Source organism: Prionailurus bengalensis, chromosome B2, assembly GCF_016509475.1.
Source record: "Prionailurus bengalensis isolate Pbe53 chromosome B2, Fcat_Pben_1.1_paternal_pri, whole genome shotgun sequence".
NCBI lineage: Eukaryota > Metazoa > Chordata > Mammalia > Carnivora > Felidae > Prionailurus > Prionailurus bengalensis.
The window spans coordinates 15,455,130-15,740,265 of NC_057349.1; the positions used below are offsets into that span (position 1 = coordinate 15,455,130).

The following is a 285,136-nucleotide window of genomic DNA, read 5'->3' on the forward strand; positions in this document are numbered from 1 at the left end:
CGGGCCCAAGAATCCGATTCCTGGGACAGAGGGACAGAGCCGAGCGCCTTCGAGGCCATAGCGAGGGCCTTAGGCTAGTATTGCGGGTGCCGGAGGAAAGCAGCAGAGGGTTTTAATCCAGATGGCCAGTGGTCTTATTTCTATTTATTTTTGTCTTGATATGTATTTAATTTTTTTTTAATATTGAGGTATATTTGACAATGTTTACGTTTAAAAAAATATGTTTTAATTATTGAAGTTTAATGGCTAATGCTTTTCAAAGCTCTGATTACTTACGGGTGGGAGGCAGCGACAGCGTGAGGGTTGGGCCTGTTAGGAGTCCAGGGGAGAGATGCTGGTGGGCAATCCTGTCCTATGCCCCTGTCCCCAGGAGCAACAGCACAGGCACCGCACTGATTTTTCTGTCCTGGACACAGCTTTAGGGAACCCCTCCTCAGGGAGCCTGTTGGCCTTTGCTAGGGGAAGGAGAGAAAGACATAGGGGAGAAATGTAAGTGTGTTTCTCTTTAGAGGGCCCGGTGCCCTGTTGTCAGGGGGGGAAACGGAGGCTGTGGTATCTAACACAAGTTCAAGGGCTCAGTGGTAATACACTGTGAGTTTGGAGTCTGGCGATTTCAGTCAAACCTTTATGCCTTTATGACCTACCTTAGGCAAGTTAACTTGTTTTAGGTAGCGGTTTCTTTATTTGTATAGTGGGGATAATGGTACTTACCAGCAAGAGCTGCAAGGAGTAAATACATGCCAAGGGCTTAGCCTAGTGGCTCATGTATGTCAAGCACTCAATAAACGGTAGTTATTTATTTTGAGAGAGAGCGCGGGCAGGGGAGGGGCGAAGAGAGGGAGAGGGAGAATGCCAAGCAGGCTCCGTGCTGTCAATGCAGAGCCGGACATGGGGCTCCACCCCAGCAACCCTGAGATCGTGACCTGAGCCCAGATCAAGAGTTGTACCCAATGTTGAATGGGTACTTTTAAAACTCTACTAATGACAAGTCCAGGAATAAGTTTCAGCACCTTCCATATTAGAAATGTTTAGTAGAATCCCAGGATCTCCAGCAAGGCATTTGGCAAAGCTAGGTTTCTACCAAGAGCAAAAGTATTTTGTTCTACAAATATTAAGATTTTTAAGGCTATTGGGCATTTATGGGTTCTCAGCTAAAAACGATCAAAACTTATTTTTTTTTTTTAATTTTTTTTTTCAACGTTTTTAATTTATTTTTGGGACAGAGAGAGACAGAGCATGAACGGGGGAGGGGCAGAGAGAGAGGGAGACACAGAATCGGAAACAGGCTCCAGGCTCCGAGGCATCAGCCCAGAAGCCGACGCGGGGCTCGAACTCACGGACAGGGAGATCGTGACCTGGCTGAAGTCAGACGCTTAACCGACTGCACCACCCAGGCGCCCCTCAAAACTTATTTCTACTTTGTATCAAAAAGAACAATAAACAAATCTAGCTAGATAACAAGACTTTCTCTTTTATTTTTCATTAAAACAATAAAATATTTCTCAAATTGCGGAAGCGAATAAACCAAATTATTTACAGTGGCTGTGTAAAGCTGGAGAGATTAAGGTAGAATTCCTTTTATTTCTGAAATTTCTGTAATCTGTGTCAGTGACTTGTACAATGAAAATATTTAAAATTATCATTAGACTAAATTAATATGAGAAGAAATTCCATTTTATCATCATCCTAGGGCTATGAATAAAAAAATGAATCCCCACTATTTTTATTTTTTCTTCTTATTTTGAGAGAAAGAGAGATAGCAGGGTAGAGGGGCAGAGGGAAAGAGAGATTTTTTAAAAAGTTTCCATGATCAGCATGGAACCTGATGCAGGGCTCAATCCCATGATCCTGGGCTCATGATGGGGGCCAAAATCAAGAATCAGATGCTTGACCAACTGAGCCACCCAGGTGCCCCACACACTATTTTTATTTTTTATTTCTTTTTTTTAAAAAACATTAAAAATGTTTACTTACTTTTGATAGAGAGAGAGAGAGCACAGGCGGGGAAGGGACACACAGAGAGAGGGAGACACAGAATCTAAGCAGGCTCCAGGCTCTGAACTGTCAGCACAGAGCCTGATGTGGGGCCCGAACTTACTAACTGTGGGATCATGCCCTGAGCCGAAGTTGGACATGTAACCGACTGAGTCCCCCAGACGCCCCCACACTATTTTTATTTCTAAAGAAAGGTTTAGAATGTTCTTTTTGGAGTCACATGACACTCATCTTAAATGACATGAAAATGGGCCTAAACTCTTTACCCAAATGCAAACAGTAGAGATTGGCAGATAAATCATGGAATGAGGGGAGAGAAAATTTAGGCTTATTTTCAGAACTGTTTAAAAGGTCAGAACGCCGGCTTGTGTTGGGATTCAGGATCCAGGTTTAAGAGGGTCTCGCACAAAGAACATGAAGAATAAACACCAGATGTTTGTGAGGGTATCATGTGCAAAAGCACTGGGGTTCAAAGGTCCATGTTATCAGAAGCTTGGGATCGATGTGTGCTGAGAGCAATCCTCCCCTGCCCGGTACCGTGAACCGGGTGAGACACAAATGGACACTCGGCTTCTCCACCTACTCCAACCTGGGAAGTCACCCCAACTCCTCCTCACCCCCCTCGCACGTCCAATTAGTTGCAAGGCCTGGGAGACTCCATCTTGTCATAGCAGAGTGCCCTGCTTTATCTCATGTACCTGTGTCTGCATTTTCATTCCCATGCATGAGTTTCCCTTCACACTCGGGGTATTGCGGTGGGCTCCTTGTGGGGCTGCGTGTGGTATGCCCTCTTGCAATTTGCCTCCATAACGGAGCCTGAGCAATGGTTGTAAAAGGCCAATGTGGGGCACCTGGCTGGCTCGGTTGGTAGAGCGTGTGACTCTTGATCTCAGGGTTATGAGTTCAAGTCCCACCTTGGGTGTAGCGATTACATTAAAAAAAATTTTTTTTTTTTAATCTTTAAAATTCCAATCTGATTGTTCACTGTCTGCTTTAGGTCTTTGGGCCACCGTCCCTCATGTCCTAGCCTCTTCCATGCAAACTCTTCCACCTTGAGTTAGCCTATTTTTAAAGTTTATTTTATTTTATTTTTTTAATGTTTTTATTTATTTTTATTTTTGAGACAGAGAGAGACAGAGTGCAAGCTGGGGAGGGGCAGAGATAGAGGGAGACACAGAATCTGAAGCAGGCTCCAGGCTCTGAGCTGTCAGCCCAGAGCCTGACGCGGGACTCGAACTCACGGACTGTGAGATCATGACCTGAGCTGAGGTCAGATGCTTAACTGACTGAGCCACCCAGTCGCCCCTGTTTATTTTATTTTTTAGAGGGAGAGAGAGAGAGAGAGAGGGAACACATGAGAGTTGGGAAGGGGGAAAGAGAGAGAATCCCAAGCAGGCTTTGTGCTGTCATTGCAGAGCCCGATGTGAGGCTTAAACTCATGAACCATGAGATAAGGAGTTGGACACTTAACCAATTGAGCCACCCAGGCAACCCTTGAGTTAGCCTATTTTTAGCCTCCCCCAGTCTAGAATATTCTCCCCTCTTTATTCCGGCTAACTCCAGCAAGTCCTTCAAAACCTGAGTCTAGTTGTCTCCTCTGGCTACAAGTCTTGGAAGGCTTCCTCCACTCCCAGATCATCCTCTGTAGGTTCCTACCATGGTGTGAGTCACGCTACCTTGCCATTGTCAATTCGTATCAACAGGCCACCAGGCATGAGTAACCTGAAGGCGGGGGCCCTGCCATACTCAGCCTCGCTCCTCCGGGGCCTAAATCGTTCTTGCACACGGCACTTGGCATAGCTCTAAGGAGTTTATAAACATTAACTCGTACAGAACTTCGTAATAAAACCTGGTGGGCAGAAGAACATCTAAGGATTTGTTCAACAAATGCATATTGAGCGTCTAGCAGGCGCCAGATACAATTTTGGGCGCTGGGCGTTCAGGGATGAGCAAGGCACACAAACTTCTGACCTCCACGAGTTTATAATCTGTTGAGGCAAAAGAATGATAAACAGGTATATTACATGTTGCAAGGCGGTGAGAGGAGCTATGAAGAAAAACGAAGCCAGACACGGGGAGGAAATGTGACAAAATGTCATTTTAGCCAGGATGGTGGGGCAAAGCCGTCTAAGGAAGTGATATCTGAGCAGAGACTGGAGTAGAGTGAGGAGAGTGAGCCAGGTGGATACATGGGGGTGGAAGGGGGGTGTGGAGGACACAGCAAGTGCAAGGGCCCGGAGTCAAGAAGGGGCTCTCTGGGTAGAGTGCACGGCGAGGAGGCCAGTGTGCTGGAGTACAGGCGGTGGGGTGGAGGGCTGGAGGCGGAGAGACGTGCGAGGCAGAAGGTTGGCTCAGGAGGAGCTTTTCAGGACATCCTGAGGAATTTGGGGTTTATTCACTGCTAGGTGTCAAGTCTAAGGGGACGTGACTGGACTTACCTTTTAAAGATTCACTCTGACTGCTGTGTGGAGAATACAGACTGTGGGGAAGCACAAAAGGTTCCAGGAGGTAGACCAGCGGGGAGGTGAATGTTCTGGTCCGGGCAGTGATGACGGGGACCCCAGGTCCCCACCCGGCAGAGAAGCTGTCAGACTCTGGATGCATTTTGAAAGCTGAGGACCTGGTGATGCTCAACTGTAGAGTGTACGAGAAAGGAGCCCTGGCCACCTCCAAGGATTTTGGCCAGCTGTGGGCTGGTGGTGGCACTTGTTAAGATGGGAATGATGGGGGGAGAAACAGTCTGCGGGGGGGGGGGGCGAGGTTGGAAGTGAAGCACTCAGTTTTAGATCCCTAAGTCTGAGATGCTGCCAGGATTCTGTTTTGTCTTCTATGAAATGGGGATGATGTCTGTTTTATACACTTGTGGTCATTTTCTTTTGATATTACACAGAAGTAAGGTGTATTTTTATTCACACTGCAGCTATGGGTACAGTCCCCTTTAAAAGAACACAAGCAGGGGCACCGGGTGTCTCATTTGATTAACCATCCAACTCTCGATTTCGGCTCAGGTCATGATCTCACGATTCGTGGGATCCCCTCCCCCCAGCGGGCTCTGTGCCGACAGCTCGGAGCCTGGAGCCTGCTTCGGATTCTGTGTCTCCCTCTCTCTCTCTCTGCCCCTCCCCGGCTCGCACTGTCTCTCAAAAACAAATAAAACATTAAAAAAATAAAGAAAAGAACACAAAGAGAATTCTCTCTTACTGGCTAGATACTGCTGCCCTTGGACAGCTGTCTCTCCTATCAAGCATGACGTTGGTAACAGACCCCTCTCCATGTTTATTTACCATATGTATTTAACGTTTATCTAGAGCTTACGATGTGCCAGGCACTATTCTAAGGATTTGATAATCCTCCAAAACTCTGTGTATATGCCATTGTTACCCCGATTTAACACAGGTAACGTAACCGTGGCACCAAAAGATAGAGTAATCCGCTTAAGGCCCCACGGCTGGTAAATGGCAGAACGAAGAGTCAACCCCAGGTGCGCTGTCTCTGCTTCCAACCCCCATGCCAAGCTCCACACCCCCTGCTCTCGATGAGCGGTTGCCATCCCTGACCTATGACCTGGCCTCTTGCGTGCCGAGATGGCGCCTCGTGTCTGACCCCATTGCCTGCGCCCCTTACCCTGGTAGGCGTTCCTGCCTTGGTTCTTACAAAACCTCTGCTCAAAAGCAGCCTGTCAGTACTGATGGCAATACTCCTTTTGTCTCAGACCTTCCCAGGCCGTTGGCAGCCACTCAGAGCACTCAGTGTCCTCTGTGCCTTTCTTCTAACGCCCTGAGGTCAGCCACCTCCCCCCCTCATTGCAACACACGAGCTTTTCTGGTATCCTGCTCTCTCCACGCGCCTGCCCGATTGCCACAAGTTGCCCGCCTGATTGTTACAAGTTGCTTCAAACGCTTGCAAGTATCACGTTTTCCGCTCCTGCGTTGAAGCAGACCGTGTGCCACATTGAGCTGAGTGCTGAAGACAAGAGAGGAACAGGACCCCTGACCTCTCAAGAGACTTGGAGCCAGAAGCCAGGCCCCTTTCAGCTTTGGGTCACGCATCCCAGCACCAAGTGGACACGCAGCGGACATTCGGTGAATATTCATTCATTTGTTTAGCAAATGTTTATTGAGTGCTTACTACACACATGCCAGTGTGATCCGTGCGGAGGATATGGGAAACCAGACAGGCGCAGGATTCCCTGGGCTCCAGGGACGCAGAGCCAACTTTAGCCGGCCCCCCTCCCCCTTCCTCCAAAGGAGCAGAGGGTGCGGGTGGGGGAGAGACCAGCGAGTGGAGGCCACGGGAAGCTGCCAAAGAAGCCAAAGCTCGAAGCCAAGCAACTGGCCTAGCTTCTGGCCAGGGCGTCCCCTTCTTCTCAGAACCCAGACGTGGACACACGTGCCGCAGCCACTCCGGGGACCCCTCACATAGCAGGGGCTGGCCTCGCGGGGGAAAGCAGAGCTTTCGTTAAGACGACTGGGAGGAGGAAGGCTACAGGACCTTGCGCGCGCGGCGGCAGGGGTGGCGCGCGGCTGGAGCGAGACCTCTTAGAAGGAGAGAGAACTCTCCAGCCCGCAGCCCAAACTCTGGAGCCTAGCCTGGATTCCAATCGCAGGCCCGCTGCTCACCTATTGTGTGACCTTGCGCGAGTCACTTACCCTTCCCAGGACTCAATTACATCACCAGTTAAGTGGGTTTCCAATAACCTTAAGGTTAGCGCGAGGATTCAGAGAGAATGCCTGGAAAGCTTCCCTAGTGTGTTCTGGGCATGTAGGCTTCGCTCCCGCTCCGTCGCTCACACCTCGCTGGGTCCCCCGCGCTCCCCCTCCCAGGGACGCACGCCTAGCCCATCAGGGCGCGCCCGCCCCGGTGGATTTATTGGCCCGCTTGGGGCGGGGTTTGGGAAGAGGCGAGGAGGGAGGGAGGAGGTGAGGGCGAAGAAAGGGAAGCGGCGGAGGGGCCGGAGGCGCGCGGGGCGGGGCGGGGCGGGGGAGGAGCCGGGCTGGGTTCCTGGGCCCCGCGCGGCGCGCTCCGGGAGCCCGGGGCGGCGGGGGCGGGGGCGGCGCGCGGCGGCCAATGGCGCGCGGCGCTGCGGCGGGGGCGGCGCGGCGACACCCGGCTGCTGACAGCCAAACTCCCCAACTCCGCCCTCGTCCCCGCGGGATCCCGGAGCCCGAGCCGGCCTGGGGCCGAGGCTGCCCGAGCCGCGCTGCGAGCGAACATGGCAGCAGAATGAGAAGGCTGGCGCCGGGTCGTGGCCGTCGGCGCCGCGCTGCAGCTCGAGATCCGCGTCCGGCGCCCTGCGAGCCGCGCGCTTAGCCGGCCTCCTGGTGGCCGCTGGATTATTTCATTCGGAGCCGAGGGCGGGGGAGAGAGGGGGACCCCGCAGCCGCGCCGGTCCGTGCTCGGGCAGGGTGTGCGACTCGCCGGCTGCGGAAAGCACGCGGGAGAGAGAGCGGGTCCCGGGCTGCGGCGGCGCGGGCGCGGGGATGAGCCGGCCATGGGGCGGCCTCGGCGGGGCTCGCGGAGCCGGCCGGCGCTGCGGCGGGGGCGCTGCCTGAGCCGGGGCTCCGCGGGGCTTCGGGGCCTCGGGCGCCCCGGGGGGGTCCCTGCCGCCGCCCCCGGGAGGGACGAGAGCCCCGCGTGGCGGACACTGCAGCAGACGCCGCACTGAGGCGCCCCGAGCCTGCTCCGCCTGCAGCTCGGTGCGCTCTCGGCACCCGGGCGCCTTGCCCGGTGCACGGGCTGCTGGCGCACCGCGGCGAGCCGGGCGCAGGACTGGCTACACGGGGGTGTGTGAGCCTGTGGGACCGGAGATCTGAGCTGAGGCAGAACCCGGCGGACCGGAGCAGCCATGCTTCCCGGGGTGGGCGTGTTCGGCACCAGCCTCACGGCCCGTGTCATCATCCCGCTGCTGAAAGACGAGGGCTTCGCGGTGAAGGCGCTGTGGGGCCGCACGCAGGAGGAAGCGGAGGAGCTGGCCAAGGAGATGAGCGTCCCCTTCTACACCAGCCGCATTGACGAGGTGCTGCTGCATCAGGACGTGGACTTGGTGTGCATCAACCTGCCGCCGCCCCTCACCAGGCAGATCGCTGTCAAAACCCTGGGTGAGCGACCCCCTCCCCCCTCCCCTGCAGCCTTCCTTCCTTCCCTGCTGCTCTTCTGCTCTCGCCCCCTCTTCATCCCCGAGGCTTACGAGGCATCTACGCCGGCCCGGGGACCTGAGATGCCACAGGCCACTCGGAGCTCCCTCCTTCCTCATCCCCGGCCTTCCCAGCCTCTGCGCTTCTCTCCTCCCTTCTGGCACCACCTGGACGCGCCTTCCCACGTGTGTGGCGCGGAGGCTGGAGGAGGCGTGTGTTCCCGGGATGTCGACCAGGCGGATCGGATGCCGAGGACTGGGCATGGGCTGCTCGGAGGGAGAGGAAACTCAGTCCCCAGCTGTGCCCGTAGTGCCCCGAGTGTGTGCGTGGGTGCGCGCCTGGGAGAGGCGAGTGCGCGCCCGGGAACACCCGAAACAAGGGCCCCACACGTGTGTCTGGTTTTCCTGAGGGCGGGAGACTACCTGATCCGGAGCAGCTGTGACGTCCTGCCCGGCCAGTTTGCTTCTTTCTGCTGTTAGTTTGGTGTGAGGTTAGAATTTGACGATCAGCTGGAATTACTAAGTCTTGGCTGTAAGCGAGGACGGCGGGAGTGGTTCGATGGGGCGGGGGGAGAGGGATTTATGGGGACGTCTTCCAGGAGGTCGTGGGTTAGTGACGACCGGTTTGATAAAACCAGGGGGATTTAACTGTCGAGCGTGGCAGCTCAGGAGCTGCCTTCTGCGTGGGTTTGGAATGATAGGTCTTGAATTTTTAGGGGACGAACGCAGCCGTTCCAGAGGCATGGGTGCTTTGTGTGGGAAAAGCCCCCGCGCAGCCCCTTTCACGTGGGAGCATGCACTAGTCCCTCCTTAATAACCGTGGGGAAAGTTCCCAGGTCTGACGTGGGCAGGGAGGCTGGGAACGGGCTCACCGCCCCTGGCCATCCGGTCCCCCCACCTATATAACCCAGGCAGTCTGAACAATCTCCGAGCACAGAGCAACCGCGGCTTTGCCGTGCCCAGGGGAAAAAGAAGCGTAATTTTGTCCATTGGCAGTCCTCACACATACCTAAGACGATCCCAGCAGTATCCCTGCCTCCGAACCCGCCCAGAAAGTGTACCGCCCGCCCTTGAAAGTTGGAATTTTTATTGATGAGGAAAGAGACCAAGCTTATGGCCCAGGACGCGACATTAAAGAAGTGTTTCAAGGGAAGGGCAGGGACAGTACCCAGAAGTCCATGGTAATTTATGTAATCTGGGAAGGCGTGTTTTATTTTTATGTTTTAATGGGCGCGGATTAAGGGTAGATGAAATGTACGTATATTTTAATTAACTGCAGAGACCTATGACCGGAAGGTAGAACTCTGTCTTCCTAGAAAACCATTTAAAAAAAAAAAAAATTAGGCCATTTTGCTCTGGACTCAGACGGGACATCTGATCCAATTCCTAAGGAGGCTGCCCAAGCCTGTCAGTTTTCATGTCAATTTGATTAAGTTTCTGACCTTTGTTTATTTTTCTTTGGCCTTGAATTGAATGTCCTTGGGTTCTGGGCTCTCTTTTCTGTTTGGTGTCATATATGTTGGATAGCTGACCTCTGTGCTTGCAGTGGGTCTGTGCGTTATCAAATAGGTCATACCCCTCCTGTGGCCTGAATCTATTAGGACAGTTGGTATCCACCAGGTTTCACCTGAAGAGCTTATGCCTGGTCATATCAGACAGACCTTGTAACATCGCTTCTCCCCACTATGGCAACGCAGCCCTGTCGGTCAGCACCCCTAAGGCGTATCACCAGGAGAGTGGCAATTTGGAGGACAAGGATGTCCCTGTTTCCTGACCAACTCTTGTACTTCAGCTCAAAGAGCATTTGGTTGGAGAGGAGGGGCACACATTATACGTTTCCGGATACTTCTGTTCTTATTTGCAATAATCCCCGTGACTTCTTTTTTTCCCTTGACAAGACTAACATGAGTTACCTCTTCAAAGCCAAGCCAAGAGGCTTCAGAAACAGACTTAGTTTAATAAGCGTGACTAAGGAATAGGGTTTTGCGTATATGTTTTGTAGGAAGTTTTGAGCTTTTTTTCTTTTTTTAACTCCTGATTTTGCAGGTAACTTGAGATAGGTTGTGATTATCGAAAATGAAGGGGGACATCGACTTTAGATGTGGCCGGATGTTGGTCTCATTCCCCACATCATCTCTCCTGGAAAATCCCCAGGCCACTCCCGTTGACGATGTACCTGCAAATATGCAGCCTGGTGGTCATCTTGGTATGCTTTGCTGTCATGGTTAGAGGTTCAGCACATACAACACAGGAAGTGAAACACCCCAGACAGTTACAGGCCTGGTTTGGCCGTTGGGGTTTATAGCTGCTAGAGTTTGCCCAGAATTGAAACAAGCCGGTCTTCACTGGTCCTGGTGAATTGGCCTTCTTTTGGCAAAGGCTAGGGCTTTGAGTTGCTGGCCCAGCAGTGGCCAGTGGTCTGTGGCCATCTATCCACACTCATAACTGGTCTCAGGCCTGTCAAGGTAAGGGGTTGGTCTGGGGACCATCGAGGAATGACACTTGGAATCAATAGAATCATAGGGGCACTTGGGTGGCTCAGTCGGTTAAGTGTCTGACTCTTGGTTTTGGCTCAGGTCGTGATCTCAGGGTTTGTGAGTTCGAGTTCTGCATCGGGCTCTGCACTGACAGTGTGAGCCTGCTTGGGATTCTCTCTCTCTCTCTCTCTCTCTCTCTCTCTCTCTCTTTCTCTTTCTCTTTCTCCCTCTCTCTCCCTCTCTCTCCCTCCCTCTCCCTCCCTCTCCCTCCCTCTCCCTCCCTCTCTCTCCCTCTCAAAATAAATAACCTTAAAAAAATAGAATCACATACATCCTCCTTTAATTTCTAAAAATTCCCTTGAAATCCCTACTTTGATGAACTAGGCATTTCTCTGTTGTAGAGACTTTCCTGCCATTCTTTTGTACAGTTTCTCCAGCGCCCAGGGCTGCCCCTTATTAAATACCTACCCTGTGCCGGGCAATATGGTAGGTGCAGTATGGAAAACGTTTCATTTCATGATGAGAATGGTCCTCTGAGATAGATGTGATGCCCATTTTGCAAATGAGGCAGCTAAAATCCAGAGACCCGAGTGGAATTGCTCAAGGGAATACTGCTGGGGATTTGAACACCGCCATTCTGCCTCCCTGGAGTCCTTTTTTCCCCCTTCCATCCCCTAACCTTGCTTCTTTGCCTCAGTTCCTTTTCTCAGATCGTAGTAGCTCGGGTGAGACTGTAGAATTATCCTTTATTCCTGTTTACCCCACCCGTGGAATTAGTTCTCTCTTATATCTGTTCCTTTTTCGCTATCACTGCTTCCTCCAGAGAAGGAACTGGCTCCGTACCTGGGCTTCTGAACTAGGTTCCAGCCTGCCCCTCCTCGCCACTGCCTCCATTGTCCACGCTGCTGCCAGAATTTCCTTGAAGATTTTACACTCGGTCATGTCACTGTGCCCCCCTTGCGTCACTTCTAGGAAGAGTCCCAAGTGCTTGGCATGTCGGGCAAGAGCTGGCCTCGGGTGAGCCTGCCCGGGCTCATATCCTGCTGGCTATTCTGGAACCCCATGAGCTTTAGCTAAACCCCAAACTACTAGTGTGCCCTTGAATGGTCCCCTGTTTGATTATATGTCCATGCCTTTGTCGGGAACACCTGCCTTGTGAGGGTTGCCTGTTCATTCTGGAAGAGTCTGCCCTTGTGTTACCTCCTCCCGGAAGCCTCCCCCTTTCCCCTTCTCACCCCTCATGTACCCTGCGGTGGTCTCAGCACCACATGCCCCCCATCTTTCCCCAAACTTATCGTAGTGCATCTCAGCAAACTGGAGGCAATCACTCTTACCAGTTTTGAAGATCTGGCTGGGTATGTAGTGGCAACCATGTGGGTGAAAAATTCTAAAACCTTTTTTACGTAGCTGGTAACATTCCATACCATACGTACTGTTAATATACTTTTGTCATGCAACAATGTTAATCTTGAAAAGATACACACACACACACACACACACACACACACACATTCATATATACGTATATAAAAACCAGCATCTGAAAGTATCCTTGTTCCTATTTTTGGCTGCATAGTATTTCATCATATGGATAAATCAACATTTATTTAACCAGTTCCCTATTACTGAGCATTCGGGTTATTCCCAATCTTTTGCTTATACAAACACGTAGTGAACAACCTAGAACCTGTGTCATTTTGCGCACACGAACGTGCTTGTAGGACAAATATGCCAGCGGCTGGTCAAAAAGTATGTGCTCATTTCCTTTGACAAAGATGTTACCAAATTAACCGGCGCCCAAAATGACACTGCTGTTTGTCAATTTCCTCGTGTGCCTCTCTCTCTGCAAGCTCCTTGCCTGCCAGGTGCCTGAAGGCTTCTGAACTAGGTTCCAGCCTGCCCTTCCTCGCCGGGATGGTCTCATTCACCTTTTGTATCCAGATCAGCACAAGCTCCCAGCCAGCCTTTGGGGTCAGTCAAAACCTGTCTCCAACTTGCCCTGCTGCACCTAGAGTATGCAATGAGCCACACGCTGGCTCCCTAGGTCCACTCTTTTTTTTTTTTTTTTTTTTAACATTTTTATTTATTTTTGAGACAGAGAGAGACAGAGCATGAATGGGGGAGGGGCAGAAAGAGAAGGAGACACAGAATCGGAAGCAGGCTCCAGGCTCTGAGCCATCAGCCCAGAGCCTGACGCGGGGCTCGAACTCACGGACCGCGAGATCGTGACCTGAGCTGAAGTCGGATGCTCAACCGACTGAGCCACCCAGGCGCCCCCCTAGGTCCACTCTTGTTCCTTATCCAGTCTAGTCTCTATACGATAGGCGAGTGCCATCTATCTGTCTATATATATAGATGGCACTGTGTCATTCCCTGCTCAGAATCTCTCAGTGCTATCTCCTATGGCACTTGGGGTATCATTCAGCTTTCTTGGCCTGAGTGGCCCTGCCTAGAATCCCTGTCACCTCCTTGGTGACTGTCCACTCTCCCCGGCTCACTACCCTCCAGCACCTTGGGCCTTTTTGCTCAAACACACCAGCCTCTTTCCTGACTCTGGGCCTTTGCAAACTGGCTTTTCCCTCTGCCTGGAAGGTTCTCCCTCACTCCTCTGAATGGCTAGCTCGTTCTGACTTCACATTTCAGCTCCGATGTTATGTCCAGAGAGAGGCCTTTCTGATCCTCCTCTTCCAACCCAAAGTCCTTTCCCCCACTTCTCAGTTCTCCCTCTGCACCCTCTTTATGTTCTTTGTAGCGCTGTTGCTGTTTGTATGACCTCTTTCCCTTGCTAGTTCTCTTATTTGGTATTTATCTCCCCATGTGGAAAGAAAGTTCTTTGAGGTAGAGCCTGCGACTGTTTTGCTCTCCGGGGTGGCCTTATCTCCCCTAGACAGTGCCAGGCGCTGAGTCACCTACTAGGCATCCTGTAAATATTTGCTAAATGACAAATGAATGCCTTTTTAATGAATGAATGGATGCTTGGGGAAGGCAAAAGGTTACAAAGAGGATGGGTCCATCAGTAAACCACACTTTGCCCTGCACGCAGTAGCCCACTGTCTCCCAGACACTCACACGTGGTCTGACCACCTGGAGCCCTTGTCAAAAGGCAGATTCCAGGGTGGGACCCAAGATTCAGCGTTTCTGTCCAGCCCCGCCTCCCTCCGCCAGGTGGTGTCGATGCTGGGACAGCCGGACACAGAGATGTGATGGCTCTGTGCCTCTGGGAAAACAAGACCAACCTCGCCGTGAATAATTAAACTGGCGAGGGGGTTGGGGGGGGGGGGAACGGTGTTAAAGTATCTGGTGCCTTTGTGTGTAACACGACGACCTCTGTTTTCCTGGTCCCTGCCCCAGTTTCTGGAGCTGGGGGAAGCCTCTCTGCGGGATGGGAGGCTCCTTTGGGATGGTGACGAAGGCTGCGGAGTTTCTCTGAGCTTTGATGGTGCTGCACGTGCATCTTTCCCGGACTTGTTTGGTGTCCTCAGCTCCGTGCCCTTTGCCACCCCTGCGTCATAGTGTCTGCAGTTGCCCAAGGCGGACAAGGGCTGCTGGGACAGAAAACGGGGATGGTCGTCATGGCCCCACGCGCGGAGCTACGGCTGTAGATAATCGGACATCATTTGTGCACTTGGCGGTCACCATTCTGAAATCCCAGCAAACCCCGCATTTCTGGCTCCCCCCTCGAAGTCGCTTTGGGATGTTTTCCTCTCCGAACACAGGGTGGAAAAGGCAATGTGCTCTTCTCTCTTGAGTTTCTGCCCGCTCAGCACTGAGTGCGGTGGTTTGGGTCTATGGGTTTGTTGTAGGGTCGAGGACGCCCTGGGGCGTTATGTCCATGGCAGAAATGACTCTGTACTGTTAGGAAAAGTCAAGGTTCACCAATCCCACTCCATCTAACTGAAATTAGGTGCAGTTGAGTGATTATTTTGCTGATGATATCTGGCTTTGAAAATGTACGATTCTGCAGAAGATTAAACGGAAATGAGAAAAAGCCAAAGGCAGAAACTGGACATTTTGATGCTGAAACTAGGGAGGAATAAAAAAAAATGGTGGAAGTAAATAGCTTGTTTTAAAGGTTTCACCAAGAAGGAAATACACAGGCAATTAGTTACATATTTTGATTGAGGGCCGTCATGGCCTCTCATTGTAGACAACATTGTGATTCGCAGAACTGCTGGTGATAGAGTAGGTTGGCAGGTCACAACTGTGTGTGTGACATCCTTGTCGAGCCTCAGGTTTCTGGCCAACAAGATGGATTTAAAGGTATTATCATAGGGGGCACCTGAGTGGCTCTGTGGGATAAGTGTCCAACCCTTGATTTCAGCTCAGGTCATGATCTCATGGTCATGAGATCGAGCCCCACGTCGGGTGTGGAGCCTGCTTAAGATTCTCTGTCTCCTTCTCCCTCTGCCCCTACCTAGCTTGCTCGCTCTCTCTCTCTCTCACTCTCTGTCTCTAAAATAAAAAAAAAAAAATCATACAAGGTTGGTGTGACAATTAAAGTGAGGGGGGGTGTGTAAAGAGCCCACGCCCCCCACCTGCTATCTGCCTAAACTCAATAAATGTTAGTCTATTTCTTCTTGATGTGATCAATTCTTCAACCTATTCCAAATGGTACTTAATTTTTTTGTTTTTTTTTGTTTGTTTGTTTTTTGTTTTTTTTTAAATTTTTTTTTTCAACGTTTATTTATTTTTGGGACAGAGAGAGACAGAGCATGAACGGGGGAGGGGCAGAGAGAGAGGGAGACACAGATTCGGAAACAGGCTCCAGGCTCTGAGCCATCAGCCCAGAGCCCGACGCGGGGCTTGAACTCACGGACCGCAAGATCGTGACCTGGCTGAAGTCGGACGCTTAACCGACTGTGCCACCCAGGCGCCCCTTTTTTGTTTGTTTTTAATATGAGAGAGCAGGAGCACAAACAGGGGAGAGGGGCAGAGGGAAAGCGAGAGAGAATCCCAGGCAGGCTTCACGCTCAGTACAGAGCCCGACGCGGAGCTTGAGCCCACGACCCTGGGATCACGACCTGAGCTGAAATCAGGAGTCGGACGCTCAACTGAGCCACCCAGGTGCCCCCGACCAGTGGTACTTTTGAAGATTTGCTTATCATATTTTTAAAAGAGGTGATTCCCTCCTGCTAGATTCGGAAAATACAGTTGAAAGTTATTATTATCCTCTTTTAGAGGAAATGGGCATAAGCCAAGCTTCACATGTGGGATTTGCTGAGAATACAGTACTTGCTTCACAGACGCATGATCTAGAAGGTGCTGATGGTGTTCCCAGGAACTCACCACACCTGTGGAGATTCATCATCCCCTGTGAGAAGGATGCTGGGTCCTCCACGGAACTCAGGGGCAGGGGCATAGCTCAGGTCTCAGGAGGCGCCTGGAAACTATGAACTCCTGGAATTTTATTGTTTTTGTGCTCTGCTTCTCTCCATGTGTTGGCCTCATCGCCTGTCCTGCTTTAAACCACCTTTCTCTGCTTCCTGCATCCATGTGGTGGACAGAACGCCAAATATGGTGGCCAGGACTCCCAAATGCAGTTATCACCGGTCCCCACTTCCCCTTGTCCCCGCTTGTGTCTAATGCTTTCCCCTGGCCCGGTCTTTTTGGAGGTTATCTTGTAACATGGGGGACCCATCACGAAATGCCGTGGGGGACCCTCTACTGCAGGGAAGTGGGGGTGGAGGGACGACAGGCGGGCGTCCCGAGCTGGGCCCCACTCCCTCAAGGTGCTCATTCTAAGAACACACGCTTGGGTGAAGGTTTTACAAACGTAGACGTTTCTGGATACTGTGGGTTCCTTAGCCATGTTGCTGAAACACACGCTCAGCACTTTGCCGCTTTTATAATAACCGCAGTAAAACAGTGGACAGAAGAAACACGTGTGTGACGACCCAATGCCAACCTTGTCGTCATTAGTATTAAGTTCAGGGAGTGTGTGTTTGTAAAATATGTGATGGGAGAATGGATAAACTTGACCGGCTCCATTGGGTTTGATGGCCGAGCACCTTCTGCTTGGCACGTGCCAGAGGCGGACTGTGGTGAGCGTAGGGCCTCCAAGGAGTCAGGAAAAGGATAGAGCTTCCTGGGGAAGAGGAATTTCTACCTTTGGACTGCCTTCACACTGGAAAACTCTTCCCTAGGCCTCCAGCCTGCTAGTCCGCCCTGCAAATTGGGGACCTGCCGGTCCCCATAATTGCATGAACCAGTTCCTTAAAAATAAGCCTGCCTTGCCCTCACTCCCCGACCCGTAGTCCCTCCCTCCTCTTCCATTCCCTCCCCCTCTCTCCCACTCTTTCCCCTCACTTTCCCCACATCCTTCCCCTCTTCCCTTCTCCCTTTCTCCACCCCCCCCCCCCCATCTACCCGCCCACCCCGTATTGGTTCTGTTTCTCTGGAGCCCTCTGATGAACACACATTTTGCCTGGATCCAGTCCACCTGGCCAGGTGAGCTGGGCGATGGCACCCAAGTGTGGGTCTGGCAAGACTCCTTGGTGCTGAAGCTGTTCCATTGAGTTCAGCTGGTGACTGCGGGCCCCAAGGAGAGCACTGTCTGAGCTTTGTCCTCTAGAACGGGAAGACTTTGAAGGCAAAAGATCTTTTTGGTTTAGACTCCAACAAGGCGGGGCGGGAAGGCTTTAGAACCCTCGCTGCTGAGAGCCGCAGGGACCCTGACCAGTTCTACCTCTGTCATCCAGGCTTTGGGGAAGCTGGCTTCTCAGGTTTAAGCAAGCTTAGGACGCCCTGGAGTTTAAACTTTCCCTGAGAATTGTTAATGCCCTGGGAGCATTAAAAAGTGCAGGAAAAAAAAAAAAAACAACTTTACAATGATAGGAATTGTTTTTAAAATTTCTGATTTCCAACTGCAATGGCTTTCATGGTACCGAGAGGCTCTTTCAATTAGCATGACGCCCGTAACTGAAACTATAGAGTGTTGAAGCCCCAGTGAAATGGGTATGTAGCTTTCACATTGCTTTTTTTATTTTTTTTCAACGTTTATTTATTTTTGGGACAGAGAGAGACAGAGCATGAACGGGGGAGGGGCAGAGAGAGAGGGAGACACAGAATCGGGAACAGGCTCCAGGCTCTGAGCCATCAGCCCAGAGCCCGACGCGGGGCTCGAACTCACGGACCGCGAGATCGTGACCTGGCTGAAGTCGGACGCTTAACCGACTGCGCCACCCAGGCGCCCCCACATTGCTTTTTAAAAATAGCTTTATTGAGATAAGCTTTATGTATCACAAGAGTTACCCATTGAGAGCCAATGATTTCTAGTAAGTGTATACCATTGTGCAAAAAATTTTAGAACGCTTCCAACATCCCCACACGTTTCCTCCTGCCTGTTTGCAGCTGGCCCCCATTCCCACCCCAACCCCCTGGCAACCCCGGATACGCTTTGTCTCTGTCATTTGGCTTCTTCTAGAAATTTCACATAAATGGAGTCCTGTAGTATGTAGTCTTTGGTATCTGACCTCTTTCCCGTAGCATTTTTTTTGATGTTCATCTGCGTCGTTGTGTCTATCAGACATTCATTCCTTTTTCTTATTGCTGAGTAATCTTTGAGTAAAATACCACATTTTATTCATCCATTCACCCTCTGATGGATGTTTGTACTGCTTCTGGTTTTTAGCTATTTTTTTTTTAAGTTTATTTATTGTGAGGGAGAGCACGTGAGCAAGAGCTGGGGAGGGGGAGAGAGAGGGGAGAGGGGGACAGAGAAGGGAGAGGGAGAGAGTCCCAAGCAGGTTCTGTACGGTCAGTGCAGAGCCCGATGCGGGGTTTGAACTCACCAACCTCGTGATCGTGACCTGATCTGAAAAGAAGAGTCAGACGCTTAACTGACTGAGCCCCCCAGGCGCCCCCAGTTTTTAGTGATTATCAATAATGCTGTTTTGAACATTTGCATGCAAGTCTTTTGTAGACCCAGGCTTTTTTCACTTCTTTTGGATAGATATCTAAGAGCGAAATTGCTGGGTTGTATGCTATGTATATATTTGCCTCGTATGTACTATTCTATATTCCCACCAGCTATGTAGGGATATTCTAATTCCTCTACACCAGCACCAACACTTGGTATTGGCAGCCTTTTTGAGGACAACCTTGATAGTGCATAGAGCTATCGCATTATGACTTTGATTTGCATTTCCCTAGTGACTATTGATGTTGAGCAACTTCTTGTGTGCTTATTAGCCACTCATGTATCTTCAGATTTCTTGAGCAGTTTTACATTGAATTTTCTTCTTACTGTTGAGTTGTAAGCATTGGTTTTGGGATCTTGTTGTGTTGTTCAGTTAGGGGTAGATTTTTTGGTTCTTGAATACTTTCCTTTCTTCTTGATTTTGGAACTAGATGCAGCTGAACTAATTCTCCAACCTAACTAAGATTAGCTTTGCCAGATATTCATGGAAATGGTTCATTATTTAGAAAAGCAAGACAGCCATGTGAGCGGATGCTGATGTCTGGGGCACCAGCATTGCCCCAGGCCCTGATAATGTGCTGAAAATCCTTTTTTTTTTAAATGTTTATTTTGAGGGGCACCCGGGTGGCTCAGTCAGTTAAGCGTCCGACTTGGGCTCGGGTCATGATCTCACAATTCATGGGTTCGAGCCCCGCGTCGGGCTCTGTGCTGATGGCTCGGAGCCTGGAGCCTGCTTCAGATTCTGTGTCTCCCTTTCTCTCTGCTCCTCCCCCGCTTGTGCTCTGTCTCTCTCCTTCAAAAATAAATTAAAAAAAAAAAAACCATTAAAAAAATTTTTTAAATGTTTATTTTGAGAGCGAGAGAGAGATCGTGCACTTATGCATACATGAATGGGGGAGGAGCAGAGAGAGAATCCCAAGCAGGCTCCACGCTGTCAGCAGAGCCCAACACGGGGCTGGATCCCACGAACCATGAGATCATGACCTGACTCGAAATCAAGAGTCGGATGCTTAACCTACTGAACCGCCCAGGCTCGCCTGCGCTGAACGTTCAGATTTCCAATTTGAAGGTGATCTGAGGGGGTCCAGGATCCTTTAGTCGCTTATTCTGCCCAGTGTCTGCAGAATGTTTCTCTTCTTCATTCATTTCTCTTTAATAAATGCCTTTGGATGCCTATAGCACTCTGTTAGCTGTCACCAGCCCACCAGCCGTGCCTCAGATGGTGAGATACGGTCTTTGTTCTTGACCGAAGAGAAGCATACGCAAACACGCAACAATGCAATAACATGTATCATGAAGTGGAGTGAATTGTGATACTGTGAGGCCGGGAAGTGTTTGCTTGAGGCAACTGAATAACCCCCCAAATGTCAGTGTTGGGTTAAGGGTCAGCCACCTGGGTAGCTCCCCAGTGCCAATCCGCAAAGGGTACTAACGCGAAGGAGAAAAAGCAGAGAAAAAACCCAGAGAATTCCCCCCACAAAAGGTGCTATGTGTGTGAATAAAAGACTTAGAGCAGAGAGAGATTGGAAGGAACGTCCTCTAACAGCTGCTGAATTACTGCTGTGCTGTCTTCTAGAAGGGCTGGATCTAGAGGCTGGATAATGTTCACTGCCGAGCTTTGGTTTTGCTGAGTGGGGAACTCGGGTTTGAGGCTAGAGAGGGAAATGAACAGGGCCCGTGACGAAAGGCCACGCTGGTCCCCAGGGCCCTTCTCCTCAGGCAGCCTGGGTCCCAAGGGAGGTGGCCCTGCCGATAATGGATGCTGCCTGAAAACTGAGGAAAGAGGAATTCTGAGAGCTGAGAGGGTCCAGGAAGACCTTCTGGAGGAGGTGGGGCTTCTATGGACCCAGAAGAGGGGGTAGGATTTAAATAATTGAAAAGGAAGATATAGAAGGTTTTATGAAGTAAAATCCTTTTCAAGGAACCATCTGGTTCTGGGACAACACTCTGAGGAAAATTGTGTTTCGTATGACTGACCACTTAGGACAAAGAGTAGTGTAAGTATGTCCAAAATTTACTGGCTCCTGGGTGGCTCAGTCCGTTAAGCATCCAACTTTGGCTCGGGTCATGATCTCATGGTTCTTGGGTTCGAGCCCGGTGTCGGGCTCTGTGCTGACAGCTCGGAGCCTGGAGCCTGCTTCGGATTCTGTGTCTCCCTCTCTCTCTGCCCCTCTCCCCCTTGTGCTCTCTCTGAAAGATAAATAAACATTAAAAAAATTAAATTAAAAAAATGTCCAAAATTAAAAAAAAATTTGTTCTCATCTAGAATTAAAAAAATTCTTCTTTGCCAGCAAATTGACTGCCCCCCCCCCCCCCCCCGCAGCCACATCAGCAGGAAGTTCCACTTATATCTTTCTCTCCCCTCAATTCCAAACGGTGACAGTCACAGATGACACAGCTCTGGGGTAGGCAAAGGAAACAGCTTGCAGGATCATTGGAAAGAACCCCCTGGAGAGGAACACAATGTCGGCCTCATGGGGTGTGAAAAGAGCTGTAAAAATCCATTTAGCGAGAGACCTTGTTAAAAAAATTTTTTTTAATGTTTATTTATTTATTTATAAAAAAAATTTTTTTTTTAACATTTATTATTTTTGAGACAGAGACAGAGCATGAACGGGGGAGGAGCAGAGAGAGAGGGAGACACAGAATCGGAAGCAGGCTCCAGGCTCTGAGCCATCAGCCCAGAACCCGACGCGGGGCTCGAACTCAGGGACCGCGAGATCGTGACCTGAGCTGAAGTCGGACGCTTAGCCGACTGAGCCACCCAGGCACCCCTAATGTTTATTTTTGAGATGGGGAGACAGCGCGCGAGTGGGGGAGGGGCAGAGAGAGAGGGAGACACAGAATCCGAAGCAGGCTCCGGGCTCTGAGCTGTCGGTACAGAGCCCGATGCGGGGCTTGAACCCATGAACCGTGAGATCATGACCTGAGCCGAAGTTGGATGCTTAACGGACTGAGCCACCCAGGCACCCCTCAGCAAGAGACCTTGTAAAGACAGAAGCTGCCTGTGTGATGGAGTTGGGGGCCATGCTCTGGTGGAGAGTGGGGTCCGGTGAGGAGAGGGGGAGCCTGCTCAGTTTCTGGGTCTGTGCGTGTCCCTGTGTGATACAGGGGAACCCCTTTTGGTACAGGGGTCAGTGCTGGGGTGGGGATGCAGGGGTGGGGCTGTGATGCACCACAAGAGAAAGGATGAAGGAATCTCCTTGGAGAAGAACACTCTGGGCATGATATGTGGACACACATGTCAACCTCAGGAAAATAATGTTTTTCTAGAGTTGTTCAGCTTTTGAGAGCAGAGTGTGAGCAGGGGAGGGGCAGAGAAGGAGGGAGACACAGAATCCGAAGCGGGCTCCAGCCTCCGAGCTGTCAGCACAGAGCCCGACGCGGGGCTCGAACTCACGAACCACGACATCATGACCTGAGCCGGAGTTGGATGCTTAACTGACTGAGCCACCCAGGCGCCCCTGTTGGGGGAGATGGTTTTAGGGAAAGGCCACAGTGGTGGGATGGGTAGTTAGTTCTTGACCATGGGTCCGGTAGTCAGTCAACAGAGCCTTGCTAGCTGAGTGCACTGGCTGGGCTTTTAAACCCCCCACCCCCCACTGTATGACACATTGTATCTCTGTTGCTTTATTTCAAAAGGAGGAGTTGCCTGTTGAATCTTCTGTTAACCTGTAGAAAGTAAAGTGAGGCACCGAATGCGTGTTCTATCACGGGTGAAGTTGACCAGTTTGAAGAGGCTGCCGGTCACTCTGCTTGGGCTTGAGTCCTGGTTTTGCCACGCTCTGAGTGGCCGCGGACCCTCTACTTAACTCTTCTGAGCCCCTGGTTCTTCATCTGTAAAACAGAGTTAATCAAAGTACCTAACTCTGAAGGTTGCTGACTTAATCAGGGATTTGTTTGTTGGTTGGTTTTTAAATATAATTTATTGTCACATTGGCTTGCCTACAACACCCAGTGCTCATCCCAGCAGGTGCCCTCCTCCATGCCCATCACCCACCCTCCCCTCCCTCCCACCCCCATCGACCCTCAGTTTATTCTCAGTTTTTAGGAGTCTCTTATGGTTTGGCTCCCTCTCTCTCTCTTTTTTTTTCCTTCCCCTCCCCCATGGTCTTCTGTTCAGTTTCTCAAGATCCACAGATGAGTGAAAACATATGATACCTGTCCTTCTCTGACTGACTTATTTCATTCAGCATACTACCTTCCAGTTCCATCCACATTGCTGCAAATGACAACATTTCATTCTTTCTCATTGCCAAGTAGTATTCCATTGTGTATATAACCCACCTCTTCTTTATCCATTCATCAGTCGGTGGTCATTTGGGCTCTTTCCATAACTTGGCTATTGTTGAACACACTGCTGTAAACATTGGGGTACATGTGCCCCTCTGCATCAGCACTCCCGCATCCCCTGGGTAAATTCCTAGCAGTGTAATTGCTGGGTCATAGGGTAGTTCTATTTTTAATTTTTTTGAGGAACTTCCACACTGTTTTCCAGAGCGGCTGCACCAGTTTGCATTCCCACCAACAGTGCAAGAGGATTCCCGTTTCTAATCAGGAATTTATTTAAAGTGAATACTCAATAAACATGAGAATCCTGCTTTATCAGGACTTACTACAGTGAGCTACTTACTATCTATTCACTCTTCCCTTGAGCAGATATTTATTGAGCACCAGCTATATGCCAGGCACTGTCTAGATCCGTGCTTTGAAATGTACTAGCCATTCGCTGTACCCTTGTATGTAGCTCTCTCTTTTTTTTAAGTGGCTCTTTATATGTACATAAATTGAAACTAAATCAAATAGGCAGCTCAGCTCCTCGGTTGCCTTAGCCACATTTCAAGTCCTTGAAGGCCCCACGTGGCTGGCTGATGGCTTCCATGTTGGGCAGTGCAGCATAGAACATTTCTATCATTGTAGAAAAAGTTCTGTGGGATGGCGCGAATGGAGGCTGGGGATTCAGGGGCAAACGTAGCACTCATTTACGCTTCATCTAGATGCGGATTCTTGAGAAATCCAAACTTTTGGGTGTGTTTCCTTTTCTCCCAGGAATAGGACGATAGTCTACACAGTGCATTTGGTCTCATGAGTAATTCGTAGAACTTTGAGGTGTGGGCATGACCTCCTCTATTAGTAAGGACTCTATTATTATTAAAAAAAAATTTTTTTTTTCAATGTTTATTTATTTTTGGGACAGAGAGAGACAGAGCATGAATGGGGGAGGGGCAGAGAGAGAGGGAGACACAGAATCGGGAACAGGTTCCAGGCTCAGCCCAGAGCCCGACACGGGGCTCGAACTCACGAACCGCGAGATCGTGACCTGGCTGAAGTCAGACGCTTAACCGACTGCGCCACCCAGGCGCCCCATCTATTATTATTTAAAAAAAAATTTTTTTAATGTCTATTTTTAAGACAGACAGAGCACGAGTCAGGGAGGGGCAGAGAGAGAGAGAGGGAGACACAGAATCCGAAGCAGGCTCCAGGCTCTGAGCTGTCAGCACAGAGCCTGGCCTAGGGCTCGAACTTAAACCGCGGGATCATGACCTGAACTGAAGTCGAACGCTTAACCAACTGAGCCTCCCAGGCGCCCCAGTAAGGACTCTATGATTAACAAGATGGAGATGTGCCGGCTGTGGAAAGTTTCCTAAACTCCCCATTAGATGTTGGGAGTGGGTAAGCAGGTGGATGACACCCCTCCTCACCGTGGGGTCGTCACAGGTACTCGAGGTCCCCCTCCTTTCAGCCAATCTGGAGCCCATAGGAGAGAAGCACAGTGGGCAGGGACTTGTCACACAGGTGCCTTGGTCCCACAAGAACCGAGAACACTCGCAGCCAGTTCCTGAGGGTGCGCTTTGGGGGAGAACCCCGACTTCACGGGAAGGTTGCTTCCTCTTCTCCCACCAACATAACAGGGGAGATGGGGGTTCTGCCCGCGTGCCTCCACTCTCTGCACCCCTGTCTGTCCCTGAAGCCGAGGGGAGAGGCTGAAGAAGTGCTAACACACAAAGCCTCATCGAATAGGTAATTCCTTTTTTCTAATTATAATTGGGATTTTCTCCCCCTCCCTCTGGGGGAAAGCAATACCCACTATTTAAAAATAATTTTTAAAAAAGTTTTATTTATTGATTTTTGAGAGAGACACAGAGAGAGAGTGAGCAGGGGAGGGGCAGACAGAGAGCGGGGGAGAGAGAGAGAGAGAGAGAGAGAGAGAGAGAGAGAGAGAGAGAGAGAGAGAGAATCCCAAGCAGGCTCTGCACTGTCAGCACAGAGCCCGATCGATGCGGGGCTCGAATTTCACACTGTGAAATCATGAGCTGAGCCGAAACTGAGAGCCGGACTCTTAACTGACTGAGCCACCCAGGCGCCCCCAGAGCAATACCCATTTGCCTGAGCGTTGCTTTGGGGCACCAGGACTCGAAGTTCCAGCTATTTGGAGCGTGGAGGGCGAGGTGAGTGTGCCTTGGTGGGGGGCGTGAGCACACGCGTGCCCCGTGCCCCCCACAGAATGTCGCTTGCCTGAGGTCAAGGGCAAAGCGGGGATTTGAGGTGACTTGTTACCGAAATGTGCCGTTCGCGGCCCCTCTCCTCGCCTGCCTGAATGTGAATAATCCAAAGTGGGCGGTGGAAAGTGCGATTTTTTTTCTCCCGCCCTGTCGCTTCTCCTTTTCCAGTAGTGCTGGGGCCCCCGAGGAGAGGAAAAAGCAGCAGGCAAACACACGGAGGGAAAAAAAAGAGTGCCGCATGGTTCTGTTTGTCTACACTTCTGCTCCCCCTAGCACCGCCCACGTGGGACATTTGTTTGCACCGAATGGCACTGTTCTCAGAGAGTCCTGGGGGACAGGTTTAGAGCCCCTGGGGACGCAGCCTGTCTGACTTCATGTGCACAGCCGTTCACATCTAGGACACACAGGCAGGCTGGCTCTCCCCGGGAGGCCCAGGGGTACCTCTGTGCTGTTTTGTCTGTGGAACTGAGACCCGGCTGCGCGCGCCTGCATGCGTGTGTGTGTGTGTGTGTGTGTGTGTGCGCGCGCGCGCGCGCGCGCGCGGATCCGACCCACTGGGCGCCACCCACAGGCTGCCTGCAGGGGTGATTCCGGCGGGGGTGGGGTGGGGGATGTGCACCGAGCGGCTGACACTCGCTCTTCTCCTTTCCAGCCCCCACAGCACCCCCATGGTGAAGACCATACTGGCAGCCATGCCTGTCACTTCCAGGTACTGGGCAAGCCAGGGGGATTGCGCCTGTCCCATCCTCTGCCAACAGTTCCCTGCTTGGGTATCAGTTTTCAAACCAGTTCAGCATCTGTATCCACCACCCACTTGTTGGGTGCCTACAAAGGGTGCGGCAGTATTCTGGACCATGAAGGGGTGAGGAGAGGTCAGAGATGTACAAGGCATGGTGTCTACTGTGAAAGAGCTTATATTCTTTTTTCTTTAAATTTTTTAATGTTTTATTTATTTTTGAGAGAGAGACAGACAGACAGACTATACGTGGGGGAGGGGCAGAGAGAGAGGGAGACATGGAATCCGAAGCAGGCTCCAGGCTCCGAGCCGTCAGCCCAGAGCCCGACGTGGGGCTCCAACACACACACCGCGAGATCATGACCTGAGCTGAAGTCGGATGCTTAACTGAGCCACCCAGGCTCCCCTCAAAGAGCTTATATTCTATCCAGAAACTACTCCTCACCTTTTTTTTCTTTTTTAAATTTATTTTTCTTTTTGTTTTTAAAAATTTATGTATCTTGGGAGAGGGAGAGAGTGCTTGTGTGAGCGGGGAAGGGGCAGAGAGAGAGGGAGGGAGAGAATCCCAAGCAGGCTCCACGGTGTTAGTGCACAGCCAACCTCGGGACATGAACCCACAACCCTCAGATCATGACCTGAGCCGAAAGTTGGACGCTTAACTGACTGAGCCACCTGGTGTATCTTTTCCTTCCTTCCTTCCTTCCTTCCTTCCTTCCTTCCTTCCTTCCTTCCTTCCTTCCTTCCTTTGTTTGTTTTCCTTTTAATTCCAGGATCGGTTCCTGTCACTTCGAATTGGGCAGAGGAACTGACATTTTATCGAGCCTCACTGCGTGCCCGAGTCAGGCGCAGTTCAGTGCCCTCTCATTCCCACCCCACAGCCAGCCTTCCAGGTGGACAGTTAGCGTCTCCAGCTTAGAAGCGAGAAGCTCAAGTGTAGAGGGGTTAAACATCACGTATCATTGATTCTAAGGCACATGTTTTCACACTTCAGCATCTGCAATACAGATCTGTCTTCCAGTCGATGGCCCGTCCTAGCTGAACTGGCAGAGGCTTGCTTTCTTGGTAGTGAGTAAAATCCTGGTTGCTCTGGGCCGAGGGCAGTGTTTTTGCCTGCAGACGTCCCCTAGGGATGTGACCCATAGTCGTGGGCACAGTAGCCTCCTTACCGTCCTGGAAAACAGGAGACACAAACTGACGCCCTCCCCCATATCCTGGCTTCTGGGAAGTCCCCAAGTTCCGGCCTGTGTGTGTTTATTATTGTCACAGTACCTTATGGTCACCACCCCCAGGTATGCAGCGAGGTCTGGACTATTCCATGGCTGACCTGGATTGAGAGAGCAGGGCCAAGGATGACAGGGGGAGGAACAGCCGATTCTGCTGCTCGCTTTGCACACCTTGGACCTGATCTGCACAGCCCCCACGTGCTGAAATAAATCAGGTCCCGTGGCGGGCTTTCAGTAAGTCATTTTCCAGAGCAGCTGATGTGCAAAGCAGAGAAATAGGAGGGAGACTGGCTGGGTGATTTGTGTCCTTGGTAGGCTGCGTGGAGTAGCAGAACGGGGGGCACTTCTGGCGGGCAGAGCGCCATGACAGGCCTTGCTGGGACCTATCTCCCGATGCCCCAGGGAAACCGAGTCTCAGAGGGGTGGAGTGGCTGGTCATTGTCCACACTGCTAATCCAACCGAGGTCTCCAGAGAATGTTCCTTTCAGCTTATCAGATATTTACTCACTGGGGGGGCTGAGTTTCTCCAACAAGGAGTCAAATGGGGAAGGTTGACTTCTGGGAAGCCGTCCTAAGGAAAGAACCTCAAATAACAACTATGAAGAGACCTGCATACACAATAGTGTTTAGCGAAGCCTGATTTATGTTATTGAAACACTGGAAACCAACACAGACGTTCCACAGCGGGGGAACAGTTAGGTAAAGATGGCAAATACAGCTGATTAAATACTTAATAGACATTGAAATTAGGTGTGGGAAGACTGCAGCCTTATGGGGGGTTTTTATGATATAATTGTGGGTAAAGACAAAAAGAAGCAGAAATGTTTCCATATCCTGATGCTGGCTTTTTGGAAGCACACACATGCACATACACACCCAGAAAATTAAAAGTCTGGCAGATAATAAGCCAAATTCCTAATGATGGTTATTATGGGGTTGTGGGATGATGGGTGGTTTTTCCTCTCCAAATTGTCAATTTAACAAATTTGATTTCAATGGAAAAAATAAATTTATTTTTCCAAAAAAAAAAAAAAAAAAAGAGAGAGAGAGACAATAGCATGGGGGAAAATTGTTTGGTTGGAGGTGAGTCTGATTCTTCTGTGATTTTTTTTTTTTTTTTTTTTTTTTATCTGGGACGGCTCTCCCCAGGCACATGCAGACATTTGTGGTGAAGCAAAACTTTGTCCAGCATTGGCCGAAGGGAAAATTAGCAATCTTGTAGGAAGTAGATACATAAAGGTCAAGGAGCTCTGCTGGTTTTCAGGGGGATAATTGGATGTGACTCTGAATCTGGGGAGAGCCGTAGCCTCTCTTGGTTATAGGGTAATTTATTTTGTAATTCTAACCGTGTACAGCCAAAACCCAAACACACCCCTGAAGAGAGCTGTGTGGTAGCATTGTTTCTCACTGCCTTCTGAATTTGGCCCAGAGTGGAGAGTGACGCTTTTGTTGGCTTCAGCCTTCCAAAGGAATATAGGAGTGATGTATTTGCTATGTTTACATTTCCCCATTTCTTTGCGGGAAGTTTTCTACTTAGCCAGACCTGCACTGGTATGCATGGGAAGCAGCTTCCAAAAATTCGTTACAGTCTGCTGGAGCTACCCTCTGGGCCGTGGGGATGGTGGTGTCTTGGCCTGGGATCCCGGACAGGTGGTTCTTGTCCCGATACCACAGCGAATTAGCTGTGTGACCTTGGGCAGGTGACCTCACCTGTTAGATCTTCGTTTCCTTAACTGTAAAATGCAGGTGCCACAGTCCACTTACGAGTCCCTGCCAGTTCCCACCTTGTCTGTCTACTCCAGTAAAACTTACTTAAAAACTTGGCACTTACTGGCCAGAATTATTTGGTTTGGTAAATGTTTTTAAGCACCGTGTTATTACTGTTGTTGCCAGATTGTTGTTTAGTTTGACTTTTTTTTTTTTAATCTATTTCACCAACACACATAGCTCTCCTTTATACCAGGAAGCAGTTTTACCCTATCTTGGGGGCAAAGTGGCATGATTGGTGTGGCTTAAGGGAAGGCTTTTTGCCAGCTGTGTGTGTGTGTGTGTGTGTGTGTGTGTGTGTGCCTGCTGATGTGCATTGCGCCCTTGATGGTATGGGTTTTTTTTCTTCTGTCTGTTAATGTCACTGCTGAGAACACATCTGTATGTGTAGTTGCTGCTACCAGCTGTCAAGCTGGTAATTCTGTGGAGTTCAGTATAATTTCTGGGCACAAATTTATCGGCACAGTGTGTGTTGGGGGTTAGCTTTTTCTGCCATGCCTCATTAGGCAGATTGTGCTCTGTTGCAATAAGGAAAGATGTAGTTTTGCCCAAAAAGAACTCTTGCACTGTCAGCAACAGTAGAGATATTCATGTCAGAGGAATGTTCATGTCAGTGTCAAAGGGATGTTCATCCCAACCAACTCCATGCCTGAAATTGTACTGGGGACGGTTTACAGGAGGCCAGAGGGAGGGGGACAAGAGAGAACGTCACTTTGTCATCCTTGAGTAACTGACGTCCACGCTGGTACCAAGATGGGCCCCTCTACACGTCATCACCCTTGCTAAAAGAGCACATGACGTGACTAAGCAGTGGAGGGAAGCCTGTTGTTACTGTTTGTGACCCCTGGCTGCAGGATGAGTGGACCTCACCAGGTCAGCATCAAGATAACACTCAGGCAGAGTCTTGAAGGCTAATAGCTATTTGCTTCCTAACTCAGATTAGGGAAGCCATGCCATATGGCAAAGACACTAAGAAGGCGTGGTAATAGATCATCTTGTACCTTTCACAGAAGTTATGTAAGCAGAGATCGGGGACCAGTACAAAAGGAAGAAGCCAGTGGGGGTGTTGTCTCTGTTGGCATGGGACGTTTTTGGGTCACCCTAGACCGGGCAGTGGGGATGGCTCCTGTCTTTCCCAGCACTGATTTTTACATTGGGCTTCAGTGCTTGACGGTCATTATAAATGGGAAGGGTTCCTGAGATCCAGCCTAAACTGAGTGGCTCTTTCAATCCCTAGAGAATCTTGTCAGTTCTTCTTTACAAAGGAGACAGTTGGTGTGACAACAATGTCCTTTGTCAGCTGGGTGTTGGATGACCCAGGTTTTGTTTTAAATTTGCTGATCATGCATATAGATCTTTTTTCTCTTTCATTAACATGTTCAGGGACACAGGAAACCTTGGTAGGGTCCTGTTCCTGATATTAACTCGCTCTGTGGCCTGACACAGTCCCTTGACTTTGCTCTCTCGATTCCTCTTATAACAATGAGGGGTTCATTTATGGAGGTTCTCCAATGTGGCTGCCCATCAGGAACCCCTGGGAAGGTTTTGAACATTCTGATGCCCAGGCTGCACCCCGGACCAATGACATCAGTCTCTGAGGGTGGTCACTGGGCTTTGGTATATTTTAGTGGTCCTCACAGTTAAGGAGCTTTGTTTAACACAGTGATTCTCAAACTTTATTAGAACAGAGGAAATTATTCTAACAGAGGAAATCAGGGGGTGTTTTATAGACGAGGTGGTATTTGAGAGAGCCTTGAACAATGAGGAGGCTTTTTTTGGACAGAATATGAGTGTGTGTTAGTCAGGGAAATGTCTGTTTTCCCAGAGAAACGGAACCAATGAGGGATGTGCGTGTATAAAAAGAGAGATTTATTTTAAGAAATTGTTTTGTGCCGTGGTAGATGCTGGATGCTGGCAAATCTGAAATCTGCAGGGCCAGACAGCAGGCTGCAGACCCTGGAAGAGTCAGTGTTGTAGTTCAAGTTCAAAGACCAGTCTGCTGGCCGAATTCCCTCTTCTTTAGAGCAGACCAGTCTTTGTCTGTTAAGACCTTTAACTGACTAGATGAGGCTCAGCCACATTATGGAGAATAATCTGTTTTGCTTAGAGTCTGCTGATTTCAAGGTTAGTCCCACCTAACAAATACTTTCACAGAAACATCTAGAATAATGTTTGACCAAATATTCTGGGTACCATGGCCTAGCCAAATTAACACATAAAATTAACCATCACAGGGAGGGGGTATTTCAGTTTTTTTGACCTCTGTGAATTATAGGACGATAGCTGGAAATAGAGGAGGTTGTGGTCCAGGGGAATAAGAATGATTTCTGGGCACTTCTTAATTTTTTTCTTTAATTTTTCTTTATTTTTGAGGGAGAGAGAGAGAGAGAGAGAGAGAGAGCGAGCGAGCGCACGAGCAGGGGAGGGGCATAAACAGAGGGGGACCCAGAATCCAAAGCAGGCTCCAGGCTCTGAGCTGTCAGCACAGAGCCCGATGCCGGGCTCGAACTCACGGACTGGGAGATCATGACCTGAGCCGAAGTTGGACGCTCAACAGACTGAGCCACCCAGGCATCTGGGCATTTCTTAATCTTTGCTGTTGATGTTCTGACAAGTCTTGGTTCTGCTATACATGTAGAAGAGCCAGACTTCACAAGCCACAGAATCTGTGTTTGCTCAGTGGGTCTGTCTGCCCACCCTCCCCTCTGCTGCTGCTCATGTGTGCGGGCACTGGAGCCTAGACAAGTGTCTGAGCCTTCCAGTTGCCTGGCTGGGAAACGGACACATAGGGAAGAACACACAAGGAAAGTCAGGTCTGGAGAAAAACCCGTGTGTGGTGCTATGGAGCAAGCATTCCGTCTCACTGTCTTGTGATTTGAATCATCTGGAAAAGGGGAAGAGGAATGGGGGCAAAAATACTTAAATATCTAGAGACAAGGATCCCACTATAATGAGAGGGCCTGACGTTCTCTGACTTTGACCCGCAGGAAGGAATACATTTACGCTGTGGCCGAGTGGATATACAACTATGAATACATAGATATAGATAATGTGTGTATGTGTATCAATAAAATTGCATACAACCGAATAATTACCTGGCATTACCCGTATTTCATTGGCAAATGATGCACTATGATATTTTCTATTCTCTTCTATTTCATTATGGATAAGGAAAGCTGACTCTGTCCCACTGAGCCGATTTCATGATGCTTCATGGGTGGAAACCTGCAGTAAAAATGAGACCCAGACCCTGGAGAAGTGAAAGAACTTAGAGAGTCTTGTGATTCTAAGTGGCTCTGTCCGCTAGAACTTTCTGTGATGATGGAAATGTTCTGTTCTGCCCTGTCCAACACAGGCCCCATGTGTCTGTTGAGCACATGAGCCATGGGCAGGCAAATGAGGAAGTGAATTTTATCTTTTATTCCATTTTATTTTTGTTTTTAATGTTCATTTATTTTTGAGAGAGAACGAGAGCGACCGAGCAGGAGGGGGAGGGGCAGAGAGAGAGGGAGACCCAGAATCTGAAGCAGGCTCCGGGCTCTGAGCCGTCAGCACGGAGCCCGACGCGGGGCTCGAACTCACGGACCACGAGATCGTGAGCTGAGCCGAAGTCGGACGCTTAACCGACTGAGCCACCCCGGGGCCCCTATTTTATTTCATTTTAATTGATTTAAGTGTGAGTAGCTGCGTCTGGCTAGTGGCTCCCGTGCTGGACAGCGCACACCTGGGATACCGCCTGCTTCTGCCTCTAACCAGCTGTAGGGCAGTGAGCCCCCTCCCTCGCCATACGCCCTGGTCCCACACCCCCAGGCCTTGGGTGCCGCATCTATAAACTGGGATGCTGGACTCCGTGATGGCCACCGTGCCTGCTAGCTCCAGCTTTCTGGATTCTGGTGGCCAGGAAAGCCAGGCTGGATGCTGACGTGGGGCCTACAAGTTAATTGAGCGCCCTGGGCGGTGTTACAGGTAACGCACTCTGCATTTTTAAATGCTCCTTAAGAAACCTTTCCCTTCTTCCCTTACAGTTGCTTAACCGCTCACCCGTGTGACGTGACAGTCTGAAAAGAGAGATGCTTTCTGCTTAATGAAATCTTAGCAGCTCATCCTCACAGACTTGCTGAGCTCCGCCGGTGGCATCTGTAACCCGAACACGAGGTGGTCCGCTCTCTCCTCTCTCCAGACCAGGTGTCTGGGCCCAGAGGAACACGGCAGTGGGAATTTGGGTGCGTCGGTTAACCGTCAGGGTGGGTGCGCGTTATTTTTGGGGCATGTGGTTTACACAGCTGGTGATTATGTTCGAGGAGGACAGAATTTGTTTAAATTCTAGCAGTTGGACTTTCAAAAGGCCCATTATTTCGCTGACCTCAAGGCCTGGCTGGGAAAATTAGGGGACCCAGGAAAGGACTGAAGAAGAGGTGATTTCTTCCTCTCTCTTTCTCCCCCCCCCCCCCCCAAAAAAAAAGCTCCGGTAATAATCAACCTTGACTCAGGATGGGTTTGGGGCAGGTAAGACCTCATCTTACTTTTCGGAAAGTGATTTCTTCTCCCAGGCCCTTGCTGTTGACCAGACTGGAGGTGAGCTCGGTGAGAAGCTCACAGCCCGGTGATTTGTGCTGAGCCCGGCGGCGATCGGAGAGGTTCTGCCAGTAGATTTTGGCTCTGATGGGAGGGGTTGAAAGAGAGGCCGAAATTCTAGGCAAGGCCCTAACTAACCAGCCCCCGGTTGGAATTAAATGGCCCCAGGCTGCTGGGAGCATTCATCTGGTTTCTTCCTTGCTTTCTCTGCATGTGCATAAGCCCACCAGGCTTGCTCCTGTCACAGCACTGAGCCAGAGCCGCTGGGGAAGGAGGGAGGGTGCCCCCCTCCCCCTACGTGAGAGGGATGGGCTCTGTCTGCCCCCCCCCCCCCCCCCACCAGGCCCGGCCGTGTGCAGACCTTGCCACAGTGCCATCCGAAGTGCCCTGGGTGTCCTGTGTCAGCCCTCGCAGCTGTGACTCCGTTGACTAATGAGCCAAAGCAGCGTTCCCCACCCCACCCCCACCCCCCGCCTTGTTTTTCCATCCACTGTCAGCTCACACCTTCCACCCTCCAGAGCAGGGCGGCACCACTCTGCCCCCACACGCCCGCACGCCCGCCCGGTTCTCCTCCAGCAACTGTTTCCTGTTGGCTGAATCTGTGAGCGGTGTGCTGAGGTCTTCCTCCTTCACCTGGTTCTCACGGGGCACACCCCTCTCCCCCACCGAGGATTCCCTCCCCCTGAGTCCAGAGAGCAAGAAGCCTCCTTCTCCATCCGTCCATCTCGCCCCACAGCCCCCCCATCTCCCCCAGAAAGCACAGAAGCCAGGCTCAGCCACCACCAAGAAAGCAGGCAAGGGGAGGACCGGCCTGCCCACCTCTCGGAAGGATGCCAGCGTGTGCCCCATGTACCGTCTGCGTGTACCAAGGAGGGTGTAGCGAGTCACCAGGACCCCGGGACACAGCAGGCCGCACTCAGCTTGTCAGGCCTGAAGTTGCCTGTGCAGCAATTAAAACAATTTTTTTTTTGAATCTGTATTTATTTTTGAGAGAGAGAGAGAGAGAGAGGGAGGGAGACACAGAATCCAAAGCAGGTTCCAGGCTCCGAGCTCTCAGCACAGACCCGCACGCAGGGCTTGAACTCACCAACCGAGAGGTCATGACCTGAGCCGAAGTTGGATGCTTCACCGAGGGAGCCACCCAGGCGCCCCGAGAGGCAGCGCAGCAATTTAATAGCCCAGACGGCTGGTTCGGGTTCTGACTCTGGCCGGTTCCCAGCTGTGTAACGTTGGGCAGGTTACTTAACCTCTCTGTTTTTCTAGCCGTGAATGAAGATAATTCACTTCCTCAGAGTGTGGTGGTGAGAATTAAGCGAGAGGCCCGCACGTGGCAGAAATTTGTTCTTGTGGCAAAACGGGTTGCATTTATGTGGGGGGATCTGACAAAGCCCATCTCCCATGCTATCACTGCACCATTTTGATGTTGGGAAATCAAAGATAGACGTTACACAAAAACAGAACAAAGCGGGGGCACCTGGCTGGCTCAGTCAGTGGGACTCTTGAGCTCGGGATTGTGAGTTTGAGCCCCACGTAGGGTGTAGAGATTACTTAAAAATAAAACCTTAGGGGCGCCTGGGTGGCGCAGTCGGTTAAGCGTCCGACTTCAGCCAGGTCACGATCTCGCGGTCCGTGAGTTCGAGCCCCGCGTCGGGCTCTGGGCTGATGGCTCAGAGCCTGGAGCCTGTTTCCGATTCTGTGTCTCCCTCTCTCTCTGCCCCTCCCCCGTTCATGCTCTGTCTCTCTGTGTCCCAAAAATAAATAAACGTTGAAAAAAAATTTTTTTTTAAATAAAATCTTAAAAAGAAAAAAAAAACAACAAAACAAAAACTGTCAGAGTCAACATTTAAACCTATGCAAGCTGCCTCTCCACTTCAAGGATGGCGAGCTCAAGGTGCCCCGGGGTACTTGTGACTCACTGTGTGCCACTGACGTCCTTGTCACCCACACACACACACACACACACACACACACGGGCGTCCTTGGTACCCATTACTCTCAGAGGTGAGAAACGAAACCTAAGGCAGATTCCGGGGCTGGCCAGGGGGGTGATCCGATTGCCTTCATCTCTCCTTGGAAACCTCTCCATCCAGCGCCAGGAGCCTGTAGCCTCTGGGGAGGCAGCCCGCGGGACTGACTAAAGTTGGCTTCAGCAACGATGCGGCAAGCACTTCGAGTCTGTTAGAGGCAGAACGAGTTGGGGTCCTGCCCTCGAAGAGCTCCTAGTCCCCTGGGGGACACGCTGTGGTACAGAGCGACAGGCTGTTGCGAGCCTGGGAAAGGAGGGGCCAGGGTGTCGGGGCCCGGAGGGGATCTTTATAGAAGTTCCATTAAACTGTCCACAGAAGTGACACTTGAATGGAGGCTGAGCCAGGACAGCTTTGCCGGCAAGGGAGGAGCGGGAGGTGATGGGCTTGGCGTGTTCAGGGAAGGGGCCTGGGGAGGACGTGAGTTCGGCTGGAGTGTGGGGTGACGGGCAGGCGGTGGAGCTGGAGGCCCCGAACAGCACTGACTGTTGTCAAAGCCAGCAGCCCAAGGAGCAGAGTGCCGTCCAGGCGGTGGGGAGGGTCACCACCAGCTCCGTGCTGGGAAGACCGGTCCCTCAGCGGCAGCGTGGGAGAGCCTGGAGGTGGCAGGCGACCAGAGGCAGGGAGGCCAGCCGAGGTGGTAGGACCCGCTGTGGCTGGTGGGCAGGACGTCACTGTAGTAAACACAGGCCGTGGACAAGTGGACCCACCGATGGCAGAAGTGGGAGGTGGAAGGGGAGGGGAGAGGAGAGGCTTCCTGAGGGATGAGCTTCCTTCCGGGGGGCGTGGGACCGCCGTGTGTGTCCCTGATGGACGAACACTCAACACAGAGTCGTGATGGTAAGTGAGAGCTGCTGACGTATCTCTCCAAAACAGTGGCTGAGTCCGTTAGCAGCAAAAAAAAAACGGTGATAATCATTTCTTTTTTTCTTTAAAATTTTTTTTAATGTTTATTTTTGAGAAAGAGAGCATGAGTGGGGGAGGGGCAGGGAGAGAGGGAGACACAGACTCGGAAGCCGGCTCCGGGCTATGGGCTCCGGGCTGTCAGCACAGATCCCCACACGGGGCTGGAACTCACGGACCGCGAGATCATGACCTGAGCCGAAGTCGGACGCTCAACCGACGGAGCCAACCAGGCGCCCCGATAATCATTTCTTTTGCTCACCAACTTTGAGGTGACTGGGCTCAGCTAGATTGTTCTCACTCAGGGTCTCTCTTCCTGGTGCTGCAGTCTGATAGCGGACGGGCCTGGGATCTTCTGGAAGATTCCTGCCCACACCTGGGCAGGGAAGAGGAGATCAACAGAGGGGCTGGAACGGGTGGGGCTCCTCAGCTCCCCACCACCTTCTCTCGCATCTCTCCCCACCAGATGTTGGGGGGTAGCTGGACTTTTTACAGAGTAGCTGGACGTTCCCAGAGCGAGCATCCCAGAACCCAGCAGATGCTACTGTGTGGCTTTTCAAACCCAGGCTTAGAAGTCATGCCATCGTCACCCTGCCTCATTCTATTCACTGCGGCTGTTACAGAGGCCCTGGGCTCAAGGTGAGGGGATATAGATCACCCCTCTTGATGGGAGGGACATTAAAGGAATTTGTGGAGGTGTTTCCAACCATCCTCCACGAGTCTATGATTAAATTTAACCACCGTGGTTTTTAGAGGGGATAAAGTAGTGTTAGAACCCTATTGGGAGCATCTATCACAGAAGAAAGTGGAGAGGGGACCTGTGAGTTGGGGATGTAGGGGACGCTTGGGTGGCTCAGTTCGTTGAGCCTCCAACTTTGGCTCAGGTCATGACCTCAGGGTTCGTGGGTCTGAGCCCTACATGGGGCTCACTGCTGTCAGCGTGGAGCCCTCTTTGGATCCTCTGTGCCCCTCTCTCTGTCCCCTGCTCATGCGCATGCTCTCTCTCTCAAAGATAAGTATTTTAAAAGAGAGAGCGCGAGAGAGATGTAGGCATATTCTTTAGAGATATGAGGCTCTCTGCCAGACTCAGCTATTGTCCTAACTTGATTCCCCCCCTTTAGGGAGCAAGTTGCTTGGATTCCACGCCTGAGTTCAGAGGGAACAGAATCTGGTGGGACCATTACTGACAAAGATGGCACCAGGGTGGGCTTGTCCTGGGGCCCTGGAGGAGGGAAGTGGGAACAGATAGACCAGTCAGTGCTTCAGAGTCGGCACAGGCTGGAGTGGAGGAGCGTTCCAGAACGGATTCTGTGAGTGGAGAGGACATGTTCAGGCCTGTTAACCTGGTACCAAGCGTGAGCCTCAGTGCCGGGGGAAGGGCCCCGAGGTATAGAAGAGAGCTGTAGAAGTCTAGACCGTAATCGGACGACACCATGAAGGCGTGAGCCACAGACATCGTTCCTCAGCATCGGTCTTGTGCCCAGCAGCGTTGAAGTACGATAGTTAATCATGACAGTAATAATAGCATCCAACGGCTGATTGGCGTATTAGTTTCTTGGAGCTGCTGTAACAAAACGGGAGGCTTCAATGACAGAAGTTTATTGTCTCTCGGTCCTGGAGGCTGCAAATCCCAGGGCAAGGCGTGAGCTGGGTTGCTTCCTTCCCAGCGCTGTGAGGGAGACTTTAGTCCATGCCTCTGACCTGCTTCTGGTAGTTCGCTGACTCTCTGGTCTTCTTTGGCTTGTGGATGCCATCATTCCCCACCTCTGTCTTCATTTCCCCATGACCTTCTCCCTGTACGTGTGCCTGTGTCCAACTGTCGCCATTTTAGAAGGGCACCAGTCACACTGTACTAGGGCCCACCCGGATGACCTCATCGTACCTTGATCATCTGCAAAGACCCTATTTTCAGGTTAACTCTGAAGTACTGGGGGATAGGATTCAACGTCTTTGAAGACTCATAATTCGACTCCTAACAGTTGGTAAAGACGGGACAGAATCTCTGGATCCTTCCCGCCTGCCCCTTTCTTCATTCGCCCATCTTGCTTTTGAGGAGACGCTGGTCTGATCTATTGGTTACCACCATGGCGGTCCTTTGGGCTTTTCTTCTCACCATCCCACGTCGCTTCTTAGAAGAAATCCCATCACAAATGCTCCCCCTCATCTTCCTCTAGATTCCCTTCTCTTGCCCGAGGAGTGATGGAGCCTTTTTCTGGCTGCCCTTGGTGATGATAATCAGGACCATACCACCCCCACAAAACAGGTTCACCTCGTTTTTATCATTGCAGTGACCCTATAATGCAGGCATTGGCCCCATTTTATAAAGGAGGAAGGTTGGGTCCAGAGAGTGTAGGTCACTTGCTGAAGGCCACGCAGCTCACAGGAGGGGCTGGGACTGTAGTCCAGATCAGCCTGACCTCTCCACCACACCACATCGCCTGATGAGTTCAGTGGGGGAGAGCATTATTGATTACATCTCTATTTCAAAGGAGTTTGGAAATGGTTTATTAGATGATAAATAATACAGAGGAGGTTTAAAAAACATGCAGGAGGAAAACGAGGCCAAGGGACTGGGAAGCAATCAATTAGACTTGTATCTTAATTGTCCTTTGTTCCCTTTGGGTGAGCCAAGGCCTCTAGGCTTGTGGGACGGGATAGGAGTGAAATCATCCTTTCGAAGCACTGATCCCAGTCTGAATTCCAGGAATTACACCTGGAACCTCTGCTGTTGCCTGGATAGAAAACACGTTTTGGCTTCGTCGGAAGGCTTGTCTCTGATGTAGCCCAAGCTAGTGACTTAAGGATGCTGAGAGCCAGGGAAATCTCCGTGTTTATTTTTCCTGCGAGATTAGGCTGGCAGCTACTTCCAAAGAATTTAAGTTATAAAGTCCAGTTCAAAAATATACTAAGGAGGGTGTGCGTGGGTGGCTCAGTTGGTTGAGCGTCCGACTCTTGATTTTGGCTCAGGTCGTGATCTCATAGTTTGTGAATTCAAGCCCCGCGTCAGGTTCTGTGCTGGCACCGCCAGAACCTGCTTGGGATTCTCTCACTCTCTCTCTCTCTCTCTCTCTCTCTCTCTCTCTTTCAAAATAAATAAATCATTTTTTAAAAAAAACCAACCCTATATACCAAGGATGGCTTGCTTACTCTCAATCCCATCCAGCCGCAGGAATGTGTTACAGATGGATGCTAACACTTAGCGGGAAATCTGTACTCTCCATCAATAATCAAGAGCCTGGCATAGAAGTAGCAAGTGTGGTGTCATCCAGACCCACAGCCCCAGTTCCATCATTCCCTGCGCATATGTCTTGTTCTCTGCACCAGTTTCTCAGTGTTTCTGAGGACCCTGAATTGGGACGGACAAGAAACTGGTTACAAACGGAGACTCTTGGGCCCTACCGTGTCATATCAGGTACCACCGGTGGCCGGGGGAGCCACATGCCCCGTTTGACTCTCTGCTGGTGACAGGCCTATTAATCATCACCCCCACACATTTCCTGAGCACCTGCTATCTGTAGGGTGTAGTTTTACGGGCCGTAGAACTTTCTAGAGACCATTCCTCCATTTTAGGCTCTGGAAAAATCACAGCAAATCCGGGTCACTTCTGAAATCCCTGGCAGGTGCCCGTTTGCTTCTGGCAAGTCTGCGCCAGGATCTACAGGCGGGAGCGTGTCTGGGCAGGTTGAGCTCCCCGTGCAGTCTTTCCCGCTTTCCTCGTCGGGCACGTGTGTCTCTGGTCTGCACAGCCTCGTGCCGTAGGCAGCGTTGCCTTTTTGGCTCAAATTTACGATAGAAAGCCCCGTCTTTGATTTTCCCATGTGGGCTGGCCCCTAAGTCACCTACTAGTCACGAGAGCAGAGAGGAGCGGGAACGTGTCCCTGCGTGGTGCTCCCCACACTCCTCTGCCCAGGTCCCCCGGAGCGGGGGAGGGGCACAGCTCAGCATGCCCAGCAGGGATGACGAGGTCTTAGTTCAAAAATTCACGTGAACTCTCCATTCTGCATGCCCACGTTCCTGTGACTGTATGATTAGATCAACTTTTATTCCCAGGAGGCTACCATATATATGCCTGGTGTGTTTGTCTGGGCGGGGGGTACAGGTGCCCTGGTCTGTGAAGCTCGAGGCTAACACTCTGTTAGCCTAACACTCTGTTCGGCATCGATCATCTGCAGTAAGAGAGCCATTGAGATCTGTATATTATTTAGATTCATGCTTTTTTTCTAGAAAGGATTAGAGGTGGCCGCTACGGGTAGCTTAAACATTAGCCTGTATTCAATGGCTCAAAGAAAGTGGAATAAACCTGATCTGTCACGACAGCATTCATTCATATTTTTAAAAAACGAAACCAATCTATAAGAAGAAGATTCCTCTCAACCCTCTGGAGCTTCCTGCGAGATAGGGCGGCCATGCTATGGGCCACCTTTGAGACTCACCTTCTCGGGATGAGGGCTTCCCGGGACCGAGCTGGGCTGAACCAGGAAAGCCCCGGCCTGTCAGCCCTGCTGTGCCAAAGTCATGGCCAGCAATAGGTTAAGAGTAAGCAGCAATCAAGCTGGAGGAATGGGTCCCTAAACTCTCATACTGTTTGAAAATGCTGTCCACAGAGTGCTGACCAGGCAGGTAGGTGTTCAACCACGACCACCTGGCCGGTCGGGTGAGATCTTCAGCTATTCGTTTTCCTCCCTTTTAGCAGATTCCCGAGGGTAGGTGTATGAACACAGCAGGGCAGGCAGGATGGGGACAGCTGGACCCTCTGTGCTCTTCCTGATGGAACGCTGCTGTTCGTGTAGGTGACTGTCCCGAATTCAGCAGACACACTTTTTTCCCTTCTGCCTGGGCTTCCTCTTTTCTGACAGAATGTCAGGTGGCCCGTGTGGGGCGCTGGTGACGGGGGGTAGCGGGATGTCTGGCTTGCTACCCATTTGGGCCTAATGATTCCATTTCTTTCTCAGTGTGTCAGCCTTTGGGGAGACACAGGATCTCCTCTTTAGAGTTAACACCTGTCCACCTCTTCGGCGTTTCTACAGCCAGATTCAGGCCAGAGACCAGGGGGCTTTCCCATTCATGGTAGGCTCCCTGCCCAGAAGCCTTCTCCAGGACTTCCGTGAGCCCCGGGGTTGGCTTTCCTCTCCGGAAACAAAACCCCTGATGGGCGTCTGGAATTACCAAGGTGATTGAGTGATAGGGACTTCTGAAAGAAGTAACCCTGAGTGTAAAACTCAGCCCAGATCGGGTCAGTAACCGGATCCACCATGCACCCCTCAAGGCGTAGTCACCTACTGCCAAGCTTTCAGAATCCGTCAGGAGGCACGGGTTTTCCGTTTAGGTGCTCGCAGGGACAGGAGCCTGGGGGTGGGGGAGGGGAGTATGCCCAGAGCCCCAGTGTGACAGGCACATGAGCAGAGAGATTTAGATCAGAAGGCCTCAGATGACTAAATCCTAAACTCTAGCGGGAACCACAGAATCAGATGATATACAGTCTCATCCCAATGTGTGTATCATCTCTTTGAGGTTTTTCATATTGGGGTAGCCATAGGTTTGCCGTGAGTGACAGCTGAAGGGTGAAGCCAAGGCCCTGGGGTCTGAAAGACCTGCTTCTCCGCAGCACCCCCCCCCCACCCCAATCCCTGACTCCTGCTCTGCTGTCCCACATGGGGCCACTTGTGTCTCCCGCTGGCAGCCACAGAAGGGCCAGGAGGCGCTGGCCGTGGTCCTTGGCTGTCAGCTCTCATCTCCGAATCATGGAAATGTGCCTTCTCTTCATTTCTTTTTTTGGTTGGCTTGGAAGAAGTAGTCACTCAAAGGCCAGAAAGGAGGATTTGGCGATGCGCCAGTGAGTGAGAAGCCTCTTGGAGTCCTGGGTCTCTTGCTGTCGTTGCAGGACTTTCAGGACACGTTGGCTTTGCTGGTTCCAGCAGATTTATCGGCTTAATGCACTCGTATTGGTTTCCTGGGCCCGGATGCTAACAAAGTACCTCCAACTGTGTGGCTTAAGAAACAGAAATGTCTCACAGTTCTAAAGCCCAGAAGGCTGAAACCCAGGTGTTGGGACAATCGGTTCCAGGACTCTCCCCGAGCTGCCGGGGGTTCACTGGCCATCTTTGCCATTCCTTGGCTGGTACAAGCCTCCCCGTCTCCAATTTCATGTTCAGTGGTGGCCTCCCTGTGTGTGTGTGTGTCCGTATGTCTGAATGTCTCCCTTCTATAAGGACGCCAGTCATATTGGGCAAGGACCCAACCACTCCCTCGTTTTAACTTGCTCATCTGCAAAGATCTCATTGCCAAATAAAGTCATATTCACAGATGCTGGGGGTCAGGACTTTATCTTTCACGGAGAGTTGGCCACGGAGGGGAGACACAACTCAACCCATAAGATTTGGCTAAAAGGGTTTCTGTGCTCACCTTCCATGGGAGGCCTTGGGAGCACAGGTTGTGGGGTCCGATGGCCTGGTCGAAAGCTGTCACTTACTGTCTGTGTATCTGTAGGCAAGGTGCCTGCCTTGCTCCCGTATCAGTAAAATGGGCAAATTAAACAAAACAAAACAAAACAAAACACAAATGAATAAAAAGGTTGACGGAGGCAAATAAGTTAATACGTATAAAGTTCTTTAGAAAGCAGTTGGCATGTTACCGTCCCCTCACTAAACGTAAGCTGCTATACTGTTATCGCTATCGTTTGACTTGTTTTTTAAAGTTCTGAGGACATCATCTCATAAAGGATGCTTTAAAAAGGTGAACTGAGGGGCGCCTGGATGGCTCAGTCGGTTGAGCATCTGACTTCGGCTCAGGTCAGGATCACGTGGGTCGTGGGTTCGAGCCCCACTTTGGGCTCTGTGCTGGCAGCTCAGAGCCTGGAGCCTGCTTTGGGTTTTGTGTCTCCCCCTCTCTCTGCAACCCACACGCCTCCAGCCCCTGCCGCTTGTACTCTTTCTCTCTCAAAAATAAATAAACATTAAAAAAAAAAAAAGATGCATTGAAAGGAATAAGGATGTTACCACCTGGATTCCTACATGTGTACATCTTCAAATGATCAAATAGTTGTCCCCTGCAGGGAATCTGCAAGGATCCATGGTGTTTTGAATGCAGAAAACAATTTACCTTTGAAACTGGATTTATCCATTTAAGAAACATTTATTCAAACCTTGCAGTGCGCAAAACACTTCATTGGGGTGTTCAGGTGAATTGAGAAACGACTAAGATAATATCTCTGGGTTTTAAGGAGCTCGCGGCCTAGTGAGAGACACAGGCATGCACTGATGTGATCGTAGGCGGTAACAGACCTTGTGCAAAGTGCTGTCCCTGGATTAACCTGTGTCTTCACACAATAATCCGGCAAGATAGATACAGGGCCACGGCCCCCAAGCCTCAATGCTGAATCTACAAATAACAACAACAACAGCAACAACAACAACAAAAATCTAAAACCAAAGCAAACAAACACTCCAAAGTCCGAAAACTGAATTTTTTCTTTGGTTTCGTGCAAACTCATTTGATCACAGAGCCGAAGCTGAACTGATGCGAGACAGTTTATTCTTTGATTTCTCTGGCCCGCAGCACGTGAGTGTTCATCCAACACATCTCTCTGTAGAAAAATGCTGGGGGTGATACGTAACATCTAGTAAATGCACCGTATTTTTCTAAGATCTGGGAGACCTAAATTGTATCTGGCTCCAGAGAGTTTGGAAAAAGGACGGTGAGCCTGTATAATTAAATATTTTACAGACAAGGAATACCGAGGTTCAGAGGAGTTAAGCTGTCTGCTCGGATCTCGAAGCTTCGAAGGGAGGAAACTGGCTTTCGGAGCCAGCCCTCTCTGTCCAGGGCTCCAAGCTTGGTCACTGTGTGATTCCCCAGCTGGGGAAGGCTGGGGGGCAGACTTCTTACCTGTCATCTTACTTGTTGGCCCCTGGCATCCCCAGCCTTCATTTCTTTAAACTCCTTTAATCTGGAACATTTCCACAGGCTTTCTTCGTCATAAGAACGAAGAGGCTAACTCTACAAGCTTGGGCCAGCCAGTCCTACTGGTATTTATTAAGTCTGTTTTGCTTGTAGGTCACAGAAACCAGCCCCAGGAGTAGACAGAAAGGGGTCGGCGGTGGGTGGGTGAGGTATGATTAGGGTACAGGTCCATGCCTCGGCCTCAGGAGGGATTAGGAGGAGGGGTACAGGGATCCTGAGCGAGTTCTCTCTTTGTCTTCTACCTGGGTTTCCCTGTGTGGCCACCGACTTTCTCTTTCCTAGTCCACACTTAGAAAACAGCTACTACCACCAAAATGCAGCCCTCTAACTCCTCAGAGACGAATCTAGAATCTCTGCAATCTAATCCAAATTCTGCGTCTGTTACCTTTCTGCATGTGAGAACGGAGAATGGGGGCGGGAATGGGGGTCTGGTTAAAGAAAACACAGCATGCAGGGGCCCTCCCTCCCGTGGTGGATTTGATCAGGATCACTAGTCTTTCTGACCTCAACCTAGCATTCGCTATGTCTTTGGAGTAAACATTCCCTTGACCTTAGCAAGCTGTTTGGCTTTTGGCTGCCCCTGCCCCCAAGCTACTGGCTTCATATTGGAGTCACGATACTGGGACCCGCTTAACACACTACTTGGAGGGCTTTACTGATGACGTCTCAAGCCGCCTACAGAGTGACCCAGTGTTTATCAAGATGCACTAGACTTGACCCTGCATACTCCACGACCTCTTCATGACTCAGCTACTGGTCATTCCTCCCTGATCTCCCCAGGTCCAGTCACAGGGCCAGGCTGCTCCCTAGGCTCAGGCCTCCACGTTGCTGGTCTGTTCCGTTCTCTCAGGTCTGGAGGTCATGGCTGAGGGCCATGGACCAGGGCCAGGTCAGTGTCAGGGGCCAGGAGAGTCTGGAAGAGGAAAAGGGGCCTTCAAATCCAGATTTATTCTGGGGCAATCACTGAACCTCCCTATGGGTCTCTTTCCTCATCCCGTATCCTGAAGGGAATGTACCAGATGTTCTTTCAGGGGTCTGTTGGTTCTGAGAAATTCTGTGATGTCCGTGAGGGACTCTGGCGGGAGTTGCCGAGCACGCACAAAGAATGAGCATCACAGATGATAAAAAGGATGTCATCCGTGTCAAACCGGGCGGTCCATAAGTGAGAGCCTCTCTAACATCAGGGTAGGTAACCTTACCGAGCACCCTCCCAGGGCAGCTGTGGTCTGGGATTCACATACCTCGGCCCGAGTCTCGGTTTACTTGTGACGCAGGCCCGAGACTGTCCGCCTGAGAAAGGCCTGCTTGCAAGGCTGACCTTTGGCTGTGGCGTCTGGGAGCTTGGCTGTAAATAGTTCCCTACACAGATATAAAACTTTCCCTAAGCGATAAGCACGGCTCACTGTGCCTAAACTGTTTGTGCAAAGCGTGTATGATTTATACCGAATGCTTTCCTCCTGGAAGTCCGGAATTTTGGTGTGTTCCGGGCAGGAAGTGCCGACGTGACCAGCCTCCAGTAAAAACCCTGGACACGGGGTCTCCCATGGGCTTCCCTGACAGACAGCAGTTCACGCCTATGGTCACTGGCAGCCGCTGGAGGGATTAAGCATGTCCTGCGTCACTCCCACCCGGGAAGGTAGTCTTGGTGACTTGTGCCCGGTTCCCCCAGACTTTGCCCTGTGAGCCTTTTCCCTTTTTGCTGTTCTCGCTTCCTGTTCTTTCACTGTGAGCAGTCATAGCCTTGGGTATAACTATATGCCGAGTCCTGTTAATCCTCCTCCCAAGCCTGGGCGGGTCTTGGGGACTCTGGGTACTCACGGACTTTGGAGTGTCCCATAAGTAAAGATCAACCCCACACCCCTGTGCCGTTCCCCAGTGCTAATTCATGGCACAGAGTTTACTTAGGGTTTTGTTTTGTTTTGTTTTTGCCTGTTCCAAGAGGAGCGGCAGTTTAGTTAAAATTGTGTCCTGCGTCCTAACGTCCCCACTAGCCCCACATAGAATCCAGTGAGAGGCCAGAGCATTCGTAGTCCCCATGTAAAAACTCAGCAAGGAACTCTCCTCGGTTCGGCTTGACATTCCATAATATGGCGTGAATTTTCTGAAACAGTTTGGCTGGCATTCCTTCTCATCAGGGCAACTCTGGCGGCATGCTTCAGGATTCTTGATCAAATGAGGCTACGCATTCTCCAGAGCCAAGTAGCAAAGCCAATGGGTCTTGTGTAAGTTGGAGAAAAAAAAAAATGACTGATGGAGGAAGATCATTTGGGAAGAAACACAAGCAAGGGAAGAAATATAGCAAGAATTCTTTGGGGAAGTGTTCTGTTCCGAAAAAAGTCCTGCCCTGGGGAGGTATGGTCTTCCCCCTTAGTGGCAAGACCTGGGAGTCTATAAGTAAGTCGTGGAGAACACGACCTGTGTGTCTGGCCGTCAGATCTTTTATGGCCCATGAGGACTCTAATCCCAGTATTCGAGTCTCTACGAAGCTGTCTTCTCTGCTGCCAGTTGGGCTGGGTTGCCTGGGTGGTTGAGTACTTGCTCTCCAAGGCCAGAAGATCACTGCTCGTACTCCAGCATTTAAAATTAGCCCCTGCTAATGGCTTTGGCTCTCTCTCTGGAGCCAGAGCTGGAGGTCGGCAGCTCCAGAACATCTTCAGGAGGTGGTGCCAGGACCCCGCCCACCGGGGTGCTAGAAGCATGACCCCCAGAGGCCCGTTCTGAGAGTCTGTAGATTCTGTGGCAGTTTAGTGGCATGAGACGCTGACTTTACCTGGATGCGGCTTAAGGGCGTTTTTCTTCATCCCGGGGAGAGTGGAGGCAAGCCATCGAGTCGCACACGGAGCCTCTGCAGATGACGTAGATATTCTGCCCTTCTTGGCATGTGGGAGGAAGTCTGAGTGTTGCTATGGCATTTGGAAGCTTTCACTTTCTTTTCCAAGTTGTTCAGAGATCCACGTTTGGTGGGCGATGACCCTTTCTGGGGGCCCCTGGGTGGCTAGTTGGTTAAGCGTCCGGCTTTGGCTCGGGTCACGATCTCACGGTTCGTGAGTTCAAGCCCCACGTCGGGCTCTGTGCTGACAACCCAGAGCCTGGAACCTGCTTCAGACTCTGTGTCTCCCTCTTTCTCTGCCCCTCCCTTGCTCACACTGTCTCTCTCTGTCTCTCAAAAGTAAAGAAATGTTAAAAAATGTAAGAATACCCTTTTTGGGGGGCGGCTAAAATGACGACATGACACAAAAGGGAACTGTGGGCCAGCCCCTATTGCAGAGCGCGTCCTTGGTGCAGATTACTCGGTGTGCGAAGTGCCTTATGGGGGTGGAGGAGACACTTGGGAGAAGAGGCTTCTCCTCTCCCTTCTGGAACTTTCCTTTGGACAGGACAAGGTGGCAACGCCACAGTGCCACCATCACCGGGGAAAAAATGGCGGATGGGTGCTTGCAAAGCAGAAAGGGAAATTAACGGAAAATAGCTGCCTGAGGTGAGCATTCCCCTGTCTACGTTTAGGATGGATCGTAGCCAGAGTCAGATGTGGCTAACTACACCGACATTATTAAGGAAGAGGTTTTTGAAGGAGCCATTCAAGCGGACACTTAATCCAGAATCTGCTCCTTTTCCTGCCAGATCGGCTCCCCTTCTCTCTTCCCTGCCTGTGTTCAGGGCGCACACACCAGAGACTTGGAACCATTCTGTGCGTCCCCCTGAATCCTACCAACCACTGCAGATTTGACCTCCTCCCTTCCTCACTGCTGCCAACGCCTCCCCAGTTCAGGCCCTCAGCATTATCTCTGAGGAAATAATTTCTAGAATAAAAGAACACACATCTGCCATTTATCCAGGTCCCCCTGCTGCTAACATCTCATCCCTGTTGTATATGGACTCTTATTTTCTCTCTCCCACGTGCACATGTATGCACACGCACGCGCGCACACACACACACACACACACACACACACCCGTCTAATCTTTTCCTAACCGTTAGAGGGTGATTTGCATACATCATGGCCTCTAACGCCTATATACTTCCGTGTGTATTTCCTAAGAACGGGACGTTCTGTTACAAGACCACGATGCAGTTATCTCAACTTCCGTGAATTAACCATCCACACGCTGTCTCCCTCCCATCTCCATAGCCCAGCTTTGCCACTTGACCCAATAGTGTCTTCGGTAGCCCTTTATCCTCGCCACGGGCACCATGCGGGTCAGACATTGTGTTTACCTGTCGTGTCTCATTAGCATTTTCAAGTTTTTCTCTCTCTCTTATGACATTCACATTTTGGAAGAATACAGTTCCTTTTTTTTTTTTTTTTTTTTTTTTTAATAGTATGTCGCTCAGCTTGGGTTCGTCTGAGTTTCTTCATGGTCAAATTCAGGTTCTCCTGTTCTCAGGATCCCATGTGGAGATGCACAATGTCCCTGCCCGGCATTGGTGGTGGTAATTTTCATCACCCAGTTCAAGGCATACCTGGTTGCTCCTGTGTCTGTTACTATCTGTTTGGTTGCAATTAACAAGCAGTCTGTGGGGAGACTCTTTGAGACTATTTCTGGCTCACCTCACAACTGCTCCCTGGGTTTAACCTCCATCGATGGCATTGTACCTCAGCCGGTCTCTGTTAGGATGGCTGCGAAATGATGCTTTGCCAACACCAGCCTCCCCGCCTCTATTCTTTCTTATCTACCCCGCGTCTATTCAGAACTGGTTCTCGTTCTGTCATCCCCCACGCATCAGGGCTTCCCCTGGCTCTTCTCACTCTTGGGATAAACTTCAAGCCCTCATTGGCTCTGTACGTCTTCATCTTTTACCTCCACCCCCCTCTCTCCCTGTCATTTGCCCTTGTCCTCTCTTTTCTAGGAGCACCTCAAATACACACTGCAGTATACCTCAGTTCCCTTTACTTTCCTGACCGGAATGCCTCCTTCCTGATGACTTTGCCTGGCAAACTCCTTTGCATTAAGTTTTTTTTTTTTTTTTTATTGGTTTTGAGAGAGATGGAAAGCATATGAGTGGGGAAGGGGCAGAGAGAGAGGGGGATAGAGGGTCTGAAGTGGGTTCCGTGCTGACAGCAGAGAGCCCGATGCAGGGTTCAAACTCACGGTCTATGAAATCATGACCTGGACCAAAGTGGGATGCTTAATTGACTAGCCACCCACGTGCCCCACCTTTGCATTTAAAAAAACCCAGGTAGGTTCCCCCAAATCCCTCAAGGGAAGCCTTCTCTTATGCCTTAGGCTAAGGTAAGTTTCTCTCCTCTGGGCTCCCAAGTGACTTGCACGTGCCTCTGTCATAGCACTTACCACAGTACAGTGACATTTACCTCTCTGTGCACCCCCACCGTCATCCCCCCTCAAAAAACCCCTAGTTCCTTGGAGGCAACCAGGTCTTACTGAATTCTGGAGTTCCAGCAAGCTCAGTGCCTGACGTGGAGGAGTGGTGTTTCGTAAGTTTGTGTCATAGTAATGAATTTCTAGGATATGGTCGTGGCAGTTCTCAAACATAGTGGACCAGAGGATTCTGTCTGTGTCTCTCTTTTTCTAATTTATTAATTTTAAAAAGGCCTTAATTTATTTTTTAAAAACACTCTATTGATGTAGGATTGACACATAAAAAGCTATACATATTTAATGTAGGCAACTCAGTGAATTTGGGGGTACGTATACACCTGTGGAGAGATTCTTTTTACGGAGCATTTTTAAAAGCTGGTGTTTCATAAAATATAGCTTGAAAATCCCTGGATCTTTAAGATTCCTTCCCATTATGGGTTGAATTGTGCCCCTTCCCCACCCACCCCCGCCCCCCCCAAAATTTCTGTTGGAGTCCTAACCCTGAATACCTCAGAACGTGACCTTATTTGGAAATAGGGCCTTCAGCTTAAAATGTGGTCGTTGGGTGTGCCTTAATCCAGTATGACTGGTGTCCTTATGAAAAGGGAAAACTCGGGGCCACCTGAGTGGCTCAGTCGGTTTCAGTATCTGAGTCTGCTTGGGATTCTCTCTCTCCTTCTCTCTCTGTTGCTCCCCTACTTGTTCTCTCTCTCCCTCTCTCTCTCTCTCTCTCTCTCTCACTCTCTCTCTCTCTCAAATACACTTTAAAAAATAAAATAAGAAGGAAAAATTTGGAGACAGACACTTGCCCAAGGAGAGCTCCATGTGAAGACAAAGGCAGAGACTGGAGCGATCCGGAACCAGCCAAGGGTTGCCTGTAAATGGCCAGAAGCAGGAGAGGGGTGTGGAATGGGTTGTCCCTCACGCCCTCAGAGGGAAGCAACCCTGTTGATACCTTGATCTTCAGCTCCCGGCACTGTGAGACCACACATTTCTGCTGCTTGAGTCACCTCATCTGGGGTGCTTTGTTATGCAGCCCTAGCAGACTGATACACCTTCCAACTGAAATCTTTGCTCTTCGATGATGATGGTAACATAGGGATCTGCTTAACATCTAGGAGGGCATACAGGTTCCAAAAAGGGTTCTTAAACATTCCCTTCCAGATTGGGAAATTTTTGCCAAAAAACGTTGACACCTAGAGCGGACGGGCCTAGAATTCAGGAAGCCACTTCAGCTGTAGGCCCTACGAGGTGGGCAGGAAGGGTCTGGTGGGGGTAAGGGACACATTACTACAGGCTGGTAGAAGGGGGGGAGACTCAAATACATGCTTCCAGCGTCTAAAAGCTCTCTTTGCTGTCAGCAGGACAGATTGGTGGGATCATGGTGGCCTGCACGTTCTCTCTCAGAATGGCCACGTCCTTGCAAGCCCTCCCTTGCCGTAACTGGCTGCCACCTGCATAGATGTGTCTGAGGGAGTAGACGCAGCCTGCACATGGGATTCACCACCAATCTTGGGGGCGTGTCTGCTGACACTGCTTGAGAATGTCACTCTGGGATTAGCAGGTGGCTGCAGCAGGCCTGTTTGGACCTGGCAGATATCCAGCTCCTCCCGGCTTAGCCTTCCTCTCCTGGGGCTGCACGCCCAGGCTTCTCCTGGGCTGACTGTCTTCCAGAAGGATGGTCCTCCCTTTTGACGGTAGCCTCGGGTTTAGAGATCGGGGCCGTGCGTTGTTATAGCTGATCACCCCACCGGTGGCCCCTACCGTGCTAACAAATACAGATCTCTGTTTCCAAGCTTTGCCCTTGTTCTCTTAGGGCAGCGCAGGAGTGCTGGTTCCTAGGGTTTGATTTCGAAGTGTCAGGTGAAGAGGTCCATGGGGGGTTTCAAAGTGATTTGAGGGCACCTGGGTGGCTCAGTCTGTGAAGCGTCTGACTTCAGCTCAGGTCATGATCTTGCAGTTCATGGGTTCGAGCCCCGTGTCAGGCTCTGTGCTGACAGCTCAGAGCCTGGAACCTGCTTCAGATTCTGGGTCTCCCTCTCTCTAGACTGCCCCTCCCCCCGCTCATGTTTTCTCTCTCTCTCTCTCTCTCTCTCTCTCTCTCTCTCTTCACCTGCCCCACCCCACCATCTCTCAAAAATGAATAAACGTTAAAAAAATGTTTTTAAAAAGTGATTTCAGGGGCACCTGGGTGGCTCAGTCGGTTAAGCATCCGACTCTTGCTTTCGGCTCAAGTCTTGATCTCACGGTTTTGTGAGTTCGAGCCCCGCATCTGGCTCTGTGCTCACAGTGCAGAGCCTGCTGGGGGTTCTCTCTCTCCCTCTCTCTCTGCCCCTCCCCCTCTCGTGCTGTCTCGCTCTCAAAATAAACAAATAAACTTAAAGAAGCCCTTCCATTTAAAAACAAAAACAAAGAGGGGCGCCTGGGTGGCGCAGTCGGTAAAGCGTCCGACTTCAGCCAGGTCACGATCTCGCGGTCCGTGAGTTCGAGCCCCGCGTCAGGCTCTGGGCTGATGGCTCGGAGCCTGGAGCCTGTTTCCGATTCTGTGTCTCCCTCTTTCTCTCTGCCCCTCCCCCGTTCATGCTCTGTCTCTCTCTGTCCCAAAAATAAATAAAAAACATTGAAAAAAAAATTAAAAAATAAATAAATAAAAATAAAAACAAAGAAAAGTGATTTGAAATAAATGCCACTGACCCGGGCGGCTGTTTAAAAACCCACGCCCTGTTGGCGTGTTACAGACCCCGGAGCGGCGGCTTTGTTGAACTTGAGTTTCCGGCCTCAGTTAGGATGCCGGCAGTGGGGCTGTGTGTGTTAGGCACGTGGACAAGGTGGCTGGTCCAGACCCCAGCCCGTGGCTCTGTGCTCGCCTCTCGCCCTGCGAGTCCTGGTTAGTCCCTGCCAGCACTGCTCTCCTCCTTTCGAGGCGGAGCAGGCAGAAGCTCTCGCACCTTCCCTCTGCTACCGTGTGTACGTCTCTTCTAATCAAGCCTTCCGCACCTGGCTGCTTCCTTGACGTGATGCCCTATGAAGAGATCAGACCCGCACAGCGGTGTCGAGCCCCAGAGGCTTCGGACGGCGAAGGGTGGGACGTGTGGACTGTGCGACCCAGCGGGACAAGCTCCTGGCTTCTTAAAGGTCAGACCTGTGTTTTCTTTTAAATTTTTTTTTTTCAACGTTTATTTATTTTTGGGACAGAGAGAGAGACAGAGCATGTACGGGGGAGGGGCAGAGAGAGAGGGAGACACAGAATCAGAAACAGGCTCCAGGCTCTGAGCCATCAGCCCAGAGCCCGACGCGGGGCTCGAACTCACGGACCGTGAGATCGTGACCTGGCTGAAGTCGGACGCCTAACCAACTGCGCCACCCAGGCGCCCCTGACCTGTGTTTTCTTATGTGTGTGCCTGCTCTAAGCTGCAGCAGTAACATGTCTTCTTACAGAGCACGTTTCTTGGTTCTTTGGAAAGCGAAGCGAGCTTGTTAGCAGGAACGGTGAGGTCAGACCCAGCTGTCCCTCCCTCTGGCTGGTGGCAGGCAACTTCTCTCCACGTCAGAACGGTGGCTTTGCGAGGGAAGAAGCCAGGCATTGCCAAAGGGCAAAATCCGTTTGCCTTTGGCCCTGGAAAATGTTAGACAAGAGCTTATTCTCCTGAATTGTTTGAATACTATGGCTAGGCTGCTAGGGGAAAGGTAGGGTTGGATCTTGGTCTCCTTTGAGTAAGGGCTCAGTAGGGGCACCTGGGGGGCTCAGTGGTTAGGCATCCGACTCTTTTTCTTTTTTTTTTTCAGATTCATTAATTTATTTATTTATTTATTTTTTTTTTCAACGTTTTTTATTTATTTTTGGGACAGAGAGAGACAGAGCATGAACGGGGGAGGGGCAGAGAGAGAGAGGGAGACACAGAATCGGAAACAGGCTCCAGGCTCCGAGCCATCAGCCCAGAGCCTGACGCGGGGCTCGAACTCACGGACCGCGAGATCGTGACCTGGCTGAAGTCGGACGCCCAACCGACTGCGCCACCCAGGCGCCCCCATTAATTTATTTTTTAATTTACATCCCAGTTAGTTAGCATGTAGCGCAGCAATGATTTCAGGAGTACATTCCTTAATGCCCCTTACCCGTTTAGCCCATCCCCCCTCCCAAGGCATCTGACTCTTGATCTCGGCTCAGGTCACCCTCTCACGGTTCCCGAGTTCAAGCCCCACAGCGGGCCCTGAGCTGATGGCGCAGAGCCCGCTTGGGATTCTGTCTCTCCTTCTCTCTGCCCCTCCCCAACTTGCGTGTGTGTGCTCTCTCTCTCTCTCTCTCAAAATAAATAATAGACTTAAAAAAAAAAAAGATTAAGGGCTCAGTACAAGTGCAAACATTATTACAGTCATCAAATAGATTATGGCCATGGCAGTGTCTAGATCTTGTTGATATGCATATTAGTTCCTGAATATTCTCATATTAGTATAAGTGAAAAGTGGTGCTCGTGGAGCATCAGGAAATCTGGTCCTTTATGGAGACAGGAGTGCGGGCTTGGAATGCTGCCAGACTTCTCCTTTACCAGAATGCTAAAGACCTCCCTCCTCCCTCTTCCTCCACTTTGCCTTTTGCCAGAGGCTGAGCTCTGTTTCTTTGCCCGTGTTTAATCCCCTCTACCGTGCACGTAAGCTGGTCTGTTACTGCATTACTGACAATAAATGTGCTGTTGTAGGAAGGCTGGTATTTGTATTATTTATCAAGTTAGGTTTAGGGGATTCACTTGATAATTAGAGGAGGTTGATTTTTCTAGTGGAGCTGAGACGAGCAAAATTCTTTTGCACGGACTATGAAACTGAAGACGAGTCTAAATTCAAATATCTTCTCCTTTCCTCTTGGCAGGTGTCTCTCTCTGTGGGACCTGTCAGTTCCGTGTGCCGCGTTTCGTTAAAAAAAAAATGTTTTTTAACGTTTATTTATTATTGAGTGACAGAGGGAGACAGAGCGTGAGCAGGGGAGGGGCAGAGAAAGAGGGAGACACAGAATCTGAAACCGGCTCCAGGCTCTGAGCTGTCAGCACAGAGCCCCACACAGGGCTCAAACTCACAAACTGTGAGCTCATGACCCGAGCCGAAGTCTGATGCTTAACCGACTGAGCCACCCAGGCGCCCCTGCCGCATTTCATTTTGAAGAGATCGTGTCATTTGCAGTGATCTCAGATTTGCTGTTTCCCCCACAGCTTTTCACCGAAACCCTCACCAGCTCAGAAATCGGGGCAAAGCCCCCGTGTGTGCTGTGGCAACAGGAGTGTGTGAGGACACAGGGAGAGCAAATTTCTGTGTTGGTGCTCACGGACCTGCGGGGCTGGAGACTGCCTCAGAATACGGAAAGAAACTTGGGCCCCGAGTGGTTTTAGGGTGCTTGCCTGAGGTCACAGCTGGTTTGGAACAGAAATGGTCAGTAAGATAAGTCTGGTAATTTCCATGACACCATGGCCTTAGTCACTTTTCCATGAACAAGAGCAAACCATTTGAACCCAGGGATGGACAGTGCGGGCACTGGGGTGCATGCAGATTCTTACTTACCCTTTCACCTCCCTGCCCGATGAGCTCATATCAAACATGTTTGTACCCCATTTGGCTCCTCATTCTTTAAAAAAAATTTAAAAAAAAATTTTTTTTAACGTTTATTTATTTTTGAGACAGAGGGAGACAGAGCATGCACTGGGGAGGGGCAGAGAGAGAGGGAGACACAGAAGGTGAAACAGGCTCCAGGCTCTGAGCAGTCAGCCCAGAGCCCGACGCGGGGCTCGAACTCACGGACCGCGAGATCATGACCTGAGCCGAAGTCGGATGCTTAACCGACTGAGCACAGCACTACCTACCCCTAGCTGGTAGGGAGGGCTGGGGGAGGCGAACTTAATGTTAAATGCTCAGGATATCGTGAAATTATATCAGCCCGGGCAGATGTGAATCGTGGAATGGGTTCTCTGCCGCGGTCTGATTACTTGTAGATTAGCAGATGAGATAATCAGTGTGTCTGGATACCCAGGTAATTGCTGTGGTTCCTGCCTGTCCAGTGGGGAGGAACACTAGGGAAGCGAAGTGAGTGGAGGATGTACGGAGGGCGGGACAGACACACACGGGACGGACACACACCGGGCCAAGCTGAAGCACTGAAAGATAACAACATAAGCACTTCTTTTAAAGTATTAGGGGGCTCTGCGTTTCTCAAAACGGGCCACGGATGTTTGGATCATAACCCGAGTACTGTTTACATTGAAAGCTGTTCTCTGATTTAACAGGAAACAGATCTGGTTTTGATTTCTGCAAACATTTGTTGGCAAAATGGCTGCCAGGAGACCCAGCCAGCCCTGGAAGGGGAGAGCGTCTGAGCTCTTGCTTTTCTAGAAGGGAGAGGTGCTGTCCAGGGGCAGGGCTCGGAGCCCGGTCGTCTGCAGATTGATGGATTACAGTCCAGGTGGGCACGGTTCACAAAGAGCTCACGTTAACCCTTAAGTTGGCTGCAGGGAGACCTGGGCAGCCTGCGATGGCAGAACTAGTCTCGCTTGGCGTTCCTGTAACAATTATTATCGACTGGCGGGGCCTAATGTTAATTGCAGCAGGGAGGGCTGCAGAGATCAGCAGTTGCCATCCCAGGCTCTGGAATTAGAGAGACCTGGGTCCAGATCCTCCCTCCTCCACGTACTTGCCTTAGGGCAGGGCTTTTCGATCTTGACTGCACCCTAGAGTCACCCAGGTTGATTTTAAAACTCTGGGTGCCCAGGCTACACCCTAGAGCAAGCCTATAAGAATCTCTGGGGGTGGAACACAGGCACGGGTATTTTTTTTTTTAAAGAATTCGTCTTCTCCCTTCACAGTGGATAACCACGCTGAGAACGACTGTTGATGGAAGACCGTGGAGTTTAGGAGTTCGGTAGCTGTGTTCCCTCATCTGTCAAATGGGGATAATATTTTCTAACATAGATGGTCCCTGTGAAGGTAGAAGGAGGTAATACGTGCCACGTGCTTAGTGCAGGGCCCAGCACATAGTAAGTGCTCAATAAACCACACCCAACTTTACAAGCTCAGCTTCTTTACGTGCAAAAGAAGCAAACTAACAAAACCCTCCTGAAATGCAGAACTGGTGTTATTTCTCGGGTCCAAGGCTCCGGATAAGAGTTGGTGCATTGGAGACAGACAGACTGACAGCCTCCGAGCCTGCAGCTGTGCTGTAGAGGAGAGCTGGGCATCAGAGCCCCCTCTGGGTCGGGCCCGCACGGGGCAGTGGTGCTGACGTTGTCTGACTTTCTCAGACTTGTCGGCGCGCCCAAATCCATTTGAAATCTCAGGGATTCGTCATCACCATTTTTTTTTTTTAATTTTCAATTGTTTATTCTTTGACCCTCCCTCTCATTTGCCTCGGCATTACAATAGCTGCTTAAAACTCGAGCCTGTTGCAGTGTTTGACAAGGGGGCAGTCTCCAGAGAATCAAATGTGAGTGAAGGTTGAATAGTATGTCTCTACCCTCCTACCCAGCACATCTGGAACAGTTAAGTCCCGAGGGCTGTGACTTCAGTCCCGAGGATGTCTCCAGAAGTCAAGAATGCAAATGGGCCCCTGTTTCTGTGATCTTACTCTCACTCCCTGATATAAAATCATGTCCACCTCTGGAATATTAGTAGGTGTCTGTATCGCCCTCTTAAAACATCAATTAGGAAAAAATTCACGCATCATGTCTGGGTTAACAATTCTCTGGGAACATTATCAGCTAGTACCCTCACCAGAGTACCGGCTGTGACACAGGTTCGCTGGTTCGGGGGGGTTTTACTGACACCTGCTTGGGGCCAGATGTTCACCCCTGTGCCGGGCCGCGTTTGGGACAGTGCAATGCCGAGGGCTCGCTTCTGGAGGGAGACAGAGAGTCGATAGCACTGCCCTGAGGTCCTGAGAGCATGCGGCGTGGATGAAGTCCCGACCTCAGGAGGTCTGGGTTAGGGTCCTAGGTCGGGACTTGGCCACCGAACCTCAGTTTTTCTTCATTTATAAAATGGGGACAGTGGTGCCTATGTTGCAGGGTGGTCGGCGGTAAAGCTTAGAAATAATACAAGTCATGCGCATGTCGAGTCCATAAATGCTCAGCGACATAGATTAATATATGAATGTTATATGTAATATGTGCAAAATATGTCACGTATAATGTTATGTAATTAACATTAATGTCTCCTCCGGGGAGGGACGGATCATCGTGTCTTAAAATGAAAACTTGTCTCTGTTCGTGTTTGGGAAGGCAAAATTTTATGCTCGTAGACGGCACCGTATTTTCTCAGGCTCGGGAACCGGTCATGGCCCACAAGATCTGTTAAGAGTCTGTATGATTATAAGTGATTTTCTTTGTAAAGAAGATAATTTGCATCCTCGCTTCCTCAACGTTTTCATTGCTCTTGCCTTCCCCGTCGAAATAACTGTCTCTTCTGCTCCTTCTTACATAAACGCGCCGTGCCCAGCTTCTTTGTTCTAGGTTTCACTAGGATGGGTGCGTCGGTGGATGGAGGTGGGGGTGAGGGGGGGCATCCAGGTGGGGGTGAGGGGGGCATCCTGACTAGGTCTACAGAATCGCGCGTTGGAGTAGAGGTGAAGGCTTATTGACTCACCACATGCCCTTTGAGGCTTTCAGAGTTCTCTGTAGATAGGATGACTCACCCCTTTGATCACGTCACCTTGTCACTCGGCATTTAAGGATCTTCTCTATTAAGCTAAACCGATGAGATGACGCACGGAACAGCATCCACAGAAGGCTCAGCACGTGGTTTGCGTGGCTTGGGGGTCTCTCTGTCTCCACATGTATGTGTTTTCTTCCTCCTCTTCCTCTCATGCATCTTAAACATCCATAACCCTGGAGCCCAGCCCAGCACAGACCTAATGGATTTTTGTTGAATGAAGGGGACGGGGAGTGTCTTTTCTTCCCCAGATTCAAGTGCACCAGCAATTGATCCTGTCCAGGGGGCAGCGGCTTGTCACCAGACGCAAGCAGGGACTGCCAAAGGTCGTGATCAGTATTTTAGCCTGTGGGGTATTCCCCGCTGTACATCCACCTGTTATGTGATAGCTGGGGAGTCTGTTGTGTTCAGCGAGCCGACTGAGAGAGATCAGGACTAAAAGGGCATCTGTACTTGTAACGTTTATTTGTTTTCGAGAGAGAGAGAGACAGAGTGTGAACAGAGGAGGGGCAGAGAGAGAGAGAGAAAGGGACACGCAGAATCCGAAGCAGGCTCCAGGCTCCGAGCTGTCAGCACAGAGCCCGACGCGGGGCTCGAATTCTTGAACTGCGAGATCATGACCTGAGCTGAAGTCGGACGTTTAACCGAGCCATCCAGGCACCCCTAGGAAGGACGTTTTCAAAGCTAAACCTTCAGTGGGGCTTGGTGTCTCATTGTGGGAACTCAAAAGTGGGTTAAGGTCAAGGGAGAAGTAGCAGAAATCCAACTTTCTTGCATTTTCTTGGGTTTTTTTTTTCCTAGACCCCTGGCTCTGAGGCCGGAACTCTTTAACGCTGCCTTCACTGAGACCCATTGCCTTTGGGTCGGGCTCCCCCTTTCTCTCATACCTTACTCATGAGAGCACCTTTTTGGCTTTGAAAGTGATTTTAGGAGGAAAGCAAAAAGCCCTCCTGGCAAGGCAGACCTGTTACTTGGCCACAAGACATCCAGGGCCACTGAGGCTCGTGCTGTTGGACCTCCAGCCAAGCCCAGTGTCTGGCCCCAGATACAGTTCTGTGTTGAGCTTTTGCATGAACACAGTGCCTTTGAGTGAATGTCACCTTAAATGACCCTGCTTTGTATTTCTCAGGCTAGCCAAGCCTTTTATGGGAGAAACCTGATAGCCCGTCAATATTTTCCTGATTTATAGATGGAGAAAATAAAGCCGTGCAGTGACTGAGTACATGTCCAACAATGCGGCAATAGCAACGTTCAAGTCACACCTACCCTTCACCCCTGCAATTCCCTTCACGTCTGGGGATTCATTTACCTATTTTGGCACAACTGTTTATTACAGCCTGGGTTATAATGTTGAATAACTGGAAACATCCTAAGTGTATATGCGTAGGGGAATGGGTTGTGTGAATCGTGCTATATTAATACGATATAATATGCATCAAGTAGAACCAGAATTCAGATACATATCCACGGATATGGAAAGATCTCCCAAGATTTTAGGTGGAAAGTGAAGGTGTGGAATAGCATGTATAGCATGCTCCCATTTAGGTTAATTATTTTAAAAAGATAAATATTCTAGGAGGCTACACAAGCAACTGTTCATAATCGTTTGGGGGAGAGACAGGGTTTGGTGAGGGAAAACTTATTTTCATTTTATATCCTGTAGTGTCAGATTTGTTTTATTTTTTTTTTTAACGTCCCTATTTTGTTTTCATTTTAAAATTAAATTTTGTTTGGGGCGCCTGCGTGGCTCAGTCGGTTAAGCGTCCCACTTCGGCTCAGGTCACGATCTCACGTTCCGTGAGTTCGAGCCCCGCGTCGGGCTCTGTGCTGACAGCTCGGAGCCTGGAGCCTGCTTCGGATTCTGTCTCCTTCTCTCTCTGCCCCTTCCCCACTCACACTCTGTCTGTCTCTCTCTCTCTCTCTCTCTCTCTCAAAAATAAATAAACATTAAAAATAATTTTTGTTTACTTCCAAAATTTAATTTTTCAACACTTGTTTCATTTGTGTGTGTGTGTGTGTATTTTTTTTTTTTGTACAGGAAGTACATGCGTGTGATTCAAATTTCAAACGTTCCAAAGAATAAACCACAAACTGTTAAACTCCCTCTCTCTCCACCCCATGGAGCGGCCTTAATGATCAGGCAAGGGAGGGGCAGAGAGAGGGGGAGAAAATCACCAGCAGACTCCATGCTCAGCCTGGAGCCCCACGTGGGGCTCGATCTCACGAACCGTGAGATCATGGCCTGAGCCGAAATCAAGAGTTGGACACTTAACCGACCGAGCCACCCAGGCGCCCCTGATATTAGCATTCTAATCACACAGGGAAACATGAACACAAGCTGACATCCTCTCTGTCATACTCTGCACTGCCCAACTACTATATTTATAATACTGGGTTTTTAGAAGAAAACTAGTTGGGGAAGACACTAAATTTTTCTCAGCCTGTTAGCCATGGATAAAAGGCAAGAGTTGAGAATCCCAGGCTAGCCCATTTCTGAGGGCCTGCCCTTTGTCCACAGGAAGGACAATGAACCCCTGTTGTGAACACCCGTTGTTGAGTTTGGACCGAGTCTGAGTCCTAGGCAAGGCATGTGGCGGGTACCAGCCAGTACAGAGAGAGCTCAGCAGTCTAACAACTGCTTGGTGTGCTGGAGGCACCTGGGCAGACCCATCCGGAGATGTGGTACCCAAGACAGTCGCAGGCTTTGCTCTCTTGGAGATTATTGGTCTAGTGGAGGAAAGCACACAGTTGGTTATTTAATTAGTTATAGTATGAGACGTGACAAGAAACAAGAGCACATACTAGGGGTCTGGGGAAGGCCATTAGCAAAGCAAGTCTTGTTGGCAAGGAGAGGATGGGTAGGAGGGTGGAGAAGGGGGAGCAAGCAGCATTCCAGGTGGAGGGAACAGCAGGTGCCAAGGCTTCATGCGATAACTTTCTCACGATATGCAAGCAAAGGATGTAGAGAACCACAGCCATCATTTTTTTTTTTAATGTTTATTCCTTTTTGAGAGAGAGTGTGTGGGCAGGGGAGGGGCAGAGAGAGAGAGAGAGAGAGAGAGAGAGAGAGAGAGAGAGAGAGAGAAAGAATATCCCAAGCAGGCTCTGTGCTGTCAGCACAGAGCCCAACGCGGGGCTCGAACTCACGAACCGTGAGATCATGGCCTGAGCTGAAATCAAGAGTCGGATACTCAACCAACTGAGTTGACAGGTGCCCCGACAACCATCATTTCTTACAAATCAAAGATACTTTCCTCTAGAGTTCTCTGTTCCTCTGTGCTTGAGTTTAGTTGCTTGATTTTTTTTTTTATTGGCACCCCCTTCCCAGGTGGGTAGCTAGAGGTTGACAGACTCCCAGCTTCTTACAAGAAGGGTCTGGTAAGAGAGGGTAACAGGTACAGCACACAGCCTGTGCCCGAAGATACCCACGAGAGACAATTCTAGAAAGGAGCAGCTCTGAGATTGCCCTGGCGGTGTTGGGTTGGGGAACCCATGCCTCTCAGGACTGTGTGAGTTTGTGGAGTGACCTTTGCTGCCACAGGTAGCCTGTCAGTTGAAGTACCTCAGACATTGGCTGAGCGTGTGGCAAATTCTCTAGGCCTCTGGCTTTCCAGCCACATTTTGTCTTGCTGTTTGGTTTTTTTTCCCCCCTTGGTGTTTCTGCAGCACAGTGGCCCCCATCCCGTTCTCCCAAGAACCCACTGTGCCTCCTCCGACCCCCTGTTCAAGGAAGGCCTTCCCTGCTCCACCTGCTTGGCTGCTTCTTACTGGACTTTGGAGCTGTGGCCCTGACATGGCTTCTTGGGGGACGTCGACTCCTTCCTCGTGTCCTTCAAGCCTGAGCCCCCAGTCGGGCGCTGGACTCCTGGGTTTGCCATGCTGTGAAGCCGTCTGTCTGTGACTTTGAGGCTCTCCCAGGACAGGGCGCTTCGCAGGTCTCTGCTTACTTTCTCTTGGTATTTAAGGACTTGGCGAGGCCGTTCAAGGAGGCTCTGCAAATGTTTCTTTTCTTTTTTTTTCAATATATTTTTTTATTATTATTATTTTTTATTTTTGAGAAAGAGAGAGACAGAGCGTGAGCAGGGGAGGGGCGGAGAGAGACGGAAACACAGAATCCGAAGCAGGCTCCAGGCTCTGAGCTGTCAGCGCGGAGCCTGACGTGGGGCTCAAACTCTCGAACCGCAAGATCATGACCTGAGCCGAAGGCGGCCGCCTAACCGGCCGAGCCACCCGGGCGCCCCGCTGAAAATGTTTTTTGAACAAATGGTCTGCAGACAACACCTTTAGGAACTGGATCAGGGTGATGCTGTATGGACTGAGCCTCCCATCAAGCTTGAAAGGAGGGATCTGTTCTCTGCTGATCCTCGTGGCAGAGTGGGAGGAAGCCACAGGCAGCTGGGTGAAGGCAGGGGAAACTCACCGAGGAGACAGAATGTGATGCGAGGTGGGTGGAGGGGGAGAGAAAGAGTGGACACCATCTGGAGGACCCCTGTGGCCTTCTCCCCACCACTGGACTCCCTCCTGCAGGTCAACCCGGTTCCCAGGGGGGAGACTTTGCCCCCCAGGGAACATCTGGCCATGTCTGCAGGTAAATTTGGTTGTCTCAGCTAAGGAGGTTCTATCAGCATCTAGTGAGTAGAAACCAGGGATGCCGCTGTGAATATCCCACAGGGCGGGGCAGTCACCCCCCCACCCCCAACAAAGAATGAGCCCGTGCAAAATGTCCCTCGTGCTGCTGTTGAGAAACCCTGTTGTAAGCAGACCATGGCCTAGTCACATGCTGATGAACAGACCAGGGCTAGGTGAGTAAATGGTCATATTTCTAATTAACTTGCACACATGACCGGTGACCGTTGACAGGAAGTGTTTTATGACCAGGGCTCCTCAGAGGAAGTGGGTCGGGGGCTCTCTGCTGCTTTGTTCATTGACGTCTTCTGCCTTCTCTCAGGACCCAGCTTCAGTGGGCTCCTCTGTCAGGGCTTGAGACGGGAAGATAGGCAGGAGATAGAGGCTGCACAATCCTCTGTGCTGCCCGCTCCCAGAACAGTCCCAGCGGCTGGCTGTGATCGTGCACAGGCCGTTGGCAGGTGTGGAGCTGCAAGAGGAACCATGTGTCCCGAGGAGAGGAAGGTGCCGTGGACTGAGTGTTGTATCCCCCCCACTCCCAGATTCTTACCTGGAAGCCCTAACCCCCATTGTGATGGTCTTTGGAGGCGAGGCCTCGGGGAAATAAATAGGTTTCAATGAGGTCATGAGGCTGGTGGGGCCGCCATGATGGGATTAGTGCCCTTCTAAGAAGAGTCACCAGAGGGATGATCTCTCTCCCCCATTTGAGGGTATAGGAGAAGGTGGCCGTCTCCACACCAGGAAGAGGCTCCCGCCGGGAACCGATCATGCTGACCTCAGACTCCCAGCCTCCGGAACTGTGAGCAGAAATGTCTGCTGTTGAAGCCCCACAGCCTGAAGCCCTACGGCAGCCTGAGCGGGCCGAGACAGAGGTGAAGGGACCAGATGGGGAAACTTCCCTCAAGTTTCACTTTGAAAGAAGTATCAGAGTAGACGTAGAAATAGGAGCTCCCCCTTCTCGTGGCTTCCTAAGAGTCTTATCACTCTGGAAAGTCATCTGGCCAAGACGAAATCTGGTTGCCGGTTGGGGCCGTGGCTGTCTTTTGTTCCTTGACTGATCTGTACCTTCGCACCTGTAGCTTCTTGCGTTGACATCGGGCTGCTCAGGGTGGGTTCTGAAGCTACCTGGTGTGCAGAGGGACAGGCTGGGGCTGAGTCAGTGATGAGGGAGAAGGCCCCCAACAGAGGAGAGCGAGGATGTCAGCGGGGAGACATGACCTTCGTATCGATGTTTGTGAATGTCGAGAGTGGAGACGGTGGCTTTTTCTGTGAAATGTGCCATTGGGAGCACAGGCTGCAAACATCAATGGTTTCTGCCACGCTTTGGGTTTTGAGGTTGGCTCCTTCAGGGATGCTGGGAAAATGGGATAAATAGTATATTAATATGCCCAGCATAGTACTAGGCGCACTAAATGTGTATAGAGTAAATAAGTGAATAAATGAATAGAAAAATGTGTGAATACATGTAAGTTTCCCTTGTACCGATGGTCTAGTTCAATGTTTCCCAAACTTTTTAAAAAAATCTTTTCCCGTTTTTATTTTTTTTAATTATTTTTTTAATATGAAATTTATGGTCAAATTGGTTTCTATACAACACCCAGTTCTCATCCCAACAGGTGCCCTCCTCAATGCCCATCACCCACTTCCCCCTCCTAATTTTTTAATGTTTATTTATTTTTGAGAGAGAGCGCAGAGAGAGAGGGAGACACAGAATCTGAAGCAAGCTCCAGGCTCTGAGCTGTCAGTACAGAACCCGATGTGGGGCTCGAACTCATGAACCGCAAGATCATGACCTGAGCTGAAGTCGGACACTTAACTGACTGAGCCACCCAGGCGCCCCTAATGTTTCCCAAACTTTTTTAACATGATCCATAGTGAGAGATAACGTATGTTTTATATTGCAACCCACTGACTGATTCTGCTTCTCTGTTGCTGCGTAATGAGCTATCCCAAATCTTAGTGGCTTGGAACAATACCAGCCATATATTTAGGTCTTAGGTCTGTAATTTGGGCAGGGTTGGTAGGGACAGCTCCTCTCTGCTCCACGCTCCATCGTCTGGGTAGCTCTAAAGAGGAGGGCAAGAGGCTAGAATCACTCGAAGGCTCACTCACTCATTTGTCTGGTTGTTGACACTGGCTCTTCTCTGGGACCTCAGCCTGGACGGTTGGCAGAAACTACCTGCGTGGGGCTTGGCCTTCCTCGTAGCATGGTGGCTGGATTCTGTAAGAGCATCCTGAGAGAAAGCGGGAGTCTTCTGGAAGCTGCATCACCTTTTATTATTACTGACCCTTCAAAGTCACATTGTGTCACTTCTGCTTTTTTTTTTTTTTTCTTTCTTCCCATTGTGCCAGTTACAAAGACCCACCTAAATTCAAGAGGAGAGCCATAGATTCTAATTCTTCATCCGGAAGCGGCAAGGTTCTAGAATATGTGAGACTAGAAGTAACGTGATCACATTCGAAAAATACAGTTTGCCAAACCAATATTTCCATACCAGAATATTTGTACAATAACATATGTTACATATGTATAAATAACACATAATATATACGATATTCGTATTACATATGTTATAAAATATATAAATATACAAACATATAAAACAAGTTTTGCAGGGTAATACTTCCTTTATTCCATGCATTACACTCTATTTTCTGTTCTGTTCTTTTTTTTTTTTTTTAACGTTTATTTATTTTTGAAGGAGAGAGAGACAGAGCATGGGCGGAACAGAGAGGAACAGAGAGAGAGGGAGACACAGAATCCAAAGCAGGCTCCAGGCTCTGAGCTGTCAGCACAGAACCTGACACGGGGCTCGAACTCACGAACCGTGTGATCATGACCTGAGCCAAAGTCAGACTCACTGAGCCACGCAGGCTCCCCAACATGGTACTTTTTAAGCAGACCAGAAGGCAAGGCAGGAAGTTGATCAGAGCGGCTGAATGGTCAGAAAGTTCTCTGCCCCTGACGGAAGGTCACAGGCGGGAAGCATGGAAGGGCGGTGCGGGGGCGTAGGTGATCCCTTCCCCCGCCCCAGCGGGGCACGGGCTGGCAGACTCCCTCAGAGAAAGTTCCCTGTGCTTCCGTTGGAGACATTGCTGAGACACCTCAGCCTCACGATGTGAACGCTTGAACCCTTGAACCTTTTTTCTTCTTAAACTTGAGGCCGTCTTTCACATGCTGGGTGTCCAGGGCGGTGGAAACGAGCAGCCGACGCAGTCACCCTGGGTGCCCGAGCTGAGAAGGGGACCGGAAAATGGAAACCTGCCGCGGGGCTTTGGGTGGCACTTCCCCCAGCCTCCACGCGCACGCCTCCTCACTTCCTCTCCAGCGCCCCGTTTTCATGGGGCTCAGCGACTGGTGGCACCCTGGACCCAGCCAGGCTCACGTTTAGTCAGAAGAGGCACTGGGACCAGTGCAAGGGAAGTTCATGTGGTTGGGACCCAGCCTTCTCCACACACTGCACGTGGGCTGGTTTTCCTTTTGTTTTCTTCATTTTAAGTTTATTTATTTTGAGAGAGAGAGAGAGAGAGAGAGAGAGAGAGAGAGAGCGCCCATGCGAGCAGGGGAGGGGCAGAGAGAGAGAGAGAGTCCCAGGCAGGCTCCACACATCAGCGCAGAGCCCCACACGGAGCTCGAACTCACGAACCGTGAGATCATGGCCTGAGCCTAAATCACGAGTCGCAGGCTCAACTGACTGAGCCTCCCCGGCGTCCTCCCCAACCCCCTTTTATTTTCTAATGCCACGAAGGAAAGGGAATGTGGAATTCAGAGATGTTTGGGAGGAAAAAGTCACTGGTTCCCACCTGGACTTTCCCAGCCCCGAGATGCTCGGACACCCCAGGCCTGCGTGTCTTTGAATGTTGACTGTGTTGCTGTCGCTGGGCGTGCCGTCAGGACTCTGTGCTCTGCCGGGCTCCGAGCTGCTTGAAAAGGGAGCAGTCAGCAGCCTGCCATCAGGGACTGGTCGGTTTTCTCTCTTGGCAAGATTGGCCTCAAAGTTTGGTAGTCCCATCCCGTGCTTGGTGGCCTCAGGGTCAGGAGGCTCAGTCTGGTGTCCTGGGGCACGCTAACGATGGAGAGGTGCCCAGCAGGCCCCCCCGCCCCCCTCTCCGGGCCTCTCAGATGTGCACAGACCGAGGGAGCTCCCAGCATAGCAGATGCTGGCACAGACTTTCCTTCCTTACCAACTGCAGTCGGGCATTTGTGAAACGTGGGTGCGTCAGACTTCAGTGAACCGAGTGTCCCAAAAGCATCAGGGAAGTTTTCTGTAAGCGGTCCTTGCAAAAAAAAAAAAAAAAAATCGTGTTTTGAACTCTTCACAGTTTGCTCGCCTCTGCTACCTCCCTCGAGTCTCTCCTTTTGTCCATTTGGATTCTTGCACAGTTTCTGGATTTTTCCGAAAGGCCAGCCGTCCTGCACACACATTCTCGCTTGCAGGGGCTTGATTTGTGTGCGAAGACACGTGGCCCTGGGTTCTGGGCAGACTCTGCATGACCTTGAGAATGTAATTTCCAGACGACTGAGTCAGACTGGAAAGACTCAGCATGCTGGGGGCCTCTCCTACCTCTGGTTCATTCTGCGGGTTCCCACAGAACCACACCGGGGCCGTTTCCAGCTTCCTGTGTTTTCTGAAAATGCTTTTTCGTAGTCTTGCTCATCACAACAACCACAGAAGAAATGCTGTCCTATTCCTGCTTCATGGAGGAGAAAACTGAGGCCCAGAGACGTTAAATAACCTGCCCCAAGACACAGGAAGTGAGAGGAGCCGAGACTCGAACCCCAGGCTTCCGGCACCAGGGCTGTGTTCTCTCCCCAATGGACTCTCCCAGCCATTCATTCCCAAAGCAGCAGAGCCCTGCAAAGAGCCTGTGTCATTTGGCAACGGGCTCTCTGTCCTCTGCTGCTTGGCTCCCAGTCCCATCCTGCTTGCAGGGTACCGGGTCGTCCCTTGCTGGAGGGAGTCCCTGCCTCACCCATCCACCCTGACCTGTGCTTCTCGGTCCCCAGGCGTGTCGTTCCCTCTGCTTGCCCCCGGGCCCTTGCGGCTGCCCGCTCCCTGGTGCCTGCAAAATGAGAGCAGCGTATTCAGTCGGCATCCCAGGGAACAGAAGTATCACATCTGCAGGTCAGGAGTTTTCTTTGCACGTAAAGAAGCTGAGCTAGGGAGGTAGGGTGTCGTGTCCTGAGCTACTTATGGAATGACCTTGGCCTCGTAGCCTGAGCGCCCTCAGCATCCTCCCCTGTATGGGAGAGTGGGCTTAGCTGTACTCTCAGGGCGACACGTGACCCTTCTGGAGGGCAGCTAGCCCAGTGCTTTGCACACAGCAGGTGCTCAATAAGTGGACCGGTCCTGTTTTCTCAGGAGTGTCCTTGTCAGCATTACTGCGTATGAATTTCAGCTGTCATTAGGAGTCTGTCTCACTCGAATGCTGGAGCGAGGGGGTCTGGTGCTTATGTTGCTTTTTGCCTGCCAGGCATTTCGCTGGGCACTTTGGATGTGTCCTCAGACGTAATGCTGTCTGGGGTTTCTGCCCGTTGTTTTCTTTTGGAAGTGAAGCAGACTGTCACCTACTTGGGTGGCAAGAAAGTTTTGAGTAAACCAGCTGTAAGGGGTGCAGCACTTTGTGGGTGCCACGTTCATTCCCACACATGCTTTCCCTCCTGGAAGAATCCGCATTTCAAGCAGCATCGGATGTTGAAGAAACCACCAATTAAGGCAAGGTGGGGGGGGGGGGGCGGGGTAGGAGTGCGCCTGGCCGGCTCAGTCAGGGCACGTGATGCTTGATCTCAGGGTTGTGCGTTCGAGCCCCATGTGGGGTACAGAGGTTACTTAAATAAATACAACTTAGAAAAGTAAAGAAACGAAAAGCAAGGTGGACTTAAAATACTTCCTGGGGTGAAATCGCTAGTCATTCGCATTCACAGTCTACTCTGCTAGCTGGCTTTCTAAAATAGAAGTCATCTCAATCGAAAGGAACGTGGGTTTCCCTTTTCTTTCTCTCTTCTTCTCATCTGCCTGAAACAGTGACTCACTTGCCAAGGGTCCAAGTGTGGACATGCGCTAAGCATCTCCGCTCTGCTCTTTGGGAGCGTCTGCACCTGTCCTGGGGAGGTATTAGTGAGACTAACTCGTGGTTAGTGGGGGGGTGGGGTAGAGGGAGGGATTTACTGGGGAGGGAATAGAGAGTCTGTGCTGTAGCATCTTGGGGACACCCAGCATCCCTTGAGGAACCCCAGTGCCCTTCTCTGCAGGGGGGCCTGTCTCTCCAGTCCCTTCCGGCCGTACCGGAATACCACAGCTATGGTAGCACTTGGGGTTTTCACGGCGTCATACACCCTGAATCTTCTGGCTCTTTTTGTTGTCACTAGAACGCAAGGGTTGGATTGCAGCGTTCCCGGGAGAAGGGCATCATTTGCGGAAAAGGGAGGGCGATCCTGTGTATTGTGTATTTGCGTGTGCATGCGTTATTTGTGCATCGTGTCTTCACGTGTGTGTCTGTGTGAGTAGGTCTGCGTGTGCAAATGTGTTTGCACCTGGATGTACGTACAGAAGTGAAAAAGGGGAGGGGCCCCAACCGTTCCCTGGGATCCCTTGGATGCGTTTCTCCTCAAAGGAGCTGCAGCTAGTAAGTTCGGATTTCGCCCCTGGCTGCTTCCCAGTTGCTGGGTCTGTTTGATTGACAGCCCTAGAGGGAGGCTCGGCTTGCCCAGCAAACCCTTCTGCACTCTTCCAGGGACCCGCCTTAGACAGGAGGGGCGTCCAGCCCCCGTGACGTTCATCCTAGCCAAGTCCCAAAAAGTGAGAGACGCTAAAGATGCTGACTGAATTACAGAATGAGGTTTTTCTCCGCTGCCTCTCAGAGGAAAGGCTAGTAAAGGTGAATAAAGCCGCAGTCAGGGGAGAGAAAACAGGTGTTGGGGGCGGCATGTGCCTTTTGTGCACTGGTCAAATACAGGGGGCTCGGGCTGGTGGAAAAAGATTTGATGGGGCTTTTTCTGACAATACCGGCAGATATCCAGTCTCCCACTGCAAGGTAATTCTTCAAGTATTTCTTTCGCTCAGATTTTGATATGCATGTGGCCACACCAATGGAGGGGGGGAGGGGAAGCTTAAGAAATTATTCATCTAGTATACCACATTTTCTGTAATTATTCACAATACAGGTTTTATGTCTACCCCTTATTGAATACTCACTGTGTCCCAGGCACTGGGCTAAGAATTTTACACGCAAGGGGCGCCCAGGTGGCTCAGTCGGTTGAGCATCTGAGCCGACTTCGGCTCAGGTCACGATCTCACGGTTTGTGAGTTCGAGCCCTGCGTGGGGCTCTGTGCTGACAGCTCAGGGCCTGGAGCCTGCTTCGGATTCTGTGTCTCCCTCTCTCTGCCCCTCCCCCCACACACGTTCTCTGTCTCTGTCTCCCAAAAATAAATAAATGTTCAAAAAAAAATTTTTTTTTAAAGAATTTTACACACAAAGTAATTCTTATGTTCAGACGTTTAGGTTGTTGCCAGCTCTTTTTTCTAGTATAAATGTGCTCAGGTGACTATCTTAGCATATAACTTTTTGCCTGATTTATGACATCCCCACAGTTACTGGGCATGGAATTTTAAAAAAACACGCTAGGAACATGCTTCGTGCAGGTTTGCTTTGGAGCCAGCTTCTACTCCCACACAAAGGAGGAACGTGCCTGTGCCTACTTCTTCCTAAAGACTCTGGAAAATCAGTCCTTTGTCAAAGTAGAGGCATCAGCCAGCTGCCTAACCAGAAGCGCAGAGAGCTAAAAGGACTATCTAGTTTACTCTAGAGACTTAGAAGAAAGGACGTCGGGTCTTCTCCTGGGTGTCCATCCGATGCGAAGTTGGAAAGGAAAAACTCTGCCTTTATTCCCACGGAGTCGGGACGTTTTCAGGAGGGTTCTGGAGGCCATCCTGGTGTATGACAGCTTTTATCTTTGCTCCTGCTTCTCTTCCACTGTTAACCTCCTTAGCATTCCACTCTCGAGTTTAGCTGTCTCTTGGAAGGAGATGGGAGGGGGTCTTCTCCTGAGGGTCAGGGCCACGCGTGGGCTCTGAGCGGGAGGAGAGCCGCTCCCTGGGGATTCCACTGCTGAGCCCTCCCCACCGGGTCTCTCTGCCTGGCTCCGTGTGGCATGTCCGAAGGCTTGGGTGGGGTATCGCCTTTTAAAAACGGCGCCGATGCGGACAAATGGGAGAATATATATTTGGAAACAAGCCTGTGTATACAGAGAAGTCAGGGGGGCCCGCCGGCCTTGGGTTTTCCCGTGAAAATCAAGTTTTCTTCCTCCAGACCAGGTTGAAAGGCATGGGCTCGGTTCCGCGCAAGCCAGCAGGTAGGTTTTGGATGCCTTCTGTGTCCCAGCCATTGTCACTGGGGACAGGGTAGCAAGCAGACCAAGCGCTGCCCGCACGGAGGTCACACACCTTCCCGTGGGGGATGGTGTCCCCTAAGGGGATGATGGTGGCCCTGAAGAAAGCAGAGCAGGGGGAGGGCCAAGAGTGATGGGGGCGGGGGGGATGCTGGCCTCCTGGGGTCACGAGAGAAGGGCTCTCTGAAGATGTGCCAGCTGAGCAGAGAATGGAAGGAAGCGAGGGAGCGAGATGTGTGAATGTCTGGGGACATTCCCAGGGTGCACGTTGGAGGTGGAAACCACAGCAAGCACAAAACGGGAATGTGTTGGCGTGTTCCCGACAAAGAGGAGGCCGGTGGGCTGGGAGGGAACGAGTGACGGGGAGAGGGCCGAGGGGCCGAGGGGCCGTGGTGTGGGGTTGTGTGGGAGGAGGGGCAGATCAAGGACTGCTCAGTAAGCCATGGTAAGGATTCGGGGCTTCTCTGTTCAGGGTGCCACCAAGCCATCGGAGGGTGGCTGGCAGGAGGGCAGTGTGATCTGATGTCTCACTTTTGTTTTTTCTTTTATGTTTGTTTATTAATTTTGAGAGAGAGAGAGAGAGAGAGAGAACTGGGGGAGGGACAGAGAGAGAGGGAGAGGGAGAATCCCAAGCAGGCTCTGCACTGACAACGCGGAGCCCCAAACGGTTCAGTCTCATGAACCGTGAGAGCATGACCCAAACCAAAATCAACAGTCAGACGCTCAACCGACTGAGCCACCCAGGCGCCCCTGAGGTCCCGTTTTAAAACGTGGACATCCAGGAGTGGCCCATTTGCTATCCTACGCTGTAGGGAGGCCAGGTGTCGTTTGCCATCACTCTGTCCCTTGGGAGTAGAGCTCTGGCCAGTAGAGTCTCGGGCAGCTCTCTGGCATCCTTCCCTCCCACAGGGCAAAGTAAGAGCTTTTAAAATAGCCTGTTTCCTTTTTTGGAATCTTGATCTCCAGGTTCCAATGACAGCCATCTCCTTTGGAAAGACACTCACCCCTTCAACTGGCACGAGTCTTCCTTTCTGCATTCTTTCTTCAACAGGAAATGCAGGAGAGGTCCAACATGGCAGCCTGGCCTCGAGCAAAAGCCATCTGCTCCCTTTCCCCCCCATGCCAAGCCTTCTGCTGGATGGGAAATTAAGGGGAAAAAAACAAAATCAGGAACCACCTGCGGCAGCTCCCCAACGACACGGGCTGACCAGGAAACAGGGAACAGACACTTCGTCAGGAGGCATTTTGTTTTTGTTTTGTGTTTTGTTTTGTTTCGACTCTTGAAAATGTAAATCCAAGGGGCGCCTGGGTGGCGCAGTCGGTTAAGCGTCCGACTTCAGCCAGGTCACGATCTCGCGGTCCGGGAGTTCGAGCCCCGCATCAGGCTCTGGGCTGATGGCTCAGAGCCTGGAGCCTGTTTCCGATTCTGTGTCTCCCTCTCTCTCTGCCCCTCCCCCGTTCATGCTCTGTCTCTCTCTGTCCCAAAAATAAATAAACGTTGAAAAAAAAAATTAAAAAAAAAAAAAAGAAAATGTAAATCCAAGTTACTTAACATACAGTGTGATGATTTCAGGAGTAGAACTCAGTGATTCATCACTTCCATATGATAGCCAGTGCTCATCCCAACAAGTGCCCTCCTTAGTGCCCATCACCCATTCAGCCCACCCCCCCACCAACACCCCGCCAGCAACCCTCAGTTTGTTCTCTGTATTTAACAGTCTCTTAGGGTTTGACTCCCTCTGTTTTTATCTTATTTTTGCTCCCCTTCCCTGATGTTCCTCTGTTGTGTTTCTTAAATTCCACATATGAGTGAAATCATACGGTATTTCTCTTTCTCTGACTGCCTTCTTTGGCTTAGCATAATACCCTCTAGTTCCATCCACGTTGTTGCAAATGGCAAGATTTCATTCTTTTTCATCGCCGAGTAATATTCCACATCTTCTTTGTCCATTCGTCAGTCGATGGACGTTTGGGCTTTTTCCATAATTTGACTGCTGTTGCTAAGGATGCACTTTAAACATCTGTTGGCTTCTCTGCCTTTTTGACTTCCTTCTGGGGCTTTGTATTATCGATGATACCAGCAAAAGGGACTGAGAAACATTTTCCAGGATAACAGGAAGACCCTTGCTTGACCAGTGCTCAGAAGAACTTGGTTTTCATTCAACCGGTGTCAGATGGTGGGACTGCTTCTTAAGCTTTAACTGGAGTCTGAGCTTGACTTCCAAGATGCCTTTCTGCTTTAACTTCTTACACCTCTAACTAAGAATATAAGAAGAAATACAGCAGAGGTGACCGATCAAGCCACTCTTCTGGGCTTCCAGGAGAGAGATTCCTACAAGTGGTGGCCCAGGTCTGAATTCAGGGCAGGCTTCTCTGTGCCCCCCTTTAGGACATCCATATTCATTATTTTCAAGATATCAGAAGCTTCATGGCTTGAAGGGTGGGATAAGAAAATAAAACTTCTTCCATGCCGGGAGAATCATCCCCAACAGCTTCGTATGTAGCAAAAGGACCTTGTCTCATCAGCCACGCGTCACCCAGGCTGTGTGTCTTGCTTGGATTTTTGCGTGGCTGGCTTCCAAAAACGACAGGCCTAAGCCAGGTCTGGGGCTGAATACCTTTCTTCTTGCCTACGAGCTACCCACGTTCTTCCAGGCAGAAGAGGATGGGAGCCCCAAGGCCTTCACCTTTAGAAAGCCCCTTTTCCCTCTTACCTTGTTTCCATCTTCTCAATGTGCCTGACACCTGCCGTGTAGTCAATTCATCCTTACATTGATGAAAGCGGCCCATGTTTTCTGGAATGTTCTTACTGACATGTTCTGGAATGTACTGACATGTTTCTGGAATGTTCTTACTGACACGAGAGTGTGCTCTACACGGAGGGGTGGATTCAGCTCTTTCGACTTACTGGTTTCCCAGCAGGTCCCAGTGCCGGCCTGCGTTATTGTTTCAGTGATGATGTGGCAAGTGATGGCGAAACTCATGCTGTGGCTGAAAGAACCCATATTCTAGCAACGCTTTCCCTGCCGTGTTTACGAGACGCTGTCCCGAGGCTCAGGGCTCGGTTGCTGCTTTGAGCCTGACATTGTTGTGGGTCTTTGTGCGTGACAGGCTGCATGATCCAATAAAAAGCCCTCCGTGCTAGGTGATGCCCGTCTCTCGTAGCAGCACTGCTGGGTCAGTAAACAGTACTGGTACTTAGTAGTCTGTGGTCTAATTCTCCGCTTTTGCTCTAGGAGCTGACTTAAATCAGTGGGACTGTTCGGCAGTTGTCGGGTTCTTTTGGAACCCATTTCTAACTCAGCTTTTGAAAGTAGGTAAAGGCGGAGCACCCAAGCACGGATTACTGGAATACTCTAGGGCACGGAGAAACCTAGCACGGGCTTGTTAGGGAACTTGTTGTCTTTCAAAGCACAGTGTGCATGGTAGGTGCTTTATAAGGACGTTGACAAGTTGATTTACTCTGGTTCCTGGCGTGGATGACAATCGTGACCTGGGATGATGACGAGGGTAATGGGGAGGTTTGAGAAGCCAGGGGCGGGGTCTGTGCTGGTTTCTTCCCTGGGCCCCCTTCATTCTACCAGCATGTCCTTCTTGAATCTGACCACTTGTCTTTGTCCCCACCGCCGTCAGCCCAGCTCCCATTGCGGGTAGCCATGGCTGGATAACGCAGGTAGAATTCTTAGTGCAGAGCCCGCCATATGGTGAGTGCTCAATAGAGGATAGGTATAAAATGTTGATTGTGGATAATCCGAGAAGCGTGATGCATCTATACGAACTACCGTTTCCTGATTAAAACTGTTCTGAGACTCCCCTTCGGATAAAAATCAAGGGCCTACCAGGGCCAACAGCCCCAGCCCCTGCCTGTAGACCCTAAATTCCATGAGGGCTGAGGACCACGTCTGTCTTTTACGAGTGCCTGGCGCGTGGTTGGTGCTAGAGAAACACAGTCCGTGTCTGTTGAATGAATGAATAGACACCTGGATGCTGGTCATGATAACCACACAGATTATGATGCTAACGATCAGGTAGGCGAATGGCCAGCATGTGCCGAGCCCTCAACTGCGTGCTTTGTGTTGTTCGTGTCAAGTAGCCACTTCCACAGCTCGGAGCAGATATTCGTGTGATGAGAAAGTGAGCCATCCAGTGGGTCAGCTTGTCTGGCTATTGAATCCAGAACCACAGAGGCTCTGGGCTGTTACTTGATGCTGTGTGGAGGTTAGGCCAAGCCCCCATCAGATCCAGGACGCGGACAGGTGCCTCGCCCTAAGGAAAGATGAGGGGTGGGAAGGCATCGAGGTTGGCAGCTGCCTGCCCAGTGGCATCCACCTCCTGAGAACTAGGTTTTGTGCTCGGAGCTTGAGTGGCCAAGGCTAGGTGGATGGAAGAGGTGGGGTGACTCAGAGATTCCGCTTCTGTTTCCGTTAGGACAACTCCCCCCTCTCGGAGGGAATGTCAGTGTTGAAGGGGTCGATGGGTTGGAAGGGCAGGGCAAACTGGCTGGCCATGTGTTTCGTAGTCCAGCGTGTTCTAGAACTGTCCCATGAGGAGACCCGTCTGTTCAAGAGGGGAGGGGACCAACTTTAACCAGGACATGAGAAGAGCTGGTCGTTCGGGTCTAGCTGCTGACGCATGTTTTAAGCGTGCTCACCAAAGAGGCCAACAGTGCTGGGGAGGGATCTGAAGGTAGGCAGTGCAGGGGGAAGAGGGAGTCCTTCCAGCAGAGAGCCTCCTCCTTCCCTGCTGCTGGGTGTTGTGGGGACATCATCCCTGACACGCTTTCTCTTCAGCGCAGACCTCTCCTCCCTGCTTGGGCGCTGTGGCCGCTGATCACCAGCAGCAGGAACAGCGGGCCGGTTCTGTTTCTGGCCGCTGCATCAGCTGGGGTTACGACAGCCTTTACTTTGAGTACCAGCCTCTTCTGACTGACGCCATATTTGACTGACGCCATATTCCTGGGAATCTAGGGCCTCCCCGACCCCCACCCAAGAAAACCTTGTTTAAAATTATGTTCTACTTACGTGATGTGTCTTTTGACTTCGACTGACTATCCTGATGCCTGCTGTTAACCCCTTTAGACGTTCAGGCCCACGATAATAACAGCTAACATTTATGAAGCGTATTACTATGCACTGTGCTGAAACGTTTCCACGGCAGCCCAATGATGTCAGCACTCTTTGTTGGTCTCCATTTTACAGATGGAGCCGTGGAGGCACCCAGAGGTCATGTGAGGGACCCAGGGCTACACATCCAGCGAGTGGGGGGCGGGGGCCAGGAACTGAACCCACACAGAGCGACTCTCAGACCTGCTTGCTTCAGCCCCAAGCTAGGCAGCGTGCCCCGCCCGAGTGAGCCGTGATCACCGTGAGCTTTCTATTTAAGGCAAACAGCTCAGCTCTTGGCCTCTTGAGTCAGTCTTGTTCCATCGATTGGGTTTGCCGTGGGGCTGGCTGACTCTGGCCCTCTCCGGATTCTTCTAGCACTCACAGATCTGCGTCACACAATCTGGCACTCCATCCAGCGGGACCGTACTGCCATCTCGAGTCATTTCCAAATATGCACATCTTTTCTTCCCTCCAGATTGCAAGATGCTAAGGAAAAGGGCCCATGGTTGGTTTTTCTCCAGTTTCCCCACAGCACTTGGCATGTTATTGGGCACTTGGAAGTGGTTTAATGCCCTTTAGCCTGACTAGGGGACAGAGTAGCCTGCCTGGTACGTAGCAGACTTCTGGAGATGGAGGAAGCTTTCATTGGGCTGTTATTAAAGCCTTTATCTGTAAAGCAGAGGAGAACATCATCTATAGACTCTTAGAACCGGACTTTTGGGAGAGTTGTCAGGGACATGGCGTTCTTATGCATTTTATATTGGCCTCTTTATATTGAGTGGTTTATTTTGTTATTTTTTTTAATGTTTATTTACTTTTTGAGAGAGAGAGAGAACGTGAGCGGGGAGGGGCACAGAGATACGGGGACAGAAGATCCAAAGCAGGCTCTGTGCTGAGAGCAGAGAGCCTGATGCGGGGCCCAAACTCACGGACCTTGAGATCGTGACCTGGGCCGAAGTCGGACGCTTAACCGACTGAGCCCCCCAGGCACCCCTACATTGGGTGTTTTGTGCTGTGTAATTCCTGAGATGACTGCTGTTCTCAGGAATCTGTTCAAAAGACAGAACCAAATGAGCTCTGACGTTGAACCTGGTTTGCTTGGCAGGGCTGTGGGGTCTGATCTGCCGGGTTGTTTCTGCTTTGCTGCTGTTGGTCGATTAGCCCACATGCTTGTTTGAGAAGGAGCGCGGGCTGCCCGACGAGCCGGGGAGAGGTCGCTGGTGCAGCCGTGGAGGGAAGGGACAGTACGTGCTTCAGTTTGTCTTGGTTTTTTTTTTCCCCCCTCCTATTTTGGTCAAAGAATGCTCAGGCATTCTTTTCAGCTTGCCTCACCCTTGGCTCACCTTAGATGAGGAGAGGAAGGGAGCTAAATTATAGCCATCTGGGAGTACCCTGCCCTTCCGGAGGGATGCCACGGCGGTTACCTTCCATTAGGAAGGGTTTTATTGGTTATTCTTGGATCCGATCTCTGTTGTGGATTATCTTTGGATGAGGAATGCATACTTACTGCCTGTCACGTATACCTCGGTGGCAGGGGCAAAAATGGAGGCCAGTGCCAGGCTGAACAGCCCGTGGTGAGTGGGTGACCTAACCCTCTGGCGGCTGTCCCCGGGCACATTTTTAAGACTGATAGGTCCCTTGCATTCCTTCCTCCTGCTACCCAAGAGGGCATGAAGGGGGCCAGGGCACCATGGGCAAATATATTCCACCGAGCTGTGCAGCCAGCAACCTTACAAAAAAGAGAACGTCACGGGGCGCCTGGGTGGCTCCGTCGGTTGAGCGTCCGACTTCGGCTCAGGTCACGATCTCGCGGTCCGTGGGTTCGAGCCCCGCGTCGGGCTCTGTGCTGACGGCTCGGAGCCTGGAGCCCGCCTCGGATTCTGGGTCGCCCTCGCTCTCTGCCCCTCCCCCACTCGTCTCTCTCTCTCTCTCTCTCAAAAATAAACGTTAAAAAAATTCTAAATAAAAAAAAAGAGAATGTCACGTCAAAGTGTCACTTAGTGTTGGGTGCAGACATTCCAGGGGAACATGTCGGGAAAGGCTACCTCCATGACAGAGCCAAGGGCGTAGGTCCACCTGGTGCTCTGACACAACTTCTTTCACAGGTGACATCTCTCTGGGCTTCTTGTGCGCACACTGGATGCCGCTGCCACCGCTGGAAAGACCGAAGGGGGGGCCCAGCAAAGAGCGAGCCGTGCTTGTTGTCGTGGCAACCCTGGCCTAGTCCTCAGACAGCGTCCCCGTGGGGCTTCTCAGGTGAGGGCCTAGCAACGGCTCTGCTCAGAGGAGCCCCCCTGCAGAAGAGCACGTTGTCACCAGGCACATGCCTCAGAGGAAGGAGGGGGCTGGTGGCACCGAGCTGTGTGAGCCCAGGAGGGAAGGCAAGAGGAAAGGGGGGGGGGGGGGGGGGGGGGGGGGGGCGGGGGGAGGCGGGCAGGAAGCAGACACGTTCTTGCTGATTTCTGCCGCCCAGGCTGATTCTCTCACCGTCCAAGACCAACGAGTGTGTGGAGGGGCGGATGCCGAAAGCACTTGAAATATTCTAGAGGCGATATCCCCGCTCGGATGTGACGCTGGCCCCGCTTTGACACTGGTGCATGCTGGGCGGGCATCAGCTCTGCTGAGAATAACGGACAACCTTGGCGTGTATCTGTGTGGGCGGCCGTCACGAGAGACCGCAGACCGGGGGTGGTGCTTAAACAGCAGAGTTCGTGCGCTCACGGCTCTGGAGGCTGGAAGTCCAAGGTCAGGGTGTCGGCAGGGCTGGTTTCTCCTGAGGCTTCTCCCTTGTTGGCTTGTAAACGGCCAGGTTCTCCCTGTGCCCTCCCGGGGTCTTCCCTCCCTGTGTGTCTGTGTCCTAATCTCTTTCTCTTACAAGGACACCAGTCATAGTGGGTTAGGGCCCCAATGACTTCCTTTACCTTCATTACCTCTTCACAAGAGCCTTCTCGGGGCGCCTGGGTGGCTCAGTCGGTTGAGCGTCCGACTTCAGCTCGGGTCACAATCTCGCGGTCCGTGGGTTCGAGCCCCACGTCGGGCTCTGGGCTGACGGCTCAGAGCCTGCTTTGGATTCTCTGTCTCCCTCTCTCTCTCTGCCCCTCCCCCGCTCATGCTCTCTCAAAAATAATAAACATAAAAAATATATATATATAAAGACCTTATCTCCAAATATGGTCACATTCTGAGGTCCTGGGCTTAGCAACACAAAACATGAATTTTGGGGGATATGATTTAGCCCATAACACTTGGGCACTGATGGTAATGGTCAGGGTGGCCTTACTCTCTATTGGAATGGCTTTTGACACTTTGTGAGCACCATGTCCTCTGCAGTAGCTCTAAGGTGGCGATTGGTATTTCCCTCATCTCACGGACAAGGAAACGGAGGCACAGGGAACGGAAAGACTTTGACTCCAACAGCTAGAACACTGAGACTGCTCAGCCTGACTCCGAAGCCGTGTTCAGAGTCCACGCAGAGGCAAAGGCCTCCCCCACTTTTCTCATTGGAAGTGATGTCACCGGATAGGTTGGGGAAAGGCCTAGTCCCAGCTCATCAAAGAGAAGGAGATACCGGGGTACTCTTTTATGCTCACGCCTAGTGCCCCTCACAGTCTGCGACAACAGGCCTTCCCCTGTGGGAAGGGGATCGTCCAGGCGACACTCTATCATTGCGTGTGAGCAGGCCGCAAGTCACGACCGCATGCGGACGGCCAGCTGACGTCTGTGTGGGTCCTCGCTGGGTAATAGAGGAGGCAGGCTCCACAGCCCTGGGTTTGATCCGGTCAGGGCTGGAGCCTGCTGTTTTCACAGCTGTTTTCTCCGATCCAAGGTCTTACTTTGCCTGGAACCTTCCTTCTGCTGGCCCCTTCGTTCCTTCCCTTCTTCCCTCCCTCCCTCCCTCCCTCCCTCCCTCCCTCCCTTCCTTCCTTCCTTCCTTCCTTTCTCCCCTCCCCTTCCCTCCCCTTCCCTCCCCTTCCCTCCCTCCCTCCCTCCTTCCTTCCTTCCTTCCTTCCTTCCTTCCTTCCTTCCCTCCCTCCCTCCCTCCCTCCCTCCCTCTCTCCTTTCCTTCCTTCCTTCCTTCCTTCCTTCCTTCCTTCCTTCCTTCCTTCCCTCCCTCCCTCCCTCCCTCCCTCCCTCTCTCCTTTCCTTCCTTCCTTCCTTCCTTCCTTCCTTCCTTCCTTCCTTCCTTCCTTCCTTCCTTCCTTCTGCCAGTGCTGTGAGACAGTGACAGCAAGCTTACAGGACTGCAGACACACTCAGCGGTTTGTAGGGCCCTGGGCTCTTCTTGCGGGAGAGCTCAAGGCCTCCCCAGGCGGTGATGTAGGAGGTCCCGGTCACTTTGAAAGCATTGCCCACTGTCTCCTGGCAGTTAAACTGCTCTGCTGTGTGAATAATTACTTGGCCTTAGTTCCCTGAGGCAGAGGGTGGGAGTGGCGTTTGGGGTAGGTAAGGCTTTGGTTCTTTCTCCTATGCTCTCCTTCGTCCTTCTTTCTCTTCTTTGATCCCAAGTGCCCAGACCTCCATTGGCCTGTCCAGGGAGTCCCCTGACACTAATTCTGAGCTTCCCAATTGGTTCCCACTTTTCTCCCGCCGGCATGTTAGGTGAGTCCCATCCTTCTTCCCACACTTCGTTGTTGCCTTCTGGATTCACCGGGTGCTAGGTAGACGTTCCCTTCTTTTTTTTTTTTTAAACTTTTTTTAATGTTTATTTATTTTTGAGAGAGACAGAGACAGAATGTGAGTGGGTTCGGGGCAGAGAGAGAGGGAGACACAGAAGCAGAAGCAGGCTCCGGGCTCTGAGCTGTCAGCACAGAGCCTGACGTGGGGCTCGAACTCACGAGCTGTGAGATCATGACCTGAGGCAAAGTCGGAGGCTCAACCGACTGAGCCACTCAGGTGCCCCGGTGTTCCCTTCTTCAGAGGTCAGAAAATCTATCCGGACCCGGGGTGAGCCAGCCGCACTGTGAGAGCCCGGGCCCTGGGCTCCCAGAGCAGAGTTCTCTTATCTCAGCTGAAGGCATCTCTCCAGAGTGCCAAGGAAAACACCATCAAATCACTTAGGGTTTGGGGCTTTATACCCCTGTGTTATCTGCCTTTCTGATATCCCTTACCTCAGTTGGCCTTGGACGTTCGCCCCGCCTTCAGAATCCTGCCAGGCTGGAAATCTGTATTATCTCGGAAAGTCAGCAGATGCTGCTTCATTCTGCTTCTTTTCTGTCTGTTGACTTTTAAATGATGAAATCCTCCTTATTAAAGATAGTGCGGGCTGTGCTCCCGTCTTCCTCCCCGTGTGTGTGTGTGTGTCAAGAGATGACTGGGGTACAGTCACCTAACTTCCTGATCGATTCTTGACAGGTGGTGGGATTTCAAGTTTCATTTCCCTTTTCAGATTTTTCTGCATTTCTTAATTAAAAAAAAAAAAAAAAGAAAAGAAAGGAACATGGATCCTTTCTTCCAAGAGCCATAAAGTCATTCCAAAATAAATGAGTGTGTAAGGGAGCAAATGTATCAGCCCCTGTGTTCCCTTTCCAGAACTGTCTTAGCCAGGTGAGTGTGGGGTACCGCTGGCCAGGAAAGCGTTGAGGGGCAGAGGGCCCGGGGACTGTGCTGACAGCAGATTGTCTCCTGTTTATTAAACCTCTTGTTTGCTCGTGGCTGGATTTTATTTCAACCCACTGGCCTACTTTCTTTCGGGTCCTAAGTCGTTCACCTGAGCTCCCTTACACGGCTGCTTTATCTTTCCTCCCTGCGAGGTCACGTGGCGGGGGGGGGGGGCGGTCTTCATAGGCGAGTATAAATTTTTACCAGAATAACAGCCACCAGTAGAAAAAGCACTTTCTCCTCACCATTAATGCTGCTTTGTGTTTGTTTTTTTAAGGCAAAATGTGCCCTTTATCAAACTTCCACTTTAAACCGCAGGGAGGAACGAGGGGGGAGCTTTTGCCTCACTGTCCAAGATAAGGTACTTGCTACATTGTGCAGAAAATTTAATTAGGCAAAGCGAGACAATTGGAACTGGGTCCTGCCCTGAGCGGGAAAGGAAATTAACCTCTGCCTACCACAGCTGGGCCCAAGGTCGCGTTCAATTGTGTTCTGATCAGGCGGCTATTTCCGGAGCTAGAGAGAGAATGTGTCGGTTCATAAACACTCTCCACATGGGGGACAAACGCCACTTTGAAGGGCTCTTGGCCACTCTCTTCTGCAGTGGTCGGTAGGGAAGGGCGCATTTCTCACATACCTTTGCCAGATGGCGGTTTTCCTGGGAGCAAAGCCAAGCGTTCCCATCCTTTGGGAGGTGACCCAGGAAGAGATACTCTGCAAACTGTCCAACTGTCGCTCTTTGGTTGGGCAATCTTGGCGAGTCCGTTGGGCGCATGTGAGGAGGGAGGCGGTTGGGGCTGGAGTCGCCCTATTTATTTCCTCACTGTCGACGTTAGACAGAGGGTTTGTGTTTGCACTTCTCTCCTGATGAAATGGAGTGACTCAGGAAAAACCATCTGACTAAATAAACCCTGTTGTAATAGCTGCTCCCCCGAGCCCCATCTCATCTTAATTTCCCCTAAAGTTTGCTACATAGAACTTCATAGCTTCGCAGAAGGTGTTTATACAAAACCCAGTCTCTGCGTCGAAGAAGGTTTTGATTCCAAGATAAGCCCTTTGGACTTGGCCGTCTCGGACCATTTTTTTCAGCCGTCGTAACCGAATGGTTCAAAGGCATTCCCAAGGGACATGACAGAGGGCTTTGTTTTTCATGTGATCTTTATCCCAAGTGTCTAAGTTGATCTGGTCAAGAGGTCCTGCTCTGTATCCAGCCATGGAGGAGGAGACAGCGTATAGCAAAAGGAGGTGATGAGGAAGACGGCATTTTGCAGCCCAGGGGCACATAGAGCGGTTGGGGATGTGAGGTTGTTCATCAGCCGGATGCTGGCTCTCCACAATGAAAGCCAAATCGTAGGTGTATTAGTCAAGGTTCTCTAGAGAAACAGAGCCAGAGCCAATAGGAGAGATAGAGATAGAGAGGGGGCAGAGAAAGAGAGAGAGAGAAAGAGTGGGAGATGTCACAGATGGTGTAATTACACAATCCCTTGTCTCTCTCCCACTGGCCGTGGGCAAGCCTGCATCTTATTACACATCACCGTCTCTAGCACTAGCACGGGTCCTGGTGAATTACAGGTATAGCACAGACCCCTGGCTATCCCTCCCCTCCCCCTAATCAGTTCTTGTCTTCCGCTCTAGGAGCAGAACCATTAGCTTTTAGCCGGACCCCTGGTTGCCAGGAAGAAAAGAATTGGGTCACATGGTTATGGAGGCTGAGAAGTTCCAAGATCTGCCGTCAGCAGGGTAGAAACCCAGTAGAGCGAATGGCATAGTTCCAGTCCAAGTGGGAAAGCCTGGGGACCAGGAGAGCCAGTGGTGTGAGTTCTAGTCCAAAGCTGGCATGTTTGAGATCCAAAAAAGAGCCAATATTTCAGTCAAAGTCCAAAGGCGGGGAAAGACTTAGTCCTTTGGTTTTTAATTCAGGTCTTCAACTGATTATATGAGGCCCACCCTCACCAGGGAGCACTATCTGCTTTACTCAGTCTACCAATTCAGATGTTGATCTCATCCAGAAGCACTCTCCCAGATCCACCCAGAGTAATGTTTGAGTAGATGTCTGGGTACTCTGTGGTACATTCAGGTTGACCTACAAAATAACCATCACAGTGGAATTATTATTTCTCGTATGGGTGTTCTCCTTTCTCCTCTTCAACAAATAAGTCCTCAGCATACAATTTCAGCTACTGTAACCCGATCCAAAATAATTATTTCTGCCCCACATGACAGTCCCTGTGAAAGCCATCTGGCAGCTCCATGTTATCTAGGATGCAGGGGTCTCTGTCTTGTTGCTCTACTATCCCTAGGGTGTTGTCCTCCCCAACGTGGCCTACTATCCCTAGGGTGTTGTCCTCGCCAACGTGGCCTAACGCGGGATCCACACAGCAAGATGGGAAATGTTGAATGGCACCATGGGAAATCTACACATCACACTTCTACTCATACCCTATTGGCTGGAACCTAGTCATATGGCTACACTTAACAGCAAAGGATACTGGGAAATGTAGTTTTATTCTTACCTACCGCGTGCAGAGCTAACAACAAATGGTTCTGTTACTGCAATCCTTGGGGGTGGGGAGGGACAGCTCAGGGCCTCCACTACTCTTATGATTTGCCACTAGGCACTGGAAATAAAGTGATGCTTAAGATGCAGTCCTGCCAGTGGTCAGTGGGAGATAAAGTACTCATTACCACGTTATGTAATTAATGGGTAAACACAGTCAACCAAGCTGGAACAGGACTGTCAAAGAAGGCTGTCCAGTGACTTACAACAGCAAATCATTTTAAAGGACAGCTGTATTAGACCCAGTGGGTGGAGAGCCATTTCCCTAAATCCCAGTTTCAGCTGGACCTATATTTTCTTTTCTTTGGCAGTCAAACTGAATTCAGAAATTGAGGTTCAGATCTTTGTATTTAGGTCAAGTAAGGAGACCCAAAATATTCATGGAAGCATGAATTAAAAACAAGTAGGATTGGGGCATCTGGGTGGCTCAGTTGGTTAAGTGTCTGACTTCGGCTCAGGTCATGATCCCACGGTTCCTGGGTTCAAGCTCCACATCGGGCTCTGGGCTGACAGCTCAGAGCCCGGTGCCTGCTTCGGATTCTGTGTCTCCCTCTCTCTCTGCCCCTTCCCCACTCATGCTCTGTCTCTTTCTCTCTCTCTCTCTCAAAAATAAAATAAAAACATAAAAAAAAAATAATAATCAATTAAAAAACATTAAAAAACAACAATAAAAACTAAATAAATACGCATTGGGAAAAAAAGTAGCATTCCTTCCCTTTTCTGTCTCTCTTCTTTCTTCCTTCCCCTCTCATCCATTTAGTCTAGGATTAAGGGGTTCTAGGGCCCTAGCAGGAATGCAGGTATCCTTTCTGAGCCTTGTTCCCCTTTATGTGTGGAGCCCTTATGGTCTTGGACAAGAGATCCTTCAGAGGGTTTCAGGATGAGGGCTGGGGGCAGGACTGGAGGTACAGGGAGCTGTTATGTAACATGGTAAACAAACAGCCATTGGGTGTTTCATTTTCCATTAGCCAGAGAGGCATTTTATTTCCACTAGAAATGGGAGCAGACGTGAAAGCAATTAGTGTTAGTGGGTTTACGGTGACATCCCTGGAGCCAGCAAAATCCTGGAGCCAGATGTCTGTGCTTTACTGGTTCCTTGTTCAGAGAACATTCGTGAGTTTTTTTTCCACCCCTGCCCATCCCACCTCCTGCCAAAAAGGCCCAAAATATCACAGTTGGGAGAACATAATATTCCTTGAATAGCAGGAGCAGAAGGCCTGTTCTTGGGAGCTCGAGAAGGCTGCCTCAGAAGCTGGAGAGGCGAAGTCAGGAAGGGCAGGAAAAATCCCCGCACTGGCAACTCCCTGGCCTGGGGTCCTTGAGAACCATTGATGAGTTGGGGCCAGGACTTGAGGCAGCGATAACTATTAGGGACGGTGGTCTACCAACCCCACCTTCTATTCCGTTTTGTTTACTTCTTTTTCAACCTGCCCTACCTCACCCCCAGCACGCATGGAATACAAAGGATAGAAGTGGAAACAACAGCAGAGATAGAAGCCCTGGATATCCTCCCCTCCCCCTCTGCCCTGGAGTAACGTGGTCTCAGTTTCACTCGTCGTAAGCGTCGTCGACGTGACCGTGGCCGCCACCAGGACCACCAAAGCCCCAGAATCTGCCACTTCGGTGCTTTCCAACGTAGATATTCTCTTCCTGCAGAAGACCCTCCTCCCCTTAAGGTCTTATACTGCATGATTTATTGTTGGTTGTATCTCTCTCTGCCCAGTTCAGGAGCCCAGGGGCTACATGGAGCTATTGAGCCCTTGAAATGTAGCCATTCCAAGCTGAGATGTAAGTAAGTATAAAACACACGCCAGATTTCAAAGACGTAGGTGGGAAGACGGTAAAGCATCTCAAACTTTTATACTGATTACATGCTGATAATATGCTGGATGCAGCAGACTACAAAAGGTGTTATCAAAATCCCGTTTCTTTTTACGTTTTTCATGTGGCTGCTAGAAAATCACACATGTGGCTCGCATTTCTTGTCACATTTCTACTGGGGCAGCGCTGGTCTATGTTATCCCTTCAACTAGTTTAGAACTTCATATTTTACATTAGTAAAGATATCTAAACACATATGCAGGGGCACCTGGGCGACTCAGTCTGTTGAACGTCCGACTCTTGATTTCGGCTCAAGTCAAGATCTCAGGGTCTTGGGATCAAGCCCTCTGTTGGGCTCTGTGTTGGGTGTGGATCCTGCTTGATATTCTCTCTCTCCCTTTCCCTCTGCCCCTCCCCTGTGTGCACACGCTCTCATGCGCTCTCTCTCTTAAAAAAAATTTTTTTAATAAAAAAAAAAAACTTTAAAAATAAATAAATTAAATAAAAATAAAAAGACTTTTAAAAGAAGAGAGGCTCTTCACACTTTGTAGGAAGAAGGTTGGTTAACTAGCAGAGATGTGCTAGCGTTTGACAGAGTTGAGAAACGTAATCCCCTTCAGGAACCAGGTAATGATACAAATAAGTGGGGTGGGCTCGAGATTAGATGATAGGGAATCGTGGAGCGTGTGGTTCACTGAGGTGAAGTAACCCATGTACAAGCATCTACATTTAAAAATTTTTAAAACATCGGGTGCTCCACAAGCAACGTCTTCAGGTGGAATTCAACCCAGAGGATTCCTGCGTGCCACTCTTGGGACCTTTAAAATTTTTTTTCTTAAATGTTAACTTATTTTTGAGAGAGAGAGAGAGACAGTGTGTGAGCGGGGCAGGAGCAGAGAGAGGGAGGGAGACCCAGAATCCGAAGCAGGCTCCAGGCTCTGAGCTGTCAGCACAGAGCCCGACGCGGGGCTCGAACTCACGAAACCGTGAGATCAGGACCTGAGCCGAAGTCAGACGCTTAACCAACTGAGCCACCCCAGTGTCCCTTGGGGCCTTTAAAACTTGAAAGCTGCTCTGTGCTACAGATCTCCTGAAAACGACCTCTTGCAGACAATTCAAACCGAGCTTTGTAAATTGGAAGTTCTTTTTTTAAATCTTGAAATGACATGATTTTAACCCTGGCACCCAAGTCCACTTATAGCCTCACTCTGTAGCTTACATGTTCTTGTACTGAGAACGTGCCCAACAGTTAGCTGGCGTTGAGTTCATATTCTGGGAACTGTCAGGAGAGCGGTGCCTGGTATAGTTCTTCTAACAGCACCGTGATGATGATCGTATCTTTGTTCCCTTTGAGGCTCAGGGAAATCAGGCCACCCACTTGGCCACAGCAAGAAAATGGCAGAAATGAGGTTCAAGCCCACATATTTCAGATGCTACTGTCAAAATCTGCTATTACAAGGTCTCAAGGTTTGACTCCTGTGTTTCCTTCCGGAAGTTTTATATTTTTAGCTCCTACGTTTAGGTCTTTGATCCATTTCGAGTTAATTTGTGCATAGGGTACAAGCTAAACACCCAGCTTCTTTGCATGTGGATATATGGTGGTCTCAGGATTACTTGAAAAAACGATTCTTTCCCCATTGAATGGCCTTAAGCACCCCTGTGGAGAATCAATTAACCATCCATGTGCAGGTTTATTTCTGAATTCCCAGTTCTGTGCCGTTGATCGATTTGCCCATGGTTATGCCATTACCACAGCATCTTGATTACTAAAGCCTTGTAGTAAGTTTGAAATCGTGAATTACAAGTCTTCCAGCTTTGTTCTTGTTGAAGAATGTTTCTACTGTTCGGGGAGCCTGGGTGGCTCAGTCAGTTGAGCGTCTGACTCTTCATTTCGGCTCAGGTCATGATCCTAGGGTTGTGGGATAGAGCCCATGTCGGGCTCCACACATGGCATGGAGATTCTCTCTCTGTCTTCCTCTACCCCTCCTCTGCTCACACACACACACTCTCTCTCTCTCTAAGATAAAAAAATAAATTATTAAGATTGTTTTGACTGTTCCGGGTGCCTTACCATATGAATTTTAGGATCAGCTGGCCAATCTCTACAAAACAGGTAGCTGGGATTTCGGTCAGAATTACATTGAATCCGTAGGTCAATTTGGACAGCGTCCCATCTTAACAATATGAATGAAGCCTTCTGCCGCAAGGACCCAGGAAGTCCTTCCATTGCTTGTATCTTTGCTAGTTTCTTTCAACAGTGTTGCTTAGTTTTCAGAGTGCAAGTTTTGCACTTCTTAAGTTTATTTCGAAGCACTTCATCCTTCTCGGCCTTGTTCTAAATGAACTGTTTTCCTACTTCTGTTTTCAGATTGTTAATGTTTCTGCGAAATTTCCAACAGTGTCAGACCATCCAGAGTACTGGCATGCCACCTGTAAACACCTAACGTAGCATCTGTTGATTTCTTTCTTTCCTTTTTTCTTTCTTTCCTTCTTCCTTTCTCTTTCCTTCCCTCCTCCCTTTGCTTTCTTTCTTGCCTTTCTAAATAGCCACCAAGTCACCCTGGGACCCATAACCATTAACAAAATTCCCTGCTTTTACCTACCACACAGTTCACATTCAGGTTCCTTTGATTGTAGAATGTCATCTCACGGTTAGCTTTCTCAAATCAGGGTCCAAACAAGTCTTCCCCTTGTACCTGAAGTCATATCGGCCAACTCTCCTTTATTTTCTAACAGCCTTCTTTTCCCTTTTTTTTTTTTTATGCCCTGAAGATTCAAATTTATATTATTAAGGCACAGTGAGTCTCTAACCTCATTCGAGGCTAACCTCTGTAGGCAGACAATCCTCATTAAACGGTTCCCTCTTTCACATAAAGAAATTTGAAACCTGAAATTATTTTCTTCAGCAGCACGACCGCTGGTCTGCACAAGTGCACGATGCTGGGGTTGGCTCTCCAGACACCTGTTAAGGAGAATTAATCCTTGCTGAAGATATTGGACAGAACACCATTGTTGTCTGTCCGCGTCCCCAATACTTGAGCATCAATGACTAATTGTTATAAGGACTGACAAACAGGGCTCTCTCTCATCTCACTTTATTTAATAGGGTGGAGAGCTGGATTCCCTTGGCCCCGCAGAAGAGGGGGGCTCTGTTTCTCTCTGAGGGCCTCTCATGCTCCCATATCTCATCCTTGGCCTCCAGTCCCCAGACGTGGTTTTCTTTCTCTTCTTCCGAGATCCTTCCCCTTCCCTTCATTTAAAATGTTGGTCTGGAAGCAAGATACAAGTCTGCAATTCGGGTCAAAGTGCTTCCAAGTGGAAAAATCCCTGAAGTGTGTTACATGGCATATGACTAAAAACATCCCACTTCTGTGGGGTTTTTCCACTGACACGACTCCTTTCTGACAAAATGCATGTTCTTTTGATCACCATATGCTTGCCGATTATTCGTAATTTATATTGTTCAGGCGGAGGAGGGCTTTCGAAATATTTCCCCATCCAGTATGGCCGGGCACCCACCTACCATACAAAAGCCACCGTGGAGCTAAGAGTAGGGTCTTGGTCTGGTAGCTGCCAAGCCACCAAACTGCTGGACCATGAGGAGGCGGGGAGGGGTCCTGGGTGATGAGGAGATACTTGGGAATCTCAGGCCAACAACCACTTGCCGACTGATAAATCCGTGTTTAATTTTTTTTTTTTCCCTACCTCCTCTGTGAGTGTTGTGTGCTGGTCGAATGTCGGCCCAGGCATTGTGTCTGTTTCAGTGTCATAGTTTGTACGGTGTCCTCTCTGGGGCGTCGCCTTCCATGAAGTCTTTGCTCTCTTTAATGTGTCCGAAGGCTGGAGGTCTTCTACCGTCTTTTAAAAAACAAAGAAATCAGTGTTGCCACGGTTTCCTTTGGGATGAAAGTCTGTTTCTTAGCGAGCGTTGGAACAACTGTGGGAAGCATTTTAGGAGAAGGGAAAATGATGTGTTGGCCTTCCCCAAATGGAACGTGCCATCGAAGACATCAGACACCTCTCCGTCTCCCCGTTTCCCTCCCACCCGCCCTCCTCCCTCTCCCCTCCCTTTCCCCTCCCTTTTCCCCCTCCCTCTCTCCCTCCATCTCTTCTCTCCACCACCCTACTCCCCCTTCTGTCTCTCAATTTTTTCTATTTGTTGAGGTGTCGTTTACATGTAACAAAATACACTCGTTTTCATTGTATAGTGGATGAGCTTTAATAAATATATCTATCTACTTACCACCACCCCAGTCTGAAAATATGAAACATTCCCACGATTCCAAAAGGTTTCCCGTGTGACCTTGTGGTCCCTACTCCACCCTCCCAGCCCAGGCACCTGCCGATGTGCTTTCTGTCACGATAGCTTGCTTTCGTCTGTTTTACGGTTGCCTATAACTAGAATCACATAGGATGTACCCCTTTGCATACGGCTTCTTTCACTCAGGGTAATATTTTTTGAGATCTCTCCACATTGTTGCATGTCTGATTGGTTTGTTTCTTTTTATTGTCGAATAGCCTATTTTGGGGGTGTAGCGTAATTTGTTTATCCACTCAGTTGCTCAGGGACATTGCGTTGTCTCCAGTTTGGAGCTAACTGTATATTAAAAAAAAAAAAAAAGTCGCTGTGAACATTCGCATTCAGGTCTTCTGTGTAGACATAGGTTTTCATTTCCCTTCAGTTACGTTTCTAGGAGTGGAATTTCTGGGCTCTAGGGTAGATACGTGTTTCACGTTATTAAAAATAATGCCCGTTGCCCAAAGCGTTGGTCCAGCTGTCTGTTTTGAGCGCCCAGCATTACCGTTAAGTAGCTCACGCTTTCCGCTGGGAGAACCAGGAGAGAACGAGCAGAGCTGACTGGTGTCTGTGGCATCTTCGTCAACAGAGAGGCTTCCCAAAACGACCCTGAGCCCCAGAATGCCCCTCTCTGGTTCCCGTTCTGGGGCACTGTGCTTGATGACGGCCACCGGCTGGCCTGAGCCCTGACTGGTGGGGTAGACAAGTTGCCATTGAAGAGCCGGCATCCTGAGCGGGCGGTTCATTGCCCAGTAGGGCCGTGTTCTGCCTCCAGGCTTTGGGATCCTGAATTACTTCCTTTCTGAGCGCAGGGAAGCCCGTTAGTCAAAACTAGTATGAGTTCTTATTTCTGTTGTACAGATGAGGAAACAGGCCTAGAGACATGACTGACCTAACATGTATACGTGTAAAATACATGTATGTGTATAGGTATTGTTATATAACATTATATAACATAATGCTATATAACATATAGTATATGTATTACATATTACATGTTATATATTACACATGTTATATAGTATATATTATGTAACTATATGTGAACATATATATTAACAATATATAACATATATTCTGTAACTAACATGATACAGCTAACTGCTGGCCACCCCAGGAGTCAGACACAGCTGGGAAGGATCCAGTGTTTGGCACTTTTCCTAAACCAGGCTTCTCGGACTTTCTTCTGACACGTTTGTTAAGGACAACGAAAAGGGAATGCATACTTTGGGAGACAGAGGGAGTATCTAGGGACATGGTCTGTAGTAGGAAATCTCTTCTTTTAAAAGTTCATGCAGACTTTGTATTCAGTTCCAGATATGTCTGTGTTCATGTTTTTTAATGTTTTTTTAATGTTTATTTATTTTTTAGACAGAGAGAGACAGAGCATGAATGGGGGAGGGGCAGAGAGAGAGGGAGACACAGAATCCGAAGCAGGCTTCAGGCTCTGAGCCATCAGTACAGAGCCCGACGCGGGGGTCGAACCCACGAACTGTGAGATCGTGACCTGAGCCAAAGTCAGACGCTTAACCGACAGAGCCACCCAGGTGCCCCATGTCTGTGTTCATTTTAATGTAAAATATGATTAATATGAAAATGTTTGTCCCCCCCCCATAATCAAGTCAAAGGACACTTCAGGGAGATGCCATACGGGCCAGGAGACAACACCACTGTCTTTTCCTAACTCCTATGACTGAGTTGGTATTTGGCCATGTATATTCCCTGTTCCCCACAGCTCTTCTGTTTTGTGTTGGCTGCTGCTGCTTCTTTTTTCTTTTTTACTGTTTATTTATTTTTGAGAGAGAGCGTGAGCAGGGCAGGGGCAGAGAGAGACAGAGACAGAGGATCTGACCTGAAGCAGGCTCTGTGCTGATGGCAGGTAGCCTGAGGTGGGGCTTGAACTCATGCAGGGCTCGAACTCCTAAACCATGAGATCGTGAGATCACGACCTGAGCTGAAGTCAGATACTTAACTGACCGAGCCACCCAGGTGGCCCTTGTGCTGGCTTCTACCATGGAAGTAGCTGCAGGCGAATGTTTGCCCTGCCAGCTGGTCACAGGGTCCCCAGGTCTCCCCCGTGGTCCACCTCTGGGTCTCATGATATAGCGCTGGCTCCCACCCTTTTGGGATATGTCAGCACCTGCCCCTGAGATGATACAGGGTCTGGGAGTGACAGCAGAAGTGAGAAGCTATGCAGTGAAGGTGCGGATAAATTCTCACAGCAGGTGGCTGTCCTCAGGTGGAGAGGGAGGGGCCTGAAGGCTGACATCCCTTTCCCTTCGTAGTCTGGCCTCTGTGGGGCCCAAGGTCCCCAGTCACTGCCGTGGGCTCCGGAAGTGACAATCACGAGTGCCTTGGTCCTTCCATGAACACCTGTTTCCAGCTGAGCCTCTCCGTGGCTCATAAGGCATGGGTCCTCCGTGAGTCACTGCATACTGTGGTCACTGCCACCCAAGAGCCTGTGCATCTCCCTGGCTGTAAATATAAGCATTTTCTGCATTGTGAGTTTCTTATGGCTGCTGAAACAAATTATCAAAGACTTGGTGGCTTAAAGCAACACAGATTTACTCTCTGAACAGTTCTGGAGGTGAGAAGTCTGAATTCAAGGTGCTGACAGGCCTGTGTTCCTTCTGGAAGCTTCAGGGGAGAATCCACTTACCTTTCCAGCTTCTAGAAGCTGCCTTGCTTGTATTCCCTGGTGACTGCTTTCTCACATCACTCCAACCTCTCTTGCTCCCATGACACATCCCCTCCCACTCATTCGAATCTCCTGCCTCCTTCTTATGAGGACCCTGTGATGACATCAGACTGGCCTGGATAATCCAGGATAATCTCCCCATTTCAAGATCCTTAACTCAATCACATCTGCAAAGTCCCTCTTGCCATCGTATGAGGGAACATTCACGGATTCTGGGGATTAGGATGTTGACATTCAGCCTCCCGCACCAGGGGACCCGGAATCTTCGGCACGAGCTCCTGGGAAAGGCCGCCTGTCCTGTGGGTGACTGCTGCTGGTCCAGCTCTCAGACCCTCAGTGTGGCACTCCCTTTGAGAGGTGCCTTTGAAAGCCGGTGGGCGCTCAGACCTGAGTTCAAATCCTCACCCGGTGGTTGGCGCTATGACCTCTCGCAGGTTGAATATACTAGCCTTGTTTTCCTCATCTGTAAAAAGGACACAGTAATCTAACTTTGCAGGGAAAATGAAGATAAAGCGTCTAGCACCATGCCTGGCAAACAGTAGGTGCTCAATAAATCATGCCTATGATCCCTTGGAGAATTTCTGGTGAGCTCCGTGGAAGTGGGCCTGACTCTGTTCCTCAGCTTAGTTTTCATGTTGTGTAGCCTCCCGGATACCTGTATGTACTATGTGTGTATATGTACTAACTGCACATCTAAATGCTGCTCCCCGGGCTCCCAAATTCTAGAGCCTTCTTCTGCAAGTTTAGAAAAGGCAGTAGGTAGGGAAATACTAGGATTACATTCTTGCACTCCTTTCTGTCTGCCCCTACTCACCCCAGGCTCGGTGGCTGCCATGTTTCCTCCCAAGATCAGATCTCCCCAGAATGAATGAACCCCAGGCTGGACCTGGAATTGCCCTGGGCCCCCTGGAGCCAGGATGACGCAAGCCTCAGTGGGACCTCCCCAGGGAAGGTCCCCAGATTTCCTTGTTCTTGGCCAGGAACTGACTCGAGTGGGGTTGGGGGTAGCGGTATTTATGCCAGGGAGGTTTCTTTGGGGGAAGGGCAAAGAGCGGGGAACTCATCAAGCCTCCCCCTGTGGTGGTTTCTGGGCTCCTGATCTCCCATTTGTAAGTGAGTGCTGGCAGCTGGTCACTTTACGTAAGTTATCTTTAGTTGCTCCTCGGGATATCGCTGTCCACATTGGCCTGGTGAGGAAGCTCCAGCCCTGAGCGGTTAACTCTTATCTGGGTTTGCACAGTCACCAAGGGATGGGTCTGGCATCTGTCCAGCTCCGAAGCCAGCCAGCCTGCAACACTGCAATTTCTGGATAGTTCATGAATCTATTGTATTATAAGAAAGGAAAAACAAGATTCCTCTATCAGAGGCAAGGCCACTGATAGGCGTTTTATCGGGTGATTTATAGGCTCATTATCGTGTAACCAGTGCCTTTTGGCAGAATGCCGTGCCAAAGGCCGGGGGTGTGGTGCTGCAGGAGATGCCCCTGCCTTGTTTCATCTGTCCTGACCCTCCCGCCTGACACTCAGGCCCCCCACGTCCATGTGAAGGACGTCGTAAGGGTTATTTTTCGCTTTTTGAATAAGCATTGTAATTTTGTCTGTTTATTTTTGAATTAGGAATGTGGTCATCTGGTTTAAAATTCAGAGTACAAAGGCAGATGCACTGAAAAGCCCCCCTGCCTCCCTTGTCCCCAACCACCCATTTCCTGTGCAGGGGGAGCCAATGTCACTGGTTATCAGTGTTTTATTTCGCAGGTGCTTGACGTAAATACAAGCAAATGTACTTTGGTTCCTGCTCTACATAGTCTCCTTTCTAACTTCTATATCTTGTAGGCAGAGCTTTCTTGTTTTTTTATTTTATTAAAAAAATGTTTAATGTTTATTTTTGAGAGAGAGAGAGAGTGTGAGCCAGCATGAGCAGGGGAGAGGCAGAAAGAGAGGGAGACACAGAATCCAAAGCAGACTCCAGGCTCTGAGCTGTCAGCACAGAGCCCCACGTGGGGCTCAAACTCACGGACCGCGAGATCATGACCTGAACTGAAGCCAGATGCTTAACCGACTGAGCCATTCAGGCGCCCCAAAAGTATATTCCTTTATTTATTTATTAAAAAAATTTTTTAAATGTTTATTTTCGAGAGAGACAGAGACAGAGCATGAGTGGGGGAGGGGCAGAGAGAGAGGGAGACCCAGAATCCGAAGCAGGCTCCAGGCTCTGAGCTGTCAGCACAGATCCCGACGCGGGGCTCTAACTCACGGACCGTGAGATCGTGACCTGAGCTGAAGTCCGACGCTTAACTGACTGAGCCACCCAGGCACCCCTCTCGTTTTTTAAAAAAATGTTTTTTTAAAGTTTTATTTATTTTGAGATAGAGAGAGAGGATCCCAAGCAGGCTCTGCGTTGCCAGCATGGAGCCCGACGCGGGGCTCTGACTCATGAACCGTGAAATCGTGACTTGAGCCAAAGTTGGACGCTTAACGACTTCAGCCAGGTCATGATCTCGCGGTCCGGGAGTTCGAGCCCCGCGTCAGGCTCTGGGCTGATGGCTCAGAGCCTGGAGCCTGTTTCCGATTCTGTGTCTCCCTCTCTCTCTGCCCCTCCCCCGTTCATGCTCTGTCTCTCTCTGTCCCAAAATAAATAAACGTTGAAAAAAAAAATTTAACAAAGTTGGACGCTTAACCAACTGAACCACCCAGGCGCCCCTATCTTTCTCATTTTCTGTGTGAAATACAAAATTTAAAGTCACGAGAGAGGTAGCATTGAATGACAGATCTTCTAAAAACAGGCTACGTGTTTTTTTTTATTAGCTAGTTAGCTAGCAACCTGTAGGTTATTTCTTTAAGAAATTGGGGAAAGAAAATAATGTGCTGTTTGTAGAGTCCAAATTTATTGAGTAAGTAATGACCCCCCCCCCCACCAAAAACAAAGTTGTTTTGAGCAACTTCTAAAAGAATTTTTGGAGGGGCGCCTGGATGGCTCAGTCAGTTGTGTCCTACTCTTGGTTTCAGCTCAGGTCATGATCTCCTGGTTTGTGAGATCGAGCCCTGTGTTGCTCTCTTAGCTGACAGCATGGAGCCTGCTTGCGATTCTCTCCTTCTCTCTCCGCCTCCCCTCCCTGCTCATGCTCTCTCTTTCTCGCAAAATAAATAAATAAGCTTTAAAAAAAAAGGTTTTTTGAAACTCAAACATTGCTTGGCATTTTTAAAAAGGAATACTTGGGCGATGCCTGGGTGACTCAGTCAATTAAGCGTCCAACTCTTAATATTGGCTCAGATCACGATTTCATGGTTCGTGGGTTCAAACCCTGCATGGAAATGAGCCTTCAGGTGGAGCATGGATGGGGGTTGCCAGACCAGAGGTTGCAGAGGAAGGAGAAAAGGTTTGAGGGAGGAAAGTGCATGGTGAGAGGCTGAACCTGCTTGAACTTGAGGACTTAGCAGCAGGAATGTTGAGAAACTGGAGAGACACGGCATGGCCGAGGCAGGGAAAGTCTCAAATGCCATACGATGGGCAGTGATAGATTACCTTTCTAAACAGGAAGGTGTGTATGTATCTGTGTGTGTGCACACGCATATACACACACACACACACACACACACACACACACACACACTCTGTATCAACATTTGGAAAAGATTTTAGTAGTAAGATGGATTGGAAAGGGGTGTTAGATATTTTTAAAGACACGCACTGATTGTGGACCTTTAGAAAGTTGATTGCATATCAGCATTTGGCCAAAGCACCTCTACGTGAATTTTGCAGTGAGCTGTTTACATGTCTAATTGCTCGGATTTTGTTCTGAGCAGTTTTCCACACATGCACTTCCCTCTTTTCTACTCATTCAACCCCAAAGTGTGTGTATGCGAGAGAGGGTGGGTGGCATTTGCTTCCCAACGTGTTTTTTTATGCTTTCACCTCCCCACACTTCCATGAATTGTACCTACGAGAACAGCTACAAGCACTATCCTCTCTTGAGGCTACGGGAGGGCCAGCTGGTGGGACCATAGTTAGCTCTGATTTAGCTCCAGTCTGTCATCTCCTCTCTGCTCCCACACCCCCAAATAAATACAGATTGGCTGTTTAGCGAGCAGGGCAGTATACGGAGAATATACGTCATGGGACAAGTATGCTTGGAGGGACCCTATAGAACATCTAGTCCAAACACAGGCTGTCCCTCTTCTCCCCAACATGCTTTGTTATAAAAGGGAATGGTCAGATAGTTTGGGGGTCGTTCCACACCGTTGGTTCCTTGGAGATTCGTGTAAATGTTAATAGTGCAAAAAAAGTGCCATATTAGAGAAGCTTTTTTTTTTTTGTAATGGGGAGGGTGCTCGCAGCTTCAGTTTATTGTGTGCCTTTGGGACAGGGTGCTTAAAATTGCTTAAAAAGAAAAACAAACAAAACATCAAGAGGCACCAGGGTGCCTCAGTCGGTTGAGCATCTGACTCTTGGCTTCGACTCTTGGTTCATGGGATCAAGCCCCACGTTGGGCACTGCAGCTGGCAGCACAGAGCCTGCTTGGGATTCTCTGTCTCTCGCTCCCTCTCCGTCCTTCCCTCACTCACACCGTCTCTGAATCGCCCAAAATAAATAAACTTAAAAAAACCCAAAAAACATTGAAGCTAACACACACCAGCATATGAGGCTAAGCGGTCATTGGCTCCTTAGTGGGTGGGTCTGATGTTTCCTAGCCCTGTGAGGAATAGGATGGAGGCTGGGAATGAGGGGGGCACACAGAATTGAAACATTTTAACATTTTTATTTTTTATTAAAAATTTTTTTTTTAACGTTTATTTATTTTTGAGACAGAGGAGACAGAGCATGAATGGGGGAGGGTCAGAGAGAGGGAAACACAGAATCTGAAACAGGCTCCAGGCTCTGAGCGGTCAGCACAGGGGCCCGATGCGGGGCTCGAACTCATGGACCGCGAGATCGTGACCTGAGCTAAAGTCAGCGCTCAACCGACTGAGCCACCCAGGCCGCCCCCATTTTAACATTTTTAACAAGCACTTCCCAAACTTCCCGGTCTTGGAGTCCTCTTCTGGTGTATGGCCCGGCAACAAACAGCCAGGAGCACCGGTGTTCCTTAGAAGCACTTTGGGGGACGCCTGGGTGGCGCAGTTAAGCGTCTGACTCTTGATTCGGCGCAGGTCGTGATTTCGTGGTTCGTGAGTTCGAGTCCCGTGTCGTTGGGCTCCTTGATGATAACTCAGAGCCCGTTTGAGATTCTCTCTCTCCTTGGCTCTCTGCCCCTCCCCCACTCATGCACGCACACATGCGCACGCTCTCTCTCTCTCTCTCAAAATAAATAAATAAACACGAAAAGAATCCGAAGCCCTTTGAGAGATCTGCTTTGGCTCAGCCTCCTCCTTTTGCAGATGAGAAAATGGATGGCGGCAGAGTTGGGCCACGGGAACAGAGGTCCACGTAAAGGCTCAACCCCTGCCGCCCAGCGCATGCCCGTATATACTGACAGCAGAGGTGTGTGTAGAGGGGAATGCTGCCTCTTGGAACCCGCCAGGGAGAGCAGCAGAACGAGGGGCGTTGGGGGAGTAGAGCTCACGGCAGGCAAGCGGATTGCCGAGAGCGGGTTCTGCTTGGCGAACGACGCTTCTGCTGACTCTGGCTGGTGGGGGACGGGGCCAAAGACAGTTCCGTGAACGTCACAGTTTGCAGTCGCGCTTTTAGGTTGCTGATATCATCTGCTGTTTTTTAGGACCAGAGCCCTGTGGGAGCAGGTGCCTGGGGGGTTGGTTCCCCCCCCCTCCGCCTGCCCTATCTCGAGATACCCACACAGAAGACTGGCACATGCCAGAGATTAGAATGTCAGCCACACACTGGACACCCAACTCCTCTGCTCTGGCAGCGGGATGTGGCTGTTGCTAAGCAACCAGTTTATCTCCTGGTCAGCAGATAGAGAAGCAGGGAAGCAACTCCCTGTTCTGGAGAGTTCCAGCCATGAGAAACCAGGTTGGGAGCGGGTGGGGGGGGCGGTATATGAAAGACAGGTGGGGGGCTGGACTCGAACTTTGCTGCTGCCTGCCAGCTCCAAGCCTCCCTTGTATGCCGAGGGCCCCTTCTTCCTGGAGGTGTGGGTCTGCCTTTTGAGACGGGAGGGAATGATGTAGCTCAATGCCACAATGGCAGATTCCGCTTAAATAAAACAGAATCCCAACCTATGGGAAGAGAAGTCTCCTTTTCAGAGGAGTTTCATGTGGTTAATACCTAAATGCTGTATCTTTATTTGAATTCAAAACCCGTAAGAGGCAGTTAGATTATTTTACTTTGCATCAGAGAGCTCAGAAAATTGTATTTATTCTGTAGGGCCCAGCAGGTGCCTTATGTGTCCCTGACCCCCAGCTAGTGGGACCTGTTAGCTGAAGTGTAATCACCCCATAATCACTCATACCTGGCTGGACGTCTGTGGATCATTAATGGCCTCTCATAGCTTAGTTCAGTCTTTTGTTGTCAACTGTGAACAGGTGCTAAAAAAAAAAAAAATACACCAAGCCAGGTACTTTGCTGAGGGGAAATCAAAGTCTTGACCAGTACAGGTGGTTCCTGCCTTTAAAGAACTTATAACTATAGGTGAGAGGAGGGCGTTCACAGAATGTTCTAGAACAGAAGTTCCCAAACATTCTCCATTCAGCATTCTCCATTCAACATTTGTAGTGTCTCAGTACTTTTTCATGGTGCTCCTAAGGACCAAAGAAATACCTAGAAATTTCATTTAGTAAGTCAAAATAATAAGTATTTGTGTTCTAACATGCAGGAGACTTGGAAAAAAATGACACCTACATTGAAAGAATAATTATTTCATTCTTTTCAAAAAAATTTTTGTAACATTTTTTCCTTTTTGAGAGACAGTGTGAGCTGGGGAGGGGCAGAGAGAGGGAGATACAGAATCGGAAGCAGGCTCCAGGCTCCAAGCCGTCAGCCCAGAGCCGGACGCGGGGCTCGAACTCACGAACCGCGAGATCGTGACCTGAGCCGAAATTGGACACTTAACCCAGTGAGCCACCCAGGCACCCCTGTAATTGTTTCATTCTTAAATAATCAGAATGTATGTAAGGGTGTATGTGCACCCAGTATGTTGGGCACTGTGCAATTTCTCAAACCCTGGAATCAGAACACAACCGCTCTGATTTTCTATCCTGCCTGAATTTTTGCCTGGTATTTTGTTTTGTTTTCATCACAGCAACTGCCAAAAACCAAGTTTTACAGGTAGTGGGTATCATTGAAAGGAATGTCATACGTAGGATCCAGTATCAAAACTAAATTTCCTTGAGCTAATAGATGATTTCCTTGAGCTTGTGATAATAGAGCATCTATTAGGACTACGTGGTCCTCAAACATTGAAAATACACCGCGGTGCCCCTGTGACTTCCCTGTGGGACCTCTGGGACGCCTTGGGTGCCGAGGCATTCAGGCTGGGAACCATGGTTGTAAAGCACAGGAACTCGCGGTGGAAGATTCTAGATCAGGTAGAGGCCAGGGCACCCTCTCCCATTTCTTCCCCGGGAGGCCTTCCATTAGGGTTTGCAACGGAACAAAAGGTGAAAATCCGCGATTACACCTCGGTTCTTGTGGTCATGTTTTAGTGCCTGGCAGGTTGCATTTAGAATTGCAACGTAGTATTCAAGGTGAGACACAGATACACAGAGCCAGAATGTGTGGATTCGAATCCCAGCTCTGTCTGTTACTAGCGTCTGAATTTGGTTGGGTTATTGGCCCTTCGTGGTGGTTTGTGACCTGGGAAGGGCAGTGACCTCCCAGAGTATTGGGAGGAGTATAAGTGCACTTTGCCAGGAGTTTGGTACATGGTAATGCTTCAGTGAATCGGTGTTCGTTCTATTCGTCTTCTAACTGGGGTGCATTGAGACTTCAGAGTGATGATGACAAGCTTTTCTCTGGATGCAACATTAGTACTAGGAGCATGGGTAAGGGCAGAGGTGGAGGACAGCCCCCTCCCAGAGGGAAGGGGACAAGCCACGTGAGGCCCCTTGGCAGAGGCTGGCTCTCTGCCCTCAGAGGGCCCGAAAGGGGTTGAAGAACTCCCTAGGCGTGGACATCAGTCCTACAACACCCCTCCCACACCAAGCGTGGTTTCTGTCCTTGTTCTCTGTCTCTGGCCCGCCATTAGGGCATCCGCTGTGTCTAAGACATCTGGACATCTCCCCACATACCCGACCCGAGTCCTGGGCAAGTCTGATGAGTTCAGGAGCCCCAGGCCAGCACTGTGCCCACGCGGACCCCTCTCCTGGGAGTCCGGGAGAGTCCTTCATGCAGGAGCTTCTGCAGGATGTATCTGGAGCCATTACAGCCTTGCTGGGACTCTTTCCCCTGAGACGGAGCCTTAAGAGCCGTTACCGTCTGTATGTCTGCATCCCAGCCTCCTCCAGGGCCCCACAGTATTACGGAGAAGAGAAAGCATTAAGACTTGGCCCATTTCCTCATCTGTAAAATGGGGCGACGGCCACCTGACCTCACCAAGCAAGCCAAGGGCTTGCCAGTTTCCCAAGCTTTCAACTGGTATTACTGGGGCAAGCACAGACGCAGGTATGCCCAGTTTCCTGGGAGTCTGCCAACTAGGATTCTTTCTTTTTAAGAAGAGTCTGCATTGTTTGCAGATTGTTGCCAAAAAAAAAAAAAAAAAAAAAAAAAAAAAAACTCCAGACTCACCACAGCCAGCACCTGGGGCAATGCGACGGGGCAATGCAACGGGACAATGCGACTGGGCAGTGGGACTGGTCTCTGCTCCTCCCAGGGAGCAATTTTCCAGCTTTTAGCCTCGGCTGGAAGGGGCTGGCTGAAACTGTCATCAGCTATGCCCAGAGGGCTGTCATCTGGTTCCGGGATGAAAAACTGAGCACAGTCCCTTTAAGAGAGCAGGCCCGGGGAGGGAAGAAGTTGCTGGCTTCTGGGCTGCTCAGGGAAGCCTGGATCTCCGCGTTCTGCGAGGTGCTTTGTAAAACTGCCCCCCGCCGCACCCCCAGCCTCCTCCCTCAGTCTTGCCCATTCCCGAGGTTCTGAGCTCTGTAGACAGGACCCTCCTCCTGGCCATGATGTTAGCACAGATCTGTCAAGATATCAGAGGCAACCAAGGGTGAGGTTTGGTTCTCAGGAAGAAAGGGTTCTACCCTTCCATCACCAGCTGAGCTTTAGTTAGTTGCCAGGAGCCGGTAATAAGGTGCACGGCTTAATGTCTCGGGCGCTGCCTTTGCTTCGACGCCCTGTTGCCACGCCTCCCAGCCACCAGGGCCGACAGAAGTCCCTGCCCGGGGTTATGGAGCAAGTCAGCACCCCAGCCAGTGCCTGTAGCTTCTGCATTTTGTGTGCATTCGTTACCGCAGCTAGCATCCAGCCCAGCGATTCCAGACAGAGAGCAGTGCCGTAGGCTTGGTTTTTTAGGCTTTCTGGTTTGCTACCGTATCTCAGCTGTAACTTTGTTCGTGTAATAGGCTATTCCTTCCGGCAGACTGCCCTACGTACCACTTGTTTCGTGCTGTCAGCGGTCCTAGAAAGCTGCCAGGGCCACGGGGTGCCTGGGTGGCTCAGTCGGTTAAGCATCCAACTTCGGCTCAGGTCATGATCTCACGGTCCGTGAGTTCGAGCCCCGCGTCGGGCTCTGTGCTGACAGCTCGGAGCCTGGAGCCTGCTTCGGATTCTGTGTCTTCCTCTCTCTCTCTCTCTCTGCCCCTCCCCTGCTCACCCTCTGTCTCTGTCAAAAATAAAATAAAACATCAAAATAAATTTTTTTTTTTAAAGAAAGCTGCCAGGGCCTGATACCAGCCCTGTTTCAAAGATGGTTTTTGCACATTGAATTGGTGCCAGAGCCAGAGGTAGAACCCATTTTGATTTCAAGTCTTGGTAGCTACCCACCCCCCTGCTGTCCAACTTGTTTTGATTTCTTTCTTTCTTTCTTTCTTCTTTCTTTCTTTCTTTCTTTCTTTCTTTGTTCTTTCGTTCTTTTCCTTCCTTCCTTCCTTCCTTCTTCTTTCTTTTCTCTTCTCTTCTTTTCTTTTTTTTGAGAGAGAGAGGGCGCAAGTGAGCGAGGGGCAGAGAGAGAGAGAGAGAGAGAGAGGGAGAGAAGTGGGGTTCCCCTGAAGCGGGGCTCATGTTCACCACCTGATGCACAGTTCATGCTCCCCCCATTGGGGCTCGAGCTCACCCGATATGGGGCTTGAACTCATGAACCGTGAGCTCATGACCTGAGCCGAAGTCAGATGCTTAACCAACTGAGCCACCCAGGCGCCCCTATTTTGAATTCTTGTAGCTCTAGGAACTAACAGAAGCAGTGTAGATTTAGATCCATTGTTGACTTCTAGTAGACATTCAGGAGCACTTGTGATGTGTCGGGACAGTTGCCGATACATCATTTCATCCTCGGCATAGCCCTGGGAAGGCGTCGTTATTCCAATTTTATAGATAAGGGAACGGAGTTCCCTCGGTGTCACACAGTCCCAAATGCTGGAATTGGAACTTTTCTAAAATTTTTTTTTTCAATGTTTATTTATTTTTGGGACAGAGAGAGACAGAGCATGAACGGGGGAGGGGCAGAGAGAGAGGGAGACACAGAATCGGAAACAGGCTCCAGGCTCTGAGCCATCAGCCCAGAGCCCGACGCGGGGCTCGAACTCACGGACCGCGAGATCGTGACCTGGCTGAAGTCAGACGCTTAACTGACTGCGCCACCCAGGCGCCCCTGGAATTGGAACTTTAATGAGGTCACCTGACCCTCATTCTACTTCACTTTCCAACAAAGCACGCTGGATCTTAGGCTCCCTCTGTTAACAGGCTCTCCGTGGTTCCTCTGGGCTCAAATCGACCTTTTCCGAAAGGGATCCAGAAAGCTTGTAGACCTGTTGTGCTGGAGAAGCATTTCAACGGCCAACATCAGAAACTACCTGACTGATATTAGCGGAAGAGAATTTCCAGAAAGGAGATTAGTTCATCGCAGAAACTTAGGTTGGGGAAGCAGGCTTGGAAAACAAGAGGAACAAAGAAAGGGTGGGCAGCTGGAATGCGTCACGCCAGAGGACCCAGTCAACGTGGATGGCCCCTGTTGCTTTGGATGGTGTCGGCACTGGATTATAGGCGTCCTCACTGCAGTCATTGCCACGGCAACCCTTGGAAACCAGAGATTGCCCACTTCCCACTGCCAGCGCGGATTCTCCATACTGGTCCTTTTTTCTGAACCAGACCCAGGCGGGGTCCCTGGTTGGCCAAACCCAGGTGTGTGCCCATGACTTTTCCCACAAAGACTGATGGGAAAGCATGCCCCTGGCTTGGCTTCCATAGTGGGGAGAAGTTCTACCTCCCACTGAGACTCACACGGTGAGGAATTTCCCAGAGAGAACAGGGGGATTCAGATGTTAGGCGGTCCCTGAAAACTATGAATCTCTACTACCCCCTCCTCCCCCAAACACACTCACCGAATCATAGGTTGCCTGTTTCTTTCTTTCTTTTTTTAAATATTTATTTATTTTTCACACACACACACACACACACACACACACACACACACACACACACAGTGTGAGTGGGGGGAGGGACGGAGAGAGGGAGACACAGAATCCAAAGCAGGCTCCGGGCTCTGAGCTGTCAGCACAGAGCCCGATGCGGGGCTCGAACCCACGAGACGTGAGATCATGACCTGAGTCGAAGTCGGACGCTTAACCCAATGAGCCACCCGGGCGCCCCGGTTACCTCTCTGTTTCTAACCGCCACTGCCTTCCCACACCCCCTACATGCAGACTCGGTCCAACATGCAGAGATGATGTAGGTGAAAGTGCTTGGGGGAAGTGGTTTGTTAATGCTTATCCTGACCTCTCATCCAGGAGCCCCCGATCTGGGTTTATTGCTGTTGTCCAGCCCCGTCGACAGGAGCGCAGAGTTAGAACTGAAGACCGTCTCCCAGCTTGTGGGGCCCCCCGCCCCCCCGCCCTGGCTGAGGGATGAGATCCATTGTTCCCTCGTGCCCTGGTCTGCTTTCCTCTCCTGGGCGCCCCACGGAGGTGTTTGTTTCCCTGCAAGGATCTGCACCCGAGGGCCCCACGGGGTGGTGACCGCATGGCCCTGTCTGCTTCTTAGAAGTGAAGTGTGTGGCAGGCACATTGCCTCCCGGTTCCTTAGGCCGGGTCGGCGGGGCCCCGCGTGCACAGGGCTGTGGCTCTTGCAGGGTTTCCTTGATTCGGCCGCGGGGACCCTGTGTCCACCGTGACCTGTTTGCCCAGCCGCTCCCCTTCCTTCCTCGCAGGCTTCTTTCGGTTGCCCGCTCACCGCCACAGAAATGGGGGCCGGGCACCTGCCTTGCAGAGACAGCAGGTGCCCCCGTTCTGCCCTGAGCCTCCAGCCCCCTTGCTCTCCAGCTCTTCCCCCTTCGAGCCCTGGTTTTGCCCCCCGCGCCACCTCCGCTGCCTTCCCAAGTCACTTCTGGTCTCAGTGCCGGGGTCCGGCGGGGGCACCCGTGGGGTTTGGCGCTTTTTTATCAACCCATCTGGGAGCGCCCAGGCCCGGGCATTTTATCCTGCTTCTTCCCTTCCCCTTGCAGTGGTTCCGTACGCGGAAAGTGGAAAACCTCGGGCTTTGGGATCACAGAACCGAGTTGGCAGCGGGGGCCTGTCACACAGCTGTGATCCCGGGCAATCCTAATCTCCCTGAGCCTCGATTACCTATTCCGGACGAACGGGGATAAGGATGCCCGAGTGACGCTTAACTGAGCCAACGGGCAGCCGGGCGCCTAGCGGATCCTTGCATGACAGTTCCCTTCCTCGTGCTCATTCTGGCCCCCAGAGACCCAGACTGCCACCCGGCCCAGCACTGTCCCTATTACGGCTGTCTACAGGGAGCCCTGAATTGGGGACACGATCTCCGTGGTAACAAGGAGACTAATAATAGGTTTTTAAAGCCTAGAGCACCTCTCGGAGGCTCTCTTTTTGATGGAGTAAAAACTACTGAAAGAACACAGAAACAAAGGATGATTCGAAAGGAGTGTCCGTCTACACGTGTCTGAGGTGAATCACTCGAGAATCTTCCTCCTGGCAGGACTTTTTCTCTAGAGCTTCACCAGCCAACTGGCGGAAGGTGCTGGTGGAATTTAAGGTGACCTTTGCTCCCTGGTGTCTCTCCTGCGATTAGTTCTATGGCCAAAGGGGAATGATCCGGGGTGGGCCTGATGTGATAACAGGACCCCTTTGAAGACAAGAGGAAGTCCGAGATATTCCAGCGGGAGAAGGACTCACTTCGAGGAACTATTATGGGCCTGGGTATGGCACAGCACATGAAGAATGCAGGCCCCTCTAGAAGCTGGGCAGCCAGCGAGGAAACCTGCAGAGAAGCTGGGCCCAGAGCTCCAAAGCAACGCATTCAGCCAACAGCCTTGTGAAGTTGGAAACGCATTCTTCCCCAGAGGCCTAAGCAGAGACCGCGCTGAGCCTGCCCGACTTCTGATCCAGAGCTCTGAAAGATAATAAATGGGGGTTGGGCTAAGCTATGTGTGTGTGTTAACGGTGGCAATAGAAAACTAATACAGCCATTAATAGGGGCAGGCGGGGGCTGTGGTCTATGGGTTAGGGTTAGGGTTGGGGGTTAGGGGTTAGGGTTGGGAGTGGTTGACCCACCTGTGGAAGCCGCTGTACCACTCCAACTGATTGTTGTCATGGGGAAGAAACCCAATGTTTCTGGATCTCTCCATTGTTTCGGAACGGCCAAAAACTTAGGCAGCATGAAATACAGTATCCTGATTTAAAAAAAAATAAAATAAAACACATCGCTGGGTAAGTGTGGCTGCGATTCCTTCGCTCGAGAGTTTGTCTTGAATGGAGAGTTTCCTACTTTTTGTTTGAGGAGTTGCCTGAAGTCTCTTGTCTTGCGTACTATGTGCACAGTGAGTGAGGATAGGGTTTCTCTGGAAAGCCTTGGCTCAGAAATCGGCAGTTCAGTACTGAGGTTTTGGAGAGGACAACGGAGGGGCTTTGGGAGATGATGTGGGGCTCCCACCCTTTTGGATGTGTGATGGAAACTCACACCATACTTCTATACCATTTCAGGGCCCCGTCCTGCTAGACGGGTGGGTAGGGAATGGAATTATAGTGCAATCCAATAAACTCACCCAACCCAATCATTTACATTTTGAGTAGCTGTCTCTTTTAGATGACCCTGGTGGCCCAGTTATTCGGCATTCTGCCCTTTGCCCTCCCCCACAGCAGAAGGCGGCTGCTCCTATGGGGAAAGTGTGGCTTACATGCACCACCTTCATACAGGTGGTGTCCTCTGAATTCTGGCCTGGCAGGGTGTGGAATAGTGGTGCAGGCTCGAGGGGCAGCTGGTCCAGGCCACTCCACAGAATAATGACCACCGAGATGCAGTGGGTGTTATTTGGCTATTTGGGACTAGCATAGCGGGACTCCACTGGTGAGCCCACAGTCCTGGCCGTTTTCCTCTGTCCCCAAGTCCCTGACCACTGCAGCCACTATCCAACCCCAGGCCTCTCTGTTCTCCCATGGGCCCTCTCGGTGCCTCCTGCCCCTCACACTGGGGTCTCTGTGTGTCACCTGTAGGTGGCAGGCCTACCTACCTTCTGGAAGGCTTGCCACTGGCCTGGAAGGTCTCTGGTTCCCACACACCTTACCTGCGCTGTCTCAGCCTCTACCCTGGGTCTCCCCTGGGCTGGATAGAAGTGGCAAGCTTTGCTTTTCTCTCCTGGGGAATGCCCAGGCTGGAAGGGGCTGGCTAGTGACTTCCTACTCTGCACGTGTAGGCCACAGTGATGCAGGTGTGTGGGATTTACAGATAAGGAAACCGAAAGTGGAAAGTGCTTCAGGAGTGCTGTCCCTGCTGTCATGGGCTCAGCGGTTAGATGACAGAATGCCCCTGAAACCATCTGAGAAAATCTGACTATTGGTAGGGATTCCTCGGCAACAGGCAATTTCAGACAACAAGCCTAAGTAGTGGGAGGAAGTCCGTACAAAGGGCTGGTTGCTGCGGGGGTTGGGGGGCGCCCGGGTGGCTCAGTCGGTGAAGCATCCGACTTTTGGCTCAGGTTGTGATCTTGCGGTGGTGAGTTGGAGCCCTGCATCAGGCTCTGTGCTGACAGCTCGGGGCCTGCAGCCTGCTTCGGGTTCTGTGTCTCCCTCTGTCTCTGCCCCTCCCCCGCTCACACTCTGTCTGTCTCCGAAAAATGAATAAACCTTTAAAAACTTTAAAAAAAAAAAAAAAGCATTTGAGGGGCGCCTGGGTGGCTAAGCGTACAGTTTCAGCTCAGGTCGTGATCTCACGGTCCGTGGGTTCGTGCCCTGCATCAGGCTCTCTGCGGGCAGCTTGGGGCCTGCTTGGGATTCTCTCTCCCCCTCTCTCTCTGCACCTCCCCCACTTACGTGCCGCATGCTCGCGCTCTCACTCTCAAAAATACACATTCAACAAAGCACTTCAACATTGAATTCAGTTCAATATCAAGTCCCATCAGTATCAGCTGTGCTGATTTCCTTTCCGTGGCTGTTCCCCCCTTTCAGAGCCCACTGGCGGCGTCAGGGGCCTTGACAAAAGGAACGGAATGTGGGTCACCATGACCCATTTCCATCTCAAGTTTGAAATTAATCGTGGTGCTCTGGGGACTTTGGGCTGTCATCCAGCTGAACAGCAGGCACCCCCACTCCCAGCGCCCTGGTTTTTGATGCTCACCAAGGTCAGTTACGCAGTCCCCCTTGGAGCCCCCCCCCCCCCCCGCCGAAGCACTGGCATTGCACACAAGTGCACAGGCACACATCAGGGAGGCGGATGTCATCTCTGGGTGTCATATACAATTTAGATATGAGAGGAACTGAGCCAGCCGTAAGCCGGCGGGGCTAAGGCAGTTGGAGTAAGAAAGCTAAGACCAGGTTTGCTCGAAGGCTGGCAATCTGGGCTCAGAGCCCAACTCTACTGCTCACCGAACTGTGGAGGGCAGGCTAGTGGTTACCTTCTCAGAGGCTGTTTCCACATGTGTGAGACGGGGGCTGTCTGAGTACCTGCTTCATGGAGTTGTGTACAATAAAAAATGCAAGTGTGTGTAAAATGCTCAGCCTCTTCTGGCACAAGCGCTTGGGAGATGGTTGTTGCTATTTTAAATTATGTCATTACTATTGTGAAGAGGTCAGATTAGTGGTTTGAGTTGGGACGTTGTTCAGGGAATTGAAGAGGAGGGATTTCTCCAAAGGGGCCGTCCTCCCAATTTATATGGAAGAAGGGCCAGAGGGCACAGAGTGGGGTTTGGACAAGTCCTTTCTGCTAGTGCTGAAAGAAACATTGTGAGTGTGTGTGTGTGTGTGTGTGTGCGCGCGCGCGTGCGCGCGCGTGCGTGTGTCGGGGAGGGGGGTGGAGAGGCAGAAGATACCAAGCCCAGGGGAATAAAGGAAGGGAGGGACAGAGCTGGGACAGAGCTGGTCTAAATGCAATGGTGCAGGGAGGGGCGCCTGGGGGGCTCAGTCGGTTGAGCATCTGACTTCTGCTCAGGTCATGATCTCGTGGTCTGTGAGTTCGAGCCCCCCCATCAGGCCCTGTGCTGACAGCTCAGAGCCTGGAGCCTGTTTTGAAAGATTCTGTGTCTCCCTCTCTCTCTGCCCTTCCCCCACTCATGCTCTGTCTGTCTGTCTCTCCCTCTGCAAAAATAAATAAACTTAAAAAAAAGAGCAAAAATTTAAAATAAATAAATAAATGCAGTGTTGCAGGGAGTGAAACTGACCAGGAGCAGGGAAGGAATGGGTACAAAGTAGCCCGCTGTGTTCAGATACCTCATTCTGTGAAACCCAGAGATTTGTCTTTGCCCTGTCTTTGTTTTTTCTTTCAGCAGGCACTCCAGTTCTGCTTGATCTCCTTTGAATCATAAACTCTTTTACCACACTAAAGAACCTCTCCCTCAGAAAATGAAACATCAAGATATATGCATAGACACAACTTCCAATTTTAGCGGTTTCTCGGGTCCTAGGTTAAACGCTCTTATTTTCAACTATTTTCTAAATGGGGCCCACAGCTTCTGAATATTCATTCAGGTAAACTCTTACACATACTTCAGAACCCTGCTCAAATGTCCCCTCTTAAACAGAGCTTTCTACCATGCCCAGATCAGTTGGGCAGCCCTTCTTCGCACTCTCCTTGTTTATCCCTATATTAGATCCCATAATCTATAAAATACTGTAATTACTCATTTCTGGTTGGTCTTCTCTACTAGACTGGGAGCTCGTATTTAGCTATCTTACTCAGGTTTTTTTTTTTATCCCTTTTTAAAATTTTTATTTAGAGAGAGGGAGAGAAAAAACGAGTGGGGAGGGGCAGAGAGAGGGAGAAAGAATCCCAAGCAGGCTCTGCACGGCAGGCGCAGAGCCCGACGCAGGGCTCGATCTCGCGAACCATGAGATCTTGGTAGAAACCAAGAGTCAGACACCCCACCGACTGAGCCGCCCAGGCGCCCCATAGCCTACTCATTTTTCAGTCCCAGTGCCTAGCACAGAAATGGTGACAGAATGGAGTACGAATGAAGATCATGAGTTCCGGCTTGACTTGCAGAGAAATCTTCTCTACCTTCTGTGAATGGGAGAAAAGAATGGGAAGCTGTATGTGGTGGAATTTCTTGTGGGAGTTCTGCCAGTCTGCCAGGACAGCTGTGCGCCAGCCTGCAGACCCAACAGCCACTTTGGCTCTCAGAAGATAAGGAATTGTCAACACGAGTGGAGTAATTGGGAAGATCTGGTGGGAAAGTCGCCTTGGCCTCGTAGATTTCCCCCATCGATTAGATAAGGGAGTGTGTAATTGGCAGGGTGCTGGCAGGGAAGCATGCTTTGAAGTTTCAGGGTGATTCTGCTCCGGAATGGCTCTGGTCCCTGGGTGGCCGGGTGACAGCGATACTCCAGGTACCCAGGGATAACCTACCTGATCAAGGGCAGGAGAGGATAGCTGCTCTTCGGACGGCAGACGGCCCCTGTCTTTTTCCCTAGAGGTGGCAGGGGGAGGTCCCTTGCCCCTGCTCCTTTCTGGGGCCCATCTGGATGGAGTGTCAGCCCCCACAAAAGCTCTGGTCTCTGGCAAGAGATATGGCTTGGAGACTTCGAGCTTGGAGGGCAGGGGCCCAGCTGCCGGAAGGCACCTTGGGGTCTACTGGTTGGAAACTCCTTCTCTACGGCACTAACCCTTGGTGAGGGCCGTGGATACTGTGCTGTGGCTCATTTACCGAGAACACACTCAGCGGGCTTGGGAGGGGGCCGATCTCCCGTTTCCCCATGAGAGATCTCAGGAGGGCAGTAAAGCTCCTTCTGAAATGATTTCGTTTAAAAGCTTCTGACAAAGAGCCAGCACACTGCCTTCCACATTGCGCCTTCACCCTCCAGAATTCTCCCGCTGATCTCCTTTCTTCCCCTACCTCAGCCCCGCGACAGAGGTGGGAAGGTATTAGTTCAACCATTTTATGGATGGGGAGATCTCGCTTTATTTGCTGATGCGGGGGTGGGGTGGGGTGGGGTGGGGGAAGGGGTTGTTTGAAAAGTGGAGTTTGTTCCGGCCCCAAGGCTCTCAACTGCAGGGGCAGACAACATTCCCCATCTTCCCCAAACTTCTAAAGTTTTTCGGCTGGCTAAATAATTAGGTTGACATAAGACAGATTAAGAGGAGAAAAACAAGCTTCTTATGGATGAGAGCCCCATAAAAATAGGGGACTCCCTGGCAAGCAGGTAGTCGAGGCTGAGAGATCATAACCAAGCTAAGGAGAAGAGGGGAGAGGTGTGGGGCTTGGGAGGAGAGGAGGAAGACATTTCACAGGAAGATGAGAAGGACAAATACTTGGTAAATATTCTCCAGGCCATGCAGATAAGTCTTTCCGATATAAAAAGCTATCTTTGGTAACAGCTCTCTTCCTGGTACAGCCACCCCCGCCCCCATCTAAATTCTTTCAGGTAGTTAAGGGGAAGGTACAAAGCTCTTCTTGAGTCGGCTGAGCCCTGATTGTCTTTAATCTCGAAATAACGCACATGCCCGAGCGGCCCATTCTAGGGTGACGTATTCTGCTCCCGTCAATCCCCGAAAGACCCAACTTAGGCTCTTTGTGTCCACACGAGAGGATAAATGGTCTCCGTGGAGGCAGGCTATGAAGACTTCCCCAGAATGCCAGGGCAGTCCTGATGTGCTGTCTGCCACCCGCCCTGAGTCATACTTCACCGCCTTGACAAAGGTGGTAAGATTTCCAGACATCCATTTCTGGGTGCAGGGGCAGATCCCTCGGTGGAGAGAGCTGAGCCTGCGGTGGTGGTGTAATGGCTCATGTCACGTCCCCAGGGGAGTTAGCAGCGGGGTGACCACATCCACCGTAGTCCCCAGATGCCCAGAAAGGTCCTGTTGTTCCTCTGTGGGCATAACTGAAGCTCTCCAACTGCTTGGGAAATGCTTGGGGCTTGGCGAAGCACAACGCACTTTCTTCCTCACGGAGTACTTTTTCCTGCTCTCCACGTTGCACGGCCTGTTTATTTGGAGCGAAACTGAATCCATCTGTTTGGGGGCCTGGATTGTCTTGATCCTCTGCGGCGCGGTTTCCTTGAAGATTGTTCGGGGCCCCGGGGGACGCCTGGGTGTCTCAGGTGGTTAAGTGTCGGACTTTGGCTCAGGTCGTGATCTCGAAGTTCGTGAGTTCGAGCCCCGCATGGAGGTCTCTGCTGTCAGCGGTGAGCCTGCTTCAGATCCTTTGTCTCCCTCTCTCTCTGCCCCTCCCTGCTCGCTCACACACTCTCTCTCTTTCCCTCTCACTCAAAAATAGACATTGAAAAAAAGATTGTTTGGGGTCCCCAAGTTTTGGATCTTTTGCCTTGGAAGGAGGATACCACATCTTGCCGCAAGATAGTATAAACTCCTAAGGGACTGTGTTTCCATGGCTCCAGGAAGGATGTGTGGATACAGGTGGGAGAGATGGCCTTCCCGTCCTTTAGGTAAAGCTGTCTTCCCAGGAGTGAGAAAACACACACTATCCTCTGAGGGTCTGCAAAGCAGAGATGAGGGTTATATTCTTCCCCTCGTGGTTCCCCATTAGGAATCAGCCGTGGCTCTTTGGGGGGGCCAGCATATGGAGGGGCTTCCGGTCTCTCCCCGAGCTCCTTCCCTTGAGAAACGGACTCTCTCAACCCCTGTTGGCCTGGTGTTGTCTCTGTACCTTCATATCAAAGGAATGTCAGAGTCCCGTGCTCAGGGAGGCGTACAGATTTGGCCCCAACCTTGTTGTTTCCTTTTCAGCACAAAACAGAGAAGGGCTTTTCTCCAAAGAGCCTATTCTAGCACTTTCTCGGGGGTGGCAGGAAAGGCATTGTGCTAAGACACCTGAAAATCACAAAGACACTGAAGACCTGTGGTATTTTCTGGAGAGCCAGACCAAAGGCCAGGCTGACAGGCGACTTGGAAGGTAGGCATTTATCTGCTCTCCTTGGAAGAAATCCCAGCATATATTCGGTGGCATCTGATGCAGCCAGGATTGTGAGGTGTGTTAATTCTACGCCCCGGCAGTATACGTGTCCTTTATGCTGCATGTGATTTTGGGGGTGAGGGGATTCTCTGTGCCACACTGATATACTTACACACACACACACACACACACACACACACACACACACACAGTGTCTGATGACTGGAAGTCTCCAGTTAGAATCATATTTCTTTAAGTACAAACTTTCAGCTATACAATGAATAAGGTCTGAGGATCTTTTTTTTCCTTTCTAATGTTTGTTTATTTTTGAGAGAGAGAGTATGAGTTGGGGAGGGGCAGAGAGAGGGAGACACAGAATCTGAAGCAGGCTCCAGGCCCTGAGCTGAAGCACAGAGCCCGACGCGGGGCTCGAACTCAAGAACTACGAGATCGTGACCTGAGTTGAAGTCGGACGCTTATCTGACTGAGCCACCCAGGTGCCCCTTTAATTAAAAAAAAAAAATTTTAATGTTTTTATTCATTTTTGAGACATAGAACATGAACAGGGGAGGGGCAGAGAGAGAGGGAGACACAATCTGAAGCAGGCTCCAGGCTCTGAGTTGTCAGCACAGAGCCCGACATGGGGCCCAGACCCAAGAACCTCAAGATTATGACCTGAGCCAAAGTCCAACTTTGCTTAACCAACTGAGCCATCCAGGCACCCCTGAGGATCTTAGGTAAACATGATTATATCTGATAGCATTGTATTGTATAATTGAAATTTGCCAAGAGGGTAGAACCTACGTGTTCTCTCGCACACGAGAGAAACACGAGGTTCATTAAACCGATGGTAGAAATACTTTCACAATGCACACATACATCAAATAACCATGATGTCTCCTTTAAATATCTTACAATTTCAGGGGCTCCTGGGTGGCGCAGTCGGTTAAGCGTCCGACTTCAGCCAGGTCACGATCTCGCGGTCCGTGAGTTTGAGCCCCTCGTCGGGCTCTGGGCTGATGGCTCGGAGCCTGGAGCCTGTTTCCGATTCTGTGTCTCCCTCTCTCTCTGCCCCTCCCCCGTTCAAGCTCTGTCTCTCTCTGTCCCAAAAATAAATAAATGTTGAAAAAAAATTTTTTTTAATATCTTACAATTTTATATGTCAGTTGTACCTCAAGTAAGCTGAAATAAAGCAAAAATTAGAAAAATCAGATAAGCAAACAACAAAGAATAGACTTGTATTTCTTTAGCTTAAGCCCCCTGTTCTTGTTAAACTGTCAAGAACATTGGAGCTTCAGGTTCTGGGCATTTTGGTGGGGAGACTCTGGGAAAGACAACCGGAGGAGTTGGGGGGTCCAGAGTGTGCTTTGCAGAAGCCCCACCAAGAGGTAGAGTTGAGGGAAGAGTGTCCAGGATAGAGAGAAAACAAACTTCACAAATCAGTAAGGGGTCTGCTTGCTCTGCATTTTGGGTTTCTTTTCTTTTTTCTTTTTCTTTTCCTTTTCTTCTTCTTCTTCTTCTTTTTCTTCTCCTCCACCTCCTCCTCCTCCTCCTCCTCCTCCTCCTCCTCCTTCTCCTTCCTCTCTTTCTTCTTCTCCTTCTCCTTTTTTTCTTGAGAGAGAGAGAGAGAAAAGAAGAATCCTAAGCAGGCTCCACACTCAGCGTGGAGCCCGATGTGGGACTCCATCCCACAACCCCTGGGATCATGACCTGAGCCAAAATCAAGACTTGGTTGCTCAAACAGCTGAGCCACCCTGGCGCCCCTTGGGTTTCTTTTAAAACTGGAGGCATTATCTTGTTTGTAAACAATATGTCCTAATGCCTTTAAGAAGTTATCGTACAAGGGCACCCAGCTCACATGGGCTCTTGATCTCGGGGTTGTGAGTTCGATCCCCACGTTGGGTGTAGAGCCTACTAAAAAAAATTTAAAGACATACATAACATTTATTCATACGTAAATACTTTAAAAATAGGAAGTGATTGTACAGTTTATGATGGAGATGCCTGCTCTGGGAACCCGAGAAGACTGTGCACGGGCTCACCGTGTGGGTGCGGTTTGAACTGCATCTTCTGGAGAGAGTCCATAGCTTCCGTGAGAATCAGAGAGTTCTGAGGAGGCGGAGCCAGGAGACCTGGCCTGAGTCTCTGAAGCATTCACAGTTCAGGGTCAGTGGCGCCTTTACCCCCGCCCCCCCCCCCCCACCCCCAGGGCCCAGGCACTGAGACAGACCGGCCTGCTCTAGGACTCGGCTGCCCATCCCAGGCTTTGAAAGGCCCTTCTGCCATCATGTGAGCCCCATCCTTCAAAAGGCTTTGTGCCTCCTTTGGGCTTAGGAAAGAAAAGCTAACAGTTGTTCTGGCCATCAAAGTAGACCCTTAGAAAAATACAGAGAAATGTAGCGAAGGAAATAAAAATCAGTCATAATCCTGCTAACGAATTTTGAGGTGTTCCCTTCCAGGTTTTCTCCTTTCCTTTTGTGCCCTTTTTTTAATGTTTATTTATTTATTTGGGGAGAGAGAGAGAGTGGGGAGGGGGCAGAGAGAGAGAGAGAATCCCAAGCAGGCTCTGTGCTGCCAGACCCCGACGCGGGGCTTGAACCCACAAACCATGAGATCATGACCTGAGCCGAAGTCGGACCCTTAACCGACTGAGCCACCCAGACGCCCCTCTTGTGTAGTTTTTAAGAGAGAGTTGAGATCACAGCGTGTCTATGAATAGAGCCCTTTTCACTTAACATTACATCATAATCCTCTTGCTTGCCATTAAAAAGCCTTCATTAGCATCGCGTTCAGCGGCTTAACGACGTTCTGTTGTACGTCCATGCTAGAACTAACACCCCCATTCTTCTCGCGTTGGGCATTTGCATCGTTCCTAGCTTTTTGCTCTAATAAATAATTCAGTGAGAAGCCTCTTTGGGCAAGAGGCCGTGCTCACGTTTGAGATCATTTCTCTATGATAGATTTCTAGAAGTCTCTTGTGCGTCGCGAGGATACCGGGAGGTAAGAGGTTGCTGAGACCCGCCCGCGAAGCGTGGACGTTGCTGACGACCACGGGCGGTGAGGCCGGGCCAGGCCGCAAGTTTGCCGGGCTCCTGCCCGGAGCTCGACGCACCTCTGGGTGCCGTGGGTGGAGTGGAGACTTAGGAAGTCAGAACCAGTCTTTATCTCTGAGATTGTGGCTGTGTGGTGTGGACTCACAGCGCACAGAAATAGCCTCAAGGAAGAGGTCCCGTGTCTCAGATCCTTGGGGCAGCCAGGCACGAGTTTCAGACCCCGATAGGGGCTTTTGGTGTGTGTTCACCCGGCATTTTCTGGAAAAGGAGCTTTCATCACCTCAGGATCTTCCATCTGTAGAGCTGCGAAGCCTCACCCACTTAGTGACGGTTTGGGGTGTGTGGATGGGAAGTAAAATGAATTTTCTCCATTTATTTTTTCTTTTACTGTTTCATTCTATGGGGTTTTTTTAATAATAGAAAAAATACGATAAACTTCTCATGTGCCATTAAGATGACCGTCTGGGGGGGGGGGCGCCTGGGTGACTCAGTTGGTTAAGTTGGTCCGACTCTTGGTTTCGGCTCAGGTCATGATCTTGCGGTTTGTGGGTCCGAGCCCGGCATCGGGCTCTGTGCTGACAGCTTCGGGTTCTGTGTCTCCCTCTCTCTCTGCCCTTCCCCCCACTTGCACTCTCTCTCTCTCTCTCTCTCTCAAAAATAAATAAGTATTAAAAAAAAAAAGACAGGGTCCTGGCTAGGGCGACCTTGAGGTTAGGGGGCAGGAGAGGCCATCGCCCACACCCAGCAGGCGCCAGGCAGATATTGGCAGCATGAGTCACCTGTCCGTGCAGCGACCTACCAATCCGTTCGCATATAAATCTGCTCCTGCCAGCACAAGCCACTGTTACGTGAGCCTGCTGCCTACAGGATCGTGTTATCAGAACATGACGTGTTGTAAGCGTGTGGCATTTTTGGTAATACCCACCAGTGTTTTCTTATCCCTGTGCCAAAGCCTCAGCCCTCAACTGGTTGCTAAGAGTTAAAGGCGCTTCTTACTGGTCATTCCTGGTCATCCGAAGAGCCAGCCAGCTCTGCCAACATGGAAAAGTCAAGGAGACTTTTCCAACATGGAAAAGTCAAGTGGTCACTGCGTGGCTTCTGGCCCTTTCCCTGCGGGGCCAGAATGAAACGTGCATGTGGCAATGGACAGCCATCACGCATATTTATTTTCTACAACCTGGTCTGACCACGTCTGTCGTTTGGCCATGAGAGCCACGTTCTAGGGTGCGGGCTTGTCCGGGCATCTCCGCTGGACAGACGCCTACACTAGCAGGACTTCCACAGAACCCGATCTCAGTTCAGCTTGTCGTTAGAGTTCATGGATTCTGTCAGGTTGAGGGCCAACAGCCAGCACAGCTGTGTCTCATTGCTCCGTTTCCCTTGTGGATGTCCCCTGTCTGTGGAATCTCCCCTGTCTGGAGAGTACAGGTCTCTACTGGAAGGGTCTATGTGCAGAGTATCTAACACTTGACTGCTTCTATAGGTTTAGCTGACTCATTTTTCTTCCCTTGACTCTTGGCTTCTACAGAATAAATCCCTTTCCCACTGATTGCCACTCTCCTTCCCTTTGATCTTTTGTCTTCTCCAGACCCAGAATCACTGAGTCTCCCGAAGGGCTTGAATCCACCTGTAATTTTTGCACCCATTACAGTCATCATATCAAGCCTCATTGTTATTTGGCCCCAGGTGCATTGGCCAAAAGCACGGAACCCCACCATGAGACAGATGACAGGCACCGGCCACTGCACACCCCTCAGATCCAGGGACTACCCACTCTCCCCACCCACCCCCCCCCCCGCCCCGGTAAAGAGCAGAAACACCTCAACAAACGTATGTCTGACCACTGCCAGCCCTAATCCATAATACAAAAGAAACAAGCAGGTAACTTTCAAAATGTAATCCTTTGTTGGTGGTTGTAGGAGAGAGAGCTAAGTGTTTAGACCTTCAGAGGATATCATTAAGAAATTCTTCCTCATATTTAATCAGACTTGCCTTGGCTATGACTTAAGCTTACATATTCCGGTTCTGTCCAGACAGAGACACTCTTCTCTTCCCTACGTATGATATTTCTAATAATACATTTTTTAAAGTTTTCATTTATTTATTTTTGAAAGAGAAAGCATGAATGGGAGAGGGACAGAGAGAGAGGGAGAGAGAGAGAGAATCCCAAGCAGGCTCCACACTGTCGGCACAGAGACCAATGCGGGGCTCAAACCCACAAACCACGAGATCATGACCTGAGCCGAACTTGGGGACATTTATGCGACTAAGCCTCCCAGGCGCCCCTCCAGTGATACATTTTTAATAAATTATATTTTATAAACTAAAGCTATAAAACAGTTCATAGGTAGATATTTTTAATAAAACATGTAAGATGATCTTGTATACTTCAATAGGACTTATATTTTATATTTAAATATTTTATTTAAAAAAATTTTAATGTGTATTTATTTTTGAGAGAGAGAGAAAGAGACAGGGTGTGAATGGGGTGGGGGAAGAGGGAGAGGGAGACACAGAATCTTAAGCAGACTCCAGACTCTGAGCTGTCAGCACAGAGCCCCACAAACTGTGAGATCGTGACCTGGGCTGAAGTCACTTAACCCACTGAGCCACCCAGGTGCCCCTATTTAAATAGTTTAGATTTATCAATATTTGACAAGGAGCATATGTTTGTATATAAAATGTCCTAGACTTCTAGACACAAAGCATGAAATGAGGTGTTTTATATTCTATATTGATGTATATTGAAAAATCTCTCCGGGGCGCCTGGGTGGCTCAGGGGGTTAAGCCTCCGACCTCTGCTCAGATCACGATCACCCGGTTTGGGGGCCCAAGCCCTATGTCGGGCTCTGTGCTGACAGCTCAGAGCCTGGAGCCTGCTCCCCATTGTGTGTCTCCCTCCCTCTCTCTCTCTCTCTCTCTGCCCCTCCCCGACTCACACTCTGTCTCTCTCTCCCAAAATAAATAAACATTAAAAAAAAAAATCTCCAAAATAGAGCCTATTTAACTATATTAAAATAAGCCAATATTTAGTTGATTTAATTTGGCTTCATACTGAAGGAATTCGACTCAAATATTTAATTATACCGTAGAGTAGATCTTAAACATACCTTAGGTTCTGTTACTTTTGCCTAAATAACTGGCGCTACGGGCTCTTTTCAGACTGGAAAGCGGGGATCAGGTCAGGTCTGGCGCGCTCGCTGCAAGGTTAGCATCCGGGGGCCACAGCGCCCCCTACCGCCGCGCACGCCCGCGCCCTCACGGCTGTGTTTGCTCCCGCCCCGCAGGCATCGGCAAGAACGTCATCTGCGACCGCACGGCCACGCCGCTGGACGCCTTCCGCATGATGTCGGCCGCCCACTACTACCCCAAGCTCATGAGCATCATGGGCAACGTGCTGCGCTTCCTGCCGGCCTTCGTGCGCATGAAGCAGCTCATCGAGGAGGGCTACGTGGGCGAGCTGCTGGTGTGCGAGGTGCAGGTGCACGGCGGCAGCCTGCTGGGCAAGAAGTACAACTGGAGCTGTGACGACCTGATGGGCGGCGGCGGCCTGCACTCGGTGGGCACCTACATCATCGACCTGCTCACCTTCCTGACCGGCCAGAAGGCCGTCAAGGTCCACGGGCTGCTCAAGACCTTCGTCAAGCAGACGGACCACATCAAGGGCATCCGCCAGATCACCAGCGACGACTTCTGCACCTTCCAGATGGTGCTGGAGGGCGGCGTGTGCTGCACCGTCACCCTCAACTTCAACGTGCCGGGCGAGTTCAAGCAGGACGTGACCGTGGTGGGCTCGGCCGGGCGCCTCCTGGCGGTGGGCACGGACCTGTACGGGCAGCGCAACAGCGCCCCCGAGCAGGAGCTGCTGCTGCAGGACGCCACGCCCGTCAGCAACTCCCTGCTGCCCGAGAAGGCCTTCAGCGACATCCCCGCGCCCTACCTGCGCGGCACCATCAAGATGATGCAGGCCGTGCGCCAGGCCTTCCAGGACCAGGACGACCGGCGCACGTGGGACGGGCGGCCGCTCACCATGGCCGCCACCTTCGACGACTGCCTGTACGCCCTGTGCGTGGTGGACACCATCAAGAGGTCCAGCCAGACGGGCGAGTGGCAGAACATTGCCATCATGACGGAGGAGCCCGAGCTGAGCCCCGCCTACCTGATCAGCGAGGCCATGCGCCGGAGCAGGATGTCCCTGTACTGTTAGCACGGACTGGGGGACCCAGGGGGACTCAGGTCTTCAGCGTGGAGCCCGGAGAGGGGGAGGGCGTGCTGGGGCAGAGGTGGCCGCGAGGAGTGCGGGGGCGGGAAGGTGGAGGGGCAGGGTGAGTTAAGCGGCGCCTGGGAAGGTGAACCCCCAGCCTGGGTGAGGGGCACCTAATAAGACTGTCGGCTGGCCGAGCCAACAGCCCGGGAGTGTTCAGGGGGCCTGTTCTTCCCGAGATCACCCCTGCGGGGCGTTTGCATGAGGAGGAGGTGGCTTAGCCTCTGTGGCCCCCTTACCATGAGAAGCAAAGAGGGGGTGCTTTCCTCCTCCCTCAGCCCTCCCCTACCCATCGGCCTCCTTGGCAAGCCAAATGCTCCCGCGACCCAGTGGCCAGCTCAGTGGGTGCCGGCTTCCCGGCCACCTGCCTCTGGCGGGAGAAGGCAAATCCTCACCCGTCCGCAGAAGCCTGTTAGTCTGGGGGGAGGCGAGGGTGCAGTGGGCTAATGAGAAAGCTCAAATTCCGGAAGGCCACTTAAAATATCTGGAGGAAAAACTACTTGGTAGCAGAGTGAACAGTGTGCTTGATTGATTGGTTGTCCTCATAGGAAGCGGGAGGGTGTGTCTTCCTAATTGGTACCTTGCCCTGCGCCCCGCCCCCAGATGGGATAAGGGCGAGCCGGGAATAGCAAGTAAGCCCAGAGGAGAGCACCAGAACGCAGGCTGCGTGGAAGCAGAGTAGGCCGAGAATAAACAATAGCCCTTTGGGTTTGGCATCAATTACAAAGCGGCGGGGAGCTGCCTTTAATCCTGTTTCCGGTGGGGTAGAACTAAGTGTAAAGGGATGTGGTGCTCAAGTGTCCTCTCCGGTGGCTCTCCAGTCAAGGGCACAGCCTGAATGGGTCAGACCACAAGCTCCCCAGCCACCCTCGCATGCTGCGGGCCCCATTTGTTGCAGTGGGGTTGTCCCAGCAGATGGGAAAGGGAGCCAGCCCTTGGCGGGCTTTGGCCTCCAACACCCGTGTCTCCTACCAAGCCGGCAAAGGACTTTTAGGAGATTCACCCGGCTTTGTGAATTTAAAAGGGAAGCCTTCGGTTCCACGCAGATATAATCGTCTTCCCTTAAAAAAAAAGAAAAAAGAAAATGTCAAGGGTGTTTCCTTAGCTTTGACCTTTGCTTTCAGGATTCTGACACCTGCAAGTTTTTGAATGGGTATTAAAACAGAAGGACAATTAAGGGACATCACTTTCAGTGTTTCTAATATGGGGTGTTAGAGCCACGGAGGGGTATCTTCACGTAGGGTTGAGAAGGGTCACGTTGGGGGGAAAAACGTATTTTTCCCCTCCTTGGTCTCTTGTCTCCCTTGTCACACCCTGATTACAGAGAGCTATTACTGGAGATGACAGACGGCTGCAGGCTTGGAGTGGGGTGGTTGCAAAGGGGAACTGTTAGAGATGCACATGCGCGCGCGCGCACACACACACACACACACACACACACACACACAAGGGTTTGTCAGTCCTCACCACCACCAAATGTCGCTGAAATAGCTCTTAAAAATTCAGACCTCTCTTGAAAGAAACACCAAGTCAAACATTTTGAAACTGGGAAATTATCCTTAATCCTTCACCCCCCCCTCCCCCATTAGACACTTGTCAGGGTTGACTGGGGAAGACGAGAACTTCTGAATCTCCATAGCTTTTGTTCACAGGTCACGGAAACCCAACGGTTGTCTTTGGCACACACCTGAGGTTTAGACGTCTTTTCAGATGAAAAGGTAGGGGTAGAAGGGAATTTAAGGGGCCGAGAGCCCCCCCCCCCCCCCCCCCCGCCCCAGGCTCTGAGGAGGCAGAATCTGGAAATGAACAGTATATATAGTCCATTGTATTCTCCATTCTCCTCCCAGGGTCAATACACTGTGATGCCCAGGCTGCCCGGGGGGTGCTTGGCGGGCATGTCCAAACACCGCAGGAACGTTGGGTCATTTTCCAGCCCAGTGAGGAAGGATTGCCTTCCCCAGAAGAGTCACCCCACTGCTGCCACACGGCTAGGCGAGCCAGCCGGAACTCTCCAGGGTATGTTATGGTCCCTGACATCATTACTTCGTGGTGAGCATGCTGGCTGTCGTAGCTACCAACTCAAAACCAGAGATTTGGTAGCATGGATGTGCCCCAGTAATAGTGGGAGCAGACAGCCGTGCCGTGGACTCTGTTGGTTCAGGTTCTCCTAAATTGCCTTCTGGAGAAATAACTTTTGTAGGAACTGAGTGGAAAGAATTTTTTTTTTTTTCTATCTAGCCTGAAAGGCTGTGATTAAAGATGAAGGGAAAGAAAACTTAGATTAAACTCTATGGGTCTCATTTTTCTAAGTCGTTTATAATCTAAGTAGGGATATTCCACGGGGTTTAATTTTATGTTTCTGTACTTAACCCAAAGACTTGGGAAGTTGTTTTTATTTTCTTCCAGAGGCCTCTGAGTCCTGTGATAAATAGTGTCTAAAACACAGATTCTCGTGTGAGGCTAGGGGATATAGAAAGAATATATATTCTTTAACAGAAGCATGAAAAATATTTTAGTGAGTGTTCTCAAATCCTACCTACTGAAATGCATGTAGCAGGTAGACACAGGAACGAGAGGAAGAAAAGACCTAGGTAGTTCCTTTTTTAAATACAAAAATTCCCGGAGATGAGTTTAAGGTATTTCTTTCGTGCTCTTTTTACCCCCGAACTACCACTTGGCAAACCTCGATTGCGAGCCGCAGCGGGCAGCTGAGATCTCAAGCTCCCCACGGGGCTCGCTGGGGCCAAGCCCCAACGCCGACTCGTGCGCTCTGGGGTCTGGGTTCCGTCAGCACCACTTTGACCCAGGATGAAGCCCCGAGCAGCCATCCAGCCCTTGTCTGCTTTGGTTACTGTGTTTCAAAGATCCGGTGTCCCAGAGGCACCGCCCTTAGGGTCTCACATTTAGTCCCTGCGGCTTGATTTGTTCCCGTTTTTCTGGGGACGCACGCCTCTGGTCCTGGAAATGTTGGCTCGTGCCACTGATTGGGGGGGGGGGCACCACGGGTTCTCACCTGGCATTCACAAGGGCTGGGGACGCTCTGGGCTTATTTGAAAAGTTTGGATTCTCTTGAGTGCTCTTCTGGAGAGCAAGTCTATGACCACCGTCAGCTTTTCTCTGACGCCCCCTCTTGGGGGGAGAGACGTCGCAGGGTACCACACACACTCCTGATCTACTAGGCGGGAAATATCTGTGTGTCACATGTACGTGGACCCTGCGGTGGCAGCCGTGGCTGACTCCGCTTTAAGCTGAGCTTCTCCCGGCTCCCTTCTCCCGTCTGCAGAGAGCCATCCAAGCATCCTCTGTGCACCAACATTTCTTGATCATCCACCGTGCGCAGGGTATTTTAGGTGAATGATCTCGCTTAATGCGCTCAGCAACCCCGAGGCATTGGCTCTCGTTCTTCCCATTACACACGTGAGAAAATCGAGGCTCTGAAAGGAAGAGTGACTTGCGCACAGTCACCCGGGTCCAAAGCTTGTCTTCTCCAAACCACGCTGCCTCCCACGGAGAGAGGTGCGTCCCCCCGAAGTTGTCGCCAGGCAGGAAAGCACTCCTGGCTGAACACTGAGGGGGCTGTCCTCACGCCCTGTGGCGCATCCGGGACTCATGCCGGGTGTGACTTGTGTGGGGCTCTACACCACTGCGGTCCGTACCCTCCCGCTGAGCAGAATGCCACATTTGATGTTCTGCCAGCAGGTTCCTGACAGGGCTGCGAATAGAAGTAGTCGGTGTTTCTGCCCCTTCCAAAATGGAAAGAGCACTCAGCTTCCTTCCTTGAAAATCGACTTGCTGAGTCGATTTCCATCGTCGGTGATGCAGCAAACCGAGGAGCTGGGGATTTTCAAGACGTCATTGGCCGACCGTCATAGGTGGCCTTGGATCTTGCCCTTGGTGGTCTAACAGCGGCACGTGTTCTTCTCAGGGGGTGGGGCTTTTCCAGTTCATTTGCTTGTGACTCCGATTTTACCTGTGCGTTTTGCCTTCACACCTGCGCACTCTGTCAACTCTCTTCATCTTGGCTCAGAGCCGCAGCTGTTGAATTTGACCTGGGTCGGAAATTAGGTCTCCGGGAGGATCGCCTTTTATTGTGGCAGGGTTGGGGGGGAAATGGCAGCACGCCGGGGAGACATCCCGGGGAGGAAGGAGCTCTGTTTGTCTCTGAAGGGATGTCAGAGCCCCAGGTACTCACATCCTGTTGTCACAGCCCCAAGAGGTTCGGTGACAGCAGAGGTCACCCCCGCTTCTTCGGACCTGCATTCTAAGTCCCTTGCGGCTGCACATAGCACCGTCAGGGCTCTCAGATGGGGACAGGGAGGCAGAGAGGTGAAATGACTCGTCTGAGGTCCCCCGGCTAGTGGGTGAACGAGCGACAATTACAATTCAGACCTGTGACGACCGTATTCACCCAGCTGCTGTGGTTGCATCCATTTCTTAGCAACTCCATTAGGTCTTGAATGTCCTCAGAAACTGGCTGCTCTGCGTTTCCATCGTGATCGTGGTGCGAACAGTTATCCGTAGTCGGTGTTCTACGTGGCAAGGATGGGGGACGCAACACCACCTTTGGGGTTTCCCGGGGCCCGCTCTGCTTCTGTGGCCCTCCGCTCCCCTCCTAGGTGCAGAGTCAGGCCTCCTGCTTCACCTGTTGCCTCCTATTTGTTGGCCATCAGAGCCCTGAAGTTTTACAGGGCGGAAGCCATGACCTTGGAGAGCTCGTTGAAAACAAACTCTCAGAGCCCGTGCGCTCCAGTCCTTTTTGGGACAGGGAGGAGGGGAGGGGGGCCATGAAAGGAAAGCCGTGTGCGTCTGCAGTGCGGCTTCAGTCTTAAGCAGCAGCTGGCATGTTCTACCTGGCCTGTCCGCACCCCCCACCCCCACCCCTGCCGCTGCCCCCCCCGCCCCCCCCCCCCAGGCAGGGAAGCCGGCCAATGGCAGTGCTGAGTCTCCAGGGACGACCCTGACTGAGTCGGGCTCCCAGGACCTCCCGCAAGAGGAGCGAAGTCCTCCCGCGCTGCCGTCAGGGGTGATGAGCTCGGTGGTCTGAGCCTGGAGGTGAGGCCAGCACCGTAGCCAAGTGACCACAGCCGTTAGCAGCGGAAGGCGGTGGCCTCCTGAGCCTTCTCTTCCCCAGGTCAGTCCCTATTTCCTGGAGCGAGGGCCCCCGAAGCCCCTGGCTCTTGGCCAGGCTACTAAAGTGTTGCACTGCTGAACCATCTTGAATCTGTTGTGCCCTCTTTTTGCTGAAACCAGCAGCAAGTAGAGTAATCCCAAGACGCGTCGCATGCAGTAGTAGCTCTCCGCTTAGTGAAGCGTCAAAAGCTGGCCTGGGCCAGTGTGGGCAGGGCCTACCGCGTAGCCGTAGGGTCGTGCTGTTTCTGTCACTCCCCGTCCTGATCTCTGCTGTCCTCTGCAGCCGTCACAAGGGCTAAGCCGTCACAAGGGCTAAGCCGTTGGATGAGCCCCCATGGTTTCTCCTTATAAACGCAATGACCTACCTGTGACTCTGGTCTAACCCCAGGTTGAGAAACAAAACAAAAGCAAGTGACCCCACCAGCTACTTTGTGCCCCTCCTTCTCCTTCAGGCATCCGAACATATTTAAATATATTTAGTATTCTGCCCTGTGCCTTGCCCAGGGGAGGGAGAAGTTTCTAGCAATTATGGCTTTCTGTTTGCTGCCTGGTGCTTTTACTACTTCTTTTTCTTCTTTTTCTTTTTTTTTTTTTTTTAACCCAAATTACATTTGTTTGGTTGGTATTGTCAAGTATGTATTTATTGTGTTTTACAAACATGAGTATATATATATATGTATGTATATGTATAAAACCAAACTTATATATAAAAAGTCAAGGCATGTATACTAGATATTTTAAAGAGTTATTTATCAAGGGGAAAAGATGTGTGTTATACAGTAAACAGAGTCTATATTTTATATATAATGTAGATAGCAAAAAATAGCTTATAAATTATAGAAGGTTTTGGTTTTCTTTTTTTATTATTAAAGGCAAAAAGAAAAAGGAAAAAAAAAAGGACAATGAATGCAACTGTTTGTAGTGTTTTTAAGGCCAAACTTACTGTGGGAGGAGATGGTCCCTGCGGTGGAGCGGTGGGGGGGGCGGTCCTTGGGCCATGCAGTCTGAGCTCCAGACCCAGGAGCTGATAGATGCCCACTGTTGCTGCTGCAAGACTCAGGGGACCGTGGTTAGCATCGCTCAGCCAGCTGGCATGTGCCACCTTACACATGGCCTTTTGCTGCCCTCCCCGACCTGCATTGGTGGGATAAGGAAATGAAGTAGCCAATAAAGATGGAAGAGAAGCTACAATTCCTTCTGTTTTCCTGTTCTTAGACCCGGGTGCTCTGGCTCATGACTTAGGTACCTGGCCAGTCTGTGGGCTCTGAGGCAAGAACATGGGTGGGAAGGAATGATGGTGGTACCTCTCGTGTGTGTGTGTGTGTGTGTGTGTGTGTGTGGTGTGGGGGATGCTGTTCATGTGTCAGCATCCGTGAAACTGACCGTGGGAATCAACTGTCCTAAAGATTCACTGAATGTTAGAACTGGAGGTGCTTTAGAGCAGTCTGGTACAAAACATCATTTTGGAAATGTGGAGGTGGAGGGGAGATAATCTACCTGAGGCCACCTGGCTGGGGGAGGGGGGGTGCTGAGGATGCCTGGAGGGCTGTGTGTGTGTGTGTGTGTGTGTGTGTATGTGAAAGCTTAGTCCGGACAACAAGATGACAATGTAGACTTTACAATGGGGGAGCGGGTTTTAGAATTCTATTATTTTAATACCTTAACCTAATATCTCACACCAAGCTCGGAAAGATACTCTAATGGGCCCAACAAGAGCATCCTTACAAGAGCATCTTTGCTTAATTCGTTGTCAGCAGCATGTAAGAGCAACCATCTTGGATGGAGCTCAGCCTAATGAGATTCCCCATGGATGGGCTGGCTTTTCCTTTCCACCTCCTGCTGTCTTTCCACTTCTCTGCACATAGATAGATCTTACGGTCCATGCTTTCCCATCACTTAAGAACAGTTAGGAGGGGCGCCTGGGCGGCTCAGTCGGTTAAGTGCCAGCTCTCAATTTCGGCCCAGCCATGATCTCACGGTTTGTGGGATCGAGCCCCGCGTCGGAGTCTGCACTGATAAGCGCAGAGCCTGCCCGGGATTCTCTGCCTCTCTCACTGCCCCTTCCCCACTCATTCTCTCTCTAGAAATAAATAAACGTAAAAAAAAATAGGAATTAGACATAATTTCACAAAGCCGCAATCTCGTCATTCACTCCTTCACGAGCAGGCCCTGATGTTAATGAATTCAGATCGCAATCCGTCCATTAAGACCGTTGGACAGCCTGCCTCTCCATGGATTATTACAGTGCACGTGTAACACGCACATCTTACGGCACTGCGGTAAATCAAGGACCTGTTCTGAAGGTTCTGAAGAAGGCAGTAAGGATAAGTGCTTTGCCAAAGCTAAAGGTGCCATCTGCCCGAGTATAAGGGATGGTGGTGATGGGGTCTAGTCGTCCGGGCACCAGAGTGGCCTGACACCCGGCCCTGATGGGAGACTGCACTCACCTTAGCATTTATGCACCTTTGCAATCCAGGAGCCATTTGTGCCTCTACACATTTGGAATCTCCTAGTGATGTTGGTTTCTTTCCATTCAAGCCCATTTCCTGTTTTGTAAACCAGGGATTCTACTGCCTCGTATGACATCACAGGACCCGACAAGCGTTGCTTTCACAGTCCTTCGGTCGTTGCTTAAAAAGAACGGATGCAATTGTGTTGCAAGGCATTCGAATCGTTTACAAGGGTAAAGGAAGAGAAACCTGCGTGTCCACCTATGCCCACCCACCTCTCGGCGCTGCCCTCCGCCCGCTGCTGCACACGCGCACACAGAACCATTTTCCCATTTCTCTTCTCACCTGCTTTTTTATCTGGTGCATTCTTAGCACCTGTTGGGACAAGTCTGGCTGGTTCAGTCTGAACATCAAAATCACTGCACCAATTATTATGAGAATCACACCTATACAAAGTATGCAGGATTCTGTACAGAAACGAGAAAGATAATTTCACCTCGGTCTAGAGAGCAGGCTCCCATGTTACGAACCCACGGGCCACGTTACTCTTGCCTAAGCAGAAAAGATCCCTCCGCCTAGATATCCCTGGGCGGGTACACTCTGCAGTCACAGTGCCCCCTGCTGGAAGGCTGTCCGAGACAAGGACGAAAAAGACGCCCCCGCAGAAGAGTTTGGGCCAATTCACAACCAGATAGACAGTTTTACAGCCTACTTAAGCCAAAACCTCTGCAAAAAAGCTGGTACAGAATATTTAAAATCCTTTGCCTTGTGCATTCAAGTTCAGACTTCTTCTGCACCTACATCTGCCGGCTAAATTCCCAAGACTTGAGCTGTAACAGCCTGAGAGCACAGCTGGGGGCCAACCACGGCTCTACAAGACGTGCTCCCCACATCTCAACCCGTCGTTGGATTTCCTCTAAAGCGTCATCCTAATTCTGGTTAACACCTTGCTCTCCTGCTTTTACACAGGTTCTGGTCGCCTTGTATCATTTGGAACCCTCTCTCTTTAGGAATGCGTGAAAATGAAGGACTCAATAATTTTTTAGGACCCCTTCTTGGGCAGTTCTAGATTAATTCATTTCTTGGTCAATGACTGGCACACTGACGGGTGTCAATCCCAGAATCGCAGTCTGGATCGTATACGTATGTGCATCCCATTGTCTCTGGCTCATTCATCATTGGCCATCAGGAAGGAGGGGACCCCTAAGAGCGTCTTGTGTGGCTGCAGATACGGACAGCATGTCCACAGCCCCCAAGGCTCTAAGCAGTCCTCAGTCTGGAACTCCCCCGAGGCACTAACACCCTTTTTAGAGAGCACCAAGGGGTCTAAATCAGAAGTCAGAAGTCAGACAAGGGCTGTGGGCTGTTTGAGGCTGCCTTTGGAAGGAGGAATCACTCCAGACTACTCAAAATCCAGGCCCAGGAAGCCATGACAGCCAGTGAGATAACAAGGGTCAGGAGTGGGGTGGGGAGCAAGACCAGAGCCCCCCACTGTCCCTCTAAGCCTTCAGAGGCTGCTTGTCCGGGATGTGGGAGCTAACAGGGGAGCCCGGAGAAGTCAGTCAGTCACTCCTCAACATGCCAGGCTGAGTCTGCACTTGACATTCAGGTTCCTGCCATGAAACGGTGGAGAAGAGCTGGCCTGGAAAGAACAGCCGTGTATCAATCTGGCTGTGACGGACTAACACTCTACGGATCACTGATGAAGCGCGTGGGAGGCAAGGGAGGGGGAGGGGAAAGAGAAGGGGGAGCTGGCAGTCATGGGGGGCAGCGAGGGGAAGGGAGGGCGGCGGCTGGGCAGGGGGAAGGGAGTGGGAGTTCGTGCCCAGGGTAAAAGCAGATGATGGGGAAAACAGATGAAAGGCCAGAGTTATGCACGTAAGATAGGGAAGGTTCTAGAGGTAAGTAACTGTTACATGAGGTATCTGAAATATGGTTCCTCTGTGACTGGCAGGCCTCATCTGTGCTCTGAGAACAGCTTGGGTGAGGGCGAGGAGAGCAGACAAAAAGGAATGAAGGAGGAAGTCTTACGGGAACCTTAAAAAGGCTGGCTGACTCGCCTCTAGAGCGGCTCAGAGCAAGCTGTTGGCATTCGCTGGACAATTTCCAGGGCCAGCCTCTGTGTTAAATGGGCACCAGACGCCAAGTGTATCTTGGATGCCACCCTCCTTTCTTGGTGCTTTTCCCGTTTGCCACTCTCCCAAACCCGAAGTCTTCAAGGATTCATCATCTGCCGTCTCCCCCCTGCTGTCTCCCTCCTGGGCCCCGGGGACACACCCTCCACTGAAGAATCGGTTATTCAGCACCACCCCCCCTTTTTTTGTGCACACACAGGGTCTTTCGCCCCTCCTCAGCTTCCAAAGACCTTGGCCACCAGGACGCCACTCCCATCTGCCTCCGCCTCTGGTACCAGAGCGTTCTTGAAGGAAGTCCCCGGATGGAGTGGACCCAGCCCAGCAGGCCCGGCTGTTCATCGGCTACATCTAGTCCTGGCCTCTGCCATCTTGGACCCTTGGCTCGGTCCTCAGCTCTGACCTGGCTCCTCTCTCTCATCAGGTTGCCTGTGACATCCAGGTTTCTCCCTTCCCTGTTTATAATCACATGTTGCTTTCATTCATCCAAACCGAGGCTGCGTGATGAGAATCTACCTACCTGTTTTCCTGGTGACTTAGTATATATTGTTTCTTGGGGCGCCTGGGTGGCTCAGTCGGTTCAGCGTCTGACTTCAGCTCAGGTCATGATCTCGCGGTTCTCGGGTTCGAGCCCCGCGTCGGGCTCTGTGCTGACAGCTCGGAGCCTGGAGCCTGCTTCAGATTCTGTGTCTCCCTCTCTCTGCCCCTCTCCAGCTTGCACTCTGTCTCTCTCTCTCTTTCTCTCTCAAAAGATAAACATTAAAAAAAAAAAGACACTTTTTTAAAAGCCTACCCTGTGAAAGAGGTATACAATGAAAGTTAAAATCCCTTCCATCCCAGACCCACATTTCCACTTTCTAGAGGTAACCCCCACCAAGAATCTGTATCCTCTCCCTGAAGTTATCTGAGCACTCACACAAATGTTCTCTATGCTGTGCACACTGCTCTGTGTCTGGCTCTTTCTCTTAATAATGTATTTTTAACATCCTTCCGCATCAGCATATAAGATCGACCTCCTCCTTTTTATTTTTTTATTGTTAAAAAAAATTTTTTTTTATATTTTTATTTAGTCTTGAGAGACAGAGAGAGGCAGAGTATGAGCGGGGGAAGGGCAGAGAGAGAGGGAGACACAGAATCGGAAGCAGGCTCCAGGCTCTGAGCCGTCAGCACAGAGCCCGACGTGGGGCTCGAACTCACGGACCGTGAGATCATGACCTGAGACCAAGTCGGACGCTTAACCGACTGAGCCACCCGGACACCCCGGCCTCACTCTTTTTAATGGCTTTCTAAAAAGAAATCTACATTAAAATTCTCATTAAAAGATTTTATTTTTTTTTAATTTTTTTTTCAACGTTTATTTATTTTTTGGGACAGAGAGAGACAGAGCATGAATGGGCGAGGGGCAGAGAGAGAGGGAGACACAGAATCGGAAACAGGCTCCAGGCTCTGAGCCATCAGCCCAGAGCCTGACGCGGGGCTCGAACTCACGGACCGCGAGATCGTGACCTGGCTGAAGTCGGACGCTTAACCGACTGCGCCACCCAGGCGCCCCTCATTAAAAGATTTTAAAACTGGAGAGAGAGGGTGCTGATGGTTGTACAATCATGTGAACGTGCCAAGGGCCACTGACCGCTACCCTTAAAGATGGTTACGTTGGTCCATTTTATGTTTTGTGTACTTTACCAAAACTTAAAACAAAAAAAAATTTTTTTAAGCTTTCCAGGTGACGGAGCCTCCTCCTCTGTATCTCTTTCCCTGATCAGGTCAGGGGACGCCTACTCTCATAAGCCTCTTTGCCGCCACCCAGAGCCCTGTCGCGCTGGAGAACCTGCAAGCCAAGGATGATGTGTATTTCTTTACGGAAAAAGATGATCTCGTTTCTAGGGCGCGGCTGTTACCATGAGTGTTAGCCAGTATGAAAGGGTCCTCTCCGAAGCCTGTCAGAAGTCAGCAGAGAGCTGGTAGGCCCAGCACTTCTGAGGACAGAATCCTTTTCAGCTCTGGAATGCCTTTCATCCTCAGCGTTGAAAGCTTTGCAGAAATTAGGCCAGGGCTTGTGAAACAATTCAAGCCCGGGTCACAAACAACCCCCAAAGTTTGTGCTTAAAGCCTCCTTGTACTTTCTGTAACCGGCCTTTTGGCGTCCTTGACCCCGGCTAAAGGTATTAGAAAGAGCCTTTTCACAAGTGATATGTTCAGATAAGTTAAATCCCCTGAAATTCAACACCACGTGGTGTGTCTGTAGGGTGGAAACTACTTCCATCGATCCATACCCTGGGGCAGTTCAGATTTTAGGGAAAAAAAGCGGGTCCGGAGTACGGCACCGTGAAACCTACAACCCCAGCCGGATAGATTCCCCCAGAGCCTCAGTCCTTCTGTGTCACTCAGAGAAATCAACGAACAGCACGGCTTTGGCCGCAGACTGACGCAGGGCGCCAACTCAGACACTGGCCAAAGGGGCCGTAGTGACCTGGCAAAGTTACCGGGGGTCCCTAAATTCTTGTCTCTCCCTGTTAAGGAATCACTTAAAATCTCAAGTCTCAAAGTCTCAAGGCCTCCCACATTCGAGCAGCTTGGTTCTGTGGGTTTGCCCCAATCCCACCAGTAGGGTCGGACGGGGCGGGGGGGAGGTTATTCGGTTGGGGATTAGAATTCCCCCAAGCTTTGTGTTTTGTCACTCTCTAGAGCGTGACATTATGCTGTGCCACTGCGCACATCAACATCTCAGCGTTTTGTGGAAGGGATCTTGGGTTGGGTGAGGCACGGCTCTGGGTTTACAAGTGCATCGGAGATTAATAGCCGCCTCTCGAGAATGGCTCATCATGTAACACTCTCCCCCTGGGTCACCAACACCGTCAGCGCCTCTGTGACTTCTATTCCACTGCCCCCTCTGTCGGATTTTTACCAACTCACGCACGATTCCTTCCATTGTGGACTTGCCCGGCTCAGGCATGGTTCAGCGCGGAGACTCGGGATCCAGGGAGCAGCAGAGACTGCTGGTTAAATTCAGAGAACCAGGAGGCTGCCGCGCCCATTGTGTTTTTGTTTCACTGCTGCCTTTCCTCTGAGAGCAGATTGTTCTCAGACCTCATTCTGTGACCGAAGTCCTGGCAATTACCCTATAAGGTGCAGTAGAGGAGTCCAGACAAGCCCCACGGGGGAAAGACAGGCCCCGGATCTCCCTGTATCCTGCTTTTCTTGCTCTGGGTTACTGGCTTGCCACAACGCCTGATAATAGACCATTTATAGCCTTTTTAGAGCTGTTTGCGAGGATTAACTAGTTCTAGCATGAGTTTCAAGAGACTTTACTTGAAGCTAAGAAAAGCAATATGATCGGGGCGCCTGGGTGTCTCCGGAGGTTAACGTCTGACCCTTGGTTTTGGCTCAGGTCACAGTCTCAAGGTTCGTGAGTTTGCGCCCCGCAATGAGCTCTGTGCTGGCAGTACGGAGCCTCCTTGGATTCTCTCTCTCTCTCTCTCTCTCTCTCAAAATAAATAAACATAAAATAAGATCAACCTTTCAATTCTGACCTTTATATTCTGGATTGCTAGTTGGCAACTTTTTCGTGCTCCAGGACACCTGAGAAATAGTACATAGGATAATGGGAGTTATGTGCTCTGTGATCATTTTTTACTGGGATTCCTAATCAGAACCACCCTCTTGCCCAACTGTGCACCCCGAGTCCTCTCTAAGGGGGCACAACAGACTCTTAGGCTCAGGACGAACAATCGTAGTTTGAAGAGTTGCCTCTGGGTCAGAGTTTGTCCAAACGGTGTCCTGATGAGTTCATGGCATCGGCCTCAGCGGGGGAGCTTGTTAGACATACAAATGGCCAGTCCCACCCCAGACCTGCCAAATCAGAAATCACAAAGGGGAGGGGGGAGGGGGCTCAATCACAGGCCTTCTGATGGTTCTAATGGACAGCCAGGGTTCCAGAAACACTCCTGTTACTCCCTTTGCAGATTTCAGCAGCCTTGTGAGTAACCACCTGTTGGCTCCCCACTGCCTCTTCCCAGCATGGAAGGGATTGATTCCTTGGAACGCATCGTGATTTCACTCATCAGCCAGAGAGACAACAGGACGTAAGACAGGACTTTGCCAAAGGGGGTGGCTTCGATTCTAACTCCCCACCCCTTACTGGCTGCAGGACTTTGGGAAAATTAATTCCTCTCTTCTACGGTTCAGCTGCCTTACTCCAAAACAGAAATTGCATTAATAATGCCTTCCTTGGGGCGCCTGGGTGGCTCAGTTGGTTAAGCATCCGACTTCGGCTCAGGTCACGATCTCACCGTTCGTGGGTTCGAGCGCCGCGTGGGGCCCTGTGCTGACAGCTCGGAGCCTGGAGCCTGCTTCGGATTCTGGGTCTCCCTCTCTCTCTGCCCCTCCCTCACAGTTCTCTGTCTCTCAAAAATAAATGTAAAAAAAAATTTTTTTTTAAATACTTCTTTCCTTTCTTCAAGTCACAGAGCCAGCTGATAGTCTCCTAAAGTCTTTTCTAGCAGAAAAATAAATCTCAGATTCTAAGAGCTTTCAACAGGTCAGAACTGGTCTTCGGCTTAGAATTGCTAATATTGATTTAACTCTCTCTAGGATGGGCAAGAATATTGTGAGCCTGTCAACCTTGTGTTTTTCCAGTATGGACAAATATGGGTCGAGCCTAAAAGAAGTTGATGCTCAGGCGAACAGATGCCAAAAAAGGAAGCTGCTAGAGTGCTTTGTATTCTTACTCTGCCCTAAGTAGTTCCGCTGGGTATTCAGCAGTCTATCTGGAGAGCAGACGGCTTTCACGTTCAACCAGCTTCCCCCATATTCACGGGCATCTGAGTCCTTTTGCTTCTAGCCAGCTACCAGCTACCTGCCTTTCTTCCTAACTCCTCCTTTTTACTTTTCTTTCTTTCTTTTTTTTTTCTGGCTCTGCAAAAAGTATACTCATCAGCTGTGATTAATCTTCATGGAGCTTGTCTGCGTGAAAAACAAGTAGAATGGGTCCGGGTAGAGAAAGGGAACATGTTGGTCAGGTGTTTCCTTAGCCAGGTGCCTAATATATACACACCTATATATTTTGGGGGATGGTCACGTTGGTCTTCCCAGAAAACCAAATGGCTTGATATTCCACCCTCCCCATACTCTGCCTCCTAACACTTAAGTCATAAGCTGAGAAGGCAGGGGGAAGATGGGAAATTATTTCAAGGTGATAGTGTATCAACCATACTATGTCAATAGTCAAGCCAACCCGTAATGTCTAGGAATTCCTTCAGAAAGAAAAAGAGGGGTGCCTGGGTGGCTCCGTCGGTTAAGCATCCGACTTCAGCTCAGGTCATGATCTCACAGTCCGTGAGTTCGAGCCCCGCGTCGGGCTCTGTGCTGACAGCTCGGAGCCTGGAGCCTGCTTCTGATTCTGGGTCTCCCTCTCTCTCTGCCCTTCCCCTGCTCATGCTCTCTCTCCGTCTCAAAGATAAATAAAAACATTAAAAAAATTTTTTTGGAAGGAAAAAAACTAAAAATGGAAGGACCCTAGGAACTTCCCAGCTGTGGCCCCGGTCACCATGGGGACAGCAGAGATCTGGATGTCATGTTGCACGCACCGGTGTCCCACCTTCAACGCAGATGCCCCCCTGCCCACCCCATTTCTGTCGTAGAGAACGTGCCTTTCCCAGAGGAGAGGTAGAGGCAAAAGGCCTTCCACAGCCAGTGAGCTACCCCACAGGCCTTCCTTTGTCAGCTTGAATTCGGGAGACTCAAGTGCAGCTGGCTACAAATGAGGGCCATGCTTTTCGTTTGGTGTTCTGATCTGGACAGGTGCCTTCAATTCTCTTTCCCGTATTCTCCCCTTGCTGTTGGCTGAGGTTAGTATTCTGGGCGTCAGGTCTTCAGTTTCATCATGGCGCCTAGAAGTTCTCAGGGACACAGGTAAGCGTTCAAGATGTGCGGATTCCACACATTCTTGCACTCCCTCCTGCCTTTATGACTAATGGGGTTTTTGTGTGCTGTTCAGTTTTTTGCTTGGGTCTGTGATTCATTTTTTTTGTATTTGTGGGGATGTTTTAACTTCTTTTTTTAAAAATATAATTTATTGTCAACTTGGCCTACATACAACACCCAGTGCTCATCCCAACAAGTGCCCTCCTCCCTGCCCATCACCCACTTTCCCCCATCAACCCTCAGTTTGTTGTATTTAAGGGTCTCTTATGGTTTGCCTCCCTCCCTCTCTGTTTATAGCTATTTTTTCCCCTTCCCTTCCCCCATGGCCTTCTGTCAAGTTTCTCGGGATCCGCATATGAGTGAAAACACATGATACCCATCTTTCTCTAACTTATTTCACTCAGCATGATACCTTCCAGTTCCATCCGCGTTGCTGCAGATGGCAGGATTTCATTCTTTCTCATTGCCAAGTAGTATCCCATTGTATATATAAGCCACATCTTCTTTTTTATTTTTGAAAAAAATTTTTTAATGTTTATTTATTTTTGACAGAGACAGAGACAGAGCATGAGTGGGGGAGGGGAAGAGAGAGACAGGGAGACACAGAATCCGAAACAGGCTCCAGGCTCTGAGCTGTCAGCAGCCCCGATGCGGGGCTCAAACTCACGGACCGTGAGATCATGACCTGAGCTGAAATTGGACGCCCAACCGAGTCACCCAAGTGCCCCAAGCCACATCTTCTTTATCCATTCATCCCTCGATGGACATTTAGGCTCTTTCCATAATGTGGCTATGGTTGAAAGCGCTGCTATAAACATTGGGGTACAAGTGCCCCTCTGCATCAGCACTCCTGTATCCCTGGGGTAAATTCCTAGCAGTGCTATTGCTGGGTCATAGGGTAGATCTATTTGTAATTTTTTGAGGAACCTCCACACGGTTTTCCAGAGCGACCGCACCAGTTTGCATTCCCACCAACAGCGCAAGAGGGTTCCCGTTTCTCCGCATCCTCGCCAGCACCTATAGCCTCCTGATTTGTTCGCTTTAGCCACTCCGACCGGCATGAGGTGGTATCTCAGTGTGCTTTTGATTTGTATTTCTCTGACGAGGAGTGACGAGCATCTTTTCGTGTGCCTGTTGGCCATCTGGATGTCTTCTTTGGAGAAGTGTCTATTCATGTCTTCTGCCCGTTTCTTCACTGGATTATTTGTTTTTCGGGTGTGGAGTTTGATAAGTTCGTTACAGATTTTGGTTCTTGTTCTTTTTTTTTTTTTTTTAAAGTAGGCATCACACTCAGCGGGGAGCTTAACATGGGGCTTGAACTCCCCATGCTGAGATCAAGGCCTGAACTGAGATCAAGATTGGGATGCTTAACGGATTGAGCCACCCAGGTGCCCCAGTTGTAACTTCTATTGTTAAATCCTGATTAGACAGAGTGGCCTCCAAGGCAGCTTCTCCAACCTTTTGGTTTTATAATATGTGCATCCTAAGACATCTTTTCAAGGCCACCTAGGCAACAAGCTCCTTGTACAATCCTCCGATGAGTAGAACCTGCCTTGCGGTGAAATAAACTGGCCCAGCTAGTCCGATTTGAGGGTCTGGAACGGCTGGACTCCCGCAATTCTCTCTTCCCGTCCCACTGTTTATAGCTGAAACTTCGTCCTACCGGCTAGAGGTTTACCCGCACTAAAGTACAAATAGTCCCGATGAAAGCTGCTTGTTGATTTTGCCCGAAAGATACTTGACTGGTCAGATCGTTTTTCAGTATGGCACCCACTTGAAAAGGAGCGGGTTTGGGGAAGGCAGAGAGGTGGGCCAAGTCTCTCTGTCTCCCCCACCTTTTTCACAAGGTTCTAGGGACGCCTTACCTTGCCCTGATTGGCCTACGTGGGGTTGATGGAAGACAGACAATCTGCACAGATAAGGGCTAGTGGGCCTTGGCGTCTGCTGATTGGTGGATGAGGGACCCCAAGACAGGGGCCAAAGTAAGAGTGAGTGGGTGGTGTGGCACTCAGGACTGCCCAGGGGGAGCAGGACTTTATAGAGAAGTGGGTTCCATGGCCAGTGGTGCAGAGAGGGGGTGTGGCTCCGGCTGTGCATAGGCGGGGCCGGTAGCTCTATAGTGATTCGCCAGAAAAGACGAATATACAAGGGAGCGGAGGTAGGAGGGCAAGAACTTTGTCCACAGACAGTTGGCAGGAGCTGGAACCTTCTTCAGCCACGGAAGTGTGCCAAGGGTGACGGTGCCTTCCTTTAATCCTACAACCACCCTCACTGTGGGTTACCCTCTTCCACATCCAGCGCTCAGACAGGCTGAGCAACTTGCCACGGGTGACACAGATACCAAATGACAGATGTCATAGCCTAACCAACATCTGTACGGAGAGCAGATTACGTTGCGAACGGCCAGCGATGTCTGACCACTGCTACCTTTACCCCGGCACTTCCCGCCTCTGATAGTGCTAACAATCTCCCACTGATCAGGCGCTAAGGAGAAGGGCCAGGCCAAGAGCGCCAGGCGGCATCTGAGAGACCACTTCCAAGGAGAAAGTGTTCCTGGTGATCCAAAGCAAAGAGGACTCTTTACAATCCACAGTTTGCAAACTGCAGCTCTGTGTTGATAGAAATATTCAGACCCCTTTGACTTCCCATTGGACTTGCTTCATAAACCAGGAGGACACTCATTTTTTTTATTCAAAAAATTTTAAGTTATTTTGAGAGAGAGAGAGAGAGAGAAGGAGGGAGGGGCAGAGAGAGGATCCCAAGCAGGCTCTGTGCCGTTAGCACAGAGCCCGATGCGGGGCTTGAACTCAAGAACGGGGAGATCATGACCTGAGCCGAAGTCAGACACTCAACTGACTGAGCCACCCGGGCGCCCCCCAATAGAATATTAATTTGAGCTGAGGTCTGCAGTGCAATTTATTTTATAAAATAAATAAATGTTAAGGTGTACTAGCATGTTGATTTCTGGAAATGTCCTAAAATTCTAAGTTGGCTTTCTTTTAGGACTACCTATCACCCACCTGTTTAAAGTTAGACTGTCAGCGGCCCCTGGGTGAAGCGTCCGACTTCAGCTCAGGTCATGATCTCACGGTCCGTGAGTTTGAGCCCCATGTCGGGCTCTGTGCTGGCAGCTCAGAGCCTGGAGCCTGCTTCGGATTCTCTGTCTCCTCTCTCTGCCCCTCCCCCGTTTGCACTCTGTCTGTCTGTCTCTCTCTCTCTCAAAAATAAATAAACATTAAACAAATTTAAAGGGGTGCCTGGGTGGCTCAGTCGGTTAAGCATCTGACTTCAGCTCAGGTCATGATCTCACAGTTCATGAGTTTGAGCCCTGCATCGGGCTCTGTGCCGATGGCTCAGAGCCTGGAGCCTGCTTCGGATTCTGTGTCTCCCCCTCTCTCTGACCCTCCCCTGCTCACACTCTGTCTCTCGGTGTCTCAAAAATAAATAAACATTTAAACATTTTTTTTTAATTTTAAAATGAGACTTTCATTCTTTACATTGTGTTGAAATTCTGCTCCGACCCCATGCAGAAAAGTTCTCACATACTCCCTTCCCCGTACCTGCATCACACATACATACGGCCTTAAATCCTACAGACAGAAGTGAGTCACCGAACACCTGTGTCACACGATGCCTGGACTTCGCACGTGTGTCGCCCGGGGCCAGTGGTCCAGGCTGGTGCCCAGTATGATCCCTGGCCAAGAATAAGGGCTTAATACACGTTTGTGGGAAGAGGGAGAAAGGGTGAACTTACACTGGGTAAGCCACCTCTGGGCTCAGCAAATGGTCTCAGGGTCCTCTTGGGAACCACACATCAGGAGAATCCAACCTGAGGACGTGTGAGGCCATAGGGGAGGAGTGCTAAGAGAGTCCTTTGGGAGACTGGAATTGAGTCGCCTCTGATTTGAAATTTAGGATAATCGGGTCAGGCGTAAGAGAGATTAGCTTTCGTTTCAGGCATTTTGGAGGAGGAGTGATGGCAAAATGACTTGGATAAGGGTGGAAAATGAAGAGAGTAAAGGCTTCACAGGGATGGAAAGAGGACTAGGTTCAGAATAACTTAACAGCAGTCCAAGGCTAAAAGCGCTCAGAATGGGGGTAGGAGTGATCTTGCCGAGACTTCTTCTTAGCCCACAAAGAGCTCTCTCATCTCCTCTCTGTCGCTGACCTTCTTCCAGATGTGAAGTTGGCACCTTTGTGTTCACATCTCTGTTCGAATTGGTTTTATGGCCTTCAAAGCAGTGGTCTTGGGGGGATATTTGTCTGGAAGTCTGTGTTCATTGGAATATAAGCTTGGCTGCATAAAACAGAGTCTAAAACAGCAGAGGCTTAAGCAAGATAAGGATATTTTTCTCTCTCATAACAGCTGAAGCAGGAGTAGTGGGTGGTCTCGGCTAAGGTGTCATGCACCTGGCTTCTTGGTCTGGTTGCTCTGTCTTTCCTTTCCAAAGGAAGTTGACTTTGTCTGGGTGGTTCTAGATGGCTCGCCCCTGTCTTTGCATTCCAGGCGGCAGGAAAAAGGAAATGGGAGAACGTGTCCCTTCTCTTTGAGGGTATGACCCCAAATTTTGCACATACCGGCCCTGTCGCATCCTTTGGTCCAGGACTTAAGTCTCATGGCCACACCTGCCTGCAAGGCTGAGAAATTCGGTCTTGTTTCTGACGGCCCTGTGACACCCCGACAGGAAGTTCCCCCACTCTGACCCACCAAGAGCTAGCTTCCAAATTCTCAGCAGTGGCCACACCTGACTTGACTTTTGATTTAGGTCACTCCTCAAAGACCCGACTTCAGCTGTCTAAGTAGGCTCCATGTTCAGCACGGATCCCAGTGTGGGGCTTGATCCCATGACCCTGAGATCACGATTCGAGCCAAAATGAAGAGTTGGATGCTCAACCAACTGAGCTACCCAGGCGCCCCCTGGATTGTTGTTGTTGTTTTGTTTTCTTCTTTAGTAAAATATGAGTCCGATCATGTCACCCCTCTGCAGAAGGCTCCCCTCTTCATTCAGAGAAAAGGCCCAAGGTCTCACAGTCACCAGTAGGCTCCAACCACCTCCCCATTAAGCTTTCTGGCTACGGCTGGCACAGCCCCGCCCTCTGCCCCAGGCTGCATGCATTCTCCTCTGACCCCTCTACATCACCTTGTATATGCGTGAAAGCATCCAATATCTGCGTGATTTTTCTGGATTCATTTGTATCTCCTTCAGTAGACGGTCAATTCCTTGGGGGCGGGGACGTGCGTTCCCGGTGCTTGGCACACAGCGGTGACTCGGAGTGTTTGCTCAATGGGAATGAACACCTGAAGCACTGCCAGGCCCCTCGAGCCCTTCTTTCCCATCCCGCTCTCTGGGTCGGTCTGATAAACTTGTCCACACCAGGATACAAGCGATCAGTTTGGTTGCATGTACTGGTCCTTCCAGGGCTCCTTGCTTTCTGATAGTGGGCAGAATCGTAAGTCGAAGAAGGGCATTTATAATTTTTTCTTAACGTTTATTTATTTTTGAGAGAAAGAGACAGAGCGTGAGGGGGAGAGGGGCAGAGGGAGAGGGAGACACAGAATAGGAAGCAGGCTCCAGGCCCTGAGCTGTCAGCACAGAGCCCCATGCGGGGCTCGAACTCGTGAACCATGAGATCATGGCCTGAGCTGAAGTCGGACCCGCTCCTCCGACTGAGCCACCCAGGCACCCCCAAAGAAGGGCATTTAAATGCAGAGCAGGAGCAGGGGAGGCATGCTGGGGGGGGGGGGCGGGAATTGGGAAACACATCCTGGCAAATCATATTACATGGATGGATATCTACTCCGTGTTGGTGCACTCTGAAGTGGGTTCTCCTGAATCAAGACAACTAAGCATTTTCCCCTTTATTTCCTCAGAGGAGGAAAACACTTGCCAGTGAGCCACGAACGGTTCACTTTTTTTCTCCTTTACCCTAACAAACTCCACCCCCATTTTAATTTTTTTTTTAATGTTTATTTACTTTTGAGAGAGAGTGAATGGGGAGGGGCAGAGAGAGAGGGAGACAGAGGATCTGAAGCGGGCTGGGTGCTGACAGCAGAGAGCCTGATGTGGGGCTCGAACTCCTGAACCTCGAGATCATGACCTGAGCTGAAGGCCAGCACTTAACCGACTGAGCCACCCAGGCGCCCCACTGCCCCCATTTTAAAATTTTACTTATGCCTTGACAAGTTGTTTTTTGTTTGATTTTTGTTGTTCCCTGAGAAATGCCACTTCTTTTAGAAAAATTTCCCCCCTACATTCCTAAATAGTAACTTTTTGATGCCAAAGCTGGATGGAGGAGACCAAGGGCTCACCTTTCAACTGAAAATCAGGTATTTTCTAAGGTAAGTGATTAGGAATAGATCAAGACGAAAGCCTCTTTTATTACATGGACCTCAGAATCCTTTGCTGTGTCAAATGTCTGCACTTCAGCAATACCTGAGAACAGGGTTTTAAAAAGTTATTCCATACTCCATCTGTCTTTTCATAATTTTTTAGCACCTCTATGTTGTAATAACCGTGTTAGCTGCTCATTTCCGCATAAAAGGAACCTGTCCCAAGCCCTACAGACCGTTATGTCTGTGTTATGAACTCTACTGCAGTGATTTCAAGCAATCTTGCGGCGAAGAACCAGCTTTTTAAAAATAAAAAAGTCCAATCTGTTGTGGATTTCACTTTTCTCAAATATAATAAGTATACACTACTAGGGGAATAAAATAAAGATACAAAATACAAGCCCTCAATTTTCATTATTAGATTCAACAGGCCTAAAATTGCTGTCGAATTGCTACAAGAGGGCCTAAATGCTTACTCTGAATTTCTGTACCTCCTTGTTGCAGACCCATGATGGTTCAGGGACCAGCACTAGTCACGAGAGCACGCTTCGAGTGGCTCTGCTCTCGCAAACCAAAGTAACTTGTTTCTTGCGGTGTCTTAGTTTAAAAGAAAAGATAAAAATATCTACAAGTTATTCATCTTACCCGAAATGTAAACAAACTAACAAAAACTCTCTCGGCACCAAAATGCAAACACACACACGCGCACACACACACACACACACACACACACACACACTCCAATAACAATACCGCTTCCTGGAGACGGAATACAATGTAATGTTGAAGTATGTGGACTCTGGAACCAGATATCAACCATTTATTTACAAGTTGTGTCCACTTGAACTCATTTCCTACAAAATGTGGATGGTAATAACAATAGCAATTTCTTCAGGTTGTGAAGATAATTAAGTGGCTTAATATACACATAGCTCTTGAAATTTAGCTATTCTGCTTTTTCCTTGAGGGAATAAAGAGGTCCCTGATGTCTTGCTCAGCGTTTCCCTCCGCAAGATGGATGTGTGGTTTTCCTGGCAAGCCCGGGCCAGCCTTCTCTTCCGCAGCATCTGGAAATACCTGGAGGCAGAACTCCAAGTCCCTCGGGTGCCTCAGGAGGAATCTCCCAACCACCTGCTGTTGCTACCCTCTGCTGCTGCTGTTGAGAATTGTACCAGGCAGTTTCTACTGCTGGAAACCGGGGGGAAATCTAACCCCACGTGGAGGGGATTCTCGATAGGCACTTTGTTCAGGATTTGATGGAATGCCCAAGAATTCATTTTAAAATGCATGTAACATCCTAGCTTTGCGGTTCCCCCCCGCCCCCCCCCCCGCCCCAACCATGGGTGTACCATCTACGGCTGCATCTGGACATTGTCATCAAATGCTGACCTTTGTCACATCTCAGGCTTAGCTAGTTTGGGATTGAACCCGGCCAGTTCTCAAACCTGCTCCTTGCTGACTTCCTCATGTTGGCTTTTTTGTGCCACTGTCTCCCAGATGTCCCAGATTTGAGTCCCCGGTTGGCTGCGACCTCTCATATTCTCTCAGCTGTTGGAGCCCATCCTGCCCTCCCTCTGCAATGGTTTTTAGCACCTCCAGCAAGGCCCTCTTCCCTCCAGGTCTCTCCCCTTTATAGGTCTTTGAGATTTGTTCTAAGGTTTCCCTCGGATCTGAGTCACCTCTTCCCCTGACCGTTCTTGGTCCAAGTTCCTTCGGCCTTCTATGTCCGACCTTCCTTCTCTCAAGCCTTATCTGTCATGACACCCACACAGCCTCCACAGGCTGACTCCATTCTCCAAATACACATCGTCAACCTTTGCGGTGCGGTGGGTGCCATACCTCTTGCCAAAAATACCCCTTCTTTTCTTTTTATTAATTTTTTTGTTTTTAACAATTTTTTAATTTATTTTAAAATTTACACCCAAGTTAGTTAGCATATAGTGTCACAATGATTTCAGGAGTAGATAAAAATATCCCCTTTTCTACAAATGCTGTTCCCTCTACAGCATCTTCTCTTCCCATTCTTGGAAACACGGCTTAAACTTCTGTGCCTTTCTTTTTTTTTTTTTTTTTTTTAAGTTTATTTATTTATTTTGAGACAGAGACTGTGTGAATGGAGGAGGGGCGTGGGGGGAGGAGAGAGGGAGAGGGAGAGAGGGACAGAGGGAGTGGGGGAGAGAAGTAGGGTGGGGAGAGAGAGAATCTCAAGCAGGCTCCGTGCTGCCAATGCAGAGCCCAATGCAGGACTCGAACCCACAAACCATGAGATCATGACTTGAGATGAAGTCAAGAGCTGGATGCTGAACCCACAGAGCCACCCAGGCACCCCTCTATGGCATTTCTTACGTACTACTCAGGTTTCCAGTATCAAATGTGTTGTTACTTGGGTAAATTTCTTCTTAACATTTTTTTCCCCTGACAAAATGTTTTGTTGACATGTTTGGAACTAATAAAGAAAAGGATAAAAATTAAAAATAATTATTGGTCCTCTGCTTTTAACCAAGATGTAGCCTAACAAGGACAGATGTGTCTCTCACCTGAATCAACCACCCGAAAAACCTGGATAAAATAAACAAAACAGTTGCTTTCAAGACCTTGGCTATCAGGCAACAAATGAAGTATGACCCATGATATTAACCCCAGCTTACTGCCTTGAGAGAGTTTCTAATCCATGGTGCAGTCAGGGGAGACCACTCAGGGCCTGGTGGACCCCTTGGTTTGAGGATTCAGAGCTAAGAGACCAGGGAAAGCAAAGTGACTAGAGTTCACAGGGCGGACTATTGGAGAGGAAGGAACCACAGACAGCAAACTCCAGAGATCTACAGAGGGTCCCCTTCAAGCTCCCGGTAGTGTGCTGATCTTTGCATATGTGAAAAGGGACAACCTTCGGAGGAAGAATCATCCGACAGGATTAGAGAGAACTGTATCCACTGGACTGGGGAGAATTAGTGCCTTTTCCCACCATCCAGACTGGGAAGCCACACAATTCATGGAGCATCAGGTAGAGCACTCAGAAGTGGGAAATAATTAGCCCTGGGATAAACGCGTCTCTGGGTCCACCTAGCAAATCCTAAAAGCGAGACCCAAAAGCATCAAACTGTTTCCAAGTAACTGAATTGCATGCTAGAACAAAGCTCAAGAATATTTACAGGGACACAATTATATTCAGCACCCAAAAAGGTGAAAGTCTGGCATCCAATAAAAAGTTACCAAGCATGAAAAGAGAGAAGAAAATATCACTCATAATGGGAGGAAAAATCAAGCAACTGAAACTGACTCCGAACTCACAGATTCTCTCTCCTGCTTGAGCCCTGCTTATTCTCCACTGCTTTTGGAAGTTTCTTCACTTCTTTTATATATTTTTTTTCTAGTTTCACTGAAAATGGAGTTTTCCCTTTTACTTTGCTGATCTTACATGCCATCTTGACACTAAAAGGGCCAAAGATTTATGCAAACTATCAGACAGGGCCAAGGCCAAATAATTTTTAGTGGCTAATGGATTCGTTATTTGTTAAATCACTCCTTACGCGCTAGGCAGCCTATGGGACTAACCATAGGGACAGTACTGAAGTCTGTAATCATATCTACATAACACACATGGTAGCACTTTTGACGGGTCAACGGAAGTCTCCTACACAGGACACTCCTTGTATTGTCATGCATCATGGAAAAGGGTCATGGAAACACCTGCAGGGTCAAATGCTGCAGGTATAAAATAGGTTTATTTTATAAGTCAATAAACCTATGCAGGTTTATTAGAGAAAAACCTTCTCGTAGAAAGTAGTCAACTGCATGCAATCCCTCAAATCTAATTCTCCCAGAGCTTAGGCCAGTCATAGAGGGTCCAACATTCCAATCAAGAGGGCCCCTCTGCCCTTAATTTTTTACATATGCATTACAGGGGTGGATCAGAGTGGGGTAGAGAACTTCTATGACCGGTCAGAATAGGGGAACATCCAGAGTCTCACAGCTGCTATCTGCCTATTTGATTGAGCCAACTCAGGCCCGCTGAGCCACTTCTTGGTCAAATGACCAGGAAAATGAGCCTCCACGAACATCCGAGATTTGTCTTTCTTCCGATGTTTTGGAGATGCGATTTAATACATCAGGTACCTGAATTTATATATCCACCAGTCATGTAATGATGTAATGGATTGTCATTACACTAATGATGTAATGATTACACCAATGATGTAATGGATTGTCATTAGATCAATTTTAATTGCTGCTCAAAATGAAGACAGTTGCCTTAGAGCTATAACCTCACTGGGTCTCCATTTCTTTATCACTTGAAAAAAACATCAGGGGTTGAGGTAGATGATATTTGGTAAATACTAGCTTGCTGAAAGTGAACTCAAAACTGGAAAGCTATGATGCCATTCCTGAACATATTCTGCTGTTTTCATACCCTGAAGTCTAGGTGTCTGCACATTTAATGGGACTGGCTGACTCTGAATCCCTTCCAACCAGATTTGATGGACTGACTAGCGATACAATTATTCCCGGGATTTAGTGAGGACAGTTAACCACCAGGGGGCAGTCAGGTTACAAGGCAGTGAGAAGTGACGCCACAACCGGGCAGCAAGGTATACGGTCAGAATGAAGCGCACCTGTGACTGAAAAATTCACATTTCAATTAAATTTCGTGAAAATTGCATTGCCCGCTAAGATTGTGTCATCCAATTCTGGTGTGTGTGTGTGTGTGCGAGTGTGCGGAGGGAATGGTTTCCCCACACCACCACGCAACTCTGGGACACTAATTGGGTATTCTACATTTTGACTCAATTCTGACACTATCTACCCAGAGATAGCATCAGACTCCACAGATTAAGGGCTCCGTCCTACAAATGGGTGTCCTGCCACCCTTATTTCAGATTCCAGTTGAAAATCCAGGCTGTCTCCTGGGCTTCTGACTGACGAGCTGTAGACTGGAAGTTCCCACCACCTCCTCCTTGGGTTTGATTAATCTGCTAGAGTGGCTCACGCAACTAAGAGAAACACTTCACTTACTAGATTGCTAGTTTATCATAAAAGGATATAACTCAAGAAGAGCCCGATGGAAGACCTGCTTAGGGCAAGGTGTGGGGGAAGGGGCACGGGCTTCCATGCGCTCCCTGCGTGCACCACTATCCCCAAATCTGCAAGCATTCACCAACCGGGAAGTTCTCCAAAGCCCCTCCTCTTGGGGGTTTTGATGGAGGCTTCATTATACAGGCATGGGTGATTAAATCATTGGCCATTGAGGACTGAGTCAGCCTCCAGCCTCTCTCCCCTTCCTGGAGGTCATGGGGGCAGGACTGAAAGTCCTGACCCTTTAATCACCTGGTTGGTTTTCTAGGCAACCGGCCCCCATCCTCAGGTGTGGTTCCCAAGTCACCTCATTAACATGACGCAAGGCGTCTTTATCACTTTCTACACTTAGGACATTCCAAGGGTTTTAGGAGCTCTGAGCGTACAACATTAAAGGACAGAATGGCTGCCCACTCACAGTGCGGGATCTCTTTTCATTGGAGTCTCAGTCGAGCACTTACTACGTGCCAAGCCCCGTCCCACAAACTGGGAATGCATCAGTTAACAAAGCAAAGGTTCCTCACCTTGTGAAACTGGCATTCTGGTGAGAGACTCAATAACAACTAAAATGAGTATGCGGATTACGTTGTGTGTGAGGTGGTAAGTGATGCGGAAGAAAGGAAAAGAGGGGTGTGGGAGGAAACTGGGATTTGGGCGATGAGTTTGCCATTTTGGGTAGGGTGGTTACAACGGGCCTTTCGGAGGAAGCATTTGACCAAAATTGAGGTCAGGGAACAGGCTATGTGGCTGTGTGGGAAAAGAGCATTTCGGGAAGGGAGAACAAACGTGAGAAAGTCCTAAGGCAAGAGGGACCCTGATAGATGAGGTTGAGGTAAAGAGGCACAGAGGATTTTAAGCAGAGAAAGGCCATTAAAAAAAAATGTTTATTTATTTATTTTGAGAGAGAGGGGGAGAGGAGCTCATGTGCCGACAGGGAAAGGGGAGAGAGGGCAAGAGAGGATCCCAAGCAGACTCAGAGCTGGAACCCACGAACTGCGAGATCATGACTTGAATACAAATCAAGAGGTGGACGCTTAACCGACTGAGCCACCCAGGTGCCCTGAGAAAGGACATTTTTAACGGGTCACTCTGGGGCACCTGGGTGGCTCAGCTGAGCATCTGACTCTGGATTTTGGCTCAGGTCATGATCCCAGGGTTGTGGGATCAAGCCCTGTGTTGGGCTCCATGCTGAGTGTGGAGCCTGTTTAAGATTCTCTCTCTCTCACTCTCTTGCTCGCTTGCTCTCCCTTTGCTCCTCTCCCCTGCTCACGCTTTCTCCAAAATAAAAAAAGAAAAAGAAAAAAAGGTCACTCTGGCTGCAAAGTTAATAACAGTCTCTAAGAGACTTATTTCCTATAGAAGCTTCCAAACATTCTGTTTATCAGCTCATCAAAAAGCACAGTGAATGGCAGTTAAAGACAACCATATTGTCACCCTTTAGCTATTGGCAGCTGATGTGCATATACCCTCACTGTGCCAAGTGCCAGGCACTGAGCCAAGCACTTTCTCATTTAATCCTTCCAATACCTCTATGATATTGTCACCATGACTAGCTCTATTTTAAAATTTTTTTTAAAAAGTGGGGGTCGCCTGGGTGGCTCAGTCGGTTAAGCGTCTGACTTCGGCTCAGGTCATGGTCTCGCGGTTCGTGAGTTCGAGCCCCGTGTCCGGCTCTGTGCTGACAGCTCAGAGCCTGGAGCCTGCTTCGGATTCTGTGTGTCTCCCTCGCTCTCTCTGCCCTTCCCTGCTCGCACTCTGTCACTCTCTCTCTTTCTCTCAAATATAAATAAATGACATTAAAAAAATTAAAATAAAAAAAAAGGAAATTGTAAAATTAGTGACTGGTCCCAGTTTCAGATGAAGTAAATAAAGTGGAATTCTTGAAAGCTGTAACTTAAAGAATTCCTCCCAATTTGAAGAAACACTGCCCAAGCAAGGCTTAGTACCCCAATACTCAGGAACCAAAGACAGTGATGGTAGGGGGGTTGGGAGGACCATAAGGGCTTAGTTCCACCACCACATGCTTCTTTTAAAAGTTCTATTTTGCCACAAACTTACAGACACCGTAACTGGACTGACTTCCAGACCACTGATTCCGAAGTTTCCCTGTAGAGCTTGGCCTCCGTGGGGTTTGTTCTGTACAGATTTGGGCTTTTAAGGGGGCAGCACCCCCCTTAAAATGGACTTTTCTCTAAGGGGTACCTCTCAAGCTGTGGGGATTCAAAAACCCACCCAGGCAGTGTGCTCAGAGGGATGTCCCCAGGACCAGTGCTGGTGTGTGACAAGGTACGGAGGGAAACTGAAAATGTTTATAAACTTCAGGAGCCATCTTACAGAGTAGTTTTATGTCTGCTGAATCTAATAAATGGGCGCTTGTATTTAGTATACCTTGGTTTTAAACCTCACTTTCCATAGAACTTCATTTTCTAGTGTTTAACGTGAGAGCCTGAATAGACACATATAAAAATAGGGCTCTGACCCACAACTTGCAGCAGCCTAGCTAGAAAACCAACCCCTTATCTGTAGTCATCTGCCTAGCCAGCCTGCCTGCTAGAAGTCAGACTTGCAGGAAGCCGGGCTGCTGGCTTCAATAACCACCCAGGAAGGTAAACAATAAAGACTGTAACAATTGCTCCCAAATGGCCAGGACGTGATTAACAACTCACAGCTTCCCTAATTTTTCTCCCGACCTGGGTCCAACGAAAGCCATACATGGCTAACTGGCGATGGCCAGGGATCACACAGCACGTCCCACTTCTAACTAGTCTCCCTACCGCTTCCCCTGCAGCCTCCAACGAGGGTACGCCTGACGCATTCATTCCCTTTTTTCCTCCACCAACCGTTCCCACTCCTCTGCCTGCCTTTGATTTTCTGCCAAAACTCAAGTGATGGTGGCTCTCTTGCATAGCAAGCTCTGAATAAATTGCCTTTGCGTTTCTCGTGTGGTTGGTCTTTACTTGTTTCCACATAGTGGACGGAGAAAAAGGAAATAAAGAAACAAAGCAGGAGTCTTCCACCGCAGACGGGGCCGAGGAGCATCTTCCCAGGCTCCGAGGAGCTTTCCCCGCCCTCCCATGCAGGCGGGGACCTTAAGGACCGGAGAGGAGAGAGCATCCCAAACACTAGCCAGGACGGAAGGAATAAGGTGGTTGCCAGAGTCTTCGGACCAGGAGTGGAGAATTAGAGAACCGCTACCACTGGCAGGCGCCGCGGAGAAGAGTCTAAGCCCACAACGCCAGATGCTTTCTGTTCTCCAAAGCGTCCGGGTCTCAGGGAGCGAGTGGAACTTCTGCGCATGCTCCACACGCACGCGCACTCTCGGCACCGCCCCTCCGACCGGGTGCTGACGTCACGTCCGGCGACGGCGGGGGCGACCGGGCGCTGGCTAACAGGGCGCAGGTGGCCCGTAGCCTCCCTCCGCCCCGGGGGCCGCCCTCGGGCGCGCCAGTCCCCGCGGCGGCCTTCACGTCGCCTCCCCTGCCCGCCGGCCGGTCAGCGCGCTGGGCCTGGTTTCCGCCGCCTCCCCCCGGACCACTTAGTCTCAACCCGGGTGTGGTTTCCACTGCTAGAGGTGAAGCATAACAGGGAGAGTGGGACCTGGGGTCGTGGAGCAGGGTGTGTTGACTTTTCCTCAGGTGGACGCTCAGGGGCCGGCGTGTAAATTACAGGATTTTCCTCCGGGAGGACCTGTAGCCATCGTAGTGCAATCTGAGAATCGTGTGTGTAGGTAACGGGCACCGCACCGCCCTGCAGCTGTTTGCTGCTTTTAAAGAAATCCCCGAACTCATTTGGCGTTTCAGTGCTTTGGAATTTTTTATTTTAATTTTTTTAATGCTTATTTATTTTTGAGAGAGAGAGCGAGCGAGCATGAACACGGGAGGAGCAGAGAGATAGGAAGGCACAGAATCAGAAGCAGGCTTCAGGCTCAGAGCTGTCAGCGCAGAGCCCAACGAGGGGCTCGAACTCACAAACCGCGAGATCACGACCTGAGCCAAAGTCTGATGCTCACCCGCTGAGCCACCCTGGAATTTTTGTTTTTTGTTTCGTTTTTGTTTTTGTTTAAAACGTGTGGTCCCCAAAGCTCAGAACCCTTTAGAATTTCTCCTTTTTAACGAATCTTTACCTTTCCTGAGACCGAAGGGGTGCAGAGTTTTCGATAAGGAAGACCTTGGCTTGTCTGGAACTCAACCCTCCCTTCCTCGCTGGGGACTTGTCAGGATTTCTAAAACCTGAGGATTAGACTCCTTTTTGCACTGACATTTTAAGTATTTGATTTCAGGCAGTGCAATACTTTCTGAAAAAATGCCTTACATCCATTTTATTCTTAAAATGCCAACCTGATCTCACCTTTCCCCCGATGTCTTGCAGTCAGTCCTATGAACGTTATTGTGAAAGAACCTGACACCGCTGAACTTTTTGAGTCCCAATGCCAGATTTTAAGTCGTTATTCTGTCTTCAGTTCTGTGGCATCGTTTATTAATAGGCTTCACTCCTGCCCCCCTTCTGGCTTACAGTTCAGTGCTGTTCGTCTCCTGTGGGCTCTGATTTCGATAACTGCATTTGGTAGGATTGTGTTTAAAGGAAAACTAAGTGAGAAGCTTGTTTTGTTGTTGTTGTTGTTGTTTTTACTTTCTTTATAGTTTAATTTTTTTATTTCACAGAATGCCCATTTGAAAATATGGCTAAGCAAAAGAAAGAAAATCACCCGGAATCCTACCTAAAGACACATTGCCAGCATTTTAGAATACAGTTTCATTTTTTTAATGCAGAATATTTGTAAAAACAAAAACAATTCCTAGTGGAGACTGTTTGGTAACCCCTTTCGTATGACGTCTTGTCCTCGTATTTCACTAGTGTGTTTTTTTTTTTTCCTTCTTTTCTTTGAACGTGTATAATGGCCAGGAACTCCCATAAGTAAAGTAGGAGCCTTAGTGCATGCACCTTGTGAAATCTATTTTAGCAGCTCAGAGGACTTCAGTTTTATGTCCTGGTTTTTGGCCAAGGAACATAGGTGAGGTGGTGTTAGTTGTTTAAAATGAGACATTTAGGGGCGCCTGGGTGGCTCAGTATTTAAGTGACTCTTGATTTCAGATCAGGTCATGATCTCACGGTTTGTGAGATCCAGCCCTGTTCATCTCTGTGCTGACAGCGTGGAGCCTGCTTGGGATTCTCTCTCTCTCTCTCTCTCTCTCTCTCTCTCTCTCTCTCTCTCTCTGCCCCTCCTTTTCTCTCTCTCTCAAAATAAGTGAATAAACATTAAAAAAAATAGATAATGTTGAGTCCTATGCAAAGGCAGCCAGTTTATTTTAGTATATTGAATTCGTGGGGAATTTTGAGAAAATCATTGGAAAAGTTCCCAAATTGTCCAGTCTCTGTTTTTAAGCTCACTCTTTCCCTCTCCCTACTCTTTCTCTCTCCAAGAATGAAACATGACTGAGGACTCTCAGAGAAACTTCCGTTCAGTGTATTATGAGAAAGTGGGGTTTCGTGGAGTTGAAGAAAAGAAATCATTGGAGATTCTCCTAAAAGATGACCGGCTCGGTGAGTTTTACAAGTTAGGTTGAGGTTATTGGGTTTTAGTCGTCCCAGCTGTCCTGAAAGAAGTGGTATCTTGAAAGACATTCAGAAGTATTTGTTACCTGCTGTATCTTTTACTGATAGGATGACAGGTAAATGGTGTCTTTTGGGAGAGGTTATGGATTTTTCAAGCTTCTATTTGCTGAGGCTGAGTCGGATGTCTTTGAAAGGACTGTTAAGAAGGCGGTGGTATTTTTTCTCATATTAGACCCATATATTTCCTCTGTTTTCAGAGCTGTTATCATAGCTTCTGGGTAAATTCATAGCTCTCCAGACGATTTTTCTCCGATGCAAATACCGTGAGACTACATTATGTATTGACATCTTAGTTGCTTTGTAGTAATAATAAGGTCTGTTCTGCTGACTAAAATAAACTGAACCATAGGTAAAAATAGTACTGTATATGCATAGAATGCTTCTAAAATTTCGAAACCATTTCCCTCCTGATCTTTGTGTTTTAAGCATGGCTGGAATTTGACGAGCACAGGGAATTGAGGTTCAGGACAGTTGAGTGTGGTTTATTGGAGAATGTGGGGATCTAAGGGCTGACCATGCCACTCACTAGCTCTGCTAACTAAAGTCACTTACCTGCTTGGGGCTTCAGTTTCTGCAGCTTTAAAACAATAACTACCCAACAAGCTTGCAGTGTGGATTAAATGAAATTCTGTAAATAGTAACTACTGCTAATGTGACACAGGGAATGTAGTAATGTATGCAACATGCATCTCCTAGGCTGTGAAGCACTGATTGTTTTCAAGTAGCCAGTTGGTGAAACACCCGGGCTAGAAATCAGACCAGTGTTGCCTTTTCTAGATTTACTGACTGTAGTGGACATCCTCTGGAGAAATGTCTTACTGTACTTGAATTAAACGAACAAACAAAAAAACCGAAATGCACTTTCGTGTCGTCAGCATAAAAAGTTTCTAACCAATTGTTCTTTGTTTCTTCCTCTAGATATCGAGAAACTTTGTACTTTTAGTCAGAGATTCCCTCTCCCGTCCATGTACCGTGCGTTGGTATGGAAGGTGCTTCTAGGTATGAGACTCAAGAGTTGGAAGATTTATCTTCAAAAATGTTGAGTGATGGGATATTTGTCATTCTTATCCGTCAGGAAAGAGAGGATTCTTCTAGGCCCTTTGCTGCATATTGGGCCTAATGTCAGGAGACTGAATTATTGCTCACTGTGAAAGCCTTTAAGAAGGTGATTTCAGTAGCAGTACGTTAAATATTACTCTACGGGCGCCAGTAATAATAGAAGAGGAAGTAAGGTGTGTTCCTGAAACAAGGTGCGGGGAGAGCATCCAACGGGAGAAAGAGCTGGCCTGGGCTTCACTGTCAACTGGGTAAACCTGAGGAAGACCCCGGCGAGGCCTCAGCTCTTGCACCTGTAAAATGAGGTTACTGAGCTAAATTAAATTAACTCCTCGGTTGTGGCTCTCAATTTGTTATTTCTGTGATTCCCAGCTCTAGGGGGGTCTAACTTCCCGATGAGTGCTAGCAGAGTCAGAAAGAAATGGAGGAGTTTTTACTTCCTAGAAGCATAAATGGATACATTCCAGTGACGAGTGGCTGAAGGAGAAGGAGAAACGCGCCTGCTCAGTTTCTGTGGGAGAACAAGTGTATCAGGGGCCACAGGTGACTGGCCTTTTGAGCCAAGCGTTTCTTCCTCGATTTCTGCCGGGCCTGCTGATGCTTATAATACCTGTCCGTTGCCATCCTCCTTTTCTTTCTTCCTTAAACAAACAAACAATTCGAGTAATCGCCAAATTCTCCTGTGAGGTAGGTATTAATATCCCAGTTTTGCAGATGGGGAAAAAAAAGACTGCAAGGCTAAATCCCTTGCCTGGGGCCTTCTAGTCTGTAAGTGGCAGAGCCAGGATTCGAACTTAGGTTGGTGGAGCCCGTTTGAAGGTAAGATAGACCGTCGGCCTCGTTCTCTTTCCAAAACGTACTGTATTTGCAGGACTTGAGACATCTGCTGTCCTAAGTCTGATCATGTAATGTGGAGGCAGCGAGCAAGCACAGTCCATTCTAGAAAGTGGAATGCCTTGCTTTGTTGTGCATCCCGACAGTCTTTGAGCACTCGTATGTCTGGTGGGTAACAGTGCCGTTACTGCCCAGAGAGCAGGTATCAACTATTTTAGTTTTTCTTACATCTTGAGCCTTTGTTCTTAAATCTTGGTGTTTCCAGTGGCCATCAACATAAATGCCTTCCAGGGATGCTGACACTCTTTCTGCTGGGAAATACTATGTGTCTTATTAGTTACTAACACCAGTGGATTGGGTGGGAGACGTACAGTTGTGCTTTGTGACACCTCGAGAGTGTCCAGGCTTGTTCGTCACCCCTGTTTTCCCCACTTGTCTTTACCAGGTAAGTCTTTGTTGTTATTTTTGTGGTAAAGACACTGGAGATTTGGAGCCGCCATGCCGTGTAAGGAGACGGGCTGACTTTTCCTAGAACAGGGGTTGATTACTCAGGGACCTTGTCAGGCCTGCTGATACCATTTCAGGTAACTATCAGAACTTTAGAACTAGCTCTTTGAGGTTGAACATGGGAGGCACTGTGCTGCCTCAAGTAGTATGAGGAGGGTGTAATTACAGCTGTTTAATCTTTATTAGCCCAGATTTGGAGGACATGTTAGTGTATTCCCTTGGCTTTTGCGGAAGCCTGGTACGGAACTCCAAAGCTAAGGTAGGTGAAGCTTTCTGTCAGGACAAAGAACATTTAAGCGAGTTAGGTTCTGATGTTAACATTGCGTCATGTTAGCTAAAGTCTCTTGCGCTCACCCACCTTTTGTTTTCCAGACTGTTCTTTAGCATACTGTATCTGTGGTGTTTTCTACTAAAAGAGTGATCCTTATCAGATGTACGCTAACACTTAACGCTAGTTCAGTATGTGTTGTGTACTTTCGAAGCACTTTATATAACTTTTTATTCATTACAGCAACTGTATGACACATATTATTAGTCTCATTTTTCAGATGGAGAAGCTCAGCCTTCTCTAAGGGGAGATTGAGTAAGTGGCCGACAGCTGTCCAGCCACTTAATTGTAGAGTTAGAGTTCAAACCCAGGAACTTGGACTCCAGAGTCCATGTTCCTGTACAGTCTTGTTACATTTAATGAGGCCGGAATAAATACGTTTTTTTTTTATAGCAGAATTTAGAGCCTTGAAAATTCATTGTCAGCGTTTTACAAACCTGTTTGACCCCGGCATCCTTCTTTTCATGCGGGCTTTTAGGGCTCGTGTTGTGCAGAAGATGCTCGTGAGATGCTTACCCATCCCATTTCCCACCTCTGACAGCTGAGGAAACAAGTTCCCAGAGAGACACTTTGAGAGTCCTGGTGTTCTCACACGTGGGACTAGAAACTATGTTTGCTAAAAGCCTGTCCGGTGCTCCTCCCACTATGCTTTTCCCATGCCATTTGTTTGTAAAAAAGATGGTTTTTGCCCCCAAACCTCATAGGTAGGCATGTTTAAATGAGTCAGTGAGCATAAAATGGCATCAGAATATGATGTAAGGTGGTCTCATCAGTGAAAATCAGAGATTTTTGTGGTCCCGAAGCTAGGCTACTTTGTGAGCAAGTTTTGATCATCGGGGAAGAGAAGGATTTGATAAGTTGGTGCTGGTCCTGAGATGAGGGGCCTGTATGGTTGGCTAGGGCAGCCATAACTAAATACCACAGACCGGGCTGCTTAAACAACAGTTTATGTTCTCTCAGTTCTGGAGACTGAGAAATCCAAGATCAAGGTGCTGGCTGGTTTGGTTCTTGGTGAGGCCTCACTTGGCTTGTAGATGGCCACCATCCCAATCTGTCCCCACATGGCAGAGAGAGAGAGAGACAGCAAATGTATCTCTTCCTTCTCTTGTAAGGGCCGGAGCTCTGTTGGATTGCAGTCCACCCTTACAGCCTCATTTAACCTTAATCTCCTTCTAGGCGCTGTCTCCACATTTAGCCACACTGGGGTGGAGCTTTAACATCTGCATTTTGGGGGAAGCATTTCAGTGCATAGCAGGAGCAACATGCAAAAACTGGAGACCAGTCTGTAGGAGCCGAGGGTGGCCCCGGGCTGACAACCATACATTTAATTAAATCATCTTGATGATTGATGTGGTTATCTTAAGTTTAAGTGGCACACTTATTCAAGGGCTTTATGATGCCATTTCATTTCTCTTAAATATCAATGGTGCAGGTACCATTGAAATAATGATAGTATTTAAATTTAAGATTGTTTTATATAGAGAGAATTTCTAAAACAGAATCTGTATGGTAACTAAATATCTGTGTGATTCTAGTCTGATTGTAATGGGCAGCTTCTCACTTGATTCTCTCCAACAAAGGGGGGATTTGGATTTGCATCTCAGTGTTTTTGCCCTTTCTTTCCCCCCCTCCGTCTCCATATAGGGATCCTGCCTCCACACCATGAGTCCCATGCCCAGGTGATGTTGTACCGCAAGGAGCAGTACTGTGACGTCCTTCACGCCCTGAAAGTCGTTCGCTGTGTCACTGAGGCCACGCCTCAGGTGGAAGTCTATCTCCGCATGTACCAGCTGGAGTCTGGAAAGTTGCCTCGAAGTCCTTCCTTTCCACTGGTTAGTGGTACTTTTGTTGAACACTTAGTTCAAGTCTAGACTGTCCCATCCTGCTAGCATTTGACTACATCATATTTTACCTTAGAAACTCTCAGTGGCTCTCCTCTCTCTGGGCAAGAAAAGCAATACATCTTTCCCTGGCGTTCGTGGCCCTGCACATTCCTACTCAATCTAATTTTTTAAAATACATTTTATTTTGAAATAATTGCAAACTTGCAAGAATACTACTAAGAAATCCTATATACTCCTTACCCAAGTTTCTCCATCATTAATATCTTACCATGTGTGCTTTGTTGTTTTCTCTGTGTTATGTATACATATTTTCTTCTAAACCATATGAAAATAAGATGCAGACATGATATTCCATTACTTGAAATTCCTTCAGTATATACTTCCTAAAGAAAATAACACTCCCCTAGGTCACCACAGTATAGAATAACCATAGTATAATCATTGAAAACAAGAAGTTTACAGTGATACAGTATTAAGATCTGATCTTCAGACTCCATTCACATTTGACTAGTTGTCCCAATAATGCCCTGTATCACCGACCAACAAAAAGTTTTGTTCAGAACTTATCAGACTTTCTTACCAAACTTTCACCCACTAGTTTTAACCTTTGTTCATGATTTAAAAAATATTTTAAGTGTTTTAACTCTTCATTTAAAAACCATTTTAGAAATAGAAAAACTGGCAAAAATAGTATAGTGTTCCCATGTACTTTTACCTAGTGTCACCAAATGTTTCATCTTACATAATTATCAAACCCATAAAATTATCATTGATAAAATACCATGAATCTGTAGACCTTACTGAATGTCCTGCTGCTTTCCTTTTCTGGGTCTAGAATCCAGTGTGGGCTCACAGGTGGCATTTATTGCCACATCTTCATCTCCTTTCATCTGGAAAAAGTTCCTTGGTCTGTCTGTGATGACCTTGACACATTTGAAGAGTACTGGGCAGTAGAGGGTGTCTTAGTTTGGGTTCATTTGTTGCTTCCTCATGATTAAAATTCGATTATGAATTTTTGGCAGGAATACTACAGAAGAATGATACTTAATTACTGTTGCCGCTAACTTTGACCAGTTGGTTAAAGTGGTGTCGGCCCTTTTTCTTCAAAGTAAGATTATTATTTTTCCTTTTGTAACTAAGAAGTCATTTGTGAGGAGATGCTTTGAGACCAAGTCAATGTCCATCCACTAATGATTCCTGCCTGAGGTAACTTTTACTGTGCTGGTTGCCAGATGGTGATTTTCTAACTGCTTTTTTCTTCTGCATTTATTAGTTGGCATTCTTTTATAAGGAAGGGTTTTCCTTTCTCCCTCATTTATTTATTTATGCCAGAGTGAATTTATGGTTTCCTCTTTTATTCAATGGCCTGTAATCCATTACTCCTATTATTTACTTGATGTTCAGCTTGTCTCAGATTAGGCCAGTGGGAGCCCCTTCAGATCGACTCCTCTCTCTTTATGATAAGTTCCCATCGTTTTGAGCATTTCTCTACTTTCCGACACAAAAAGTATTCCCAACCCATCTTGTATTTTCTCTACCCAAGCCCCAAATCAGCTGTTTCCGTGTTGAATCAAGTGTGGTTTTACAGGGCAGCGGATGTTCTCGTGTTGTGGCTGGTGTGTGGGGCTTCTAGGTCCTGTCCGTAGACAGAGCTGGGACTCATGTGCACCTTCACTATATAGAATCACCCACACCCATTCACACACACCTAGGTGTGTTTGTGTGTCTGGCTCTGGGTGTTGGATGCCCCCTGTTCACACTGATCCCTCTGGTTCCAGTCCAGTACCACGAGTGCCTCTAGCCTTCACCCTCCTGTGTGTGTGAGTTCCTTGTCTGAGAGTTGCGAATATGAAATGCTCCAGTCCCCCTTGGTACACTTACTGATCTGCTTGTTCGTCTCGGAACCAGCACTGCCAGCTACCTCTTGGCCCTCGCCTGGAGGCCCCAACCTGCTTTTTAAACTTCCGTCTTCGACAAACCTTTACTCCAGTTACTTGGACTGCTTGCTGTTTGTAAAGGGAAAAGAAACGGAAGAGGAGAAGTTCAGGCAAAGGAATGATGATAACTCTTGGGCTTTGGCTATTTTAATGCAGTTCGAAATTCATTTTCGGCGTTTTAACTTTTTGTGTATGTGGCTAAAACACTGCTCACAATCGGGATTTGCCTGCAAGCTGTGCTCTTCAATAAAACATTTTTTTAAGTTTATTTATTTTTGAGAGGAAAGGGTGCATGCCTACGCGTGTGCACACGTAGGGGAGGCACAGAGTGAGAGACTCCCGAGCAGGCTCACACCATCAGTGCAAGCCCGATGAGGGGCTTGAACTCATGAACCATGAGATCATGACCAGAGCCAAAATCCAGAGTCAGATGTTCAACTGACTTAAGCCACCCAGGTGCCCCAAAGCTTATTATTTTTTTTAATTATTTTTTTTAATGTTTATTCTTCAGGGGGAGAGAGAGAGAGAGAGAGGGATGGAGGGAGAGAGAGAGAGCGCACGAGCACAGGAGGAGCAGAGAGAGGGAGACACAGAATCTGAAGCAGGCTCCAGGCTCTGATCTGCCAGCACAGAGCCCGACACGGGGCTCCAACCTACGAACCGTGAGATCATGACCTGAGCTGAAGTCAGACACTCAACTGACTGAGCCACCCAGGCGCCCCCCAAAGCTTATTTTTTTCATTGCAGTTTACAGCCTACCAGTCAGTATAGCACTTTGAGAGTTTTGACTTATTCGTTCTTTTTGAAGTTAATGATGTGATTCCCACGGATAGAGCTTAGGTTGTTGTCCACTTTTGTTAAGTTTATCAAGAGAGAACTGAAAATAATTGGAACTCTTAACAAACGTCTTTAAACTTTGCTTACCTCTGACAAAGCGAAGTGGATAGTTCTCTGCAAGTTCTTAAATTATATATTAAATGAGGCTAGACTATCTATTAGTTCAAGAAACCTAAGTGATGGGTCTCATCCCTACTCAGCTGGTCCGTGCTCCAAGCCGACACTTCTACTGCGGCCTGTGGCAAGTGTGACCTCAAAGTGTTGGTGTTGGCTCTGCCCCCACATCTCCCCAGTCATTGAGCCCCACGCAGCCTCTTTAGTATTCCTATATAGCAGAGTGCGTGACAGTGCTCGACACAGGCCTGGGAACACGGTCGAGGACATTGGTCCTCCTCCCTGGCCTCTCAGACCGTCCTGGAGCCAGTGAGCTGCCACATTCGGGAGCCCCCGGCAGTGTCCAGTATTGGGTGGGAGTCTGGGAAGGGAGTCTCCCTTCTTCTTTCTCTTCCTCTGACATTAAATGTTAAGAAAATGTTATTTTCTGTGATTCTCTTACTCTTGACATTTTCTAGAATATTAAGGAGTTGAAAGGAGACCTAAAATGAAATGCTTTTATTAAAATAGGAATTTTGGCCATGAATAGCCAAAGCAATCTTGAAAAAGAAAACCAAAGCAGGAGGCATCACAATCCCAGACTTCAAGCTATACTACAAAGCTGTAATCATCAAGACAGTATGGTACTGGCACAAGAACAATCAATGGAACAGATCAATGGAACAGAATAGAGAACACAGAAATGGGCCCACAAACGTATGGCCAACTAATCTTTGACAAAGCAGGAAAGAATATCCAATGGAATAAAGACAGTCTCTTCAGCAAGTGGTGCTGGGAAAACTGGACAGAGACATGCAGAAGAATGAACCTGGACCACTTTCTTACATCATACACAAAAATAAACTCAAAATGGGTGAAAGACCTCACTCAACATAAGACAGGAAGCCATCAAAATCCTCGAGGAGAAACCAGGCAAAAACCTCTTGATCTTGGCCGCAGCAACTTCTTACTCAACACGTCTCCGGAGGCAAGGGAAACAAAAGCAAAAATGAACTACTGGGACCTCATCAAATTAAAAGCTTCTGCACTGTAAAGGAAACAATCAGCAAAACTAAAAGGCAACTGACAGAATGGGAGAAGATATTTGCAAACAACATATCAGATAAAGGGTTAGTATCCAAAATCTATACAGAACTTATGAAACTCAACACCCAAAAAAACACATAATCCAGTGAAGAAATGAGCAGAAGACATGAATAGACACTTCTCCAAAGAAGACATCCAGATGGTCAACCGACACATGAAAAAATGTTCCACATCACTCATCATCGGGGAAATACAAATCAAAACCACAATGAGATACCACCTTACACCTGTCAGAATGGCTAACATTAACAACTCAAACAACAACAGATGTTGGCGAGGGTTCAGAGAAAGAGGATCTCTTTTGCATTGTTGGTGGCAATGCAAGCTGGTGCAGCCACTCTGGAAAACAATATGGAGGTTCCTCAAAAAACTAAAAATAGAACTACCCTACAACCCAGCAATTGCACTACTAGGCATTTATCCAAGGGATACAGGTGTGCTGTTTCGAAGGGACACATGCACCCCTATGTTTATAGCAGCACTATCCACAATAGCCAAAGTATGGAAAGAGCCCAAATGTCCATCGATGGATGAATGGATAAAGAAGATGTGGCATACATACACGATGGAGTATTACTTGGAGAGCAAAAAGAATGAAATCTTGCCTTTTGCAACTACATGGATGGAACTGGAGGGTATTATGCTAAGCGAAATTAGAGAAAGACAAATATATGACTTCACTCATGTGAGGACTTTAAGACACAGAACAGATGAATACAAGGGAAGGGAAGCAAAAATAATATAAAAACAGGGAGGGGGACAAAACTCGTAAATGTGGAGAACAAACAGAGGGTTGCTGGAGGGGTTGTGGGGGGGGATGGGCTAAATGGGTAAGGGGCATTGAGGAATCTACTCCTGAAATCATTGTTGCACTAGATGCTAATTTGGATGCAAATAAAAAAAAAATCCTGGAATGGAAAAAAGGATATTGGTGGTGGTGGGGTGGGGGGGGGGTGGGGGGGACTAATAAAATCCAAATAAAGCATAGAGCTTAGTTCATAAAAAAAACAAAATGGGAATTTTGATTTAACTTGGAGCTTTTAAGAGGAATAGAAAGATGCTTTTTAGTTTGTTTTTAACACTAAAATCCTTTGGCTGTTAAATCCTAGATGAAAACATAATTTTGTGTACGATATGTTTGAAAACAAAATAGGTTTTAGTAGATTGTAGTTTTTATAAGATTACCTTGTTTAAATTTACTTGAAGGTTTATGTTCATATTTTGAGTATTGACACAATGTTTGAGAAATGCCATTTTTCTCATTCCTAAAATTCTGATTCTAGGGACATTTTAACTTATTAGTTGCTTAAAGACAGAACAAAATTCTAAAGGTATGTATGAATGCTTTCCAATAAAGAAAATGCTTTATTAGTCTTCTTGGAGTCATCTGATTTTTACAAATTACTGTATTAACAGATGTCTCCGGTTACTGTTTATGATATTTATCACATCCTTTTGGAAGAAATTCTTTTCTAGCCCTGAGAATATTTTTGGGTGGAGAGAGCCAGCACTTTGCTTATGATTTATGTTTTCTTTGATGATCTTAAATGTTAGAAAGTGGAAGATCTCTGAGTGCTTAATCTGAAACTTGGGCAGTCATGAGCACCACTGATCCAAATAAATTTCTCTGGTTACCCAATCTTATCTCCGCCTTAGTCTTCTGTTTAGTCATGGACCATGTGCTTTTCAGTTCCACTTTGATTTATTAATGCAGCCTCTTCAAAAGTTAGGGGGTAAGGTTTCATTTTCATCAAAGAAATATGTATTCCTCTCTTCTGCTGGCTTCCGCCCTTTAACCCGAGATTTATTACTAATCTTTCAGGAGCCAGAAGATGAAGTATTTCTTGCCATTGCCAAAGCCGTGGAAGAGATGGTAGAGGACAGTGTCGACTGTTACTGGATCATCCGATGCTTTGTGAACCAATTAAATAACAAGTACCGGGAGTCTTTACCCCAGCTGGTGAGGGATGCTTTTCTTTCTCTTGAGGGTAGCGGTGGACAGTGGTACTAGGGACATAGCCTTACTTCCTGGTGCTGCTGCAATTATGAGCGGACTCTCTACAAACTGTTTTCCGTAAAAGGTCAAACAGTAACTATTTCCAGATGGTCTCTGTGTCTCTGTTGCAAACACTCAGCTCTGCTGTTGTTGCACAGAAGCAGCCATTGACAATGCATGAAAGAATGGTCGGGTGCATCTGGCCTGCTGCAGGCCATAGTTTGCAACCTCTGCTCTTTTGTATTCCTTATCCCGGTCTAGAATATGCTGGATTTATCTAAGCTTGCCTCTCTGTTACTTAAGGTTTACGTTTGGCTGCATATAACGGATAGCCTAAATAATAGAAGCTTTATCTTTTTCTCTGCTGTAACCAGGAGTCTAGAGGGAAGGCAGTCCAGAGCGGGTGCCATAGTGCCATGATATCTGCGGGGACCCAGGCTCCTGTCCTTTTGGTCTGGCATTCTTAGGTGTGACCCTTCTTCCTCCTCTGTTCACAGATGGATGCTAGAGTGACAGCCATGACATCTATGATCTAAGATGGTAGAAAGGGAAGGGCAAAGACCAAAGGGAAGGAGTGGAAGGGACAGCCAGTCAAGTCTGTCTTCCTTGGACAGACTTTCCTTCCGCACCTCTGTTAGTGGCAGGACCATGGCACCCGGCCACCTCTGTCTGCAGCAGAGGCTGGGATCACATTGTGATCTCCTGTGAAAACAGGATTCTGTTGCTGAAGAAGGAAAGGTGACTGGATGTGACAGAGGCAGCCTGCTGGCAGCTGTGCTCTGACCCGCAAGGGCAGAGAACTACGGCCACTTGCTCCGTCAGCATAAGCCAGTGGCTCTTTGCCATTCTCTTTTTCTAGTTTTTTCCTTTATTTCTCTCATTTATAAAAATGAGTGTCTTTTTCTTTCCTTTTCTTTTTTTAAATATAATTTGTCAAATTGGTTTCCATATTGAGAACAAACTGAGGGTTGATGGCGAGTGGGGGAGGGGAAAGTGGGTGATGGCTGTTGAAGAGGGCACTTGTTGGGATGAGCACTGGGTGTTGTATGAATGTCTTTTTCTTAGATCAGTGATTTGTTCCGTTAGAAAATTCTTTTGAAATCAGTGACCGTGATAGTGGCTGCAGGGCCAGATGAGGGGGCGCTGACAGAGGCCGACTGAGCCCCGAGGATAACTGTGCTAACTACAATAGTTACCGGGGCAGTTGGCAAGACCCTTCAGCTTTGTAGAGCACTGTTACAAGAGTATTTTCTAGATTTCAGTTAAGTAAAATTTGATTTTCAGAATTTTAAAATTTAATTGACAGTTGATTTCAATAAAAATAATTCAAACATGGTGAGGGAAGCATAATGTTGGCTGCCCAATTAAATCAAAAGATCCAGATTATACCATGATTTCATTAGCTTTTCTTATTTCGTATTGGAGCAAATTCAGTAGCATTTTGCTAGTTTATTTTTAAAAAACTCTTTATTTTTTTTAACGTGTACTTATTTTAGAGAGAGAGAGCGCGCGTGCAAGTGGGGGAGGGATAGAGAGAGAGGGAGACAGAATCTGAAGCAGGCTCCAGGCTCCAAGATGTCAGCAGAGAGCCGGACGCGAGGCTTGAACTCACGAGCCATGAGATCATGACCTAACCCAAAGTCGAATGCTTAACTGACTGAGCCACCCAAGCGCCCCCCAGAATTCTTTATTTTTGATAACACAAGTAATAAGTACATTCTTGAAGTATTAAACAATCTGGATAAATCCAGTGTTCCCAAAGATCTGTACCAATACCTCCTTATCCCCTACTTTCTAAGAAGTAAATATTGTCATTAGCTCAGTGTATATATCCTATACTATCTTATGCACATTAGGATGGATGGAATGCATCCATGCACACACATATGTACACAAATATATACACATATGCCCACGTAATGATTCATGTATTTATTACATGTATAACTTTAAAAAATACATAAATATTATAACATTGTTCATATGGTGCAACAATTTTTTTTTTTTTTTGACAATGTTTTGGAATACTTCTCCACGTCAGTGCAGATCGGTAGTGTTCAGCCTTGACTTCCTATTAGCGCCACCTGGGAGCTTTTAAAAACTTACCAGTGCCTTTCCTCCACCCAAACCAATTAAGTCCGAATCTCTGGGGGTGGGTGGGGCTCAGAATTCTATGTTTTAAAAAGCAGCAGGTGATTCTCGAGTATGGCTAGGGTTGAGAGCCACTCATCCAGAACCACCTTTTTTTTTCCCTCTTAAAAATGTGATATTATTGCCTGTTATGAATTTGCCATATTTTAATATAACAGATCTGTGTTGACCGTCAGCATGCCCTTGTATATGATCCTTTAAACATACATGTTTTTGTAGGTCAGGCACCTATAAAGGGATTACTCGGTTGAAAGATGTATTTAAATTTTTTAATTGCCAGGTTGCTCACCCAGAAGGCATATCAATTTTGCTTCCCACAACAGATTAGAAGATTTTCTGTTTTCCACTCCATTGCCAATACTTGATGGTATCAGTTTCTCAAATTTTTGTTAATCTGATAGTGAACATGGTCTCCCATTTTAATTTACATATCCTCATTTTCTAGTGAGGCTGGGCAGCCTTGCATATGCTTAATGGCCACTTGTATTTGTCCACCTTTCTATTTTTTTTGCATCTTTCTTTTTAATTTGTAAGAGTTATTGATATGCTCTGCATATTTACCCCTTGTTACATATGTTGACAATACTTTCTCTCTGTCATACAGAGATTTTTCAGTGTTGATACAGTTGGATCTGTCGATATTTTTCTTTTGCTTTTTCTTATTTAGGAAGCCCTTTCTAATTCCAAGATTAAAACACAGGTTTTATTTTGAAATTTTTATTTATTTTTTTAGAGAGAGAGGGAGAAAGCATGCTTTGTTTAGAGAGAGAGAGAGAGGGTATGTGCCAGTGGGAGAGAGGGGCAGAGGGAGAGAGAGGATCTGAAGGAGATTCCATGCCCAGCATGAAGCCTGATGCAGGGCTCGATCCCATGACCCTGGGATCATGACCTGAGCCAAAATCAGGAGTTGGATGCCACCCAGGCACTCCTAAAAAACAGATTTTTAAAAAACTTTGCTCTAACTTTTAAAAATATTTATTTATTTATTTAAATTTATGTATTTATTTTGAGAGAGAGCATGAGCAGGGGAGGGGCAGAGAGAGAGGGAGAGAGAATCCCAAGCAAGTTCCCCACTGTTAGCACCGAGCTGGATGCGGGGCTCGATCCCATGAATCAGGAGATCACCTGAGCCGAAATCAAGAATCAGATGCTTAACCAGATGCCTAACCGACTGAGTCACCCAGACGCCCCTAAAAATATTTATTTATTTATTTATTTATTTATTTATTTATTTATTTATTTATATTTTATTTATATTTTATTTTATTTTATTTTTTAAATATAGTTCATTGTCAAGTTGGCTAACATACAGTGTATACAGTGTGCTCTTGGTTTTGGGGGTAGATTCCCATGGTTCATTGCTTACATACAACACCCAGTGGTGATTCCAACAAGTGCCCTCCTCAGTGCCCATCACCCATTTTCCCCTCTCCCCCACCCCATCCTCAGTTTTTTCTCTGTATTTAAGAGTCTCCTGTGGTTTCTCTCCCTCCCTCTCTGTTTGTAACTATTTTTTTTTTTTACCCCTTCCCCCATGGTCTTCTGTTTCTCAGGACCACATATGAGTGAGAACATACCGTATCTGTCCTTCTCTGCCTGACTTATTTCACTCAGCATAATACCCTCCAGTTCCATCCACCTTGTTGCAAATGGCAGGATTTCATTCTTTCTCATTGCCAAGTAGTATTCCATTGTGTATATAAACCACATCTTCTTTATCCATTCATCAGTTGATGGTCATTTAGGCTCTTTCCATAGTTTGGCTATTGTTGAAAGTGTTGCTATAAACATTGGGGTACAAATGCCCTTGTGCATCAGCACTCCTGTATCCTTTGGGTAAATTCCTAGTAGTGATATTACTGGGTCATAGGGGCAGATCTATTTTTAATTTTTTGAGGAACCTCCACACTGTTTTCCAGAGTGACTGCACCAGTTTGCATTCCCACCAGCAGTGCAAAAGGGTTCCTCTTTCTTCACATCCTCGCCACACTGTTGTTGCCTGAGTTGTTAATGTTAGCCATTCTGACTGGTGTGAGGTGGTATCTCATTGTGGTTTTGATTTGTATTTCCCTGATGATGAGTGATGAGCATCTTTTCATGTGTCTGTTGGGCATCTGGATGTCTTCTTTGGAGAAGTGTCTGTTCATGTCTTCTGCCCATTTCTTCACTGGATTATTTGTTTTTTGGGTGTGGAGTTTGATAAGTTCCGTATAGATTTTGGATACTAACCCTTTATCTGAGATGTTGTTTGCAAATATCTTCTCCCATTCTGTCAGTTGCCTTTTAGTTTTGTTGTTTCCTTTGCTGTGCAGAAGCTTTTTATCTTGATAAGGTCCCAATAGTTCATTTTTGCTTTTAATTCCCTTGTCTTTGGAGATGTGTCAAGTAAGAAATTGCTGTGGCCAAGGTCAAAGAGGTTGTTGCCTGTTTTCTTCTCTAGGGTTTTGATGGTTTCCTGTCTCACATTCGGGTCTTTAATCCATTTTGAGTTTATTTTTGTGTATGGTGTAAGAAAGTGGTTCAATTTCATTCTTCTGCATGTTGGTATCCAGTTCCCCCAGCACCATTTGCTAAAGAGACTGTCTTTTTTTCCATTGGATACTCTTTCCTGCTTTGTCAAAGATTAGTTGGCCATACATTTGTGGGTCCAATTCTGGGTTCTCTATTCTACTCCTTTGGTCTATGTGTGTGTTAAACCTTTTAGAATTTAGTCCGTTAATTTGTGAAAGGATTTATCTTTGTGCCTGACATCAGACTCAGATTTGACTTTGTTTGTTGGTTGTTAACTGCAGTAAACCTTTTTCCACTTCCTCTTTCTGTTTGACAGTTATTAAGAACGTGCTTCATGCCAGGAAGTTTGCTTTATTAATGAAAACTTAATTTTAACGCACATCTTTGTTTTTATGGGTGAGGAAACTGAAGCACAGAGCAGTTAAGTACCTTGTCCAAAGTTAAACAATTAGGAAACAGAACTGCCTACCATTTACAGTGTCGGTTCATTCTTACTTTTCACAGATCTGAAATGCCACCTTTATTATATACTGGATTTTCATATATACTTATATCTCTTTCTAGACTTTTTTTTCCCCCCTCAGTCTATTCCTGGGCCCACACCATATGAGTCATTTAATATAGCTTCCTAGTATGTTTTGGTACCTGGCAGGGTAAACTCCCTCATATTGTTGTTCTGTTTCAAAAGTGCTCTGGCTATGCTTGAACTCTTTTTGCTTTTTAGAAATGAATTTTAAATCAGCAAGATACTTAATGCCTCCTAAGTTGATTTCTTCATTTTCAAAAGAGAGGTTTATTTTAATATGTATGTTTATAGTACCCAGCACATAGTTTTAAATTGTTATGAAGCTTTTTTTTAAAGTTCTTCAGAATGTGTAAGAAAAGTTAAATTTCCTTTGCGTTGCTGTTTGATTTACTCATTTACTTGAACTTTTCTCTTTATTTAAACTGTGTTTGGTCTACCTTAAAATTTGCATTACTGTGGTTAGGTCGACCTCTTCTTCCTGGATTTTGTTAAAGGAGAGTTTTTATAATCTTTCCTATCATCATCAGGTTTTTGTTATCAACTAAAGTGGTTATCACAAAGCACAGCTTGGTTTGTAATCCTAGCGAAATGCATATGCAATGGGCAGTGATGGGTTTTTGGCATCAGAAGACAAGACTCGATCTGGTGATGACACATTGATCATGTTGCGGTATTCTGATTCATAGGCTTACATCACAGCCACTCCTCTCTCTACAAGCTTTAGGAATTTCTGCTCTTTGACAAGGTCTCTCCAGCAGGGAGAAGAGAAACCATCCTGTGATGTGGATGGCCTCCCTCGTTAATCTCTTTTCAGAGCAGACTGTCTGTAAGCCATCTCAGACTTAATTGTGTGTAGTCATTAAAGTAAGTGAGTTTCCTTTCATTGCCATTGCTGTGCTTGTTAAGCCAGAGAGTGTGCAGGTGCGTGTGCGCACAAGCTGGGAGGGACAGGAAAACAGTCGGATGCTATACGGTCTGTACATTATCAGTAGTGAGTATAAGTGATCTTTATATCCTTCATTATTCTTTACCGTATTTTCGAGATTTCTTATAATGAACATATTATAAATCGAGAAAAAATGTTTACAAAAACTTAATAAGACTGGCAAAAAGATGTACATTGAGTGATTATCAACATGTTGACAGGGACGCCTGAGTGGCTCAGTGGGTTAAGTGTCCGGCTTTGGCTCAGGTCATGATCTTGTGGTTCATGGGTTCGAGCCCCGCATCGGGCTCTGTGCTGACAGCTCAGAGCCTGGAATCTGCTTTGGATTCTGTGTCTCCCTCTCTCTCTGCCCCTCCCCATTCATTCATTCATATTCTCTCTCTCTCAAAAAAAGATGTTGATTAATGTATTTCAGCATTTCATTTAATTCATGATATTCATTTACTCACAATTCTGTGTTGAGTGCTTACAATGCTGAGTAATGTTCTAGGTACCAGAAAACTAGCAGTGAACAAAATAGATACACAGTCTCTGCCCTTAGTGAGCTGACACTGTGGTGAGGGAAAAAGGTAATGGTTTAAAATTTTCACTCCTCCCTATTATTTGTACTGACTTTTAGATGAGAGTTTGTTTGCTATGGGACGTAACATATAAATGCTTGATATATGTGTTTTCATCCATGTTTGTGAAAAAACATTCCATTGGCAGAACCAACGAAAATTCTAGAATAGGATTTTAGAGGTGAAAGGCGAGGACAAGAGTCCTTTGACTTGTACTTTGGAGAAAAGCTTCCGGTTTTCGGGGAGTTGTGTGTAGTGTTCTTGAGAAGCTCTAGGAATTACTAGGTCGTGTAGGAAAGTTGGTTAAACAGAAAAAATTCAAGATCCCCTGAGAGAGGAGAAAACTGGGCCCCATATTAATATGTGGGCCTCTCTTTGCCTGGTTCGCTCCTGTCATTCTTTATAAGCCAACTCACATGTCACCTTTCTGGGAGACTGTTGATGGCTTCTAAAAGCTGGGTTAGGATTCCCACCTCGACGTGTCCAGCATCCTGTGCTTTCCCCATGATAGCTTTATTACATGTTTGTCTCAAGCAGACTGCAAGCTCCTTGGAGGCAGGGGCTTCATATTTTCTTTCACTCTGTTCCCTGTATGTAGCATAGTGTTTGCTGTAGTGAACATGGTAAGGGATATGAATTACTTCTTTGGCTGAGATGCAGATATTTAGGAAAATAAACATTTGTATTTGCTTAGGTGATATGGGATGTGGTTTTTTTTTTGTTTTTGTTTTTGTTTTGGATAGGGAATATAGACTTCAGAGTTTGCAGAGTTTGACCCCCAGGCTCCATTCTTGGCCAGCGGACTCTCAATGCAGCGGCTTGTGCAAGGTGGATTTGGCTGGTCTGGGAGCCAGCTTTGTTAGCTCTCCCAGCTCCTAGAATTGGCTGCTGCTTAACCTTCTGTGGGAGAGGCTACCAGATGGAATCCAGGCTCTTCGTTCCCTTCCCGTTATTTCTCTGCCTCCTGAGAGTTCTCCTGCACGTGGGGTTCAGAGTTCCTCCTGTGGATGTCTCTTGTAGGAGTGTCTTTGGCATGGTGCACAGCAGTGCTCAGCATGGGTCGGGATCAGTGTGGCCAGGGACGGGTGGGCCCGTTTCACGTCCAGCTCTTTTGGTCTAGTTTTTCTGAACCCCGTCTCCCCGCTTTGGTCCCACTCTGTTTCTCTGATCTTACCCTTTCCCCTTCCCCCTTTTTCCTGAGTATATCATCTACTCTAGAGCAACCAGGAGTGTCATGGGCCATTCTTAGTTCCCCAGAACAATTGAATTTTGCTTTGGACTTTGACCTTCAGTTGAACCTTATTAGTGCCGTTAGCATTAGGGTAACAACCCGGAAAACCCTGAGCCCCAGATTGTTGATTGCTCTGATGGTGCTGACCTGGGAAACCTGCGTCACTAATGACTTGGATGAGTCTGAAATTTTGTTTTCTAGCACTTACTTGCAGTCAGCATGTACATTTTATTCACCACAGGCTGTTAAGATTGGGTAATGTTATGTCACAGGAAACGAGTAATCTCTCTTCCTCTTTAATCACTAGCCAAAGGCTTTTGAACAATACTTGAATCTGGAAGATAGCCGACTGCTGAGTCATCTGAAGACGTGTTCTGCGCTGTCCAAACTTCCTTATGATCTCTGGTTCAAGAGGTGCTTCGCAGGGTGCTTGCCCGAATCCAGTTTACAGAGGCAAGTATTTCATGGATGTTCTGAAGGCCTGGAGTCAGAGACGGGTCCTGGTTTTTCACATGATCAGCCTTCAAAGTATGAATTTGCTTTAGAACAATACCATAGTTTGAAGCGAACTTCTCTGGCAGACAACAGAGCAACACTTGATTCTACTTATTATTTATACAGTTAGAAATACTACGGGGCGCCTGGGTGGCGCAGTCGGTTTAGCGTCTGACTTCAGCCAGGTCATGATCTCGCGGTCCGTGAGTTCGAGCCCCGCGTCGGGCTCTGGGCTGATGGCTCAGAGCCTGGAGCCTGTTTCCGATTCTGTGTCTCCCTCTCTCTCTGCCCCTCCCCCGTTCATGCTCTGTCTCTCTCTGTCCCAAAAATAAATAAACGTTGAAAAAAAAAATTAAAAAAAAAAGAACTACTAGATCGTTAGTAATATTAATCTAATATGAATACAAATTGATGTTAATGCTGGAAATATTAGAATGTAACATTAGAAGACTTGAAGGCCCTCAATATGCTAGATGCTGTAGGTTATTCACATCTGAAACCGTCTCTAGGAGTATATGTGGATATAGGCTTTCCTTTGCCAGAAATGTGGGAGATCCTAATCCCAAGCAAACCTTCCTATTTCTTAGTTCCATCATGGCATCTTTAAAGTAGGCGAAGGCAGGCAGAGAGCTAAGACTCAAACTCCGTTCTCATTCAGGTCAGATATGTGCTGCCAGTAGTTCAGAGCCCCGGGCCTTGCCGCTCAAAGACCGTGTGAGGTGGTTGGGAGGGGAGGTGACATACAGAGGACATCACAAGACAGTACGTGACTAAGCACAAAGAGTGTAACACCAGCTTGAAGAATTACCAGAATAATTGTGTTTAGAGTGGTTGAGATCAATAACTAGCTCCTTAAGCTCTTAGAGAAGTTTTAGGAATTTGAACCACTGGAACCATTGCACCAATCTTATTTCAAATGATGCTTTTGTTTTCCTTAGTATTTAATGATTATATTAGCATTACACAATATTAGTGAAATCCAAACTTTGGTTTAAGACTTTCCTTCCCTAGGGGCACCCGGGCGGTTCAGTCGGTTAAGTGTCCGACTTCGGGTCAGGTCATGATCTCACGGTTCATGAGTTTGAGTCCCATGTCGGGCTCTGTGCTGACAGCTCAGAGCCTGGAACCTGCTTTGGATTCTGTCTCCTCCTCTCTCTGCCCCACCCCAGCTCACACTCTGTCTCTGTCTCTCTCTCAAAAAATTAAATAATAAACATTAAAAAAAAAAGACTTCCTTTCCCTAAAATGTCAGTTTTAAAACATTAGGGAATGGGTGTTTCGTAGATCCCTTGCAGAGCAAGTACCTTTTAGTGATTATTCCTTCTTCCCTTCCAGTGCTGATTGTGTCTGAAATAAGTTTCCAATGGCTGATTTATTTTGTTGTTTTTTTGATGATTATTTCATTATAGCTTTTCTCTGAAGTTTATACTTAAAAGAAGTAATTTGGTTTAATATTGTAATTTGAGATGTTTAGCTAAACATAAATTTCACACTCAAATGATTTTATTGTATCTTTTTGTTTTTATAGGGTTTGGGATAAAGTTGTAAGTGGATCCTGTAAGATCTTAGTTTTTGTAGCTGTGGAAATTTTATTAACCTTTAAAATAAAAGTAATGGCTCTGAACAGTGCAGAGAAGATAACAAAGTTTCTGGAAAATGTAAGTATGCTTTTTTCAAATTTGATTTTGAATCTAGAAAGGAAGTCGTTTGGGAAGCCAGATTTTTTTATTGCATCACATTCTTTCTCTGATATTTTTACATTATAAGAAATACTTTTTCCCCTTGGAAAAGTTTAGCTTAAAGTTGGTCTGTGGATTACAGTTTGCATTCTCTCTTTGGGGGATGATGGTCTGAGCAGTGAGACCGTTGTTGTGTGCACTGAAGACTAGAGTCTCCTCCCCTGATGTGACTCTCAGAAGGCTTGTTGAGAAAAGGAAGAGGTGAGGTCTGTCATGTGAGGCTGAATAATCCTTTTTAATGGAGAGGAAGCTTGCTGGTTTTTGGGCGGGGCTGGGGGGGGGGGCTTGTAAGCCTTTTCATTACTGTTACTGTCTCTGGTTGAATCCCAGCTGGGTTTGTTAATGTGCTTAAGTATATACTTAGTGCATGTTGGAAAAGGTCTAAATGAATCTCTGTGTATCTTAGAATAAATAAACTTAACTAGGCGAGAGGTAGAAGAGATTCATGGATGAATGAATCTGGATGAATTTCACTGGACCCCAGGTCTATTCTTTTTTTTTAAATTGGTCACTATTGACATTTGAATAGTGGCCTAGTAAATAGTAAGTACTAAGTGAATGTGTGATGAGTAAATGAATCATCAGCATTGTATTGGTGGCTAACAGTGCCAGGGCCCATACTAAGTATTTCTCATGGATTCTCCCATGTAATCCTAAACAGCCCTAGGAAGTGAGGCTGTCGTTTGCCCCATTGTGGAGATGGGATGTGAACTCGGGCAGCTTCGGTAACCTGCCCAGGGGCACACGGTGGGCAAGGCAGGTTTTAAACCCAGGCGGTCTGTCTAGAGCTCCTTAGTGTGTCCTCAGGTGGCCCGTGAAACAAAGATCCTGGCAGCAGCCTTTTATACGATACTCTCTGGCAAGTAGTGGAAACTCCGGTGGGAATTAAGTGCTCTGCCATAGTGAATAAGGGACATGATGAAGTTATAAACCCTGAAATTTCACAGAGACTGGTTTGCTTGTCCACAGATTCCCCAGGACAGCTCGGATGCAATCGTGAGCAAGGCCATCGACTTATGGCACAAGCACTGTGGGACCCCGGTGCACTCAGCCTGACCACTCCCGACACGTGCACGGCCTGCCAGGTCCCCCCTGAGCAGTGTGCTCTCAGGACACGGTCTACTAAACTCATTGAAAATAGGGTTCTGCTTTGGCACTCAAAGCATCATTTTTTCCAGTAAAACGATTTACGACACCTGGTGACGTTGTGTTGTGGAGCAGCATCTTTTGGGTGCACAGAGGTACAAAGTTCAACTCTGAATAGCATTTTAAAAGGGTTATTCGAAAATGCCTCTCTGTTTGCAAAGCAGTTCAGTCAGGGTGAGCGGGTGCCACGGTAGGCAGTGTATAAGCAAGCCCGCCCTGCTTCTGTCTCATTAGCACCACGCTTGTTACTTTCTAAGGTCTATTTCTGGAATAAAGAACAACTTCCTTTTGTTGACAGCTCAGATTCGGCTTTCGTTCGTGCAGTACTTGTTGAAATCTAAGCCGGCTGCTTTCTGAGGCTTTGTCTTGCCAAATCGGTTTAAATAAAAGCCTTACTTTTTTTTTTTTTCCCTCAGTTTCAGTTGGAATGAAACAGTTATTGAACAAAACATGTTTAAATTTACCTACTAGGAGAGAGAGTGCTTGCTGATGTCCTGCTGGACTCCTGCTTTTTCCTGATGGGTCATTCAATGTCGGGTGGGCTTTAGGGAGCACTCTGCCACCTAGAATTGGAATATGAGAAGTGGCGGGTTAAGTAAGGTTAACAGCTAACAGGCCTGGGCCATATTGTGCCACACGATGGTGACTGTTCATTGAGCAGTTACGGGCATTGAGAGTGGTGAGTGAGACGAGGCCCTGATTCAGCTGCCAGACCTGCAGGAGCCCGAGGGGTGAGTCGGACCCTGTACCCAGAAGAGGACGGAGACCATGAAATTATGGAGCTATAATTCGGATAATTCATTCCTTCCCTGATGTGTAAAATAACTGTTGGGAAAAAACTCAAAACGGAGTCGAGTTGTTGAAACCAGCTGGTACTTCTGTATAGTAACATATCCAAGAGTGTTTCATTTTTAAAACAAAAAAATACACCCAAAAGAAAACTTCTTAAAGCAAAATGCTGCCTACAGTTGATGCTTTGCATTCATTCAGTGACTGGCTCTGCCCCCAAAGAACTTTCCAGCCAGTTGGAGATCTGAGAGAAAACATGTAAGAAGGGATTCCTGCTCCAGTTGTCTACTATTTGGTGATTTGGGGGGATACGTGAAATTCACAGAGAAGTCCTAAAACAAAAATAATTTTATTTCTATTTAATTTATAGCTGCATAACATTAGTACAACTTTTTAGTAAAATACAGATTATAAAGTGATAGTAAATTTCAACTTCAGAAAAAGAGGAAACAAAGAATTAGCAACCTCTCAACAAGAGGACAGTTTCAAGGTATGTGCTCTTGCTTCATCCCGGATTCTGGGGGAAGACTAGCATGCCATAGAGCGGGTGTGGGAGGGCGGGGGGAGAGGGGCACAGGGGGCGCCTGGGATTCTTGGGAGGAAAGAAGCTCAGGGGGCAGGGGTATTCCTCTTTACACCTTAGGGGAGGGTCTAGATACACTGAAGGGAAGACTCTTACTGTCCTACGAAGGGATCAAAACAGAAGTATTCTGCAAGTATCTTCTGTCACAGCAGGTTGGACAAACCTTTCTGGCTATGGGCTGTGGCCTGGGGGATTTTCTTTTAAAGTGAGTCAATCTGATACCATCACCAGTTTTCTTAGAAAGCCAAATGGCTCATCTCAGCAGCAGGGTTTTTTAAGGCCCCCAGTGATAGAATAGGTGAGGGTCCAACTTCATTTTGGTATCAGAATTTTATCTTGCAGAGAGCCTAAGTATTTTGAAAACGTTTCTGCCCACTGCCTTTGGTGAGAAGGACAGCTCCTGATGAAAATCCGCCCATATTCCCATTATTCAAAACTTTCTGCCAGGATACTGCAGAATTTCCCCTCTGTTACAGCCCAGGGTTCTTGTAACCAAAACTGTTTCAGCTAATACGTGGGGGCTCTCCCTCCCTGTCCCTTGGAAAATTAATTTAACATTGTTTAGGCTTAGTCCTTCCCTTCCACAATGCCTTAACTAACACACACACACACACACACACATTCATTTTTTTTTTACAGTGTTCATAAACAGATGAAAAAGCTCTTAACTCTGCTCTGCTAGGAGATACTGAGGGCCATTGGACGGTTGGGGGGTGTGTGGCTTCTGCCTAATAACGGATGGAATCAACACATTGTCCATGGGCTTGTGGGTGTGTGTCTGACTTTACCTCAGTAAATGGGGTCTGGGTTCATTAGAGTGAAGTGCTTTTGTTGTTAACGGAAAGTTTGCCTGAAAGTCACGGGGGGACCCTCAAGTCATAGGATGTGTAGGAAGAGCCCTGAAGGCCCCCATCCTGTTACATGCCTGCCGCCATGTCTTGACTTACGTAGGAGTCCGTCCTTGGTTCTGACTTGTCCCCCGTCACGTGGTCGTCACGTCCCCGCTGTGAGGGGTTGATTTGTCTTCTCCCTAAAAATGAAGGATCTGGAGGGAAGTCCATGAGGATGAGGAGGGCAAAAACAGAGCATATATGCCCTGGACTGGCCTCTTGCTCCAAGTGACAGCCTCTGCCGGTGCCGTGAGATTTCAAGCAGGAGGCGAGCCCAGACTTCGGCAGCCAGAGGCGGCCTCTGGGAGGCTGGGGGTGTGGGCAGCCGGTGGGTCCTCCGGCTCAGCGTTTTGCGTCTGCCGGTGGTCACACCGGATAAGCCGCTTTTGTCTTCAGGTGGATGTTCTGGGTTTGGAAGGGCCAGAGGACACTGTCCTCTGCCTCGCCAGAGAGGGGACCGTGGGAGTTTTTGCAGCAGGAGTCGGCGTTCCCCCCGGTGGGTGAGACAAAGAGCTGCTTCTCCTTTAGACGCCGTGCCAAATGAAACTGCTTGTGGCTCTTGGCAGCAGCCTCACCTCCCTAGGTCTGCTGTTGGCTTCCCCACAGTCAGCGCCAGGTTGAGTGGGAGGGAGGGCTGTGGGAAGGAGGAGGGGTGGTCAGAATGGAGGGAGCTGGGAAGTTTCCTGGAGGACCACAGGGTGGGGTGGGGATGCCTGCCTTTTTCCTGCTTTCCTGATCAGCTCCTCCCTCTCCTTTTTGGTTTCTTTCAGCCTTGCCTTCTGGAGGTTAAAAAGTAAGCGGACAGTTAGTTGCCCGGTGAGGTGAGGATTCCCCACCTTGCTCCTGGGAGCCGGTCTTACTGTAGGGTAACCACAGGAGGAAGCTGGAGAATGTGATCCGAGAAGAACATGGGAAAAACCCTTCAGGCAAGCAACTTGTCCTGAACGGGCAGAACTCCAAATAGAGTATCACAGTGGGTGCTTAGTGTTCAGACCTCAGATCCCACCTGAAATGGAGGTACGAGCGTGTCGTTTACCAGGAACTTGTGTGCACACACGCCAGGGACCGCAGGCTCACACGCTCGCCTCTTGCCTCTGACCCCCCTGTTCGGTCCCTCCCGCCGCCCTCCTTCTCCCCGAGGGTTAGCAAGTAGCAACCTGGCATTTGTAGCTTTGGCGTCTCTCTTTTCCCACCTCTGCCTGCACTCGGGACTTAATGCCGTGAAGGTTTGTGAGGGAGGCAGCGAGGAGGAGGAGAGCTTTGGACAGTTCACTTCCAGATGTCAGAAGGCTGCCCTCAACGCCGTGACGAACGTCCGTCCCCACCTCCCCTTCTTCCCCTTCTCCCCCTTCTCCCCCTTCTCCCCCTTCCCTTCTGTTTGGTTCGTTTACTTTGCTAGTAGTTCTCATTCAGTCATTGAGATCGGTATGAACACACTCCTAATCATGGGCCAGGAACTGAGCCGAACTGCTGAACGAGTCACGAGTCACGAGTCACGGGGTGTCTGACCTCTTGGAGATTTTAATCACGCGGGGAAGACAGATACGAAATTAAACAAGCCCAACACATTGTGTTCTCTTGGTCTTTAAGAGGGACTCTTCAATCCTCTCTGTGCCCCGTAGGGGAGAAGGTAACGTGGGTTGGCCCAGAAATTCCAGACCAGGGTTAGGATTACTCTGACGTGTGTGGTTCTTTGTCCCCGTCCCTTGTCCCTTATTAATCGGGGGCCGGGGCCAGGGTGTGGGGGAAAGGCCTGAGCTTTTGTGCCCCTCACTAATTCTGTGACCTGAGGGGCTCACTCGGTGTGTATTTGCTTCCTTATGACCAGACGGCAGTTCTGTTACACTCCTGACCTCTCTCCTCTGTGTGCCCACGAGCATTGAACAAGTTTGATGTGAAAGCAGTTTAAGAAATCTGGAGCTCTGTAGAATACTGAATATTTTTTTTTTTTAATTTTAACGTTTATTTATTCTTGAGACAGAGAGAGACAGAGCATGAACGGGGGAGGGTCAGAGAGAGAGGGAGACACAGAATCGGAAACAGGCTCCAGGCTCTGAGTGGGTCAGCACAGAGCCCGACGCGGGGCTCGAACCCACGGACCGTGAGATCATGACCTGAGCCGAAGTCGGCCGCTCAAATGACTGAGCCACCCAGGCGCCCCAATACTGAATATTTTTAACAGCATGTTGTGCAAGAATGTGGCCAGGCGCTGCCTCTGACTCCACACGGTGCTTCAAGGCCTAACTCCGCTCTGCCCGTTCTGAAAGTCTCTGTAAACTTCTAAGCTGGAAGGGCATTGTCCTTCCCCTCAGCTGCTGGACTGTTTCAGGCACCACTTATTTTGTAGTAATTGTTTGGAAGTCCCTTGTTTGCTAGTCTTGGACTTTTACTAAGTTTTCCATGCGGTTTTCCTCTAAACTGCAAGCCTCTTGAGGCCAGTGTCTTGTTCCCTTTCCCCAATCCCCACCTTACCTAGTCCAGCTTTTCATGCATGTTTTCTCCCCCAAACCGTGCTGGCCCGCCCTTCCCTGGGTGTGCGGTCACCTTTGCCAGGGACGTCTACTCCCTAAAGCCGGGCTCCCATCTCTGAGGTTCAGCTCGAGGAGCCCCTCCTCAAAAAGCTCTCCTGGCTCCCTGCCCCTTTCCTTTTGCCCCAGGCTTGTTTCCTTCCTGGCACTCTGTGTCCTTTAATACACTGGCTGAGGTCCCACACTAGCCTGTGAGCTCCTCAAGGGTAGAGATCGTGTTTCTTTCCCTTTTCCTTTCCCTCAGAGCCAAGCACGTCTCAGCCTGCCTGGGCTCGCCATGGATAGGAGTTGGAGTACGTGCCCGGCTCAGTGTTGATGAGGACTGCTGTGGTGACACACAGTGGGATTGTTCTGGGGCTAGCTGGCTTACAGGAGATTTGTATTTTAGGGCACAGGGTGAGGGTCAGGACCCAGAGGGCTTAGGGCTAGATCTGGGGTAAAGAGAGTCTGCGCTCTTGGACTTTCTTCTCTTTGACCTAATCTGTGTGTCTGCTGGGTTCCCCCTCCTTGCTGTTGGACCGCTCTGGCAGAAGATGCCTTATCCTAAGATCCTAAGCTGGTTTGCCATAGGTCCAGTCTCTGGAGACGGAGGCTCTCGGTTCCAGTTCGTCAGACTGTGGGAAAGAGTCTGTGGTCCAGCTTGGGTCTGGTGCTACCCACAGACCGGTCATCTCTAGCCGTGGGAATGGAGGGGGTCATTCAGCAGACATGTGGCTACCGGGAGCCTCCCTTGTGTCCATGGCAGTGTAGGGATGGTGAGGGAGGGACATTGTTACGGGGTCCACTCTGAACGGAGAAGACACTCTGAAAAGCTTTCCTCTCCACTTAGCAAATCTGTTAACTGGATACGTACCCTGCAAAGGTGCCAGGAAGGGTACCAGGCGCCTCTGCCTTGAACCAAGTCTGAGTGATGTTTCTGGTCACCACTCATTTCTGGTTTCTGACAACCAGTCGGAGGGTGGCCCATCCAGCTCTTTCAGATGGGGTAGGAAGAGTGGGAATGCCCCACTAGGAACTTCAGCAAACTGTCTCCTAGGGCTAGGCGTTTGTGGACATTTTGTATCAAGTCTAACTTCATTCTGGAACTCTACAGAAAGTTGGCTTCACCCAGCTCCTTCCCCCAACCTGAGTCAAGTGGGAGGGCTTGGTGACGAGTGGAGCAGCTGTGTTTACTTGCCTCTGATTGCTTGGGAGGGTGTATGTTCCTCCCCGGGGTGGCCAACGTCTGGGTCTCAGAACGGAGTCGGGCGGCGGCCAGACCTGGTGGCAGTTGGGTGAACCTGCGTCAGGTCAGTTAGGGTTTGCAGCCGCTATGGCCGGCTGATTTCAAGATCACAGGGGAGGCACACCTAGACCTGAGGAATGTCGGAGCTGGACGAAAGCCTGAAAGTCGTCTGCTTCCACACTCCCCTCCCCAGGGTGCAGATAAGAGAAGTGAGGTTCCGGTGGTAAAGGGGGCTATTCAAGGTCACCACAGATAGCCAAGCAGCTTCTGGAGCCCAGGCATCCTGCTTCCTGGCTGGGGTGTACTTCGGTTCACCGAGCTGCTCCCTCACCCTGAAGCAGTGCCCCAGTCTCTTCTCTGATCCTCAGGGTCCCTTCATCGGGATAAAACGTTGTCCGGGTGTCCCCCAGCTGGCGCTTGCTGGCTGGGTGACGTGGCCGTCGTCTTCATCCGTAAAGAGGGGGGATGATGGTAACAGTAGCCACCTGACAGAGCTGTTAGGGAAAAGTGCAGAAGGATGCACACTGTCCTCCGATCAGTGCCTGGCACAGAATAAGCTCTTAACGTTAGGTGCGACTGCCTCACCGGTGATAACGATTCACGTGTCCGTTCTTCTCATAGAGGCGGCATTGTAATTTTCAGTCTCACTAAAGACGAAATGTCTTAGACGAGTCTGCTTCCTGAGATGAGGCTTTTAGGAGTCTATGGACCCGTTACAGGTTCTTTAAATCATGCATTTTGAATGGGGCTTCTTCAACTTTAATGTGCAGAGGAATCCCCTAGGGCCCTTGTTAAAATGCAGATTCTGGTTTAGTTCTGGGGGTGGGGGGCTGAGGTTCTGAATTTCTGATATGCTTCCTGGTGATGCCGATGCTTCTGGACGTGGGGACCACAGTTTGAGTACAAGGATTTAGGGAAAGTAGGTTTTGCCTAGTACAGTGTTTAACTCTGACAAAGAAAGAAATACACCGCAGACAATGCCACCTTCCTGTACCGTTTTCTCTTTCTTATTTTTATTTTTTAAGTTTCTTTATTTTGAAAGAGAGAGCGCACGTGGGGGATGGGCAGAGAGAGAAGGGAGAGAGAATCCCAAGCAGGAGCCTGACCGCAGGGCTCAATCCCAGGAACCGTGAGATCATGACCTGAGCCGAAATCAAGAATTGGATCCTTAACGGACTGAACCACTCAGGTGCCCCAGTTTTCTCATTTTTAAATGATTAGTCTGACTTCATTTCTAGGTGATGGTAGGGATATTACTAAAAGTTTATAAAGCACTTCATCAAAGCCTGAATGTAGTCTCAGTACTGTGATGTGGATGTTCTCTATGAATTGTTCTCTCTCCCCTGGGCCAGGGGAAGTGCCTTCACCATAACCTATCACAAGTCAGCTCATCACCAAGGACAGCTGTGTGGCTGTCCACACAAGGATAGCTGACCGGGCATATCCATCCTTTCTTCCTTCCTTCCTAACCAGACCTCAGGTTGTTTGAGGTAGGAGTATGTTACGAAAACTTTATTTACCAGCCTCTTGTGCAAAGAGGGACAGATAGTAGGGCGGAAGGCAAAGTCATTAGGTAAGACCTTCTAGAAAAGGTCTTTATTTGAAGAGAATTTACTCAGTGGGCAGGTAATCGGCATCTTACTTCCTGCCTAGAACACGTATATGGCGTCTGGAACTCCAGCAGCCACATTGGAACATGAGGCAACCGCAAGGATGGAAACCACATGATAAGGATGATGGGGCAGAAAAATGGAGTTGCGGCTCACTGATGACGTCACGAGCTTTTCCTTGCTTAGCTCCGGACTTCATTTGCGCAAACAAATAAGTACAGTTGTTTGGGCCACAGTTTGGGTTTCCTGTTGTCTGAAGGCTGCTGAGCCCGTTGCTGACACTGCCAGAGCAGATGCGGTTCAGCAGGGTAGACGCGGGTTTAAATCGGCGTCTTCATCTGACTCCCTTCTGAGCACCCTTTGTGGGGCTTCCCTAGTCATGTAGGGGCAAGGGGACTGGATTGAGAGTCAGAGGCCTGGGGTTCTTAGCTCTGCCGTTCCCTGGCTGCGTGATCCCGTTCTTTTTAAGCCTCAGTCTCCTTGCCTGTCAAACGGGGAGGAGAGATGAAAGTGTCCAGCACCGTGCCGGGTGCAGAGCTAATGTCGGCTGGGGTTGGGGTGGTCTCAGGATGACGGTGTGAGGGCACAACGGTCAACCCGGCAGCAGCGGCCGGTGCTGACCTGAAGGGAGGCAGGGGTGCGGCTGGGGTGGAGGCAGGGACCCACCACCCAGTGCTTCCATCAAGGCGGGCACCTCGGTGTGCCGGGGCCAGCGAACGCTGCTGCCTCCGCCGCAAGCAGGGGGGCTGGACGACGTGCCCCTGTGAGCGTTAACGTTCTGTCCGTGTGATTTGGTTGAGGGGACGCGGTAGAGCACAAACAGCTTTCGGGGGGGCCTCGAGAAACGTGCCTTCGCCTCTTCCCTCTGCCAGCTCGCGAGCTGCGAGCTGAGGCCCTGGAGGCCGCTCAGCCCACCTCTCCCCTCCGCTCGTCGCTTTGCTGCTGAAATGCCAATCGCTTGACAGCAGCTGCTTGCTCCGAGCCCTTGGAATGGGCCCGTGTCTGCTCCCTCTCCTGTTGACCGGGACCCACAGAGGAGTGTTTCCAGCCACAGCGGAATGGGCCGCACCTTTTCCGTCCAAATCAGGGACTATTTATTTATTTATTTATTTATTTATTCATGCATGCATGCATGCATGCATGCATGCTTCAAATTTCTCTCCCCCACCGTCCAAACCCAAAGCCGTCCTCTTTCCAGCTCCAGCGAATCATGCTCTGCACCTGCACTGTTTCCACTCTTGCAGAGCTGGCTGGTTCCTGGGAGGCAAAACTATGTCTTTACAAGAAACTGAAACCACCGAGAGGCAGAGGCGGCCTGATCTCCCAGCCTGGCAGGGGGAGGAGGTGACGGGCGGGCGGAGACCTGAACTAGGAACCTCACTGCTGGGCCCCAGGAGGCTGCATGTGCCTGACCAGCTGCCAGATGGTCTGAAAAATGCCTCCATTTCCTTATTGTGGTCTGTTCCCAGATTTTAAATTTTGATATACTTAAAATAAGGTTTGTCCAAGTAAACATTACACATAGGTATGTTCCTCGCTCAGGCACGACTAAAGGTAATCAGTACTATACATACTTTTAAATTCTTCTTCTTCTTCCTTTTTTTTTTTTTTTTTTTTTTTAAGTAATTGTAACTAAGTTCTTTTTTAGTGGAAGAGGGATGTGTGCATGTGGGGATAGAAGGCAGCCAGGGCGAGAGGGCATGCAGTGAACAGTGACAGCCCCAGGTTCCCTTCCTCAGAAGCCTCCTGTCCGCCTAAACACAAGCATGGGGTTGCATGTGCTTATCTAGGAAGAAAGGACAGCGTGTCCCGCCTGCTTTGGGGGCTGTCATAACCAAGTCAGTGAGAGAATTGAGGAAAACCCAAGAGAGTTCACCTGCAGCCGGAGGGCTTTTGTGCCATGGGTGGGTGGGTGTCCCAAGGTGGGGTGAGCCTGGGGGCCAGCGGGAGGACCATAAGCATTTTATATGGTGGCTTGGAAAGGTGGCACCCCCCCCCCCCCAACAAGGCAGCATGTAAAGTGAGCAAGGCCAGCCTCCTGCCTGGTGATATTTTTGCTATTTTAGCCATAGGGCCTTGTAGAGCTGGCACCCCGGCTAGGGCTTTCCTTCTGCGGAGGCCCAGGGGCTAAGGCAGAAAAGCCCCAGCTCCTGTACATGCACCGCCCCGCCCCAGGATGCTGGGATAAGTGCCTTTGACCCTGATTCTGTTCACGGGAGGGACTTTCTGAGCTAATGGGCCTCACCAGGGTGTGAAGTATTTTTATCTGCTTAGCTGAAGAAAACTCGCTTGCCCTCCTCTGGGAGGGGGGCTGTGAAATCACCTGAAACCCCCATTGAACAAGGTGTCAGTGACAACCGTCTCACTCCCACTCCGGGATGGTGGTTAAGGAACGGACGGAATCTTCCTCCCTTCCATACCGTCCTCTGTCTTTTCCTAAAGGAACAACGGCGGCAGGGGTATCTCCACACGGGAGAACACGAAATTGAGGCTTGATCTGTTGCAGGGGAGAAGGGAAACGAGTGTGCAGAATTGCAGCTCAGCACGGCACGCGTCTTAACGGGTTTGCCAACTTAGAGGAATCCGTTCACTTCTGCTTCTGTGGTTTATTCCTCCTGTCTCTTCTGCGAACAAATTCACTGCTTCATTTAAAAGGGCCCTTTGCCTTAATTTGGGGTGTTGCCCCATGGAAGTATGAATGATCATGGCCTCTTACTGTGAAATGTGGAATTTTTTTTTTAAATTAATGGCACCTAAAGAGCAGAACCCCCTTTACCAAAAATAGTATTTGGGAAAGGGACTGGTTGCGTGTCCACGACTGATTAAATGTCGGGTATGCTCGTCCTATCTGGCTTTGGACAGCATGCTGTTCTCTTCCTGCCTTTGCCACAGCCCCAGGTGGGACCCATGCCAGGCCGGTGCCTGGCTCAACATTATTTCCCTTGCAGGAAGTCATAAATATTGGCCGACTGGCTCATGACTGTGTGAGGTCCGCACCGGTGGGAGTCACAGGCTGTGCACGGAGTGGAGAGGGTGGCGCTATTAGGGAAACAGCTTCTCTCTACCTGGAGGCTTGGAGAGAGCTGGGTGTGTTTCCTGATCGATGTCAGATGATGACATTACTACTTAAGCAGGTGGGACAACTGGGTGCGGGCTGAGAAAGAGAGCTCAGGAAAGCCATTGGCCTAGGAGGGCAGTTAAGAGCGATGCTTTAGAGTCAGACCCGGTTTGGAAGCCACCAGGTGTTGTAAGGATTAAATAAAATCATGCATGAAAATGGCATAGCACAGTCTGGGTATGTAATGAGCGTTTTAATATTTGGGAGCTGTGTGTGGTGCCCACACAGCCTACGTTAGATGTTGGCCACATGCCAGGGACCATAGGGGACAACAGTTTGTTCATATCAGCTGTTTTGGTTTTGCACGCACGAGTACTCTGGCTCCTCGTTAGAGTCCAGGGTCACCTAAGCGAGCCCCCTCACGGACTCCAAGGAGGCCTGGGTGCTCAGTCCCTGAAGCCCCTTTGTTGTCCCGGAGGTGGTCACCACAGGGGCACCTGTGGACTGGTAGAGGCACAGGCGAGGAGGCTGTGACTGTGATCATTCAGGCCGGAGACGATCGGCCAGTTGTCTCCTGCCAGTTGGCAGGTGTTCATCAGCAGCTGGAAGTGGAAGAGAGAAGGTGACTTCTAGGTGATGACGTTCACCGGAAAAGGAAGGAAGAGGAGGAAGAGGATTGGGGCAGAAGGGCAGGGCTTGAACACGTGGAAACAGAAGTGTGAGACACAACTGAGTCTGGTGCTCGGGAGACGTGTGTCACGCGTGACAGCTAACAGTCGGTAAGAGCTCACAATGTGTCAGACACTGTTCTAAGCACCTTATGTGTATTTCATTTAACCCTCATCGAGCCCCATAAAATAGGTGCCTTTACTCCCGTTTTACAGATGAGAAAGCTGAGGCACAGTGTAACATGCCCAGCACAGTGGAAATTGACCTGCCCGACATAGCTGGTAACGGGTAGAGCCAGAATTTGACCCCAGAGCTTCTGGGCTCAGTGCCATATGTTGTTTCTTCTTCTTTTTCTCTTTCTCGATTGAAGTAGAGTCAACACACAATGTTGCACCCGTTTCAGGTGTACAACCTAGTGACTGGATAAGTGTGTGTGTTTTGCTGTGCTCACAAGTGTAGCTACCCACCTGTCACCATACAGCACTATGACAGTGCCACTGACATATTCCCTATGCTGTGCCTTTTATTCTTGTGCCTTATGCATTCCAGAACTGGAAGCCTATATCTCTCTCTGTCTTCACCAATTGTCCACTCCCCCTTGTCCTCTGGCAACCAGCACTTCTCTGTATTTATGGGTCTGCTTTTGTCCATTTTTTTTTTTTGCTTGTTTTTTAAGATTTTTTTTTCCAATTTAATGTTATCTTTGAGAGGGAGATAGTGTGAGCAGCGGAGGGGCAAAGAGAGAGGGGGGCACAGAATCCGAAGCAGGCTCCAGGCTCTGAGCTGTCAGTACAGAGCCTGACGTGGGGCTCGAACCCATGAACTGCGAAGATCATGACCTGAGCTGAGGTCGGCCGCTTAACTGACTGAGCCACCCAAGCACCCCCATTTGTTTTGTTTTTTCAGACTCCACATGTAAGCGAAATCACATGGTATTTGTCCTTCTCCACTGGACTTATTTTGCTTGGTATAATAGTCTCTAGGGCCATCCGTGTTGTTGCAAATGGTTCTCTCTCTCTCTCTCGCTCTCCCTCTCACGTTTTCCTTATTCATTCAGCTATCAGTGGACACTTGGGTTGCATCCATACCTTGGCTGTCGTAAACGCTGCAATAAACATAGGGGTGCATGTTCTCATTTTTTTTCAGGTAAATACTCAGTAGTGGAATTATTGGATCTTATGGTAGTTCTGTTTTTAATTTTTTTTGAGGCACCTCCATACTGTTTTCCACAGTGGCTGCACCAATTTACATTCCCACCAACAGGGCACAGGGTTCCCTTTTCTCCACATCTTCACCAACACCTGTTTCTTGCGTTTTTGATGCTTGCCATTCTGACAAGTATGAAGTGATAGCTCATCGTGGGTTTTGACTTGCATTTCCTTGATGATTAATGATGTTGAGCATTTTCTCATGTGTCTGGTTGGCCATCTGCCTTCTTTGGAAAAAGTGTCTTTTCAGATCCTCTCCTTATTTTTTAATAAGATTATTTTTTGATGTTATATAAGTTCTTTACATATTTTGGATATTAACCCCTTATTGGATTTATCATTTGCTCTTATATTCTCCCATTCAGGAGGTCGTGTATCTTCTGTTGACGTTTCTTTATATTTTGGTGTAGTCCCAAGAGTTTATTTTTGTTTTTGTTTCCCTTCCCCGGGGAGACTTATCTATGAAAGTGTTGCTAGGCTGATGTCAGAGATTACTGCCTGTGTTTTCTTCTAGGAGTTTTGTGATTTTAGGTTTTACATTTACATCTTTAATCCATTTTGACTTTATTTTTGTGTATGGTGTATGAGAAAGTGGTCCAGTTTCATTCTTTTGCATGTAGCTGTTAACTTGTCCCAGCACCATTAATTGAAGAGACTGTCTTTTCTCCATTGTGTATTCTTGTGTTATAGATTAATTGACCATATAAGCATGGGTTTAATTCTTGGTTGTCTATTCTGTTCCATTGATCTAAATGTCTCCTTCTGTCCCGGTACCATACTGTTTTGAATATTAGAGCTTTGTAGTATACCTTGAAATCTGGGATTGTGATACTTCCTTTTTTTTTTTTTTTTTTTCCCCTCTAGATTGCTTTGGCTATTTGGGGTCTTTTGTTCTATAAAAATTTTAGTATCTTTTCTAGTTCTAGGAGATATATTATTGGCATTTTGATAGGGATTGCATTTAATCTATATATTGCTTTGGTTAGTATGGACATTTTAACAATATTCTTCCAATCCATGAGCATGGTATGTCTTTCCATTTATTTGTGTCATCTTTAGTTTTTTTTCATCAATGTTTTATAGTTTTCAGAGTACAGGTCTTTCACCTCTTTGGTTAACTTTACTCCTAGCCACTTTGTTCTCTTGGGTGAAATTGTAAATGGTTTGCTGTTTACATTTCTGCTCCTTTATTATTAGTGTATATAGAAAGGCAACAAATTTCTGTATGTTAATTTTGTAGCCTGGAATTTTACTGAGTTAACTTAAGATTTCTAATCGTTTTTGGTAGAGTCTAGGGTTTTCTGTGTATAGTATGTCATCTGCAAATAGTGACAGTTTTAGTTCTTCCTTACTAACTTGGATGCCTAAAAAAAACTAAACCTATATTTTGGATGCCTTTTATTTCTTGTCTGATTGCTGTGGCTAGGACTTCCGGTACTGTGTTGAATAAAAGTGCTCAGTGAGAGTGGGTATCCTTGTCTTGTTCCTGATCTTAGAGGAAAAGCTCTTTTGCACTGCTGAGTGTGATGTTAGCTGTAGGTTTGTTATACATGGTCTTTATTATTTTGAAGTATTTCTCTCTAAACCCACTGTGTTGAGAGCTTTTATCATGAATGGATGTTGAATTTTGTAAATGATTTTCCTGCATCTATTGAGATGATCTTGTGATTCTTATCCTTTATTTTGTTAATGTGGCGTGTCATGTTGATTGAGTTGCAAATATTGAACCATGCTTGTATCCTGGAATAAATCCTGCTTGATCATGGTGAATGATTTTTTAATGTATTGTTGAATGTGGTCTGCTAGTATTTTGTTGAGGATTTTTGCACCTATGGTCATCAGGGATATTGGCCTGTAGTTTTGTTTTTTAAACAGTGTGTTTGGTATTAGGGTGATGTTGGCCTTGCAGAAAGTATTTGGAAGCTTTCCTTCCTCTTCTGTTTTTTGGAGTAGAGAATTAGGTATTAATTCTTTAAATATTTCATAGAATTCACTTGTGAACCCATTTGGACTTTTGGTTGAGTTTTTTTATTACCGGTTTAGTTTTGTTACTAGTAATTGGTCTATTAAGATTTTCTATTTCTTCCTAATTTGGTTTTGGAAGATTATATATTTCCAGGAATGTATCCATTTCTTCTAGGTTGTCCAATTTGTTGACATATCATTTTTCGTAGTAGTCTTTTACAATCCTTTGTATTTCTGTAGTGTTGGTTGTTCTCCTCTTTTCATTTCTGGTTTGATATATTTGGTCCTTTCTCTCTTTTTCTTGAGTCTGGCTAAAGGTTTATCAATTTTGTCTATCTTTTCAAAGAACCAGCTCTTGATTTCATTAATCTTTTCTATTTTTTAAGTCTTTATTTCATTTATTTCTGTTCTGATCTTTATTATTTCCTTCTACTAACTTTGAGTTTTATTCTTTTTCTAGTTCCTTTGGGTATAAGGTTAGATTGGGATTTTTCTGGTTTCTTGAGGTAGGCCTGTATTACTATAAATTTCCCTCTTAGATCTGCTTTCACTGCCTCCTAAAGATTTTGGACTGTTGTTTTCATTTTCATTTGTCTCCATGTATTTTATTTCCTCTTTCATTCCTTCATTGACCCATTGGTTGTTTAGTAGCATGTTGTTTAGCCTCCATTCTGTTGTTTTTATTGTCATTTTTTTCTTGTAATTTTTTTCTAGTTTCATACTGTTGTGGTCAGAAAAGATGCATGATATGATTTCAGTCATCTTAAATTTATTGGGACTTGTTTGTGGCCTAATATGTGATAGGTCCTGGAGAATGTTACATGTGCAGTTGAAAAAAATTGGATTCTGTTGTTTTTGGATGGAATGTTCTGTATATATGTTAAGTCCATCTAGTCTCGTGTGTTGTTCAAAGACACTGTTCCCATGTTTTCTACCTGGATGACCTATCCATTGATGTGAAGTGTTAAAATCCTCTATTGTTATCACATTACTGTCAGTTTCTTCATTTCTGTTTGTTAATATTTGCTTTACGTATTTAGGTGCTTCAATGTTGGGTGCATAGATGTTTACAATTGTTATATATCCTCTTTTTGAAGTGATCCCTTTATCATTATATATTGCCCTTCTTGTTACAGTCTTTTTTTAAAAGTCTCTTTTGTCCAGGGCACCTGGGTGGCTAAGTTGGTTAAGTGTCCAACTCTTGATCTCAGCTCAGGTCTTGATATTACAGTTGTAAGTTTAAGCCCCACATTGGGCTCCATGCTGGGTGTGAAGTCCACTTAAAAAAAAAGGAAAGTCTGTTTTGTCCGATATAAGTGTTGATACCTGGCTTTTTTCAGCCTCCATTTGTGTGGAATGTCTTTTTCCATCCCTTCACTTTCAGTCTGTGTGCATCTTTGGATCTGATGTCTCTTGTGGGCAGCATATAGGTGGGTCTTGTTTTTTCATCCATTCCACCATTTTATGTCTTTTGATTGGAGCATTTAGGCCACTTACATTTAAAGTAATTATTGGTAGGTATGTATTTATTATCATTTTGTTGTTTTCTGACTGCTTTGTAGTTCTTCTCTGCATCACTTGCTTTCTTGTGTTTGATGACATTGTTATGCTTGGCTTTCTTTGGCTTTATTTTTTTTGTACCTATTATTACAGGTTTTTGGTGTGTGGTTACCAAGAGGTTCATATATAACATTCTAAATATATGGCAATCTATACTAAGTTGATGGTGACCTAAGTTTGAACACATTTTAAAAGAATTGTATTTTTACTCCTCCTTCCACATTTTGCGTGTACACTTACATTTCTCAATTTTGTGGTTACCCTTAATTTTTTAGGTATAATTGATTTTACTACTTTTGTCTTTTAACCTTCATACTAGCTTTATAAGTGACCGCTCTACTACCTTTACTGTATGTTTGCTTTTACTCATGAAATTTTTTTCTTTTCGTAACTTTCTTCTAATTACGGCCTTTTCTTTTCCACTTCAAGAGATTCCTTTAACATTTCTTATAAGGCTGGTCTAGTGATGATGGTTTTTGTTTTTTTGTTTGTTTTTTTTTTTTGGTCTGGAAAACTGTGTAGTCTTACAGGGTTTCCTTTGTAAGTAACTTTTTGCTTTTCTCTTGCTTTTAAATTTCTCTTTAATCTTTGGCATTTTAATTATTATGTACTGTGGTGTGGTGTGGACCTGCTTGTGTTCCTTTTGTTTGGAACTCTCTGCGCTTCCTGAATCTGAAGGTCTGTTTCCTTCCCCAGTTTAGGGGTTTTCAGCTGTTATTCCTTCAAACAAGCCTTTTGCCCCATTCTCTTCTCGCCTCCACCTGGGACCCCTGTAATGCCAATGTTTGTTTGCTGGACCTGTTGTCCAGGAGATCCCTTAACCTATCTTCATCTTTTAAATTCTTTTTTATTTTTGCTGTTCAGCTTGTATACATCCATTATCCTATCTCCCAGATCTGTTCTGCATCCTCGAATATACTGTTGATTATTTCATTTATTGTGCTCTTCAGATCTGGTTCTTTTTCATAAAGTTTTCTTTCTCCTTGGTGCAATTCTCACTAAATTCATCCACTTTTCTTTCCAGTCCTGTGAGCGTCTTAAGGACCATTACTTTGAACTCTTTATCAGGTACATTGGTTATCTTCATTTCCTTTTCTTTTTCTGAGGTTTTGTCTTGTTCTTTTGTTTGGAACATATTCCTCTCATTTTGCTCAATTTTGTGTTTATGTGAATGGCGGGGCGGGGGTGGGGGAGCACCTACTTCCCCTAATTTGAAAGAATGGTTTTGTGTATGGTTATGCCCTGTATAGACTGTGTGTGCCTGGTGACTTTGACCGGCTGGAGCTGTAGTTGGCATGGGCAGGGGGGTCCCAGGACAGGCTGTGCTTGGGGCTGCCCTGGTAGAATGGCCTGAGCTGAAGTGGGCATGAGCTGGGGTGTCCCATGGTGTTCTATGCAGAGGGCACCCTGATGGAGCCTCTGGAGCCGAGGCAGGCACAGGCCAGGGGTACTGGGCCACCCCATGTAGAGGGTGCCCTGGCGGAGCAGCTGAAGCGGGGTGCAGGCTGAACGGTCCCAGGCTGCTTTGCATGGGGAGTACCCTAGCCAAGGCAGGTGCAGCCTGGGGGCCTGGAGGGCTCCACACAGGGTGTGACCTGGCAAGCCAGGTGGTCCCAGGGTAGCAGCACTGCATGCTCCTAACACATATGCTCCACGGCTGCTTTGTGACATCCAGAAACCCCGGCCAGGAGCTCAGGGTAGATTTGAGCTGTATCTGTAGATCTGTGGTTCATCTGAGGCCAGGCGAGTGCTTAGGACCTGTGGAGAGCCAGCTAGGGAGTGTTTCTTGTGTCCAACTTGTCCTGTTAATAATCAGGTGTAAGCAAGCATATCACTGATGCATCCCGAAGTTGGGGTGTATAGAAGATAACAGACTGTGTCTTAAGCATCACTGCTCAGGGCCCACAAGCCCCTCCAGGATGCTTTTTTTTTTGCCCAGAGGAAGGGGGAGGCAGGACAGCAGAAGGTAGTCTGGTTGATAGCAGCTTCAGGATGAGCTCCCACGAAGGCACACTGGGAAAGGGCAGGGAGGTCCCACTAGCAACGAGCCCTCCAGGAGGCCAACCTAAGGCAAGGAGGGGTGGCAGGCATGGACATCAGCCTTGCGGGTGGTCTGAAGGAGAGGAATCCAGACTGTTCTCTAAGACACTGCCCTGCCAGGACTTACCTAAAGCTTACTCTTTCTTTGGGACGTAGTGTTTTAAAATTCAGATGAACTCAAGTCATAGAAAGCTGATGTCCTAAAGGACATCATAGGACATCTGATTGTGTCCCCATTTTCCAGGTGAGAAAATTGAGGCCCAGAGAAGTAAAATGACTCGAAGGTTAGGTGTTGTGGCATAGCCACCACTTGTCTGTCCTAGGATGACTAAACATCTCAGGATGGGACACGCCTGGCCGCCTCTACCTATTGGGGATGTAGAGCCATAGTCTCTGTTCACTTCAGAAAGGGCTCCCTCAGGATGATGGCCCGTTTCCTTCCGTCTTGCAGGGCGAAGCCTATTGGGGGCGCCACCAAAGCTTCTCTTTATAGGTCTTCCACGCCTTTTGGTACCTGCAGTTCTGTCCTGCCGGTTAGATTTATTACGAGTCAGAGAGCTCTGCAGGTGCGCAGGGGCAGAATGGGTCCGAAGCTCTCAGCACGAAACGTGAAAACCTTTCTGTAACCCCTCGCCCCCTCTGCCATAGCCACTCCTGCTCCAAGAGTCCCTTCGCCTGCACAGGTGAGAGCCTGTGTGCCCTCTGAGGCAGTGCTGCAGAGTGCTGAGGGCCAGTGCGGGCTTTGTGGTCGCTGCTCAGCAAAGAAGTAAGCGGTGTGTGTGCTCACTCTGGTCTTCGGAGCTGGAGACTCCCAGGCGAAGCAAAAGCGGCTCCTGTCGTCCCAGCCCTTGCTACTCAGAAGCATGATTTCTGGACCAGCAGCATTAGCATGTCCTGGGAGCTAGCTAGAAATGCAGACTCTCAGGCCCACCCAGACTTCCTGAGTTGGCACCTGCGTGGTAAGACCTTCACCAGGACTCCCAGGAGCGGCACAGGGGAGCCGCGCTAGGGTAAGCTCCCTGTCCCCAGGGTCACCTTCTTCTAGGGCCGGGCCAAACATCGGTTGTCCGGTCACTTCACCCACCTAGAAAAATGCAGCCAGCAAGCACTGAAGCTTGTCTTGCCTTCCCCCCAGCACTTCAAAAAGACAAGTCAGGACCAGAAAGTTAGGCGATAAAGCTCTTAGCTTTACAGGACAAATACTCAGACTTTGCCCAGAGACCGAGAAAGTACTCAAAAGCCAAGTAGTTGGTGGCTTTTGCTTTGGGGCAGTGATACCCCACGGCACTGCTGGTACCCAAAGCTGTCTCATAGCTGCTCTTATGGGGAGGACTCTGAGGGACTGCAGTTTATTAAAGGGCAGCTGGGCAGTATGTCTTAGAAAGTCCTAGAAAGCTAATTTACATGCAGCCGTCCTCCCCGCACCCAGGAACACCTGATACACGAGGAGGTTGTCTGCCTCCATAACTCTGACGCTTTGCTGCTGAGCTGACCTGCCCTTCATCCCGGCCGCAGCCCAACTCTTTTCGGTGGTTGACAAGACACACGGGAGCCAAGGAAAGGATTTTTTTTTTTTAGACTTTTTTTTTTTTTGGTTTTTAAAGAAACTGCATACATCAGAGACAAACAATAATTTAAATACCATGCAGTTTCTGTATGTACAAAACCTAGGCCATAGAGATCCAGTTTAATTTGTATTGTATTTACATCGTCTTCCTCACACAGCCATCATCTGTTAAATTAGAACACAGGAGAGCGCTCCTATACGAAGACAAACTATGTACAGACACCCGGGAAGCCACTGGAAAAAGCAACTGGTTTGGGGACTGACAGACAGATGGGAAGAAAAAGTCATCGGAGGTGACCTCCACCCACTGGCTGTGCACGGGGAGAGTCTGAAATCCCATTCATCGAAGCACACACCACAATATTCATTCGGCAAATATAAATACACGTCCATAGCGGGAGAAAAATAAACCCAGAGGTTTTTTTTTTTTGTTTTTTTTGTTTTTTTTGTTTTTATCACACCTACCATCACGTTGTTTGGTTTCTCTAATTGGACATAAAGGCTAACGTTTTAAAAGTTTTACAGGGCTTTGGAGAGGAATCGATCAGCAATTTTGAAACACAGCAAGGAGGCCAACAGGAGTCCCTTCTGCCACAGGAGGTGGTGCGGAGCATGGGGCAATGTCTGCTTTCAAGAGGGAAACCTCTTGAGAAACTTCACATTCTTCCTCACAGTGACCCAGAGGACAGAAGGCTCAACTGGAAACTGACACGCACAAGACCTTTGAGAATCGCAGCTTTTTCAGAAAAGGGGATGCATTTTAAACCATCTAGCCCATCTCTCCCTTTTTTTTTTTTTATAATTGTCAATTTGCCATCTTAGAAAGTAACACCTCTTCCAGTTGTCCTAACGATATGGCAAAAAAAAAAAGAAATTGGGATAGATTTCTAGAAAGACCTCAGGATTTCATGAAAGGGAGGAGGCGGCAGAGGGCCAACCTGTGGTCCATGGAGGTGGCAGAGCCCCCTGAGCTGGGCTTGAAATAATCGCCCACCTTGATGGCGGGTGGGATTTCTGTAGCACAGCAGGTGCACCCTAATTCCTGCAACTGACTTCTCCCAAAGGGTGCTCTTCGGGGATGGAGGCTGAAATTGTGTTCAATTTCTCCCCAGCTCCAAGCGGACTGCAAGAACAGGGCACTTTGGGCAGGAAACCTGGGCTGCTGGCTGGCTGCAGGAAACGGACTTGGGCGTCACGTTCCCAGGGCATCAGAGGCCCAAAAATCAAAGCCAGCAAAGAAGCCATTGGCCTTCGAGGGAGGAGTCCAGGCAATGGAATGAGTTCCCGTAGGACTCGCTCCTGGGCCCGCGGAAGGCCTGGCCATCATGTCAGGGCCCTGTGAGCCGCATGAAGACAGCTGTGAGTTACAGGAAGCTCAGACTCCAACCCGGGCAAGGCAGGCACCTCCGCCTGGAACACGTGCCCGCTGTAGAGAAGTTAAACGAAAGAGCCCTACATCTTTCGTCACACCATTTGCACATTCAAACGTCAGTAAGCCTTTCGGGAAGACTGTGTTTACAGCCACGCTAAAATCCCGACCACGTTTTCCCTGAACTATCAGATTCCACATTCAAAGAGAAAAGGATCTAGTGACGGCCCCTCCTTGGGCCAGGCAGCGGCGTGCTCACTCCCGGTGGTACGGGGACAACTTTGCGACGGCTACTGGGCACTGCCTGAAGAACTGCCCTGAGCTCCCCCCAGACTCTGCACAGCTCCTGGGTTAACGGCGGCCACAGGGGCTGGTAATGCCTGCCGAAAATACAACGGCCTCGCCGATGGGTGTGCATCCCAAGAGTAACTTGCTTCCCACACGTTTTGGGGTGGGAACTGGTCAACTCCTTTCTGTGAAGGCCAGTCTGGGATCTTCCTAAATCTCGGGCATGTGTGGAGGAGAGCAAGCCATTACCGAGAAAAATCACGGTAACTGTGAGACCACGACGGAGGTCCAGGCAGGGCTTGGTGACAGAGGGCCCTACAGGGTCCGTCAGGCAGGAAAACAGAAGCAGCCGCGACGGGCCCCGTGAAGAGAGTGGTTAGGGTTTTGGGGGCTGGCCTTCCACTCACTGCACATCTTACCCGGGGTGTCCCCGTCAGGAGGGCACGGCCTTCCTGTGGTCCCAAGCGAATGGGACAGCTAGAGATACACCTCCCATCAGCTTTACCAGCACCACGAGGGAGAGGAAGGATGCTCTCCAGATGGGCAGGAGCAGGAAGGTACAGCACGGGCAGGTGTGGCTGGTGTTTGCGCCATTCTGGCATATGCCAAACCCTGAAGGCCCTCCACAGAAACTCTTCAGTGCAAAGAAAGGAGACTAGAAGGCCATCGGGTGGTTCTGGAGTCCCAGTCCGTCAGAGACCGGTGAGCCAGTCTTTCAGGAATGGTTTCTGGCTTGCATGCATTGGTCCTACACTCAGAAGCTGTTACCTTCCAACCCATACAGTCACTGGCCCTGGGGTGCGTGGAGAAAACGAACATCAGCCAAGCAGTTTCTCTCCCCAGCCTCTCCGTCCTCACCAGGCTCCTTACACTCAGCTGCACCAATGCCACGGGCGTCCCACAGCAGTGGCCGGGCGCACAAGACCACCCGTGACATTTGGCTTTTTTAACACAGATGGGTCAATTCGAACTGAGCAGATGACAACTTCCCCTGTGCACACCAGAGCTTCCCGGGAGGCAGCTCCACTCAGTCTGAGGGGACAGGATAGGTGCTCAGTGCCGGCCTTCCATACCTGCAGCCCACACACTCTCGAGACAGACAGTCGACCACAGACTCCCCCAGAAAAGCATCTTCCCTTTTGTTCACGGTATGGATGACGGCTGAAGGGAGAGAAAGGACAGGGGTGACTGAGAACAGTGCTCCCTCTCAGCCTCCTCCTCCTAAGAGGCCCCCAAGTCGGACGCCACACCCGGAGCCAGTGTGTTTGGCCAAGTCTAGAAAAGCCAACCAGACCATGTGCACAGTCCATTCCAGGCCGAACCCACCGCCTCAGCTTTCTTTGGACCCAGGTGACAGACACTTGAGGGGAAGAGGTTCGCTGGAGCCTAAATGAACACGGCACCTGCCAGGCCTGGAGGGAGAGGACCAGGACCGCTCCGAGCGCCGGGAAGTCTCCACTCTGGCCTGCCGGTGCCCTCGGAGTCCGCGGCGGTACCAGCAGCTCTGACCGCGGAGTGGTGACTGCTGGGCTTTCGCAAAGAGAATCCTGATCGGGTTTCCTTTTTCTTCTTCTTCTTTTTAAAAAAAGGCAGTTCAGAAGATTTACATCATAATGGGGAAGTGAATAAATACCAGCACTTATGGTTCTTATAAATTTATGTTTCGAAGACAGCATAGCACTCAGGAGGAATTTGACTGTTAAGGTCGGTGAAACCTAGAAAACAAATAATTAAGTCAAGACCAAGGGGCTGCTAGGGATGCCAGATGCCACAGCCCGAGCTTCCCATCCTCAGACTCCCCGTGGCTGACGAGTGGCAGGTTAAATCTGGTTAAACCTCCGGCCAAAGGCACATCCCTAACAGAACTCCTCAAGTACTCGAGCCCCCACGGAATTCACCTTATGTTTGGGAGTAGTTTCATCTGGAGCTCCTGGGGGCCCAAACCGGACGGCCCTGGTGGCCCTCGGCCCACGCTCTCAGCCTGGACTCAGCAGCAAGGCTGAGCCCAGGCGCCAGTCGGCACGTCCTGTGTGACCGTATATCAGCCCCTTAAATCTCTCTGTGCCTAAGTTTCCCCGAAGGAGGATATGGGCCCACGGAATCACAGGGGCGAACCCACTCTGGAAGTCCCATGTGGATTTGGTATTTTGCCCAGGCTTGGCTTGGGCTGACTGGATATAAATGTCAATGGGCTTTTCTTCTCAGCTTAGGTTTCCATAAAAACCCGCTCTGGGGTTATGGGTGGTCTGGCACTTAACAGATCTTTAAGTGACAAACCAGGCCTTCAGAAGGTCACGGTGCTCCTTCCCCTCGATTCGGAAACCACGGCGGACCTTCTCTTCTCCCCCACCCCTCCCCACCACACCACCTGTAATCCGGCAGCAGATGGCAGTTAGTCGGGAAGCAGCCATGACCATCTGAAGGGAAAAAAAGGGAAAAGAACCCCTCAATTTACTAACCTTGTTAAATGTCTACTCAATTCATGAACTTCCATTTCAGTGCTTTTAAATTCATTGAGCTCCTTTCGAATGGCAGCCTGGAATGAAGAGAGGTCCGTGAATATGCAGAAGAGACAGATGGAAGGGAGTTCGCTTATTACCTGTTTTGTTTGACAAAGCCGCCGAACGACCCAGTATAAGCATGGAAAATGCATTCCTTCACTGGGAGGGGAAAGAAAATCACCTGGAACCGACAGAGAATCCCCCCGCCCCCTAAATGTAAGTCGCAAATGATATCTGGCCTACTGCCCAAAGTGTCTTTTTCTTCCTCTCTCCGAGGAGCGCCTCCGGGGAAGCAGGAGGCCATGCAGATCTGCCCCACGCTCCTGGGGTCTTGAGTGCACTTTTAAAGTTGTGGTGTTTTTTCAATGTTTTCTTTTTGAGACAGTGCGAGCAGGGGAGGGGAACAGAGAGAGGGGGACAGAGGATCCGAAGCTGGCTCTGCACCGATGGCATCAAGTCTGATGCGGGGCTCCACCCCGTGAACCGTGAGACCATGACCTGAGACAAAGAAGCTCAACCGACAGAGCCGCCTGATGCCCCGAGTGTACATTTACATGTCAACCCCTCATCTTCCGTAGGCAAACAATCTAAGCTCAGCACAAGCACTGTGCTGCCTCAGGATGGGTCGTTCTAGAAGGGGTGGGTCAAATTCCTCAAACTAAGGGAATGGGTGATTGCCAGCCGCCTCCTTTCCGTTTGATTTACAAAGACCTCGCTCTTTCACGGCTCTGTTGATTCGGAGGTGGTCTATGCCGTTATCAAGGGTGTGGCCTCTTTTTGAGTAGCTGCTCCCTTCCAGCAGCACCCGTAGATGTGCTGCGGCTGAGGGAGGGCAGGCAGGCAGGATGCAAGGAGAGACGAGGAGGTGGAACAGAAGGTTCTGACACCGCAGGAAACTTCACTTCCTCCCCAGGCACTGAAATTCTAAACATGCGCTCTTTTCCAGAGCTACTTCTAATGTTCATTTATTTTTGAGAGAGAGAGGGAGAGGGAGTGGGGGAGGGGCAGAGAGAAAGAGAGACACAGAATCCGAAGCAGGCTCCAGGCTCTGAGCGGTCAGCACAGAGCCCGACGTGGGGCTCGAACTACAAACCGTGGGATCATGACCCGAGCTGAAGTCAGACGCTTAACCGACTGAGCCACCCAGAGCTCCTTCTAATGGGAGTGCAGTAAAACCTTGGTTTGTGAACATAGTTCATTCCGGAAACACGCCTGCAATCCAAAGCACTTGTGTACCAAAGCGAATTGCAAGAACCACTGGCTCAGCTGTGATCATGTGACGTTCGGCGTCACGCTCTACTCACATTCCAAGATGTCGCTCATTTCTCAAGTTAACATTTATTAGAAACGTGTGCTTGTCTTCCTCACAGTCCGAGGTTTTGCTCTATTTCCTTCGATGGGACTGTCAAGGCACTGAGAGGCCGGAAAGGCCGGCAGGCAGGATCAGAGTGGCTCCCCCCAGAGAAGGCAGGCACACCCCCCATCTGTGGGCGCCACTTCCTGTTCTTGTGCCGCAGCTCTTGAGGAACTGGGTTCCCTGAATGCGACGCACAACTTCAGCACGTGCATGGGGAGACGCGCTGTACTTTCCCCCCGCTTTTCTGATACCCCCCCCCCCCCATCCTCGGTCAGCAAGGGCGCTGCAGTCAGGCTGTGAACAAAAGGCAGGAGGCGCCAGGGCTCCTTCCTCTGTTCCCGTTTACGTGACACAACAGCCTGGGGGCTGGGCCTCTGGGTCTGTGTGTCTGTCTGGTGGATGGTGGTGCCGGTTCCTGGGGTCACTACCACAGATGCCTGTCCGGGGAAGCAATGAGTGTTACGTTTAAGAGGAGGGCAGAGGCTTCCACTCCATCGGGACCTGTGGGTGGACCCACCGTGTGGGAGGCATTTCTGGAAAGCCTGCTTCTGGCCCCAATGTTCCCACCCGCGTGCGGCGGCTTCCCTGTGTTCAAACTCCCTGCGCTCGATCAGGCCAGAGTCTGCGCTGTAGACGGCCTCGCCCTGCAGCCCACGTAAGAAAGGCACCGGCCCTGCGAATTCGTGGGGCGAAGGCAGGACTCAAGAGAAGGCCCCCGATGTATGCCAGAGTCTCCACAGTGTCACCTGCACACCAGACGTGGTCATTATTTTAGATTTTGTTTTAAAAGGCCCTTAGCTCTCCAGTTCCTAACAGTGACTGGACTAGGGTCCCAAAGGATTACGCAGCAGAGGTTCATTTCGATTTATGGTCCAGGGGACAGGTGAGAATTCCCTTTTGCTTCACTGCATTTCTTACAAAACTCAGCCTCAGATTCTTCTTGTTTTCCAAACGGATGACGGTTTAGCGTAGCGAGGCACGTTTTGCCGTCTCTGTGATTTGTGGCCCGTTTCTACCATTAGGGTATAATAACCGCAGACACAGTGAGCTGGTCTCTTTAGTTTTGCGAATCCTACTGGGTGCCGAGGACAGCGTCCTCTCCACGAAGGGCTGCCAGAAGCCTGGAGCCTCGCACTCGTGAACCGTTCTGTGCCCATACAGATGTTCTGTTTCTGTGGGCACAGCCGCCCACGCGGCCTCTCCTCCTGCTGTCACTCAGCATGACATTATGTGACTGTCGCGTGCCTTCTCTTCGGCAGTGGAGAATCAATTCGGTGACCTCCCCGCAGGTTATCTGGAGCCCTGGGAGAAGCGGCACCCTCAGCAGGCCCAGGGGGCGCTCGGCACCCCATGACGGCCACTGCAACCACGGCCTCGCTGCTGGTCTCATCCCGGGGTCCCGGCAGCAAGTGGGAACGCCAACGCGGGGGGAGACTGAGGCACGAGGACCCCCTACCCCACTCCTCGCCCCTCAGCTTACTTTGTCGGCAGCGGTGAGGCGGGTCCACGGCTTGTCGGCCCTGCGGTCATAGTCCTGAGCGTCAGCCACCTCCACGTAGTCACTGAAACGGATGAGGATCTTTCTTTCTCGAAGTTCTTCCACTGTGGGTCTTTGGCTGAGCTGCAGGGAGGGAGAGAGATGGACCCGGTCAGCCAGAGGAGTGTAGACTGCTGGGTCGGTGGGAAAAAGAGGTCCTGAGAGGCAACCAACACGTCCCTCAGCAAGTGAGGGGCAGGGCCCGGGGTGGGGACCTAGGGCTTCTGACTCCTGGACCTGGGACTTTTCCAGAACTCAGAGAGAGAGAGCTTTATTAGCCCCTGAGCTACCTTCAGGCTCATCCGGATAGACGGGTAGGCTGACTCTTAATAACACTGCAGCGTCTCCTTGTAAGCGGCCTGTCTGCCCGCGTGGGTGCGGGCGTCCGCTGTGGATTTTCCCACACCCGTACCGCGCCTCCCACTCGGGGACGGGAACCTCACACCAGGCTTCGGTCTCATTTTGGATTTGTAAGCCCATGCCCGTGTGTCAGATTGAGTGTGCTCTGCAGGACGGGGCTGGAAATCGTTTTAAATGCGTGTGTTTTAGAACCCCCCCCCCCCAAAGGGCGGATGTGCGAACAATACGCAAACTCAGGGGTCTGCAGCCATGATGTACGAGGCCGGAGGGGACCCCTGCTCCTCACAGTCTGTCCGCAAATGCAGGGCGAGGCTGGGTTTAGGCCAGGAAGGCATGGGACGGGCCTTCAGGACGGGTCTGCGGCGAGGGGGCAGCAACTAGGACGAGAATGTGTATTTATTTAGCCGCCTCGCGGTCCCAGTCACGAGCACCCGCCCTTTGTACTTGGGCGGCATAAGGCTGACGTTTCTATCATCGCTTCCCGTCACTGGGTTTATTTCTCCCGGAGCAACACCGTCGCCGTGTCTTCAGGATGCTGCGAACGCACGTTTAACCGACGTTATTTTAAAGCACTTTTTCCGCCAAGCCCTACGCTGTATTCACTTCTATCAACAGAAAGTGCAGTCAGATACAACCCCACCACAAAGGCCTATACAACACACACAGACGCACAAGTGAATCCCAGCCACCCTGGCTGTCCTGCCTCGATTTCCCGCGGCTGCCACACACCTTTGGTGGTGCCAGCGTGCTCCCGCCCGCCGCCAGCCGGTGGACCGTGGAAGAGCACGCGGAGAAGGAGTTAGATGATTGCCCGGCTGGGATCAAACAGAATGGAGCCGGGTACGGCCAGGCTGCAGGCGGGACCAAAGCAGCCTGCGGCTCCCTCTTGGCCAATGGTGGGAGGGGGGATGTGGGGGATCAGAGGCCTAGCGGGCTGTGGCCCACTTGCCTGGGCCACACGCAGTCCCCTGTCAGAGTGGTTCAGATCTGTGCGGAGGCAGCCCTGGCGTTCCTGGGACAGGACCCTCTGGTGTCAGTGCTGTCCTGTCGCAGGAAACCCACAGCTGTCCCAGGCTTCGTGGGGTACTGTGAACAGTCCATCCGGACTCAAACACGTGCCCTCTGCAACGTGAGTTCAGGCAGCTTTTGCACACTCGTTAAAATACATGCAAACATTTCCTGGTTCCCCAGCTACACAAGGACTCCTGCTCAACATCTCTGGTGCTTCTTAGGACTAGCAAGATTTACCGCGAAATGCTGGGCAGGTGGTGCTAATTTCTAAGTGTACTGTGACAAGAGGAAGGTTAAGCACGGAAGTTCTAGTTTATATTTCCAGAAATCATGCTCTGGATACTTTACCAACAGACTTGGTGGCAGTCTGGAGCGAACAGAAAACTAAATGTTAGATCCAAAGGGCAGGGGCTATTTTTCATGCCTGAGTCCCATCGGAGACTTTAGACACGATCTCTCCAAATCGATAAGGCGCTGCTCCCAAGTGCTAGGAGGGAAGGAATGAGGAGGGGACCGGTTTCTTCCCCGGGGCGGGGGGGGGGTTCTCGGGTGGTGTGTAGGCCACCTAACCAATGCCCCCTGGGACTCTCCACTGCGAGCATGGGCTCGTGCCCTTGGCTACTTAGTGCTCAGATGTGCCTTTGGCTTGCCTTTGGGGTACATGAACCTAGGGTCCTTCCTCAGATGGCGAGGAAATGATCTTTGTGGCCAAAGTCCGTTTTCTGGGGATGGCAGGCTAGAAGAAGGGGCGGGGGGGGGGTGGTGGGGCAGAGGTTGGAAGCATTATGTTTCAATCTACGGCAGAAATATCACTTGCAACCAAATACTGAAAAGTAAATTACTTGAGGCCCCAGATCCACTACTAATACAACTTGACCCAAGTGCATTTCCCCTTTCCCTCTCCTCCCTCCCTTCCTTTCTTCTTCCCATCCATCTATCCATTTAGCTAGCCAGCATGTTTTTTTTTTTTTTCCAAAGGGGGAGGCTGGCATTTATTAAAAGACAGAGCACATACTTTTTAGGTTAGTCTCAATTTGGCTGAAGAAAACGACTGGTCTGTTGCTATCAGTGTCCATACAGGACACTCTCATTTTTCTCCCTACTGCATTAGAACGAAATAGAACTGAATCGAGGAAACCTTAGGGCTGCGGGTAACCGAACGACAGCCATGGTCACTGGCATCTGGTCTTGCTGTGCTCAAGGCTCCAGAGGAGAAAGATCTGCCCAGGGCCAGGAGGCACCACAGAATTCCCTACGTGCTGGCAGGCTCACATCTCTGTCGGCAAAAACAGAGGTGAAAGTGCCTTCCGGTCTTCCCCTTCAAAGCGGTTCTCCCTTCCCTTAAAGTCATTTTTCATTCCCCAAGCCAGTCCCAGGGGAGGGCAAATGCTGAAATTATAAGGCAGCTTTCCTGGGAGAAGGAAGGAGAGGGGACCGGGAGGAAGAGAAGGAAGTTCTCTTGCCTTGGAGACCTGCGAAAATGGGGCTATTTGGGGGCACCTGTCCCTAGCGGTACCCTTCCTTCGGGAGATGGCGGGGGAGGGAACCCTCCTCCCTTGCCAAATTATGCAATTAGCTGACTTTTTGTATACTCTTTTTAAAAAGACACGAACTAAATATAGTCTTAAGTATTTTCCTATTTCTAGCTTTTAGCAAGAAACCCTCAAGTTTAGGAGACTTTGGGCGCAGCAATCAACCCCAATGAATTTTATGAAAATGTGATTTTTTTTTTCCTGAAATGTCTAGACCTTTCTGTATCAGAAAGGAGGGGTTATCACCAGCCTCCTCTGGATAGTCTAAGTCATTTCAAGGACACACTTAAAACAAGGCGGCGTATCTTCCCCAGTCCTCCTCACTACTCAGCCTCGGGAGAAAGGATGCCCTGCCTCCAAAGATGGGGTGGTCTTAGGGATTTAAAGAATCAGACCTTGACTTGGGTGAGGGCACCTGGATAAAGTGAGGTCACTTAGCTCTTGTTTGAGTTCCCAACCAGGGGGACGCCAGCCTGTCATCTGGCCTTTCAGGCTCTTGTTTATTTTCCTTATAATTGGGATAGCATTTGGCTTGTCACTGGGTATTTGGGATGCTCCAAGGGAGACAAAGTCAGAGACGCACAAATCATCACCTTAATAATTGGCATGATGTTTTAGGATCTCTGCATTTCTTCCTTTACATAATATTTCTAGGGAGAAAAGTCCATTCATAAACCTTTGAAAATTAATTTTAATGGGTCTCTTAACTGTCTCTAAGATTTGAGTATCTTTCTCTCAAGAAGGTTACTGTAGGAGTCTGATTAAAAACAGAACATAGTTCCATTTCCTGTGTGTTATCAATTGATTAAACTTGTCAACACCATCCAGGAATAGCCTCAACTAAGAGTCTGTTACTGGAGAGGCCACTCATATGGAATTAGATCCACTCGGGTCTGTGTCACACTGCCGCATCACCTATTCTGGGGGTGAAAATACATACGAATTCCAGCTTTGTGATTTTAAGTGCTTTTCAAACACCTGCAGTAAATTTATCAGCTCTTTGGGCATTTTCCTAAATTCAGTAATTCAAGCTGGATCTGGCATAATAAAACCAAGTAGTTCTCAGTTCATAGGTAAGGCACAGTATCAGGGGAGGCAAGGAAAACTTACTCTCCCAGGGTCACAGCAAATAACTGCATTACATTTGAACTACCGATTTTGATCATGACGTTCCCATGCTTGGTGGCATTACGGTGAATTTCTCAAAAACAAAATGTTCGCGGTAACTGAAAACATAATGCACCTGACATCAAGCTGCCTGGGGGGAGGGAGGCAGGGGTGTCACAGAATCAAGCAGTGGAATGTCACCAGCCCAAAGCACTGAAGGCCATGAAACTGAGCTGACCACCGTCCCCGGGGGGAGTCCCGGAAAATCTAGAGAGTCGCTCGCTCTCACAGCGGAGGCGCGGGGCCACTGACAGAACTTCCTCCGGGCCAGGCAGCTGCAAGGCCACCGGGGCCCGCAGGCGGCATGGGAGCCAAGGGCGGCCCGCGCTGTCTTGTCCCAGCTCCCGCCTGGAGAACCCGCTCACCTTTCGAGTTAACCTCCTCTTGATTTCTCTTTTCTCCTCTTGTTCCTCCTGTTCATTCCGAGCTGCAAGAAACATTGACCATGCTTTGGTTTTGGGAACAGTGTCACACGCAAGTGTACCCTCTGAACCTCTGCAGGCTCCAGGCCAAGCCCCTCACGACCTGAACAAGGGGAGAGCGAGCTCCTGTACCCCCCCACCCCCACCCCACTGCGGCCACCCTCCTGCCTATGGGACGCTTTCCAAACTGCCTGCCTTGTTTCAAACTGATGGTGAGCTGGCTGACCTTACTGTGTTTTCCGTGTGTGTCACAGGTTTTCAAGTCTCCAGGCAGAAATGCCAGGCTGAGAAGTATGGCTCTAAGGCAGGGAGGTAGGTCCTAACAGGATGAGGGTGTTAGCAGGGACATGGGCCTCTGGAGGGAGGTGAGGCTCCCTTCCTTGGACAAGACTCAGGCCGGCTCAACTCTGCCTTGGGCCTCACAGTGACTGATGGGGGCTCATTGTGATGTGGCCTCATGTCTGGTGCTCTGTGGGGACAGAACAGAAGACCAGCCTGTGGGGGTGCCTGCCACTGGCTGCAGAAATGAAACCAGGCACGGCTGAGTCCGAACGCAGCACTGGGCACGCGGAGAGGGATTTCAAAACGCTCACCTTTCGCAAGCCCTGATTCCATTAATTCTTTGAATCTTCCAAGAAGTCCACAGAGCAGGTGTGAGGCCAGAGTGTGGGACACAATTGCCTGCATTTAGACTTTTAAGGAGTGTCTTAGGAGAGCAGACTTCGGAGTCTAAACGTTCTTGGCTTGATATGCGGGGTGACTTACTCACCAGATGTTTAAAGAGCCACAGGTTAGAGGGTCTGGGGAAGGGAGCAGAGGTGTGGAGGGCAGAGAATGCAGGCTTATTTTAAGCAAAGCGAGTGACCTTGGGTACGTCACTTTCCTTCCGGGCCTTGGAATGGAGGCGAGGGTCTAAGCCCAATATCGTCTAGCTTGAAGGTCACAGAAATCAAACCGTGTCCAAAGAAGGTCTCTGATTCTCACCCACTGAATTTAGAACGGCATCCGTGAAGGCAATCTCCTTCAGCTTGGTCTTCGCATCAAATCACTGCTGCTAAATTATGTTTCAGTAACTGAACTCAGGGCACACTTGCCATTCAGTTGGCTCACGACTGGCCAGGTCGGTAAAAGAGGGAAGCCCCTGTGCACAGAAGCGGGGTCCCACCCTGTTCCTCCTTGCGGGTCCTGACAGCGGCCACCACAACCAGAGGCAACTCACACTTCTGGCTGGAAGGGACAATGGCAGTTCAGAGCAGAGCTCAGGCCCTTGAGCGACACCCCCCAGGGGCACAGCTTGCCTGCTGTGGCTGCCTGGGGGGTGGGGTGCGTTTGAGGATCTTGTATGGGGGCACAGAAATGCTCACATCCTGCGGTGGGCAAAGGCCACCATCGGTCTCCACGGAAGCTTGCCCCACAGGGCCCTGGCCCCCCACATGAGAGCCCTTTCCTTTGGATTTAAAGATATCCCATCTCCCTCCCAGAACTCCTTTAAAAATGCAAGTTTTGAGAGGCACCTGGGTGGCTCAGTCAGTTAAGTGTCTGACTTCAGCTCAGGTCATGATCTCGCGGTTTGTGGGTTCGAGCCCCACATCGGGCTCTGTGCTGACCGCTCAGAGCCTGGAGCCTGCCTCGGATTCTGTGTCTCCCTCTCTCTCTCCGCCCCTCCCCTGCTTGCACTCTCTCTCTCTCTCAAAAATAAACATTAACATTTTTTTTTTAATAGGCAAATTTCTCTTGGACAAACACCCATGAAACCAGTCAGCCATCAACATCTTAGTACGAACTAATCTATCAGAGAGAAACTGGAAGGCAGAAAGCAAGAAGAAGGGAGACCCCTGGCAAGCTGCATTTGCAGGTGGCTGGAGTACAGGAGGGGAGGTCTGGTCTGGAGAGTGAGTACCCAGGAGGCACCTCAAGGGAACTTAGTTAAAATGTATAGGCTCACAGGACAGTATGGCCACGAGGGGCCCAAGAGACCACCAAGTCTAACACTCTTATTCTGGAAATAAGGATGCGAAAGCCCAGGGGAGTTAAGTGGCTACTCCCACGCCACGCAGCTAGTTAGACAAACAGTCCAGCTCTTTTTTTTTTTTTTCTCACTAGAATAAGCAGCCTCTTCCCCGTCATGCTTTGCTTGGGGCCAGCCCCTCCTCCTCATTACTGGTTACTGGCCTCAAACTCCAATCCGGGCCCTCTCCTCATCCTATAAGCCCCCTACGAGCCACAGAGGGCGGCATTCTGCGACAGAGCAGGGAGCCTTCCTCTCCTGTGTGTGCTTCTCAGGTCCCCCTGAGGGGCAGGGCCACGAGCCACCACCTATGGAATCTATACCTCTAGTTCAAAGCCATTTACAAACCGAGGGCCATGAATTCTCAGGCTGAGGGTCCCAAGACAACCCCGTTAGGCCACTGGACAGAGAGGCTGAGAAAGGCCCGTGACGTCATCACCTGCTGCCACCATCAGAGTGTGCTCATTATGTGCTCAAATGTGCACAGTGTCTCATTGGCTGTGGGACAAAGCAGGTGCTGCCTCCAGGGGGTGGGCAGGGTGGGGCTGGAAGGTAGCTGCGGGCCCTCCAAGCTCTACCGCAGAGCCGTGACCTGTGTCTCAACAGCACCCTCAGAGATCGGGTTCCTCAAATGACTCAGAGCCCAGAAAGCAAGGTTTAGAAGAATTTGTTTGAGGGTGTTTTCTTACACCGTGAAAACATCTCTTGAGTAACTATCAGAACAGACTTAAGAAAGAAAGAAAGAAAGAAAGAAAGAAAGAAAGAAAGAAAGAAAGAAAGAAAAAGAAAGAAAGAAAGAAAGAAAGAAAAAGAAAAACATGTTTAGGAAAACCAAGTTCCAGAATACAGAGGAAAAAAATAAAAGTTCACACGAAGGAGAAGTTCATTTCTGAGAAGTTTTGAAAACTGAAATGATCAACCTGTTTGAATGCGGTCAGGCAGTTCTTTCATTTGGCTGTTTGAACAGGATGAGGAGGAGAGAGGCGGCTAGAACAAAAGGGGACCATGCGAACAATGTTTTCTGCTCTGGTCCCTGGATCTAAGCCCCTCAGGCTTACCAGACAAAAGTAACAGTCTCTAAGATCTGAAGGTCTTTCTAGATGGCAACAAAAAGCCAACGTGAGGACCTGCCCGCAGTCTCCCAGGGATCTGGGCAAGCAAGTAGGAGCTGGTGCCTTCCGGAAGCCAGAGGTGAGCTGGGGATTTTAGACCTCCTCTTTCTAAACCCCCTGCCCTTGCTGAGAGAATTATTTTCTGAGACCTGAATAATCCCCCAGAGAGTGGCAGCTTTTTTTTAAATTTTTTATTTAAAAAAAATTTTAATGTTTTATTTATTTTTGAGACAGAGAGAGACAGAGCATGAGCAGGGGAGGGACAGAAAGAGAGGGAGACACAGAATCGGAAGCAGGCTCCAGGCTCCGAGCTGTCAGCACAGAGCCCGACGCGGGGCTCGAACTCACGAACCGCGAGATCATGACCTGAGCCGAAGTCGGATGCTTAACTGACTGAGCCACTCAGGCGCCCCAAGCGGTAGCTTCTTTGTTTGGGGGCAGCTTGGAGGCCACTGAACAGCAAGTAAATGGCACTGAGATTGGTTCCTCCAAAAAACACAGATCTGTGTTATGTGTCTGTATGTGTGTGGGTGAAGCAACAGAGGGGGAAGGACACACCCTTACCCACCTTCCCACTTTAGGAACAAATGGACACCTGCTTTTCTTTGTCTCCAACAACGGAAAGGTTACAATGGATCAGGTGTCCGATTGGGACAGAAAGGGAGAGACAGCACACAGGCCAAACGCCGCCCCCCCCCCAACCCTGGAAATCATCTGAAAAAGTTCTCTTTCATTTTATGGCATATTTAGCTTCAAAACCGTGAAGGGCATTCTTGGTTAGAAAACCACATATACGCGAATTCCTAGAGACCTAGGGGGTGTGTGAGGTGCGGGCAGCAATGAGGAAAGCCAACCTTGAAAAGAACACCTGCTGAGAGCTGGGGAGGCAGCAAGGCCAGGAGCAGGGCAGGCAGGATGTCCACAGAGGCAGATATGGCAGGGACAGGTCCTCTGCAGGGGCTGAGGGCCACACGCCTGCCCCCACAGCAACTCCACGGCTCCCAGCAGCAAACCCTTCAAAACCCAGCGAGTCCCAAGGCCACAGTGGGGGGGGTGGGGGGGGTGGGTAGAAAAGATCAAGCACATTTGAGTTTGGTCTAAGTGGAAATATCCAGCTGCTCAAACAGGCTTCACGTGGCTGGCGTGTGTGTGTGTGTGTGTGTGCACGTGCATGCATACACGCGCGTGCACATGCCATGACATTCCCAGGAAACTGTGCAATAGCACGTTATTTCTCCTTTCTAGAAATTAGAAGCGGATGTGTGCGTGGGGAGAAAGGGTCATGAGTGAAACTAAAAATAGTATTTGTTGCCCATCTTAGAAAGGTGCTGGTGGCAGCAGTAACAAAGATGGGGCAGATGTGGGCAGAGGGGGTTTGTTTTTTAACTGTTTAAGATCTCCCGCCAAATGCAGGCATGCTGGCGTCCCTGAGACGTTCGTGTGTTTTCGTTTTACGCCGATGGGACGCCAAGTGGATTCCCTCGCTCTACTCAAGTATCCCTGTGTCCTGAACCGAACAAGGGGCTCGTTCATGGTCTCTGGCCACAGCCAGGGTGACGGGCGAGTTTCCTTTGGGTGAGAGCATTCGGCAGGCAGGCCGTGGGCCAGCTGTAGAAATCCTGAGAGGGGGCAGGAAGCATTCTCCCTGAGAGATGCCTTCCTAGACTTTGCATTTCATGTTCAAAGCGGGGAGGGGGGGTGGGGAGCCAGCTGCAACGGAAGGTCATGGTTTCGAGCCCCCGCCTTCCAGCGGCTGTCTGCCTCCTTTTAGCCATCAGTATAGAAATTTGTGGGTTCTCAGCCCATTTGGGTTGGAAGGTGGCCCTCACCCTGCTCGGAATCATTGAGTGGCTTTGCTTGCCCTCATCTCGCAGCTTCTCTGACTTTACAGCCCACGAAAGGGAAGGTGGCCCTTGCAGCCCGTGAGCTTTGGATGGGCCTAGTGAACCCGAATCTGCCTTCCCTGTGGGGACGCTGCCTTGGCTGTTGTAACACGCGAGGAGGGTCAAGCATCAACCGTCCCACGCGGGCACGACGGACAAAGCTGGCGGCCCACGGATGAACGAATAACCGAAGCCACCGCAAGACATCAGCGACCGCCACGGGCTCAGTCACTTACGTTTTAGAATGTTCCTCTGCTCCAATTCCTCCGCGGTCGGCCTCTGGCTCAGCCGCCTACGGAAAAAATCCAGGAAAAGTTTTTGGACCATATCATATCCTCCTTGGGTCATTAATCTCTTCAGCCCTCGTAGATGCATGAGACAGAGTGAGTGGCCGGAGGTCCCGTTCCATCCTGTGCTCTGAAAGACCGGCTCTTACTACTACCTCATCCTCAGTTCCTCAATTTCAACCCCAGGAAAGGCACCGTGCGTCACGTCATGCCAGGCTGACCCTCCTCCTTCCTCCCGTCATCGGCCCCTGCCCCGCCCTGCTCCTCTGGGGCCTCTGGGCAAGTGGACTCTTCTCTTCACAGAGGTCCCTTTCTCTCCTGTGGCCTCTGCCTTTCTTCCCCAACCCCCCAGGCTAGAGCTTGCTTCTTGCCATGTTTGTGCAGATCCAGTTAGACCATAAAGAGGGTCATGGCCCCGGGGTGACGCAAGAGAGCATGTCTTGTCTGCAAAGAACAATAGACGGTCTTCTTGTCCCCACCCGTCACCACCAGGGCCGCCTTAGACGTGGAATGACAAGCGAGCAGGAACAGAAACGACTCTCCTGTCGCCGGCACGGAACTGAGCCATAACAAGGGAACCATCAGAGCAAGGGCATGAACTCTGCCATGATGCGGCAGTGGAGGGCGGGGACAGACCCTGGTGGCCCCACGAGATGACAGAAGGCGCCAGAAAGTGGGAAGGGTGCCACACGGGAGGACTACAAGCTGGTACGGGCGTAAAAGATTCCAGGAATGAGTCACACAAACAGCGGGCCTCACCATCCACAGAGATGTTTGTGCGTTTTTGTTTTGAAGCTTTTGGAAGTTGGTTAACCAACCACCCGGCAAAGTTCAGCCTCCTGCTTCACCCATGGGATGAGGTGTGTGTGAGATGAGAAAATTGTAGGAGTCCGAGGCTCCTCGGAGTCCTGCACTGGGACCTAAGGGGTGGAAAGGGGCGCTCTCCTGCTGCTTCTCCAAATATCGGCGACCAAGTGTCTCTAGTTGGCAAGGTGTTTACACCACGGGGTCTCCAGAGAGACCCGGCGTGAAAATATAAAGTCCGTGAAGTTAGCGAGTGCAAATATCTCAAATGCAATGCTTGAGGTCACTTGTAATTCTCTTCATTGCCCTGGGCCAAGCAATGGATCCTGTGAAACCCCAATGTCATCACCGTATATGCTATAGGTAGGGAATGGGCTTTGATACCAGAGAAAGGATTTCTGGTCAGCTGTCTGTAAAATCTACAGCACCCTGGAAACTGCTGGAAATTGTATTCCAAAGCATTTTTAAGTTTATAAGAACGTCTTCCCGTTCATTAGTCATTTTCTTTTCGAAATGCCCCATTAAGGCGCTATTTATTCCCACTGATAAGGACCAGCTGTATATATGGAAATCTGCAATATCGGAGGCTCTAAATTTGGGCTCCGTAGTCTCGAAGCCTTTCCTAAAATAGCATTCTCAGACCTCCGGAGGAAACTATGTCATCGGTCTGGAATGCAGACCCCACTCGGCATGAGCTTCTTGGAAGCCCTGCCTTACCTTTCCCTTTCTCCTCCCCCAGAATCCTTGCCTCATCGGTAAGGGGTGTACAGCCATCTTTATGGGACCACTTGGTAGAACCCAGGCTCTGAATGAAGCTAGGGCTTTGGGGTATGTTTCGAACAAGCCCCAGATTCAAGGTGGAGGTTGCATCCCAGGAGTCAGGCCAATGTTTTAGAAGCTCATGCCCAGAAGCGCCTGCAGAACATTCCGCCATTGGCTTATGCTGAGAAGCCCATCGATTTCTGTTGCCAGACCCGTCGCCTGGTTCTGTGCCGGCTTTTTCGTTTTTGTGTTTCCTATGGGTCACATTTGGAGGGGACGAAACAATGAGTGAACTACAACCAGAGCAAATTCTGTTAACGAGGCAGCCTTTAGTCAAAGATACATGCTCTCGAAAAAGGCCCTGTATTTGTTTCATTTCCTTGAAAGGGTCTGAGAACATCGAGGCTAATCCTAGCCATAAAATGCAGCTAAGCCCTCCCGAAGGACATGTGCTATATAATTAGCTATCTTGGCTTTGAAAATGAGACTGGGGGGCGGGGGTGGAGGCCTGCGTGGCTCAGTCCATTGAGCGTCCAACTCTTGACTGTGGCTCAGGTCGTGATCTCACGGTTCATGGGATCGAGCTGCCCCACAATGGGTTCCAGGCTGATACTGCGCACAGCCTGCTCGGGATTCTCTTCCCCTCGCTCTCAGCCCCTCCCCTGCACACGCTCTCACTCTCTCAAAAATAAATAAGCTATAAAAAAATGAGATTGGGGAGGAAAATGATCCTGTGGCTTTGTGAGGATAAGGCACAGAACAGCTCAGGAGGTCGAGGATCTGGGTTCTAGCTGTGGCTCGGCTCTGAACCGACTTGCCGTGGACAAGGTATTGGACTCCGTTCTTTTCCCTGCAAAGAGTAAATAGCAATTTAAGAGGCTAAGGCTGATTTAATGCCTATTATGTGCAGGAGTGGTTCTTAGAAGCAGCTGCCATATACTCAGCCCCATCCAAACGTAAGTTCATTTATTCATTATTTATTGAGGGCCAGTTCTGTGCTAGGTTCTGTGTCAGGCACTGGATGAGTAAAGACAGATCAAGGCCTTGCCTCTGGGGGAAGCAGTCATTAATCAAATAGTCACGGGAGTAAGTATGGAATGTGACTGTAGTGAGAGCTTCCGACAGGAGGCACCGGGGCAGTGTCTCTGGCATCTGACCCGATTGGGCTGGGAGAGGGGTCCCGGGGGGAAGTGACATCGCGCCCCAATCTGAAGAACAGAGGAAGCCAGTTTGCCGGGGTGGAGAGCAAGGGGAAGAAGGAAGGCGGGCGAGGCCGTGTGGCCCAGGGAAGCTGTGTTCAGGGTTCTGATCTTTTCTCAAGGAGCCAACAGGAAGCCGCGAAGGGTTTACGTTTTCGATAAAGTGGGTCACATTTCAGCTTTACAACACATCTCCTTGGCTGTCCTATGGAGAAGGGGCTGGGGATGGGGGGAGGGGGCGGGCAAGAGGCAGTTGGGAAAGAGGCCCTGGGAGGCTACTGGCCACCTGCTGGGGGAGGACGGTCACCCAGGCTGGGCTGTGGCGGCTGAGGCGCTCGCGCTTAGGAAGCCAAGTTGACAATCCACGGAGACGGAGCCTAGATGGACAGGGTGGGGAGAAGCAGGTGTGTGTGTGTGGGGGGGATCCGTCTGTCCGTCTATCTTAGGTTTCGTGACGTAACACAACTGGGTGGACGGTAACGCCGTTCGCTGAGACGGGAACACTGGAAGGGAGGCGGGGCTTTGTGGAGGAGGACAGGAAGGGTGGAAGGGAGCCACGAGTTTGAGTTTGGATCTGCTGAGTCAGAATGCTTCTGTACCACCCAAGTGGCAAGGTCAAGTAGGCGGCGGCATGCACTGAGCTCAGTGGGGAGGAGAGGTCTGGGCCACCGACAGAGACCCGTGGCTGGTCTGCACTACAGAGAATCTTCGAAGCCAGGAGCGTGACGGGGCATGGCCTGAGAAGGCGAGAGGCCGTAGGCTGGAACCTCACAGAATACCACCATTTACGGTGTAGACCGAGCCAGACGAACCCGCCAGCGGTCAGAGAAGGGCAGAGCGTGAGGGCGGGAGAAGACCGAGGATGTCCCATCCCGGGAGCGAGGGGGGAAGATGCGCCTGGCCAACAGAGGGAGGTGACGCTGGAAAGGCTGGTGAGGCTGGAAAAGCACAGGGTGCAGGCCATTAGCAAAAGCTTGCCTGGCGCTCTTTTAGGGAGTGCAGGGGACGGAGGCCAGGCTGCAGCGGGTTGAGAACGGGGGGTGAGAAAACGGACGAGTATGGGCGACTCTTCCCCAAGCCTGGCTGGACAAGAGAGGGTGCAGGTGCAGGGGGCGCCGGTGAAGCTCACGCCGGTTCCTGGAAAGACTCCAGATGAGGTGGTGCTGGTGAGAAGCTGCCTATGGAGGGAGGGAGAGGGTTCAGCTGGTAGTGTAGGAGCCCCGAGGAGGCAGGAGGGGTTGGGGTCCGGGGACAGAGAAGGAAGGCCTTACTTCTCACATGCGGGAGGGATGGCTCTTTACCATGATGGAGGAGGACGGAGTGTGTTGTATGTAGGAGGGTGAGTTTGGTATCAGAATTCAGGAAGAGTTCCCAACGGAGGGCTCTCACGTACTTTGCAACAACAAGTACATTGGTCTACAAGATGACTGACATCAGCAGAAAGTATTCTCTTTCCTTGACAGATCTGTCTTTGCACAGAGCCAAGTTCATAAACCAAAGGGACCATAAAGCTCCAGCTTCAGAATTCTCACGACCAGCCTCTTAGGGAAGGACCCGGGGCAGCCTGGCATGGTCCATGTAAGGCAGCCACCTGCTTGGCTCCTTTCGAGATCTACCTTGTGCGGAAAGAGTGGTTACTAGAAAGCCAGACGGCAGAGCACAATTACTGTATGAATGAAGCGGTCAGTTTTATGAGTGATCCCAAGCTGCTGATGATTCCAGAATAAGGACAGAGGTGTGGGGCGCCTGAGTGGCTCAGTCAGTTAAGCCTCCGACTCTTGGTTTCAGCTCACAGTTCGTGAGATCGAGCCCCGCGTCAGGCTCCATCCAGCACAGAGGCTGCTTGGGATTCTCTCTTTCTCCCTCCCTCCCTCCCTCCCTCTCTCTCTCTGTCCCTCCTCCACTCACACATTTGCTGTCTCTCAAAACAAAGAAAGAAAATGACCAAGGTGCTTTCTGAATGCGCTGTATCTTACCCCTGATTCGATGGTACAATTTAATTATATTTAAAAAAAAAAATTTTTTTTTCAACGTTTATTTTTGGGACAGAGAGAGACAGAGCATGAACGGGGGAGGGGCAGAGAGAGAGGGAGACACAGAATCGGAAACAGGCTCCAGGTTCCGAGCCATCAGCCCAGAGACCGACGCGGGGCTCGAACTCACGGACCGCGAGATCGTGACCTGGCTGAAGTCGGACACTTAACCAACTGCGCCACCCAGGTGCCCCTAGTTATATTTGATTTAAACTCCCATTAACTCTTGGGATGAGCACGGGGTGCTGTATGGAAACCAATTTGACAATAAATGTCATGTTAAAAAAAAAAACCTCACATTAACTTTAAAAAGTTTTTCCTGACTAGGTATTCAGACATGGCCATTTATATGCTAGACGGTAAGAGAAATATTCTTGGGAGTTAAACTTTTATATAAAGTGAACTATCCAAAAGTAGAAGTTTAAAATGTGCGCGCAAGTGACCTGTTTAAATCGCTTTGCTGTTACATGTGTGGCCCTGGTTTATAAGACAGCTCTGAGCTGCAAAATTGTTTGCACTCCTCAGATGATTTCTTCTTTACCACGGGCCACAGCGAAACGATCTGCATTGGCCGCAAACCGAAAATCACAGAGTTCCTGTTTAAATGCCACACGCCAGCCCCCTATCTAAGCCTTGTATTTAAGAATGGATTTTGTGTAGTATCAGTGCGAAAGACTCTATGCTGGTGACCACAAGAAACAACCAAATGAACGAAGGCTCTTCTCTTTGCGTGAAAAGACTGTGGAAAACAAACAAGCCCGAAGATCATGGCAACGTGGGATTTGCCTCGGAATAAGGAGACGCTAGAGAACAAAGTGCCCAGACGCTTTAAATGTATGCAAAGCAGGGGAGGCTGTCTCCCCAGAGAAGTGATGAAACCCCGGTAGGTTTGGCTGCTCTGGCTCTTGATGGGGACAGGGATTTGTTCTGCCGCATGGAGCCAGTGAGCCAGCTGCTGGCATCAGAACGGCAAGGTCAAGGCTCTCATTACCATTTGCAACTGCTTATTGTTTGGATGGCTCTGATTTTTTTTTTAATTTTTAATGTTTATTTTTGACAGAGAGAGAGAGAGAGAGAGAGAGAGAGAGAGACAAAATCCGAAGCAGGCTCCAAGCTCTGAGCCATCAGCACAGAGCCCAATGCGGGGCTTGAACTCACGGACTGCGAGATCGTGACCTGGTGACCTGAGCTGAAGTTGATCTGACCGAGCCACCCAGGTGCCCCGAGGGCCTTGTTTTTTTAAAGTTGGCATCTCTGATGCTCTATCTGCATTTCGGGGCGGGGTGGGGGGGGAGAAAAGCAGAAACTTTGGTCTTTGGCATCTCAGGCCCAGGGGGAGGGAACTGCCCTTCCGAACAGAGGGGAAGAGAAAATGATCAGGAAGGACTTGGGTTTCCCAACTGGTGCCCCGGATGGGAAATGGAGCGAGTGGAGACAGACAGGCATGGGACAGACAGCCAGGGAAGGGGGAGAAGCACTGAAGTATGGCCCCTCCTTTGGAATCTTTCCAGAGAACACGTCCGTTCCCTGTGGGCTGGGCGTCTGTCTGGCCTTGGTCACTGCTACACCCCCAGTTCTTAGGAGACCACGGCCAACATAATAGGTGCTCATTTAGTACTTAGCCGCACACGCTCATTGGATGATCCCATCAACACTCAAGACTTCACTTGGCATCTACATGCTGATGACTCTGCGATCTATATCTCCAGCAGTAGTTTTGAGTTCCAGATGGCCTTTCTAATTTATACTCCTATAGGTGGTCAAACTCAGGAGGTCCGAAATGAATTAATCCATCTTTCCCTTCTGTCCTCATGGTTTTGCGTCCCCTCCCCCCCAACCCCATCCCGGTGAAGTGCCCCAGCCAGGAAACTAGGAATTGTCTTCGCTCGGCTTCACCCTCAACAGCCAGTCCACCACCAGGTCCAAATGGTCCCCCGTCCCAGCCCACCACAGCCACCTCAAGGAAGTAGGCCACCAGCACCTCTCCTGGTTGCTATGTCCCATCCAACTCGGGTCCTCTTTCCCAGGGGAAACACGGTCACCCCACTCCCTGCTTGAGAACTACACATGCCCGCCCAGTGCCTGCAGTGGGGAGTCAAAACACCAGTGTGTCCTATGAGAGTCTTCCTGATCTGGCCACTTGCCAAGAACCCCGCGACCCCATCCTTCGGACAGAACTGTGTTTTCCTGGTTTCCTCTCGATATGCATGCCCTTCCTTATAGCTAAGCATTTCTCTTTGGCTAACCGATGCTAATCCCCAAGATCACAGCTTCAATCTTACACTTCACTACTCTGGTCACTACTAACCTTTCGGGGAAGGCGCTTCGACAGGGTGTGACAACAGTCCTGGATCTCCCTGGTGCTGGTGCTTGGCCCCAGGGCTTGAGCTCTGCGAGGCTGGGCCGCCCTGCGCCCTCACTAACCGGGGCCGCTGCATAGGGCCCCACACTTGGGCTCTAATGCCCTTCTGCCATTTTGAAATTTTCAGTAATTAAAAAAAAAAATACTTATTTTGAAAGACAGTGTGAGCAGGGGAGGGGCAGAGAGAGAGGGAGAGAAAGAATTCTGAGTCTGCACTGTCAGCTCAGATCCCGACGCCGGGCCTGATCACACAAACCGTGAGATCACGACCTGAGCCGAAATCAAGAGCCGGACGTGTAACCGACTGAGCCACCCAGGTGCCCCTGAAATTTTCAGTAATTTTTGAACGAGGAGCCCTTCCTTGGCTCGCCATGGCATGCACGATGCCAACACCGAGTCTGGTGACTGGATATACTCTACACTTGGGAAATCAGTAAGTGAATGCTGCCCCATGACTGTCTCTTGTCTGTAGCCTTTCCCTCTCTTCTAGTTCTTTCCCGAGGCCCAGCACGTGTGTTTTCCATTAGAAACAACACAGATTACCCTCCTGGCACCCTGCTCCTCCCCCAGGGAGTCTCCATCTCCAGCCCGCTCTGGGCTTCCAGACCTTTCCAAAGAGTGGTCCAAGCGTGAGGGGACACTAAGTCATCACCATCAGTCCACACCATTCTATCGCCCTGGTTCTCCACCCGGGTGGTTTTGCCTCCGGGGTACTTCCGGCCACATCTGCGAGCACTCGGGTTGTCACGACCGGGGAGGCCCATGTTGGCATCTAGCTCGGGGTCCTACCGTGCACACGCCTACCCCTCACAACGCAAAACCAGCCGGGCCGAGCGACGACGGCGACGAGGTTCAGAAACCCTGCTCTCCCGAATCAGGAAAGAGCTCTTGTCCAGGTCACTGAGGATGGATGTCCCAGATCCAGTGGCCTTTACGGAGCCCTCATTTGACCGGACCTTTCTCTACCACGCGGCACCTCTAGTGAACGGCTACTTCTCGAAGCTCTTTCTCTGCTGGGTTTTCAAGGGCTCTCACTTCTCTGTCCACACTCCTAGCTCCTGCGCCTCAGCAGGTTTCACGCGTGGGGAGAGCCCCAGAAGTGGCCTCTCCTGGGGGTGGCTTCAGAAACACCACCATGCGTGCCAGTGACGAGCATGGGTCTGTCACCTAACAGGCGGGGGGACCTCGGAGGAGCCAGACTTCTCTCCACGCCTCAGCCTTTCGTGCCTGGGTGGCCTCCTCGGAGTCTCCCAGCAGATCTAACGGCTCCCCCTGCTGGGCTCCCCCGTCCGGATCCTGGCCTCACCCCTATCCACCCACTGACGCGGCCACCTTTTCAAGTACACGGGGAATCCTTCGCGGGCACAGATGATGTCTTATTTGTCTCTGTGTTTCTAGACTTAGTGCAGCCCCTGGCACACGGGAGGGGCTCCACAGATCTTGGGCGATTCAATTAATGAATAATAATCCGTCCCGGGAGTTTGTGCGTCGTACGTTGAGGTGCCCCTACCACTGAAGAGGTTCCTCTGGGCAAAGTGAACAGCAATTCTGCTTTTATGCCTTAGAACTACGCCCTGCTACCCCTTCTGTCGATCACTGCTCCGTGCACCCAACTCCTTCCAGGAATTTCAGTCAATGATTTTCAATTTTCTTCTTCTCCCTCACTCCCCTCAGGCTATTCACAAGTAGCCTGCCTACAGCACGGGAAAGAGCCCAGAGAGGAGAAAATGGACTGGGGTCCAGAGCCTGCCTCCTGGCCTGCCTCCAACGTTAACCAGAAGGGCACGTCGTGTCGCAGTACCTCTGTGCCGAGTTTCGCTGTCTGACAAGTGGCCATAACCACAAGCCAGCCTGCTGGCCACCCAGGGGGGCCGAGAGGCCCGGGTGAGAATGGGAGGCAAACGTCCCTTTTATTTATTTTATTTTATTTTTAAAAATTTTTTTTTCAACGTTTATTTATTTTTTTTGGGGGGGGGGACAGAGAGAGACAGAGCATGAACTGGGGAGGGGCAGAGAGAGAGGGAGACACAGAATCGGAAACAGGCTCCAGGCTCCGAGCCATCAGCCCAGAGCCCGACGCGGGGCTCGAACTCCCGGACCGCGAGATCGTGACCTGGCTGAAGTCGGACGCTTAACCGACTGCGCCACCCAGGCACCCCAAAACGTCCCTTTTAAAAGTAACTATAAACCATGACATTTTGTTGTTGGTAACTTGAGAAACGTCTCTGACCTCAAGCAGATACACAGGTCGCTCTCAAGAAAGACGGGCGGGCACCTGGGTAGCTCAGTCGGTTAAGCGCCCAACTCTTGATTTCGACTCAGGTCATCATCTCACGGTTTGTGAGTCTGAGTCCCGCACCGGGCTCTGTGCTGACGGTGTGGAAACTGCTTGGGATTCTACTGCCCCCCTCTCGGCCCCCCACTCCCCTGCTGCTCGGTTTCTCTCTCTCGCTCTCTCTCTAAATAAACTCTCAGAAAAAAAGAAAAAAAAGAAAGAAAAAATGTTTTTGGCTTTACCCCCCTGGAGGCTGTGGCCCCAGTGTGAGAGGCCCCATGGCTAAGCTCAGGTATTGTGAGTTACAAACCAGAGAAAACACTGAAATAATGTCGGTTGTGTGGAGTTGAATTCAGGTTGGAAAAGACAAGGGCTTTTGCTACACATCAAACCCGTTTGATAAGAAAGAGTTACAAAAACCGAGAGCCTAGGGACACCTAGCTGGGTCAGTCAGTAGAGCGTGAGACTCTTGATCTCGGGGTTGTGAGTCTGAGCCCCACGGTGGGTGCAGAGGTTACTGAAAAAAATAAAGATCTTCAAAAACAAAAAAAGACCCAAGAGCCTCCACAGCGAATGCTTTCGGTATTAATTGGCATGTTCAGGCATAAACCCAATGTGAGCAATCAGGAAGATTTCACTTTTGAAAGGGTATCTGAGTTGTTTACAAGAGAAATTAAGACAGTTAATGGAGTCAACCAGAGACTATGCTCATTTCAACATGGCCTTCTCTACGGGAAGAGTCAATCAAAACAAATCCTGAAACAATATGATATCAAAAGATAAGGAATGTGGAAATGAAAACAAGTCCACGGTTCCACCACGTTGACGTGACTAAGGCGATCCGGTCACCTTTAGCTTCATCTTATCTGTCCATCCATGCATCATCTATCCATCCATTTGTCATGCATCAGTGAGTCTATCTGACTGTCCATCCGTTACGTACCTAACGTCTAGGCCTTCCACCTAGGTCTAGGCCTTCCATTAGCTAGCCTGAGAAGCAGACTACCGCTTTCTTGGTCCTTACGGAAGGTGCAGCAGTAATCTATGTGAACCACACCGAGAACCAGGCTCATCTCATTAGTCACCACTGGTTGTTTGACAGAAATGGCCAGCAGCTCTGTGTTGAGGATTCTGATGCCTGCCTGCATCTTCATTATTAGTTCTGCTGTAAATAAATCTTCCTCAGGTTATCGTAATTCGTGAACCATACGTTTCCTGGTGGAAGATGGATGGAAAGATGACGGTCTGGAAAGCTTCCTGTTTGAGACACTGAGGAAAACCAGTGGAGAAGGAGACACCTGCTTTGTCACACATATCCACTCTGGTGGATCAAGAGAATGTGAGATAATAGTACCTTTATTAGATAATCATCGTGCCATTTCTCTTTAAAGGTAGAGGCTCAACATGGGTACGGTGCTCCAATCAAGAAGAATAAGCCAAGAAAAACAATCAGATGACATACATACAATATTCCCATGTCATACAAACATATAATCTCCCATCTTTACAAATTATCCCAATTGTTTCTGGGAGTCCCCACTTAGTTTTTTTTTTTTTTTTTTTTTTTTTTAAGGTTTAGTTTTGAGAGAGAGAGACAGAGCATGAGCCGGGAAGGGGCAGAGAGAGAGGGAGACACAGAATCTGAAGCAGGCTCTAGGCTCTGAGCTGTCAGCACAAATCCCGATGCAGGGCTCGAGCTCAGGAACCATGAGATCATGACCTGAGCCGAAGTTGGACGTTTAAACAACTGTGCCACCCAGGTGAACCCTGTTTTTGTTTTTTTATTATTAATCCAGGTTTCTGGTTTCTTTTAAATTATTTTTTAAAGTTTATTTATTTATTTTGCGAGAGAGAGAGAGAGAGAAAGTATGCAAGCAGGAGAGGAGCAGAGAGAGAGAGAGAGAGAGAGAGAGAGAGACAGAGAATCCCAAGCAGGCTCCACACTGCCTGCACAGAGCCCAATGTGGGGTTCCAACTCACAAACTACAAGATCATGACCTGAAAGGGGAGAGAGGGCAAGAGAGGATCCCAAGCAGACTCAGAGCTGGAACCCACGAACTGCGAGATCATGACTTGAATACAAACCAAGAGTCAGACGCTTAACCGACTCAGCCACCCAGGTACCACCCCCGCGCTTAGTTTTTAACATGTCCTGCCATTATCAGATAGCATCGGCCACTTTCATGCCTTAACCCCTTCGCCGATGGCTTTTGCCTTCACTGCTGGAAAAGCCACCTGGCAATACCCGGTCACTTTACCGCCAGTGGTGCCTCCCCAGCGTGCGGGCACGGATGTTCATGCCAACGGAGCTGATCTCATGCATGAAAGCTGACCTCTGGTGGACCGAGGACACATCCACCAAACTTGTCCACAACCGTCTGAGTCTCCGCAAAGACCTGATTTAGGCTCAAGCAGGAACTTCAAGTATACATGGGCGTCTACAGGAGTCTTTTCTGAACTTGAGCCTTCCCCAGGTATCTCTAGACTTACTGTTCTTAATCCTTTAAAGAATATTGCTTTTGATGGACACAGATCTCTGGGGCAAGGACGACGGGTGGTTCCAATGAAAAGAGGAAGCTCTGGGTGTCACTGTTGAGTGACTGTCACGGACGGTATCATGGGTAGGGTGACGTACACAGCCCAGACCATAGGAGAATGGCCTAAAAGTATACATCTAATTTATTCACCTACTCATTCATCCATTCATTCAAAAAATGCTATGGTCCCAAATTTCCCCAATGCCTCTGCTTTGCTGGGTCTCAATAAACAACAGGCAGGATCCCTGATTTACTTTCCGAAGGAAGGCAAGGGATGAAAAGTTGGACGTAGGCCCTGCCTGGTCTCTTCCCACCTGGACTCCTTCTAGGAGCTGCAGACTATGTACAGCTCCTGACTTTCTCACATTCACCCCCAACGGGCCAATGTCTCAGGGCCATTAGCGCTCAACAAGGAGAGGTCCGAGGGGACGCGAGGCCCCGGCCTCCTTTGGAGACTAACTCTCTTCGCCCAGCGTGGCTGGAGGCCAGTTTCTTCCCACGGCCTCCCACAAGCTTTTATTTCTGGAGAAAATAACAACTCGGGCTCAGCTGAGATCCCAGGCTGTTTAGAAACCCAGAGACGAGGACACAAAAACCCCAAAGAGTCTCAGATGCCGGGTGGAGGGGGTTTTGGTGAGAGGGGGACAGAGGATGTGAACTGGGCTCTGTGCTGACAGCAGAGAGCCTGATGCGGGGCTCAAACCCGCAGACCACGAGATGATGACCGGAGCTAAAGTTGGAAGCTCAGCCTGCTGAGCCACCCAGGGGCCCCTTTCACTCCTTAATTTTGAATGTAAAACTGGCTCTTCTTTTCAATGTTTATTTGGAGAGAGAGTGAGCTAGCTTGGGGGAGGGGCAGAGAAAGAGGGAGAGAGAGAATCCCAAGCAGGCTCCGTGCTGTCAACGCAGAGCCCGACGTGGGGCTAGAGCTCACCAACCGTGAGATCATGACCTGATCCGAAATCAAGAGTTGGGACACTCGACCGGCTGAACCACCCAGGTGCCCCAAATGTAAAGCTTCATTTTTAAGCCGATATACCCTGCAGCCCAAAGGGGTGTTATCAAATATATGTTTTAAAATTTTTTTTTTGAGAAACAGCGTGAGCAGGGGAGGGGCAGAAAGAGAGAGAGAGAGAGAGAGAGAGAGAGAGAGAGAGAGACAGAATCCGAAGCAGGCTCCAGGCTCCGAGCTGTCAGCACAGAGCCCGACGCGGGGCTCGAACTCACGAACCGTGAGATCGTGACCTGAGCCGGAGTCAGACGCTTAACTGACTGAGCCACCCAGGCGCCTCAAATGTAGTTATTCTCATGAAACTGTCAGTGCTTTCCTGTGGCATGATCATCTTTCATAAGACATAACTTTCTGTATATGTGATGTAACAGACCAGATCCCTTCCTCCTCAATCCCCGCCCCCCCCCCCACCCTTTTTCTTTCTGGCAGCATGGTGGATTTTAGGAATGTCTAAACAGTCTGGATTTGCATTTTTGCATTCTTTGGCAACCTTTTTGTTAATTCTAAAAGGATCAGGAAAGATGAATGGGAAGGGTTGACCTGTCCGGGAAAGGATCTATTTAATGGGAACGGGAAAACGGACTGAGAGGGACACTTCGAATACATTTTACCTTGATTATACAGGAAACAGAAATGATTTCTCCCTACTTCCTTTTGGCCTTATCTACCCAATGCTCTGGGAGACCCCTTGTGAGAAGAGGCTGTCTCTCCTTAAATGTATTCCCCAAAAGGCGACCGGGAACTTAGAGCACGTAGCTACCAAAGGGCTCTTAGTTCCCAGCGTGGTGAATGAGAGCCCACGTTCTTGTCCCTCCCTCTGGTTTTCTGCTTGACGTCCTCACGTTCTGGTCACATGAGGTACACGGCCCACATAGTCCCTCACTCTCCCACGTGTGCACTTTGACAGTGGCACCCGGGCACGGGCAGGCAGTGTCTCAGGGCTGCAAGGCCCAGAACGAGCCCAGAGAAAACTGGGCAGATTCCATGAGCGGCCCTGGGCCGTGACGGTCACGTCCCTCCCAGGACCACCAGCAGAACCAGCTCCCGAGGTGTCAGAGGGCCCCCTCCCTCCTGAGGGAAATGGCTCACTGTGGAACATTCCCTCGGTCAGGAGCGGTCTCCTCCTCCGGAAGAGCACCCTGACTGCCACGTCTCTCACCAGGGAACACCGTGAGGCTGAGCCTTGCCTGAAAGCAGGATCTCACCCACGGGGGGACGCTCGGCCTCTCAGAGCCCCGGAAGGCCTCCTTCTGGGCCTTCACGGGTGGTGGGGGGAGGGATGGGGGACCGTCAACCACAGCAGAGCACTGGGTCCTTCTCAGCACCCCACGTCCCCAGTCAGAACACGGGCTCTCCCGACATGGGCACACATGGTGGGGGGGGGGGGGCGTGCGTGTGTAAAGTACACATTTTTGTCACACAGTAAGTGTCCTACAGAGGTTCTGTCGGGCTCTAGTCACCTCAATCTTATTTTTTAAATTCTTCAAAAGTTTATTTGAGAGCGAGAGAAAGCGCGCACACGGGCCAGTGGGGGAGGGGCGGAGGGAGAGAGAGGGAGGGAGAGAATCCCAAGCAGGCTCAGCGCAGAGCCTGACGCAGGGCTTGAACTCACCAACCGTGAGATCACGACTTGAGCCGAAACCGCGAGTCGGATGCCTAACCAGCTGAGCCACCCAGGCGCCCCCGGTCACCTCAGTTTTACACACATCCCGCGTGTCTGTGGTTCCGAGGCTTGCCGGAACCTCCGTCACAACCTGTCTTCCCCATCTGTGTGAGGCTGGGTCTAGGTGTCCCCTGGATCTCCCGTCCCGAGGTTGGCGCTCAAGGAACCAGGTGCCAGTACTAGACGTCTCCTCCTCGTGTCCCTCCTCCTGGCACGTTCGTACCTCTTCCTGGGGCCGGAATCCAGCTCCCGCAGCAAAAACAAGACGACCCTCCTATCACTCCTGCTGAAACTGCCTTCCCAGCTGGTCCTGCTGGGCATGGCGTGTGGCCCCTCCTTTCTTGAGGACAACACACATCTTCTGCTACACGGATTCCCTCTCTCGTCTGTCTGTACAGCCCATCCCTCCTCTGCTGGCCAAGGGCTCCCGGTTGCCCTGGAAGCAGCATTTCTAGTCGCTCAGGTAATAAAGCGAATTTAAAAACAATGCACTATATCCCTAGTATAATCTGTGAAGCAATACGGGGCTTCAGATTTGGGCTAAGTAAGCAAAAGCAAATGGAATCATTCTGATTAGAGAAACTAGTACAGGGAACGGAACCCTCTCTGCGTGAAGATAAAGTTTCTCCCCGTTAACGGGGAGATTTTAAGCTGATGCGCTTCGTAAATGTCAATCTGCAGGAGGCAAGGCCACCTTCTCCAAACGTCCTCCGTCTAGATCCTTTAATGTGTCATTTCTTTCTTCTTCGGAGGGCCAGACAGTAAATTCTTCAAGGTTGGTGGGCCATGTGATCTCTGTCACTACCACTGTACTCTGTCACTATACCAGGGAAAAGCCATTGAGTTCCATCCAAGTGGGATGTCCCAACAGGCCGGATGTGGCCCTCACCCTCTAGCTCGCGGCCCCTGCCACAGGGTGTCACCCGCTCCTGAAAACCGTGCCCAGTGCAGTGGAACCCCAAGACGTGTCACAGCACACACAACGCGAATGGTTTTGGTTCCTCAATGCAAAATGGAAGGGTTCTTCTCTAGTCACGTGCTGTGTGGTTCTTACTCGCATAAGAAGAGGCAATATGCCGGGTCCCCGACACACGAGACCGCGAACCTGAACACAACAATGCTCTCCTCCTCCTCCTCGTCACGGCCATCACAGATCAAATATCTGGCAGACGTCCTGTCTCCCAGGCATCACCTCCCCTGCAGTGTTTTTTTATGCCAACTGTCCCCATGCTATGCTCTTGTCAATCCCTCTGGGCTTCCGGGCTCCTGTCCCTTTCTCATGCGTTGGCCCACATGGGGGTTCAGTCTTGAGGGCTCCACAGTTGGAGGAGAGCGGTGCCCATGCGGCTGAGCTGTGAGCTCCTCCACTTACGGCACCCTTCCCTCAATAAGAGTTTTTGCCCCACCTTCCTTGGCCTTATGAGGATGATTTCCTCCTTCTCACGGGGTCCCTGACCTTAGGGCTCTGTTATCAACTCAACGGGAGGACAACTGTGATGTACATAAGGGAGATCAGAATGTCCTCTTGGATCCAGCCCATTGCCCGACCAAACGGGCTGTTTGAAATCTTTTATGGGAACGATGAATGTTTAAGAAAATGACCGACACAGTTTTATACATACCTCAGCATTCTCTTACGAATAAATTATGAACCAGAGACCAGGTGACACACGGTGCAAACTTGTGACCGTTTTTTTTTTGTTGTTGTTGCTAATTTCTCGAGGAGCCTGAACTGGAGACCGCACATAGGCTTTCAAAAAGAAAAGAAAAACAACGGGCTTATTTCATTTGTGTCTGGACGAAGCCACGTGGAGTTACGGTTCCTTCACGGAAAACGCCTGAGCACGTCCTTGTGGCCCTGCTTGTTGACAGTGGGGTGAGAATCAGATCTCACGGGCTGTGAAATCCCAAAGGACCCTGCTCGTCAAGGACGGTGAGGAAAGAGGGCGCCGTGACAGAGAACTGAGACACAGGTGGGGGGCCCGGGGTGGGGAGGGGAGGTGCGCCAGGGATGTGCCGGACCCACACGGCAGGCTCCAGGCAGAAGCCGTCCACTTAGCCCCCACGAGTGCAAAGGGGGTGCCAGGTCACACAAGGAGGGTGTCCCTGCATGGGACATGGGCCGGGCTTCTTGGGATGGACATACAGACAGCAGATTCCCTGGTTCGGTCAGATTCAGGAGGGCAGCCCTGATACAGGGTCATCAGTAACTCACGGGGAGACGCAATCGACTACCCTCAGCATCTTTTCATTTTTTAATATTTTATTTATTTATTTTGAGAGAGAGACGGAGTGAGCAAGCACGAGGCGGGCAGGGGCAGGGGCAGAGAGAGGAGGAGGGAGAGAGAATCCCAAGCAGGCTCCGTGTTGTCCGTGCAGAGCCCGACGTGGAGCTCAACCTCATGAACCGTGAGGTGACGACTCCAGCGGAGACCGAGAGTTGGACGCTCAACCGACTGAGCCACCCAGGTGGTCCTACCTTAGCGTCTTTTAAGAAGAGCTTGGTGCGGGCGCCTGGGTGACTCAGTTAGTTGAGCGTCCGACTTCGGCTCAGGTCATGATCTCGCAGTTCGTGGGTTCGAGCCCCACGTCGGGCTCCGTGCTGACGGCTCAGAGCCTGCTTCACATTCTGTGTCTCTCTCTCTCTGCCCCTCCCCTGCTTGTGCTCTCTGTCTCTTAAAAATAAATAAACTTTAAAAAGTATTAAAAAAAAAAGAGCTTGGTAAGTTACAGTATAAAGATGAACAACACAAGGAAAATCCTAGAAGCCAAAAGGAGGGCTGGATTTAAGGTAGTGAAAACTCTTTTCAACAGACGGATTACCTGGGAGCATGCACGATTCATCTGCCTGCCTACTTTTTTTTCCAAAGGAACTAACAAGGCTTCCCGTTTTGAAGAACTATTGTTTTCACGATTCAACGGGCAAAGAACATAAAATTTTCATGATCACACTTCCTAAAATAGAAGTGCATTCACTTATATTTCAAAGGAATTGCCTTCAGAATCAGAGGGAAAAGCGACTCTCCAGGGTTTGTATCTTTGGATGGTTTTTCCCGTTTATATTCTACTTAGTGAGAGCATCTATGCAGATTTCGAGGCTATTACAAAAATCTTTGCGTTGTAACCAAGAGTAAAATGAATGTAATGAAAATAAATAAAACGAAGTACTCTCATTAGCATTTTGCACGCGATCCGCGGTATTTTGCGACTAAGCGAAGATGTGCGGGCAGACGTGAAAAAGAACTGTACTGCACATTTCTCAAGTGTAATCCAACTCTGCAATTTAAGTATTCAGGACCGTGTGCAAGCTCTCCAAGGGAGCTGCAGAAAAATCACCCGTAACGCAACCCGAAGCCGATTTTGGCGGGCGAGGCAGAAGGCACCTTACGTACCCTGGAAATTATCCCGGAGACCGGAAGTGCCAACTTCACCATCAAAACAAGGAACAAAGAAATCGTCAGAATACACGATTAGAGCTTCACTCATCTGAATGACAGCGAGAGCAGGCAAACTCCAAACTAAGGCACCAGATAAAGGATCCTCCAAAGTCACCAGGCAAAGGATCCTCCAAAGTAGCTGCTCAGTCTTCAAAGTTGTTGAGACTTTCCGAGCTATGATTCAACTTTATAGTTGAATCCCCATCTGCTAAGATGGGGAATCATCTCTTGCTTGGGCCTTTGACTGAAATGTTCTATGAGCTAATAAGCACGATCCAGGGGGGCACGGTGCCCATGGAAGAACCCACCTCTGTGAGAATTCAAGAATCCCTTTCTTCACGGGCCTTTTGATGACTGAAAATGCTCCTCAAAGATTTGATTCAAAACCTCTGTTTTAAGTAATCTGTTTTTCTTTCAGACATGAATTGAGAAAAATAACTAAGAATATGGCTTGTGAAGCTCTTAATCAAATAACTGGCCTGTTTCTTCCAGAGAGACGTGAATATATTTCTCCCTTTTTTTTTTAATGAAATTTATTGACAAATTGGTTTCCATACAACACCCAGTGCTCATCCCGAAAGGTGCCCTCCTCAATACCCATCACCCACCCTCTCCTCCCTCCCACCCCCCATCAACCCTCAGTTTGTTCTCAGTTTTTAAGTCTCTTATGCTTTGGCTCTCTCCCATTCTAACCTCTTTTTTTTTTTTTCCTTCCCCTCCCCCATGGGTTCCTGTTAAGTTTCTCAGGATCCACATAAGAGTGTATTTCTCCCTTTTTTGAGGGATATTAATTTTCTAGGTTAAAAAAATTTTTTTTTGAAATGTTTATTTATTTTTGAGAGAGAGAGAAAAAGAAAGAGAGACAGAGTGTGAGCAGGGGAGGGGTAGAGAGAGAGGGAGACACAGAATCTGAAGCAGGCTCCAGGCTCCGAGCTGTCAGCACAGAGCCCGACGTGGGGCTCGAACCCACGGACCGCGAGATCATGACCTGAGCCGAAGTCAGACGCTTAACCGACTGAGCCACCCAGGTGCCCCAATTTTGTAAGTTTTTATTTACAAAGTTAACACACAGTGTGATAGTAGTTTCAGGTATAGTAATTCTTCTCGAGATACAGGCACAAAGCCCATCGCGGAAGAAAAAAAAAAAAAAGAAAATCCGAATAAGCCATTCTGAAAGCCCCAGACCACATTTTGAGGTAGAATTCCAAGCAACAAAATTATCTTTCAACCAAAGATCGAAAGATACTTTGAATGCTTCTCAAGATAACTGAACGCAGTGTATTTATTGCCTCCTGGCAAGCTCACAAATGGCTCCGAGAGTCCTTTCCTGGATCACAGTGGGATAGAAATGACACGTCCTTATCTGTTTTAGTTTATAAGGGGACCAAAAGATTGCGGCGAGAAAAAGACCGTATCGCAGGAAAAGTGCTAAGACAACTCGAGTTGAAGATGTTCCCATTAATGTGCTGGTTTCAGAGAAAATGACTCTGAATCAAAGGTTTGGATTATTCAATATTTAAATGATCCCGCCCCCCGCCCCCCGACCCCCATCATTCGTTTGGGAATAAAGGAAAAACATGGGAAGATAAATAGTCTAAGAGATTCATGCCAATAAAACCACGCGCTCCAGAAGAATCCACACGTTCCCCACAGAACTTGCCACTTTGATCTTTTCCCAGAGTAAACCCGAAAAACGAGTATGCCTTGACTAGCTCGTCTTAATCCTTTGAGAGGGCTGGTTATCCAGCTACGTTTTTTAATGACGCTCAGCCCAGTGTTGTGCACACAGTGGGTGCTTAACTAATAATTTACTATAGAATTAATTTGTTGAAGCCGAGGGTCCGTGGTCTCCCTTAGTAACTTGTGGCCCTGGAAAGTTCACCTTACACCCATCCATTTGTACTTAAGCTAGTTTTTGCTTTGTTTTTCTTCTTTAGATGGAGGCTAAAGTGTTTATTTGGGGGGGGTCTCTTTTTTCTCTAAGTGAGATGATTTTCAATGCTATGAGTTGCTTTACTCAACTGGACCTCAGGAGCAATTCATCCACTGACGGCTTTCGCGAGCACGCAGAGACGCTGGCCCCAACACACACTCTCCAAGACTCTTCTCGTGGTCTGCTCCCCTCGGAGAAACTGTGCTCTCTGCCTTCTAACCGCCAACTGGCTGCCTTCTATACTTCAGCCAACAGTGGAAAGGCAGGCCTTTATTTATGTTTCATTTGGGACAGATGGAAACTGGGTATACTTAAAATGTGAAATGATTTTCTCAAATGAACACATCCATCGCCTCGTGTCATAAGGTACCTTTTTTTTTTCTTTTTTTGATGTGTGGTGAGGACACATCAGATCTACTCTCTTGGGAAATTACAGTATACGATGTGTTACCTACCATTTGTTTTAAATGTTTGTTTGAGAGAGAGCACGCATGCACCCACACATGAGCGAGGGGGGTGGTGCAGAGAGAGGTAGAGAGAATCCCAAGCAGGTTCCGCGATGTCAGCACATAGCTGAATGTGGGGCTCGATCCCACGAACCGTGAGAACATGACCTGAGCCCAAATCAAGAGTTGGAGGCTCAACTGATTGAGCCACCCAGGCGCCCCCACAATGTGTTACTATCAACTCTCATTGCCATGCTGTTCATTACCTGTTCCAGGACTTATTCATCTTAGAACTGAAAGTCTGTGCGGCTTGATCACAGACTTACCTTTGCCCCCCCCCCCCAACTCCCCAGCCTCTGGTAATGACCATTCTACTCTCTGTCAAGTCTGTGTTTGATCTTTTTGGGTTTTTAAGACTCTCCATACAAGTGAGTTTGTGCAGTATTTGTCTTTCCATGTCTGGCTTATTTCACTTAATATAACGTCTTCTGGGTTCATCCATGCTTGTTGCAAATGGCAGAATTTCCTTCTTGTTTTAAACACCGTGTAATATTCCCACTGTGTGAACACACCCCAGTTTCTGAAAAGTCTTTTAATCGAGTCTGTTTTAGATACGATGGCCCCTTTTATATGACTGGCACCATGACCGGAACCCTTAAGGAAAGAAGGACTATGACAAACGCTGGCTGGCTACAGTTGTAGTTAAGGTACTTTGTGCTCATCAAATACTACAAATGCTCCTTCACCTTCTCCAGCCTCTCCTGCAGTTGGGTTGGAGTCATAAGCCTCGTTCTCATTGGTGGGTTTTAAGCAGAAGCGATGTGGATTATCTCCTCTACTCCCTCTTCCCTGGCTATGGAGATGCTGGAGTCATGTGTTCTAGAAGCGTGTGATGGCTATATGATGGAGAGGCCATCTGATCCACATAAGGCTTTACTCCAGTGAAAAGCAAACCTTTACTGCCTTAGGCCACTGGGATTTAGGATTTGCCTGTTAGGGCAAATAGCATGACTTATTCTGAGTAGTGAGAGGCTGGCATAATATTAACACTCAAATTCACAGACAGAGGGAAGGAACCAGTGTTCGTTATCTGGGACAATTGAAAGAATTACTCATTTAGAGCTCTTGATGACCTTGGGTGGAAGGTCCATTTTACAGAGGTAGACACTGAGGCTGGACGGGAACCCAGCCAGTAAACGGAGGGTGGCACTTTCAATCTAAGGTCTAGCTTCCTAGGCCTGGATTGTTCTTTCTCCTCAGACCACTGCTTCCCAAACATCAGTGTGTGTCAGAATCATGCTTGTTACAATGCAGATGTCTAGGTCCCATCCTCAGAATTTCTCATTCAGAGTCTGGGTGGGGCCTGAAAGTATGCATTTCGGCAAGTTCTCAGGATACGCTAATGCCACTGACCACACTGTGGGAACCAGCGCGTGGATCTCCTCACTCCCCACATTCTATCAGGCAGGAGTCTCTCTAGACTCAAACCTCAGCTCTTCCTACCCTCTGTGTTCCTGAAATGCAATAAAAAGCCCAGTGAAGTCCAAGATGGAAGGAAATCTCCTATCCCTTCCTCCTTCCATAGCTTCTCTCTCCCTTGAGGACATCTGCACACATAAGACGGAGCCCCTGTTCCAGAATTCCACCACCATCCCACACAACTCCCGCCCAACCCCGGGTACCTGGGATGGAAATTCTGTCCAACACAAAAACTAAACCAGACTAAACATTTTTCTTAGCATGTCTGCCTCAAATAGGAAAGTCTGGGGTTTGAAAGACGTCTTTCTCTCTGCTGCCTATCACCTCTACGGTCCTCAGCTCGGTTTCCTCACCTACACGAAGCGATCCCAACAATGGCCATCTTGCAGGGTTGAGATGAAAATTGTCAGCTCAAATGCCAGTGGGAAAGCTTGTTATCAACAGAGAGGCCTCTGGAGTCTTGTGTAATGCTATGTCCGGGGCCATCACCCTGAGTGGTTGCCTCTGAATGCAGACAGGCTGATTCCTCTGTTACCCAGCCAAATATTCCAAGAGACAGAAAGGGCCTTTCTGCCGTCCGCTAAATTAACGACAAACAAGCATGATCGTTGCAGAGTACCCCAATAACGACCCGGACACAAATCACCGGAGAACTAAAAGGGCCATTAACAACTTAAAATGTGGCCATACAGCAGCCTGGAAGATGCCCCCATTCTCTGCTTCGTCTGTAGCACAACACAGAGTTGCACCCTCCCCGCCGCAGCGCCCCAGATTTGACATGCTGCTGGCATGAAGAATCAGCTGTTCAGAAAAGCTATGAAGCAGGAAACAAAATGAGACTCCCTGTCCACCCCCCCACCCCCAGTGATGGCCACTTTTTTTTTTTTTAACCTTGGCAAGTTTTAAACATAGACGGATTCTGTTTTTGCTGAGTAGAAAGCAGCCCTTTTGCCCGCCACCCCTTCCCGTACGATGGAAAAACAGACAGCCGGGGCGGCTGCGAGTCACAAGCACAGAGCCCTGGAAGTGCCTGACAAGATGTGGCTTTGTTCCTTGACATCCCCCATAAGGCTTGCAAAGTGCAATCCTGCCCTTCCCCCCCCACCCTGGACACACACACACACACACACACGCATGCTGTCAGGGCTCAGAAAGTCTGTCTTCACTGCATTTCTTAACAGCTGGCGGGGGGAGGGGGGCGGCAAGAGGCTCTTGGGTCTTCACGAGGCTCTGCTGGCCATGGCCGTGGGTCCCGTGATGGGCATGGCTCATGCCTCAAGGCCACAGCCTCCACACCTGTGCTCTGCAAGTTTTCTTCCACCTCCTCCCAAGGTGCCTCATGCAGATCTCAGCTCAGCGCCTTTCACGAGATGCCAGCGCTTCCAAAGGCTTTTTAAAGAGGATTTTCTGCTTTGTGCGGCCACGTGATGGGAGAGGCATCAAGCATGGGAGCCACTGGACGGGTCCACGTGTGTGCCATGCAGATGCCGAAGAACCACGTGCACTCACGCAGCGTCAGCGAGGTGACTCGGACCTCGCTGCACTTTGGTTCAGGGGGTGGTCTCGGAATCCGCAGAGAAAGCCCACCGGTCGGAGCCATAGCCAGCTGGGCTTTGTGGACGGGAAGCAGAGCGGATGCCATGACCCGCTTTCCCTTCTTCCCTGGGTCCCCCCCTGGGCTGGGCTCCGTGCCACGGCCACGGTCAAGATGCCAGGGATGACCATGATGGAGCCGCCTGGCCTGCAAGGCGGGGTCTACAAGGCACCCCTCCCAAAGTGCACCTGGGTCTACTTTCCTCCTTCCTCATTGGAGTGGGGGCTCGCGGTGACTCGTGTCCGGGCGCACTCAGCCAAAGTTGAACTGAACTCATAGAGCCTTCAAGTCTTATCCCTATTTTTAGGACGTGCTTATGCGGCCTAAATTACCTTAGCCTGGGGAGGGGCGCCTGGGTGGCTCAGTCGGTTGAGCGTCCGACTTGGGCTCAGGTCATGATCTCGCAGTTTGTGAGTTCGAGCCCCGCGTCGGGCTCTGTGCCGACAGCTCGGAGCCTGGAGCCTGCTTCGGACTCTGTGTCTCCCTCTCTCTCTCTCTGCCCCTCCCCTGCTCATGGCTCTGTCTCTCTCTGTCTCAAAAATAAAATAAACAATAAAAAAAATTAAACAAAGAAATTACCTAGCCTGGGGAGATGCCAGCTCACGCTTTGCATCGGTCCTTAGATTTGGGGGGTGTGGGGGATGCTGTTTGCCACCTCAGAATGAGAGTCTGGTGTGGCTGACTGATGGCGGCATTTTCCCAAACCACAAGCGGTGAGCAAGCTACAGTTTCAAGTCAGAATGACTGTCTTTTATTGCCTGTGCCGCGAGCATAAGAAATGGATTTCAATTTTCTCCCTGAACGCTGCACTCTGATTTAACGCAGGACCTAATCCTCTGCACGTATCACTTTGTGTTCTGCTCGTGGTGACTCTAGTTGTGAGCCACCTGGCAGCGGAACACACGGATTTAGCACACTCTTTCTCTCCACCACGTTATTACATTCTAAATACGAGGCAACAACACAGTAAGTTCCAGGGGGATTTTCCCACCGGCCCCATCTCGTTCACCACCCTCCGCCAGAATAACGATAGCGACTCGCTAAGTGACGGGGACCGTACCCAGCGAGGAGGAGAGGAGAATTTTCGTACTTTTCAAAGGAGGGTTCTACCTCTGAGCCGGACCTGGAGCTTAGTGCTGGTTTTCATACCTTAGGTGTACGTTCGAACGATCAACGAGCAGCAGGTGCTTCTGAAATCCTTCTGACTCCCAGACTCATGGGCATTGAGGAAAAAAAAATCCAAATTAACGTATTCTTCAGGAGTCATCTGACTAAACTCCCGAGACAGAGAACGCTGGATCACAAGCTTTCTCTAGGAACGTGGTGGACTGCTTTAAGGATCCATCCACAAAAATACCTACATGCAAATGAATTTGGACCCTACAAGATGTTAATTCCCAATTGCTGCCAATACACACATACAACGCTCTCACATTTACGCACGTGACGCACAGAATATTCCCATCTCAAAAATCTCAGCAAAATGCGTAGCGCACTTCCCCACAGAAGGTAGGATTGTGTCACACGGACGAAAGAGTACGTCTTCCAGGTCAGAGGTCAACACCAGGGACCCAGGCAGAGATGCGCTCCCCGGGGTTGGATTTGGTCCATAAATGTATTCTCCTTGCTCTGTGCCAAGTTTTAAAAATTTGGAACTGTCATTTAAACAAATCCGGATTTTGTTTTCAGAGGATACGACAAACTAGTCCTTCATTTCTGCAAAACAACAGGGGCTAAAGGTGAATGGTGCCAGTGCCTTTATTTATTAAAAAATTTTTTTTAATGTTTATTTATGTTTGAAAGACAGCGAGTGAGTGAGTGCAAGCTAGTAGGGGAGGGGCAGAGAAAGGAGGAGACGCAGAATCCGAAGCAGGTTCCAGGCTCCGAGCTGTCAGCGCAGAGCCTGACGTGGGGCTTGAACTCACGAACCGCGAGATCGTGACCTGAGCCGAAGTCAGATGCGTAACTGACCGAACCACCCAGGTGTCCCGTGCCAGTGCCTCTGTGCCCAACACTCTCTGTTAACAATCTCAGAGCTGCCTGCTTCACTTATGTTCACTCTCTGGCTGCCCCCACGTGCATTTGCGGTTGGGGCCCCTTTCCTAGCTAGACCCACTTTATACCTCCCCAAATGTTATGGGTTGAATCATGTCTCCCCCAAATCTGTAGGTTGGAGTCATAACCCAGTACCGCAGAATAAGACCTTATTTAGGGACAGGCTCTTCACAGGGATAACCAAGTTAAAACAAGGCCATTATGGTTGGGCCCCAACCAATATGACTGGTCTCCTTCTAAAAAGGGGAAATTTTGACACAGAGCTGTACTCCCAGGGAGATGAGATAAACACACAGGTCAATCAGGGTGAGGCATCTACAGCAAAGAATACTTTGAGAAGCTTAAGTGTCTTCCTTTGATCCTCAGGTGGAATCATAGGGGAACGGCCTGAATCTCCGGACACGTCTGGTCCAGAAAAAGGACATCCCGAAGAGAAACATCCTTCCCCAAACCAAGCGTGGCTTTCAAGAGCTTCCCCACGGAGATGTTTCCAAAGACAAGTGGGGGCTGGGCGCGCACCCGCTCAGGCCGGTGCTGAGAGATTCTGGTCAACCGTGGCTGCAAAAAAGGTGAAGGCACTTCACCCGAGCGGGAGGCTGATATTTCAAGGGAGGAGAGGCATTTTCGGGGGCAAGTGTGTGAGGGAAGCAGACCGCCTCAATCCCCACTTACTCCCGAGCGTGCATTAGATTACGCGCTCCTACATCCACTGCCCAGGCGCCTTCCTTTTGATTTTTCTTCCCAGGCTTCTCTCCTCCCTCTGTCTCATCTAAACGTTCCAGAGAGCACTCGAGTGGACGGCGGAGAGGGTCTCGGTGGGAGAGGACCGAGCCGGCTAGGTCTGGAGAGCTGGCAGCTCCCTGAGAGAAGGTCTAAGTCCACTGGCTGCTGAGTGATCATGAACGAGCCACGTTCCAGAGTCTTAGTTCCTTCCTTTTAAAACAAGCAGTCCTGGTGACTTACAGAACAATTTGCTTTCTAAAGGATAGTTCAGAGACAACAGCATGATGTTTTTAGGTGTCAGGCTTCTGTGCAGTCTCTGAAAGCCCCCTTCCCAGGGGCTCTGTGCCCTGCAGGGGAGTCTCACTCCCTGGCCCGGTCGACACCCCTGGCTGGAGAGCGGAGAAGGAACAGAAGTCATATCCCTGGCTGATCAGGAGGCCACTTGAGCTACGGACACTGAGAGCCATGGCTCCCTCATTTCTTCTGTGATTTTTGGGGGTGGGTGGGTGGTAAATCGGTGGCAAATAAAATGGAATCCTGTGGACTGAATATTTCTCTCGGGAGAATAACCAGCTTGGTATAGGAAAAGAACTAGGAGTGAATCCGACAGCTAAGAGCACACACTTGGGCTGAGCACCTCCTACGGTCCAGCCCGGAGGGCTCTAGAAAAGAGGCCTAGATGGAGAGCAGTGTGGTCTTGCATTTGGGCAGGGCTCCGGTGGGCTGAGGGACTACCCTGAGGTTCTACGTTTCCATGGACCAGAGGTAACGGGAGATGAAAAGTCTTCCTCACATAGCCCTGAGAAGGGCCCTTTGACCTGGGGACTCTATGCTTTTTGAAAACTCCATCAATAGGGGCACGTGGGTGGCTCTATCAGTTGGTTAAGCATCCGACTTTTGATTTCAACTCATGTCACGATCTCACAGTTTTGTGAGTTTGAGCTCCAATTCGGGCTCTGCACAGAGCCTGCTTAGGATTCCCTCTCTGTCTCTGTCTCTCTCTCTCTCTGCCCCTTTCCTGCTCATATTTTCCATCTCTCTCAAAATAAATAAGCATAAAAAACTATAAAAAAACTCCATCAATAAAATCTAGGCATGCACCCCCACATATGCCATTTCTTTTAGCCACACACAAGTGCACTCATATACCACACACACACACACACACACACACACACACACACACACACAGGCAAGAATGATACACAGTACATTTAAATAGAAGTCCTGCTACTTGTGTCCCCCCGACACCCAAGTAGATGGGCTTGCTCATCCCTTGGTTCTCTGCACCCATCCTGAGTCTGTATACAGAAGGCGCAGAGCAAATGTGCACCCAGCGGACCATGTTCATGTCTCAAGGGCAGCCCACATTTCTCAAATGGCAACCGACTGTCAAGACACCCAGATGGCTCCCTGATTGGGGTTCTGGAGAGTGTGCCCAATGGCATCCATGAGAACATATTTTTGAAAGGACAATGTTTTTGCATTCTCTGCCTTATGCTTGACATCGTTTTACGTGGTGTTTCTGCTTCCCACCCCCAAGCTGGGAGCATTCTTGGAATGCTGCTTTGTTTGTTTGTTTGTTTTATGCTATTAACACTGCCAGGCTAACATTAGGTTTTGTATCTTGCTTGTCACTCCGTAAGCACAACAGACTTGGCCTCGTGTTTTTCAAAGCAGGTAAGATTTCTAGCCCTTCTGTGCCACCTCCAGCAGCCAAAGAATGCCACAGCCCCGCAGCAAACTCAATGCAGATTCCTAACATTCTTTTAGCGACTTTTTCGATAATTAAGCTCACAAATGGCGGAAAGTGATCAGATGACCTAATCTGATCCCCTCGGGTTAGGGAGTGAGGGCCCAGGGAAGGCAGGTGCCTGCTCAGGAAACTGCAGAAACCAGAGCTAGAACCCAAGGTTCCTGTCCTACAACTAGTTCTCTCCACCACTGTCACCTTCTGGTTCTCAGAAAGTCCCTTCCATTCGGCCCTGGCTCCGGGACAAATGAGTGGCTGTGAGCACAGAGCTGGGTGCTCATTCTAAAGGGAACGGTCTCGAAAACTCCTTGGGTGTGAATCAGTGGCCGCACTATGTTGAAGGTGGGCTTGAGATGCAGACTGGCCTGGCCGCTGGAGACCGTAGTACTCTGTCAGCCCGCTAAATACTTCTGACAATCCTCTCTCTTTAAGAGCCACTTTCTACATCTAGAGATGCCCGGGGTCTTACCGCAAGGAAATAAACTCCCTAGCTGGAAGAGGGAGCCAAGACGGGGTGAACTCGGAGCAAGGATGCCGGCCAGCTCAACACCTCAAATATGCCCAATGCTGCCCTCCCTACCCCCCTCTCTCTCCCCCGGGCCACCATCAGGGTGAAAGAGGCTGGCGAATGGTAACCTTCAGTGGATTTTAGGAATTCCAGGCAGTAGCTAAGTGTTGTTAGAAGAGGAAGGGTTGGGAAGGGTTGATGTTCAAGGATAACTTGAACTTGATGTTCAAGGGTTGATGTTCAAGGAGGACTTTTTCCGGCACGTGCATGGTCGGGGTCTCTTCCCATCTGCCGGCCGGTCATGGCGGCCAGATGGGAACTTGGGTTCAGGCAGGAGAAGCTGGGGGCTGTCTCCCTTTTGGGGAGTATGTTCTGGGACAGCAATTTCCTGTTTCACTTCGTCGCTTACCTCCGGGTGGAACACCTCCACAATGGGTAAGCAGAGAAGCCAGCAGTACATCTGCTTTCTACACCGCGTCCCCCCCCCCCCCGCCCCGTCTCTCTTTCCCCAGTGAAGATGCCACCCTGGGCGGCCAGATGTCCTGGCTTCTCCCTGACATCATGTCCCCCAGAGAGCTCCCCCATTTGCCCCCTCACATGCCTGGGCTCTGCTTGTTCAGCAGCAAAGCAAGTGGGAGTGGGAAGTGAGGAGAACAAATACAAATATAGGGTGCTGACCCTCGGCATGAGGGAGCTGCCCTTCGAGAAGATGGGCTGGGCTCAAGAAATGGCTCTTTCTTTCTTCCCCGAGTCCCACCAAGGGCCGGCCCGATCTGTATTAGGTGCAAAACGGAACAAGCTGGCTCAGGAAGCAGCCCACACCTATAGCCACCCATCCCACCCCCAGAAAGAGAAGCTGGTTCTACCCTGGGAGTGGCGCGGTCTCCAGGAGGGATGATAACAGGGAGGAGGCTCTGAGCAGTCGCTGAAGGAGGACCATGAGGACAAGGGGTGAGCGCTGCGTGGACAGAAATGTCTGTTCCAGGAAAGGAACAACGTTTAATGAGCCAACGACAGGACAGGCTCTCCGGGGCGCTGGAAGGAGCCGTCACCACAGTTTGATCAGAGAGATGCGGATCACTAAACCCCGAACGGGTTACCGCATTCGATGAGCGTGTGCGAGAGGCAGGTGGTGACCGATCTGCATCCTAGGACTCTAAAGGCGGCAGAAGGGAGACCATATCGTCCATCAGCGTCCGACGAGTTACACAGCCCTGCACCAGGGAAACAGCACCCTCCAGACCGAAACCAAGTTGACCACGAGACAGGAGCTGCCCCGGAAGGAAAGAACTAAATCCGCTGGGAGGGGAGAATACCAGCACGCCGCTGGGTGACGGCTATGCCTCTGTTAGCTCTTCATACACCACTTTCCTCACTGGTCCTTGAGGAGACCACGAAAGCTACCTGCCGGACTTGATGGGAGGAGAAAACGAAACAACAACAGATGACTGAGTGTGTACTGTGGGCCAGGGATGGGCCTGAAGGCTTTCCTTATGCTTCTGAATTCTTGCAACTCCTATTTTACCATTGCAGAAACACAGGCGGAGAGGAAAAGTGACCCACTCAAGGCGGCTGTGCCAAGAGGCAGAGCACAGCCCAAACCCTGGGCACAGCGCCTCCTACAAGGGAAGGGGCTCCGTGTGCCAGCTCCTAGAACAGAGAGGCGGTGTCACGCACGTGGCCAAGAGGGGGCGCTCTGGAGCCATTCTGTGCAGCACCGCGCGGGTAACTACAGGTCTCCACCCCTGCTGTGCTCCTCTGTAAAACGGGCACACAGATGCCCATTTCGTAGCGAGGCTCAAGGACTAAGTGACTCAATACGCGCAAAATGTGTAGGAGAAATGCCAGGCACATAATACACGCTCTGCTAGCGTTAGCCGATACATCAACATGCCCTAGGCTATAAACACACGCACGGGTGTTTAACACACGATTGTAACATGCTTGCTACACCTATGTCTGCAATAGCTGCAAATACGAGCCACCGCTCAGGTTAGCAACGAGGCCCGATTAACCTGTGGTCCCCTCTAGTTGCACAGCGTAGCAGAAAATGTATTTATCTGACTGCTTTGGGCCTCGCCAAGCCACAACCCCTATGGATGCAGGCGGTCCCGTCTTATTGGATGGTGGTGCTTCTCCCTGAACCTTTATTCAAGTCAAATTCCTAAGATCTGGTTGAGTCTTGAAGGGGAAGGGACAATAAAAGCAACCCTGGGAAAGTGGAAAGCTTTCCGCGGACCTTTCCGGCCGGCAGCTGTCCAAGGGGCACCCGGGCCTGACCTGGGGATGGAAACTGGATTCCACTCAAGTCCGCGGAGCTGACGGCCGGCGGGCTGACCTACCTCGTGAGCTTGCTGCCGATCTGCTGCCTCAACTCCAGTCTCTCTTCATCCGTCTGCCTGGGGAGGATGTTCTTCTCTTCCAGCTCCCGCTTGGAGGGCCTGTTGCTGAGTTTGATGGCTAAGGAGTCCTTCCTGCACACCTTCATGGCCAGGGAGGCTGCAGGAGGGAGAAGCGAGTCATTAATGCTGATGCAAACCTGCCTGTCCTCCTGGCGAGGCTGGGCCTCAAGGTTAAAGGCAGGAAGGCCGACATAATGGGTTTAACACCCTGGCGTGGCTAAGGCCTCATTCAAAGCGCTCATTGATAGAATTCCCGAAAGCAGCAGGTTCCAGGTGCCTTGCAGGTGAGGGTCCCAGCTCCCCCAGGAACCCCCAGCGGGCAGGCAGCATCACAAAGGAGGGCTGGCGGGGCCTGGGGAGTGCAACAGAATGCAAGACACAGTGGTCAGAGGCCCTGAGGAGCTGTGGGAGCTTCGAAGAGGAGAAGGGGCCAACAGCAGAGGAGAAGAGGGGACAGAGGCCACTTGGGGCCAGCAGTGGCTGGCGGCCCTTTGCAGGGGGGAAGCCTCCGAGATGACAGAGAAGTCAGGTAATCGCAGGAGACAGCTGGAGGGGAGCCCGGGGTGTGTGAAGGAAAGTATAGTTGGGCAAAGTTGGCGGAGTTCGGGGCGAGAGTGGAGGCAAGATCATTCCAACAGGGAACATTCTGGGATTGAGCAGAGGAGGGGGCTTCCTTATGCCTGGAATGCATCTATGGTTCTCAACCAAGGGCGATTTTGCATCTCCCTACCCCCGCCAGGGACAGACTTGGCAAAGACTAGAGATATTTTCCAGTTGTCAAAACTGGGGTCTTGAGAGGGGGGTGGCGGGAGGGTGCTCCTGGCATCTAGCGGGCAGAGGCCCGGGGTGCTGCTGAATATGCTATGATGTACAGGGTAGCCCCCCCAGTGAAGAATGATCTGGCCCAATGTCAGTGGTGCCGAGGCTGAGAACCCGTGGTATAAATCGTTCAATTCTCCAGGCAGGAAACGGTGAGCAGAGGCTGGGAGCCACTCCCACTCAGGGATCCCCTGGGCTTTGGTGGCCCGTCTGTGGTTCTCTCTCTTCGATGTTATTTCCACCACCTCATTGCTTGCTCACCAGGCCTCTTCTCAGCTCTCCAGTTCAGCTAGCTGTCTGAAGCCTGGTGCGTGTAAAGCAACAGCGAGAGGCTGGGAAGTTCCATGTTTGGCGGGGGAGGGGTTCCTTTAGATTTTATTTAATAGTGCTGGCCTTTCTTCCTCCACTGGTCTTTTTTTTTTTTTTAACATTTATTCATTTTTAGGGGCATCTGGGTAGCTCAGTCGGTTGAGCGTCTGACTTTGGCTCATGATCTCATGTTCATGAGTTTGAGCCCCACGTTGGGCTCAGTACTGACAGCTCAGAGCCTGGAGCCCGCTTCAGTTTCTCTGTCTCTCTCTGATCCTCCCCTGCTCACACTCTGTCTCTCTCTCTCCCTCAAAATAAACATTCAAAAAAAAGAATTTTACCATTTATTCATTTTTGAGAGACAGAGAGAGACAAAGCATGAGTAGGGGAGGGGCAGAAAGAGAGAGGGAGACACAGAATCTGAAACAGGCTCCAGGCTCTGAGCTGTCAGCACCGAGCCCGACACGGGGCTTGAACCCACCAACAGCGAGATCATGACCTGAGCTGGAGTCAGATGCTCAAATAGCTGAGCCACCTAGGTGCCCTGGTATTGTATTTTTTATTTTACTTTATTTTATTTTATTTTATTTTATTTATTAATTTAATTTAATTTAATTTAATTTAATTTAATTTAATTTAATTTAATTTTTGTTTGTTTATTTTTGAGAGAGAGAGAGCATGAGCGGGGAAGGGGCAGAGAGAGAGAGGAGGACAGAGGAACCGAAGGGGGTTGTGCACGATCAGCACGGAGCCCATTGTGGGGCTCGAACTCAAAACAGTGAGATCATGACCTGAGCCAAAGACAACTGCTCAAGCGACTGAGCCCCATTGGACTTAGAATAAGGGCCTGGGAATGAGACCTAGAGGGCATCAAATCCTAGCACTGCCTCTTAGACAGATGTGAGGCTCTGGGCCAGGTCCTTTCCTCTCTTTATTCTTCCTTATCTGTGAAATGGGACCACAGTACCCATGCCACTGGGTGTTGTAAGATGCACATAAGAGAATAAGATTTTAGCATTGGCAGGCACACGGTATATATTCAGTAAAAGGTTGCTATTATGGAACTTCATTAAAAAGTTGACCAAATAGGGGTGCTGGGTGGCTGAGTTGGCTAAGCACCTGACTCTCTCTTTTTAAAAATTTTTTAATGTTTATTTATCTTTGAGACAGAGAGAAACAGAGCATGAGCAGGGGAGGGGCTGAGAGAGAAAGACACACAGAATCCAAAGCAGGCTCCAGGCTCCGAGCTGTCAGCAAAGAGCCCGACGTGGGGCTCGAACTCATGGACCGTGAGATCATGACCTGAGCTGAAGTCAGACGCTTAACCGACTGAGCTACCTGGGCACCCCAAGCACCTGACACTCGATATCGGCTCAGGTCATGATCTCACGGTTTGTTGAGATCCAGCCCCACATCGGGCTCTGAGCTCGCAGCACAGAGCCTGCTCGGGATTCTCTCTCGCTCTCCCTCTCTCTCTTCCCCTCCCCTGCTTGCTTTCTGTCTCAAAATAAACAAACATGAAAAACTTACAAAAAAAAAAAAAAAGCTGACCAAATAATCAGTGCGTGCTCACTTAACTACAATTTACTATTCACGGCCAGAATGACAGCTTTGGGGCTTTGCTTTTTTTTTTCCCCTTGCTTCTCTTGGGTCCTGGCGCAGGTGAAGGCCTTAAATGAGAAATTTCAATTCAGGCCTTCTGGAACACTGAGGTACATTTACAAATGAATTTGTTGCATACACAGTGGCTAGTATTTCTGAGTACTTTGTGGACTGGAACTGAGTTTCAGGGTCCCTCCCTCATTTTTTTTTTTTTTTTCCAGAAACGGGGTCGGATCCCAAGGGAAGCAGTCAGAAGAAGAAAAAGCCACCTAGGAGGTAAGAAAGGGGCAGCGTGATGGTGCAAGTTTTGCAGCGATGAGGGTCCCTGGGGGACATTTACCCTTTCATCTTCCTCACTAAGCTGCCCTATGACCCCGGGCCAGTGGACGCCCGGATTGGAACCCAGAGCGGAGGGCAGCTCCCCCCATGAGCCCCGCCTTCCCCCCCTCCCCGGGGAAGAGCTGAGGGGGGGGCGGGTACCCACTGGTATACAGAGAGCTGTCACCCTCCTCCTCCTCCTCCTCCTCTTCCTCTTCTCTTGTGTAGAGGCAGGAAGAGTCTTCGTAGTCGGATTCATGAGGCACGTTTTCTTTATTGTCATCACATTCAATCACGACGGTTGGCACTTGTCTTATTTCTGGAAGGCCCAGAGGTCCTGCTTTTGTGACGCCATCAGCGGAGTGCAAAGCAGAGCTGTGGTAAGAAGTGGAACAGGGGACCCGCTGCTCAGAGCTGTTCGAAGGCAAGAAGCAGAGAGACCATTAATTCTGGCTCACATGTCACAGAAATGCATCAGAACCTTTCTAAAACTCCGATGTCCCCGTCCTCAGGGACGAAGGGTCTGCCGGGCATGTCAAGTCCCATTTCTTATCTCCCAGCTAAACATTTCAGGGCAGAACTTCCTGACGGATGGGGATGAGGCTTTCACAGCGGTGTGGGTCGACCTAATGCCAGTCCACTGTACCCGTTAAAATGGTTAGGATGGTAACAATGTTTTTGTCTTGCGCATTTATCGCAATTTAGAAAAATAAAAACACGTTGTTTTTTTTTTGAAATAATTTGAATTCCAGAAATATTTACGGTGAAGACACACATCTCCAAGTGTCAGAGGAAGGTTCCTTTGCACACCCACATGTTTCACAGAAGGAGTAAAAGCACCGATTTGAGGGGAAAGCTAGGGATCCAGGGAAGAAAGAGAGAACGCAGGAGGTTCTGGCTTTCAAAGCTACACAGCAATGACTGGGAGGGGCTGAGTGTGGCAGAGACTGAAATAGTTTTTTTTTTTTTAATTTTTTCAATGTTTATTTATTTTGAGACAGAGGGAGAAGAGAGCGGGGAAGGGGCAGAGAGAGAGAGGGAGAGGGACAGGGAGATGCAGATTCCGACGCAGGCTCCAGGCTCTGAGCTGTCAGCACAGAGCCCGATGCGGGGCTCAAACCCATGAACCATGAGATCATGACCTGAGCTAAAGTCAGACACTCGACCAACTGAGCCACCCAGGTGCCCCAGGAGACTGAAATAATTTTGAATGTCATGGACGGAGACGTAGAGGAAGAGTAGAGGCGGGACCACGAGGCTGGAGATGCATGTGTGACCATCAGGGTCAACAGGTTCCTGGATGCCTTAGAGGGATTTCTCTCCCAAGGACAGTGTCAGACTCTCAGCAGCCACGGGTCATGTCAGTCTGGTTATTTCGTAGATCAGTTGTCCAGGGGACAATGATGACGTTGTTCTTGGCTTTACCTCTTAAATTGAACCCACTCAGATAAAATATATATTTTAATTAAAAATGGTTTGCTTCATTATGAAGACCATTTAAGTTCACTGTAGGCAAATTAGGAAGCGCATAGCAAAAATTAAAAAAAAAAATAGGGGCACCTGGGTGGCTCAGTCGGTTAAGCTTCCGACTTCAGCTCAGGTCATGCTCTCACGGCCTGTGAGTTTGAGCCCTGCGTCGGGCTCTGTGCTGATGGCTCGGAGCCTGGAGCCTGCTTCCGATTCTGTGTCTCCCCCCCCCCCCCCCGCCCCTCCACCCACTCACACTCTTTCTCTCTCTGTCCTTCAAAAATAAATAAATGCTAAAAAAATTTTAAAAGACAGAAGGCTCCAAATTGTCTCAAGAGGATGAAGAAAGGAGAAAGATCATGCAAAGGAAGGTTAAGAGATTCAGCCCAAGGGGCGCCTGGGTGGCTCAGTCGTTAAGCGTCTGACTTCGGCTAGGGTCGTGATCTCATGGTTCGTGAGTTCGAGCCCCGCGTCGGGCTCTGTGCTGACAGCTCAGAGCCTGGAGCCTGCTTCAGATTCTGTGTCTCCCTCTCTCTCTGACCCTCCCCTGTTCATGCTCTGTCTTTCCCTGTCTCAAAAATAAATAAAACGTCAAAAAAAAAAAAAAAGAGATTCAGCCTCACGGCTAGGCCGTGATAAACAAGAGGCCGTGGTTCCTCCTCCTTCACAACAGGTGCAGGGGAGACTGAGACCTCGAGGAGGACAGGACCGTAAGGAGGGCCCGCCGGCCACGGTGGCAGGTGCGAGGCATCAGGCCACCCACCTCGTGAAACAGGGACCGGTCATGGTGATCGGCGAGCACCTGTTGGGGGCCCTCGAGATACTTCTGAAGACCCCGCCTGGCCAATCACTTCATCTTGCTGAAGTATGCATCTAGCAGGTGATAGAATGTCTAGTTTACCACAAGGATATACAAAGGATAAAAAAGGTGCCTCCCGGGAAGCGAGGTGCATCCATCAGAAGGGTCTGATTCATAAATATCCACTGGCTGCCAGCGGTATGTGAGGAAAGGTGCTGGGTAGAAGGCAAATACCCAGATAATCCCACACAGCGGGTCACTGGGGAGCCAAAGGGCAGCAAGAAAAAACAAAGGAGAGGAGAGTTAGCTGAGGGGAGGCTGGAAAGTTTGTTATGGGACCTCAGTCTGAGGAGTCAAGATATACACATCCGAGTTCAAGTTTTGCCACTGACTGTCAAATCTTTACAATGGGCTAATTATTTAACCTCTCTGAGCCCCAGTCTCCTTGGGCAAAATTAGGGAAACCTATCGTAAGAGGAGGGTTCGTGCATGTGACGTGCCTGTAAGCGAGGCCCTCTCCTGGTATTTAGAGAAATGGCCTTCCAAGTGGATTCAAAGTACTCTCAGCTTCAGACTGTTCACACCGCTGTCAGGGCAACTTGCCAAAACCCCAGATCGCCTTGCTTCGCCCATTAGGATTCTGAATACCTGCCCCGTCCACAAAACCAATGCTCCAAGAGTGACACAAAGGGAAAATCCAGTTACCTTATGAGCTATACTAGTCAAGGCCAAGAACTAAATCAACGTCAACGGACCACCTGATTACATCTGGCCTCCACCCCTGGTGTTTGTGGGCAGGAAGGGGAACACCTAGCCGAACATCAGTCTTAGCAAAGGCTGGTTTTCTATAATAGAGTTGTCACTTAGCAGATCTGCTCCCAGGAAAAGTTCTCACTGTTAAAGAGAAGTGAAAACCATCAGCCTGGGAGCAATAGTTTAAACACAGCACGATGTGCAGGACCCTGCACAACTTGACCCATATTATTATTATTTTTCAAAATGTAATATATTGTTAAGTTGGCTAACATACAGTGTGTAAAGCGTGCTCTTGGTTTTGGGGGTAGATTCCCGTGATTCATCACTTACATACAACACCCAGTGCTCATCCCAACAAGTGCTCTCCTCAATGCCCATCACCGATTTCCTCCATCCACTGCCCCCGCATCAACCCTCAGTTTGTTCTCTGTATTTAAGAGTCTCTTAATGGTTTGCCTCTCTCCCTCTCTGTAACTATTTTTTCCCCCTTCCCTTCCCCCATGGTCTTCGGTTAAGTTTCTCAAGCTTCACATGAATGAAAACATACGATATCTGTCTTTCTCTGACTTATTTTACTCAGCATAAGACCCTCCAGTTCCATCCACGTTGCGGCACGTGGCACGATTTCGTTCTTTCTCATTGCCAAGTAGTAGTCCATTGTATATATAAACCACATCTTCTTTATCCATTCATCAGTTGATGGACATTTCGGCTCTTTCCATAATTTGGCTACTGTTGAAAGCGCTGCTATAAACATTGGGGTGCATGTGCCCCTATGCATCAGCACTCCTGTATCCTTTGGACCCATATTATTAAACCCACCCTCGTTCCGTTTCCTATCTCCATGTAACTTACCCCTCAGCCACATGCAACGACGTGTTACATGCTCTTGGCCTGGAATGTGCTCCCCTCCCACCTCCACGGGGTTAATTTTATGTAGCTTTTAATATCTGTGTCAGGCGATGCCTGAGGTGATGCCTATGTTCTCCAGGGACTCCACCACTGTGAAAACTGTGATCATCTGTTTGCTTGCTGCCTCCCCTCCCCAGCCAAGCTGTAGTCTCCTTGAAGGGCAGGCACTTTCATCAATGGCTTAACGACAAAAAGGGGGCATCCTCATCAAATATGTGGAAGAAGTGAGGAAGAGAAGGAAAGGAGGGAGTGGAGAAAGTGAACATTTACTGGTCGGGTTGTCCACTGTTCTAGAAACTTCCACATCTGGCATCTCATTTCATCTTTATAACAACTCGGCAGGAGAAGTGTCATTATCCTTGTTTTGGTAGGCAGGAAAGTGAGGCTCTGGGAGGGCAGTTAATAGGCCCGTGAGGACCCAGGTCGTACAGAAGGGGGTGGGAATTTGAACTCATCATGTTTTAGTACGCTGTACCTAAAAACTGAATTGGGATACTGGGAAGACTGTGAACTTACATTAAAGACAAACCCCACTAACTGTACATGTGCAAGGTGGAGGAAACGTGTACAAGATAGCATGACTTCTTTGTAAGTATTTTAAATCTTACTAACCAGAGAAAGTAATAGTGTTCTACCTTACCACAGTCAGGCCACCCTTGGGCACGGAGTTTAAAGGCTTCATCTTGGACGCTGCATTGTAAGCGGTCAGGTTGGGAAAGGGACTCATCTGTTGACTCATCTGAGGACCTCATCATGCTGACTGCCTTGGCCTCTTTTGCTCCAAAAGGCAGAGGTGAGTAGTTGCAATAGAGCCTCAAATATTTACTATCTGAACTATCAGAAAATGTGTTCTGAAATTTGTGTGGAACCACAAAAGGCCCCAAAGAGCCAAAGCAATCTTGAGAAAGCAGAACAAAGCTGGGGTGGGGGGGTGGATCATAATCCCAGATTTCAAGATATACTACAAAGCTGTATGGTACTGGCACAAAAACAGACATGCAGATCAACAGAAAAGAACAGAGAACCCAGAAATAAACCCACGCTTTAATGGTCGTTCGTCTACAACAAAGGAGGCAAGACTACACAATGGAGAAAAGACCATCTCTTCAATAAATGCTGCTGGGCAAACTCGAGAGCCAAATGCAAAAGAATGAAACTGAATCACTTTCTTACAATATACACAAAAATAAACTGAAAATGGATTAAGGACCTAAATGTAAGACCTGAAACCATAAAAATCCTAGAAGTGAGCATAGGTAGGGCTCTCTTTGGCCTTAGCAACAACTTTCTAGATTTGTCTCCTCAAGCAAAGGAAACAAAAACAAATTAAACCATTGGGAATACACCAAAAGAAAAAGTGTTTGCACAGCACAGGAAACCATCAATAAAACAAGGCGACCTACTGGATGGGAAAAGATATGTGCAAATGACATATCCAACAAGGGGTTAATAACCAAAATATATAAAGAACTTCTACAACTCAATATCAAACAAACAAACCAATTAAAATATGGGCAAAGGGTCTGAACAGTTTTCCAAAGAAGACATCCGATGGCCAACAGACACCTGAAAAGATGATCAACATCATTTATCATCAGAGAAATGTAAATTGGAACCACAATGAGGTATCACCTTACACATGTCAGAACGGTGTGGCAAAAAATACCAAGTGTTGGTGAGGATGTGGAGAAAAAGGAACCCTCATGCCTTGTTGGTGGGAATGCAAACTGGTGCAGCCACAGTGGAAAACAGCATGGTTCCTCAAAATTTTAAAAATAAAATTAAAAAATAAAACTACCCAGGGGTGCCTGGGTGGCTCAGTCGGCTGAGCGTCCAACTTCAGCTCAGATCATGAACTCACAGTTCGTGAGTCCGACCCTTGCGTCGGGCTCTGTGTTGACGGCTCGGAGCCTGGAGCCTGCTTCGGATTCTGTGTCTCCCTCTCTCTCTGCCCTTCCCCTGCTCACGCTCTGTCTCCCCCTCGCCCTCAAAAATAAATAAACATAAATTAAAAAAAAAACAAATAAAACTACCCTACTCCACTACTGGGTGTTTACACAAAGAAAGTGAAGACACGAACACATGTATGCCCGGTATGTTTATTGCAGCATTGTTTAAAATAGCCAAGACATGAAAGTAACCTAGGTGTCCTTCAATAGGTGAATGGATAAAAAGGATGTGGTATATACGTCTATATAGACAGACAGACATATATCTGTATCTCCACAATGGAATAATGCACCGCCATAAAAAAGAGTGAGATTTTTGCTGTTTGCAACAACATGGATAAACCTAGAGGGTATTATGCTAAGTGAAAGAAGTCAGGGAAAGACAAATACCATATGATTTCACTTATACGTGGAATCTAAAAACCAGAACGAATAAGCAGAAACAGACCCATGAATACAGAGGACACACTGGTGGCTGCCAGAGGGGAGATGGGGGGGGGGATGGGCAAATGGGTGAAGGGGAGTGGGAGGTACAGGCTTCCAGTTATGGAAATGAAGAGGTCACAGGGATGAAAGGACCGCATGAGGAATACGGTCAACGGAAAAACAACAAGCTTTTCTGATCGCTGGCTTAAACCAACGTTTCCTAACCTCGATCACACCTACACTCACTTCGTGTGTGTGTGTGTGTGTGTGTGTGTGTGTGTGTGTGCGCGCGCGCGCGCCCGCCATATTTGAAGTCCATTTATACTATTTTATTTTTTTTATTTTAGAGAGAGAGTGCGCATGAGTGGAAGAGGGGCAGAGAGAGAGAGAGAGAGAGAGAGAGAGAGAGATGCAGAATCGTAAGGAGGCTTCATGCTCAGTGTGGAGTCCGATGCAGGGTTTGATTCCAAGATCCTGGATTGTGACCTGAGCCGAAATCAAGAGTCTGATGCTCATCCGACTGAGCCACCCAGGTGCCCCTCTGTCTCTCCCCCAAATTGAAACATAAAGAACACAAACGCCATTTCAGCCTCATCTTAAGCAACAGCTTTGTAACCACGGGTTTTATGTGCTAATTATTATGCGTGTTTATAACTTAGGTTAAACTAAATACGCGACTGTTAAAAACTTTTAGAGAAAAGTTGTCCTACGCTCAACTGATGTGCTACCAAGAATGCATATCTCACATTTTGGCTAAATAATGGCCCAGACCAGATTCTCTCGGCATCGGCACGACTCCCACTCGGGCCTGACAGACAACTCCTTGTGGTGAGGGTCACTGCAGGGGGCTTAGCAGCGTCCCTGGTCTCTACCCAGTAGATACCAGTGGCACCTTCTCCAGTTGTGGCAAACAAAAATATCACCTGACATTGCCAAAAGTCCCGTGGCGGCAAAACTGCCCATTTGGGAGCCACTGGCCCAGGATATCTGCAACAGCTTTGCTACTTGCCGTGTCCTCACAGTGGTACCATGTAAGTCTCTCCAAGGCACCCGTGGCAACGACCGTTGGGAGTCCGCAGCATCCGCTGGATGATCAGGAACCGTCCGGATCCTTTCTCCTAAGTTCTTGACCTGCTGTGTCCCAGGCTGGTCCTTGAGGGTGCAGCCATCCCACTGATGCTATCAGACGTCCGCTGCAGAAATTCCCTGCATCCCTGCTCCAGGCCCTGAGCGGTCACCCCACCAACGCAAGAGCTCCGAGCGGGCTCTTGAGTGAGCCAGGTCAGTGATTTACAAAATGACACCCCAGTGGCCTGAAAGAGTCACCACACCAACTGGGGACCCGGTCAGACTCCTGGAGGAAAAAGCTGACTCATGTAATAAGATCCCTTCTAGACCATTCACAGCAAAACTCCTTGGGATGGAGCACTGAGTTTGCTTGGCATTCAGATGGATCTCGTTGCCTGTGGTTTGTGTTCACGGTTCCTCTCCCCAGTTAGCTGCCTGGGAACTAGAACCACGGGTAAACATAAAGCCTCTCATCCCCGCCAATGGAACCTTCCTTTACCGTTACCATACTACTGCACACAAAGAGGGTAACAGTTGACATTTTAACAGCTCACCCTGTGCCACATACTGGTTCAGGCAAGCCTCGCAACAACCCTGTTGGGTAGGTCCTACTGTTATGCCCCCGTTTTAGAGAGGAAAAGTGAGGCACACGGCCAAGGTCACAGCTGCAGTGGTGCAAGCGTTACCGATCTCAGGCAGAAAGACAGCAGAACCTTACCCCTTACTGACGTCACCGTACCGCTGCCCAGGCAGAAGCGGAAGTCCTGCTATGGCTCTGAACCTTTCCCTGCTTCCAGAACCTTCCCCTCCCCACCATCTCCAGGGCTGCTAGACAGGTCTGATCGGGTACTTCTCCCACTGAAGACTTCTGAAGGGTCTCACTGTCACCGTGATAAAGTCCACCCCATGGCCTGGACGAGGGGGACGCCTCATGAGATGGTCCTATGCTTCCTTTCGACCTTCTCTGTTACTATTCTTCACCCCAGAGCCAGCCACACTGGGCCGCTTGCTGCTTCCCAAGCACACTGGGAGCCTTCCTGCCTCCTCTCTGTTCCTGCCATCGCTCAGGCTCCGAACTATCCCCTCGGAGTGTGGCCTGGGGCACCCCCCTCCCTTCGGGGATAGCTCATGTGCCATTGCTTTTGAGCAACCTTTTCTGACTTTTTTAATAGAAACCAGGCCCTTCTCTCTGCTGCCAGGCCCTGAGCCCACCTCTGAGAGAGCACTGGTCACCTTACGTTGTGATTACGTGTCTATGCATCTACCCCCTGCCCCACCTACCGTGAGCATCGCTGATGGAGGCGGGTTATTAATTATCTTTATCCCCCAGCCCCGTTTTTGTGCATGCTTTTGGAACTGATGGAAAAGTCAGGCAAATATTTGAACTGAAGTCTCCTGGAATCAGAGTAGGACGCATCGTATCTATGATTTAATTCATAAAATAACGATCCCCGTGACCTTTAGAGCCTTGCCCTCATAGGGAAAATATCCTTGTGGAAGGAGAATTAAGGTTTTGGAAACCGTGATCTAGAGAGTGTTTCCCTAAGAAAATAATCTGAGATAAGGCAAAGAGACCTAGGCCAGGAAGAATGTCATGGTACTCACGTGCCTTCCATCTTGGGACTACGTGAGCACAGAACATGTGTAAGAAAGAGTTAAGGTCGTTATGTTTTCTAATTAAATAAATTTTTTTTAAACATTTATTCATTTATGAGAGACAGGGTGTGAGCAGGGGAGGGGCAGAGAGAGAAGGAAACACAGAATCCGAAGCAGGCTCTAGGCTCTGTGCTGTCAGCACAGAGCCTGAAGCAGGGCTCAAACCCACGAACCGCGAGATCATGACCTGAGCTGAAGTCGGACACTCAACCGACTGAGCCACCCAGCTCGTTTCCAGTTTTATACTCACATTTTCCAATTTTATACTCACAGCCCATCAGGTCACTTCCATTAAGACTGTCCAGAGTTAGACTGTCTTGTAAGGTGAGGTAGTCGGGCTAGATGAAATCTAGGTGGTTTCTTCTTCTATGACATTCTATAATGAATTTAAATAAACACCAAAGGCCCTAAATTATTCTCCAGGGATGGGGAAAAAGAGGAGATTCTGTTTCCCCTTCACGTAGCTCCAAATGTTGTAATTGTCTCAGCAAATGTCTTAGGGATGAACATGCAATGATATTTACGACACATCGGACAGCTGTGCCATTTTGACTGTTTCCATTCTACGCATTAAATATAGCAGGGGCTCCACGGCTCAGGATGAAGGAGTGGGGGGCATCCTGCCAAACAATGACAATAGCTAACACAAATGGTCCTTTAAGGGCCCTAGAAAAGTGCTTTGCCAATGTTCATCATCTCATTTAACTTGCACAAAACGCTGCAAAGTTAGGAAGGGTACTGTTACGATCTTACGGACGAGGGCATTACGTTTCTCAGAAAACAAGTGATCACGTGGTTGTGATCACGGCAGGGACATAAACGTGGGTTTATGTCCTGAGCCTGTGCCCTCGGCACCACCCATGCCGTCTTGCCCCAGAGAACCCTCGAGGCCGACGATTTTCTTGTACACGTGCGTGCTGTGAAATGCCGTCTGCACCCCAAATTCCAGAAAACACACTGGGAAACATAATTTTCCATCTATCAAAAAGCAAGGATAAGAGATGCTCGCAGAACCCAACTACTCTCTTGCTAGGAAGTTTGCTCTGAAGAGCCCCAAGGCTATTATGGAACACAGAAGCAGGTCTGAATTCTGGACTCAGGCAGCATAATAGTTTCAGGGTGAGTAGGTGTTCAGGCAGAAGAGGACGCAGGAGACAGGAGAATAACTGAGAGGCTGAATAATCCAGCCTTGGATAATGGAGTGCTGTCACTAAAAAGGGGGAATGCAGTGGGTGTCTTGTGGCCACATTGATGCCTATGTCATTGAGGGTAGAAAGGCCTCACCATCATCTTGTCCCACTTCCCTGCCTTATTTTTCTTCAGTGCCCCCTCCCTGCTTTAAGCACATTATGTTTTCATCGGTCTCCTCCACTGAAACGTAAGCCCACAAGGATGCGGACGCTGTTTTGCCTTCGTTGACCAAAAATGGTATCTTCCCTCAAGGAAAAAAAAAAAAATGAACCAACAGGAGAGTATAAAGAAGAATTTACCTCAAACGGGATGCCCACTGCTTTCAACACACTGAAAACAGAAGACGTCTAAAAGCTTGAGAGCAAAAGGGCAGTCCTACATCAGAAAAAGCATACGTTTCCAACTCTCTGCTCCTTCGTCGTGTCCCCATGATACATGGCAGAAGTGAAAAGTTTTATTTGCTCACTCAGTCCTATCTCCAAGAAGAATAACATTGATTGAGTCTTTGGAAAATCCGACTCCCCCTTTTGACTCTTACTAAGCCAAGTAGGAAACACACAGATTGAGATTACAAACGCATCCCTCAGATTTCCATCCACCTCCTCTCCGCCATTTTCCTAGCAAATAGTCACGTGTTTCTAAGAAATCCTTGGACTTTGAAAATTAAGAGCCTGTCTTATCTGTCATGTTTACTACTGGTAAGGGAGAAAGAGCTTTTTTTTTTAATAATTCATAAAGAAATGCATGCCAAAACCTCTACAAGAATTCAGGGTCATGACCACAGTTGGCCTCTTGACAAGGAAGCTTCATTATCTTCGCTTTACCTCCATCACATGGTTAATGGGCAGAGGCACAGAAGGACACTGGGCCTCATCCATGCGTCGGGGGATTATCAAACACCTTTGATACTCTTTTAGGAAAATGTGGACAGGTTTTGAAGTTAAAAACCGTCTATTTTAAATCCCAATCTTCCTTGAAAATACTTGGGGACCATTTTATCATCCCTTACTGAAGGAAAACGTGTAATAAGGAGAGACCGCTTTCTGGCATCGGATTTCAGACGCAACGCTTCGTTAAAGTTTTTAAGACGGAGTTGATCTCCTCGAAGGACAGAGAAAATTGATTATCTACAAATGTAACACTGAAAGTGAAATGAGACTTCCAGAGGGAGAGCTTTTGAGTTCTGGTGCCCACGAGTTACAAAGAGGGTTTTCGGAGGGGAGAGAGAACGGTTGTCTTCCTGGAGACCAAAAACGTGTGAGAAATTAGGGTACAAGTTGCAGCGCCCGAGGCTGAAGAGTGACAGAAATAACCACTGAAATCCAAGAAAATCGTTAATCGGCTTCATTTTAGGCAAGCAGGCACGCTTTGTGTGTTTTATCGTGGCCTTCTAAGATAAGAAACTCAACATCAGAGCTTTGTTTTTTGTGGGGTTTTTTTTTTGGTGGGACTTTAGTCAGCAGGAAACTATGCCGTTCTATATATAGACTAGGGTCTGAGCCTTCCCGAGTGGAGAATGTGTTTGGAGCTTCTTTCTCCCCAGCAGTGGTGATGAATTTAAATTAATTCATTCACAACCCTTTCTCTGCCCTTTACGAGGACCAGGGACCCACATTTCTGAAATCCTGTCTGGGCTGGGTGTCAGAAAAGAAAACCCTAAGGCACACACAGTCTGACCCGCAGCCCACCCTTCCCAGCATCCTCCGGTCCTGACGGAGAAGCCAAACAGTGGTGGCTTTCTCACACGACTTTGTCCGCAGACACCAGCAGGGGTCTTGGGTCACGCTTGGCTGGATGCCAGGAGGGTAGGACGTGCAGTGAGGAGGCCTATGCTTGAGACCCGGCTGGGCCACTCACCAGGGTCTCACACACCAGGTTGGGTTCCTCATCAGCTGAATGGAGAAACCGGTTTGCTTTCTCAGAGGATAACACTGGTGTGGTGAGCTTCCTATCGGTCAATGCTGGGGGTGGCGGTTTTAACTAGGGCTATACTTAAACCCTGGCCATTTTTCATCAACCAGTCATTATGGATATTGCCCATGAACTTATCAAAACACTTCCTTTAGAGTTTTTGTATTTTTTTTGCCCGAAAAATCTTCCCGGACAACGGTTTCTGAGAAGACCAAAGAATCAACAGTCATGCATCGGGCAAGAGCAGGGTTTCTGCTGATGCACACGTAGGAATTCAGGAGCAGATTCTCTTTTGAAAACATACTTCCCTTTTTTTATCCTCTTAAGACTTCAAAAGATGCCAATGGTTTGCGTGGTCTCATTAACCTTCCTTTTAAGCAGTCTGTTCCTCACCTCGCAGGGGAAGATCGGTCTTGCTCCCAGTGACCTCACCTTGCACTGAAATCACGTCACGCCCCCCCTTAGAATGAGAGTTAAATTATAAAACCCTGCCGACGTGCCACCACTTGAAGAGAAATGTATGCTTCACAAAGATATGACCTAAAATAGGAGGCTGACGATACCGGTGTTGAGGTCAGGGACAAATACGGTCATCAATACGAGGAGGAAAGTCCTTTCCCGGAAACGCATTTCTTTAAAAACGCACGTTGTTTCATATGTGACGAACAAAACACTGAACTTCTTCAAACCAGTGCTACTTTATAAGCAAATGACACTTAGGTGCTCAGTTTCGTTCTTGCCAGGGCACCAATGTACATCTGCTTACCATCACAGAGCACTCTGATTTGTAGACGGAAGCGTTATTAACACAAGCAGTAATTAGACTGTCAACGGCTACAAAAAAACCCCTTGGAAATCATCTAGTTCAGGACCGTGAATTATTCTTTAGAATTCCCTGTGACCCTGGAGGTCACATGAAAAAAAAGTACTTGTCACCATGGAATGGATTTATCCTAGGACTATGAATCAGCTGTGCCCTTTGAAAGTTCTCTAATTCTGGTATAATGGGATTCGAAAGATTGAAGGAATCTTGGGGGCGGGGGCTACTGATTTCATTTGCTTCTGTCCAAAGTTGAAGTTACTTCTTTTTTTTTTTAATATTCTTGACAGGTAGTAACTTAATCCCCAGCTAATGTATAAATATAAAAATGGGGACATTATAAGCAAGCACACTCAACTAGTCACATGCCTACACTTATCAATATTATTATTTTAAAGGAAAGGCCACAGATGTTATTGTGTGACTACCACGATGCTTGGCATGCGGTACTCAATAAGCATTGCTGAGAGTTCAGCATGGTTCTGGAAGTCTTTCGGCATCTGGTTGACCATCACTGGTCTGGACTTGCTCATACAGCCGTATTTCCAGAAACATTCACATTAGAGTTAACAACCTACTTCAGTCTATCTAACATGAGGTTATGGAGTGGGACAGGTCCTGAGCAGAGATCAGGAGAGAAGATGACCATCTACAAACCAAGGAGAGAGAGGCCTCAGGAGAAACCAGCCCTGTGACACTTTGATCTTGGACTTCCAGCCTCCAGAGCTGTGAGCACAGAAACTCCTGTTGTTTAAGTGCCCTAGTCTGAGGTCCCTTGTGATGGCCGTCCTCGAAAATGAATTCAGTCATGATCTGATTTTTGAAAAAAAAAAAAAAAAGATTTTAATGTTTATTTTTGAGAGAGAGAGAGAAAGACAGAGTGCGAGCGGGGGGTGGGCAGAGAGAGAGGGAGACACAGAATCCCAAGCAGGGCTCCAGGCTCCGAGCTGTCAGCACACAGCCCGATGTGGAGCTCGAACCCACGAACCGTGAGATTGTGACCTGAGCCGAAGTCGGACACTTAACTGACTGGGCCACCCAGGCCGCCCCATGTCATGATCTGATTTTTGTTACACATTGTCTGTCTGACTGAAGGAGAAGGAATGGAAACAGGAGACCAGGAGGGAGGGACAGTGGAGGTTAGGCCACTGGGTAGCAGGAGCAGGTACAAAGTGGCTCTCAGTATAGACCTGATAGGATTTGCAGACCCATCAGACATGAAATACAAGATAAAGAAGGGTGTTAAGGGTGACGTCCAGATTTCTGGCCTGAGCCAGAACAGAGCCCACTGAGGGGCTCAAGCCCACGAACCGTGAGATCACGACCTGAGCCAAAATCAAGAGTCGGATGCTCAACCAACCGAGCCACCCAGGTGCCTCCAAATCTCTCCATCTTTATTTGTTTCGGTGGTAGGCTTCTCTTTCTCTGGAGGGTGATCTTGTTAGAGTGATATATACATGAATTCCTTATGTCCTGGCTGGTCTATCAGAACAACCCTGTGTCTTGACCGAAGACAGGAAGGGAGTGAGACAGGAAGTGATAAGAGTCTGAGGGTAGCACCGAGCACAGGGGGCTGCCTTGGTCATGCTGTTCCCTTTCCTATCCCCTGTGTCCATATTATATTGTGATATTATGGAACAGAACAAATCTGTTTTCTTTGATTCATTTCAGTAAAGAACCTGACCCGGTTTGGGTCCAAAAGACCTATCCATTGGTCTACACTCAACTGAAATGTTCTGCAAACACGCGCAGAAATGACTGAAGAACAGCGTGTCACTTGGTTAGTACTTTCCATGGAAACTCTTAAAGTGGCATCCTTTGAGTAGAGACGTATTTAGCAACTAACATGCTGTCCTGAGTTCCTGCGAGAATCTCTTTCAATTGATTCAAGTTCCCATGAGATACAGAGACTTACTGGATATATAGTCGACGTGGGGATCGGGAATTATGTTGAGTATTAGCTGTCTCCAGGACAACAGCTGTCCTGTTGCGGAAAGAGTTCTGGATTTGCATTAGGAAGACCCAGGCTGGGGGATGTGTCCCCTCGATTTACTACCTGGGATGGTGCTTTTCAACACATCTGTGAGGAAGGACCAGTTCTGTTGGCCGGTTGGTTGGGATATTTATATTTTCAATCGATCACAAACTGATGCTTTTGTAAAACATAATAGAAAATATATAAAAAATGAAACCCTTTTCTATTATCATATTCAACAGACATGAAATCATTGTCCAATCAGTAGGAAAGTGTCTAAAAGCTTGCTCTCAGTTTCTGTACCTGTAGGGTTGCAGATGGCCAACAAGCAATCTGTGGACCACTCTTCCGAGAAGCTGGCATTGGGGAGCTCACTTAGCCTGCCTTAGTTTCTCTACTAACCCAGCCTCCCTAGCTGATGTGAGGATTAAGATGATAATAGTCTATCGAAGACTAAAAAGTGCCATCCAAATTTGAAATGACTACCTTCCTTATTAACAATAACAGTAGTTGGAAAGGATGGTAAGGGGCCAAAGCAATCTTTTCTCAGTGAGGGTGGATATTAATATACCACCAAGTCAGAATTCCTAGCAACGACTACTTCCTCTGGAATCGATTAGAACCCAAACCCAGAATACATGGCTGAGAGTCTGGACACTAGATCAGAAAGCTCCTGACCAGGTTCATCTTGCCTCTGGCCCTCTGGTGACCAGCAGGCCCTCCAGACTACAATTCTCCCATCTGTAGGGCCCAGCTAACAGCTGTCACTACTCTGGGACAGATACAGACGGTCCTGAACTCAGACACCTTCTGCACGGTGGAGTGCAACACTTTCTTCCTGTGATGCTAGGGAATTAGGTCAAGCAACATGCCTTGGAATCACGCTGGGAAATCTGGCAGAAGTGGGGTGGTATTTGAACACACAGACACACACACACTCTCTCTCTCTCTCTCACACACTCACACACACACACACACACACACAATTCAGAATGAGTCCTTCAGATTCTCTTCGCACATCTCCCAGCAAGGTAACTAGAGGAGGATTCTGGAGAAGGAGGGGGCTGCATCAGGGGTGGCTAAACATTAATGGCTCAGTAATCAGACTACAAGACCCCGCTTCCTTCTTCAGCAAAAACAAGGGCGTGCCTTTCTACCTCTCCTTGCCCCCTACTTCTCCGCTGCTGTCCTGCCGGCTCTCATCCTTTCTTATTTTATATTCAGATCATCTTTCTCCATCATAAAAATAATATACACAAAATAAAAAATTAGCAGTACAGAAATATATGAAATAGAAAAATAAAAGAATTTCTCTCCTTCTCCCCATCTGAGGGATAGCCACTATTTTTTTTTAATTTCTTTAATGTTTGTTTATTTTTGAGAGAGAGAGAGAGACAGAGCGAGCGAGCACGAGTGGGGGAGGGGCAGAGACAGAGAGGGAGGCACAGAATCCGAAACAGGCTCCAGGCTCTAAGCTGTCAGCACAGAGCCTCACGTGATGCTTGAACTCATGAACCTTGAGATCATGACCTGAGCAGAAGTTGGACGCTTAACCAACTGAGCCACCCAGGTGCCCTCCACTACTAATAACTGTGTGTATATGTTTTCAAGAAATGTTAACAGTTATAGAAGCATATGTGTTATATATAAAACACATATATGTTACCCTTTATATATATTTATGTACTTACATATACTCGCATATAAATACGTATACTAATATATTTATATTTAAAACTTACATTAAATATCTATTTTATATAGTATGTAATTTATTACAAATATAAACGTTTAATATGTATTATATATCTATGTATTTATATATTTACACATATGCTATTTATACAGTACATATGTGGGTATATCTGTTACTTTTTCTTCTTTTTTTTTTTTTTTTTCAGAAAGAGCGGGGAGAGGGGCAGAGGGGAGAGGGGGCGGGAGGGGGAGAGAGAGAATCCCAAGAGCAGGCTCCACACTGTCAGCACAGAGTCCAACGTGGGGCTTGATCTCACAACCCTGGGATCATGACCCGAGCTGAAATCAAGAGTCAGATGCTCAACTGACTGAGCCATCCAGATGTCCCACTTCTCCTTTCTGATAAATGTGACAGGCGACATTTTTTTTTTTTCTCCCATACTTCCCTTGGCATTCGGTTTTCGGTCTGGATTTACTTTCAAACTCCCCTCCCCGCCCCCCGCCCCCCACCCCAAGTGAGAATGAGCCCTTACCCTGGTCTTGATATTCCTCAGTCATGGTCAGATCCCCGACCACCTTACCCGGCCGAGCCCACCCCCCTCCTGCCCTCCCTCCCGTCCCCCCCGCTCCCCGCCAGTTACCTTTCCAGCCTCTGCATGGTCATGGCCAGCGTTTTGTTCAGCTCCTCTATCATCCTGCAGCCGGAGGGGTGCATGGGGAGGGAGCCGGTGGTGGAGGGCAGGTGTGGCCCGAGGCTGCCGTACTGTAGCTGGTGCTGGATCTGGGACGGCAGGACCGTGTGGTGGTGCTGGGCCCCGCTCTGCTGGCCGCTCTTCTGGGCCGCGTAGGACGCCAGGGAGAGGTCTGGCCCCCCTACAGGCATACAGATCATGACTTTCTTTGGAGGTAGCGGAGGGGACAGTTTCACTGGCAGACAAGGCAATTTCACAGGGGCGCCAGGATCTGCAGCACAAGGAGGGCGAGAGGCACACGTGAGTTCGGGGGGGGGGGGGGGGAAGAGACCTAGAACACCACTCGTACCCACCTTGGGACTGTGGGCACGGACGCGGACCCCCACTGAAGACACCAGCAGGGTTGGTGACGCCCACCCGGCACCCACCCGCTCTGGTTTCCCGCCTCGAGGGAGCTCAGGGACCCAGGGATTAGCCATGTGGGTCACACGGCCATCAGGCTAAGTATTAGGCTCACCAGCAGCAGGAAGGGGAAGTGAATGCGCTCTATGTGATCACAGAAACCCCTGGGACTTTAACCAGACCTGCTCTAGGAAATGCCATGGTGTCTACAATTTTACCACTGTCATGTGAACATAATCCTTTTCAGCCGGCACTTTCATTTTAATTCTTCTTCTTCTTCTTCTTCTTCAATTTACACCTTACATCCAAGTTGATTAGCATAGAGTGAAGCAATGATTTCAGGAGTAGATTCCTTGCCCATGTAGCCCATCCCCCCTCCCACCACCCCTCCCGCAACCCTCTGTTTGTTCTCTGTATTTAAGGGTCTCCTGTGTTTTGTCCCCCTCCCTGTTTTGATATTAGTTTTGCTTCCCTTCCCTTATGTTCATCTGTTTTGTCTCTTCAAGTCCTCACGTGAGTGAAGTCATAGGGTATTTGTCTTTCTCTGACCAATTTCGCTTAGCATAATATCCTCTAGTTCCATCCACGTAGTTGCAAATTCACTTTCTAACAGGCATGGGACTAGAAGCCAGCCCTAGGTTCAAGTCCACTAATGGCATGTCCCTCCACAAGCGGCATCAGTACTGCTAGCCTTAATTCCCTCATCTGGAACCTGGGGATGATGCTTTAGGAGGATTCGTGGTCATAGGGCTCAGGTGCCCCCATGGGGAGGCAAGGCTTCCATGGTCTGTGGGCTATTTAGCTCATCTCTTCACGTCCACACTTGACCTCCATGAAGTCTGAGCATGGTGGCTGGGCTCGCTGGCCCACTCATGTGGCATCCACAGTTGGGCTGTTCAAACTGTACGGAGGCTCCACTACCCATTCCTGGGCCCCGGTGGCAGGTGCACACACCCAACACCCCTTGGTTCCATGACAATGTCTCTGAAGCTTCTCAGAGATGCTCTAAACTTAGGGGAGCTTCGGGACAGACTAGCCCTCGGGACAGACTAGCCCTTGGGGCATCTTTGGGATGACCTTGCAAATTCCGGGACATGATCTAGCACCGGTGGGGGGCATGGTTGGGTCTTGTGGGCTGTGGGTGGGCCTGGGAGAAGCCTAGCCAATAAGAGCAAGATGGTGGGGAGGGGGAAGGCCGTATGGCATGTGTGTGATGCAGACAGAGCTCTCTGAACTTGACAGCTGGAATCCACATCAGGGGGCACTGCAGGGTTCTGGGGACTTAGAGTTTTCTCCAAGTATCTGTTTCCCGTGTGGCCTTCTGTAGTTTAACCCCCACAGTTCTGCCAAAGTGACATCCTGAGGGCACCAACCTGATGTCACTCCTTTGTTTAAACCCCAGATAGAAATAGAGCCCACTTTCCTGGCACATCATCCATGGCTCCCATGGTCTGTGTTTAGATGTTTAAGTCATCTCTCCATGCCCACACTTTCCCTCCTGAAGCCTGCTCTGGTTCTCCTGTTAAACACAGCCTCTCCGGGGCGCCCGGGGTGGCTCAGCTGGTTAAGCGTCCGACTTCAGTTCAGGGCATGATCTCACAGTTTGTGAGTTTGAGCCCCGCGTCGGGCTCTGTGCTGACAGCTCAGAGCCTGGAGCCTGCTTTGGATTTGGATTCTGTGTCTCCCTTTCTCTCTGCCCCTCCCCTGCTCATGCTCTGTCTCTCTCAAAAATAAATAAACATTAAAAAAAAAAACCAAACCACTTCTCCTACCATATCCGAAAGACTGTAGATCAGAATCTCCTACTGTTTCTCTCCTGTGGATTTTACCTATTTGCTGGCCCCCAAACTCAGTGTCCACCCTCCCCTAAATCCCACAGGGTGGCCTTTGTCCCTCACATCCTCCACATGGGGCTGTCACGATCTTCCCTGGTCTCCTCAAGGCTCCCGTCGCTCAGCACGATGCTACTCCTACGTCACAGAGAAACCCAAGGTGTGCATGCGAGGCCTCCCCTGCCCCCCAGAACCACTGCGTTCCCCAAACTAGCTGATGTCTGCACACCCCTGGGCCTTCTCCACTTTCTCTCAGTTTGGAACATTCCTCTCTGTTTTGTCTTCTTGGTCAATTCCTCCTCTCCCTGCAAGATCCAGCTCAAAAATGACCTGCCCTGAAGAACCTTCCTGGGTCCTTACCTCCCTCCTTCCATTCTGCACCCGGCAGACCTACCTTGGGCACGAGGTAGGTCAGTGCTAATGGCAACAGGGGCATCATAATGACAGAAATAACTCTAGCCGCCCCTTACCCCATGCTTACCATGTGCCAGACACTGTTCTAAGTGCTTTTCATTTCAGTCCTCACAAGGAGCCTCTGGCATAGACACACAGCATCTCACTTTTACAGACGACGGCACCGGAGTCTGAAGATACCCAACAGCACTTCCTGCTTACGTAGCTGTCTCCTCTCCTGGAGAACAAGGACCTCGGATACTTTGTCATTCTATGCTTAGCATCTGGCACGGTGCCCAGCTCACAGAGCGAGAGGCTCACAACATGTTTCTAGAACGGGCTGATGCTACGAGGCTCTGCTGTGGGATGAGTTCTCACCTTCCCCAGAAATAGATACTCTCGGGATGGGAAAAATGGGAGCGTAAGGTGGACAAAAATTTCAGGATCACGCAGCTGTGGGTGTATGGACGCGAAACCATGGATCCTAGAGCTGAGATACGAGGAAGCCTAGCAATTCCAGGAGGCCTGAGAAAAGATTGCTCCCCAATGCCAAAATGGCAGCCAATCATGACCACGGGGTTCCCTCATGCTCCTCCCCAAAGGCTCACCCTGTTTGTCACCAGCCCCCAAGCACAGGACACAAGGTGACCACGTTCAGGAGCATGACCAATGGTGCTCACCACAAAGTGGCTGAGATGTAGACACTCACCCCCCTCTGTCCAGTTCCTGCTACTGAAGGGTCCACTCCCTTGACTCTTGGAAGCCTTCACACAAACCTAGCAAATGCAACGTGTACGGAAGTGTTAAGGGTTTCTATCCAAGAACTCTTAGCCTGTCCTTCCTTCCTTTGCAGATCTAAGGCAGTAGCTAGGTGCTCACTCGCTTGGGCAGGAGGAAGCAGAGCTAGGAAGGCAGCATGGAATGGTCTACCTGGGAAGGAACAGTGATTACCTTGAGTTCTACCCACCTCTGTAACCTATAATGTCCCCCCCACACTCTACCACACGACTTCCTGTCACCACGACTCTAGCAAAGCTTCCTTAGTTTCTTCACTAGGAAAATGGCCAAGGGAACACCAGGAATTCTATCAGAACGCGTAAGGAAGTAATGACCGAACTAGCGAACATGGTTTACTTTCATTGCTCAAGAAAGGAGATGCTGGGGTCCCAGGGGACCCCTTCTCTTTTCCTGCATCTCCTTTCTGGTTGTTTTACTCTACACGGTCATCAATTAAATAGGTGTGGGAAATGAAAATGAATTACTTAAGGTAATTTTTAGCTCGGTAGACCTGGTATAAAGAGAGGAGATTGGGAAAAAGGGTAAAATCAGCTGGAATTATCAGCTTTCAGTGAATTCGCTCCGCCATACCCATCTTTCTCCAACATGGCAGACAAGTGAGGAGGGTCTAGGCAGCCTGGATCTTCAGTAAGTTTCAGTGCCTGTTTTTCTATCTTTATGACATCTTATTTAAAAAATTTTTTTTCAACGTTTATTTATTTTTGGGACAGAGAGAGACAGAGCATGAGCGGGGGAGGGGCAGAGAGAGAGGGAGACACAGAATCGGAAACAGGCTCCAGGCTCCGAGCCATCAGCCCAGAGCCCGACGCGGGGCTCGAACTCCCGGACCGCGAGATCGTGACCTGGCTGAAGTCGGACGCTTAACCGACTGGGCCACCCAGGCGCCCCTCTTTATGACATCTTAATACCACGTGATTGCTCATAACAGATCTGGAGCCATTCTGAGTGTCTATGACTTTATCTTTCTGTCCCCTGCAAACTTCTGTGTTCTCCGCCCCCTTGACCACTGCACCAGTCTGGGGCCTCAACTCCTCTAACTGGGTGGATAGCAGGGTCCACCCTCCTAACCCACCTGCACCCCAGAGGGGCATCTCCCTACAGCACGTGTCATGCCGGAGGTCCCATGAGGACTCCCTGCCCCAGTCAGTGCTACGGGTCACCCAGCCCCGCCCAGCCCAGCCCAGCCCAGCCGGTGCCTCCTGCCCTACAGCTCCCTGGCCAGGCCAAGTTTCCACACTGAGTTTCTCAGGAACCATGCTCATCCTCAGTCAGGGCTTTTGTCACACCTGCCCCTCGAAAACACCCTCCCAGCTCCTGCGGGATGATCAAAAGTGCATTCACCCTTCAAAGCACAACTGAAGACCCAACGTCCCCCGTCGCGGCCTCTCCTGCTCTGAACTCCCGCGGCCCTGATGGCCAGCACCCCCATTTAATTCCGCCCGATACTGTACTGGTCAAGGCCAGCTGCATTTGGATAGCTCTTCCCACACGTGCTACTGCTGTCCCCACAGGATGCCCAGAGCAGAGTGTGGGGAAGCCCAGGCTCCTGCAGCCTCATGGTCCTCAACCCCAGGGGCGCGTCACCCTCATACCGATGCCGACCCGCCTGCCCTTCTCAGGGGTTCTATCGGGGTGCGGGGCGCCCCGCTGCGTACTCTTTACAAGCCATGTTTGAAAACCCCTCAACTTCTTACTCCTGCCCTGTTCTCTGAAACGAAACACAAAAGGGCGCTCATTCTTAAGCAGAGTTCTTGGACCACCTGCAGCGGTCCCAGCACTGAAGCGGTCCCCAGGCTTCACCTCTGACCTGCTGAATAAGAATCTCTGAGGGCGCCTGGGTGGCTCGGTCGGTTAAGCGTCCGACTTCAGCTCAGGTCACGATCTCACGGTCCGTGAGTTCGAGCCCCGCGTCGGGCTCTGGGCTGATGGCTCGGAGCCTGGAGCCTGCTTCTGATTCTGTGTCTCCCTCTCTCTCTCTGCCCCTCCCCTGTTCATGCTCTGTCTTTCTCTGTCTCAAAAATAAATAAACGTTTAAAAAAAAAAAGAATCTCTGAGCCAGGGGTTTGGAGTTTAGCTGCTTCCCAGGTGCTCCCCAGTCAGGAAGTGAGAGGAAAGAATCGGGGAGAACCACTGATTTGAGGTGCCGAACTGCTTGAAGCACAGGGCTGCCCGAGGCAGGGATACGATGCATCGGTTCCATCCGGCCCCTGGGCCGGTCCGCGGCATGGTCTCCAGGTTCTATTTCTATGCCCCCAACCTACAAAGAGTAAAAGACCAATCTGCAGGAGACCAAAGTACTGAAAGCTAAACTATCGGAGATCCACTCGCCTCACCAGTAGCTGTGCCTAAATCTAACGTCTGCAATTAAGGGACTTGTCTTTAAACGGATTTGTCTAATGGCACTCCCAATTTAATTGTCTCTTTATAAAAATCACTTATCATTGAGCATCTCGGGGGATGAAAAGATTTCCTATATCCTTCTGGGTGAGTTTTTCTCTTTTATTTGCTTTAGAATGCTTTAAGGACATTTCAGACAAGTTTGCCTAAAGAGCCCGTCTTCAAAATCTTGCCTCGAGCAATAAATACTTGATCAGATGTCTTGATTTTCCTACCGAGTTGATTCAGTGCATGAGATCCCTCTTGCCTCCTTCTTGCTGATTTCGAAACGCCCTCTGTGTGCTTCTGTGTGCAGTTATTAAACAAATGAAGAGCCGTATACCCAGTACTCATTTCTGCTTAATGAGCCACTGGCATTTTTGCGACAAGGATGACAGACGGAGATGAATGGATTGGGGACGCCCTGCGTGACTTCACGGTTTCTTTCCAAGAGGCCAATTTCTCAAGGCAGTGATGTCACCCACTTCACTAGGCAGGTATGGGAGAGGCAGGTTCCTGGGCCCCCCTTGCAGATTCAGATTCAGCACGTTTACAGTGGGGTCCAGGAGTCTGCTTCTCAGAGAAGCTCCCGGATCACGGTGACCTCGGTCGAGACCACCCTGAGAAAGAGCCCCCAGAGGCATTCAATCACTTCCCGCATCCGTCATGCTAGACACAGAAGATAAACTGTAAAATCAAACACTCATCCAGCTCTGTTTCAGTTTTCCAATCTGTGAAATGGGGAGGAATTAGTAGGTCGTAGGCTTCTTGAGCCAATTACATAATATCAGTATGTACCCGGGGCAGCACGGTGCCTGGTACTCGGGTAATAAATAGTAGCTATGGATCTGGTCGCTATCATTGTCTTCATTATAGAACTGCTCCCTCAGGGGCTCATCTATTCCCCCCAAGGTTGGTTAAGGTGCCATCACTAGGCTCTCATGGGTCCTGTATTTCCCTTTGCCACGGCCTCTCCTATAGAGTCAGTTCAGTCCACTTCATTTTTCTTGACTTGTTGCCAATTTTTACTTGCAGGAGATATGACAAGTGACGCATTGCTTGTATCCTGCTCGGTGCGGCTGTTTCCTCACCTGGCCAGGGACAGGAACTGGGCCCAGGGCATAGCAGGTGCTCCACAAACATCTGTTGGTTTTCCTTCTCGTCACGTCTTTGGAGCAGCGGGAAAAGGTAGAACTTAATGACCAGGGTCTCCTATGCGAAGGCTCTGCTAATCAAAGGTGGGGGGGGGGGTCCGTGGACCAGCAGAGGCAGTGACTCTTGGGAGCGAGTCGGACACACAGATTCCCAGGCTCAGCCCAGGCCTTCTGAATAGAATCTGCGTCTTGCCAAAGTCCCCGGGGGACTCTGCACCCGACAACTCCGATAGGCTATCCTCTAAGAGCCACCGTTTTGCGAAGAGACTGCTCCCTCGTGCAAAAGGGCCCCCTGGGGGCGATTTTGCTCCTGCACCTGCTCTCGGAGCACTGAGCAGGGGCGGTGGGAGGCTTCTCTTGCAGGCCTGCGAAATCACCCAGGTCTCAGCAGAGCTGAGGTTTAATCCCAGGTCCAAGTCCAAGAAGCTCTGTCACTTTGCCTGAGACGTTAGCCTTCCTGAGCCTCAGTTTGCTCATCTATACAAAGGGAGCATAACCCGCCTTAATGTCTACCCAGCTTCTTCACGGGGACCAGCGGGCTGAAATCCAGCCTGAGGCCTGTCCTGGGAAAGGCAGTCACCCCCAGAGGAAGGGGCCGCCTTCTGTGAATTCGTTCTTCCAAAGGGCACCTTTTTATAATTTTTTACAACTTTTAAAAATAGCTTTCTATAACTTTACAAAGTCCCTGAAGAGTGAGCGGAGGGCCTGAGTGTAAATCTGTGCAGCTGAGTCCTTGATCTGTAAAAGGAGTTCACCAAATACAGGCTTCGTTGGTTCTGAAAAAATAATACATTCTCTGCCTCTCCCCACAGGTTGCCGCGAGGGTCGGACGAGGCGGACACACTCTGATCTGCGGACCGCCGTATACCTCTGTCCCGTTGCTTGCGGGGCACTTGCTGAACCCTGGGGAGAGAGTCCCCCTCGGCCTGATGCTGCCCGGCTGGCGTGGGAAGCGAGAAGCCAAGACAGCAACGGGGAGTGTGGTGGCTTGACGTGTGGTGGTTCTAAGTCAGTAGGCGAAAATCCAGCTGCAAGTGAACCAAATAACGGGAACGAGAGCTTCGGAAGGACCGTCCCGGCAACCTTCCGGGCTTGCGGCAAAGCGGTGCGGGAAGAAAAAAAAGGCACAGCCATCGGGGTTCAGGGTGCTGTCCTAAGACGCGCTGCCCTGCATCGGTATTGAGGGCTGGCAGGAAAGAACCCAGAACCTGGAATGACAGAATCCAGACTCTCTGTGGTTCAGCAGCTGGGAAGGATAGCAAATCCTTATGTGTGTGCATGGGGGTGGGGGTGGAATTCAGACTCTTTACCTCTAAAAATCCAGGGTTCAAGAAGGTCTCCTTTACCTCGATAGCACCTCACTGAGTAAAATACTTTGCATCCATGGGAGGCATGGTGTTTATGGGTTGCCAGAGGACCCACTCTAGCTCCTGCATTTATAATGATGATTGTGGCTGGTCCTGCTGGGGCACACACGGAGCTCTCTGCTTGCTGCCTTCGAAATGGATGAGTCCTCTGCAGCCCGACCGATGGAGATGCAGTATATTCATAAACCGGTCTATGCTGATGGAGTGCAAAAAGCAGAATCAACCAGTTCCAGAGAGCAAGGAAAATAAACTCCAACTGTGGGTGTCACGGAGCCATAAAACCCAAGAAGGCTGTATTTCCAAACACGACACCGCTCTGGCTTACGACTTCAGACAAGGAAATGAAAACCCCAGGTGACTTCTGCAGTCCATTCTTACGCCACAGGACCGGAGTGTCTAACAGAACCAGTCTGGGCTAAAGGAACACAGCCCGAGCCTCTCTCCTCACTTTTTTATTAACACCTGCTGGAGAAGCCCATTTATAACCGAGGACGCGTTAGAGCACTTGTCCGTGAGAGTAGCACTTAGCGTCTGCGTGGACAGAGGTGGGGTAACGGTTGCTCGGTCATTTGCCACCTGGTTTCAGCGGGTCAGAGTCTTTGATCTCCTTTTATAGACACAGACAGTCCACCAAAGAACATAAAGAGCCTCTAGAGAGAGTACTTAGAATTTAAATGAGAATCCAGAATCACAGAGCCCAGAATCAGACTCCCTCTGGCTCCAACGCGGAGACAAAGGTGCTCAGATGAGTTCCGTCAATTCCTTCAGACCATCTTAGGGATTCTTAGGCTGCCAGGCCTTTTCCGTTGGTCAGATGCCTGGAAAGGCAAAATGTGTCTCCCGACTCCTTGTGGTAAGAGGGATGGTGTGGCAGGAAGCGAGTAACAGAGAAGTGACTTGTGTTAAATGCCCTAAGCCTGGCTTGCTCTCCCCCAAGCCGGCCAGCACACAGACACGACCATAAACACCTGATGTTCGTGCCAAAGATGTCCTGAGACCTTCCAGAATCCTAACACTGAGGGCCATTATAGCATACACATCACCAGCACCTGACTCTGTTTCTGAGTCGCTTTCTACAACAAAGCGTTTTGTTTTAAAATTTGTCCCCTTCCAAAGACCATCTGGATGGCAGATGACAACAAGGAGGGAGGGACATGCATCACTGAGATGGAGATGCTGGGCAGTGGGTGGGGGTCACAGCTGGGTCACCGGCCACCTTTGTAGGGCATGTAATTAAATTAGGTTTTTTTAGGGGCGCCTGGGCGGCTCAGTCAGTTAAGTGTCTGACTTCAGCTCAGGTCATGATCTCGTAGTTCGTGCGTTCGAGCCCCGCATCCGGCTCTGCGCTGACAACTCGGAGCCTGGAGCCCGCTTCCGATTCTGCGTCTCCCCTCTCTCTCTCTGCCCCTTCCCTCCCGCTCACTCTCTCTCTCTCTCTAAGATAAATAAACATAAAAAAAATTAAATTCAATTTTTTTCAAAGTGAAATTACACATGATTCATTGCCAGCAAACTGCTCTTAAGGAGTTAGAATTGTAGGTGTCCGTATAATCACGACAACCAACACCTGTTGACGAGATCAGCGGTTTGGGGGAATTATAAATCATCTGTACAAAAGCACATTATCCTGTTTGTTTTTGCAGCAATGCAGGGGAGCCCTGTTGCCCCTAGGGAGACCGGGGGGAGGAGAGCACCATTCAACTGGTAACTGAGCTGTGGAACCTAAGCCTTCTGCAAGACAGGCACAAAGGGAAATGAGAAGGTTCCAGAGATGGGTCTGACAGTCCCTCCCGGGAAGACTGCTATTTGTGACCATCCCGGCAAAAGCTGGGAGGGTCCGACCAAAGTCTCAAAGTCACAGTCATGAAAGCAAGCACAAATATGCTCACCTGATCTCAGAACCCTGGAACCAAGGGGAAGATCTATGATGTTTCGAAGTAGTTCACTGAGCTCGCATAAAATGAAATACTGCATAGACCCTAGGGAGCTAGGAAGGGGCAGAACATTCACGGAGAAGGTACAAATACGTTCAAGCTAGATCCCTAGGGATTATAAAGGCAACCTACGGATGGCTGCACTTCCTCTCCAGCCCTGCATCTACCTGAGGCATGATATGGATTCATTCTGGGGGGGGTCACACTCTGATTTCTTGCATTTAGTGATGGGGGTGGCTGGTCTACCCACCCACAGTCGGTGGTCTACCAGGGCCTCCCCATTTTCCCTTGAAACTCCCAGCGTGCTCTATGGCACCCAGGTCTGGACCCCAAGTTTGACTGATGGATGGCTGTCATGTTCTTTCACTTGTCCATGTAGGTATCACGGTTCCTTCAGGCACTATCGAAGCACGAATATCAGATTTGGTTTGCGGCACCACCCAGAGCCCGGGAACAAGTATCCTGCTATGAACTTGTGGGGCAAATGGTCATCCAGCTTCTCCTTCAAGGCCTCAGCTACAGGCGGCTCTCTCCCTCACAAGCCCTCCTGTCCTGGGGATGCTTGGCGCTAGCCGACGACGCGGCGGGGAATGAGCCCGACTACAACCCCACTCTCAGACTGCCCCCTGGACCCCGAACCAGTGTTCAAGAGGAAGAACCAGCAGGGGCAGCCGCTGGGGGCCTTTCGCAATTTCAGGTTGACAATGGCCATCTCCCGCCTTCATGTGTGCATCCAATTGTCAATCCATCCTGCAGCATTGTTGTCCATCGAATCCAGGAGAACATCAAAGAGACAGGTTTGGTTGAAATCAAGCAATTGCTGATAAATGCCCACAAAACGTGCCCCACTTTGTCCTCCAAAGTTAAATCCTTCATCATGGCATTCGAGGCTTTCCACAGCTTCCCTTTCAACCCACTTCTGGCCTGATCTTTGCTTCACTACAAGAAGCCTGCACTCTTGCCACGCTGGGCTATTTGCCTTTTTTTTTTTTTTTAATTTATTTTGAGAGCACAAGCAGGGGAGGGGCAGAGAGAGGGAATCCCAAGCGGGTTCTGCACCGTCAGCCCAGAGCTGGACACAGGGCGCCATCCCACGAACAGGGAGATCGTGACCTGAGCCGAAACCAAGAGTCAGACGCTCAACCGACTGAGCCACCCAGGCGCCCTATTTCTCGAACATACTATGCCTCAGACGTAGATGCCTCTGTGTACGTTACTTCATTTACCAAGACCTCCTTTCCTATCCCCACCTGGCAAAACTGTACACATCTTTAAGGCCTGTTTTAAATACCCCCTCCCTGATGATGCTATCGTGCTTTTTCTGAGTCTTTCCAAAGGCGTCGGTCTCTTCCTGTTTGAATTTCTTCAGAACCATGCCATCACGTCTTCGTACTAGACACCTTCTGTAGCTTCTAACTGCCTACGACCCCGACAGCTGATGAGGGAACACTGCTCATAAATTAAATTAAGGCTGGAAGAACACCAGGCACATGGTGGGCACTCAAAACGCACGTGGCATTCAGCCTTACGAAGGAAGGACATCTGATCACGTGCTGCAGCACGGATGAACCTTGAGGACATTATGCAAAGTGAAATAAGCCTCTAACAAAAAGACAAGCGCCGTCTGATTCCACTTTTAGAAGGTAGCTCCGACTCAGAGAAACAAGAAGTAAAATGGTAGTCATCAGGGGCTAAGCGGGGAGGAGAGAAAAAGGGGAGTTGTTTCACAGGTACAGAGTTTGAATTTCACAAGATGAAGAAGTTCGGGAAATCTGCCCCCCAACACTGTGAATACAGTTAACATGACCGAATTGCATACCTACAAACTGTTAAGAAGGTACATTTTTTTTTTTAAGTTTATTTGTTTACTTTGGGGGAGAGGGAGAGAGCACAAGGTGGGGGGAGGAGGGGGCAACAGAGAGAGAGAGGGAGAGGGAGAACATCCCAAGCAGGCTCGGAGCTGCCAGTACAGAGCCCAAAGCGGGGCTCGAACTCACAAACCGTGAGATCGTGACCTGAGCCGAAATCAAGAGTTGGACGCTTAACTGACTGAGCCACCCGGGTGCCCCAAGAAGGTAAGTTTTACATTATGTTTTCACTACAAAAAAAAAAGTGCCAAGTGAATTAAATCTCTAACCTAACGGTGCTACATAAAAAGGAAAAGTGTTTCGCTGTAATCTTCATGCTGATCACAGAGGTCAGAGCAGAAAGCACCCTTTAAAAAATGTTTTTATTAATAGGAAGTCCTCACAGGCACCAGGAAGGAATTTCTACATTTTAAGAAAGGGAAACCAAGAGTATATTGGGTGTATTTCCCATGCCTCACGGTATCAGCTATCAAGAGAATGAACCTTAAACCTCTTTCTGAGGCTTCTGGGTTGCAGTTGATGTTTTCCATTTAAGGCAGAGATGAGGTTCAAGGTCACAGGGGTCCATTCACAACTCTTCTTGTGCCTTCAGAGTAGAAGGCAGGGAGGGGAGGCAAGGATAGAGGCAAAAGCGTATGATTTTATAGGGTTGGAGAGTAGGATGTAGGGTGGGGTGGGGTGCTGGAGAGAAATGGGGACAGAGGATGAGACAGCCAGGGAGGAACAACAAAATCACCATGAGGATGTGATTGCACAAGAGTCCGCCATGGGCAGTGTCCACAAAACTAGAGAGACGGCTAAGATAGGAATGTCGGTTTTGGGGTGACAAGCTCTGGAGAGAAGATTCTCATTAGACGAGTATAAAGCTGAGGAATACCACAAGGCACGGAGGTCACCTGCCAGGGACATCTGCAGTTGCAAAACCTTCAGAATGTTGACACTAGCCATCAACCACCAGAAGTTTCCTTGTATTTCAGGGTCTAAAGACAATGCAAAGAAGCCCGGGCAGGTTCACGTTAGCAGAAGGACTTCTTTTTAAGGATCAGCAATGCTTCCCTTTCTTTGCCAAATTGCCAGTCTCCAATTGTGGCCAAATGCTCCCGTGCCATTTGCACCGTTCTTGATTCTTATGGACTGCCTGCTTCTAGCACGTTCTTCTAAACCCAACCCAACTGCATGCATTCGGGTCCTCCTCTTTATAATCCAGTGCCTTGAGAGTATGACTTATGTTTGAAAGACTGGATACATTTTTGTCTGTGAGTTCTGCAAATAAAGAAGCCAATTTTCTTAAACAGGCGGAAACACACAAGGCAAAAACGTGCAAAGGAAGCTCATGATTCTCTTATTTTGCATTTTAAGAACAGGTAGCTTAGTGCGGTAGAAACTCGTGGTTGGAAGTAAGAACTCCAGAGTAAAACAAAGTGGGTTGAGTCCATCTCTGGCACTTAGTACCTATGTAACCATGACTGAGTCCTTCAACTTAATCGAATTTCACTTTCCTCTTCCAGGAAAAAGAGAGAATAATGATAACAGTATCGACTCCACAGCACTAAATGGTATGCCATCAAGTTCTCAAAAAATGGCAACTCCCATTTTTATCACCCAAGTGTGAATGCCTGACTGTGAAGTCCAGCTCTCACATTAGTTGATTATGCTTCACACAAATGGCACCTACGGGGTACCTAATCACAGGTACCTTATGCAGAGTCATGAATTATTCATGCAGTGTTTCGTATCTGACTCCTGGAGCCAGGAAGGCTAGAGAGATGATTGATGAAGACTTAGAAAGATAGGAGACAGCAGTGGGTTTTGTTGTTGTTGTTGTTGTTGTTTGTTTTTGCCTCAATCAACCCTGTTCCTCTGGGGCTCGCCATCATTCCAAGAAGGATGCATTTGAGGCTCACTCATTTCAGATCATATGCCTTATGCAACCAGCTCTGCTACGCACTGTGCTTCCAGAATGGAAAGGAATCTGGTGCCCCTGTGTTACAAGCCACTGTGCACGCTGCTGTTGGAGAAGATCAGAAGGAAGAAGATGATGATGGAAGAAGATAGTCTGGGAGAGCAAAAAGGCTCTCTCTACTTGCTGGAGAACTGAGAAAACTCATGAGAAAGTCTCCAAGTTTATAATGGTTTTCCAGATGAAGTCGAAGCAAGCAAATGACAAAGGAGAGATGTTTCTGCTCGTCTTTGTCTGATCGTATACTTGGAAGCAGCTACAGGTCAGGCTCATGCTTCCTCCTCTAGTATCCTACCGGGCCATTAACCACTGTCGCTCTCTATTAATCATGCTTGGTGTCTTTCAAGTTGTCCTGCGTTGCCTTCCAAGAATGTCAACAGAGCAACAGACAGTAAGAACATGCTACCACTTCTAAGTCTCAGTTTAGAGTTCTATCATTCCTGGTTTATTAATTCCTTCTGATATAGCCCAGATGTCTCTAGAGTAATTAGTAACAGAACAGGGTTAATGTAGCTGCCTCATGGTGATGCAGATTCATTATGACTGATTGTTCACTTACAAAAATTAAGCATGTCTGATTGAGTTTAAGCCCAAAAGGCCAGCACCAGGCTTCCAGCCCACAAGCATCTGCACCTGTCTTGTCTGCCTCATATTTAAGAAGCTACCAGATACAACGCGGTAAGGATTATTAGCCCTTAAGTATTTTTATCCATTTGATCCTAGCTATGTGGAGGGGAGGTTTATAGAGAGTAGATGAGTCCTCTCTCCTTGGGAAGGGATGCGGGAAGCCAGAGAGATTGGGCTAATTTCAGATATCTTCAGTGGCTCATAGATCAAGAGTCCTGCGGATATCAAGCCACCCAAGTTCACCGCTCATGGCTGAAGCTGTGAATGAATGAAGGGTGCCTTCATTAATGAGATAACTAAATAAATTAGAGGCTGTTGCTGGTTAAGAAGCTGTCAATTCTTCTTTTAAAATGTCTTACCCACTGTTCTCTCTCCTCCTGCTGTGATCGGCCAAGTGCTTGTGAGCTCAATTTCAGAAACAAGAACAGCTTTTTCCATAGTCTCCCTGGTTCAAATTACTCAGTCGAATTCAACTAGTGATGCCGGAGAACGAGGCACAGGGCTGGCCTTTTTAGGCCTTCAACTTTCTCCTTCTGTTCATTCTACACGGTGACCCAGGAAGGCTTTCTAAAGGTGAATCACTGTCACATCTCTCCCCTGCTCAAAAACCTCCAAAGGCTGCCAGGGGGAACAAAATCTAAATGCTCATATGCCTTACCTAGGGAGCCCTTTCTCAATACGTCCTGAGAAGGACCCTCTGCGCCAGCTTGGCCACCTCATCACAGACCCGAAGCACTTGCCATCTCTGGGTCTCTGACCAGGGCCTTTTTTCTCTGGAATGTTCTCGCCTCATTCTCTATAAATGCCCTTCATGCTTGAAGGGTCAGCTCAAGCTTCAGCCTTTCTATGCCCTTTTCTCAGATCACATTGAACTCCAAAGGATACTCCTGACAGTAGTTATTTCAGCACCCTATTGTGTGTGTGTGTGTGTGTGTGTGTCCATACACACACATACATGTGTGTACACACAGATCCACTAAACTTTCATTCACTTGCATCTGCTTTGATACCTAGCACAATGTTCCACCTAGAGGTGTGGTGAATAAATAGGAACTATAGGCAGGAGTTTATTTTGCCATATTTAATCTTCAGGGAAATTTGGCATCAAAACCTTCAAAAGCTGCTAGCTCTTAAGAGCCACACCATTGACTTCTAGATTTAGAATCAGTAATTCTAATTCTAGAAATAAATCAGGAGAAATTCGGGTGCTTATAAAGCTATGTGTGCTGCTGAGGATGTTCACTGCTGTGAGGAGAGCCCATGAGGGCCGGACAAGCAAATCCCACTGCACGCCGAGCAGCTAACAAAACCATATTGTGGCGTATTTACGAACAGGACAACCAGTTCACAAGAGATCATGCCATGTGTAAAAAGCTGATGATAAGAGATGATGTAGAGTAGGCATTTGGTTTTTATTAGACAGACAGATGAATGGACAGTGGTTCTCTCTCGGGGGGAAGCTTATGAGGGTACCTTCTCCTTTGTGGGTTTCTATGCATTTACCTTTTGGGACACTGGGCTAAGGTGTTACTGAGGTGTTGAATGGAATGGTTCCTTTAAATGGAAATCTGCTCTTTGAAACCACAAACATCTGACTTAGTACGTTGATAGAGTAGTCTGACTCAATCCTGTGTTTAATCGGGACTCGACACCTTTCTATCACAGAAATAGCCTTCATTTCCTGGACCAGGGGTTAGGAAGCACGGGGTCTAGGCATACCTCTCTTGCAGAATTCCTGCCATGGCAGGATTTTTCTTAACGACACCGATTTTTCTTAAACAATCAGCTTTTCTAGTGTAAACCAGGTGACTATTCTTCCCTACCTCCATCCCCATCACATCTCACAAAAATGTACAGAGATCAATCAGAAACTATTTCAAAAAACACCGGACTCATCGCAAAAAGGCAGCCGATCAGGTTGGCATTACTGTCCAGGCTGGAGGAACAACCCCCTGAAATCTTTACTCTTTAATTTAAAAGCCGCAACTTTAAATCAGAAAGCAGTATCCCATTCACGTTCATGTGCAATGCAGTCCTTACTAGATGGCCAATCACTAGCACATCCTGTGATGCCCAATTTAGTAACTGGGGGGACATTCACCGACACTTTAAACATGAATATATAAAAAGCATCTTAGGACAACGTTCCCGAACGCATTCTTCTTGGAAGAGTACTTCCCACCATACTTCGTAGATTGCCTTTTTTTGTTTTTGTTTTTGTTTAACAGAACAAACAACACAGACATGAATTTTAATAAAGGAAATAGGCAGGGCTTCAGATCAATAATTTAGAGACAAAAAAAATTGAAAGCTTTGGCAAACTCATTGTGAAGGGAACGAGGTACTGCGCTTCGTCTTTGCCAAGATTTTGACATTGAGGCTAATTCACCTCGACGGGCAAATAATCGTGAATCAGTCACACAAATACCAACGCACATATTCACAGGTACACATGACGAAGGCTCTTGGCATACGGCCGGCAGGGTGTGCGTCGAATGCTTCTTGACGGAAACACACAAACCCAGGTCGTGACCGCGTGCACGTGGAAACACCCAAACGCCCCACAGAGCAACCTCACCGAAGAGGCGCAACGGGCCTCAGATAAGAAGAGAGAGAGCGCGAGAGATCATCCCATGAAGGGAAGGCAGGGCTGGACGCTTCCAGAAGACATCTTGACTCACCTGTTATGTGGTTGGCAATCCTGGCACTGGGTTTGGGAGGCAGGGCGGGGGGCTGCTTGAGAAGGGACAGCTGCTTCACTGGGGTCTCCTCATGGTCTCCAGAGAAAGCAGCAGGTTTTTTGGGGGGCAGTAGCAGCACTGGTTTGGCTGAAGGATCTTGGGACAGGAGGGCTCCAGACTCACTGGCAGAGGGACTCTCTTCAGACACTGAGGGGACAACCACATGACACACAGGTGACATTACACAAACGCAGCGCAGGTGGGGCCGGCGGGGGCACACAGGACAGGGACGTGGGTGACCAACACAGCAGAGCACACCCGTTCCACGTTGTCACGTACGGGCGGAGAGTTAAAGGGTAAAGCGAGGGGGTGGGGTGGGTGGAGGGACACATCGGGGAGGCAAAGGCAGAAAGGCAGAGGCAGGAGGGCGGGAGGGGAGGCCAGAGGACATTTTCTCAGAACTATCCTAAGCTTCACCACTTCCATCTGGGCGTTTATGCCACACATTCTGTGAGTGCTCTGAAGTGTGACTCATGGGGCCACAGCCACAATCAACAGATGGCAGGTGCAGCGGACCAGGGACAAAGGGCCCCATCTGAATGAACCAAACCAATGCTGGCATCTTCCTTTGGGCCTGTTTGCCCTCTGCTGGGAGGAAGAGAGAGAGTCGATGCTGGGGTCTGGTTTTTGCCCACTGGGTCTCCCGGCGTGTGGGACGCCAAGGAACGAAGACAGCCTAGAGGCTGACGCCAGGCCAGGCGTCCCCACAGGCCTGGGGCGGCTGCTCCCCCCGACTCCGGAGCCTTGTAGGCACCTTGCAGTTTTAGGGGCTCCCCTGAACCTCGATGAGGCAGAGACTGCACCAAGGCAACGCCTTTCTGTCTCCCCGCTTCCTCTCTCCTCTCACTTGCCAGAACTGTGGCCTTCTTACTTGGTTTTCCCTCTTTCTCTTTGCTCCGCATCGGGCGTCACTCTTCCTTTCCGCCCCGGGAGACCCCGACTGGCTCCAGTTAAGAGCTGTCCCGGGGGGTTAGCACGGGGCCTTCATCCCGTGATGGCAGCCTGGCCAGTGAGACCGAAACTCTGATTTCAGTGAGATGACAGATGGCCCTGTAACAGTCAACTCTGTGTGATTCCCATGTCACCGGGAAGGCTGGATCAGAGACACAATCACTGCTACAGTTGGAAAGCTCTCCTCAGCCTGGGGGGAATGTGACTCAGTGTCCCCTGCCGCATCACAGCCCTGCAAGTGACCCTCACAAGCCCCCGGTTGCCCCCCTCTCGCAAGGGACGCCATTATTGTCAGCATCGGACACACCGATGGAGCCATGACTCGGCAGGTCCCAAGGTGAAGCCTGGCGTGGACTCTGGGACACCAGCTCTCTCTTGCTCCCATCGGAGCTGTGCTGATGGCAGACTTCGCCTGTGCTGTGGAAAAAGGATATGGCCTTCGTAGCCACACTCCGGAGATTCCAAGAGGTCCCTCCGCCAGGCTCACCTCCTGAGAACAGTCCTCACTGGCTGCCGGCAGGGTCTCACCTTCTGCAAACCTTCTCAGGGAGGAGGTACTGACCACTCAGAGGGCTTTGGACCACAGGACGAGTGACAGTCAATGGTACCAAACATCATCTGTCAGCAGCAAGCGAGTTAACCAGCCAATTGCATACAATCGAACAGCCAATTAACACATTGACTGTGTATGGTAATACAGTCAGTAGCTGGGCTGTATACCGAGCCGGGGATTAAAGGCCGTGCTAGGGCTTTACAAACGTGACCTAGGTAGGAACCGTGCCCGAGTATAGGATTCCTTCGCTGAGCTTAACGGAAACGAGCGTTAGAAACAAACCACTGACGTTTTAAATCCTCCGTATCACAAACGGGATGTCTTTTGGGGAGGGATTACGATTACAAAAAAGGTTTTGAAAAACCATAGGACGGACAGTAAGCGTAAATATGTCCTGATGGGGCCGTTCCGTCCTCACCTCCAGGAGATTCTTATGCTCAAGGTGGCTCAAAACAGAACCCCTAGTCCGGCCAGGCTACAGGCCCCTAACGCCACATGCTGGGGACCTGTTCTGTAACTCTACCAAGGGCCTTACCTGTCCCATCCATGATGTCTGAAGGTTGGAGCACCTCGTATGAGCAGGGATCCCTGGGCATCGGGACCGGCTCCATTTCGGACAGGGCAGGCAGAGACAGCTGGCTGGAGCTCAGGGACTGTCCGTTTTCCAGGGAATCCTCTTCATTGGATATGGAGAGCTCCCCGTCTGCAAGTGCGAGGAGGAGATTGCGCAGTGAGACAGTGCCTGCCTCCCGGGGAAGGGCGACATTTAGAATCTGCTAGTTGAGTCTAAACGTTTCTGAACAATCTTTACCAAGGGCAGGATGCAAAATCTACACTTGTTCTCTTGCTTTGCAGGCCCTCATTTTAATTTTAGACCTCTGGCATCTGACCACGAGGGCAGCAATTTCCGGTGACCTCTAGCAAATTGCCTGCGTGCTCCTCCATCTTTCTAACCATAATCACCGTACTTAGTATGTTGTTTTTTTTTTTAATGCAAGTGAATTAAAATATACTTTTCTTCATAATTTTGGAAAGCCTGGAAAACCTGAGCAGGCCTCAGAGACTGGAAAACCAGGAATAAGAATTCCTACTTTAGGGAACAAAGGGCTTTCTATACCGCTCAATACCAGAAGAATGGGTTCTCTAAGGCTCTAAGCAAAATTCATCCTTTTTTTTCCTCTTTCCTCCTGCTGACACCCCATTTCTCCAGGTAGATAAATGTTCAGAAGGGCTCAAAGCTCCCCCCGCCAGGCTCGCCTCCTGACAATAGAGACCACTCCTCACTGGCTGGTGGGAGGGTCCCACCTTCTTCAAACCTTACAAGGGATAGAGTGGTGACCACTCAGAGGGCTTCAGACCAAAGTACAAGGCGGCAGTGACCTAAGGATGCTGGGAAGTGCCCCAGTTCTCCCAGTGTCCACCAGTGATCACACCTTGGGGGTGAGCAGATTTTGATCTTGCTTTAAGCTCCCTCAAAGCAAGGGGCAGGCAGCCAGTTAACACATGGTTGAGGATCAAAGGCTCCCACACAATGGCCATTTGTCAAATCAAAATTCCCCCAGCGTGATTTCATCCTAGCCCAGGGGAGTCCTAAATAACTAGGCATTAAAGTCAAATTAATTTTTAAAAAGGACTGAAAGCTGTTCCAGTAAGATGAATAAACATCCAGATGAAAGGCTGTTAAGTTATGCTTAGTCAGAAACACAGAAACCCGCAAAGCAATGACCTGCCTTACAACTGCAAAAAAGATGATTTACTTGTAGAAATGAAACAGCGAAGTGACTCCAAGGTTAATCTTGTATCAATAAATCCTTTTCTTTGGCCATGCTCCTCCCAAGGCTTGATTTTTATACGCAACAGTATGCGGTGGTGAAGGAGTCTTGCCTGCCCCCTTCCCCCCGGGTTAGAATTGGCCTGATGAAATGTACATTCAACAACGTAATCTACAGACAGAAAGGTTTCAGCAGCATACGGTTCAAGGACATAGGGTATTTGACCTGAATCTTGGATAAATGTAGAAAAACACAGGATACCAAAAAATCACCCAAAGCAGATGATATAAAGCACCGACATGCTTTAAGACTGTGGGGCTTCCCCCCCTTCCCCGCCCCCCCCCCCCCGCCCCCACCGCCTTTCTTTTTCATTTGGCCGTTTTGTATGCCCGGAATGGTAGAGGAGTTAGTATCATTGTAATTAACAAATGATGGCTACTCCTCATTAATGAGAGAAGAGCAGTGCAGACGGTAAGGCCAAGGCCATGGGAAGTACACAGCTGAACCGAGAGTCTTCAGGAGGGAAGGGCTGCGGGGGTGAGTTAACGCATTGCCGTCCCATAAGGGATGGTCCCCAGTCCCCTTAACACGCTTTAATGTAGCATGTTCACACCGATGCCGTGGCAAGTAGGACTGCTTTGGGTTCCCAGGTGGTGGAATAATGAGTGACGCGGCTGCCGTTCGGTTGAACGCATCTCTAGGAAACCACTTGGACTTCTGATGCTCCCAGTGTAATGAAAGTCCTGGGTATGACAACTGGAGGAGGAGGGGTTTCAGTGCTATTGCCAAGTTCTGCTTCTTTGGGGCAACAGTGGACTCAAATGACTGCTGTGCCTTTGCAGCAGATAAAAAGAACCATAGAAACAGAAGTGGGGAAAAGACACAACACAACTGGGTTCCTTAGACTCTCTGAATCTCAGTTTCATCAAGGCAGGGGGCTTAGTGCTGGAGGCGTGGCTGGTTAACGGAGAAGCACTCCCTGGGACACAGCAACTCTCCAAAACTTTAGGTCCCCATAG

At 49.3% G+C, this 285,136-nt stretch overlaps 3 protein-coding genes, 2 long non-coding RNA genes and 1 other non-coding gene across 16 annotated transcripts in view; 5 read left to right on the top strand and 1 right to left on the bottom strand.

Annotated features, from left to right (window-relative positions):
- The first annotated feature begins 7,081 nt into the window (after nt 1-7,081).
- GFOD1 (glucose-fructose oxidoreductase domain containing 1) lies at nt 7,082-127,347 on the top strand. Its single transcript, XM_043590808.1, has 2 exons — nt 7,082-8,093; nt 120,053-127,347. Exons 1-2 carry the CDS (start codon nt 7,841-7,843, stop codon nt 120,970-120,972), a joined length of 1,173 nt encoding a protein of 390 aa, XP_043446743.1. The 5' UTR covers nt 7,082-7,840; the 3' UTR covers nt 120,973-127,347.
- On the top strand, nt 10,864-14,624 carry LOC122489229. Its single transcript, XR_006298872.1, has 2 exons — nt 10,864-12,649; nt 12,888-14,624. It is a non-coding gene; the product is annotated as an uncharacterized LOC122489229 (long non-coding RNA).
- Nucleotides 43,001-43,085, top strand: TRNAR-UCG. Its single transcript has one exon. It is a non-coding gene; the product is annotated as a tRNA-Arg (tRNA).
- Nucleotides 127,348-151,401: 24,054 nt separating the features above from the next.
- LOC122489230 (TBC1 domain family member 7) lies at nt 151,402-179,348 on the top strand. 5 transcript variants are annotated; one of them, XR_006298873.1, is made up of 11 exons: nt 151,416-151,635; nt 153,486-153,605; nt 154,596-154,676; nt 158,047-158,234; nt 164,043-164,180; nt 172,449-172,594; nt 174,165-174,294; nt 175,345-175,616; nt 176,242-176,800; nt 177,533-177,663; nt 178,554-179,348. XR_006298873.1 is itself a non-coding variant. In XM_043590809.1 (8 exons), the coding sequence occupies exons 2-8, from the start codon at nt 153,494-153,496 to the stop codon at nt 175,429-175,431; spliced, it is 882 nt and encodes a 293-aa protein (XP_043446744.1). In that variant the 5' UTR covers nt 151,402-151,635; nt 153,486-153,493; the 3' UTR covers nt 175,432-175,823. The 5 variants fall into 5 exon arrangements, 2 of the variants coding, with proteins under 2 accessions (XP_043446744.1, XP_043446745.1); XR_006298874.1 differs by having other exon boundaries at nt 176,681-176,800; XR_006298875.1 differs by lacking the exons at nt 176,242-176,800; nt 177,533-177,663.
- Nucleotides 179,349-195,662: 16,314 nt separating this feature from the next.
- The window catches only part of PHACTR1 (phosphatase and actin regulator 1), a 561,485-nt gene continuing 472,011 nt past the window's right edge, over nt 195,663-285,136 (bottom strand). For 4 of the 7 annotated variants that reach the window (XM_043590813.1, XM_043590811.1, XM_043590816.1 and 1 more), the window contains 10 exons: nt 282,881-283,048; nt 280,782-280,988; nt 263,339-263,660; nt 246,239-246,486; nt 242,965-243,121; nt 211,997-212,052; nt 206,701-206,762; nt 202,209-202,349; nt 199,330-199,406; nt 195,663-198,585 (listed from right to left, as the gene is read on the bottom strand). In XM_043590813.1, the coding sequence (XP_043446748.1) occupies nt 198,570-198,585; nt 199,330-199,406; nt 202,209-202,349; nt 206,701-206,762; nt 211,997-212,052; nt 242,965-243,121; nt 246,239-246,486; nt 263,339-263,660; nt 280,782-280,988; nt 282,881-283,048 (1,454 nt within the window). In that variant the 3' untranslated portion in view covers nt 195,663-198,569. The remainder of the gene's footprint in view (nt 198,586-199,329; nt 199,407-202,208; nt 202,350-206,700; nt 206,763-211,996; nt 212,053-242,964; nt 243,122-246,238; nt 246,487-263,338; nt 263,661-280,781; nt 280,989-282,880; nt 283,049-285,136) is intronic. The other 3 variants (XM_043590814.1, XM_043590817.1, XM_043590815.1) reach the window with 3 other exon arrangements.
- Nucleotides 206,984-209,534, top strand: LOC122489234. Its single transcript, XR_006298877.1, has 2 exons — nt 206,984-207,408; nt 208,481-209,534. It is a non-coding gene; the product is annotated as an uncharacterized LOC122489234 (long non-coding RNA).

Excerpts from the sequence above, each read along its gene's own strand:
- GFOD1 (XM_043590808.1), top strand. The coding sequence starts at position 7,841 with ATGCTTCCCGGGGTGGGCGTGTTCGGCACCAGCCTCACGGCCCGTGTC. Across the intron at positions 8,094-120,052 it reads GATCGCTGTCAAAACCCTGG|GCATCGGCAAGAACGTCATC; the intron begins GTGAGCGACCCC and ends CCCGCCCCGCAG.
- LOC122489230 (XM_043590809.1), top strand. The coding sequence starts at position 153,494 with ATGACTGAGGACTCTCAGAGAAACTTCCGTTCAGTGTATTATGAGAAA. Across the intron at positions 154,677-158,046 it reads GGTATGGAAGGTGCTTCTAG|GGATCCTGCCTCCACACCAT; the intron begins GTATGAGACTCA and ends GTCTCCATATAG. Across the intron at positions 172,595-174,164 it reads CCCGAATCCAGTTTACAGAG|GGTTTGGGATAAAGTTGTAA; the intron begins GCAAGTATTTCA and ends TTGTTTTTATAG.